The sequence below is a fragment of the Microcaecilia unicolor genome, chromosome 2, assembly GCF_901765095.1.
Source record: "Microcaecilia unicolor chromosome 2, aMicUni1.1, whole genome shotgun sequence".
Lineage (NCBI taxonomy): Eukaryota > Metazoa > Chordata > Amphibia > Gymnophiona > Siphonopidae > Microcaecilia > Microcaecilia unicolor.
In genome coordinates this window covers 92,937,049-93,225,406 of record NC_044032.1, presented here as the reverse complement: position 1 = coordinate 93,225,406, position 288,358 = coordinate 92,937,049, and the positions used below count along the sequence as shown (strand labels likewise).

General features: G+C 44.4%; 2 protein-coding genes across 2 annotated transcripts; both read left to right on the top strand.

The window, feature by feature from the left end:
- The first annotated feature begins 68,885 nt into the window (after nt 1–68,885).
- ESM1 (endothelial cell specific molecule 1) lies at nt 68,886–92,636 on the top strand. Its single transcript, XM_030192269.1, has 3 exons — nt 68,886–69,380; nt 85,437–85,580; nt 92,086–92,636. The coding sequence occupies exons 1-3, from the start codon at nt 69,080–69,082 to the stop codon at nt 92,184–92,186; spliced, it is 546 nt and encodes a 181-aa protein (XP_030048129.1). The 5' UTR covers nt 68,886–69,079; the 3' UTR covers nt 92,187–92,636.
- Nucleotides 92,637–158,147: 65,511 nt separating this feature from the next.
- Nucleotides 158,148–280,395, top strand: LOC115461873 (chondroitin sulfate proteoglycan 4-like). Its single transcript, XM_030191932.1, has 10 exons — nt 158,148–158,217; nt 187,440–187,603; nt 196,775–200,311; nt 211,535–212,005; nt 221,944–222,120; nt 237,338–237,536; nt 242,100–242,231; nt 246,262–246,422; nt 273,013–273,196; nt 277,697–280,395. Exons 1-10 carry the CDS (start codon nt 158,148–158,150, stop codon nt 279,718–279,720), a joined length of 7,119 nt encoding a protein of 2,372 aa, XP_030047792.1. The 3' UTR covers nt 279,721–280,395.
- The last annotated feature ends 7,963 nt before the right edge of the window (nt 280,396–288,358 follow it).

The window sequence follows — 288,358 nt, the reverse complement described above, 5'->3', positions numbered from 1 at the left end:
TACTCCAAATGAGTTCACATCAGAACCTTATATAGAGGCACTTTCACTTCCTATTTCTTGCTGGATATTCCTTTCACTTTTATCTCAGACAGGTGTAAGTCTCTTGAAGCGGAGGTATCAATGCCCCCCTCCATAGAGAGGGTATGTCAATGGCCTTCCCCCAGAGATAAGGATAGGTTGTTTAGGTGGCTTGCACGTACTAGGGGCAGGTTGGTTCAGTGGAAAGCTGCACATTTCTTGCCTGCCTAGAGGTTCAGGGCTCCCAGTGATTCCCTGAACAACTGTCCTACTCACATTCTCCTAAAGCCAGACCCAGACAGTTGTATATAATTCTATGGATAGAGAAACATATCCGTAAGTGATTTTTATTATCAGCCACACTTTGCATTAATCTGGATGGTGAATCTGGAGCTACTTGTGCACCATACAAAAATACTTCACTGTGATCACAAAAATAGTAGTGTGGAATTTAAATTTAATGTCACATTTACAACATGTTAATGCTGTAAATTGCTACAATCTGGTTTGAAATGTGAAATAGTTTTTTTTTTTTTCTGTGAATGATTTTTGGGATTTTGCTACAGTTCATGTGAATCAGTGCATCATTCTTCAAGATACAAAGGATTTTGCTAGAACAGCCACTAGAGGGAGCTCTATAATCAGCATAACATGGATCTGGTTAAAAGGCTAAGCTGCAAGCAAAAATCAGAAGTGATTAGTTTTCTCTGTTAGTGTAAATCAGGGGTGTAGCCAGACACCCAATTTTGGGTGGGCCTGGGTCCAACATGGGTGGGCAGAAGAACTCTGCCTTGTCCCACAAGTGATTTGGTCTCTCCTCTCTCACCTGCATGCTATATAAGTTTGCCCTCCCCCATCCTAGCCTCTCAACCACCAACCCCTCTTCCCCCCGCCACCGAATTTCAGCTAAGAAGGAATGGATCCACAGAAGCTTAGCTGAAATTGGGTGGCGGGGGGAAGAGGGGTTGGTGGTTGAGAGGCTAGGATGGGGGAGGGCAGACTTATACGGGGTCTGTGCCGGAGCCGGTGATGGGAGGCGGGACTGGTGGTTGGGAGGCGGGAAATACTGCTGCACAGACTTATACGGTCTGTGCCCTGAAAAAGACAGGTACAAATCAAGGTAAGGTATACACATATGAGTTTATCGTGGGCAGACTAGATGGACCGTGCAGGTCTTTTTCTGCCGTCATCTACTATGTTACTATGTTACTATATGGTCTCTCAAACATCCCATCTCCCCACACATACCTTTTAAGTAGCAGATTTTCACTGGCAGCAACTAATACACACTGCTCATGTTGACCCCACAGCCTTCCCTGTGATGCATCTTCCTGTTTCTGCATAGGCGGGAATACATCAGAAGCAAGGCTGTGGGGCCAGTGTGAGCAGTATGTATCAGTCGCTGCTCGCTGCAGGCAAAGATGTTATTTACAAGGTATGCGGGAGGAACAGTTGTTGGGAGTTTTCAGCTGGTGGGGATTGGGGATCCCTGCCAGCCACATCATAGGTGTGCTGCTATTGAGTGGGCCTGAGCCCAAAGTGGGTAGGCATGGGCCCACCCAGGCCCACCCTTGGCTAAGCCACTGGTGCACATTGTCATGATTTTCCGGGAACACAACTGTTCTATGTGAGCAAGAGTTAGTAATTTTTCTTCTTCATCCCATATGAGCTTCAGAGATACCAAGTTACTCAGTTACAGGCTGGAGATTTTTGGCCAGTACTGGTTTTGAACTGATATCCGAAAGCAGTGTAGGATTTGTAGTGCCTGATGCTGCTCATTGAAATCAGTGCTGCAATGCACTAGGATGGGGTAATCAGAAATCCAGGGCTGTCCAAAAATCTCCAGCTTGGAACTGGGTAACCCTGCATCTCTGGAGCCTAATTTTGGGAAGAACAAACCCAGTAGTGGTTATCTGCATGTGGTGTGTGTGCATATCTGTTTTTCTATAAAACATATATGTGCAGACCCTTCTTTCTTCCAGCCTGGCACTCACTCACTTCAGACATGCAGGGGGATGGGGGCAACACTGGTCCAGGTTCCAAATTCCTCCTCATCTTGGAAAAATCTGGTATAGATTCTCTGACTAGGGCAGAAGAAACTGGGGGTTTTGCTTTCTTGCTTTTTCACATTGGATTCTGAGGTTGATTGGGTGATATGGGTGGCCTGGCAGAAGTTGAAGACTGCTCAGTGGTTGCGGTCTTATTTGAAACCTCAGGATTTCTGTACAGTGGTGCAGGTGATGGAATTAAGTCATTTGGACTATGGTAGAGCTATTTATTTTGGGTTGCCTAAATATGTTTTGAAGAATGTAGCCTCGCATATGGTGCCCCATAAAATGTTTTGGGATAGGGTTATACCTTTACTTTATGCATTGCACTGGTTACCAGTAGAGGTTCACATTTGATTTAAGGTGAATTTTCTGGCTTTCAAGGTAATTTGGGAGATAGGGCCTTGTTGTTTGGGTGCCTATTTGAGACAGTACACACCACAAGGACAGCTATGGCCTAGTGGGTTGGGGAATTTGGTATTGCCTGCAGCTGTGGAGTTTAAATTAGTCAGGAAGCATTTGTCATGTTTTTCAGGGATGGAGATGGAACTATGGCATAGACTGCCTGAGGATTCAAAAGAATTCCAAGATTATTCATATTTTAGAAAACAACTTAAAACCTGCTGTTTGCAGAATTTTTGTTTTATGAACTGGAGACAATTTAGGGGTTTTATAGATGAGATTTTTTTTTTGGGGGGGGGGTAGCTGGAATAGAGGGCAGGAAGTGGAACAATGTTGTTTTTTTGTGGGGTGAAGTGAGGGGGGGATATATTGAGGGACATAATCGAACGAGAACGCCCATCTCCATGGGCGTCTATCTCCGAGAACGGGTACGTTAAGGGGCAGGACAGACCGTATTTTCAAAAAAAAATGGACATTCGTCTTTTTTTCGATAATACGGTTTGTGCCGGGCAAATGTATGGGATTTGTGCGGATTTGAGCTGGGCGGTTTCGTTTTTCAGCGATAATGGAAACCGAAGGCACCCAGCTCAAAAACGAACAAATCCAAGGCATTTGGTCATGGGAGGGGCTAGGATTCGTAGTGCACTGGTCCCCCTCACATGCCAGGACACCAACCGGGCAACCCAGGGGGCACTTGTAACAATTAAAAAACAAGTAAAATACCTCCCAAGTCCATAGCTCCCACCCCTTGGGTGCTGAGCCCCCCAAATCCCCCCTAAAACCCACTGCCCACAAATCTACACCATTACCATAGCACTTATGGCTGAAGGGGGGCACCTACATGTGGGTACAGTGGGTTCTGGGGGCGGTTTGGAGGGCTCCCATTTACCAGCACAAGTGTAACAGGTAGGGGGGGGGATGGGCCCGGGCCCACCTGCCTGAAGTGCACTGCACCCACTAACAACTGCTCCAGGGACCTGCATACTGCTGTCATGGAGCTGGGTATGACATTTGAGGCTGGCATACAGGCTGGAAAAAAAAAGTGTTTAAAGTTCTTTTTTTTTGGGTGGGAGGGGGTTAGTGACCACTGGGGGAGTCAGGGGAGATCATCCCCGATTCCCTCCAGTGGTCATCTGGCCAGTTGGGGCACTTTTTGGGGACTTGTTTGTGAGAAAAAAGGGTCCAGAAAAAGGGCCCAAATTCGCGGTAAAAACGCCTTTCTTTTTTTGATTATTGGCCGAGGGTGCCCATCTCTCCTCGGCTGATAACCACGCCCCAGTCCCACCTTCACCACACCTCCGACACGCCCCTGTCAACTTTGCCCGTTTCCACTACAGATTACAGTTGAAGACGCCCAAAATCGGCTTTCGATTATACCGATTTGGGCGCCCACAGGAGAAAGGTGCCCATATCCTGATTTGAGTCAAAATCTGGGCGCCCATCACTTTCGAAAATAAGGCGGATTGTATTTTATATTCTGTAATGTAATTGTAAGCCCACTCTATACAGTCTGCAGCTGAAATTAGTGGGTTAAAAAAATTGTATTAATTAAATTCATGGCTCTAGGCAATAATAAACTTTAAAAAAAAGCCGTTCACAGACCATGGGTGGCATTCCAGATTTATTTTGCTGGTAATGCAAAAGTATTGTAGTAACTTATTGCAATTCATAAACAGTTCTTTCCATTTCTTCTGCAACTCAATTTGTAGTAAACCTCAGCAACATCAACATTGTTTGATATAAGGCGTCTTGAGCAGAAGCAAACACCTGAGCTCTTGAACCATTGTGAATTGTCAGCAGGAGCGGTCTTTTCTTTCCCTGTTTACATGGGGAAAAGAAAAGGAAAACCCAGGGGGCAGGCCTCCTTAACCCCTGGAGGGAACCCCGTACTTCGCCAGACTACATTGACGATGTTTGCAGCTCAGGTACCGGGAACTCTGACGCCCACTGTGAACGGTCACTCCCTCCCCTTATTGGAGAGAGAAGCCCGCAGCATAGAGAAGGTCTCTTTGAGCTCTCCCTCGAGCACGACACCTCCCAGACCGGGTGGCAGTTTTTTACAAGCAGTGGAGCAGACAAAAGAACAACCGGAAGTGGTGAATAGTTCTTTGATGCCTGGAGGAGGCACCCCTGCTACTTCTACCCCAGAGTTAACATCGAGTAAAGGACGGGGATTCCCGTCTCTTTCAAACTCGGGGCCTACCACCTCGAGCTGGATGAGAAGTGAAAAACCGAACGTGGTGGCATTGGACACCCTATGGGACGCGATTCAGGAGCTGACTGGCTCTCTTCTCCAGGTAACCAAAACGTTTACAGAAGAAACAACTAGTTTGAAAAATATCTATATACCTTTATCTGAGACTGTTCAAAAACAGGAGGAAAGACTTCTGAAGCTAGAAGGCGAGATAAAAACTTTGCAGACTTTTGCAGGGGCAGTCATGAAAGAAAGAGAGATTGTGAACAGGAAATTAGAATACCTGGATAATAAAGCTAGAAAATTAAACTTAACATTGCTTAATTTCCCGAAATCTCCTATCTTGTCAGCTATTGATATTGTAACAAGGGGTTAAGGGTTGGGGAAAAGAGGAAAAAGAAAAAACGAATAATAAAAAAAAAATTATTCTTACCCCGTAAGGGCTCCGGGCTGGATCTTGGGGGGCTGGGGAGAAGAGAGGTGCTGGAGGCAGCAGCGATTTTTGGGAGCGCTGCCGGATGCACTCCCGATGGAGTTCGGCCCCGTTTGGGCCGGTGGCAGTGTTGAGGAGCCGGCGTTGTGTTGGGCCGGGCAGCGCCATGATTTTTGACTCCCGGGGACGAGTGAGTCCCCAGGAGTGAAGAGGAGAGTCGGGGAGTAGTTTTGGGCTGGCTGGGGGCCGGAGGAGCACTGCAGGGAGGCGGGGAAGCACCAGGGTTGTTTTTTTTTTTAAGAAAAAAAGATGGCCGGCGAATCGGGAGTCGTGCGCGAGTGTGCATGAGGCGGCGCGCCTCATGCACATATCGGGAACGTGCGAAGTTATGTTTAGGCCAAAGCCGGGGCCTAAATTTTGGGCCCGGCTTCGGAGTTTTTTTATTTTTAATTCCGTTTCGGCCCCAGGACGTTGAGGACCGGAACCAGTGGCAGAGGTCGAGTGAGGAGAAAATCCTGGTCCGGTAAGGGGGTTTTTAACCCGAAATTTTAATTTATTTATTTTTAAATTGTACAAATATGTTTTTTGATTTTTTTAAAAATCAGGGATTTGTTTAATTTAAATTTGGTTTTGGGTTTCGGGTTCAGGGGATTTTTCCAGATTTTTCCAGTGGGTTACATTTTGAATTCTAATATTTTAAGGGGGTCTTTTGGGAGGGGTCTGTGTTTAAGGGGTTAATTAAGGGTTAATTTTTTAAATTCGATAGGGTAGGTCCGGAAGGGGAGTTGGAAATTTATTAAAAATACAAGTAACAAAAGTATTGAAATAACATTAAATCTTTTTGGAACTCGGAATTATCAACTATTCTCAGTTTTGTCATACATTTTTTTTAAGAGTGAAACCCTTTGGACTTAAATTTTCCTTTCTTTCAGGTCAAACACCTTTACCATTGGAGTCCAGCAACTATCAGATAAGTTTGTTTCCCTTAAAACTTCTTCTCTATGTGCAAACAGTCATGCAACCTTCTGTTTAAAAAAAAAACCCTTCTACATAGTTGACTCCTAAATATTTCAATTAAGAAATTGATTCTTTGTTCCACTTTTCTCTTTTTCAGGTATCTCTTCTCTTCCGGAATTAAGGTAAGTATGAACTCTAACAGTTTTGTGATAATGATTGTTAATAATGCTCTTTTTCAACTGTACTTAGCTGTAGAGCTGCAAAACTTCACGAGGTCTTTCTTGTGGTGGGGCCCTTTGGACAGATGCTTTCTCCAGCGGTGTTGTTCTCCAGCTACACCTCTCACTTAACAAATAAAAAGGAAGCAATACCCTGCCTTCCTACTTTCCCTGGAAGCCGTCAATAAGGGTTTTTAATCATAACTGGGGCCATTAATTACAAGGAAATAAATTTAAATAAATTACTCAAACCTGTTCTTTGTACTTTTATTCCCTAACCTAAACAGAGTGTTTTTTCTTCTTGTAGCGATGCAGCGCAACTCACCACAATCTGTTACCAGGCTTACCCCTCAACATTCCACTCCTTCACTTCCCATATGCACCCCTATTTTTTAAGTAAAACTTCCCTCACTTTCACTCCGGCTTCCTAATCCACCATTAATCTTGCACAACACTGTCATCTATCCCCTCCCCTTTTTAATCAAACTCGCTCTAACACACACTCACTATTCAAACACCACTCACACTCCTTAAGCGATCAAACACAAAAGAACACGCTTCCCGCTTGTATCAACACTTTTCCTTATTCCCCTTAATTATCAAGATACCCTATAAACACTCTTTCTCCCCTTACACTCACCAAATCACACCCTTACTCTCACAGACACCACAACGCTTCCTCACTCACTGAAGTCCCAAATCACTCTGACCAACTGCCAGCCAAGCCATTTCCCAGGAAACGGACCCTTCGGCTTGGGGTTCCAAACCCGAGCAGCCAATCCTAAGTCCTGCTCAACATTCCGCACCTGCCTGCTGACAAACGGAATGTTGAGCAGCACAACTTAATCTCCATTTTAAATAGAAAAACCCCAAAGAAATCTATGAGAAATTCCTAAATCACTTCAAAACAACAATAAATTTATGTTAAATCACCCCAAATTTTCTATGCCCACTAAACTTCCCATTCCCTACTAAACTGTATTTTTAGAATTGAAATATTCCAAAATTTAATGTCCGCCCGCCATTATTCCACTTAAACTCCTGCCAAAAATCCCAAATTCAGTAAAAACCATTCCAAAAATTCAATAAATACTTCCTTAACCTGCCCCATCGAATTTAACAATTTAACCCTTTCCTATCCCTGTTAAACCCACGTTTGTCCAAAACCCCTATTTAAAAATTAACAATTGAAAAACTAAATCACCACAAAAATCCTAAAAAATTCCCCGAACCCAAATCTGAAAACTAAATTTAAATAACTTGAAACCCCGAATTTTTAAAAATAAAAAACGCTATTTATGCAAATTTAAAATCAACCACTTAACATTTTGTGTCAAGTGACCCCTTACCTGATCCGGGATTTTCTCATTACTCGATGACTTCCCTTGATTCCGGTCCCGGACGTCCCGACGCGAAAACGGAGCCAAAACAAAAAAAGCTCCGAAGCCGGCCCAAAATTTAGGCCCCGGCTTCGGCCTACACGGCGCTCCTGATTTGTGCCTATGACCGTGCACGCGCGCGCACGATCACATGCCCCCGCGCCGACTTCCTCCTTCTCTCCGGACCTCCTCTTCGGCCTCCAGCCACGCAATGGCCCTTTTTCTTGGCCGAAATCGGCCCGCAAAACCCCGACGCGCTCCTCACAGCGCATCGCTCCAGCGCTCCTTCTCCTGCCTTCACCGATTCGACGGCCAGCCCTGAATACAATAACGGGCCTAAAATCGGCCCCGACGCTACACCCATCAGCGCAGCTTCCTGAAGCCCCGAAGACGGCCTGAAACAACCCGTCAGGCTTAAACCCGGCCCCAAACAGCGCACCTCATGTTCCCAGTGTCTCTCTTCACTCCCGGGGACATGCCCAGTCGTCCCCGGGAGTTCAAAAATGGCGCTGTTCCTCCAGTAGCGCCCCCCCCCTCTTCCCTTCAGCTCCCAGAAGCCAAGCCAGGCGCCCCCAACCAGACCTCCCCAGGTAAAAAATAAGTAAAAAAAAACTTTTATTATTTTTTCCCTCTTTCTACCCCCTGTTACACTTCCACCTCATGTCCATTATCTCTCTCTTCCCTCCCCTCCATTATGTTGTCCTGTCTCTCTGTCTCTGCCTCTCTCTCTCTCTCTTCCTCCCTCTCACTGTCCTTCATCCCTTCCTTCCTTCCTTCCTTCCTTCCACCTCATGTCCAGTATCTCTCTCTCTTCTCTCCTCTCCATCCTGTTGTCCGGTATCTCTCTCTTTCTCGGCCCCTCCCTCCCCTCCCCGCCATCTTCAGGTCCATTGCTCCCCCTTCCTCCCTTCATCCTGCAAATCTCTCTCTCCCTTCCTTCCCCTTCCTGGTGAATGGTCCAGCATCTCCTTCCTTTCCGCTCCCCTCCCCCACCTGGGGTTCAACATCTCCTCTCCACCGGTCTACCTTAAAGCTGGTCTTTTATTGGTCTCCAGCAGGAGCAGAAATGCACATAGTAGTAGTAGTAGTAATATGCTAAAGCCTGCTTTGAAGCTTTTCCTCAGACCTGATTCATCACTTCAGAAACAGGATGTAACATCAGAGGGGGCAGGATGGATCCGAAAGAAAATTTGGAGCAGGCTGCAGGCAATGTATGTGCTTTAAAAGATAGACCCCAGGGAGGGGGAGAAATGCCAGATCCCACCAAGGATGGGGGGTTGAGAGTGGAAGAGAGATGGAGCAATGTTGGGAACAGTCACAGAAGATGTTTCAGCGTGATAAAATTTTATTAGCCATGATTAATTTGTTTAAATCACAACTAATAAGATGTTCCACTCAATGTGGAAATTAAAAAGAGTAAGACCTTTCTTCCCAAGGACCGTCTTCCGTAACCTGGTACAATCGATGGTACTCAGTCATCTAGACTACTGCAACGCACTCTATGCTGGCCGCAAAGAACAAATAATCAAGAAGCTTCAGACGGCACAGAACACTGCAGCCAGTCTCATATTCGGTAAAACAAAATATGAAAGTGCTAAGCCTCTACGAGAAAAGCTACACTGGCTCCCACTTAAAGAACGCATCACGTTCAAAATATGTTCCCTAGTTCACAAAATCATTCACGGAGATGCCCCAGCCTACATGTCAGACCTGATAGACTTACCACCCAGGAATGCAAAAAAATCATCTCGCACATTCCTTAATCTTCACTTTCCCAGCTGCAAAGGTCTAAAATACAAATTAACGCATGCGTCAACCTTTTCATACCTGAGCACACAATTCTGGAACGCGCTGCCACGCAACTTAAAAACGATTTATGAACTAACTAACTTCCACAAACTATTGAAGACCCATCTCTTTAACAAGGTATACCACAAAGACCAACAAACGTGAACTCCTCCACATACATCCAGAACTGTCTTATAATATCCGCTTGTTATACTACTATCATGTTTTATCACTATAATGTTACCCAAGATCCTTCTGTAATACTAAATGCCTATTTTCTTATATAATTCCACTATTCATGATATATTGTAAGCCACATTGAGCCTGCAAAGAGGTGGGAAAATGTGGGATACAAATGCAATAAATAAATAAATAAATAAATATTTTGTTAATCATAGCATTTACCATGATTAATATTGATAATATGAGTTTCAGAATCAAGTGATTATTCTGTGCATAATGTGGTGAGAGAGAAGATCCTCAGGTACCAAGAAGTGCAGTCAGAGACCAAGAAAATGTGGCAGAAAGATACTGAAATATTGATTAAAAGCTATTTCCAATTGATTTGGCTGAGGCCTGGTTTGAGTGTTAGATCTCGTCATTGATGAAGAACTTGTTAAACCCATTTAGGTATTGTTGCAGTCTTTGTCTAATAGAAGAGTATCATTTTGTGACCTACATGTTAGGTACTATGTCCAAATCCTGGGCACAAACAATTTGAAAAAATGTAGTAGTGAGTACATATAGGCAATTATGATTTATTACCAAACTTTAGTACAGTGGAAGAAACAACTAATCCCCTGTTTACTGAGCCATGCTAGTGGCTGCCTTGCGATAATGCCGACACACCCATTCAAAGTGAACGGGTTGTGTCGGCACTGCCACTCAGCTTAGTAAACATGGGGGTAAGTTTGCTGGTAAACCAAACAGAGAGGGTAAACAGCATACATAGAAAGTATACAGACAAAAAAAAAACAACACTGGGCCTTCAAGACTGAGACAACAGGAGTAGTTTATTGATAAGTGACCTGACACGGGCCGTGTTTCGGCATGAAATACCTGCCTCAGGGGTCTGGATTATGATGTAAATGATATGTTATTGTGTATCTGTCCAATGCCTCAAAAAGACAAGATTTATACAGGAGTTTTTACACTCTACATCGTGGCTATCCTCTTAGACAGGCAAGCCAGAACTTATCCGTCCATCCTTGGAGGCATTGGACAGATACACATTAACATATCATTTACATCATAACCCTGACCCCTGAGGCAGGCGTTGTTTCACGCCGAAACACGGCCCGTGTCAGGTCACTTTTCAATAAACTACTCCTGTTGTCTCAGAGGAAGATGCACTAAAGTCGTCGGTAATTCCCGTTCCCTACCAATTCCATAGTGAATCGGTAGGGAACGGGAGTTCACTAAGGAAAGGGAATGCAAATGAGCTACTCGTTGTAGCTCTGTTGCATTCACCATTACCTTGGTAGCCAGTCGGAGAATCGGGACGTCCCATTCGGTTATGCTCCTCTTCTTGGGTCTCTTCAGCCAATCAAAGCGCATCTAGCTTGCTGGTGTCAGCTACACGCACTCTGATTGGCTGAAGAGACCTGGAAGAGGAGCATAATGGAAAGGGACGTCCCGAACTCCAGATCGACTCGCAGGTCCCCGATTCCTTTCTCCTCGCTGCTACAGAAGGTGAGTAGCACCGGGGAGACAAAACTAAAAAAAAAAAAAATGGTGAAAATACGTCCCTCACAAACACAGGCAGAGTACGTCCATAAAGGACGCCCCTCACGTGCACTCGCTGCTTTTTTTGTTTCTTTTTTACCTTTTTTTGGGGCCCTTTTCCTTTCCGATTCCCTCACAGGAGCCCTAATGAGAGGTGCAGACCTCACATTAGGGTTTCCACGGTAAGGGAAAGCGAATGCTACATACCTGTAGAAGGTATTCTCCGAGGACAGCAGGCTGATTGTTCTCACTGATGGGTGACGTCCACGGCAGCCCCTCCAATCGGAAACTTCACTAGCAAAGTCCTTTGCTAGCCCTCGCGCGCCCGCGCGCACCGCGCATGCGCGGCCGTCTTCCCGCCCGAAACCGGCTCGAGCCGGCCAGTCCAGTATGTAGCAAGACAATACACTTCAAGGGAAGACACAACTCCAAGGGGGAGGCGGGCGGGTTGGTGAGAACAATCAGCCTGCTGTCCTCGGAGAATACCTTCTACAGGTATGTAGCATTCGCTTTCTCCGAGGACAAGCAGGCTGCTTGTTCTCACTGATGGGGTATCCCTAGCCCCCAGGCTCACTCAAAACAACAACATTGGTCAATTGGGCCTCGCAACGGCGAGGACATAACTGAGATTGACCTAAAAAATTTACCAACTAACTGAGAGTGTAGCCTGGAACAGAACAAACAGGGCCCTCGGGGGGTGGAGTTGGATCCTAAAGCCCAAACAGGTTCTGAAGAACTGACTGCCCGAACCGACTGTCGCGTCGGGTATCCTGCTGCAGGCAGTAATGAGATGTGAATGTGTGGACAGATGACCACGTCGCAGCTTTGCAAATTTCTTCAATGGAGGCTGACTTCAAGTGGGCTACCGACGCAGCCATGGCTCTAACATTATGAGCCGTGACATGACCCTCAAGAGCCAGCCCCGCCTGGGCGTAAGTGAAGGAAATGCAATCTGCTAGCCAATTGGATATGGTGCGTTTCCCTACAGCCACTCCCCTCCTATTGGGGTCAAAAGAAACAAACAATTGGGCGGACTGTCTGGTGGGCTGTGTCCGCTCCAGGTAGAAGGCCAATGCTCTCTTGCAGTCCAATGTGTGCAGCTGACGTTCAGCAGGGCAGGAATGAGGACGGGGAAAGAATGTTGGCAAGACAATTGACTGGTTCAGATGGAACTCCGACACGACCTTTGGCAGAAACTTAGGGTGAGTGCGGAGGACTACTCTGTTGTGATGAAATTTGGTGTAAGGGGCCTGGGCTACCAGGGCCTGAAGCTCACTGACTCTACGAGCCGAAGTAACTGCCACCAAGAAAATGACCTTCCAGGTCAAGTACTTCGGATGGCAGGAATTCAGTGGCTCAAAAGGAAGTTTCATCAGCTGGGTGAGAACGACATTGAGATCCCATGACACTGTAGGAGGCTTGACAGGGGGCTTTGACAAAAGCAAACCTCTCATGAAGCGAACAACTAAAGGCTGTCCTGAGATCGGCTTACCTTCCACTTGGTAATGGTATGCACTGATTGCACTAAGGTGAACCCTTACGGAGTTGGTCTTCAGACCAGACTCAGACAAGTGCAGAAGGTATTCAAGCAGGGTCTGTGTAGGACAAGAGCGAGGATCTAGGGCCTTGCTGTCACACCAGACGGCAAACCTCCTCCAATGAAAGAAGTAACTTCTCTTAGTGGAGTCTTTCCTGGAAGCAAGCAAGATGCGGGAGACACCCTCTGGCAGACCCAAAGAGGCAAAGTCTACGCCCTCAACATCCAGGCCGTGAGAGCCAGGGACTGGAGGTTGGGATGCAGAAGAGCCCCGTCGTCCTGCGTGATGAGGGTCGGAAAACACTCCAATCTCCACGGTTCTTCGGAGGATAACTCCAGAAGAAGAGGGAACCAGATCTGACGCGGACAAAAGGGAGCAATCAGAATCATGGTGCCTCGGTCTTGCTTGAGTTTCAACAAAGTCTTCCCCACCAGAGGTATGGGAGGATAAGCATACAGCAGACCTTCCCCCCAATCCAGGAGGAAGGCATCCGACGCCAGTCTGCCGTGGGCCTGAAGCCTGGAACAGAACTGAGGGACCTTGTGGTTCACTTGAGATGCGAAGAGATCCACCAGGGGGGTGCCCCACGCCTGAAAGATCTGTCGCACCACACGGGAATTGAGCGACCACTCGTGAGGTTGCATAATCCTGCTCAACCTGTCGGCCAGACTGTTGTTTACGCCTGCCAGATATGTGGCTTGGAGCACCATGCCCTGACGGCGAGCCCAGAGCCACATGCTGACGGCTTCCTGACACAGGGGGCGAGATCCGGTGCCCCCCTGCTTGTTGACATAGTACATGGCAACCTGATTGTCTGTCTGAATTTGGATAATTTGGTGGGACAGCCGATCTCTGAAAGCCTTCAGAGCGTTCCAGATCGCTCGCAACTCCAGAAGATTGATCTGTAGATCGCGTTCTTGGAGGGACCAACTTCCTTGGGTGTGAAGCCCATCGACATGAGCTCCCCATCCCAGGAGAGACGCATCCGTGGTCAGCACTTTTTGTGGCTGAGGAATTTGGAAGGGACGTCCCAGAGTCAAATTGGAGCAAAACGTCCACCAAAACAGGGATTCGAGAAAACTCGTGGACAGGTGGATCACGTCCTCTAGACCCCCAGCGGCTTGATACCACTGGGAGGCTAGGGTCCATTGAGCAGATCTCATGTGAAGGCGGGCCATGGGAGTCACATGAACTGTGGAGGCCATGTGGCCCAGCAATCTCAACATCTGCCGAGCTGTGATCTGCTGGGACGCTCGCACCCGCGAGACGAGGGACAACAAGTTGTTGGCTCTCGTCTCTGGGAGATAGGCGCGAGCCGTCCGAGAATCCAGCAGGGCTCCGATGAATTCGAGTTTCTGCACTGGGAGAAGATGGGACTTTGGGTAATTTATCACAAACCCCAGTAGCTCCAAGAGGCGAATAGTCATCTGCATGGACTGCAGGGCTCCTGCCTCGGATGTGTTCTTCACCAGCCAATCGTCGAGATATGGGAACACGTGCACCCCCAGCCTGCGAAGCGCCGCTGCTACCACAGCTAGGCACTTTGTGAACACCCTGGGCGCAGAGGCGAGCCCAAAGGGTAGCACACAGTACTGGAAGTGGCGTGTGCCCAGCTGAAATCGCAGATACTGTCTGTGAGCTGGCAGTATCGGGATGTGTGTATAGGCATCCTTCAAGTCCAGAGAGCATAGCCAATCGTTTTGCTGAATCATGGGGAGAAGGGTGCCCAGGGAAAGCATCCTGAACTTTTCTTTTACGAGATACTTGTTCAGGGCCCTTAGGTCTAGGATGGGACGCATCCCCCCTGTTTTCTTTTCCACAAGGAAGTACCTGGAATAGAATCCCAGCCCTTCTTGCCCGGATGGCACAGGCTCGACCGCATTGGCGCTGAGAAGGGCGGAGAGTTCCTCTGCAAGTACCTGCTTGTGCTGGAAGCTGTAAGACTGAGCTCCCGGTGGACAATTTGGAGGTTTTGAGGCCAAATTGAGGGTGTATCCTTGCCGGACTATTTGGAGAACCCACTGATCGGAGGTTATGAGAGGCCACCTTTGGTGAAAAGCTTTCAACCTCCCCCCGACTGGCAGGTCGCCCGGCACTGACACTTGGATGTCGGCTATGCTCTGCTGGAGCCAGTCAAAAGCTCGCCCCTTGCTTTTGCTGGGGAGCCGCGGGGCCTTGCTGAGGCGCACGCTGCTGACGAGAGCGAGCGCGCTGGGGCTTAGCCTGGGCCGCAGGCTGTCGGGAAGGAGGATTGTACCTACGCTTGCCAGAAGTATAGGGAACAGTCTTCCTTCCCCCGAAAAATCATCTACCTGTAGAGGTAGAAGCTGAAGGCTGCCGGCGGGCGAATTTGTCGAATGCGGTGTCCCGCTGGTGGAGAGACTCTACCACCTGTTCGACTTTTTCGCCAAAAATATTATCCGCACGGCAAGGCGAGTCCGCAATCCGCTGCTGGAGTCTATTCTCCAGGTCGGCGGCACGCAGCCATGAGAGCCTGCGCATCACCACACCTTGAGCAGCGGCCCTGGACGCAACATCAAAAGTGTCATAAACTCCTCTGGCCAGGAATTTTCTGCATGCCTTCAGCTGCCTGACCACCTCCTGAAAAGGCTTGGCTTGCTCAGGGGGAAGAGCATCAACCAAGCCCGCCAACTGCCGCACATTATTCCGCATGTGTATGCTCGTGTAGAGCTGGTAAGACTGAATTTTGGCCACGAGCATAGAGGAATGGTAGGCCTTCCTCCCAAAGGAGTCTAAGGTTCTAGAGTCTTTGCCCGGGGGCGCCGAAGCATGCTCTCTAGAACTCTTAGCCTTCTTTAGGGCCAGATCCACAACTCCAGAGTCGTGAGGCAACTGGGTGCGCATCAGCTCTGGGTCCCCATGGATCCGGTACTGGGACTCGATCTTCTTGGGGAAGTGGGGATTAGTTAGAGGTTTCGTCCAGTTCGCAATGTCTTTTTTAGGACATGATGCAAGGGAACAGTGGACGCTTCCTTAGGTGGAGAAGGATAGTCCAGGAGCTCAAACATTTCAGCCCTGGGCTCGTCCTCCACAACCACCGGGAAGGGGATGGCCGTAGACATCTCCCGGACAAAGGAAGCAAAAGCTGTCTTTCAGGAGAGGGAGTGGGATCAGAAGGAAGACCCTCAGACTCCTCGTCAGAGAAATATCTGGGATCTTCTTCTTCTTCCCACGAGGCCTCACCCTCGGTGTCAGACACAAGTTCACGGACCTGCGTCTGCAACCGGGCCCGGCTCGACTCCGTGGAGCCACGTCCACGATGGGGGCGTCGAGAGGTAGACTCCCTCGCCCGCATCGGCGAAGCTCCCTCCGCCGACGTAGTCGGGGAGCCCTCCTGGGAGGTGGCCGCAGTCGGCACCGCACGCGGGTACCGACGTCGGGGACCTCACCCCGGGCGATGGGCCAGCCGGCGCCACGCTCGACGGTACCGGAGGCGCAAGCACCGCCGGTACCGGAGGGGTAGGGCGCAACAGCTCCCCCAGAATCTCTGGGAGAACGGCCCGGAGGCTCTCGTTCAGAGCGGCTGCAGAGAAAGGCATGGAGGTCGATGCAGGCGTCGACGTCAGTACCTGTTCCGGGCGTGGAGGCTGTTCCGGGCTGTCCAGAGCGGAGCGCATCGACACCTCCTGAACAGAGGGTGAGCGGTCCTCTCGGTGCCGATGCTTGCTGGGTGCCGACTCCCTCGGCGACCCAGAGCTCTCGGTGCCGACGCGGGGAGGGGACCGGTGTCGATGCTTCTTCGACTTCTTCCGAAGCATGTCACCGGAGCTCCCCGGCACCGACGAGGAGGACGTCGAATCCACCCGTCGCTTCCTCGGGGCCGAGACCGAAGAGGGTCGATCTCGGGGGGGCTGTACCGCAGGAGCCCTCAGGGTAGGAGGAGACCCACCCGAGGGCTCACCGCCACCAGCAGGGGAATGGACAGCCCTCACCTGCACTCCACCCGATGCACCACCGTCCGACGACATCAGCAGACGAGGTCCTGGTACCACCGACGTCGATGCAGCTATCCGATGTCTCGGCGCCGATGCAGAGGCCCGATGCCTCGATGCACTCGATGCAAGGGCGGCCGAGGAAGATGGTCTGGACGCTGACGACGTCGATGCACTCGAAGATCCCGGTGCCGATGCCGACGAAGAGCCCGAGAACAACACGTTCCACTGGGCTAGTCTCGCTACCTGAGTCCGCCTTTGAAGCAGGGAACACAGACTGCAGTTCTGAGGGCGGTGCTCGGCCCCCAGACACTGAAGACACGACGAGTGTCGATCAGTGAGCGAGATAACCCGGCGCACTGGGTGCACTTCTTGAAGCCGCTGGAAGGCTTCGATGTCATGGGCGGAAAAATCACGCCGGCGAAATCAAAAGCCGAAATGGCGAAAATTGAAGCACCAAAATTTAGAGGGAGAAAAATCTCGACCGAGGCCAAAAAGAGGCCTACCCCGACGACGAAAGAAAACTTACCGGGGCAAAAAGCTGGAAGTACGGGGAGGATTGACACGAAACCCGGTGGAGGGTTTCCGGAGCACTTCCCGACTTTAGAAAAGCTTTTCCGAAGAAAAAAACACGCTCAAAAAACAATTTGGACGCGCGAGGTCAACTTTCCGGGGCCCGACACGGCGAAACACGACCGTACCGAGTGCGGACAAAAGAAGACTGGCCGGCTCGAGCCGGTTTCGGGCGGGAAGACGGCCGCGCATGCGCGGTGCGCGCGGGCGCGCGAGGGCTAGCAAAGGACTTTGCTAGTGAAGTTTCCGATTGGAGGGGCTGCCGTGGACGTCACCCATCAGTGAGAACAAGCAGCCTGCTTGTCCTCGGAGAATCGGAAAAACGGTAGTGCATCTCATTATAATAGCCTTTGGATAATTTGCATTCCGTTTTCGTTGCCTGCTACCGTGACAGGAAAAATGCCCTTGGTGCATGCCCCCGGTAAACTACTTGCATTTTAAACTGCCTGGAACCAGTTTAAAACGCAAGTTGTGGGCTCATTAGGTTTTGTGCATCTGGATCTCAGTCTTGAAGACCCAGTGTTGCTTTTTTTGTCGGTAAGTTTGCTGGCACAGCATTTGGAACATCTCTTGAATAAGGTGAGATCTATTTCAGAGAATGTGCTGCTTCAGGCGCAACCCTTTAAATTTTTGTTTACGGGCCCTTATCTCCCCTCAGATAGGATTTCTAGCTAACATTTCCCAAGAAAGCGACTGTATGAAGTGTGGAGAGGGAAGGGCCAATTTGGGTGATATTCATGATGTATTGTAAGCCACATTGAGCCTGCAAAGAGGTGGGATAATGTGGGATACAAATGCAACAAATAAATAAAATATGTTAACATTTGACAATTGAAGGGTGTTGTGCAAAAACCTGGTAAGTCCACTTTATGGACAAAGTAAGATTTTTCATACTGACATGTTCTTTCATAGGGCTGTTCATTATGTACTTACTTAGTTTTGCAGAAAAACATGTCAAGTCCTCGTGTTAGCCATGGCAAAATTTTATTGTGTCTTTGGCTTTGTGTAAAATCTTGTTGTCTAAAAGAAGTAATCTCACAGGAAAAGAAATAAAAAAGGCTAGTTTCCTAATATGTTAATCGCTTTGCATGCACAATATTTTTGTATCTGCTAACTACTGCTATAATTTTAAAGAGCTAATGTAGTTCAATTTAATTTGTAGTGATAGTTCTGTGTGCTAACACATGTTTGGGCCCAAACCAAGACACTACAGCTGGCTGTTTAAGGTGAATGAACTTAAAATTTTTAACATTTTTCCACAGTATGATGTAATATAATATAACAATACATAATTTCTAGAGCACACAATAAATCTTTTATTAACACAGCTATTGCATTATAAATTGGATATTAATATTTAGACAAAAAATATGTTTAAAAAAATTTAGACAATAGTTATTTTTGCTAATCTGACATTGTTTTGATAACATGTAACTAAGGGCCACTTTTTTATGAAGCTGCAGCAAAAGTGGGCCTGCGCTGGCGTTGGTGCGTGTGTTTGATGCGTGCTAAGACCCCCTTTTACCGCAGTGCATAAAAGGCAGGTCTTTATTTTTTTCAGGATATGGCCGTGCAGCAAGTGAAGCACTAGCCACAAGACCATTTTGCGCAGGAGGGGCACTTACCTCCACCCATTGAGGTGGCAGTAAGGGCTCCCACGCTAACCTGGTGGTAACTGGGCAGCGCACGGCCCTGCCCAGTTACTGCTGGGTACACACCGGATATGACAAGCACTGGGGGTGGGAACTACTGCCTGGCTGCTGTGGTAGCCTTGCAGTAGTTCCCTTTTAGCGAGCAGTAAGTTTACGTTGGGCTTACCGCCACTTTGTGAAAGGACCCCTAAGCACCTCTTTTACAAAACTGCACTAGCGATTCCCAGTATGGCAAATGAGAGAAAGGCCATTTGATTCCTACGGTTTCCTCTCATTTTCCACAGCGGGAATCGCTAGAGCGGCTTTGTAAAAGAAGCCCTAAGTTAACAACAATAGTATGACCCATAAATGATGGCTTTCACAGGAAAAAATCTATTGGAGTGAAGGAGTAGCCTAGTGGTTAGACCACTGAGCCTGCCATCTAGGGGTACAGGGTTCAAATTAGGAAAGGGAAAGGGGATGGGATTTAATATACTGCATTTCTATGATTACATATATTATATACAGGTACCTACCTTGTACCTGGGACAATGCAGAGTTAAGTGACTTGCCCAGAGTCACAAGGAGCTGCGGAAATCCTGTGGTTACCATGGGAATCCCCTCCAGGTCCACGGACTCCTTTGGAAATTCCCTCTAGGTCTGCGGGAATCCCGTGAGCCAATTTCAGCACACAATGGAAAAGGTGCCGGTACTCAGTACCCCCAAGTACCCCCTCAAAAAAAGCTCTGAGCATTCCTCTCTCCATTCCTGCCATGGTCGCCCATCGTTTAAACCTTAACCTTTTAAAGTCGCAGCGACGGCTCACCTCCAGGCTCCAGCTTTTCCCTTCTCGCTCAGTGACTCCTGCCCTTGCGGGAACAGGAAATACCTCCAGAGGAAGGCGGGACATTGAGCGGGAAGTGAAAGGCTGGAGGTGAGCCATCGCTTCAACTTAATAAAAAAGTTTAAATACTGGGCAGCCACCGGCAGGAACAGAAAAAGGACGGAGGGCTATCGGGGAGCTGAGGGCGGGCTCAGTGGTTACTTACGTCAGACAGGGGCGGGCCCAGGAGGAAAAGAGGGACACCCAAAGACTCCGCGAAGAGGCATCAGCTGTTCTTCTTGCCCAATGCAGCGCCTTCACACAGAGGTGAGAGGCGCTGCGTGGGCCCGGTAAGAGGGAGGGGGCCCGGTGGAGGGGGGGAGCGGCAGCGACGACCTCAGGGGGGCTGTGGGGGCGGGACACGGGAGGAGGATAGAGGGAGGCGGAGCTGGGGAGAAGAGAGGAAGGGAGGGGGCCGGGGCAGCTTAAAATTTTGATTTTTGGGAAGCGGGGGGGGGGGGGGGGGGGGGGGGAGCGGGGAGCAGTGGCTACCTCGGGTGGGGCGGGGGGGCCAAGGCCGTCCATAAAGGATACTCCTGATGAGTGCCTTTGCCCCCTCCCAATCCTTTTTTTTTTTACATTGTAGATTAATGCCGATAACGTGTGCTTTCTGTGCGCATGCGTTTCCTACTCCGCTACGGGGGATTGCACCAGATTAGCAAAACTTTCATGCATCCGACTTTTGAATACTGTACCGAACATTTCTGAGGTATGTTTTTAGTGCATTCTTCGTTTTTTCAAATTCGATAAGCACTTTCACGTTTTAGATTCTTTTACGTTTGGTTGATGCATCTTGCCCTTAGTAGCCTCATTATGTGCTCCCTAGTCCTAGTATTTTTGGAAAGAGTAAACAAGCGATTCACATCTACCCATTCCACTCCACTCAATATAGACCTTTATCATAGTGTACCTCAGCAGTCTTTTATTCAAGCTGAAGAGCCCTAGCCACTTTAGCCTTTCCTTACAGGGAAGTCATCCCAATGCCTTTATCATTTTCATTGGAGTGGAGGAATAGCCTCATGGTTAAAGCTGCAGACGGAGATCCTGGGGAACTAGGTTTGATTCTGAGTGCAACTCCTTGTGAGCCTGGGCAAACCATTTCATTGTCCTTTTACATAATATATAAATAATATGTAAAACACTTTGTAAACATAGAAAGGTGGTATATCAAATCCCATTCTCCCTTCCTTATGAATTAAATTTAAACATGCTCTGCAACCATAAAGCTCCTATCCCCCCCCCTCCCCCCACCCAGTAAAAGGTGCTGATCAGAACTAGCGCGTTTTCTCTATGGAAGTTACCATACAAAATAAATAAAACATATCTGACTCTTGTGTCACTTGAGTAATAGCCACTATTTAAAGTGGTCTAGTACAGTTTATATAAAAGAGTAATAGCAACATAAATCTCTCCACTATGAGTAACACTGTGAAATAGAAAACCTGAAAAAATCCTAACTCAATAGGAGGACGACCTCTGCGCTATTTTCTCCTGAGTAACACTGGATTCATTCCTGGAATGGGCAAGCATCGGGAAAAGACAAGAATAGTTTACATAGTACTCCTGCTGTGCCCCAAAAGTCTGTGCTTTGATATTTTTCTTTTGCGACATCCTCAGAGGCAACAGGAAGCTTTCTCGCTGCGGCAGGAAAGGGAGGTTCTCCCAGCCTTGAGGAAGGCATGATGCTAAATCCTGCAGCCTGTACTTCCCCCACAGCCCGCTACTGCAAAGTTCTCCCCTATTACAGGGGAAGGCACCACCTGACGCCAAAGGGTCAAAAGGGGCTGAGTTAACGGTTTAGGAGCTCCTGCAGGAGGAAACAGCATGAGGAGTAGTATTGCTGCCCCGGATGCTCCCTGTGAAAGAGCCTGAAGAAGCTCTGCTGGGGTTGCAAATGGGACCAACAGAGGCTAAAATGGGAATTCCCAGTGGGTTGGTGGCCCTACAGAATGGGAACACTTTACCAACAGCACGAGTGACCCTTGAAGCTATCTTTCAGGTCATTACAAAGTTGAATTTGACTGTGAGTCTATCAGTTGGTGTATCTCAGGGGTCTGTCTTGGGACCTCTTTTCTCCATCTATATTTCTTCCCTTGGTGCTCTGATCTCATCCCATGGTTTTCAGTATCACCATTAAACTGATGACTCCCAGATCTATCTCTCCACACCAGAAATCTCAGCAAGAATCCAGGCCCAAGTCTCAGTCTGCCTCAGGGGCATAGCTACGCAATTTCGGCACAGGCCCACCCACCCAAGCGCAAGCACACTGCAGCAGCAGCAGCAGCCTAGCGTATGGCAGAGACGGCACCCGCTCGCGCTGTGGCTCAGCTGATGATCTCTCCAGGAGGTTCCTTCCTTTCAGCCCGATTTCGGCGCTCAGGCCCGCCCACCACGTCACCCAAGCAAGCACACGCACATAATATACTCACTGTGACTGACTGCAGCAGTGGAGCAGCCTAGCGTGAAGCGTACTACCACGTTGTGGGCACCCGCTGGCGCTCAGGGCAGGCTCAGCTGATCTCTCCAGGCACATCGTAGGTGTTTCCATCCGTCCTACGTGGACATGGCTGTGCACAGCGGCGGGCGGGCGTGCTCAGCCTCTCTCCACTCGGCTCCATCGTTGGCTCGCTCTTGGCATCTGAGGGCATAGCTGCACATGCACACATGGCACGCAGGGGGTTGACTAGTATTGATTAGTGCGAGCCTCAGCCTGGCCCTGTCCTGAAACGTGGGAATTTATTGGGAAAGAAAGGTTCTCTTGGAATCGAGATCATTCCAGAAGCCCAGCCCAGCAACAGCAGGTAATAAAATTGTAAATGCTTTTTTTTTTTACATCATATAATTTTAACATCATCTTGTAATTTTTTTTTAATTAAGCTAGCTGGGGCCTGGGCACTATTAAAATTTATTGTTGTGGAATTTCTGGGTGGGGTAAGCACTTCACTGCCTAGGGCAAAAAATGTATATATTTAATTATTAAAATATACCTTTTTTGCCCTGCAGTGAAGAGCCCACCCACACCCAGAAGCCATGACCTGCCAGCATTTTGATTACTCTTTTGTAATCAAAATGATGGCTGTGGTCTGGTGGGCTTCTGGAGGGGGGGGGGGAGGGAGGGTAGATGTTTCACTGCCAGTGCTGCCCTAGGGCAATGAGGAGCCCATCCCACCTAACAATTCCCCAACAATAAATTTTAATAGTGCCAAGCTAGCTTAATTTTTAAAAAGTTGTCTTTGTCTCATTTTGGTGGGTTTTTTGGGTGGGGATGGTCTCTGTAGTGCCTAGTTCAAAATTAAAAAAAAAAAAAGTGTAGGCACCGGCGGTTTTCTCTGGGTGGACCGGGTGCATGCAGAGGTGGGCATGAAAAAAAAGTATTTTTTTATTTAATTCCATAGTGGGTGGGTAGGGAGTAGGACAACGCTCATGCTAGGCTACAGGGAGGAGTGGGACGAAGGATAGAGCTGATGTTTAGCTGATGTTTAGCTATGGGATGGATGGTGGGGAAGGGAAGGATTGATACTGGGCTACAGATGGTGGGGGGGGGGGGGGTAAGGTAGAGAAGGGAAGGGCTGCATCAGAATAGAGAGAGAAAGCAGTAGAGCCAAAGGAAAGGAAAAAGTTTTCAAAGGTTTTCTTCCTGTTTTGCTTAATCAGGCATTTACATTTGTTAAGCAAAGTTGCCATTGCTGTGATTATACTGTTATGTGTGTTGACATATTTGCCATTATAGTAGACATATCTGATCAAGTTTGATATGGCATAATGTAACTATATTTAAAACTATTGGGTTTTTTTTTCACTTTAAGTAAGTGGTTTATGTTGATGCAGGGCAGCTGTTGGGCAGAATACTTAGAAATCCATCATCAAGTGCATTCTAAGGCATTACGTATTTTGTAGTATCCCAAGAAAGACTACTCATGTCTCTCTATCTATCTATCTATCTATCTATCTATCTATCTATCTATCTATCTATCTATCTATATAGTGCCCACCCATATTAGCTCTGGGCCCACCCAAAATGTCAGGTCTGGCTACGCCACTGCCTATCTGACATTTCTGGCTGGATGTCTCACTGCCATCTGAAACTAAACATGACCAAGACTGAGCTTCTTATTTTTTCCCCTAAATGCATCTCTCCTCTTCCCCCATTCTCTATCTCTGTGGATAATACTCTCATCCTCCCTGTATCATCAGCTCGTAATCTTGGGGTCATCTTTGACTCCTCTCTCTCTCTTTTTCTGCACATATCCAACAGACTGCTAAAAACTGTCATTTCTTTCTCTATAAAATCACCAAAATCTGTCCCTTCCTTGCTAAGCACACTACCAAAACCCTTATCCACACTCTTATCACCTCTTACTTAGATTATTGCAACTTGCTTCTCACAGGTCTCCCACTAAGCCATCTCTCTCCCCTTCAATCTGCTCAAAATTCTGCTGAACGACTTATATCCTGCCAGTCTCGCAATGCTCATTTTAGCCGTCTCCTCAAGACACTTCATTGGCTCCCTATCTGTTTCTTCATACAGTTCAAACTCCTCTTATTAACTTACAAGTGCATTCACTCTGCAGGTCCTCAGTACCTCTCCACTCTTATCTCTCTACTACTACTTATCATTTCTCTCCCTACACTCCTCCCCGGGAACTCCATTCATTGGGTAAACCTCTCTTATCTGTACACTTTATTTATTGCATTTGTATCCCACATTTTCCTACCTATTTGCAGGCTTCTCCTCCACTGCTGACTCCAGACTCTGTTCCAATTATCTTGCTGCACTCTACGCTTGGAGTAGACTTCCTGAGCCAGTACGTCAAGCTCCATCTCTGGCTGTCTTCAAATCTAGGCTAAAAGCCCACCTTTTTGATGCTGCTTTTAACTCCTAACTTCTATTCTCCTGTTCAGTACCCAGGTCTATTTTCATTCCCACCTTAAGTAATTCCCTTATCCCTTATACGTCTAGTAGTGCTATAGAAATGATAAGTAGTATTAGCAGTAGTAGTATTTGGAGAATATAGCATCTACATTTACAGAATATGAAGGGATTCTAATTGGGGGTTCAACTTCTGAGAAGAACTGGGCAAGAAAGATCCTGGAGTACAGGAAGCTCAACATAAGATACGTCAGGATTTATTAGGACTATATCAGAAGCATGAGATGTGGGAAAATAATATGGGAAAGTTACATCTACATTTTTTAAAATTTTCCTTGGATACTACTACTTATCATTTCTAAAGCGCTACTAGACGAACGCAGCGCTGTACACTTGAACATGTAGAGACAGTCCCTGCTCGACAGAGCTTACAATCTAATTAGGACAGACAGAGAGAACAAACAAGAGATAAGGGAATATTAAAGTGAGAATGATAAAATAAGGGTTCTGAACAAAGTGAATAAGGGTTAGGAGTTAAAAGCAGCATCATGACACCAAGGAACCTTTTTAGGAAGTGTCTGGGAGAGATTTTGAAAATACAATCTACCCCACTGAAAAAGTTTTTTTTTTTAAATGTACCTTAAAAGAGAAGACAAACTGTGGGCAAGAGGACATCAACTGTATCACCAGATAGTTTGAATGTAACTGATATAGGGGCCCTTTTACTAAGGCACACCAAAAAATGGCCTGTGCTGGTGTAGGCGCATGTATTGGATGTGCGCAGGTTCATTTCTCAGCGCACCTGCAAAAAAGGCCTCTTTTTTTGGCCAAAAATGGACATTCGGCAAAATAAAAATTGGTACGTGTTCATTTTGGGCCTGAGACCTTACAATCGCCCACTGACTTAGCGGTAAGATCTCACGCGCTAACCAGGCGGCAATTGTCAGTGCACATGCACTGCCGATTACCACCCGGTTAGCGCCACATGGTAGAAAATAGAAATTATTTTCTGCAGCGTGTTTTGGACACGTGTAAAAATTAGAATTGCCGCCTGGGGCACAAGGTAGCTGGGTGGTAGTTCTAATTTGATGCGCATTGTACGCAGGCCCCTCAATTTGATATACTGCCTCTTTCAAAGCATGAACTGAGGAGGTTTACATATAACTATACAGGTACTTGCACTTTCCCTGATGGGGTCACAATCAAAGTATATTGTACCTGGGGCAATACAGGGGTAGGTAACTTGCCCAGGGTCACATAGAGATGAAGAGGCAATTGAATCTGGCTCCCCAGGATCTTAAGCCACTGCTGACTGTTAGGCAGCAGTGGGAATTGAACCTGGTTCTCCAGGTGCACAAAAAGAAAGTCGACCCTACACTTAACGCCTGGAAACAACTGCAAAGAAAATATAAATATACCATAAGACAAACTAAAAGATTATTTTATAAAAGTGAAATTGGACCAAACTACAAAGACACACACAAACTCTTCTAACTCGTGAATAAATTACTAGACATCACATCAATTACAACCAAAAGCAGAGATACACCAGGAGCAGAAAAACTCGCGAGATACTTCAATGAGAAAATCATACAACTGCGACTTAAAATACCAGTCAGTACCACCGATTATACCGCCCTCCTTGACTGTCTAGATCCAGACCCTGGTGAATACCCAGCAGACAGAACCTGGACCAACTTCGAGATATTACAGGACGATCTTATCTCCCAAACGCTCAAAAGATTCGCAAAATCTCATTGCAAATTAGACATATGCCCAAATAACCTTATGACATCTGCCCCTCAACAATTTATAACAGACCTCACGAATCATGTGAACTATTTGTTACAAAGTGGATTATTCCCGAAAGAGAAAGGAAACATTCTACTTACCCCCATACCCAAAGACGCAAAGCGCTAGTGAACTAACCAACTACAGGCCAGTAGCATCCATTCCCTTAACAACCAAACCAACAGAAAGTATGGTAACCAAACAACTCACAAACTATTTAAACAAATTCTCAATACTACACGGCTCCAAGTCAGGATTCCGGTCTAACCACAGTACGGAGACGGTACTAGTTACTCTCATGAATAAATTTAAACAAATGACTGCAACTGGCAAGAACATACTACTTCTACAATTTGACATGTCTAGCGCCTTCGACATGGTTGACCACGGAATACTATTACATATCCTCGAGTACTTCGGAATTGGAGGCAACGTTCTCAACTGGTTCAAGAGGTTCCTAACCACACGATCATACCAAGTGACATCTAATTCGACTACATCAGCTACATGGACACCTGAGTGCGGAGTTCCACAGGGATCCCCTCTCTCACCGACCTTATTCAACTTAATGATGATACCCTTGGCGAAACTACTATCAAACCAAAACCTCAACCCATACATATACGCAGATGACATAACGATCTACATCCCATTTAAAAAAGATTTAAAGGAAATTTCCAATGACATCAACCAAAGCCTACATATCATACACACATGGGATGACGCATTTCAGCTGAAACTCAATGCAGAAAAAACCCAAAGCCTAATACTCACCTCACAAAACAACAAGAACAAATTCACCACCATTAACACACCAAAATTGAACCTTCCAATTTCGGACACCCTAAAAATTCTTGGAGTTACCATTGATCGACACCTAACACTTGAGAGTCATGCGAAAAACACAACAAGAAGATGTTCCACTCAATGTGGAAATTAAAAAGAGTAAGACCTTTCTTCCCAAGGACCGTCTTCCGCAACCTGGTACAATCAATGGTACTCAGTCACCTAGATTACTGCAATGCACTCTACGCTGGCTGCAAAGAGCAAATAATCAAGAAACTTCAAACAGCTCAGAATACTGCAGCTAGACTCATATTCGGCAAATCAAAATATGAAAGTGCTAAACCCCTTCGAGAAAAGCTACACTGGCTCCCACTCAAAGAACGCATCACGTTCAAAATATGCACCCTAGTTCACAAAATCATTCACGGAGATGCCCCAGCCTACATGTCAGACCTGATAGACTTACCACCCAGGAATACTAAAAAATCATCCCATACATTCCTTAATCTTCACTTCCCCAACTGTAAAGGTCTAAAATACAAACTAATGCATGCGTCAACCTTCTCCTACCTGAGCACACAATTCTGGAACGCGCTGCCGCGGAACTTAAAAACGCTCTATGAACTAACTAACTTCCGCAAACTACTGAAGACTCATCTCTTCAACAAGGCATACCATAAAGACCAACAGATGTGAACTCTTATACAAATATCCAGAAATACCTTGCGATATATGTTTGTTATGTTACTAGTATGTTTTTTTCATTATCATGTTATCAAGACCCTCCTGTAAGCTAAATGTATACTTTCATAAATGTTGCCACTACTCATGATCTATTGTAAGCCACATTGAGTCTGCAAAGAGGTGGGAAAATGTGGGATACAAATGCAATAAAAAAAATAAAATAAATAAACCTGCTGCACTGACCATTAGGCCACTCCTCCACTCTATAGATGTTGTGAAAGACTGAGCGACTCTACCTGTGTCATTTGTTTTTGAGTCTGACAGAAATCATGTTCTAACCTTGTTTTTTCAACATAGATCCAAACTGTTTTGGGGCCAAACTGTATGGCATTTTCCAGATGTTTGCAAGAAGAAAGTCAGAAGCAGTCCCTGAGCCTGCAAACGAGTAATTCAGAATAAAGGAATTTTCTTTTTGAGATTTCCTGTCAAATGTATGGTGAAGTTTGATAACATGAGATACATTTTCTATGATCCTAAACAACTGCTAGATAATTAATTTCCTGTGTAGCTTGTAAATCCTAGTTAGATAGATGTAATAGACTACTAATTACAGGCTATAATTATAGGGTTTGATTGGTATCTTTTTCTTTTAGGGAATGGATTATCCAGTTTTCTTTGAATATTTCCTCCAAGATTTTTGGGGTCCTGTGAATTGAAGACTGAATGGAAGGGAGATTTAATTTAATGTGTGTTATTACCTTACTAGTAAAAAAGGCCCGTTTCCGAAACCAATGAAACGGGCGCTAGCATGTGTTTTTTTTTTTTGTGTGTGTGTATATGTCACAGAGTTATTTTGTGTGTGTGTGTGAGTGTGTGAGGGTGAGGTGTGTGTGCAGGTTGTTGATGTGTGTCTTTTTTTGTTTTGTTTTGTTTTTTGCTTGGGGGTTTGGGGATGTGCTGTGCTGGCAAAGTGGGTTGGATTGGTGTGTGGCTTTGAGGGTGTGTTTCTGTTGTATTGTGTGTGTGTGGTTTTGTCTGTCAAGGAGGTTTGTGGAGGGAGGTCTTTCTGTTGGTGAAATGTAAATGTGGTTGTAGGGGGTGTCAGCCTTTGTTGAGTGTTGTTTTTTTTTCCATGTTTTTTTATTTTGTGTTGTGCTGAGGCAGCAGTGTTGTTTTAGATGGGTGGAAGGTTGAGGAGCACGTTCTTTGTTTGTCGGTATTTTTTGGCCGTTTCAGGGCTGCTGTAGGGGAATGCTGGAAGAGAAATGTGCTGTTGGAAGCAGCACCATCTTTTTCCATTGGGCTGGGGTTCTGGGCATCCTGGAGGTGGGTGACGGCTTGCCTGAGGACGGGGATGGTTGTTTTAAGTTGGCGGAAGGGAGAAGAGCACGGTCTCGGGCCGTCGGGGGGTGATCCGGTATGTTTGGTCCATTTCAGGCCGGCTGCAGGGGAATGCTGGTACATTTATGTGCTGCAGGAATCAGCGCCGTCTTTTTCCTGGTGCTCGGGGAATCCCCGAGGTGGGAGACAGCTTGCCTGTGGCTGGGGATGGTTGGGCACGTCCTTGGCCGCTTCGGCAAAAGGGGAAGAGGAAGGGGGTGGGGAGTTACCTGCAGCCGCCTGAGAAACCATGTATTCTTTGTTTGTTTTGTATTATTAGTTTGCATTTCTGTTGAAGAAAGAGTGGATGCCTTTCTAATGATGGAGGTGGTGCGTCGGTGTGCGGTTGTTTCGTTAGTTTGGCAGCCAGTCTCCAGTGATTCCTAGGCAGGGAAGGAGTAGGGAAACACGCTCCGCGTGTTTCCCTACTCCTTTCCCTTCCTTGGTCGCTGTTTGCTGCTGGCTGGGTCGCGGGTAATCCTTCCAGCTGGGCCGCAGCTTGTCCTGTTCGCCCACGTCCCAGATGGTGACGGGCACGTTGTTTTCCAGCTCCTCTGACTCCATGTCAAGCGATCCCAAATATAGTCTGTGCTATAGACCCTCTGGCACTCTTCAGTACTGGCATTAGGCATTTAAAAATTCCCCCCCCCCCCTCTCCCCTGGTCTATTTTTGCACATACCCACAGCAGGAATATTCTTCTCTCGTTCCAGCGGTGGTTCTGTGCTCTCCGTGCTGCACAGATAATGAGCCATTCTGCTGGGGAATGCTCCTCCCTTATTGTCACGTAGTTTCCTCTGATTGGTCCGTCTTACGTTGCCTAGTGTTGCCTGGGAACGGTGTTGTGATGGTCCGTTGTGTTTCAGAATGTTGAGGGTGTTTTTTCTGATTGGTCCGTCATGCGAGGGCGGGGCAGAGAGACATGGTCAGTGTTCTGGCTTCACCGCCATGAATCCATGAACCCTTCAGTGAGTGACTGAGTGACTTCAGAATGTTGTCTTCAGAATGTTGAGGGTGAGTTTTATTATAGTAGACTAGTGTATGTTGTAACTCTATTCCTGATTTCTGTTAGCAAATGAATTACTTATTTTATTTTGTAAACAAAATTTGTAAACAAAATTTACTATAAATAAAAAAAATCCTAACTCAAAAATTCACGTCTCAAACATGTCACACAACAGTAGCACTAATTATGAACATAAGAATAACCCTACTTGGTCAGACCAACGGTCCATCTAACCCAGTATCCTGCTCTCAACAGTGGCCAATTCAGGTCACAGGTATCTGGCAGAATTCCATATAGGCGCAAGATTCATGCTACTGGTCCCAAGGAAAAGCAGTGGCTTTCTTCATGTCTATCTCAATAGCAGACTATGGACTTTTTCTCCAGGAATGTCCTCTGGCAACGAGTTCCAGAGCTTAACTATTTGTTTAGTTTAAAAAAAACATTCTTCCTGTTCGTTTTAAATGTAGTACAAAGTAACTTACTTGAGTATCTCCCCCAGTCTTTGTACTTTTTGAAAGAGTAAAAAATTGATTGATGTTTACCTGTTCTACATCACTCAGGGCTTCTTTCACAAAGCCACGCTACCAATTCCTGTGCAGCAAATGAGAGGAAGCCCACAAGAATTGAATGGACTTCCTTTCATTTGACACACCGAGAATCAGTAGCACAGCTTTGTAAAAGAAGCCCTCAGTATTTTGTAGACCTCTATCATATCCCCCCTCAGCCATCTCTATTCCAAGCTGAAGAGTCCTAACCTCGTAAGCCTTTCCTCATATGAGAGGAGTTCCATCCCCTTAATCATTTTGGTTGCCCTTTGAACCTTTTCTAATTCTGCTATATATTTTTTAAGATATGGCGACCAGAATTGTACACAATACTCAAGGTGTGGTTGCGCAATAGAGTGATACAAAGGCATTATAATATTCTTTCTCTTATTTCTATTCCTTTCCTAATAATTCCTAGCATTCTGTTTACTTTTTTGTAGCCACACACTGGGTGAAGATTTCAGCATATTGTCCACAATGACACCTTTTTCTTGGTTGCTGACTAGTGTGGAACTTACTGTAGCATCAAATAACTATGATTTGGATTATTCTTCCTAATGTGCATCACTTTGCACTTTTCTACATTAAATCTCATCTGCCATTTGGGTACCCAGTCTTCCAATCTCCTAAGGTCTTCCTGCACTTTTTTCACAATCCACATTCATTTTAACAACTTTGAATAGTTTTCTGTCATCTGCAAATTTAATCAGCTCACTCGTTCCCATTTCCAGATCATTAATAAGTATGTTAAATAGCACTGTCCCAGTACAGATCCCTGGGACATCCCACTATTCACCCTCCTCCACTGAGAGAATTGGCCATTTAACCTTATCCTCTGTTTTCTATCGCATAAACCAGTTCCTAATGCATAACATAACTTTGCCTCCTATCCCATGGGTTTTAATTTTCTCAGGAGTCTCTCATCAAATCAAATCAATTCTTGTACACTGCTAATATCCCCTTTCCAGCATTCAGTGTGGTTTACATTCTAGGTGAGACAAAAGCCGATAATGTTAGTGTGAGGTATGAGAACAATTAGGGACCACTGGTGTAATGCATGAGACCAAAACGTTATAGGAAAAGATAATGGATGATACTAGGAGGTAGAAGTCAATGGATTGTTATGAAGCAGTCTTCGGGAAGAGAAAGGTGTTTAGCCTCTTCTTGAAACTAAGGTAGCTGTTTTCTTTTCTGATGACAATAGGTAGAGATTTTCATATTTTAATTTAAAGTGCAGGGAATAGAGAGCTGAAAATCTTCTGATTCCGAATTGTCTTTTGAAGCGGTGATGCTAGCATCTGTTGTTCTTTCAGTCTGTTAGACTGGAGCAAACGTAACGAAGTGGTCTTAGTCAGCAGTTCAGAGGCGAAACCCTGTAAGATTTGAAAAACTAAACAATCGGCTTTGAACATGAGCCTTTCTGCTATGGGAAGCCAGTGCAGTTTGTTAAGATGAGTTGAAACACTAGGCTATTCAGTCTGTATATTAGTCTAGCAGCTGCATTCTGTATGATTTGCAGGTTTTTTTTTTCTGATACTGACACTTAAAACCAAGAAATAGAATGTTACAGTAATCCAAGCAAGGTAGGACTAACATTTGGACTAGTAGTGCAAAGGCTTTTTGGTTGAAGAATGATCTGACTAGACACAGCTGTCTCATTTTGAATAGTGTTTTCTTCCATAGCTGGTTAATATAGGAAGAGAAGATGAGTGAAGAATCAAGAAAGACCCCTAGTACTCTGTTTTCAGACTTGACTGTAAAGCTTTGACCATTGGACAAAGCAGGGGCGTAGCCAGACTTCGGCGGGAGGGGGGTCCAGAGCCTGAGGTGAGGGGGCACATTTTAGCCCCCCCCCCAGCGCCGCCGACCCCCCTGCCATTTTTGACTCCTTCCACCACCACCGCCACCGCCGCCACCACCACCACCACCAACTTTGACCCCCCCCCCCCTGCAAACCCTCCCCCACCATTGCCGTCGGCTACCTTTGCTGGCGGGGGACCCCAACCCCCACCAGCCGAGGTCCTCTTCTTCCGGCGCAAGGCTTCGCTCTGTTTCTGTGAGTCTGACGTCCTGCACGTTGTATGTGCAGAACATCAGACTCACAGAAACAGAACGAAGCCTTGCAGATCAGCCAGCAACGCGGACGCTGGCTGATCTGCAAGGCTTCGTTCTGTTTCTGTGAGTCTGACATCCTGCATGTTGTACGTGCAGGACGTCAGACTCACAGAAACAGAATGAAGCCTTGCGCCAGAAGAAGAGGACCTCGGCTGGCGGGGGTTAGGGTCCCCCACCAGCAAAAAGGCGGCGGCAGGGGAGGGGGGTTGAGAGGGTCGTCGGCAGGGGGGTCCAGGGCCAAATCTATGGGGGCCCAGGCCCCCATGGCCCCACATAGTTGCGCCACTGGGACAAAGATATTGATGATGGGACCTCAACTCTCTGATTTTGGAATCATAGGACCTTGGGTTTTTTTGCACATTCAATTTCAATTTATTGTTCAGAGCCCAGGTGCCATCAGCAGTTATGCCATTCACTACAGACTAAGTTGTATCTTTGTTTGATGCTGTCACTGGTAAGAGAAGCAGGATGTCATCCACGTAGGATAATAGTAGTTCATTAAGATCCAGGTGTATTGAGGCAAGGGATGACATAAAGAGATTGAACAGGAAAGGTGAGAGGGGAGATCCCTGCGGGGCCCCGCAGTTAGGAGTCCAGTAGTTGGAAAGTTGGTTGTTTTCCTTGATCACAGTCCCTGTTATTCCTATCTGATCCAAGCATTCGAGTAGCAATGTGTGGTCAACCGCATTGATTGGAGAAGAATTACTTGTTTACCTTTGCATAGGTGTTGTTTGACTGACATATGTAGTTAGAACTAACAGCAATTATTCCGTACTATGTGACAATCTGAAGCCAAATTGTGACCAGTGTAATTTAGAAATTTTTCCAGATAGAGTTGTTGACTGACGTAGGTTGCTAATACTTTAGTAAAAACAGGTATGTTTGCCACTGGACGGTAGTTTGCAGGCGATGTTACATTTAGCCCAGATCCGTTTAACAGTGGAGTGAGAACAATTTTGTCCATATCAAGAGGAAGAGAGACAGTTTTCAACAGCTTATTGAGATCATCGAGTAACCAGTTTACTGCTTTGATAGGGAAGGATTTGAGTAGATGTTTTGGGTATTGGTCCAGGGAACAGTTGACTCCGGAACATTTCAACAGCAGTGATCTTACATCTTCAACTGTTAGTGGTTGAGAAGATTCCCAGTTTTGGTCCGTTTTGAGTCCTTGGATTGTAGGATCTCCGACGACTAAGGCTGAACTACGGTTGGACTATTTTCCTCTGTTGGAGTAGCTTTAGATAGTTCAGACCTAATTTGGAGGATGTTATTGGCGAAATGATCAGCTAGGTCTTGGGCGGTGGGACATGTTTTCTGTGAATGTTCATCATCATTAGTGGAAGCTAGTTTTTTAACTAAGGAGAAAAGTGTTTTGTTGTCAAGATCATCATGACCTATTAGGCTGCTATAGTACTGTCGTCAAAGACTCATCAGAGATTTTGTCAACTGCTTTCTGAAGATCTAGATAAACTACATCAACCGGCTCACTTTTATCCACATATTTATTCACACATTCAAAGAAATAAAGCAAATTGTTGAAGCAAGACTTCCCTTGGCTGAATCCATGTTGACTCTGTCCCATTAAACCATGTTTGTCTTTGTGTTCAGTAATTTTATTCCTTATAATAGTTTTCATTATTTTGCCCGGCACTGACATCAGGCTTACTGGTCTGTAATTTCCCAGATCATCCCTGGATCCATTTTTAAAAATAGGCATTACATTGGCTATCCTCCAATCTTCAGGTACTACAGATGATTTTAACAATTCCTATGATTCATACAACATGAACACTACTTAAGAACAGGTGGCACTACAAATATTGCATGGTGCCTTAGAACACTAATGTACTTAATGCTCGTAAATCAGAACAAGTGAAACTGCTACAGAGTTCAACACAGAAACTTCATGCAAACAGAATACCATACCTCAGTCACACACAAAACACAGACAAACCTTCACCAAATACAGAACAAGGTATCACAAATTAAAAATATAAATACAAAGACAAAAGTTGAGCTGAGAATCCCAAGACGTCAAACTAGGCATGTACCACAACATAAAAACAGAAATGCATTTCCTCTTGTACTAAGCAAAATACAAAGGGAAAGGGAACTTGATATACTGCCTTTCTGTGGTATTTTGCAACTACATTCAAAGCAGTTTATATATATATATATATATGTATATATATACACACTGGTACTTATTTTGTACCTCAGGCAACAGAAGGTTAAGTGACTTGCCCACAGTCACAAGGAGCTGCAGTGGGATTTGAACCCAGTTCCCCAGGATCAAAGTCTGCTGCACTACCACTAGGCTACTCCTCCACTCCATTTCAAAGACAACTGTGGTGCACATTTTCCAAAACTAGCATATTCCATCTAATAAATTCAAAATAAAACACTTTTTTAAAAGCCTTTGCTGTCTAGGCATTTTATTTTTCCAGGCATGCTGGTACCAGTTTCTCTTTTCTGCTTCCTATCTGTCTTAGGCTCTCTTTCCAGTGGGTGCAGTCCATTTGTCCTTTCTCCACTTTCCTCCTTTTTTCTTCCATTCCCTCACTTCATCCACCTCCAACATATTTTCTCTTTCTCTCTTTTCTGTCTGCCCACTTAAATTGCTCCTTCTCGTTCTTCAGTTCTCCACCTATATCTCACTTATCTATCAACTTTCCATCTCTTCCTCTCACCCCATAGTTCTCTCATATTCCTCCTTCCCTGGACTCCTATTCTATTTTACCTGCTCCCCATTACTACACTTCTACCCTCTATACTCACCACCCTCCTCTCAATTATCTTCTTGCCATCCCCCCTTGGCCTCTCTCACATAATTCCACCATTTCCAGCATCACCCCTCCCTCCACTCTTGTAGCCCAGCATCTCAATTCTCATCCTCCCCCATGGCCTGACATCTCCCTGACCCTTTCCCTCTACTATCTTTGTTCCATTTCTCTTCCCTCCAGACCCCCTCCCATGGTCCATCACCTCTCCTCCTCTCTCCCCCCATCACCATGGTCCAACATCTCTCCTCCCTCTCCCCGTCCAACATTGCTCTCACCTTCCCTCCCACCTCATGAAAGCACACAGGCAGACAGTCTGCAAACTCCAATATGGAAAACAAACAGAGCAGATCGTTGAAAGACCAAAATATATTTTAGTAATGAAAACCAATTAGAATACGTGTACAATAGCCTGACACAGGCCGTGTTTCGCCCAGCAGGGCTGCTTCAGGGGCTACAAAATAAAATTACATTAAAAATAAATGTTAAATCATTGAATATTGGACATACCTCCCTCCTTCTGGTACTGGAGAAATAAACTACACCAACTCATGCTTTGGGAAGCGAGGGGAGCGTGATTGACACCTAAGCGTCAGTTAAGAGTCCTGAGTGTGTGGGGGCCATATATAAACAAGATATTGCCTCGAGCATGCAGTCAAGTGCTGAATGGTCTGCCTTGGGGACAAGAGGAAAGGAGACAAGATCGAGCATAAATCATGTAAGCAGGAAGGGAGGGAGGGAGGGAGGGAAAGAGTAGGGGGGGAGGGCAATGGGAATGGGGGATATAAATGTGAGAAAATATTGGAACTATGGATATACATATGTATGGTACTAGATGATTATAGCCCAATTTATTGTTCCTGAATTTTCAGTTGTAGTTATGCCGATGTTATAATTACTAAAGTTCCAATAAAACGATATTAAAATAAATAAAAATAAATGTTAAAAATAACAAATAACATAATAAAAATAACATCATATTAAAATATATAACATCAAAATCCCACAGAGATAAAAGAAAGGACAAATAAATCCAAATAGATGCAAAATCATAAGTTGTGAATACCATGCTTGTTGATTATAAGTAATTATAAATAACCAATTTGTTCACGACATACATATACAAATAAATAGGTATATAAATGAATCAAACGCAACCATCTCACAAACATATTAATTCAAAGATCTCTAAGGGAGAGATCTACCCTCATTAGAAAACAGAAAATATAAAAATCTTTGAATTAATATGTTTGTGACATATTTCTTTGTTTCCAACTGCCCTCCCATCCTGCATCTCTCCCCTGCATTCCCCTCCCCCTGTCTGCCATTCCCGGGTCCAACATATCTCCCTTTCTCGTCTCTCCCTTTATCCCATTGTCCACCATCTCTCTCTCTCCCCCCCCCCCCCCCCCCCCATGTTTCCATGCCCATCTTTCATCATTTCTTCCTCTGTTGCCCTCCTCTCACCTCCTGACTGGCATTTACCTCCTCTTACCCCCTCCCTCTGGCTAACTTAAAACAGCTTCAGGTGGCCTCATGGTTCGGCATCTCTTCCCCCTCTTCCCACCACAGTCCAACATATCCCTCACCTTCCTGGTCTACTTTAAAAAACATTTCCCTTCACAAGGGGTTGCTGGCATTGTAGCTATTCTGATAGGCTGCCTACAGCTGCCCCAAAGCTTTCATTCTTCCACATTCTGCCTCCTTCTGACACAACTTTCTGTTTACATTTGAGTGGAACACGACAGAGGGGAACCTTCTGGGCATCTGTAGGCAGCATATCAGAATAGCTGCCAAACCAATGACCCCCCTGTGAATGGAAATGCTTTTTAAAGTAGACTGAGAGGGTGAGGAGACATCAGATTGTAGTGGGGAGAAGGGGAAGAGGTGCCAGATCATGGGACCCCTGGAGTTGTGGGGCCCAGGGCAGCTGCCCTGTTTGCTCTCCCCTAACACTGGTCCTGGTAATGGAGGGAGTTCCTGTCACTGTTACTGAAGTCACAATAGAATGTGAATTTTTTTCTATGAGTAGTAGTAGTATTATGAGTGTGTAAGAGAGAGAGACTACTGTGTAATAGGTGGGGAGGAGAGAGAGGACTGGTGCTGGACAGAGTGAGGGGATTGTTCCCTTACTTGGAGAGCGCAGGACTCAGGAATCATGTACAAATGTAACAAAAATAAAATAAAAATATTAGAGCTCTCAGGTCCAGGAGTCCCCGGCTCAGGAGGGACTCTGACTTAGAGAAGTCAGAGCTGGGAGTGCTTGATTTTTATATTTATTTTTACGTCTATAGAAGCAAATGGAAGTTAGAACTTTAATTCACCTGCTACCCATTGTGAAAATCCAGCATTTAAATAGTTTGATTTATCTGTAAAATCAGTGAGATCATCAATGATATGAGAGCGTTTGCTTTCTATTGCTGGGTCAATCCTATGGAATGTGTTTGGTTTTTTTTATGTTTTCGTAAGGCCTTGAAGACCTATTTAAAGATCAAATGCCATTGTCATTTATTAACTCTTTCATTACTTGTTTATTTTTATATAATTAGATTTTGTTTGTTTTTGTTACTTTTGTAAACTTCCTCATGATTTTCTCAGTCTGTTTTTTTGTATTCCACTTTGAATCCTTACTGGAGAGTTAGCGGCTATAAGTACTCTTATAATATGATGTAATGTAATTATGTGCTATTACTAATATTGAGTTTTAGAAAGAAATTAAAAAGCTGTTTGTTTCAGTAGGCCTTTGTGTAATAACCAATTGATCTACAAGTTGTATACCTATATGGCCACAGAGTTTGATATATGTGGATAAGGATTGACAATTGAAGATAGGCATTAGCTATGATGAATGATTTGAAGCAAACAGCTGCAGTCTGTTGTTTTTGTGGGCATATGTTTGGTTTTGTTTTAAAATGATTTTAATGTTTTTGTGTACGTGAAGGGGCATAATCGAACGGAAACGTCTATCTCCATGAGCGTTTATCTCCGAGAACGGGTCCGTGAAGGGGCGTATTTTCGAAAAACATGGACGTTTATCTTTTTTTGAGCTGGGCGTTTTTGTTTTTCAGCGATAATGGAAACCGAAAGCGCCCAGCTCAAAAACGAATAACTCCAAGACATTTATTCGTGGGAGGGGCCAGGATTCGTAGTGCACTGGTCCCCCTCACATGCCAGGACACCAACCGGGCACCCTAGGGGGCACTTTAAAAAAAAAAAAAAAGGTAAAACAGCTCCCAGGTGCATAGCACCCTTCCCTTGGGTGTTGAGCCCCCCAAATCCCCCTCAAAACCCACTGCCCACAAGTCTACACCATTACTATAGCCCTAAGGGGTAAAGGGGGGCACCTACATGTGGGTACAGTGGGTTTGGGGGCGGTTTGGAGGGCTCCCATTTACCAGCACAAGTGTAACAGGTAGGGGGGGATGGGCCTGGGTCCACCTGCCTGAAGTCCACTGCACCCCCTAATAACTGCTCCAGTACCCTGCATACTGCTGCCAGGGAGGTGGGTATGACATTTGAGGGTGAAAATAAAAAGTTGTGAAACGAGGGGCGTGTCAAGATGGCGCCGTGAGCAGACGTGTTGAAGGAGAGCTCCTGCCTTTGCCTGCTTGTAGAATATATAATTATATACCTGCTTTCTTAATGCCGCATATCAAGCGTAAAGGGACGACTCGGGGGATTCCCCTTCACCCCGCGACGTCCACACCGGCAAGCGGAGGTTTGGAACGCTTCTTCCCTGCATTGTCCCGAAGAAGCGGTGCGGAGTCCTTAGCGGGTGGGGTCGGTGAAGCGACCTCCCCGCAGGAAATAGAAATTTCTCTCTCCCCGCCTTCTACGACGCCTCCATGCCCTGCAACTGCTCTGAGAGTCGGGGTTTCTCGTGGAGCCCGGAAAGGGCTATCCCGGGGAGCCCAGAGGGGAGCCTAGCTCTGTAAAGAGAACTGCAGCTGCAGAGGAGACGGAGGTGAGCCTGGGCAAGATCTGGCTGAAACTCTTGGAAATTGAACAAACTTTGAGACAATCTTCTGATGAGGTAAAGACTTTAAATCTTAACATCCAGGAAGTGAAAGGTTCCCTAGATTTGGCAAAACAAGATTTTACTTCAAAGATTGAGGCCTTACAGAGAGAGACAAAGCAAACAGAAGAATTTAAAATGGCAGTGGTAAAAGACAATATGGAAATTAGAAGAAAATTGGACCAGGTAGAGAATTTCAATAGGAGATTGAATCTTCGAATGTTGAACTTTCCTAAAATACTGGGAGAATCTCCAAAAGATTTGTTTCAGAGATATTTAAAAGAAAATTTAAATTTCCCCCAAGAAGTGTTTCCTCCTCTGGATAAAATTTACTATATACCAAGTACGATGAAAAAAGTTGGGACAGGAAATTCTATTGATTTACAAAATGTTACAGCTATCCTGGAGCAAACAATTGAGGAATCACCAGAAAGAGGGATATTGATAATTTCTTTTGTATTTCAACAGGATTTAAACGCAGTTATGCGCCTTTACTTTAAATCTACTAATCGAGAATTTGCAGGCCAAAAGATCTGGCTCTACCCGGACGTGACTAAATCCACACAAGAAAAACGTAAAAAGTTTCTATCTATGAGGTCAAAGGTGTTGGAATTGGGAGGCTCTTTCCTCCTGGCTTACCCATGTAAATGTGTTATCAGGTTGAATCAAGTTAAATATATATATTATATCCCTGAACAGCTTCAGACTTTTCTAGACACTAAACAACGATAGAATTAGAATTATAATGGGACTGACGGAACCAAATTTTCATTTATAAAGTTATGATTTTGTAACTTCACTATTTCCTGCCCCCCTATTATTGAGGTCTAAGGAAGCCAATATTTGATTTTACTTAGATAATTTGATTGTATTACTATTTTCTAATGGCTGTATTATACTTTTGCAGTATGATAATCTCTGTAAAGTATGTATAAAACTAATAAAAATTATGAATTATAAAAAAAAAGTTGTGAAACGGCATATTTTGTGGTGGGAGTGAGTTTGTGACCACTGGGGGAGTCAGGGGAGGTCATCCCCGATTCCCTCCAGTGGTCATCTGGTCATTTAGGGCACTTTTGGGGGCCTTATTCGTGGAAAAACAGGGTCCAGGAAAAGTGCCCTAAATTCTGGCTAAAAACGCATATTTTTTTCCATTATCGGCGAAAGGCGCCCATCTCTGATCGGCCGATAACCACGCCCCAGTTCCGCCTTCACCACGCCTTCGACCCGCCCCCATCAACTTTGTCCGCATCCGCGACGGAGTGCAGTTGAAAACGTCCAAATTCGGCTTTCGATTATACCGCTTTATTCGTTTTTGTGAGATAAACGTCTATCTCCCGATTTGGGTCACAATATAGGCGTTTTTCTATTTCGATTATAAGCAGGATAGTAATTATCTCTGTTTTATTGTTATCCACATAGATGTTCCAATATGCAGATTAAAAATATTTTAAATATATTAAAAAATTGTTATTTAACCTACAAATTGCAGCACAATTTTACCTAGGAAGTAATAGCTAATTCGTATGTCAAACCTCATTAGTATCTTCATTTGCATAGAAATGCACTATTTTTTAAAGTAGTTAAAGGAATCGGAACCTTGTGTATTGTATTGTATTATAACATTTATACCCCGCGCTTTCCCACTTATTAGCAGGCTCAATGCAGCTTACATCTATATAAATAAAATCCCCCCTCAGACGTTCTGAAGCTCACTCCATCTGTCCTGAATTCCTGTCCTCCTGGTAGGCTAGGTTATTCGGACTACTCACCCTCAGTCTCAGCCACGCTCATCTGGGCCGTAGGCCACGCCCCATCTGCACATAAAAAGCACCCTCAACGTTCTAAAGCACACTCTGAGGCTTCAACAGTTCGTATGTTCGAAGCTCTGTAAAGAGTAGTTACTCACCTGTAACAGGTGTTCTCCGAAGACAGCAGGCAATATATTCTCACTGATGGGTGACGTCACGTCGGCCCGGAGGACTTTCCAGCAAAGTCCATGACAAAGTCTAAAATGTCCCCCGTCGCGCGGGCGGATGCAGTGTGCATGCGCGCGTCCACTTTCCCGCCCGCCGCGCGGGCACATTCCTCAGTTAATTACAAGAATTAGAGGAATACAACTCCAAAGGGGAGGTGGGAGGGTTGTGAGAATATATTGCCTGCTGTCTTCGGAGAACACCTGTTACAGGTGAGTAACTACTCTTTCTCCAAAGACAAGCAGGCCAATATTCTCACTGATGGGGTATCCCTAGCCCCCAGGCTCACTCAACACAACAAAGAATGGTCAATTGGGTCCCGCAACGGCGAGGACAAAAAATAAAATTGACCTGAAACCAAATTCAACTAACTGAGAGTGCAGCCTGGAACAGAATAAAATGGGCCTAGGGGGGTGGAGTTGGATTCTAAACCCCAAACAGACTCTGCAGCACCGACTGCCCAAACCGACTGTCGCGTCGGCTATGCTGCTGAAGGCAGTAATGTGATGTGAATGTGTGGATCGAAGCCCACGTCGCAGCTTTGCAAATCTCTTCTATGGTGGCTGACTTTAGATGAGCCAGTGACGCCGCCATGGCTCTAACATTATGAGCCGTGACATGGCCATCCAAAGTCAGCCCAGCTTGGGCGTAAGAGAAGGAAATGCAATCCGCTAGCCAATTAGAGATGGTGCGTTTTCCGACAGCAACTCCCCTCTTGTTGGGATTAAAAGAAACAAACAGATGGGCGGACTTTCTGAAGGGGCGCGTCCGCTCCACGTAACAGGCCAGTGCTCTTTTACAGTCCAAAGTGTGCAACTTGCTTTCGCCCGGGCTCATGTGAGGAGGGGGAAAAAATGTTGGCAAGACAATTGACTGGTTCAGATGGAACTCCGACACTACCTTCGGTAGAAACTTTGGGTGCGTGCGGAGGACTACTCTGTCATGATGAAAGACAAGGAATGGTGCATGAACTACCAGGGCTTGAAGCTCACTGACCCTACGAGCTGAAGTAACAGCCACCAAGAAAATGACCTTCAAGGTCAAGTACTTCAGATGACAGGAATCCAGTGGCTCGAAAGGAGTTGTCATCAGCTGGGTGAGAACGACATTGAGATCCCATGGCACTGGAGGAGGTTTGATAGGGGGCTTTGACAAAAACAAACCTCTCATGAAACGCATGACTAAAGGCTGTCCAGAAATCGGCAAGCCATCAACATGTGAATGATAAGCACTGATTGCGCTAAGATGAACCTTGACCGAGTTAGTCTTAAGACCAGACTCGGATAAATGCAAAAGGTACTCAAGCAAGGTCTGTGTAGGACAAAAGAAAGGATCTAGACCGTTGCTGTCACACCAGACGGCAAACCTCCTCCATTTAAAAGAGTAACACTTATGTGTGGAATCTTTCCTGGAAGCAAACAGAACTCTGGAGACACCCTCAGAGAGACCAAAGGAGGCAACCTCTATGCTCGCAACATCCAGGCCGTGAGAGCTAGAGACCGGAGGTTGGGATGTAGAAGCGCCCCCTCGTTCTGAGTAATGAGGGTCGGAAAACAATCCAATCTCCATGGCTCTTCTGACGAAAGTTCCAGAAGAAGGGGAAACCATATCTGGCGGGGCCAAAAAGGCGCTATCAGAATCATAGTTCCCTGGTCCTGCTTGAGTTTCAGGAGAGTCTTCCCCACTAAAGGGATGGGAGGATATGCGTACAGAAGTCCTGTCCCCCAGTGAAGGAGGAAGGCATCCGACGCTAGTCTGCCGTGGGCCTGGAGTCTGGAACAGAATTGAGGAACCTTGTGAGTGTCCTGGGAAGCAAAAAGATCTATCGATGGAGTTCCCCAAACTCGAAAGATCTTTTTGGCAATAGTCATGTTCAAGGACCACTCGTGAGGCTGCATAACTCTGCTCAGCCTGTCGGCCAGACTGTTGTTTACACCGGCTAGATAAGTGGCTTGGAGAAACATTCCGTTTTGATAGGCCCATAGCCACATCTGCACGGCCTCCTGGCACAGAGGACGGGATCCGGTACCCCCTTGCTTGTTGGTGTAATACATCGCCACTTGATTGTCTGTCTGAATGAGAACAATTTTGTTGGCTAGCCGATTTCTGAAGGCCCTTAGAGCGTTCCAGATCGCTCGCAATTCCAGGAGGTTGATCTGGAGATGCTTCTCCTGAAGAGACCAAGCTCCTTGAGTGTGAAGCCCATCTACATGCGCTCCCCACCCGAGGAGGGATGCATCCGTCGTCAGCACTTTTTGAGGCTGAGGAATTTGGAATGGGCGTCCCAAGACCAGATTGGATCGAAAGGTCCACCAACTGAGGGAATTGCGAAAATTGGTGGACAGCCGGACAACATCCTCTAGATTCCCCGTGGCCTGAAACCACTGAGAAGCTAGGGTCCATTGAGCCGATCTCATGTGTAGACGTGCCATGGGTGTTACATGAACTGTGGAGGCCATGTGGCCAAGCAATCTCAACATCTGCCGAGCTGTGACCTGCTGAGATGCTTGTACTTTGGAGACCAGAGACAGAAGTCTGTCTGCTCTGGGTCCTGGGAGATAAGCACAAGCTGTCTGTGTGCACAACAGAGCTCCTATGAATTCCAATTTTTGCACAGGGACGAGATGGGACTTGGGGTAATTGATGACAAAGCCCAGCATCTCTAGCACCTGAATAGTCATCCGCATAGACTGCAAAGTTTCTAGCGGGGAGGTGTTCTTCACCAGCCAATCGTCCAGATAAGGGAACACATGCACTCCCAGTCTGCGTAGCGACGCTGCCACAACTGCCAGGCACTTTGTAAAAACCCTGGGTGCAGACGCCAAGCCAAAAGGCAAAACACAGTACTGAAAGTGCTGTGTTCCCAGCCAAAACCGAAGATACTTCCTGTGGGCTGGAAGTATCGATATGTGAGTGTAAGCATCCTTCAAGTCCAGAGAGCATAGCCAATCGTTTTTCTGAATCATGGGAAGAAGAGTGCCCAGGGAAAGCATCCTGAACTTTTCTTTGACCAGATATTTGTTCAGGGCCCTTAGGTCTAGGATGGGACGCATCCCCCCTGTTTTCTTTTCCACAAGGAAATACCTGGAATAGAATCCCAGCCCTTCCTGCCCTGGTGGTACGGGCTCGACCGCATTGGCGCTGAGAAGGGCGGAGAGTTCCTCTGCAAGTATCTGCTTGTGGTAGGAGCTGAAAGACTGAGCTCCTGGTGGGCAATTTGGAGGTTTGGAAATCAAATTGAGGGTGTACCCGCACCGGACTATTTGAAGAACCCACTGGTCGGAGGTTACAAGAGGCCACCTTTGGTGAAAAAATTTTAACCTCCCCCCGACCGGCAGATCGTTCGGCACAGGTACTTTGACTTCGGCTATGCTCTGCTGGAGCCAGTCAAAAACCCGTCCCTGGTTTTTGCTGGGGAGCTGCAGGGGGCTGTTTCGGTGCCCGCTGCTGACGAGAGCGAGCGGGCTGGGGTCGAGCCTGAACCGGCTGACGGGAATAAGGAGTGTACCTGCGATTTCTAGAAGCGTAGGGAGCACTCCTCTTTCCCTTAAAAAACTTCCTAGCAGTGGAAGTGGTTGCAGAAGGCGTCCGGCGGGAGAGATAATCCATAGCGTTGTCACACTGGTAGAGATGATCAATCATCTCTTCAACCTTCTCTCCAAAAAGGTGATCCCCCCGGCATGGGATATCTGCTATTTTCCGCTGAGTTCTTTCCTCCAGGTTAGAGGCACGCAGCCATGAGAGCCTGCGCATCGCTATACCTTGAGCAGAAAAGCGAGATACCACATCGCAAGTGTCAAAAATGCCCCTGGACAGGAACTTGCGACACGCCTTCTGCTGCCTGATCACTTGGCGAAAGGGTTCAGCTTTCTCCTCAGGGAGTGTATCTACTAAACTCTCAAGTTGCCTCACAGAGTTCCGTAAATGCACACTCGTGAAGAGTTGGTATGACTGGATTTTGGCGGCGAGCATACCAGCCTGATACGCCTTCCTCCCAAAAGAGTTCAGAGTTGCAAACTCTTGCCCCGGGGGCGCCGAGGAGAAATTCCTGGAACTCTTGGCTCTTCTGAGAGCGGAATCCACCACCGCTGAATCATGAGGCAATTGGGTCTGCATGAGACTGGGTTCCCCGTGGATCCTGTATTGGGACTCAGCTTTTTTCGGGACGGTTGGACTTGAAAAAGGCTTCTCCCAGTTCCTCAGCATAAGTTCCTTAAGAGTCTCATGAAAAGGAACTGTGGCAGAAGATGAAGGTGGAGATGGATAGTCCAGAACCTCAAGCATTTTGGCTCTGGGCTCATCCACAATTTCCACGGGGAAGGGGATGGCCTCAGACATCTCCCGAACAAAAGATGGAAAAGACAAGCTCTCGGGAGGAGACAGCTGCCTTTGTGGCGAGGGAGTGGAGTCAGATGGAATACCTTGAGAATCCTCGCCAGAGAACTCCCCACGTACTCCTTCATCCTCCTCAGATGAGGTATCATCAGATGGGGCTAAAAGCTCAGACAGAGCCGCCCGAATCTGAGCCCGTCTCGACGAAGAGGCTTGATGGCCTCTATGGTGGTGCCGAGAAGTTGATGGTCCCTGAGGCTCCGGGGAAGCTTCCTGCTCCGATGCCTCGGGAGAGTCAACTCGGGAAGTCAAAGACACCGGCACCGGAGGCGGCACCGGTGAAACAGACCTCACCACAGACTGAAGGCCTGATGCAGGAACATCCGGCATCGGCAATGTCGACACCCCCGACGCCGTCGGCACCGGTGCCTCTGAAAGTATCGACACCGGTCCCGTCGACGCCGTCGGCACCGACAACCTCGACGCCGACTGCCACTGCTGCATCATGTTCATGAAAAACGGGAACATGGCCTGCATACTCTCATCCAGAGCTGGTGTCGGAAAAGGCTGCAGGGTCGGTTGAGGTGTCGGAGTCAAAGTCTGCTGAGGTTGGGGAGTGGGGACTCGGCTGCCAGCGACCCCACGCGTCGGAACCTCAGTAATAGAGGGAGAGCGATCCTCTCGGCACCGACGCTTCTCGGGTATCGAGTGTATCGATGACCCGGAGCTCCCGGTGCCGTGTTTCGAAGGAGATCGACGACGATGCTTCTTGGCCTTCGCCCGACGCATGTCGTCGAGACTCCTCGGCACCGGAGAGGAGGACGTGGAATCCACACGTCTCCTCGGGGCCGGGTCCGACGCAGGACGGTCCCGGGGGGCCTGCACAGCAGGAGGCGCCGAGGCGGGTGGAGACCCACTCGATGCATCACTGCTCCCAGCGTGCATGGGTCTAATGGCAGCCTGTCCCCTGTCTCCCGGTGCCGACGCCTCCTTCAACGTCGACCTCGACGACGCCGGCCTCGAAGACATCATCCTCGACGGCACCGACTTCACCGGCGCCGATTTGGAGGGCGCCGACTTAGACGACGTCGACGGCGCCGACGTCGACGGCGCCGACGCCGAAGCACCGGGCCCAAAAATCTTCTCTCTCTGGGCATCTCGAGAGAGCAGTGTCCGCTTCTTCATGGCGAGACACAACTTACAACTCTCCGAGCGGTGGTCCGGCCCAAGGCATTGAATACACCACGAGTGTGTATCAGTGCCAGAGATGGCCCGATGGCAGCGGGCACAAGGCTTGAAGCCGCTGGGCGTCTTCGTTGACATCTCGGGAAAAATTCTCCCTGCCAAATCAAAAGACGCGATTGTGTCTAGAAAAAGATGACACAGAAAAACAAAAGAAAAAGACGGGAAAAAAACCCGACCGAGCGATTTAAATAAAATCGCAGACTAAAATAAAGGAAACTTAATAAACGAAAACACTCTAAGATAACAAAAAAAGGATACTTCGCTTTTTTCTTCTTTCTTCACCTCCGGGCACAGGAGGAACACGAAGACGAACAGTCGAGCTCCGTGTCACCTCAGACGCGGAGAAGAAAAAACTGAGGAATGTGCCCGCGCGGCGGGCGGGAAAGTGGACGCGCGCATGCGCACTGCATCCGCCCGCGCGACGGGGGACATTTTAGACTTTGTCATGGACTTTGCTGGAAAGTCCTCCGGGCCGACGTGACGTCACCCATCAGTGAGAATATTGGCCTGCTTGTCTTTGGAGAACCATTTTTAAGCACACTACATCTCTGCCCCGCCCTGACCTATCAGAGAAGGGAGGAGTGTCACAGCTGCACCGCTCTGACCTATCAAAGGGAACTGAAACAGGAAAAGGGAGGAGCGTCACATCGAATGACGGACCTATCAGAGGGAAGTCAAATAGAAGAAGGGAGGAGCGTCAGAGGCCAAGGGGACGGCCGTATCTACGTCTCATAGGTTTCCTTGCTTTCTTTTCAGTGTATTGCAGCTGCAGCCACTTAGGTAAGTCTAGCAAGCCTGTCAGCTACTGAATACAGAAAGCAAAAGATAGCATGTGGGAACTTGCTCCATTTTGTTCTCTGGAATGCAGTGATTATTATACAAATGGTCTTGCTTTCATTATTTTGGTAGGGGCTGCCTTCATGACTGTCCACAGTCCCCCCCCCCCCCCCCCGTCCTGTCACCTGACAGGGGGGCCAGGGAAGGACACTCACTGTCTCACATACACACTCGCACACACTCATTCTCACATACACACACGCTCTCTCACAGACACGCTCACACCCACTCTCTGTCACACACACACACACTTGCACATTCTCACTCTCACACAGTCACTCTCACAGACACTCTCTCAAACATACACACTCCGTGCAAAACCTTGCTAGCGCCCAATTCATTTCAGCCAGAAACGGGCCTTTTTTACTAGTAATATATAATAGGTTTACAAGAAAATACAAAAAGGATAAAACAGCTAAATATAGTAAATAAAGAGGTGAACAGTAAAAGTGGGTAAGTAAGATGGGTAAGAGAGGAAGGTGGTAGAGGAGGTGGTAGAGGAGTGTGTAAATTGGGACAGTGTGTTGTATCTTTTTCTACACTACCATTCATAGTTATATAAGAAGTAATTTTAATTTAACATGAATGCACGAATTACATGATAAATTGTGCATAATTTGATAGTGCAGTTTATTATATCATCCTTAAATGGTCAGTTTATACCAGGACCTCATAGCTATACCACTTGCAACCAGCTACACCACCTCAGATTGGTACAGTCCTACATAATTTATTTATTTACTAGGATTTACTTACCACCTTTTTGAAAGAATTCACTCAAGGTGGTGTCATAGTAACTTAGTAACATAGTAGATGATGGCAGAAAAAGACCTGCATGGTCCATCCAGTCTGTCCAGTAAGAATAAATCAAACATAAGCAATAGACAATTACAGCAGTAAAAATATTCAAATAACATTACAAAGTAAGGCATAGAGGGGCATAATCGAACGCGAACGCCTATCTCCATGGGCGTCTATGTCCGAAAACAGGTACGTGAAGAAGCGGGACAGACCGTATTTTCAAAAAAATGGACATTTTTCAGCTGGGCATTTGTTTTTTTTAGCGATAATGGAAACTAAAAATGCCGAACTCAAAAACATCCTAATCTGAGCCGTTTGGTCGTGGGAGGGGCCACGATTCGTAGTACACTCGCCCCCCTGACATGCCAGGACACCAACTAGGCACCCTAGAGGTCAGTGCGGTGGACTTCAGACAACGCTCCCACATGCATAGCTCCCTTACCACGGGTGCTGAGTCCCCAATCCCCCTCCCCCAAAACCCACTACCCACAAATGTACAACACTACCATAGCTCTTAGGGGTGAAGGGGGCACCTACATGTGGGTACAGTGGGTTTTGGAGGTCTCCCATTTACCAGTACAAGTGTTACAGTTGGGGGGATGGGCCTGGGTCCGCCTGGCTGAAGTGCACTGCGGTACCCACTAAACGTGCTCCAGGGACCTGCATATACGCAGGCCTCTAGGACTTGTTGCTGCTATATAACATTGGCACAGCAGTTGACACCTGAAGACTAATCTCTCCGAAAATGTCCTTTATTGGAATAAGCACGCTTACTCACAGTTAACTGCAGATCAGAGGTTGTGCCCCACTGGCAACGAGTCTCCCTGGTACTGAGATTAGCAGTACGTCAGAGCTGGCAGAATGCTTTAAAATGCCCTCTTTCAGCCACATTCAAGGGAAGAACTAAGTTCTGTAACGTGGCTAACACGTGAAAGGGATCTAAAACTGGCTTACAAAAATGGCCACTACCTCATGGACTACCGGAAACAAAACAGGGCACGCTCTGACCCAGTAAGCAGGGGGAAAAGCACCATGGGAGTAGAGCCTACCAACTACCAACATCGTGAGCATTTGCCACAAGCTACTGGAATCACGGAGCCCAATACCCTACACCCACCACAATGCATTGCTGATGTGACTCTGCAGTGCGCATAACAGAAAAGGTGTCACACTCACCCGAGAGCCACATCAGAATCAGGGAAAGGCAGTCACAGGATAGAACACATAGAGGTGGGTACGGCATTTGAGGCTGGCATAGAGGCTGGAAAAAAAGTTTGTAAAGTGGGGTTTTTTTTGTGGGAGGGGGTTAGTGACCACTGGGGGAGTCCGGGGAAGTCATCCCCGATTCCCTCCAGTTGTCATCTGGTCAGTTGGGGCACTTTTTTGGGACCTGTTCGTGAAAAAAAAGGGTCTAAAAAAAGTGACCCAAAATCGCGGTAAAAACGCCTTTTTTTTTCGATTATCAGCTAAAGACGCCCATCTCTCATCGGCCGATAACCATGCCCCAGTTCCGCCTTCACCACGCCTCCAACATGCCTCCATGAACTTTACCCGTTTCCATGACGGATTGCAGTTGGAAACGCCCAAAATCGGCTTTCGATTATACCGATTTGGGCGCCCACGGGAGAAAGACGCCCATCTCCCGATTTGGGTCGCAATATAGGCATTTTTCTCTTTCGATTATAAGCTGGAAAGTATACTACTTACAATGTCAACACACAATATGTAATAAAACATTTAATCGACAGCGTAGAGTATAAGCAAAGAAGGAACATATAGGGGCTCTTTTACAAAGGTGCATATCAAATCGGCATTACCGCCTAGCTAGCGTGTGCACCTGGCAGTAATTTTGAGTTTGGCGCTCGCCAAAAACAAGCAATAGAAAATAATTTTCTATTTTCTACTGCAGGGGTAGTAGCGTAGCAGGGGCGGGGCGGTGGGGGCGGTCTGCCCCGGGTGCACGCCACTGGGGGGATGTCGGTTCCGTTGGTTCCCTGCTCCCTCTGCCCTGGAACAGGTTACTTCCTGTTCCGGGGCAGAGGGAGCAGGGAACCAGTGGAACCGACACCCCCCCAGCGGCATGCACACAGCAGGCAAGAATGCACTCGGGGGGGGGCTTGGGTGATGCGCCGAGGGGGGGAGTTGATGCGCCAAGGGGGGGTTTCATGCTGCACCCGGGGAGGGGGGTGCGCAGCAGCGAACCGCCCCCAGGTGGCAGCTGCCCTCTCTACACCACTGTGCGGGGGTTTTCCCGGCGGTAATCGGCAGTTGGCATGCGCCGGATAGTTACAGCGTGGGTGATGCATGAGCCCTTACCGCTAAGTCAATGGGTGGCATTAAGGGCTCAGGCTGTAAATAGACATGCGCTGGTTTTCATTTTGCTGCAGGTCCATTTCCAGACGCACTGGAGAAATGGTCCAGCGCGCATCCAATACACACATACACAGTACCGCAGGCCACTCTTTGGTGCACCTTTGTAAAAAGGCCCCATAGATAGGTAAGAGAGTAAGAGGAATTAGAAAATAATACCAGAAGCACCAAGTACACCATGAGAACCATCCATATAGTGTGAATCAAACTTTGTAAAGTTACCATGTGTGTTTGAGCACTGCCTATGCACTGCTCAAGCTCTATGCATGGTTATACCTCCCTTGCAAATACCTGCTATGTAAGTTAAATGGGTATTTCCAGAATAGTGCTTAGGTGGAATTTTGGCATTTATGTGCACATGTGCACAAATATGCATGTAAAAGCTATCATTCTAAACGTTTATGCACACCCCCAGATTGTATATATGGTGACTAAAGTTGCGTGTGCAAATTAGCTGCAAGGCTAATTTTTGCATGCAACTTAATTGTATTACAAGCCAATCAGCGCCAATAATTTTTCACTAACAAGCAATTATCGGCACTAATTAGAATTTACGGAAGCAACTTTCTAAGCATATTCTGTAAAGTCTTGCGCGTAAATTCTAATTTGTGGATCTCAAAAGGGGGTATGGGCATGGCAGGGGCATGGGCGGGTCATGGGCATTCCTAAAAATTACATGCACTGTTATAGAATATGCCCAATCTGTGCTTAAGTTAGGTGCAGTCATTTACACCAGGTTTTAGCTTGTGTAAATGGTCGCCCCTACATTTTAGTCATGGGGACCGGTGCTATGCATATTCTGTAAACCGCAACTAACGTTAGGTGAGGTTTATATAATAGTACTAAGTGAGGTTTTTTTGGTGCCGATTTTTAAGGCACTATATATTGAATCTGGTCCTTAGGGGGTAATTTTCAAAAGGTCGCCTAAAGTTAGATGCCAGGATGATCTGTGCTAAACAAAAATTCTGTATCAGCAATTATGCATATTTGGCTGCTAATTGGCATTAACAACCAATAATTGACTTTAATTGATGTTTCGTGGTGTTAATTGGCACTAATTTGCAGTTACACACATAACTGCCCTTAGTTAGTATTCTACAAAATGTGTGCTAAATCCTTAGCCCATAACTAGGAGGAGCAAGGGCGGGTCAGGGGCATGCCTAGCACTTACACAGGCAGGTTCTAGAATACCACCAACAATTAGCCACAAGCATTTATACCAACCATTGATCAGCATAAGTGCTTGTCCTAAGGTTAGGCATGTAGCTGCGGACTATAATGGCAATACAATACAAATTATATTTATGGATCGCACCATACCTTGAAGTTCAGGGCGGTGTACAACAAGATCAGACTAGCCATATCCAAGGAAATAACATATTTGAAAATAATTATAAATTCCTATTAATATAATACCCTATATTATAACTTGAGCATACAATTTTGTGAGATTAAGTGAAAAATCATGCACAAATGTATAAAATTAGGAAGATATAGGCATGTAAATACTACTACTACTTGACATTTCTAAAGCGCTACTAGGGTTACGCAGCGCTGTACAATTTAACATAGAAGGATAGTCCCTGCTCAAAGGAGCTTTTGTGAGATTAAGTGAAAAATCATGCACAAATGTATAAAATTAGGAAGACATCGGCATGTAAATATTAGCACTTATGTTATAGAATTGCCCCATTGAGGTGTTGTCCCACAGTGCCTAGTGATTCGGGGAGTCTGCGAAGAAAGAGTTTTGGAGAAGTGTCCGCAAAGATGTCTCTATTAGGTTCACAAACCTGATGGAGTAGGATAGGGAATTAAAATAGACAAAGAAATTTAAAATTTAGTATTTGAATAGTGTTTTGCAGCTATGAGAAATTGGAGCACAAGGTGATCCTTAGGAAGAAAAAGGAACATGGACTGATTTGTCTGAACAGGAGTGCACACTGTTTAAAGCAGAAAGGAGAAAGTCCAGAGATTCATAGAGAACTAAAGATTCAGAGAGCAGACAAAGTTTCCAAAGGACTCTGTCAAAGCCATTCAGAATGAATAGACTCTATTTATGTGAATTGAACAATATTTTTCCATTTTTGAATTTATCATCCAATAAAGACTTGAATTTTGATTCAGTGAATACCTTGATCAGATTCCAACTTTTTGTGGGTGAGTGCTTTGAACGAGAACATGTTCACTGAACATAAGCTTAATATTATCCAGATAATTTCTGGCCTTGGGGTCTCTATGCAATGCTGCCAACATCTGTTATGCACCGCACAAAACATGATAATAAATAATAATTTATGAGATTACTGATTTCACCAATCCTTTTCCTTATCTCATTCCTGGCTGCCCTGGGAGCTTGGGGACTATGGTTCTTGGTCTGATAGAAAATCCGTTAACTATCTTAATCAGTTTCAGATAAACCATTAAAAAAAATAAACTCTGACAGGATTTTAAACCATGCTGATTTCCCACAGGAATCTCAAGGATTTGATCATATTGTGTTTCTAAGGAATAGCTCCCACCTCTCAGGGTACAATTAGGTGAAATCCTTAAGCTTCAGGCTTGTCAGCAGATTGGATTGTGTTTAATTGGGATGGCAAAATTCTACAGTTGAGATTCATAGATCTCTCAAAAATGACAGCTTTTCTAGAAGTTGGAAATTTTCTCTCTCTCCCAAGCCTCATGCCAACACCATCATCTCAACTTCTGATAATTCTCAGCACGCTTATACTGGATTCTTCTCAGTTGTCCTTACAATATAATCCTGAACTGTCCCTCTAGAGCAGGGGTTCTCAATCTAGTCTTCACGGCACATCAAGCCAGTCTGGTTTTCAAGAAATCCACACTTAACAAGCATGAGATAAATTTGCAGGCATGAAATATGGTAATGAGGAGTAGATGAAAAACAGAAGGGAACAGGAGGCTAGGGAAAGAGTGAGATGGAAACTGGGAGAGCTAGGGCATGAGAGATGGAAAGTTGGTAGGTAGCTGAAAAGTAAGAAGAAGGAGAAGGCTGAGAAAGAGGGTGAAATCTGAGGGGACAGAGAGGCAGAAAAGAGAAATATGGTGGAAAGAGCTGAAAGAGAAAGATCAGTATAACAGAGACAGGTGTAGTGAAGAAATGAAACAAGACAGAAGAGAGGAGAAAAGTCAAACGGACAGCAGCCATTGGAAAGAGAACTAGCAGAAGACACAGGAAAGCAGAAGAGACAAACTGGAACCAACATGATAGAAAAATAAAATGTCCAGACAACAAAGGTAGAAAAAAATGTTTTATTTTGTAACGTGGAGGGGCATAATCGAACGGGGCACCCATGTTTTCTTGAGGGCGTCCTTGCAGGGCGTCCCCACGAAGGGGTGGGAAAACCTGTATTATCAAAACAAGATGGGCGTCCATCTTTCGTTTCGATAATATGGTTGGGGACGCCCAAATCTCAACATTTAGGTCGACCTTAGAGATGGTCATCCTTAGAGATGGTCGTCACCGGTTTTCGGCGATAATGGAAACCGAGGACGCCCATCTCAGAAATGACCAAATCCAAGCCATTTGATTGTGGGAGGAGCCAGCATTTGTAGTGCATTGGTCCCCATCACATGCCAGGACACCAACTGGGCACCCTAGGGGGCACTGCAGTGGACTTCAGAAAAAGCTCCCAGGTGCATAGCTCCCTTACCTTGTGTGCTGAGTCCCCCCACCCCCCCCCCAAAAAAAAAAACCACTCCCCACAACTGTACACCACTACCATAGCCCTTAGGGATGAAGGAGGGCACCTAGATATGGGTACAGTGGGTTTCTGGTGGTTTTTGGAGGGCTCACATTTACCACCACAAGTGTAAGGTGGGAGGGGGGATAGGGGATGGGCTTGGGTCTGCCTGCCTGACGTGCACTGCAGTACCCACTAAAACTGCTCCAGGGACCTGCATACTGCTGTCATGGAGCTGGGTATGACATTTGAGGCTGGCATAGAGGCTGGTAAAAAATATTTTAAAAGTTTTTTTTAGGGTGGGAAGGGGTTAGTGACCACTGGGGGAGTAAGGGGAGGTCATCCCCAATTCCCTCCGGTGGTCATCTGATCAGTTTGGGCACCTTTTTGAGGCTTTGTCGTAAAAAAAAAAGGACCAGGTAAAGTCATCCAAGTGTTCATCAGGGATGCCCTTCTTTTTTCCATTATCAGCTGAGGATGCCCATGTGTTAAGCACGCCCCAGTCCCACCTTCGCTATGCTTCTGACGCCCCCGTGAATTTTGGTCATGCCCGCGACAGAAAGCAGTTGAGGATGCCCAAAATCGGCTATCAATTATGCTGATTTGGGCGACCCTGGGAGAAGGACACCCATCTTCCGATTTGTGTCGAAAGATGGGCGCCCTTCTCTTTCGAAAATAAGCCTGTTAGTAACATAGTAGATGATGGCAGATAAAGATCTGTATGGTCTATCCAGTTTGCCCAACAACATAAATTCAAAGCATAAGGTATGATGCAATGCTACATATGCATACTTGATCTTGATTTGTCCTCACCATTTTCAGGGCACATACCTTAGAAGTCTGCCCAGCACTGGCCTTGTTCCCCAGCTATTGAAGCTGTCATTGAAGCCCCACTCCAGCCCACCCAAATCTGTCTAGCCGTGATGAGGGCACAGACTGTAGAAGTCTGCCCGGCACTGGCTTTGTTTCCTAATTACTGGAGTAGCCATCTAAGCACTGATAAGTTTGTTCAGTTCCATTTTCTTTCCATAAAGGATTCCTTTTTGTTTATCCTACACATCTTTGAATTCTGTTAGTGTTCATCTCCACCACCTCCCGTGGAAGGGTATTCCAAGTATCCATCATTTTCTCTGTGAAAAAGTACTTCCTGATGTCATTGCTGAGTTGGACCCCCTGCAACCTAAATTCATGTCTAGTTCTTCCGCCTTCCCATCTCTGGAAAAAAATGTGTTTGTATATTAATACCTTTCAAATATTTGAATGTCTATATCTTATTACCCCTATTTCCTTTTTCCTCTAGGGTATACACCTTCATGTCATCAAGTCTCTTCTCAAGTCTTGTGGTGCAAACCCCATGCTGGTAGGTAAGGGAGTCGCAGAAGCGGAAGACTGCGATCCACTACATAACAAGAAGCTAAACAGAGGAGTAGTGTGACCAGCAAGGCAAATTCAGGAACAACAGGATGACGGAGTAACGGAGGAAAATACTTTATTTATAATGCCTGACACGGCACCAAGTTTCGGCCAAGTGCCTGCCTCAGGGGCCTAAATAAAAAACGAAAACATACAATATAGGACAATTGGATAAAAACAATACATATATACTGTACATGTATATAACTAAATAAATGTATATAAAACTAGTTTCTAAAAAGTGTGTGTGTGTGTATATATATATATATATATACATATATATATATATATTTAGACACATAGATAAATACAATATATTATAGCATAACAAGAATGAGTTAAAATAAAATAAGACTATAAAAAAATCTATGAAATAACCACCACGTGTTAAATTAAAAAAGCATATGGGAATTGTCATAAAAGGTACACAGATAAGACAAAAGATGTATAAAACATATAAACAGAGTAATTTAAAAAGGGCTTATATTAAATATCATCATAAAAGATACACAAATACCCAAAAGATGTACAAAGCATATGAACAGAGTCATTAAAAAGGTCATATACTAAAAAAGGTCATATATTAAAAAGGAAGGGAACATACCTTTGTGAAGAGAAAATATCTAATGTGAATAAATAGACTTGAGTCTTGAACACTTGCAGGCTTATTTTCGAAAGAGAAGGGTGCCCATCTTTCAACACAGATCGCTGTAGGTAGCTGTAAGGGGGATAAGGGAAATGGGACTTGATATACCACCTTTCTGAGGTTTTTGCAACTACATTTTGAACGGACAATTAAGAGTGCCCGATTCCAAAGCTAAGTAGCGTAACATTTCATGCTTTATTATCACATTTTAGTGATTGGATATTTGAATTAATTATTCCAACGTGGGAAAGAACAAGAATGCATCAGAAAATAATTAAAAAACAATAATAACAATATAGTATAAAAAAAGCTATAAAATTGTAAGCTCACTACAGAATGAAGTTTTTTCAGCCCTATGATCGAATCGTGGTGCGTGTCATAAAAGTTTATATAACCGCACACTAAACCCTGGGTATTTTACCCACGGTTTCTGAGGGCTTTTTCTTCATTTTCTAACGAGCACGTTAATTGTCACTGGAACTTCAATTTTGTATTAGGTTACCTTTTTGCTCCAGTGTCACTGCTACGTTCTATTGTTTAGTCTTATAATTGAACTCAGTTCCCCAGGATCAAAGTCCACTGCCGTAACCACTAGGCAGATTGAACGTGTCTAAGTTTATTGATCACCCACGCCTTGAGATAGCTACCTACAGCGAAACTCAGGCCAAAGTCGGTGTGACGGACCGATCATACACATGTTGTTTGCTTACCTGCACTTTGAGGTTTAAGTCAAGTTAAGTAGTCTTTTACTTCTTTTTGCAGATCCATCTATAGTCAGTTCTGTGAAGTTTAGCATTTTGTACTAAAGAATTTAAGGGGTTTTTTAAGCCAGTGATGAGAAATAACCCATTGATTTTCTTCAACTCTTGTTCTGAAAACATTCATTTGGTTTGGAGGTTGGGTTGGTTTCAGAGGCTTTTCCCTTTTAAAGCTCAATGCACTTCACAGAACCATAGTTTTTAGAAAGTACTATTTGCCACCATTTTAGAGAGATTTATTTCTTGAACACAGCCTCTTTTGCCCTTATTTTTTCCACCACTTGTTTGGAGAACCATATTGACTTCTTGTTTCTTGTTTTTGTTTACTTTCTTTATATAAAAATCTGTTGCCATATTTATAGCAGCTTTCAACTTGGACTACTGCTCTTCCACTTCTCCTATGCTTACCTCATCAGCTCCTTCTTCAGGTACTCCCTCATTTTACCAAAATCAGCATGTCTGAAGTCCAGTACTTTGAGCTTTGTTTATCTGCACTCTGCTTTTGCTGTTATATCAAACCATATCGTGTGATGATCACTATTACCTAGGTGGGCACCCACCTGGACATTGGAAACACTTCCTCCATTTGTGAGCACAAGATCCAATGTCACTCCCTTCCTCATAGGTTCCGTCACCATTTGCCTGAGCAAAGCACTTTGACAGGCATCCACAATCTCTCTGCTCTTTCTGATTCTGCTGATGGGACGTTTCAATCCACATCAGGCAAGTTGAAATCTCCCAGAAATAGTACCTCCCCTTTCATTCCAAGCTTATGGATATTTTCAATTGGATCCTTGTCCAATGTGACGGAGGTCTATAGATGACATCCATGTAGACAGAGGTTCTATCTTCTCTTTCCAGGGCGATACATATCACGTCTTCTTTTGCCCAGGTTCTCTGCATTTCAGCCGCTCCTCCATTATCCATGACCCTCCTTATCCTTCCTAAAAAGATTATAGCCCGGTTTGGTTGCATCATATTTATGGGAATCAGTGAACCATGTGTCTTTAATAGCAACAATATCCAAGTCTGCCTCAAACATCAGGGCTTGCAAATCTTGAACCTTTTTACTTAGACTACAAGCATTTGTGCTCATGGCTTTCCATGTGTTATGGGCACAGCAAACAAACAGGAGGAACCTGTACATATATAGTACAAGAGTAAAAAAGTAGAGGTTGACTGAAGGACAGTCCAACACAGAAGATGGTGCTTTAAGAGATGCTTTATTCAATGCTTGGACACAAAGGACCCGATACGGTCCATGTTTTGGCATTGAGAAACGCCTGCCTCAGAGGGTCACAATGCAGCTTATTTTTGAAAGAGATCGCCGGCCATCTTCCGACACATTTTTTTGCCAGCCTCTATGCCAGCCTGAAATATCATACCCAGCTCCCTGACAGCAGTATGCAGGTACCTGGAGCAGTTTTTTGTGGGTGTAGTGCACTTCAGGCAGGTGGACCCAGGCCCATCCCCCCCTACCTGTTACACTTGTGGTGGTAAATGGGAGCCCTCCAAACCTCCCTCCAAACCCACTGTACCCACATGTAGGTGCCCCCCTTCACCCCTTAGAGCTATGGTAGTGGTGTACAGTTGTGGGGGAGTGGGTTTTGGGGGGGTTGGGGGGCTTAGCACCAAAGGTAAGGGAGCTATGCACCTGGGAGCAATTTGTGAAGTCCACTGCAGTGCCCCCTAGGGTGCCCGGTTGGTGTCCTGGCATGTGAGGGGGGCCAGTGCACTTCAAATGCTGGCTCCTCCCATGACCAAATACCTTGCATTTCGCCGGGTTTGAGATGGCCGGGCCCGGTTTCCTTTATGGCCGAAAACCGAAGCCGGCCGTCTCTAAACCCGGCGATCTCAACATTTGACCTAAATGTTGAGATTTAGCCAGCCCCAACCGTATTAGCAAAAGAAAAGATGGCCAGACATCTTTTTTGATAATACGGTTGGCTCTGCCCCTTTGCGGAGCCGGCCCCGAAGATGGCCGGTGCCATTCGATTATGCCCCTCAATATGATTCAGAAAGAGAAACGAAAAAAATAAAGTAACAAAGCAATCAGCTCAGAGAAAACGCTGAAAAAACAGCTGTGGCAAAAGGGGGGCATGCGCTGGCGTCAGCATGTGTTTTTCACACACACCGAGACCCCCTTTTACTACAGCAGATAAAAAGGACATCTCTCTTTCCTGCAAGAAATGGCACTTGCCACATGGCCATTTTTGGGGGAAGACCTTACCGCTACCCATTGAGGTGGCGGTAAGGGTTCCTGTGCTAACCCAGCGGTAACCAGGCAGCACGTGGCACTGCCCGATTACTGCTGGGTACATGCCGGCGCTACAAAAATAAATATATTTTTGTAGTGCCGGATATGACGGCGCGCTAAGGGTGGGAAGTACTGCCGTGCTGCTGTGGTAGCTCAGTGGTACTTCCTGTTTAACGAGCGGTAATCTCTGACTGTCCAGACACTGTCTGGGGTGGAGTCAGGGAGGAGTTGGCAGTTAAGCAGGCAGGGGCCATATTCAGTTCTGTTGCTCATATAACTAAGTGGCCAGATAGGACCGCACAAAAGGCAGTCCTAACTTTGGCTGCTGGATGCTCTCATTGAATATCAACTGACACCCACATAACTTCCAGGTTGCCACATGATGTCCTGATCCCACAATCCAGCCCCCGGATCCAATTTCCCCCTTCCCTAACCTCCCCTTCCCAAGTTTTGATCTCCCTTCCAACCCCCCAGGTCCCAGTCTACCTGATCCCTCCCTCTAGCTCCTGGACCCCTCTTCTACCTTCCTGACTTACCCAGAGGTGATCCCTGGTAGTCTAATGAGATGCGCCAGAAGTGGTTCCCTTCTACTACTGCTCTGTTCGCTCTGCGTTCAGAATGGTAGCACTGATCCCTATTGGAAGTCTTGCAGTACTACTGCTAGGGTCAACAAATCGCCCTTATATGGAAGGTTGACCCTCTGTAGTGTCAGAAGACTACTGTTAGGGGTGAATGACACCAGTTTGAACCAGAAGCCAATGGGGCAGGAGCATAAGGTGACTGCTCCTGCCCCGTCCCACTAAACTACCAGGGAAGGGAATCTGGAGGCAGGTCTGGGGGGTATAAGTACATAAGTACATAAGTAATGCCATACTGGGAAAAGACCAAGGGTCCATCGAGCCCAGCATCCTGTCCAGGAGATACATCGGTGATATCAGAACCAGGGGGGTATGGGGGGAGTTCAAATCCTTGAAGGGGGAGGGGAGATCGGAACCAAAAGAGAAGTTGGACTGACAGACCTCCATATCTGGGTCCCTGCTGCTATTCAGTCGGGCCCCAGATAATTGTCTTATGCAGGTCCCAGATAAATATTGACTGGGACCCGCATAAGTGTCAGCGGCTAGCTCCTGGCCGGCCGGACATGCTCGAATATTCAGTGCTGGTGCCAAGACATGACCCATATTGAACATTTGAGTCTAATTTAGCTGGCAGCAGTCGGGGTTTTAAAAAAATGCTGACTGACATCAGGCTGTAAATCTATGGTAGCAATATATAACGGGAAAGCAATTTACTGAAGAGTTTTTGGAGCTAAGAAATTAAAACACTTCACTCTTCTTCTAACTGAAAAGCACTGGCTGCTCTTCTGCATTCCTTTCAAAATTGTTTTCATTACCCATCAGGTCTTCTATTCCGGGTTGCCCTCCAACTTATTCAATCCCTCCTTTCGCCTCTAGAATCAATGCTTGTTGTTATAGAATGCACCGTCTGCGCCTAATTTAGGCGGCATTTACACCAGGTTTTACTTGGCGTAACTGCCCGCAACTAAATGTAGTCATGTGGACTGACACTCAGCATATTCTATAAACTGCTCAGAAATTTAGGCTTATTTTATAAAGTACACCTAAATTAAGGTGTACTTTATGGAATGCACTTACGCGAATTTCATTTTGGTGCTGAATTTTTAGGCGTGACATATAGAATCTAGTCTAATACGTCTACAATCCAGTAAAGGCATTCTCAAAAATCCATGTTTTTAGTTTCTTAGGAAACCCAGGGTAGCTGACTAAACTACTACTCACTTTGACTGGTACAGAGTTCCATAAGTGAGGGCCAATATAACGAAAAGTTCTGTTTCTTGTAGAGGTTAAGTTCACAACTTGGAGTGAAGGAAGCTACAACAGACAACACTGAGATGATCGCAATAAGCGAGAGTACTGTGGTTTGAATAATTTGTCCCTTAAATCTACTGGTGCTTCTGATAGCACCAGAATAACGCTTAGGCATCCTGCTGGTATTTACATGTACAAGTGTGCTCTTATCCGCGACAGTGCTAGTATTCTTTAATTTTATACTCAAGTGGTGTAGTAGTAGTGTCATGTTCCCAGGCTTTGAACAACCAGGCGTGAACTCTGGAACAACGTGAGCCCTTGGCCTACTGTCGGCGAGCGGCAGCAGGAGGCAAAACCCTCCAAGCAAGACTAGGCAGGATTCAGGAGGCACTTGGCTTGGCTAGAGTCAGATACTGGAGCAAGCTTGGCTTGACTGGGCAGGAGCCAAAAGCTGGAATGGACTTGGCTTGACTGAACTGGATACTGGAACAAGCTTAGCTTGACTGGAGTGGAGTGGAGTGGAACCAAATACTGAAACAGACTGGGCTTGGCTTCACTGGAACAAGCTGGACTTGACTGGAGTGAAGCAAATACTGGAACGGACTTGGCTTGACTGGACTGGAACCGGATACTGGAACAAGCTTGGCTTGACTGGAGTGGAGTGGACCCAAATACTGAAACGGACTGGGCTTGGCTTCACTGGAACAAGCTGGACTTGACTGGAGTGAAGCAAATACTGGAACGGACTTGGCTTGACTGGACTGGAACCGGATACTGGAACAAACTTGGCTTGACTGGAGTGGAGTGGAACCAAATACTGGAACAGACTGGGCTTGGCTTCACTGGAATCAGATACTGGCACAAGCTAGGCTTGACTGGAGTGAACCAAATACTGAAATGGACTTGACTTGGCTTCACTGGAACCAGATTCAGGATACTCAGAGTCAGGCAGGATTCAGGATTTACAAACAAGCTTGGCAGAAACAGGATTCAGGATATTCAGACAAGGCAGACACAAGCAGGGTAGGGCTGAAGCTAAGGACAACAAGGTAAAGACAGACAAGCAGGGACAGAACCAAAGCTGAAGGCTTGCAAGGCAGAGGCAAGCAAGGAGGGGACTGAAGCTAAAGGCTACCAGGGTAAAGACAGACAAGCAGGGACAGAACCAAAGCTGACCCACACAGACAAACAACAGAACTAAGGCTGAAGCTAAGGTAGAAGGGACTAGAACAAACAAGGCAGACTAGGCTGGACACAAAGCACACAAACAGACAAACAACAGAACTAAGGCTAAAGGCAGAGGTGCACACATGCACCACAATTAAGAAGACAAGACACAGAAGTGCCCACAGACACACACACAAGAACAAGGCAACAAGGATCTAGGCAGAAGTGCTCACAAGCACACAGACTAACCTGGGGACCTTTGGCTTTGCAAAGGCCCTGAATGCAAGTGAACCACTTCCTTATAACAGGACAAAGACAGGAAATACACATAACCCAAAGTGAGGATTGAAACACAGAGGAAGTGGAAACCCTACAGGACAGAGACAGGAAATGCACCTTGAACACTGAAGTGAGGCTTGGAACACAAAGGAAGTAGAAACCCTACACTCAACACCAAAGTGAGGCTTGGAACACAAAGGACAAACACAACCATGCAGAAAGTAGCCAGCTCATGAGCTGACCAGCAGACTAAGGTGAGCGAAAAGAGGGGTCACGGCCATAGTCGTGACAAGTGGTGCATAAATGTAGATGCCCTGTTATAGAATTGCCATTTTGGGAGGTAATTCTATAAAGGTGAACACCAATTTTGGCTTCCCCTTGGCACACACCAGGGGAAATTCTATATATCAGCACTGCAAAACCACGCAGTTAGTGTGATTCTATAAATTACGCCTAAAGTTAGGCATAGTTTATAGAATACACTCACGCATCGTTCTTGCGACTAAACTTTAGGTGCACCCATTTAGTCCACCTAAAACCAGGCCTAAATACCTGCGCCTCTGGTGTATTCTATAATAGTCCGCATAGTTTTTGAAATGCTCACAACCCGCCCATTCCACGCCCATGGCCACACCTCCTTTTCAACTGCAACCATTAGAATTTGTGTGCACTGTGTTATAGAATATGCTTAGAAAGTTGTGCATGTAAATTCTAATTAAAGCCAATTAGTACCGCTAATTTATTAACTACCAATTATTGGCACTGATTGACTTGTTAATCAATTAAGTTGTGCACACAATTTGACCATGCAGTCAAATTAGTGTGCACTTTAAGGCACCATATATATAGAATTTGGGGGACTGAGTGCCAAATCTATAATGGGATCTCGGCACCAGTATCCATTATGTTTATGTTTATTCAAATTCTTGATATCCCGCCATTACTAAACATAGGTCATAGCAGCTTACAATAAAATAATCCTAAAATTCTTGGAAAAGAGCACCAAATAAAAATAGCACAGATATAGATCAATCATGCAACAAAAATTAAGCACCCACAACCCACTGTCAACTTTTCTCATCCCTATCATTGAGACAATGCAGAACTATTGGAACCCCCACCTCCCCCCACCCCCCCCCCCCCCCAAAAAAAAAAATTTAGGAAGAACTCAAAATTAAAGGCACACCGAAAGTCAATTTTTAAAAAAGTGCTTTTAGGAGGGTCTTAAATTTATGGAAAGATAGTTCAGACCTGAGATATGGAGGTAGATTATTCTACAGGAATAGTAATAAAAAGAAAAAAGCAGAACTGTGGGTGGACTCATAATGCACGAGTCTTGGAGAGGGGAGAACCAAGCGATTTGAATCAAGAGAACGCAACACACGGGACAATGTGCAGGGAATTGTAAAAGAGGAAAGATAAGATGGAGAGCCGAGGTGTAAAGCCTTGTGTGTAAGGCATAGAACCTTAAAGAATACTAACATGACAAGTCACCATTGGCATGCCAAAAATGTAGAAACATAGAACATGATAGTAGATAAGAGCCAAATGGCCCATCCACAGCAACCACTATCTCCTCCTTTCCCTAAAAGATCCCACATGGCTGTCCCACGCTTTCTTAAATCAGACACAGTCTTTGTCTACACCACCTCCATCGGGAGACGATTCCATGTGTCCACCACCCTTTCTATGAAGAAGTATTTCATCAGATTACTCTTGAGCCTATAACCTCTTAACTTCATCCTATGCCCTCTCATTCCAGAGTTTTCCTTCATTTGAAAGAGGCTATTTAAATGTCTCTATCATATCCCCTCTCTACTGCCTTTCTTTCAAAGTATACATATTGAGATCCTTAAGTCTGTCCCCATACTGTTTATGAAAGAGACCACTGACCAATTTTGTTGCCTCCCTCAGGACCGACTCCATCCTGTTTATCTTTTTGTTGGTGCAGTCTCCAGAGACTTATGTAAGGGCACTATCACCTCTTTTTTCCTGCTGGCTATCCCTCTCTTTATGCACCTGACCATCCTTCTGGCTTTGACCGTTGCCTTTTGTACTTGTTTGGCCACCTTGAGATCATCAGACACAATCACCCCAAAGTCTCGCTCTTCTTCATACACAGAAGTACTTCTCCCATCTATATTATACCTTTTCCTTGGATTCTTGTAATCTAAGTGTATGACCCTGCATTTTTTAGCATTAAATCTGAGTTGCCAAACTGTTGGACCATTCTTCAAGCTTCACCAGATCCCTCCACATGCTTTACATGCCCTCCAGGGTGTCTACCCTATTACAAAGTCTGGTATCATCCGCAAAGAGACAAACCTTACCAAATGGTCCTTCTGCAATATCACTCACAAATATATTAACAAGAGCCGGCCCAAGGACTGAACCCTGCGGTACACCACTGGTAACATCCTTTTCCTCGAAGAAAACTCCATTTACCACTACCCTCTGTCTCCTTCCACTTTAACCCATTTTTAACCCAATCAGTCACTTTAGCGCCCATACTGAGGGCACTCAATTTATCAGTCGCCTGTGCAGAACCGTGTCAAAGGTTTTGCTAAAAGCCAAGCACACCACATCTAGCGCCTCTCCCATAACTAATTGTTTGATCACCCAAAGAAATCAGATTTGTCTGACAAGACCTGCCTCTAGTGATACCATAATGTCTAGAGTCCCACAGTCCATTTGATTCTAGAAACATCCCAATTCTCCACTTTTGAAGTGTTTCCATTAGTTTACTCACCACTGAGGTCAGACTAACAGGTCTGTAATTCCCAACCTCCTCCTTACTTCTGCTCTTGTGCAGATGGACTACATCCACCCTTCTCCAGTCCTCTGGGACCACTCCAGACGCTAAGGAAACATTGAAGAGGTCAGACAAAGGAGCTGCCAAAACTTCTCAGAGTCCTTTGAGCACCCTTGGATGTATCCCATCAGGCCTCATCGCCTTGTCTATTTTTAGTTTAGCTAGTTCCTCTCGAACAGAATCTACTGAAAATCTGTCCGGGTCTCCATTAGCACTTGTTTTCTGTGGCCCTGCCCCTGGCCTTTCATCTGTGAACACAGAAAAGAAATAAGTGGTAAGAAGTTCTGTTTTATCCTTATCAGCTTCTACATATTCCTCTCCTTCACCCTTGAGCCTCACTATGCCATTTTGGCACTTCCTCCTATCGCTTACATATCTAAAAAATGCTTTATCCTCCAGTTTTACTGTACTGCCTATCTTTTCTTCCATTTGTACCTTTGCTTTCCTGACAGCTTTTCCAGCTTCTTTTAGCTTTCCTAGGTAATTTTGCCTGTCATCCTCTTTCTGCGTCGTCTTGTAATGTAACATGTCATAGTGGTGTAATTTTTAATGTGTTAGTGTGGCAAATGTGCATGTAGCTTACAAGATTCTCTAATATATGTGTCACGTTCATGAGCCCTTGTGCCCAGATGGAGCACAGCGATGAGGTGTTAAGCCCGCACCCTGTCGGGCAGCCGAGCAAACCCCGAGGCTTCACCTGGGAGGACCACCATTCCCCCAGGGTTAAGCCCCCAGGTGCAGGTGGCCCGCAGGACTTCCTGATATGGCAGGGGTCAGACGGCCGCAGCCAGCAGGCATGGGAAGACTGGGCTCAGACAGAAGCTTGAGTCATGTCAAGTAACCTGCAGAGGTTAATCCGAATCAGGTCAGACAGCAAGCAGAGGGTAGTCGGGTTCCAAGCAGAGGTCAGGTCAGGCAGCAAGCAGAGAGTAGTCGGGTTCCAAGCAGAGGTCTGGTCAGGCAACAAGCAGAGAGTAGTCGGGTTCCAAGCAGGGCTCTGGTCAGGCAGCAAGCAGTCGGGTTCCAAGCAGAGGTCTGGTCAGGCAGCAAGCAGAGAGTAGTCGGTTCCAAGCAGAGGTCTGATCAGGCAGCAAGCAGAGAGTAGTCGGGTTCCAAGCAGGGGTCTGGTCAGGCAGCAAGCAGAGAGTAGTCGGGTTCCAAGCATGGGTCTGGTCAGGCAGCAATAGATAACGTCAAGAAGAAGCACAAGCCACTCTACAAAAGTAGAAGCCGAAGCAAAGTGTGCAGGGAGATGCTGCTCCTTAAATAGCCACCACCATCAGGGAGACAGGGAACAGCTGACAGGAGGCAGTGAGATCAGGACGCGGGAGAATCACAGCAGCCATCAGAGAACTCCTGATTGGCCGGCCAGCAGGAGGAGGCGGCGTCTAGCCACGAGTGGCCAATCCGGGTGTCGGAGGAGTGGTCTGAGCTCCTGGGTTCCGCGCCCAGAAGAGAAACCTTTCTTCGGGGATGCCGGTGCTGCCAACATGGCCGGCGTTCCCCAGCCACAACGGAGGGAGAGCAGAGTGCCGGCACTGCCCAGACAGCTGGCAGAACATCCCAGGAGCGACGTGGAAGACGAAGCATCGGACCAACCCTCCTGGCCAATGCCTCCACCTACTGAGGTGGAGCCGGAGAGCGGCTCAGCCGAGGGGAGCGCGCCACAGGTGAGGGACGTGACAATATGCATGTTAAATATCACCGATGATCGGCCCATTGGCACACCCCAGCACATGCACACCAAACCCATTATGCACGCCTTTATAGAATGGCGCTTAGCGCACTTACATACCTAACTGCCAATTTGTCTACGTAGTATGGAACTGAAGTTGCCAGTTCATAGAACTGTCTATGTACTTAGACTGTCTTTATGTGCTTAGAAGCCTTTATAACATGATCCTCAATGCATATTCCCCCAGAATCTATATAGTGCGACTTAGATTGAATGCGTAAATCCAATCATATTCTAGATTTGCGCATGCAACTTAATTAGCTAACAAGTCAATCAGTGCCGATAATTGCCAGTTTACAAGCAATTAATGACACTAATTGGCTTTAATTAGAATTTACACGCACAACTTGCTAAGCATATAAGTGAAGCGCATAAATTCTAATGTGTGCTGCTGAAAAGGGGATGTGGCCATGGGCATGGAATGGGCGGATCAAAGGCGTTTCTAAAAACTGTGCACCTTATTATGGAATACACCCCATCCATGCCTAATGTAGGCAAAGGTATTTACACCAAGCTTTATTTGCCATAACTGCCCACAACTAAATTTAGTTGCGCAGACGGGCACAAGGCATATTCTATAACCTGCACCGAAATATAGCCTAGTTTATAGAATACGTTTAGGTGTATTTTTTTTCAGCGCCAATTTTTTTAGGCGTGATATATAGAATCAAGCCCATTACTTCAAAATTCTGCAAACAAATGCCTCCATTTGACTCCTTCATAGATGCATTACTGCTTTGGTCTCCTGCTTGCAGGATTTCTGTTTGAAGGACACAGTTGATTGATTCTATAAGTGGCTGTCAGAACAATCCCACCCTACCAGAAGGTATGTAAAAGACATTTATTTCTTGCAGATGTCCTTGAGCCTTTGAGTCGGATGTGAGCATTTTTTCTGTCCTCCTCTAAAACAAACCCAGCTAAACACAACAAATGACATCAACTCAGGCTGTTCCTGGATGACAGCAGACCGCTAATCCAACAGCCATCCTGAAAGAAAGGAGGCTGGCAGGAGAACAGCATTGCCGGATTTAGGAAACTGATGACGGTAAGGCATGTGGGTAACACAATGTATAAAGCTCATAGACCTGTAGGCTGATGCTCAGCTTTCACTTGGGATCTTTTAGGACTGCCCGTCTCTCTCCATCACAAGCCAGCAGAAGTCTGAGAGCTGAGCACTCAACAGTTTGGAGCCAAACTCATTCCTGTGAAACATGAGGAGTCGCCTGTTCCTGGCCATGCTGCTGGTTTCTGTGCACACTGGAAGCACGAGGAGTGCACCGTATGCCGTGGACTGTCCTGGCCACTGTGTTAGTAATGAGTGTAAAAGTACTTTGCGCTGTGCGCGAACGGTGCTGGATGACTGTGGCTGCTGTAGAGTTTGCGCAGCAGGAGTGGGTGAGACTTGTTACCGCACCGTCTCAGGCATGGATGGTGTCAAATGTGGACCGGGGCTGCGGTGCCATTTTTACTCCGAGGAGGATGACTTTGGTGATGAATTTGGCATCTGCAAAGGTAAGTAGCAATTTTGCGGAGCGCTCATACCGCTCTTAAATCATTGCTCATTAAATTAAAAAAATTAAAACATCATAAGTGCATTGCTGGCACTTAGTGCACAACAAAATCCTTGAAAATGAGAAAAGGAAATGGTAAATCAGTGTGTGCTTAACAAGGGTTTATGTCTCTTTTTGTACAGAAGTACAGGATATTAGCTCATGAGATTGTAAGGATTAATCTCTAAAAACCAGAGGAAGAATTCTAACAGGTGTCAAGGTTCAATAATTAAAACTCTTTGCAAAAAGAATAGATTTGTGAAACTTGATTTGTATTTCAAAGTGAAGCAAGATGAGGAGTTTAGCAGCAGAAAAGAAATACCTCTGAGCTGCAAAAGCTGAAAATATTCAGGGACAGTGTTCAAACAGGAGTAAATAATTTGGAGCAGACTTAGAAAGAAGCTCAAGCAATGAGAGAAGAGATTTGCAACAGGTAAGGGTCTTAAGTGGGAGCATTAGTTAAAAGGGAATTTTGTAACTAGGTGCCTGGATTTATGTGCCACATGCATGCATAAATATAGAGAATGTCAGCACTTTTACCAGTAATTAAATGGTAGCAAAACAGCTAAGTGCTATTCTGTAAGAGTGCATGTAATTGGTGCTGGGTCAAATTCTATATTTGTCACCAAAAAAAATCAGCACTGATGGAAAACACGCCTTGCATATTCTTTAAACCGTGCCTTATAGAATATGAGTAGCACCATCCACGTGACTAAAATTTAGGCGCAGCCGTTTCCACCAATGAACAGCTGGTGCCTAACTTTAGGCAAGGAAAGGGTTATTCTATAACACTGTATGTAAATTTTATGAACGCCTCACAAGGCCACACTCACTTGTGAGATCTGCGCAGTACAATTTATACGGACTACTTTACAGAATACACTTACCAAGTAGTGCGCATAAATTCTAATTAGTGCCAATTAGTAACAATAATTGCTTGTTAATATCCAATTATTGGCACAGATTGGGTTGTTAACCAATTGAGTTGTGTGCGCAAATCAGAATATGCCCAGATTTGTACGTTCAACTCTATTCGCAATATATAGAATTTGCAGGGTAGTGTGTAAATATAAGCAGGCATTCACTTGGGTGCAGCATGAGACAGGGCTGCCACTTAAAAGTGCAATTTACAGAATACTGTAAGCTACATGCACCCTTGTGGCGTTTAGGTGCGTGCAGTTACCTAGATTTTAGGCATCCTAATGCCAGATTACACTAGTATTCTATAACAAAATCTGGATGCCTAGATGCCATTATAGAATTGGCTTTCACCGTGTTTCATCGGTGGGGGAGGGGAGCAGAAAATAACACACCCACTTACAGAATTACCCCCTAGAAGTCTCTTCCACCACTACATCAGTTTTTGAATATGCTTAAAGCTTTCACTGGGTTAGATGTCTCAGCAAAGTTTACAATGTTAATTGACTAAGATTTAACTCCATATATCATTGTTTCAGATCCCAGTATAGTGCGCAGTCTGTAATACACCTTTATGTTGAGTTTATTTCCCGTGAATTAACTTGCTAATGTATAACACAACAGTTTTCACAGCAGTTTGCAAGTTATGTTTAAATTAAAGCTCTGCAGCAAATTTCACAGTAACGGGGTATTTTTAGCACCTTTTTTTCAGATGCATGTCTTATGCACTGAAAAAACCCACTTAAATTGTGCAACTGTGCAAACACATAAACCTGTGCATTTCTACAAAGATCACCCAAATTTACATGCCAAAATTTGGGCGTGATCCTGAGATATGCGCACAACTTTATTGGCTATCGAGCCAGTTAACGGCAATAATTGGGTGCTAACAATCAAATATTGCCGATGATTTGCATCAAATAGGATTTCTGCGTGCACTTGCCTATGCTCGATTCTATACAGCACCCGCACCTTGATTCTCTCATGTGCAACCCAAAAGGGGCATGGCCATAGACGGGGCATGTGTGGGGCATGGGCATTCCCAAAAGTTATGTGCAGTGTTACAGAATGTGCACATAAATTGTGAGCCAGAATTTACACCTAGTTTCAGCAGGTGTAAGTCCTAGTGTTTTATTTTTGTCACAGGAATCGGCACTATGCTCTTTTCTATAAAGGGGGATCATCCCAGTGTCCTTTACAGGGGCGTAGCTACGTGGGGCCACGGGGGCCTGGGCCCCGTAGATTTGGCCCTGGACCCCCCTGACGATGACCCTCTCGATCCCCCCTCCCGCCGTCGCCATCGGCTACCTTTGCTGGCGGGGTCCCCAACCCCCGCCAGCCGAGATCCTCTTCTTCCGGCGCAAGGCTTTGTTCTGTTTCTGTGAGTCTGACATCCTGCACTGAAACAGAACGAAGCCTTGCGCTGGAAGAAGAAGACCTCGGCTGGCGGGGGTTGTGGTCCCCCACCAGCAAAGGCAGGCGACGGCGGTGGCAGGGGAGGGTTGGCGGCGGGAGGGGGGGTCGAGAGGGTCGTCGGCAGGGGGTGGTCAATGTTGTTGGTGGCTGCGGGTCAAAAATGGCGGGGGGGGGGTCGGTGGCACGGGGGGGGGCTAAAATGTGCCCCTTCACCTCGGGCTCTGGACCCCCCTCCCGCCGAAGTCTGGCTACGCCCCTGGTCCTTTATAGGATAACCCTTAGCACCGATTTTCCCCGCTTTTGGAGAGAGCTGTGCAACCATTGCTTACAACCAGTAGGTGAAACTGTATGACTACAACTCTGGATTCTGTTACAAGCCCAAGGCGCAGCCATTCAGAGGGTGAAACATGGCCGTGTCCAGCTTTTAGGGCCCTGTTTACTACAGTGCGCTAGCGTTTTTAGCACATGCTAAAAATTAGTGTGCACTGTGTAGATGCTCATAGGAATATTATGGGCATCTGCACAGTTAACGTGCATTAATGCTTAGCGTGCACTAAAAATGGTAATGTGCCTCTAGCATGGCATAGTAAACAGGGTCCTTAATTATTTATCTATTTATTGTTTAGGTGGTGAATAAATTGGACTTGGTGCGTTTATCATCTTCACGATCTGCTTTTTTCGTCTCCGCGATGGATCTTGTAGATCGATTGCCTATCTGTTTTCTTGGTACACATGGGTGGTACATGGGTGGGGCTCCTAGTTACCCAGAATACTGTAAATTACCTGCATTCATGCTGCATTTAGGTGCCTACAGTTATATATCACAACTCAAGGAAGAGAGGGTATTATATGTAAATATACAAAAAAAAAAGAACTCTCTCATGTAGTGGCAAAAGATAGTAATTTCAACAGTAGACTATGGATTCTGTAGAGTGCATCTAATTGAAGGGGAATTAAGGGAAAAGCCTCTGAATTGAACCCAACCTCCAACCCAAGTAGTCATTTAGTAATAACAAGGGTTGAGAAGACTTTTGTTGGGAATTATATCATCATAGGCAACCCCCCCCCCCCCTTTTAATTCCAAAATAAGTAAAAAGAGATGCTAAAGCTCGACAGAATCAGCTCGGGATCCATACAGCATGTGAAAATCAAAAGAGTAACTTAGCTTTCAAGTGCAGATACAAAGCAACAAGTGGGTCATTGGTCCAACACACCGACTTCGGCCAAGGTTTTGCAAATAACGCTGTGTCAAGGCATGAGTAACCATAAAAGTTCACAATATGAGCATGCTTCCTAATTGCTTCCTACTTGCTACTTTTGACTTGTTATTTTGGAATTAAAGGGTTTGTTTTTTTTGCCTATGATGATATAATTCCCAACAAAAGTCTTCTCAACCCTTGTTACTACTAAATGACTACTTGGGTTGGAGATTGGGTTAAATTCAGAGGCTTTTCCCTTAATTCCCCTTAAATTAGATGCACTCTACAGAATCCATAGTCTACTGTTGAAATTACTATCTTTTGCCACTACTTGAGAGAGTTTTATTTTTGGTGCCTATAGTTATGACAGCTCTATGGCTGGTGTAACTCGGGTGCATAACTGTGAGATGTTCTGATATCACATTACATCTGTATTCTATAAAGAAATATGGGTGCCCAGGTTCAGTCATAGAATAGGCACCCAGCGCATCTCGAGGCACCTAAATGGAGGCACCTACATAAGAACAAAAGAATAGCCATTTACTGAATCTAACCCAAAAGGTACACACAATGAAACACTGCACCTACCTTTACACAGTTTGGATATAGTAGGCATTTCTGGGGGCAGTGGCTTACCTAGCTTGCTTGCCACCCAGGGTGGTTCACTGTTGCATCCCCCCTGAGATGCATCACACTCCCACCCCCATCCTCATGAGGCGTATCACATCCCCACCCCACAAAGCGCATCACCTCTACCACCCTTCTTCCTAGGAAGCGGCTGCACGGAGCAGTCGCATGACTGTCTGCTCTGCTGGTCCCCTGCCCTGGAACAGGAAGTAACATCAGAGGGGGCAGGGGACCGGCGGAGCTGACAGCTGCACAACTGCTCCATGCACCCCCCTTGCTGCCTGCACCCAGAGCAGACCGCCCCCCCGACCGCCCCGCCCTTGGTAGGGGTAAGATTTGGGCAGAGTGAAAGTACATTTGCAGTGTATGCATATATTTTCTAAAACAGATTTGTACTTGCATAGAATGCATGCACAAATGTATACTTTCTTTGGAGAAGGTGTACATTTGTGCATCAGCATCTGCACACTTTTGGGGCTGGGAACCTATTTTTTAAAGGCATGTGAGCACCTATGTTGCTTGTCTAAAATAATTTGGATAATTTACCCCTGAGCTGACATAAGATAAGTGCATTTATTAAATATAAAGTTTCTATAAAGTAAAAAGTATATCTGAAAAAATATATTTGGATAAACATTTGACAAGACTAATGATGACGATGGTGCCTAAATCTCAATGAGATTAGTTAAACTCATTGAGTAGCACTGCTGAGGTCTTTTGATAAGTCATTATACTTCTTTTGTCAACTCCAGTATTTTGATTAAAGTGAATATTGGTGAACTGGTGTTTAAAAGCTTAGCCATTAGTTACAAGCTTTTCTAAAATATGCATCTTTTTGGAACAGTTGTATAACCTTTCTAATAATCCAATATTACATTCAATTGTTACAGATTAATTCTTAAATACATAAATATTGCCATACTGGGACAGACCGAAGGTCCATCAAGCCCAACATCCTGTTTCTAACAGTGGCCAATCTAGGTCGCATGTACCTGGTAAGATCCCAAAACAGTATGCTGCTTATCCTAGAAATATCCAAGTCCATTTTAATAATGGCTTATGGACTTTTCTTTCAGGAAGCTAGCCAAACCTTTTTTAAACCCTGCTAAGCTAACTGCTTTTACTACATTCTCTGGCAATAAATTCCAGAGTTTAATTACACACTGAGTGAAGAAATACTTTCTCCAATTTGTTTTAAATTTACTACTTTGTAGTTTCATTGTGTGTCCCCTAGTCCTAGTATTTTTGGAAAGAGTAAACAATTGATCTACCTGTTCCTTTCCACTCATTATTTCATAGACCTCTATCATATCTCCCCTCATCTGCCTCTTCTCCAAGCTGAAGAACCCTAGCCACTTTAGCCTTTCCTCATAGGGAAATCATCCCATCCCCTTTATCATTTTTGTTGCCTAGAACTGCACACAGTATTTGAGGTGCGGTTGCACCATGGAGCAATACAAAGGCACTATAACGACCTCATTTTTGTATTTCATTCCTTTCCTAATAATACCTAACATTCTATTTGTTTTCTTAGCCGCCTCTGCACACTGAGCAGAAGGTTTCAACGTATTTTCAACGATGACACCTAGATCTCTTTCCTAGTCAAGGACTCCTAATGTGGATCCTTCCATTACGTAACTATAATTTGGGTTTCTCTTTCCTACATGCATCACTTTGAATTTGCTCACATTAAACGTCATCTGCTATTTATACATCCAGTCTCGTAAGGTCCTCTGGTAATTTTTCGCAATCCTCTTGCGATTTAACAACTTTGAATAACTTTGAGTTGTCAGCAAATTTAATTACCTCACTAGTTACTCCCATCTCTAGATCATTTATAAATATGTTAAAAAGCAACGGTCCCAGCACTGACTTCTGGGGAACCCCACTATCTACCCTTCTCCATTGAGAATACTGACCAAGATTCTAATGGAGTTTGATTTATACATTTCATATTGTACTGCTGGAACGGATATTGTTTTATATTAAGGATGGAACAGTAGGGTATTTTGTTTGCTGTGAAGTTTTGCAAATGGAAAACTTAAAAAGAAAGATTAATAGGCATCATTTTGGACTTCTCACATAGACATCCTGTTATAAAATTACCCCTCAATAGTACAAGCACATCAGCTAGTGATATTGTTCACTTTCTTGCCCCATCAGCTCTAGAATTGTATTACAATTTCATAATTTAAGCAGGTATTTGAATATTCCAGTACTTGAAGTGTTGGTACAAATCTGGTTATTATTTTCTATGAGTAATCAATAGAAATAAAACAAAATAAAACATGGAAAAGAAAATAAGATGATACCTTTTTTATTGGATATAACTTAATACATTTCTTGATTAGCTTTCGAAGGTTGCCCTTCTGTGTCAGATCGGAAATAAGCAAATGTTGGTAGATGACAGTATATATAAGTGAAACATCAAAGCATTTCAGTGACAGTCTAACAGGATGAGGGTGGGATGATTGAGAGACAGGGAGAGTCGGGTGGATGAGGGACAGGGAGATATGAATGGAGATAAGAGGGTGACAAAGCAGTACAGTTTTATGGTTTATAATGGGCTAGAAAACCCAGATCTTTGTTAAGTCCTGTCTGGTGGATGTCAAAATATTTAATCATTCTGACTTCAAAGGTCTTACGTTCCTGTTTTGTTTTAAAGTTCCCTTTCAGGATATTTTCTATGAGGAAATTCTGATAGTATTAGTGGTCCTTTAGTAAGTGCGAGAAGTTTCTGGAGGCAGTCTTACATGAAGGGGACCTCTCAGACTCTCTGTTTCCTGGCACCCTTCTTTTGGAAAAAACACTTTGCTGCAAGCATAGACGCATTTTTGAAGATAAAGCCCTCTACTGTCACTTGACCTGCAGGTTATCAGAAGGCTAAATGTGGAAAGGACTAGTTTGGTTCTTGTTGTTAGTAAAACCACCATTTTTAGTTGCTCATCTAATAAGTGGAACTCTTTGTAACTCCGGTTTGTTACTGCATCACCAGTTGAATTATTTTTTTTTTACAAGGAACACATGTATATAGAAGCTGGACTAAGAATTAACACTATGGACCTGATAATCAGAGTGCAGGAGGTAGTCAGGCTGCCTCCAGTGGTTAGTGCTGAGCCTGGCTATTCAATGCAGGCCATTTCTGGTGACCGGCATTGAATATCGGGGGGGGGGGGGGGGGGGGGGGGGGGGGGGAGGGTTTCTTGCCAGTTTAAATTTATCCAGCCAAACCAATATTCAGCCCTGGCCAGTTAACTTTAAACCGGCCAAAGATATTCCAGCTATTTTGGTGGCCTAATTTGTCTGCCAAACTTTGCCGGCGATCTGCTGAATATCGGCGGATATCTGGTTATATCATACAATATAACTGGCTAAGCGCTAAGCAGCAATATTCAGCGGGAGATACTGGCTATCTCCCATTGAATATTACCGGATAGCCAGTTAAGTGCCATTTAACTGGCCCGGAGCCGTTACTTACCGGTTAAATGGTTTAAAATATCGGGCAAACTTCTTTAGTCCAGCTTCTATACATCTGGTTTTTTTGTACAAAAATTATTCAACTGGTAATGTAGTAACGAACCGAAGTTTCCTCCATCTAGAAACACCCCTATAGGGTTTTGAGGAGCCTGGGCTTTTTGTAAGAATGGCCTCATTCAGGTACTGTCAGAATATAAAGAAAGTAAAAAAGCAAAAACCTTTTACTGGTTCAATGATAGTTTTAATAAAATGACTTTACAGCTTGGTTTGAATCAAGATTTCTGTAAATTTTTGCTAGTTGATATTCAAAGACACTGATACAGTTAGTAGGTGCACTAAACAGATAAAGGGCCATGCCTATAATGTAGGTGCCCGTATTTACACACCTCTTGTGTGCATAAATGTTCAGAATACTGACACTTACGTGCATAAGTGTACACTTACCTGTGAAAGTGTCAGGAGGATGCTAAATGCTATTCCGTAACTGTGCACATGCAAGGGTGGTGCTCACATCGGTGGAAACCAAACAAGCAGGTCACAGCTGGAGTAGGTGGAGGCTGAACCCTGCCAGTAGGTGAAACTGTGTGACTACACCTCTGAGCTCTGTTACAAGCCCCAGACGCAGCCCTTGAGAAGGCGAAACATGGCCGTATCAGGTTTAATTATTTATTGTTTTAGTGGTGAATAAACTGGACTTGGTTTGTTTATCATCTTCACGATCTACTTTTTTTTGTCTCTGTGCTGGATCTTGTAGATCGATTGTCTATCTGATTCTTGGTCCACATGGGTGGTAGATGGGCGGGGGCTCCCAGAATACTGTAAGTTACTTGCATTCCTGCTGCATTTAGGTACCTGCAGTTATGACAGCTCTATGGCTGGTGTAATTGGTGCATAAATGTGAGGTGTTTTGATATCACATTACATCTGTATTCTATAAAGAAATATGGGTGCCCAGGTTCAGTTATAGAATTGCCTTCACAATGTCACTGAATATTTCCTCTGCCTGCCTTGGCACTATCCAAACAGCATGTCAGGGTGGAACCATAGGTTATCCGGATAGCAGTGATATTCTGACTGCTAATCGGATAGACCATTATTAAATTGGACTTGGGGGAAAATGCACTATTTCCGAGATAAGCAGTATAAAACATTTTGTACTTCTTTGGGATCTTGCCAGGTATTTGTGACCTGGATTGGCCACTGTTGGAAACAGGATGCTGGGCTTGATGGACCTTTGGTCTGTCCCAGTATGGCAATACTTATGTACTAACTTGGGACAGCAACTGAACATCACCACCCACTGGATAGCACTCCCGGTCAGCGCTGATCCATGCATTTTCAGCACTGATCCATACTTAGATATTGCTGCAGTTATCACTCTGATGGGATGTAGGGAAAACTAGTCAGTTTTAGGTAAGAGAGAAAATGTAAATTCTTGTGAGAGGAAACAAAATAATTTGGGTCCTCCTTTTCTCATTCTGTTCTCTATTTCTTTTCTGAGGGCTTAGATATCAGTATTTAAAGTGTGTGGTGCTCTCTCTCGGGGCGGGACTGGGAGGACCTTTGACGTCAGATGCCTTCCCCTATTTCTTCTGTCCTCGCGCTGCTCTCAGGGGCCTCAGTATTGGTTTCTGTGGATTTGCTTCTGTGCTGCCTCTGCTTGACCTGATCTGAATTTTGCCTGTCTGACCTGTACCTCTGCCTGGAATTTGACACTGCTTTCGCCTGCTGCCTGACCTGACCCTCTGCCTGGACACTGACTCTGCTCTGGATCGCTGCCTGCCCTAGCCTCTGCCTGAACACTGTCTCTGCTCCTGACTTCCTAGCTTGTCTGCTGTTGGTTCTGACTTCTGTCTGGCTGGGTACCTCTGTTCCCTTACCCTGGGCCTGGGACAGTTTCTCCTTCTGACTCCTTGACAGCCCGGACCCTCGATCCAGATCCAAGGCCTGCTGGCCGCCTGCACCTAAGGGCTCAACCCAAGGGGAATGGCGTCGGTAGAGGTGAAGAATTCCTATTTTGTTGACCACCCCTTGGTGGCTATTCTAGAGCTCACTTCTGCAATCCCAGGGGAACTGCGTGACAGAATCCTGGGGCCTGTTATGTCACAGGGCCAGGAATATTAGGTAAAACACCTCTGTAGTTCAGTAAATACAGTCTCAAGCAGGCTTCAGGCTGGCAGGCCCAAAACAGTCTGTGGCTGGTGGGGCTGCCATGCCCCAAACACAGCCTGTAAGTTCCTCTAGGTTCTTCTTCAAATTCCAGGTCTGGCTCCAGCCAGACCTCAGAGCAAGGTTTGATATTCTCAATTCAGGAAACAAAAGTGGCTTATCTCAGCCAGGTAATGATCATTAGACATAAGCTGTAGTGGCATATGCTGGGGCTCCTGTTCTTCCTTCCCTGAGCCTCCTTAACATGAGTCTGGCCCTGTCTTTTATACTTCCTGGTTCTGACTCCACCCTTCCCGGCTCACTTCCTCCCATGGCTGGACCAGTGATATTAAGGTGACTCAGGCTATTTGAGGGACTATTCTTAAGGGTGAGGGGCAGTGTTCTATAAACCCCCTCACAAGGTGCAATAGGCCAGTTTACATGTACAAATGAGTATATATGTATAAGAAGTGATTTTAGAAATGGCACCACTTATACACACAGATTTCAAGGAATTATGTTCTGGGCATGGTTTGGATGGACTTAGAAAGGTACATCTGAATTTCCTATCTTGCTAGGTCAATACATGTGCACCTCAAAAAAAAAATTATCTGTCAGCATTTACAGATGCTCTAAGTTACCAGGACGTCTCAGTTAACTGTTTATTTGGACCTAGCATTTGGTGGAGTGACGGAGGGAGTAATTGCATTTACTTCTATGATATTGAAAATCACCTCAAACTATAAAAACAGCATTTTCAAACTTGGTTCACTAATTGTTCCCCGGCCCCGACCTCAGACGTGCCGTTTTGCAACATCTGAGACTTTAAACATGTAAAACAACAAATACTGCTGCCTGCGCATGTAAGCGCGGAATAAAGTAGCCTTGTCATTCCACTTTGAAAGTTCATGATCAAAACTATAATAAACATGGAGTATAAAGTGATAGCTTTGAATTGAATTGAGCTAACTTAACACATGTAATGTAATGAAATTGCCCAGGAGATGTGTGCTGCATTTTAAAGATAACGGGTTTCATATTCAGGCTGCAGGAGGCAGCCTGCATAAGTGCCACGATTGGCACTGACCTCAGGTATTCAATGCCAGGCCATTTCCGGTGACCGGCATTGAATATCCAGGTGGTTTTGGCCAGCTCCAACTTAACAAGCTAGGTGAATATTCAGTGCTGGCCGGTTAAGTTTATAGAAGTCAAAGCTAGGACTGCAATTTAGGCAGTCCGATTTGGCTGCTAAACTTAGCTGGCCAGTGCTTGAATAATTGCGGATAGCTGGCATTTTCGTGCAATATAGCCAGTTAGCTACTACGCTCTAACTACAAATATTCAGCAGAGATAACCGGTTAGCCAGCTAAAAGTTATTTAAGCGGCCAGGACCTGCTCTTGGACAGTTAAATAGCACTGAATATTGTCTGGAACGTTCCTAAATACCTGTTGGACTTTCCAGTATATTTATCAATTTCTATCTGTATCATACACAAAAGTGAAAACTATTAGCTTTTGATTACTAGTCTCGTGAATTTAGGATGCTTTAGCTTGTCATTTCTTTAGACCTTCTCCCCTCCCCCTCCCAAAATTCCATCCTCTGTGAAATTTGCAAAGTGGTTGACAAGTCTGAAATATAGGAGCGGTACTGTCAGTTGTTAAATGTTTTAGCCTTATTAATATCTCTTTGTACATCTTTCAAAACCATTTAGGGCTAGATAAAGAACATAAGAACATAGGAAAAGGGTGACTACAGCAAAATTAGGAAAATGGTTAAAAAGAAGCTAAAAGGATCGTCCGCAAAGGTTAAGACTTTAAATCAGGCATGGATGTTGATTAAAAATACCATCGTGGAAGCATGTATTCCATGTATTAACAAAGGTGGGAAAAAGAGAAAACAACAGCTGGTATAGGCTATTAGAGCCAAAAGAGCATCCTTCAAAGGATGAAAAAGGGATCCGAATGAAGAAAATAAGAAGCCACATAAGCACTGTCAAGCTAGATTTATTTATTTTATTTATTTATTGCATTTGTATCCCACATTTTCCCACCTCTTTGCAGGCTCAATGTGGCTTACAATTCATCATGAATAGTGGAAAGATAAAAGAAAATATACATTTAGTATTATAGAAGGGTCTAGAGTAACATGATAACTAAAAACATGATGGTAGTTTAACAAGCAAATGTTGTAAGGCAATTCTGGATATACGTTTAGGAGTTCATATTTGTTGATCTTTGTGGTGTGCCTTGTTGAAGAGATGTGTCTTCAGTAGTTTGCGGAAATTAGTTAGTTCATAGATTGTTTTTAAGTTGCGCGGCAGCGCGTTCCAGAATTGTGTGCTCAGGTAGGAGAAGGTTGACGCATGCGTTAGTTTGTATTTTAGACCTTTACAGTTGGGGAAGTGAAGATTAAGGAATGTGCGGGATGACTTTTTAGCATTCCTGGGTGGTAGGTCTATCAGGTCTGACATGTATGCTGGGGCGTCTCCATGGATGATTTTGTGAACTAGGGTGCATATTTTGAACGTGATCCATTCTTTAAGTGGGAGCCAGTGTAGCTTTTCTCGCAGGGGTTTAGCACTTTCATATTTTGTTTTACCGAATATGAGTCTAGCTGCAGTGTTCTGAGCTGTTTGAAGCCTAACACATGGACGTCCTTGACCCATAATGGAAAAAAATGGCATCCCTGACGAGCACTTGGACGACTTTACTTGGTCCTGTTTTTCTTACAACCAAGGCACAAAAAGGTGGCCGAAATGACCAGATGACCACCGGAGAGAATCGGGGATGACCTCCCCTTACTCCCCCAGTGGTCACTAACCCCCTCACACCCTCAAAAACATCTTTAAAAATATTTTTTGCCAGCCTCTGATGTCATACTCAGTCCATCACAGCAGTATGCAGGTCCCTGGAGCAGTTTTAGTGGGTGCAGTGCACTTCAGGCAGGCGGACCCAGGCCCATCCCCCTCCCTACCTGTTATGTTTGTGGAGGAAACAGCGAGCCCTCCAAAACCCACCAGAAACCCACTGTACCTACATCTAGGTGTCCCCCTTCATAGGAGCCAACTTTTCAAAATGATTGGGGGTGCTGAAATTTTTTTTTTTTACAGGTGGTGCACTCCCCCCCTCCCTATCCCCTTCCCCCTCCTCCCCGTCCCCCTCCCCCTCCCTCTCCTCCTGCCCCCTCCCTTCGAGATCCAGGCCCCCCCTCTCTCCCTCCCTCCGAGTTCCAGGCCTGCCGCCCTCCCTCCCTCTGAGTTCCAAATTTTAAAAGTTTTCTTACCTGCTCGGGGCCCCAGCGGCAGCAGTGAAAGGCATGCAGGCTCGGCGCTTCAGCCTTCCCTTCTCTCTCTCTCTCTTAGCTCTGGTCCTGCCCTTGCGGAAACAGGAAATGAGAGAGAGAGAGAAGGGAAGGCTGAAGCGCCGAGCTTGCACGCCTTTCACTGCTGCCACCGAGACCCTGAGGTAATATGACTTTTAAAATTCTGGGCGGCACGCAGGAAGGCGAGGGCAGGCACCGGGCTGGCAAAGGGAACTTCCGGTTCCGGCGGGTGAAATATTGGGGGTGCTCGAGCAACCACAGCACCCACGAAGTCGGTGCCTAAGCCCCCCTTCACCTATAAGGGCTATGATAATGGTGTACAGTTGTGGGTAGTGGGTTTTAGGGGGGATTTGGGGGGCTCAGCACACAAGGTAAGGGAGCTATGTTCCTGAGAGCATTTTATGAAGTCCACTGCAGTGCCCCCTATGGTGCCCGGTTGGTGTCCTGGCATGTCTGAGGGACCAGTGCACTAGAAATGCTGGCTCCTCCCATGACCAAAGGGCTTGCATTTGGTCGTTTCTGAGATGGGCGTCCTTGGTTTCCATTATTGCCAAAAACCAAAAACGACCAAGTCTAGGCCTAAATTTCAAGATTTGGGTGTCCCCAACCATATTATCGAACGAAAGATGGACGTCCATCTTGTTTTGATAATACAGGTTTCCCCACCCCTCCATCAGGACGTTTTGCGAGGACGTCCTCAACAAAACTTGGGCGTCCCTTTTGATTATGCCCCTCTTTATATGTCCTGTATATAAAACTTGTACTATTAACCCGACATGGGCCGTGTTTCGGCATGAAGCGCCTGCATCAGGGGTCATCCAATGGAAATTGTCTAAAATCAGCTCACCCACTGTTAGCTGTATTGGAATCGAGCTAGTGGCTGAATACAGATCAAGCTAAACTCAAATCCGAGCAAAACAGTATGCACAGTCTGCATAGAATCATAGCGTCTTATGCACTTCTGCATAGGAACAGCCATGATCCGCCCATGTCTTTCCCATGGCCTAATTTAGGTGTGGATCGGGCATATTCTGTAACAGTGCACATAAATTTTAGGAACAGCCACAATCTGCCCATGCCCCTCTCATGGCCTAATTTAGATGTGGATCAGGCATATTCTATAACAGTGCACATAATTTTTAGGAATGTCCACAATTGACCTATGCAGTGGCGTACCAAGGGGGGGGGGTGGGGGCGGTCCGCCCCGGGTGCACGCCGCTGGGGGGGTGCTGCGGCGCGCGCCTGTCAGCTGAGTTCGCTGACTTCGCTAACTTCGCTGCAGCTCCCTCTGCCCCGGAACAGGTTACTTACTGTTCCGGCCGGGGCTGAGGGAGCTGCAGCGAAGTTAGCGAAGTCAGCGAACTCAGCTGACAGGCGCGCGCCGCGGCACCCGGGGGGTGCATCGGCGATCCACCCCGGGTGTCATGCCAGCTAGGATTGCCACTGGACCTATGCCCCTCCCATGGCCATCCCCCCTTTTGAGATCCACATATTAGAATTTACATGCTTAGAAAGTTGCACATATAAATTTTAATTAGTGCCAATTAATACCAAAAATTGCTTGTTAGTGTCCAGTTATCGGTGCTGATTAACTTGTGAAACAATTAAGTTGCACACGAAAATTGGGTACATTTATAGTAATCAGGGGTGAGTGTATGAAACAGGAATCTTTACAAGTATAAGCAAATAAGAACTAGTAGTCACAAATCCACTTGGTAAATATATGTACGGCTTTCAAAACTCAGCCTAAAAAGACATCTTGTATTAAAACACACTAATATTTAAATAAAATTCTGATACTGATCATGGTAAAAATGCAGAAGGTGTTTCTCCCTGATTATCTGAAGGAAATCTGTGCCCTGGCTGTCTCTGAATTTTCATTGACCCTTACTGTCTTTACTGAGAGCGACCTCACACTCACCAGCACAAGGACTCACTGCTGCCTCTTGATCATAGTAGGGATCCATTTATTCTGGTAAATAAAACAGAAAGAAATGGGAAAAAGGCAAGAAGAAAAAAAGAGCTCACTCTCTGCTGTTTGAAAGATTTTTCTGTAGTTGCCTCATAATTTAAAAATGATGTATATGTAAAACAAAATTTTAAAATGGATATTACAAGAAGTACAAACATAAGTGCATTTGTGAAAGTTATTCAGGGGCCCTTTTACTAAGCCACGTAGGTAATTTCAATTTTGTCACGCATCCGCTAAGTGCGTCCAAAAAATACTTTTTATTTTCTGACGCACGGCAGCTATGCGCGTCAAGTGGCATTTGACATGCGTAGACCATTACCGCCCTTTACCGCGTGAGACCTTGCCGCTAGATCAATGGCTTGCGGTAAGGTCTCAGACCCAAAATGGACGCACGGCCATTTTCGGCAAAAATTTTAAAAAGGCATTTTTTGTAGGTGCGTTGAAAAATAATTCTGCGTGCCCAAAACACGCATCTACACTACCGCAGGCCATTTCTCAGCACACCTTAGTAAAAGGAACCCTAGGTGATGAAGTTTATCTGATACTTACCCTCCTCCCTCCTTTTACAAAGCCGCGCTAGTGGCTGCCAGTGCAGTAAAGCTGACACAGCCCATTCAAAGTGAGTTGGCATTGCCACGTGGCTTTGTAAAAGGGGGGGGGGGGGTTAGTAATTTAAGAAGGCTTTCTCATTATGCCTACAAGATGATTCTAAAAAGCCACTAGTTACCCATCTATGCCCAGAGCATACACAGTTGTAAAAGGGGAGTGTTCTGGGTGCTGTTGGGGGAGGAGGGTTGAGAAGTATGCATATATTTCCTATTTTGCAAAGGAAATACATGTCTCCTTTATAAAATCTACCCATTGGCATATACACCTGCTCTGTGCTATCTTTTTTTCAGCCTTGTTCTCAGCACTGGCCACTATATCTCATTCTTTCAGAGTGTCCCTATGGTACCCATGGAATGGAATGCAGGAAGACATGCAGCTGTCCATCTGGAGTATGTGATAGAGTCAGTGGGAAGTGCTTAAAATTTCCATTTTTTCAACAGAGTGCACCAAAACCTCCCAAGAAACCACACTCAGGTAAGGACTAATTTTGAGAGGCTGTATTGGGTGGCTGCTATGTGTCTGAGGTGCACTGGAAAGGCACTAGGATAATTTTTTCACATAATTTTGCCAATTAGCACCAAAAATTGATTATCACCCAATTATTGGCGCTAATTGACTTATTCAATTAAATTATGCAGTGCTGGGCAGACTTCTATGGTCTATGCCATAAAATGACAAGGATAAATCAAGAAATATCAAAAAACAGGAACAAAAGAAACTGTGATGTGGAAAGCATCAAAGGGGAAAAAAAGGGGGAAAAGAGAAAAAAAGGAACCGGAGGCATCAGAAATTAATCAGTTATCAGGCTATTAGGTCTCTTAAAGCACCCAGCTATTTCAGACCTTTAAGCCTCCTGAATGACATCAATCATTTGCCTAACCGGAAACAAAACCTCTATACATATTTCAAATTTTGTTTATTTGTTTAATCCTTAAATTCTTAAAATGTTTTAAAACTTTTACAGTAAACACTAATGAAAAATAAATCTGACCTTTACTGAGTATAAAGTGGTGTCAAACTTTTCAAAACCAACCAACCAAAGAGAAATAAGTAAATAGCGACTACTTATCCCTGTATTTACAGTTTCAGCACTGAACCAAAACTGTTTCTACTGCCCGACGCTGATACCTTTATAAAAACAGCATTAAAGTCAAGAGACCTGCTTCCAGGGACTGCAAAATGTCTCAATAATTACGGCCGGCAAACCGGCTCGATTCAATTGAAATGAACAGGCTCAGGAACAGGTATACGTACCATATGTAATGAGTTTACCTTGTTGGACAGACTGGATGGACCGTACGGGTCTTTATCTGCTGACATCTACTATGTTATTATATTACTATGCCCAAATTTGTGTGCACAGTTTTGAGCGCTATATATAGAATTAGGGGAGTAATGTGTTCACCATCACTGGCTAGAGTGCTAATTTTCAGTGACTATAATTATAGCTAAGTGGTTTAATTGAAGACTACTTTTTGGACACCTAACTTAAACCATTTAGGGAGTAGTTATTAATGTGTGTTACAGTCCTAATGTGCATTATTTTCCTGTTAATGTACGTTAAAGGGCAATAATGTATGTTAACCATAACACATGTTACTTGGGTGTTTTTCAGTCATAATGGAACTAAGAAGTAGACCTGCTTTAATAATGACTAAGCCCCCCCCCAAAGTGCCCTAAATGACAAATTGACCACTGGATGATTAAAAGAATGACCCACCCATACTCCCCCAGTGTTCACTGACCCCCTCTCACTCCCCCAAAATGTAAAAGAAGCAGTAGATACCAGCCTCTGACAGCCTTAGATGCTATAGCCAGTCCTATTAGAGCAGCAAGCAGGTCCCTGGAGTAGCCTAGTGGTCAGTGCAGTGCACTATGGAGAAAGGAATCTAGACCTATCATCCAACTCTGTTACACTTGTGGTGGAAAGTGTGAGCCCTCCAAAACCTACTGTATCCACATATAGGTGACATCTGCAGCCTTAAGGGTTATTTCAGTGGTGTGCAGTTGGGTACAGTAGACTTTTGGTGGAGTTTGGAGGGCTCAATCTATAATATAAGGGAGATATGGTGAGATGTGTGCCTGGGAACTTTTAGGTCACATTCACCTAGGGTGTCCCACTGCTCTGCTGGGATGTCTGTGTGGCCAGTCTACTAAGAATGCTAGCTCCAAATGGCTTGATTTTGTGAGTTTTTCACTTGGATGTTTTTTATTCGCAAATGAACCAAAAAAAAATGCACAAAGCACAAAAACATCTAGCAACACCTGGAAAAAAAAAGATAGACATTTTGCTGTTTCAAAAATGGCTATATTTGCTATTTGGATTCTGGATGTTTTGAGCAAAACGTCCAAAGTCGGACTTAGACGTCATATCAAAAATATCCCTCCACGTAAGTTAATCTTTTACTGTTTTCATCTTATGTTATTTGTTTTATTGTGTAGTATGTTTTAGTTTTCAGTTATGTTTTAATTCTTTTATGATTGTAATTTTTAACTCGCTTAGATGTATTGAATAGGCAGGATATACATTTGATAAATAAGGCAGACCCTGTTGAGGGCCAAGAGGAGGGTGGGGATCATCGATTTTGGGGAGGCATCAGGAAGGAGAACTTCAGGGGTTGATGGGAATCAAATCAGGATGGTCTTTGGGCTGGGGGGATTGGAAGGGGGCTTCTATTTGTGGGTGCACCAGTGGAGGCTATTAGTTGGGGCCTTGGCAGTTTGGTTGGCTCCTTTAAGAAGCGGCTTGGGAGCCAGCTTAATGGCTCAATGCCTTCAAGAGTGTGAATGACGGCTGCTTGCAAGTTTGATCACAAGCCCTCAGATTCTATATAGGTTGCCCAAATATGAGTGGCTAAGGCAGATGCACATGCAAATTAATTAGTTAACAAGGCACTGACAATCAATAACTGGAGAATATTGGCAGCAGTTTGCAATTGTGGGCACATCTGCCCTTGTTGCTATTCTATAATATCTGGGCCTAAATTTTATAGCACGTAGTGCAAAGGAGCATAGCTATGGGAGGAGTATGGGCAGATCAGAGCACGTTCCCAGAGGTTAGGATTGATGTTATAGAAAAAGTCATTTCTGCATCTAAGCCGGGAGCCAGCTTTACACCAGGTTTCAGCAGGTGTAAATCTAGCACTCAATATTAGTCATGAGTTTATGCGCCCTTTTCAGAATACTTGTTTAATTCAGATCTTTTCAGTGCCTAACTTTGTGCGCCATTTACCAAATCCAGCCCAAACAGTGTTATACGTATACCAAGGGACTGACTCACCTGCAGCACTGAGCTAACACAGGTTAGTCACTCCCATGGGAAATGTTCCCAAATTAGTAAAAATAGTACCTCCTAAACAAACCAAAAAATGTTGTGCTCATGAATTACTGTGTTCAATGTTATCTGGGCTGCATGATACATCTCTATTTGCTAGGGAGGAACACTGTATAAATAATGATAGCTGCCAAGCAGGCTTTGCAAGCACTAACATGTACAATCACCTCTCCCCTCATTACTGCCTTTGCTGTATCCCAAAATAAACAGGGCTGATCTGTGCGCTGTCCGTTGGTTTCTAAAAACTGGTCCCATTTATCGGCTAGACATCTAAGGAAGTCTTGGTTGTGTGCCAAGTAGGCGAGAAATCGCCAATGCCGAGCAGGTTGGTAAGCAATCGGAGGTGTCAGGTTCACCCATACTAAAGAATGATATTCCCCCTGGTACCCTCTCCGCCTGTGTTACTTCCTGAAATAGAGGCCTCTGGACAAAGTACCATGCACCCTCGAGATGTGTGAGTAATCTCAGACTTCTGGGTGAAGTAGGTGCCAGGAATCTACCAATTCCAAGTCTGTTAGAAAAGTTGCCCACTTGCCGATCCTTTCCTCCCTGGAGGCCTAGTGCTCTGACTCTAGAACTATCAAGAACTAAGTTGGTGTCCCCCATCACTATTAAGTTCTCATAAAAGTTGGGGAGCAACCTGTTCAACAAGGTGGTGTAGACACAGGCATCATAGGGAGTAGGCCCATAAAGGACTAGTAAGTGAATCAGTTGTCCCTGCACCCACAACTTGAGCAACAGGTAACACCCAGATTCATCTTTGAAAAGCAACTTAAGAGAATGGCCACTCCACCCGCCTTCCCCCAGTAGAAACGTGGATTACGTCTCCCACCCATTGACACTTCAGTTTAAGATGCCCGTTGTCTGTGAGCCTGGTCTCTTGCAAGCAGGTTATATCCACTTGCAAGCAATTTAACTGTGTCAAAATCTTTGCCATTTTAACAGGAGAGGTTATGCCCCCCCCCCCCCCCATGCTCCACGTAGCTATCCTACATGATGCCAGTGCCTGCTTTCTCTTTATACCAAAGGCTGTAAGGTCTTTACAATTGTGAGCGCGTCCTGGAGTATCCAGCTTGCCCCAGGACTGTACCTTTCCTAGAAAGCTCAGGAATTCATTGAATCAGGAAAACATAAATATGACCATGCCTATAGTGTTTTGTAGCGCCTTGGTGTGGCTAGCCCAGATTCCTCCGGCATTACCATATACCCTCCCTCCTTCCCTACCCATTCCCCACCCCCACCCCCTCATTTTAGCTCTCACTATGACTATTATCCTCTTCTTAAAGAGGACTAGGGTTAGGGAAGTCAATAACAATTTGCTATTGGGAGATCTCCCGCCCTCTGCGTTTGTGTAACAAGTACAAACATTGCCTTTACAATTCACCAAACCTACGTTCCCTTTAGTTATTGAAACCTTTTTATCTTCAAGTGCTTATTTCAACTTCAACGTAAAACTCATTTAACATGTTCTCACACCACTCGAGCTTTAAAGTTCAATGCAAATCGTTCAAACCAGTGCTGCTTGTGCACCAATGCCCTTTGAGGTTTTGAACACTCATGGTTTGCACCTCCATTAGCTACTTGAACTGTTGCTTCTTTACTTCCAAGACCCAGTCGGTCATAATTCCTGTGAACTCTCCATAGCGCTGAAGTTCCAGTGAACATACATGGGGTACTCTCGTCAAGCATTGCCCACTGAGTTCAGACAGTCCTAAGCTGCCTTGGGGGAATGATAGGCTGTCCATGACTCAGCATGTAAAATCTTTAATGTGTCTGGGTACTGTAGTTGAAATTTGATTTTCCTCTCTACCAAAGTGGTGCACACCGGAGAAAACTCTCTGCATCTGGCTGATAGGAAGGCCGAATAATCTGGAAAAAGTCTAATCACTGTGCCATCATAATGTACCTCCCCTTGCCACGATTTATAGAGCCTTAGCACTGCATCCTTGTGTGGGTGCCTATGGAACTTGACCAGGATCACTCAGGGTCTGTTGTCATCTTCTCAACATTGCCCAACTCGGTGTGCTTGTTCCAGTTTTATTGGCGTCTCTCCACTGGCTTCTGGGAATCGGGCCGATAACCAGGTTTCCAAAATGGCGCACAAGGAAGCTTCAGGTGCAGCCTCTGCAAAACCTACTATTTGTAGTTTCTCTCTCCTAGATCTGTTTCTCTTGTTGCTCCTAGATCAAGGCTTTTAACCTTGTCAGGTCTGTAGAATGCGTGCTGGCGACATTCTCCACCTCCAATACCCGACATTCCAAATCCCCTTTTCACTGAGCCAGTTCTGAGGTCACATGTGTTATGCCAGTAATTTGCTCTGATAGCTGATTAAACCTAGTGTCCAGGGCCTCTACCACCGCAGCTATGATTTCAGGGATCAGCTCTGCTGGGCCGGCTGGCTGAGAGGGAGGTGGCGAGGGTGCCATGTTAGAATCTGAGCCGCGTGGATGATGTTGCTCTTTTCGCTGTGGTTTCACTGTCATGCTACCTCCTGATTGAGTTAAGTATCTGTCCATACAATTCTGCTCTCTGACAACCCCATTACAAACTGAAATCTTTTGATTTATGTAAGATTTTCGAGGGTTTTGGGAGATCTCCCGAGCAAGTCACTCGACCTGCATCTGGAGGCACTCACAGCATCACATGGCTCCACAATTTCTCAAATTATATAAAATACTAGGTTTTTTTTTTTGTTTGGTTTGTTTTAAATTAGAGAATTATTGATAAAAATTTAAATATTATATTTCACTACAGGGAGATCAGATCACAGGACAGATTTTCAAGGGTCAGTTTTTCTAGAGCTTTTACATTTTCTACATAAACCTTAAGACACTAATAAACATTTTCATATTTTGCATTTCTCAGAATCATATTGCTATGATGTACACAATATATAACTTGAATTAAATTGTTTCTTTGCTTTGTCTTGAAGAATTATTTGTATACCCTCTTGCAGTTGTGTGCTATGTGGGTTGCATACTAAGCTTGTAGAATGCTTCTATGTATGGTGTTGAGATTTTGGCCAGGAGTTGGGTGCTGGCATTTATACCAGGTTTCAGCTGATGCAAATTCTGACGCCCAACTTTGGGTGTGGAAATCAGGTCTAATCGCTATTATATAAAGACACTCAACCTGGAGCGCCGTTTATAAAATAGTGCTCCACACCAATTTTTTCAATGCTGAAATCTCAGTGCCATTTAAAGAATGCTCCCCTCTGTGTCCAACTGGCACTTATTGTTCTATAACCTTAGCATGAAAACCTGAATAATAACCAACTTTGAGTTCAAGTTGTGAAAGACAAGTAAACAAATCTATTAGGGGTGAGCATTTAGTGCACTATTCATTTGATTATAAATGTGGGGTACAAATGCAACAAACAAACAAATAAACAAAATTATTTTTTTTTTTTATTTTAAACTAGGATTAGTTGTCCAGCTTTGCTTTCTCTCCCTTGCCTATCCTATTTCACATTGGCATAAGGTAGCAGAGGGAAGGCATCAACGTCAGTTGCAAGTAGCATGTGAGAATTGCTTCTGTAAAATAACATGTATCCTATCTATAAATAATCAAGCTTTTTCCCTGAAAGATTATATAACTCTTATTACTGTCTCAAATCTAATGTTATGATAATTTTTAACCTTTCAGAGAGTGATTCAGCATCCGGAGATGGCAATGATGTTAAAGAAGAACTGATGAATGGGAAAACCATTCACTCATCAGGAATGAAGTGGCTAAATCCTCGCTGATGCTGGCTTATTCTTGCAGAACTCTCCTATGAATAAAATTCTCCAAGCACTGCAACAAGAATAAGAGTGAAACCTTTTTAAAGATGTGTTATCCGTGTACTGCATTGGAAAATTCTGAGATTCCAACCACCGGCTATGGGATCTATCCAACTCAGAGAAAGGATTTCAGTTGGTCAGCCTGTATATTTATGATGGAACTTTTGCAGATTTTTGTTTTGATACATATTTGATGACCACTATATATATTGTAGATTTTAAATGTAAAGTAATATAAAAATATTTTGGAACATTTGCAAATCATATACATGTTTTTATTAAGCTTTTAAAGTTATTTAAAAACCACTGAAATACAGTATTTACAGATGCTTTACTTTGGCTTTATTTGCAACTGATGGTAAGAAAGACTAGTCAGGTCCTTGAATGTAAATCAATAAGGTGTTTGAAAAAGTGCCTACTAATAATTATTCAATAAAAACAACTTAACAGTATGGCTCATGGTCTCCTGAAGTTTCAAACTATAAAATGCAGGTAAACCTATAAACTGTAGCAGAGAATACAGACAATCGCACATACAGAAAAAAATTATGTATGGAGTGAAGGTCTTACAATTTGAAGCAAAAAAACAGCACAAAGGGCCTTTAAAACAAAAGGGACACAGTGCTTATGTTAAAACCCTTTAATAATCCAAATTTGATTGAAGGGAGACCTGACACGGGCCGTGTTTCGGTGCCACTGCACCTGCGTCAGGGGTCACACAAATGAAAAGGAGGCTTATACAGACAAATTCAGTGCATCTGTTGACTTGCAAAGTTGTCTCTAAATATATTCCTCCATATGTAATACAATGTTAAGCTCACGCACACTTCGAGAGTGAATTTCAAATTGACAAAGAAGTTTCAAACTATAAAATGCAGGTAAACCTATAAACTGTAGCAGAGAATACAGACAATCGCACATACAGAAAAAAATAATAACAGCAGAATGTATGGAGTGAAGGTCTTACAATTTGAACCATTAAAAACGCAATTGATGCCCAAACCCAACTCATTCCCTAAGTAAACCTTTTTTGTGAAGGTTAATTAATGCAGTTAGGACCTGTAACATACATAGACAAAACAGTCCTCTTCCTTCATCTGGATGATCCACTGATATGTAAAAGAGAGTTAAAAAAGCAGGAGGTTCTTCAGTTAAACCAAAGTACATTCAATTCATTTAATGGAACTCAGCAAAATTCTGTAGCTCCTGTTCTTAGTCGTGGACCAAAATATATCTGATGCTCTGTTGTTTTTCTAGCAACAGAATGTATGGTAGCAATTTCTTCTGCCACAGTGTTTCTCAAACCAATCCTCGGGGCACAACTATCCAGTCAGGTTTTCAGAATATCTATAATGAATATACATGAGATAGATTTGCATACCAAGGAGGCAGTGCATGAAAATCTATCTCATGCATATCTGTTGTGGATATCATGAAAACCTGACTGACTGGGTGTGCCCCAATAATTGGGTTTAGAAGCACTGGTATAGTAGAAGCAGATAAAGACAAATGGGCTCATCCAGTCTATCCAGTTACTTTGGTCTCTCCTGCAAAAGACATACCCCAACTGCCAAACAGAGAAGCTAGATCACTTCAAGAATAGTGTTTCCTATCCATGTCAGTTTTATTGTCTTACCATCCTACTATCTGGAATGAAGCCACAAAGGAAATCTACTATAGCTGCATCTAATTTTCAAAAGGGTGACTATAATGAAAAATGGTTAGGACAGGTGAATCAGGCATGGGCGTTGTTCAAAAATACCATCTTGGAAGCATGACCAGACGCATTCCACGTATTTAGAAAGGTGGAAAGAAAAGAAAATAACAGCCAGCATGGTTAAAAGGTGAAGTGAAAGAAGCTATTACAGCCAAAAGAATATCTTTCAAAGAATGGAAAAAGGGCCCAAATGAAGAAAAGAAGCAACATAAGCACTGGCAAGTCAGATGCAAAGCATTGATAAAGAAGGCTAAAAGAGAATATGAAGAGAAACTTGCCGCAGAAGCTAAAACTCACAGTAACAATTTTTCAGGTACATCAGACACAGAAACCTTGCAAGGGAATCCATGGGAACGTAGATAACGAAGAAGCAAAACGGGCACTCAGGGAGGACAAGGCCATAGCGGAGAAGCTGAATGAATTATTTGCTCCGGTCTTTATGGAAGAAGATGTAAGAGATCTACCTGTCCCGGGAAATGGTTTTCAAGGGTGATGATGTGGAGGAACTGAAAGACATCTTGGTGAACCTGGAAGACGTACTGAGCCAAATCGACAAATTAAAGAGTAGCAAGTCATTGGACCAGATGGCATACATCCAAAGCTACTGAAAGAGCTCAAGCATGAAACTGCTGATCTGCTGTTAGTAATGTAGAACCTGTCATTTAAATCATCCGTAGTACCTGAAGATTGGAGGGTGGCCCTCTCAAGTCAATTTATTGGCTCCCTATCCGTTTCCACATATAGTTCAAACTAATCTTACTGACTTACAAGTGCATTCACTCTGCAGCTCCTCGGTACCTCTCCAATCTTATCTCTCCCTACACTCCTCCCCGGGACCTCTGTTCACTGGGTAAACCTCTCTTATCTGTTCCAATCTTCTCCACTGCTAATTGCAGACTCTGTTCCTTTTATCTTGCTGCACCATATGCCTGGAATAGACTTCCTGAACCAGTACATCAAGCTTTATCTAAGGCCATCTTCAAATTTAGGCTGAAATTCCACATTTTTTATGCTGCTTTTTACTCCTAACCCCTATTCACTTGTACAGTACCCATGTCTGTTTTATCATTCATACCTTGGTAATTCCCTTATCTCTTATTTGTCCTGTTTGTCTGTCCTGATTAGATGGTAAGCTCTGTCGAGCAGGGACTGCCTCTTCACGTTCAAGTGTACAGTGCTGCGTACATCTAGTAGCGCTATAGAAATGATAAGTAGTAGTATTAGTAGTACCTGAAGATTGGAGGGTAGCCAATGTAATGCCGATTTTTTAAAAAGGGTTCCAAGGGTGATCCAGGAAATTACAGACCATTAAGCCTGACTTCAGTTAAATACTGGAAACTATTATAAAGAATAAAATTACAGAACACATAAATAAACATGTTTTAATGGGACAGAGTCAGCATGGTTTCAGCCAAGGGAAGTCTTTCCTCACCAATTTGCTTCATTTCTTTGAAGGCGTGAATAAACATATGGATAAAGGTGAGCCAGTTGATGTGGTGTATCAGGATTTTCAAGCTTTTGACAAAGTTCCTCATAAGAGACTCCTGAGAGAATTTAAGAGTCATGGGATAGCAGACAATGTTCTGGTGGAATTGGTTATTGGATAGAAAACAGAGGGTAGGGTTAAATGGTCATTTCTCTCAGTGGAGTTTTGCAGGGATCAGTATGCTATTCAACATATTTATAAATGATATGGAAATCGGAACGACAAGTTGTATTTTAATAAATTAGTTATATAAAAATTATTTATATACAGCAATTCAAGGATAATTTTGTACAGAAAATAGTGAGGTAATTGCCAAATACAAAAAAAGTGCCAAGATCAAGAAATAGAAAACATTGACCCACTGCCCAGAAGTCAAGGATATGGAAAATCAAAGCACAAAGGAGTTGATGCAGGAAAGTACATTAGGCTTTAGGTATCATTTCACTCAGCTTTAGTGCACGATTTTGTGAGTCCACAATGCCAAAATGAGTTGCGCACATAAGCTGAACATACCCAAAGACTTACATAGACACCAACACGTAATACATTTAAATCCATGATAATGAAGCTATTACTTATTCAGCACATAAATAAAGAAGGGGGTCTTTTACAAAAAGGTGGTAAGCCCAACACAGGTTTACCGTTCGCAAATCCAGAACTACTGCTGGGCTACCACAGTAGTTCCCACCCCCACCATTTCCAAAAATATTTTTATTTTTGTAGCGCCGGTGTGCGGTAATCATAGCCCAATTACTGCCGGGTTAGTGCGGGAGCCCTTACCGCCGCCTCAATGGGTGGCAGTAAGTGCTCCCCCCCCCCCCCCCCCCCCGAAATGGCTGCACTGCAAGTGATTCATGTTGCGTGGCCATTTCTTTAAAAAAACAGAGAGCCTTTTACTCGCTGCGGTAAAAACAGGGCCTCAGCACAAATCAAAAACACACACTGACACCAGCGTAGGCCCCCTTTTACCGCAGCTTCGTAAAAGGACCCCGAAGTGCGCAGAGGACCTAAAAGCTGAACGCAATTAACGCCAGCTCTGAGGAGGCTTAAAATAATACCCCGTTCTGCAGTCAGTGTTAGTGAGGGTTTCATGCCTTTTTCTTCTTCCTACTGTGAGCATATAGGACCCACAACCACTAGAAAAAAAAAAGAGAAAAATGCAGGACTGCTGAGAGTTGCATGCACACTCAGGTCAACACAAAAAAAATTGTATCGGCACCCAGAGATGCATGTACCTAACTCTGTGCACATCAATATTGGTATTGCAAAAATGTTATGCACAGAATAGAAATCCAGCACATGAACAGCTATGTGTGCATTTAACGTTGTGTGCCGAATGTGTTCAAGACATAGCTGCCATTAGTGAAGACCTATGTGCATATGCATCCAGTGTACTGTCCCATGTTATCGCACATTTTTTTCAACAGATCTATTTGCATCTTACTTGGTTACTGCATTGGGGGATAAAAACTCTTGCATTAGGAAGCTGTGTGCTAAGCTTCAGCATACAATTTTAACACAAGGGTCTGCATTGGTCCCCAAAGGTTTTAACCTAAGAACAGGGGGGAAAAGGGGGGGGGGGGGAACCTTTCTTCCAACCTATAGGAACCAAACTAGAGAAATTAAAACAATCTCTATATAGTAGTCATACAGATAGTAAAAAACAACACAAGGCAATACAAAATAATCACCCCTTCTAACCCCACTGAATAATTTTAGTGTCTAGTTTATTTTAGAAACTTGATTTATCATCATTGATAGGATGCACCAAAGTGTGTATATAGAGCACTATTTATTTATGGCCTCTTTTACTAAACCGCACTAGTGATTCCTGGTGCAGCAAATGTGCCATGGCCCTTTTATTTTAAAAGGGCTATGTTGCATTTGCCATGTGGGAATCACTAGCACAGTTTAGTAAAAGAGGCTATTAGTTAGTTAGGGTCTTTTTACTAAGCTGCAGTAAAAAGGGGGCCTGCCCTAGAATCAGCGCATGTTTTTGATGCGCGCTGAGGCCCCCTTCTACCACAGTGGGTAAAAAGCTGTCTTTTCTCTCAAAAAGAAATGGCAGTGCAGTAAGTGAACAACTTGCCATGTGGCCATTTCAGGGGGGGGAGCACATACCCCCACCCATTGAGGTGGCAGTAAGGGCTCCTGCGCTAACCCAGCGGTAACCGGGCAGTGATTACTGCTGGGTAAGCACCAGAACTACAAAATTAGAAAATATTTTTGTAGCACCGGAAATGGTGCGCTGGAGGTGGGAACTACCGGCGTGCTCCAGTGATAGCCTGATGGTAGTTCCAGATTGGTGCGAAGCAAGCCTGTTGCCATGCATCAACCTTTCAGTGAAAGGACCCCTTAGTTAGCTATTTGCAGAGGTAATTGTCATTGCACAGGAAATGTGATATTGCATCCAATCAGGTCATGAAGCAAATGGACCACTGAGCACCCTTGAGAGCCCCTCAGTGCATTTTTTCTAGCAAAAAAGGTGCCTGTACTCAAATGCCAGGCCACCCTTCAGGGGCGGGGTGATCACTGGGGGACCCAACCCACAATAGCCAGGCCTCCTGCAACCAGTCACAGAATCTATGACAAGGCAGAATTGGTGCGTATTGCCTAAGCTGTTTCATTAAAACTTGGGGACCATGAGTCAGTTTTAGCAGACAAATGGAAAAGGTGCCGGTACTCAGTACCCCCAAGTACCCCCTCAAAAAACGCCCTGGAGCCCCTAGTTCATGTTTTGTGCTTGTTGACAATGCTCAGGAGTTCTGCAATACCATCAAATGCCCCAAATTCATTGGTCAGATAGATAAGCGGGCTGTTACCAGTGAGAGACCAATATTTTCAACAAACATTAGTCACTGACATTCTCCTGAATGAAAGGATGTTTTCTACAAAGTTTTATTGCATTTGCTCTTATCATATGCAAATGCATGAAGAACAAACAAACATACAGATCAACAAACTTACAGACCGCTTTCCTGAACAACCATTTAAAACAGTTTATAAGTAAAAAAAAAGCAACATATTACATAGAACATCATATAAAGTTAACAACAATAATTCATTCCACTTAAAGGTGCTTACTGGAGCTCACAGAAGAATAAAATCTTACTTCTTAACTAGTCTACTGGGAAAATATAAGCTTTGATTTTTCTCCGAAAACTCAAAAGACTTAATTCAACATAAAATTCAAATGGCAATTATATTTCTTCACTCTTGGGCCATATCATAGTGCTAATATCATATTAGATTTCATTTTAGGTAGAATGTGGAAATCCAAATTGAGACAGCAGTGCTATAAAAACAATAAGTAGTAGTAGTGTTAATTCGTTTTATTCCAACATATGGAACTGCAGCTTCGTTGGCTCTGAATAAGTCTTTCGTTTTATAATTATAATTATTTGAAATGGTGGGATATATGTTTGTATTTTTTAAAATTGTTTTTATTTATATTTTCATTTGCAAGATGGGTTGAGTGCCGAGTACACTGCGTAAATTTACATGCTAATAAAGTCCAATAATGTTACAGAGCAAACATATATATATATTTTTTTTTTAATATATGCCTATATATATAAATGTATAATAGCTGTTTTGACCTGAAAACAATACCAGAATGCTTGTGAAACAGGCACAATGGGAAGGAGAATGCAAGCAGGCTCTTGTAGCAGTGACACACTTTCCTGTCTGCTATTTATAGTTGTCTGTTCCAGCTTCTTATTTTAAGCTTTCCCTGGTTTCCTCTCTAGTTTCCCTTTAACTCTATTTTCTTATGCAAAGCCTTTAAAGCTCCTTTTTTGCAAAGGAAACCCAAGGAATGTTGGCCAGCTTGAGGAACTTGTGTTTTTCTTGGCACTGGAAGCATTCTTGGTTTGTTAATAGAGGTTTAGGAAATGTACAATTGTAATTTGCAGCTTTCGAACATAGGAATGTCAAGCAGTTCTGCTTGCAGCTGAGCCCAAAGCTCTCATGGGGGTCTTCCTTTTTTATTGTTTAATGCTCCAGCTAGGATAGACCATAAAGGTCTTTTTTTTTTTTCCAGTGCTCGCAAACCTTTCTGTGCAGCTGACAGCTAAAAATTGCGAAAAACTCATGAGATCCACCAAAAGATCATGCCACTTCTGATCACAAATGCTGTCGCTTGTTTTTACCCCTTTGCATTAGAAACAATGCACCTGACATAATGTAAGCACACAAATGACCAAGGCATGCCTAACGCTGTGAGAGTAATACTCTTATGCCTTTGAAAATAAAGCCTTATCAGATGTGACCCCCTGCCCCTGTCTAAAGCTACTATTAAGTACTTGAATTCAACAAGTTTGCCCTTTCATTTCCCTTTCATTTCTTTTCTAAAAATATGCATGCAGTCCTTATGAAGAAAACAGCTTCTGCAGGAGTAATTGTATAAAAAGGCACATGTTTTATAAAGACAGCATAGACCCTATGTGCCTTTATAAATTAGTCATTCAGAAGCAGCCCCAGCAGCACACAAATCCTTATGCACAAATATACACTTGCTCCAAAGGAGGTGTAAATTCATGCACATATTCTATGCATATACTAGTATATCGTACAACTTAAGTACACACATCCCAGTTTCTCCCTGCTACACCCAAACTATGCCCCTGGGAACACCAATGCCTATGTTGACTAAAATAGGTGTATGTCTTCCATGCACCAATTTTTAAGCATTAATATACCATACAGCCTTATAAAAGCCCTTTTCTACATGGAAGATGTTTTGTAAAATTGCTTTCTAAATGGATAGGGAGAAAAAAATGGGAGGTTTCTCTAGTGTTTGACTCAATTGTGGTGCAAAGTGATACAGAGACATCATGACTCTTATCAGGAATTCTCATGTAAAATAGTGCCACTGGGCGTAGTCTTTTTAAACTGTGAACTAGGAACTTTCTATTCCTGGTAGGAAATGTGCAAAAGATTGTTTTGATAAACCTGCTTTCAAAATCCAGTTTTCTTCCACTGCCATCTCCTTTTGGAACTTTGAAACCCTGAAGTGGTTAGAAACATAGGAACGCAGAAAAATGACAGAAGATAAAAGCATTACAGCCTTATCCAGTCTGCCCATCCATACCAGCTACTAAGCTCTACAATTCCTTCCTTTCCCTCAGAGATTCTCTGTGCTTCTCCCATGCTTTCTGGCCTTCAGATAGTGGCCTTGGCTCTACCAGCTCCACTGAAGGTTGTTCCATGTATCCACCACCCTATACATAAAAACATATTTATTTTGATTCCTCTTGAGTCTATCCCCTTTCACACTTATCCTATGACCCTTCATTCCAGAGCTTCATTTCCATTAAAAGAGGCCTCTTGTGCATTTATACCTTGGAGATATTTAGAATATTATATCTCCCCTATCTTACTTTTCTTGGTATACATATTTGCATCTTTAAGTCTGTCCTGATATGATTTAAGGTGAATACCATTAACCATTTCATTAGCCACCCTCTGAAGAGGAGGTCTCCAGAACTGCATGCAATACTTCAAATGAAGTCTCATCAGAGATATATATGGAAGCATTGTCACCTCTTTCCTGCTGGCTATTCCTTTATCTTTTCATCAATGTCTTCTTCTGGCCTTTGCCATTACCTTCTCTACCTGTTTGGCTACTTTGAGATCACCAGGTCCTGCTCTTCTTAAGAACCTCACCCCATACACAGTACCTTTCCCTTGAGTTTTTGCTGCCAAATGCATGACTTTTTTTTAACATTAACTCTTAGATGCCAACTCTAGACCATTCCTCTAAATTTGCTAGATCCTTCCTCTTTTTTTTCATATTCCGGGTATCATATGCATAAAGGAGAACATTTCCTGATAACTCTTTTGAAATATAATTTAAAAATGTCAAAGAATTGAACCACAGAGAATCCCTGTGATGCACCACTGGGAATGTCCTTTTCCTTAGAGTGAACTTCAGTTACTAATATCCTTTGCTGCTTCTCACTCCACCACTTCCAAAACGATGAGGCCCTATCCTAAGGAGTAAAGCAGCAGTGAATGGCTCACACACTGACAGGAAGGGTAATACTTAGCAATAAGCTGCAGATTACTGCTGTGATTTTAACACAGCAGTAATCTGCATAATCATCGTTGCTTACAGTATGCTGCTCAAGTTTCATAGTACTAATGTCCTGGTTGAGCCAATGGCTTTACTGCAAAACTTTCTGTATCAGCCTAGGAGTAGCCTAGTGGTTAGTGCAGTGGACTTTGATCCTGGGGAACTAAGTTCAATTCCCACTGCAGCTCCTTGTGTCTCTGGGCAAGTCACTTAACCCTCCATTGCCCTGGTACAAAATAAGTACCTGAATATATGTAAACCACTTTGAATATAGTTGCAAAAAACCTCAGAAAGATGATATATCAAGTCCCATTTCCCTTTTTCAAGATACTGGAGCCATTGTAAACTTCTGAAAATCTTAATTCCTACCTAAAGGTCCTATGTAATGTGAATTTTAATGATAGATAAGATGGGTAGGACTAAAGTGTTAGGATAAAGAAAAGATTAAATAAGAGGTATAGGGGCCAGGGCAACTGTTGGTTAGAAAGGTAGATGATCCTGATATAGAGAAAGAACAACCCTTATTTCCACTGCATATCTTGGGGATGATTTAATAACATTGGGGCCCTTTTATAAAGGTGCAGGAGGGCCTATGCATGTACTGCGCATGCCAAATTGGCACTACTGCCCGGCTGGCAAGTGAGTTGGGTGGTAATTTCAAATTTGGTGCATGCTGAATCTCGCGGTAGAAAATAATTTTCTATTTTCTACCACGAGCCACGTACCTGGCGGTACACAGCAGTTGTTGTGCTCTGCATGCTTACCAGCGGGTAGCATGTGAGACCTTACCTTTAGGTCAATGGGTGGTGGTAAGGTCTCAGGCCGAAAATAGACGTGCGCTGGTTTCAATTTTAGCGCACGTCCATTTTCTGGCCCCTTAAAAAAAGGCCCTATTTCCTAGATGCGGTAAGAAATGGCCTGGTGTGCGCCCACAAGACACACTCGCACTACTGCAGGTCACTTTTTACCGTGGTTTAGTAAAAGGGACCCATTGGGTTAGTCATGCTCTACAGCTCAGCGTATTGCTTCCTAACACGTGTAAGGAAAAAAGTTTGCTCCCCAATGTAATATGCAAATAGTATGCAAATATGTTTTCCTGTTTTCTTTGTAGGAGACTGGCAAACTTTCTTTCAAGCAAATAAACCTATGCAGATGAGAATCTTCAGTACCTGTGATTATCTTCAAAGCAAATAAATTGATAAAGACTGCGTGTTTTTCTCTGTGTCCTATAAGAGGAAATCAGGATATTTACATGCTATCTATGTGTTCCTGCCAGATGCACCAGGATAGCTGTACTGTGTGAAAACTCTTTCTTTAAAATAAAAAAGATAATTATATAAATCCCTTTCTAGATTTCCTAGTCTGATCTGGACTTTTATTTCCTATACTATTCTATTTCTTTTCTTATTGGTTTGATGTCTTCAGAGAAATGCTTCTCCACAATCAGATCTCACTCTTACCACATTCAACTCTCATAAGTACATAAGTACATAAGTAGTGCCATACTGGGAAAGACCAAAGGTCCATCTAGCCCAGCATCCTGTCACCGACAGTGGCCAATCCAGGTCAAGGGCACCTGGCACGCTCCCCAAACGTAAAAACATTCCAGACAAGTTATACCTAAAAATGAGGAATTTTTCCAGTCCATTTAATAGCGGTCTATGGACTTGTCCTTTAGGAATCTATCTAACCCCTTTTTAAACTCCGTCAAGCTAACCGCCCGTACCACGTTCTCCGGCAATGAATTCCAGAGTCTAATTACACGTTGGGTGAAGAAAAATTTTCTCCGATTCGTTTTAAATTTACCACACTGTAGCTTCAACTCATGCCCTCTAGTCCTAGTATTTTTGGATAGCGTGAACAGTCGCTTCACATCCACCCGATCCATTCCACTCATTATTTTATACACTTCTATCATATCTCCCCTCAGCCGTCTCTTCTCCAAGCTGAAAAGCCCTAGCCTTCTCAGCCTCTCTTCATAGGAAAGTCGTCCCATCCCCACTATCATTTTCGTCGCCCTTCGCTGTACCTTTTCCAATTCTACTATATCTTTTTGAGATACGGAGACCAGTACTGAACACAATACTCCAGGTGCGGTCGCACCATGGAGCGATACAACGGCATTATAACATCCGCACACCTGGACTCCATACCCTTCTTAATAACACCCAACATTCTATTCGCTTTCCTAGCCGCAGCAGCACACTGAGCAGAAGGTTTCAGCGTATCATCGACGACGACACCCAGATCCCTTTCTTGATCCGTAACTCCTAATTTATAACCAGCAAGTTCTAAAAAATTAAGATCCTGATAATAATTTTTCCTTAAGTTGAAGTAGTAGGAAAATAATTAAAATTCTATTTCCCAAGGGAATGTTTTATTGCGTATGGTGTTGACATTGCAGTGTTGCATATACAAGAAATAAAAAGGAGGAGAATTCCAAACCTCACGAAATCGTGAAAAGTCAACAACCAGGGTGAGGAAACCAAAAAAGAGGAAGCCAAAGCAGGTCCAAATGAACAGAACTTTATTGCTTCTAAAAAGTAGTAAGCCAGATGTCGAAAGGCTTGACACGTTCGTGTTTCAGCTGGTGTGCCTTCGTCAGGAGCCTTATCTTAGCAACCACAGAAGCAATTGTAAAACAATGAAGACTGTTAATGTAAAATACTCATAGGACTAAAGCATGCTGAGTGGCAACACCGGACCTCAAGCTCATGGCGTTTCTCATACAAAGCAGTATGAGAAAAAGCTGAGGATATCGAGGACCAAACCCTGAAGCAGGTTCCTGAAACATGAACCATGTCAGTCCAGACAGACAGTCTTTATCATTTTATTTGCTTTGAAGGTAGTCACAGGTACTGAAGATTCTCATCTACATAGGTTTATTTGCTTGAAGGAAAGTTTGCCGGGCATTAAACCAAATTTGCTGATAAAGCTAAGTAGATTTTTATATAATATATATGATTTTATACAATGTAATTAAAAGTTTCTAAGATAAGTGAAGATTAAAGGTTATGGGTGGACCGATGACGATTACAGTGAATCACTGAGCTGTGTCTCTGTGTGAAAAGAGTCACTGCTGAGGTCAAGTTTCTGTACCCACTATATGTGAAAAGAAATATTCTTGGTGTTGGGCTTATAAATGCAATTATTGTGTGCAGCCTATTCAATAATGGCACCTGGGCACCCAGATTCTGTTACAGAACACTAGTGTAACTTGACATCAGCATGTCTAACATTTACACACCCACAATTAACACCAGCCATAGACCTGGCATAGTTACAGTTGTGTAAATGCAAGAGAGCATGTAACATACAGTATTCTCTAGGTTGCACATATCAGTATCTACTCCACCCATTCCCCCCCATGCTCTACCCATATGAAAGGCCCCCTTGCATTGATGTGCTATGCCACTTACATGCACCCTTACAGTCCTACCCCCATGCATTCTCCATTGCGCTCTCTCTGATTCCTTCCGCTGCAAGTCCCAGCATCTGCTCCTCTCCCTCTTTCCTCATCCTGCAGGTAGAGCACCTCTACCCTGTCCTCCTTCCTTCTTCCCTAGCAAGTCCCAGAATCTCTTCCTTTCCCTCTCCCTCATCTTCTCCCCCTCCCCCCAGCATCTCTCTCTCATCCTCCTTCCCCCTTCCTAAGCAAGTCCCAACATCTCTCCCTCTTCCTCTCCCTCTCCCCCTCCCCCCTGGGGCCCAACAAGCATCCATCTTGTCCCTTCTCCAACCCCCACAGGTTCATCGTCATTCTCTCTGTCTCTTTCCCCTGCAAGTCCTGGCATCTGTTCTTCACCCTTTCACCCCACCTCTCGAGTCCTTCAGCATCTCTTCTTCCTCCTTTCCCTGCAGGGTCCATATCTCTTCCTTTTTCCTCTCCCTCCCCTCCTCCCTACTGCCCGCCAATCTTGTATTTGTGGACAGCAGCAATCAAGACTCTTGCCTCCGGCTGTGCAGGGCCTACCTTCTGCCACATCTTACCTGCCAAATACTGTACTATACCATATTTGGCTTATATTCTGCAGTATCTCCATATGGATTCATTATGGATTACAAAAAAGAAGACACATCCTAAACGGATGGAATTACATAGTAAAGATAAAATCCAAAAACAGTCCAGCTAAATCCAAGAACAGTCCAGCTAAAACACATCATAAATCAATCTATATCCATGTCTGAGAACATATAAGTCTTCACATTTTTTCTGAACAAAAGTTAAGAATGAATAGATTTTATATAACTCAGAGGGGCATAATCGAACGGGGTAGGCCATCTATATGGCCAGACCCGTAAAGCGGCATACCCGACTGCATTATCGAAACAAGATGGCCGGCCATCTTTCGTTTCGATAATACGGTCGGGGCCGGCCAAATCTCAACATTTGGGCCGGCCTTACAGATGGCTGCCATTGGTTTCCGGCGATAATGGAAACTAATGGTGGCCATCTCAAACCCGGCCAAATCCAATGCATTTGGTCATGGGAGGAGCCAGCATTTGTAGTGCACTGGTCCCCCTCACATGCCAGGACACCAACCGGGCACCCTAGGGGGCACTGCAGTGGACTTCAGAAAAAGCTCCCAGGTACATAGCTCCCTTACCTTGTGTGCTGAGCCCCTCACCCCCCCCCCCCCCCCACCAAAACCCACTACCCATAACTGTGCACCACTGCCATAGCCCTTCTGGGTAAAGGGGGGCACCTAGATGTGGGTACAGTGGGTTTGTGATGGGTTTTGGAGGGCTCCCATTTACCACCACAAATGTAACAGGTAGGGGGGGGATGGGCCTGGGTCCGCCTGCCTGAAGTGCACTGCACCTACTACTAAACTACTCCAGGGACCTGCATAGTGCTGTCAGGGAGCTGGGTATGACATTTGAGGCTGGCATAGAGGCTGGCACAAAAATGTTAAAAAAAAATTTTTTTTTGAGTGGGGGAGGGTTGATGACCACTGGGGGAGTAAGGGAAGGTGATCCCCGATTCCCTCCGGTGGTCATCTGGTCAATTGAGGCACTTTTTTGAGGCTTGGTCCTAAAAATAAATGGACCAAGTGAAGCCGGCCAAGTGCTCGTCAGAGCCGGCCTTCTTTTTTCCATTATCGTAACCACGCCCCCGTCTCGCCTTCCGTACCCTGCCGACACGCCCCCTTTAACTTTGGCCGGCTCTGCAATGGAAAGCAGTTGAAGCTGGCCAAAATCGGCTTTCGATTTTATCAATTTGACCAGGTTTAGGAGCTGGCCGGTCATCTCCCGATTTGTGTCGGAAGATGGCCGGCTATCTCCTTCGAAAATAAGCAGGTCAGTATCTTATTCTAGACCTTCACAGCTAAATATTTAAAAGAGGAGTCTTAATATCTCTTTAATTTCACTCCTTTACAACTCGGAAAAGCCAGAGTATTAAGAATGAGCTAGTCGAGTAGACAGTATTTTGTTAAGCTTACCGAATGTTGACCTGCAAGTGATTTAAAAAAACATACAAGCCATCTTTAAAATTTATACAAGAGGAAACTGGAAGCCAATGCAACTTTTTAAGAAGAGGAGATGCTGTCTCAAAATTATTCAAATTTATCCACAAACAGAAAGTTAAGTTAAAGGAGGTGGGATGCAGCAGAGCAGTGGTATCTCTGGACAGAAATATTTGGAGTGACAATAGGGGGGCAAGCTAGATATGGAGGAGGGGCAAACCAAAGCAATATTTCCGTATGTCATGCCCACTACCACATCACACACTCCTCTCCCCAACCCCCTTTTTTAAATTAGCAGTATACCCGCAGGAGTCCTTTAAGACTGCCTTAACACTGATTGGGGAGTATGGACAAATATCAGGATTTGGCCTTAACCTTTCAAAATCATGCGCGATGTCCATGGATAGCGACACCAAAATAAACTGGGAAGGAGAGGCTTTATTGAGATGGGAGACAGCAAAAATGAAATATTTAGGAGTGTATATGACCAGAGATGGGGCCTCCCTGTATAAAGAAAACATAGGTCCGCTAATGGAGATGACTAGAAATAAGCTGAGTATGTGGAGGGAGTTACCACTTACAATATGGGGTAGAATAGCGCTCTTTAATATGATGGTGGCCCCTAAATGGTTATATGTCTTCCAACAATTGCCATTGTTTCTAAAGCGAAAAGATGAACAGTCTTTGCAGCGTCTACTACAAAAATACCTCTGGCAGGGGAAGAAACCGAGAATTCCATATCACCTGATGACAGGCACAAGGGAGGGAGGCGGTATGGGACTTATGAACATTAAATTCTTGGCAGTCGCGAGTTCCATGAGACACATAAATGATTGGTATCATGGGACGTCTGAGTTTTCCATTACCCGGGTGGAGACGCGGATGTTCCCACACATACACTTTAGTCATTTGCTCCATTCGGGGACACCGTTGCCCAGCGGGGCACTCAGGAGACATCCCCTACTGAGGGCCCTCAGGGAAACGTGGAGATGGGTGTGTAGACGGTATCATTTCTCTGCCCGAACGTCCCCATGGATGTCCATATGCGATAACCCGGCGTTCCCTCCAGGCCAAGGGGTCAGTGTTTTTCAGAGGTGGGCACAAAGGGGGATAGTATACCTGGCGCATTTAGTCACAGAACAGGGACAAATTCTTCCATACCAAGAGCTACAGACTCGATTTCAGATTCCCCCGACATATCAATTTGCATATTGTCAACTGAGTCATTATGTTGCTTCTCTGGAGTGGACCGACCTCACAGAGGATGTGGTTGAGGTTCTCTCCGAGGAGTTTACTCTGGGAGCGCAACTCTCAGTACCATTGAGATTCCATCATCGGCAATTGAAAGACACTGCTGCAGAACTAGATTTCAGACAGATTGCACGGGATTGGTCGGGGGACCTGGGTTATACATTTACAGAGGAAGAATGCAGATCATACTTGAAAGCTATGTATAAGCAACGACTCTCCATACCTCAAAGAGAGAGGTTATATAGATGGCTGTTGAGAACACACATGTCTCCTTATAGAGCGCTAAGAGCAGGGTTTGATACTGAAGGAACCTGCCCCAAATGTAATCAGAGAGCGGCTTCTCTGGGGCACATGTTTTGGGGCTGCCCACTGGTGAGAAGGTTCTGGAGGCAGATCCTAGCGGGAATAGATCAATTGTGGAATTGTACTTTTATATGTGATCCTCTAATTTTATTTAACCGCTTTAAGTTAACTGCAGAGGCACCAGAGGGTTTTAAGGCATTTGCCAAGATGGCTATATATTTTGGAATAACCACAATACTACAATTTTGGAGGGCAAAAGAAATACCCCCCTTACAAGCATGGCGTGCACAAATGGTGCGACAAATGAGAATAGACAGGTGTGGGGTGACCGATTTGGAAAGCCCCGCAGGTCTCAAGTTCAAGGCTCAGTGGGAAATGCTATGGATTACTCTGCCGGTTAAGGCACAAAGCCTACTGTTGAAATTTTAATTCTAAGCAAGGCCTCAGAGGCTTGTCAATAAACAGAGGGGCTTTGGGTAACGGCAAAGATGGCACAGTTCTGCTAAACGGTAGGCATGCAATGTACGGGGAGTGATGCCACCTCATTGGATGTTGACTTCTTGTATGTACTACACTGTAAACACAATTGACTTTGTAATGGAGCAAGGGGGGGAGGGGGGGCGGGATAGGGCATAGGGAGGGAGGGATAGGGAGGGGGGGTTGGAATAGAGAGGGAAGGACGGGGAGAAAATGTAAATACTATACTGTAACATGATAAGCTGTTTCTGCCTGATGGTCGGCGAATTATTATGAATAATTATACCCTTCTTTTGGCAAGAACGATTTTATTTGTATGTTACAACCAATAAAAATGATTTAAACATAAAAACATAAATTAGCAGTATAAGACACAATGGCTTTCTTTGCATAAAGAACCCCCCCCCCCCCCCAATTAGTTTCAGCTACTCAGTAAAACTCCCATTTTACTACTACTACTGCCCAACATTTCTAAAGCGCTACCAGACGTACGCAGCACTGTACAGTCAAACATGAAGAGAGACAGTCCCTGCTCAAAAGAGCTTACAATCTAAAGGACATAACAACAGAGACAATCAAATTAGGACAGCATAGTACATCTGTTTACACAATAGTTCATTGGGACAGACTAATAGATCTAAACAGCTAAGGACAATTAAGGTATGCAAATGCATAATACAGACAGATTGGTAGTGGTATTGAATAGAGGAGTAATGGTTAGGTTAAGTGCCAAAAGCAGAGTCGAAAAGGATTTGAAGATGGGTAGGGATGGGGTCTGACATATCAGTTCATGAAGTCTATTCCAGGCAAAGGGTGAAGCGAGGCAGAAAGGGCGGAGTCTGGAGTTAGCGGAGGTGGAGAAGGGAGCAGAAAGGAGGGATTTGTCCAGTGAGCGGAGGTTCCTGGTAAAAATGTAGGGGGAGATGAGGGTGGAGAGGTAAGGAGGGGCAGCAGAGTGAGAGCATTTGTAGGTTAGTAGGAGAAGCTTGAATTGTATGCGGTAATGGATCGGAAGCCAGTGAAGTGACTTCAGGAAAGGGCTGTTGTGAACATATCGGCTCTGGCGGAAAATAAGACGTGCCGCGGAATTCTGAACAGATTGAAGGGGGGATAGATGACTAAGTGGGAGGCCAGTGAGGAGCAGGTTGCAGTAATCTAGACGAGAGGTAATAAGAGTGTGGATGAGGGTGTGTGTGGTGTGCTCAGAGAGGAAAGGGCGAATTTTGTTGATGTTAAAGAGAAAGAAGCGACAGGTTTTGACCATCTGCTGGATATGAGCGGAGAAGGAGAGGGAGGAATCAAAGATGACTCCTAGGTTGCAAGCAGATGAGACAGGGAGGATGAGGGTGTCATCTACTGAAATAGAGAATGGGGAGGAGAGGCGAGGTGGGTTTGGGGGGAAAGACAATAAGCTCAGTTTTGGCCACGTTCAGTTTCAGGTGGCGGTGTGACATCCAGGCAGCTATGTCGGTCAAGCAGGCTGAAACTTTGGCTTGGGTTTCAGCAGTAATGTCAGGTGTGGAGAGGTAGAGCTGGGTGTCGTCAGCATAAAGATGGTATTGAAAACCGTGAGATGAGATCAAAGAACCCAGGGAAGAACTGTAAATGGAAAAAAGAAGGGGTCCAAGGACAGATCCCTGAGGTACTCCAACTGAGAGTGGGATAGGGGTGGAGGATGATCCACCAGAATATACTCTGAAGGTACGGTGGGAGAGATAAGAGGAGAATCAGGAAAGAACAGAGCCATGAAATCCAAATGAGGACAGTGTGGCATCATTCAACAAATTCTTTTATGTAAAGTGAAGTCTGTATTCTCTACAAGACCAGACAGAATCTCAATAGAAACCCTGCATCTCCTGCTATGTATTCCCCAATAATGGCACTATCTATCCCTCTTACAACACATATGTTCAGATTCTGATTATTACATCAGGATCAGCACCTGCTCCTTCCACAGCCAGACACTCTGATTAAAACAGGTTTTTGTTTTGTGTGGTGACTCTACAGGATGTGGAGACCACTAGTCTTGATCGGTTTTATTTATTTATTTATTAGGATTTATTTACCGCCTTTTTGAAGGAATTCACTCAAGGCGGTGTACATATTTTTGGTGCAAAGGGTCCACTTTTGCATAAGACCTGGCACGTTGCAAAATAACACAAAACCCTGCAAAAAGACATTCTAAACCTATATAGCAAAGTTACCAAACCATAAAAGCCTAATACATTTGTGAAAAGACAGTGCTGTAAATATTACACTAAGCTGGGGAGCACCAATGCAGCTGCTACTGGGAAACTCAAACAAGTTGGACTGTTACAGATTCCTGCACAAAGAGTACATGCTAGCAGAATCCTTCACCTCGGTCACCCATGCAGAACACGGTCAGACCTTCACCTATTACAAAATAGGGGACCATAAAAGATATGCAGACAAAACTGAAATGGAGACCCCCAAGAAAGCCAGACTCTATAAACAGTGCAATACTGGTAAAAGAGAAAAAGAAATGCATAGAAAATATATACACTTCTGAAAGCAGACACATCCCAATCCTTAAAAAGTATTAAATATTTTTCTTTTCTACCTTTGTTGTCTGGGCATTTTATTTTTGTATGGGTCGGTCTTCTCCTAAATTATTTACCAGGTTGACCTTTCCATTTATTCTCTTGTCTTCTTCTTTTCCTTCTCTACATCTGTCTGCCACTGCTTTCATTTATGGGGTTTTTTTTCCACTTTTCTTTTCTCTCTTATGTCTACCCATTAATTTTATCCTAATTCTCCCTTTCTCTCACCCTCTTCTTAGATGAAAAGTGAAAAGGAGGAGTCTATCTACTGACTTTTCCCATCTTCCTCTCATCCCCTTTCCAGTACTCCCATTGCTTCCTCTGTCTCTCTTCTTTCCCGATCTCCTAGTTCCCCCCTCATCTTTCGCCCACTTCCTAGTCCCATTTCATCCTCTGTACTCATTCTTTCAGCACTCACCTACTCTCCACTGCCTCTCATCCCCTCACCAGCCCCAGTTCCATTGCTGTCACTTCTTCCTTCCATTGCCTTCAGGCCATTCATCTATCTTTCACCCTCTACCCCATGTCCTATTGCCTCTCTTCCACCATCTTTTAACCCCATTTCCACCATCACTCAACCCCTTCAAAGACCTATCCCCTTCCTCTCATACCCCTCCCCAGTACCCCCATTCCTTTTCAATGCCTCTCATCCTCTCTCCAGTCTTCCAGTCACTCACATTGTTTCAACCTCTCCCCCCAATTTTACACCCTCATTCTCCCAAACCATCAAAATACCCCACAAATACCTACCAGTTGCCAGGTCTTCACTATCCCCCTCAAATTCCCTCTCCACTACTCCCATTCATAATTTCCTGTTCTGCCCCCCCCCCCCCCCCAACATGCTCCCACTCAATCATCAAGTCCCAGTCATCTTCTGCTTTGTTCCCCCTCCTCCCACGCCTGAGTCTCATCCATCTTCTGCTCTTTCCAGGGTCTCAGGTCCATTTGACATTTCTTGTATTTCCAGATCCACCATCATTCCATCATTCTAACATCTCCTCACTGTGTATGTGTCCCTGTCCCTATCCCTTCCCTCATGTTCAGCACCTGCCCTCTTTGTCCCCATACCCCCCTCCCCACCATATCCAGCATCACTCCTCTGTGTCGTGTCCCTCCTTATTCACTGCACTAACCACTAGTAGCCTAGTGGTTAGTGCAGCGGGCCTTGATCCTGGGGAACTGGGTTCAATTTCCACTGCAGCTCCTTGTGACCCTGGGCAAGTTACTTAACCCAATAAGTACCTGTATAAAGTATGTAAACCGCTTTGACTGTAACCACTGAAAGGTGGTATATTAAGTCCCATTCCCTTTCCCTACATCCATATCCCAGGGTCAGCATCTGTCCCTCTCTCTCTCCTTTGCCCTTCCCTGCAGACCAGCATCTCCCTCTGGTGATCTTTGGGCCCCCCAGCATCTCTCTTTCTCCTTTCCTCAGTAGCTCCTATATCTCTGTTCTCCTCACCACTTGACTCCACTCCACTGCACTTCCTGGTCACCCCAGCCCCCTCCAGCCAGCAACTTGGCCCTTTCTGCCCCCCCCCCCCCCCCATTAGACATTTCTGTTTCCCTTCCTCCACTAGTGGGCCGCTTTTTTTCATCATCATCAGGCAGCTTTACATTTCTGTTTCCCTTCCTCCACCAGCAGGCAGCTTTTCTTCATCATGAATTGTCACGTGGGTCTCCATATTGAAATAATTCCCCTCTTCGCACTTTCATGTTTGGGCCGGGTCCCATTTGTTTAAAGTAGAAGTCAGGCCCCAGCAGTTGAGAAATATGTGTCTCAATGCAAGGCTCAATGAAAAACGGTATGGTTGAGAGAAAGGACCATGGCTAGGAGAACGAAGGAATGAAAGAAGGAACAGAAGGGAGAAGAGAAGAGCAGGAATAAAGATGTCAGTGGGGAGAGGGACATCGTGATCCCCTCAATTTGGCTGTTTCCTCTCCTAATTATGGATGCTCCTTTTCCCTTTCCCTACCCCCCAGATTTCTTTCCTTATCCTACAGGTTTCTCTGTCAATATCCCACAACCCCTCCTTCTCCCTTTTCTTTTTCCTTCTCCCAAATCCTCCCTCTTTCTCCTATCCCAGTCCCTTGTCTGCTTTCTGTCTCCCTCTCATTTCTTATTCAATGTCGGTTCTTCTCTTCTCCTTCCCTGCCCTATCCCAAGATATGTTCTCCTTCTTTCTTTCCATCTCCTCATCCATCACATCATCTCTCTCCATCCTCCATCCCCAATCTCCCCTCTTTCTTTCCTCCCTCCATCTCTAAGATCCTTCTTCTCATATTTGAGACTCCTTTTTCCCATTAAAAAAATACAGATGAAAAAGCATATGTAAAATATTTACTTTATGTTTATTATGTAGAGCAGAACTAATATCTAACATTCAAAAACTGAGATTTGTTTTATACAAAAATTGCAGAAATTTGGGAGTAGAACATGTCCAAACATTTCTTGGCATAGAATCTACTCTTGAGCTGTTAAAGGCAAGGGAAAGCTGTAGGCCTAATTGTTATTGCCTGAAACCCTTGTATGGATAAAGAGCAAAAATATCTCCTTTCTCTGACTGTCCTCTTTTCCCTATAAGCATAAAGTAAAATGCAAAACAACCTGTTAAGAGCATCCTGGAAACCATCCAGTCCTGCATAACTTTGACATTCCACATTAGAAATATTTGCAAGATTCCTAATATGATAAACTGAGACTGTGGATAATATCATGTGTGGTTTATTTCACCCTTGAGAACTGAAAGGGTAAAAAGGATCACAACTAAACAAAAGCATATCAATAACAGGAAGCGGTTGGTGAGAAATACCCCGACCTTCCTGTAAATTCACGTCACTCGGTCCTCCAGAGACAAAGGTGCATGAACAACATGGTAAATAATTATGATTTAATACCAGACCTTGCAAAGATGTTTACAGCGAAACAACACAAAGGAATTGTTCCTGAAGTAGCAAATAAGCAAATAATAGAAACACATATCTCAATACAATCAGGAAATGATGTGATGTCTAGCTTAACTACTAAAAACAGGTTCTGCAGTTTATCAAAGCATCAGCTGTGTACCTACTGGCTGTCAAAGGCAAATCTTAACCTTTCAAAGTTCTTTTTTAAATTTTCTTTTTCCTAATCAATTGTTCCTTACATTTAATTTATTTGATTGATTTTTTTTTATTCTTTTGAACTTGTGTAGGAAATGGAAAAGACTTCATCACATGGCAATCTGAAGTTTGCTTCTGTGGACAGTGCTCCAAGAGCAATTGCTGCTGTGATTCTGAAAATTAACAGTGCTGCTGAGTCTTCTTCTGTGGTAAATTCTAATCTCTGCCTCTATTTTTTTTTTTTACATAACAGAGTATTTTACTAATTTTCCTTTACCCTTATTTTTATTCTCCTGCTTGACTCCCAGGCCACATTTTAAAGGAAACATTCCATCCCCACAGAGGACAAAAATATACACAAATTGGTTTTGTTTCTAAAATTTAGCATTTTTAATTGTTTTCCACAAACTCCCCAGTACACCAGGTCACCAAATCTTATTTAGTTACTGCATGTGATTTAGCCTTTGCTCTTAAAAAAGCTGGCAGGGTCACTATACCCTCACCGAAATGGGTTTTCTAATAAATTGTTAACTTGCATTACACCCAGTATGCCAGTAAAATATATGCATCTGGTTCCAGAGATGACACAGTACTGTTTTGGAGTCAGGCTGCGTTCAGAGGTCACCATAGCTCCAGTCCTGATACCCTGTGCTTAGAAGCAAAGTGCCTTTTGCAGGAAATAAATGTTTTTCTGCTACTAATCAACTGCTAATCTGGTCTGAACCCTGTGTCACCTTTACCCTCGAAAATTTTCAAGATCACTTCTCCTTGAGTGTTTGAACACCTTGGAAGATATTATTAGCAAATGCCTCATGATGTTTTTCTGGATTTCAGGATTTCACCCCTTCAAAAACTTCACATGCCCTCTTTCCTCCTATATATCAGTACAGGCTTTCTTTGCCCAGTCGGTGCATGGAAGAAGGAGGAATCCATACAGAAAGAGAACAGATCTCACATACAGTGGATTATGCCTCACTAATATGTATCATATTTTTATGCATATACTGCTGGAATCTTTATAGCGTGTCTAGCATTCCTTGCTGAAATCTAAGCATATTCCAAAACAACATGCGTAACTTGATTGGCTTAATCAGCTAATCAGCATTGATAACAGCACCTAACAAGCAATAATGAGCACTAACTGGCAATAATTAGAATTTATGCGCACAACTCGCTAAGCGCATTCTGTAATGAACTGAATCTGAATTCTAGTGTGTGCAGTTCAAAAGAAGGTGTGGTTATGGGCAGGGAAATGGGTGTTTTGTGGGTGCTCCAAAATTTACACACATAGTTATAGAATATGGCCCAGTGCGCATAAATCTGTATTCAGGGGTTTACGCCACATTTTTATTGGTATAAATGGAGGCGTGTGGTTTTAGGCACTGGGATATCAACTAAGCGCATTCTATATACCACGCCTAAATCTAGGTGCCGCAAATCTGGTCATATTCAGGATTTGCACATGCAGTTTAATTACCTTAACAAGCCAATCAGCACTGATGCCAACCGCTTAGGTCTAAACAGTATATAAATACATGAATGAATGAAAACACAATATTGAAGCATCTCCGCCCCCCCCCCCCCCCCCCCCCCCCCCGGTAGCAATGCAGATAGAGGACTCCCATTTAGCTTAGAGGGAACAGTGGTCAGGAGAATACTGGCTCAGCGCACCCAACTTGAGCACTAGCATTTACACCAGGTTTCAGCGCCCAATGTTAGAGCGTGGGAAATTGGCACTAACTGCAATTCTATTAAGGGCACACACCCTTTATAGAATCGTGATTAGCACAGATCTTTTCTGGTGCCCAGTTTTGAGTGTGATTTATAGAATCCAGCCCTATGGCACTTAGGTGCTACCTTATAGAATAGTGCCTAATGCAGAGTGACCAGAATGATAAAGGGGATGGAACTCCTCTCGTATGAGGAAAGGCTAAAGAGGTTAGGGCTCTTCAGCTTGGAAAAGGGAAGGACGAGGGGAGATATGTTTGAGGTCTACAAAATCCTGAGTGGTGTAGAATGAGTAGAAGTAAATTGATTTTTTACTCGCTCCAAAAGTGCAAAGACAAGGGGACATTTGAGGAAGTTACATGGAAATACTTTTAAAACAAACACGAGGAAACAGTTTTTCACTCAATGAATAGTTAAGCTCTGGAACTCTTTGCTGGAGGATGTGGTAATAGCGGTTAGCGTATCTGGGTTTTAAAAAGGTTTGGACAAATTCCTGGAAGAAAATCCATAGTCTGCTATTGAGACAGACATGGGAAGCAACTGCTTGCCCTGGGATTTGTAGTATGGAGTGTTGCCACCATTTGGGTTTCTGCCAGGTACTTGTGACCTGGCTTGGCCACTGTTTTGAAAACAGGATACTGGGCTAGATGGACTACTGGTCTGACCCAGTATGGCTACCCTTATGTTCTTATGTCAATTTATGGCACCTTTGACGCACCTAAGTGGCACCTACCTCTAGGTACCACTTTATAGAATTGCCAAATGTTTAATGTTAGCAAAGTAATCATATTTTTTCAGAGTTATTTTGCCCTAGTTACTAGATAATTAGTTCAAAGTGACCCTAGAACTACAGCACTGCTGATTTATGGAGTCTAAATGCCCCCCAAACAGTTTTCTTTCCAAGACATGTGGTGAGGGTTAGTTAATGCCCCTTCACCCAACAGTCTGTCCAATTGTTGGCAGCAATGTCTCCATTGAAACTAGACCCCTTAGTGGTACTCCTCTGTCACTAAAAGTTGACACAAATAGTGGCAGCCACCTTCCCACCCCTTGGAGCCAGATCACAGTTGTCTGGTGTCTTTTTCTAGCAACACAATATGTATTGTTTTATTTTGATTTTACACCAGCATTTGCTGCCTCTAATCCAGGAAAAGTAATTATATTTTTAGAAATCATTAGAGAAATAGAATTTGCACGTTCCAGCCAAGACAATAAGCTTTATTTAATAAAGAGTTTTTTTCCATGGAATGAGAAAAAGTCATTTTTGAATATGACCCAATGTATTTTTAGTGCAGAAATCTCATGACAAGCCTTAAAAATGCAGCTGTACCAATTTATTGGAATGACTACATTTTGACTTGCGTATCTGATTGTTTCCAAATGGAGTGATAATGAGAGTAAAGTTTCTGATTATTATTGGTAGGAGAATGGTAGGACAACATTCACTATTATCTCTGACAGGAAATATGTACATTATTGGGGAACTAGGGTGTACAAAGATTTTTGCTTCTGAAGACCTGGGTTCAAGTCTAATTAGGTTTGAAGGGCAAAAGTGTAAGTTTGGTGGTTTCCGATTTGACCATTCAGTTATGGGCTTTTGTCCATATTACAAAACCACAAAAAATCAGCACAATTTGATACTCTTGGCTATCTCTGCCGGGGAAAGATCCAGGACTAGAATAGTGAATAGGTGGGTGGCTGGCAAGTGTATGTGAGTCAGGGGAGGTCAGGGTGAGCCCAGAGGATGACAGGGATATGGAGGGGAAGAAAGCAATACTGTAGTGTCTTCTTGAATTAAGTTTCACTCCACAAATAATTACACAGAAACAGCCCCAGGACCAATATCTGAAAAACTCCACTACTTACCTTTTGTCACGTTTTCAAAACGCAGGAACTAGGTTTGCGAGCCCTTGGGCCACTGCCGAGGAGCAGCAGTGGCAGGCAAAACCACCCCACACAGGGATAAGGCAGAACTCTGACAGGGCCAGCTAGACTTCACCTGCACTTGACCACCGTTCCTCAGGAGTTGAGCCCCTGGGTGCAGGTAGCCAGCAGGACTTGCCAGACAGGGCTGGAACTGGATACCAGCAGGATACACTCAGGAACTAGAGCACACAGGGAGGCTAGGCAGAATACTAGACTAGGACTCTCAGACAGACAAGGGACAGAACTGAAAGCTGCAAGCAGCCACTGAAACAAGGAAAAAACACTGATAGATAAGAGACAGAACTGAAAGCTGCCAGGCAGCCACTGAACAAGAAACACAGACAACCTAGAACTAGACAAAGACTGTAAGGAGGAGGTAGAGGGAAAGCAGAGAAGAGCTGACAGGGGCAGTAAGCCTAGAAAGGAAGAGCACTCTCTGCCGGGAAAAGGGGTTAGGAGACTTGCAAGAAAGGAAGAGAACTACAGAACCCAGCAGCACTTGCAAGGGAGGAGGGAACATGAGAGACAGCACTCCAACTCCCAGCAGGCAGAAAAGTCAGGAGGTGATTGGGAGATGGAGGATAATCAAGTGGAGGAGCAGCACCTGGGAGAGAGGGTGGGGGAAGACTCCATGGAGTGGGAGGAGATTGAGCTGGAGAACAGTGAAAATGTCATGAAGGAGGCTGAACAAGAGCAAATGGAGTTCTTCTGCTCAGGACAAAGGGTAATTACCTGAAGAAGGTCAGTCTGGACATTTTTGTGGGAGGTTGTCAGAGTGTTGGTGTCTGACAAGCGAGGGTGGAGAAAATGTCTCTATCTCCTTGGCAGTAGGAGAAAGGGAGTAGAGGAATTGACTGATTCAAAGGTTTATTTCAAGTTGTTGTGAAGTTTCAAGACTGAACTGTTCTGAACTTTTGGGGATTGTTGGGTGGGGGAAGAAGGGAAGCCAGGGGCACAGAGACCAGCAGCTATAGTCAGTGGACCTGCTGTTTTCTCGCTGGTTGTGCTCTGGAATAAAGTACTCTGCTGAATAAATAGTACTGTGAATTACTTTTTGCAAGTGAGCAGGAACAGTTCCGCTTAGGAGATGGATTAGCCCCAATTGTGTGGGCGAAGAAGGACAGCTCGGAGAGGTGCTAAGTTGTGCGCAGACCACACGGAGAGGTGTTGAGCGGAGAGCGGACAGCACGGAGAGGTGTCGAAACAAGAGCAGACAGCACGGAGGGGTGCTTGCTGACAAGACATACAAACAAAAAACAAGACTGGGAAACAAACAATAAAGTACAAGAAGCTACACAAAGACTAAACTAGAATCAGGCAAGAATACAAACTATAAACTGGACTAGGCAGAAGTGCAGCAAGCACCAACAAACCAGGGCCTTAGGCGATGCAAAAGGCAAAGCAGAGAGTTTCCAAATGGCTAATAAGCCCAGCAGCAGCTGAGATTCAAGCTGCAGCAATCACCAGGCAGCTACCGGTGCTGTGCAGGCTCAAACAAGACAAGCAAGTCTGGCAGGCAGGAAGATCCGGACTGGACTAGGCTGAAGTCTGGAACAGGAAACAGCACACAGACAATCCAATGCAGCCACCAGGTCTGGCCACCAGAGGGCAAGAGGAACACAAACCAAAACACAGGCAGAAAGCATACTGAAGCATAGAGAAGCTTAACACACACAGGTGCAGTATAGTGGAGTAATCAGAGCCATGCTGGAAGCAGCCAGCACACAGAGACAGAGACAGAGACAGAACTAACTCAGAAAGAACAGACAGAAGCCAGCTTAGAAGCTGACCGCTGGAAATAAGGTGAGCCTGAGAGGGGTCACGACCACAATTGTGACACCTTTCTTTCTTCCAAGTGAATTCCATTTATGCTAACCTCTATCATGTGTCAGTCATAGCAGGCATAAGAACAAAAAATCATCCATGCTGAGCTAGACCAAAGTCTATTGAGCCCCGTATCCTGTCTCCAAGTGTGGCCAGTCAGAGTCACAAATAACTGACAGATCCCAAAAAGTAAATCTATTTCTCATAGCTCATTTCCAGGTATAAGCAATGGCTCTCTCAGGCCTACCCAGCAAATAATTGTCTATGGACTTATCCTCCAGGAACCTGTCTAAAACTCATCTTGACCATAACCTCTGGTGACAGATTCCACAGCTTAATTAGCAATTTGTTTGCAGTCTGCTGGTCATTGGATTTTGTTATCACTCTGCAGGTCATTGGTTTCATGGAGTATCCTCTTGTTTTTGTGTTGTTTGAAAAGTTGAATGATTCCTCATTTAACCATTCTAATCCACTCATGGTTGTGGAGTAGAGGAGTAGAGGAGTAGCAATGGACTTTATAAACTTCTGTCATACCCCTCTGTCATCTTTTCTCCAAGCTGAAAAGCCCTAACCTGTTTAGTCTTATTTTCTAAGGGAGATGTTCTTTTCACTTTATCATTTTTGTTGCCCTTTTCTGAACCTTTTCTTCTTCCTTTTTTTTTTTTTTTGATGGGGCAACCATAAATTCGCAAAGTACTCAAGTTACAGTCACACCAGGAAGCTTTGCAAAAGCATTATTTTCTCCACCCCTTTTTGAATAATTCTAACATTCTATTTGCTTTTTTAGCAGCTATGACAAACTGAGTGGAAATTCCAACATATTGGACTAGATTTTATAAATGGCACCTACAAAATCAGCGCCAAACATTTCACAGGACCCCACAGTCATCCACAAAGGAAAGATATTCAACATAAAGGAATCTTTCACTTGCTCATCTTCCAATGTGGTATATATCATACAGTGTAAAAAATGTAACGAAGGATGCTATATTGGAGAAACAGGACAGATGCTTAAGACAAGATTCAATTTACATAGACATCACATGAACAATACTGGTGCCAGTAGGGCTCCCACCCCTGTTGGTCAGCATTTTACAGGACCAGGACACTGTACCAGTGACTTCACAGTGAGAATCCTGAAAGGTAACTTTAAAACCATACAAGAACGTAAGACCTTTGAAGTCAGAATGATTGAATATTTTAACACCCAACAGAAAGGACTTAACAAGGATCTGGGGTTCCTAGCCCATTATAAACCATAAAGCTGTATTTCTCTGTTGATCACTCCACCCCTCACCTATCCACACCCATCCTGTTAGAATATCAATGATATGCTTTGATGTCCCCATGCATACCTCCTACCCACCCCCATCCTCCCACCCTGTCAGACTGTCATAGTAATGCTTGAATGTTTTCACTTATATAAACTGTCAGCTAGCACATTTGCTTATTTCCGATCTGACGAAGAAGGGCAACCTTCGAAAGCTAATCAAGAAATGTATTAAGTTATGTCCAATAAAAAAAGGTATCATCTTATTTTCTTTTCCATGTTTTATTTTGTTTGATTTCTATTGATAACTATAATTGAAGCTAAAATGCTTAGAAATACCACCCCATAACCTAAAGAAAAACCTCTAAAGTGCAAGCACAGAGAAAGTCATTTTAAAGAGGCACCAATAAAGGGAATGCAAATTTCCAAACCGGAAGAGCAGCTGGGGACGTTTATCATTTTCACCCATAATCGAAATTAGGGCATCCAAAACACAGAGCAGCTGGGGACATCCATAGTTCCCACCCATAATCGAAATGAGGACACCCAAATTGCCAGAGCAGCTGGGGACGTTTAGGGATTTTGCCCATAATCGAAATTAGGACATCCATCTTGAGGCACCCATCCCGCTCTTACATGGGCATCCTTGGGATGTCCTTCTCAGTATTTTTTAACTTTTGCATCCCATTATCAGAATGGCACCAAAACAGTCACCCACCCGCAAAGGTAATTTCACTTTGTCCCCTGCATGCCTTCCACAGTTCTATGTCTACCCACCTGCCTGTGCGGCTCTCTTGCACATCAGTCTCTAAAGTGCGCTGTACTCCTCATCTCCAGCTCTGCACCATATACAATCAGATCTGTGATTGCCTGCTAATGCCATTCTTCACCATCTGTTTCCTGGACCTATGTATATGAATGCTGCAAAACAAAACTGGGTTATTTTGACCAACACACTTCCGCCCCTTTTGCTATGCAGGTGATGACACCAGTCAGACACAGAAGCCAGTCTTAGTGGCCACCAGCCCCAGCATACTGAAGGGCATATAGAGCAGCAAACCAGGCACACAGACAAAGGTAACAGGGCACTGAACAACTCTAAACTTTCTCTCCCAACAACGATCTCGCCACTCTCCAACCCCACAAAATCGCTAATGGGTCTAAAGATGACTTCCCCCTTACCCTGGATGCTTTTATTTCAGGTCTAACTAAGGACGCCCATATTCCCGTCCATGTGAAACCATTTTGCTATCCGTTATACATTGGAGGCGCCCATCTCGTAACGCTGCCCATAACACGCCTGCCCCCTGTGGGGATGTCCATAGATGGACGTCCTCGCGCTGAGGACGTCTTTACAGCCCTGTTTCGATTATTGGATTTGGATGGCCTTCTTTCACAGGGACGTCCATGTGCCTTTTGTGTCGCTTTTTGGACGTCCTTCTCTTTCAAAAATGAGCCCAATAGTGGTCTTTCTGCTAAAGGGTGTAAAGCACTTACCTCCAAATTCTATAAATGGTGCCATAAGTTATGCACGCTAATTTGACAGCATGGCCAAATTGCACATACAACTTAATTAACAAGCCAATCAGTGTCAATAATTAGTATTTAACAATCAATTACTGGCACTAATTGGCTTTAATTAGAATTTATGCGCACAGCTTTCTAGGTGTATTCCATAACATGGTGCACATAAATTCTAATGCATGTAGCCGAAAAGGGGGCATTGCCATGGGAATGGAATGGGCGGGTCTTGGGCATTTCAAAAAAACAATACACACTATTATAGAATACACCCAATCTGCGCCTAAGTTAGGCACAGGTATGTAGGCCTGGTTTTAGGTGGCCTAAATGGGTGCGCCTAAATTTTAGTCACACAAACAACGCGTTAGCATAGTCTAATAACGATGCCAAACTTTAGGCATAGTTTATAGAATCGCACTAAGTGCGTGGTTTTTTGGTGGCGAGTTTTAATGTGCCATTTATAGAATTTGCCCTTAATGCCTGGCTAACACTCTGAAACAAGCTATAGCATGACCACGTTAAGGGGTTTTGCAGTAGTTTGCTTGTTTCCATACATTAAACTGTGCTTTACTGAATTTTTCTGTGATGGGCCTGGTATGGGTGGACAGGTGCGTGGAAGTGTTAACCAGCTAGCGTGTTACACTTAACCAGTTCTAACTGGCTAATGCAAAGTTAACATGGCACTACTTACAGCCTCCTAAATAGGAGGCAGTAAGTGCTTCACATTAACCAGGAGCAGGTACAGTGCGTTAATCTGAATGTTAATACATGACCTGCAATAAACAAAAGTGGGGACACCCTTCTTGATGCAGCATTAGTTTTGGGCTTGCCACATGTTAAAATCACATATAGGCTGTCAAGCCTAAAACTTAACACATTTTTTTGTAGAAGGGCCCTATAATGTTCTAATGCCTCTATAAATAACCAAATTGAGACCAAATTAATCACTTTTACTCTTACTACATTCCATCTAGCTGAATGGAACAGGTTCTCTCACACCTCAGTACCTAAGGTTTTTCCTTCCTCAAGTGGCCCAGCCATTCTCTCTCCCAACAGCTTAGCAACATGCTAAGACACTGGCTTGATATTTAAAATGGAGACAACAACCAAAACCTCCCTTTTACCAATGCAGGAAACCTTCCTCCAGCATTTGTACTGGGTGTCTAGGCACTCCATCCTTCCATCTACCACTTCTAGTTCCACCAATAATGATGTTTCTCAGGGGCTACCTGCTCCCTCCATGACAGGCACTGGCAGCAATAGCAAATGCCATTCTTCAGGACTGAACAATGAATCCAGCTTTGATACACAACCCCTCACTGTCACCAAGGAGACTGTACCCAAAATTATACCCCAGGCAAAAGTCTTGTGAATGGCATCCACAGAGGAAGCCAGGATGGAACTGGACAGAAAAAGTCTGAACCTTCCTGTGTGTTTAATGATGGTTTGAGGCCATATCATTCCTCTGGATCACCATCATCCTTTTCTACATGATGTAAGATATACTTATTTGGTATTTCATCTTAGTTCTAATTCAAGAGTTGAGCTAATAAAAAGTATGAAGATCAACATCACACCCTTAAGGACTATATGGTGTTGTTCCTCTAGTTAAGATTTATGAGTGACTCACAGGCACATCTCTCCATCAAATTGTTTCTGTCATACTTTTCCTCTGGGCTCATATCATCTTTATGACATGGGAGATTTCAAGTTGCAATCAAATTGGTTGTGCTGCAGGTTTGCTATAAAGTGATTTGCCAATTTCAATGTGTTTTTTCTTGATGAGAATAAAAAGAGAAAGGAATCTGTGCATACATTTTTAAGGTCTGATCACTGACCTGGACATATTTCAGACCACAAACAAGTACATTTTGTGTTCAGATGAAAAAAAAAAATTCCACAGAGTTAAAGCTATTTTGGCTATATCAAATTGCAGTTTAAGCTCTTAAAGATGTTACATGAAGTAGTCATAAATATAATTTATTAACCATCAATTCTTAGAGGAGTAATAGGAATAAATAAACAAAAACACAAAATTGAAAACTGATGTAGACTTTTTTTTTTTTTTTTTGCTAAAGCTTCTTTTGGAATTCCAGTTTGAACCCCCTGAGTATCTTTGGTTTCTTCAATGGTATGCTAATAATTATAGTTTATTTTCATTGTGAAAACAATTAGTGTAATCATCATTTGTGTAACAGTGAACTCTTATATGCCAAATTCAATGAAATTTCAGAAATAAAGTTTATATCAGTTTCCAGTTGTGTCTTATCTGTGTTAAGTAGATTGTAAGCTCCACAGGAAAGGGACATCTTGTGTGTGTATCAGTGCTGTATATCTGGTAAGGGAGTCATTATTATTCATCCAAGCAGGTCCACCTGGCTGCTCTTGTTTTTTGGGGTTTTTTTTAATGGCCACGGGTTAATTTCCTCATTAGCTTGTGGCCCTTACTGCGGGAGCCCTTACTGCAGTGGTGTAGTTACAGGTGGGCACAGCCCCCCCCCCCCCCCCATTCTGGGCTCAGGCCCACCCTGTCTGGCCTCCAAAACAATTCAGCATTGGCTACCTCATTCCCCTGTCTCCCCCTCCTCAACCCCTGGACTTGCCATTTTCCCCCTGCCACAGCTCAGCAACTCAGCACCTTTCCCAGCAGCAGCGATGCAGTCTGCTGAGTGCGCCAAACTCCGCAGTCTTCCCTTTGCCATATCGCGCCCTCTATGACATCACTTCTTGTTTCCTCTCTGGCAGGATGCGGCAGAGGGAAGCCTGCAGGGCTGGTGCAGGCAGTGAATGTACATCACTGCTGTTGCTGCTGTTGAAAGTACTAGGTATGGGAGTTGTTTCAGAGAGGGAGGTATATGTAGGACAAAAGGAGGGGGATTGTAGAAAACCCACCCATCCAACCTCTGGGCCCACCCAAAATGAGAAGTCTGGCTATGCTCCTGCCTTACCTCCACCTATTTAGGAGGCGATAAGGGTCCTGTGCTAATTGAGTAGCGCGCAGTAATGTACCCGCACTACCTGATTAGCACAGACACACCTACTCTTCGCCCATGGCCAAGCCTCCTGCTCTGAAAAATAAAAAAAATTTTTAGTGTAGAAGTGGCACACTACTGCAGGACGCCTCAGCGCATCCTGTGGTAGTGTGATTTTAGTGTGCAGTAGGCCCATGTTAGGCCTATCGCAACTTAGTAAAAGGGCCCCTAAATTAATTATAATACTTCGAAGAGGGCTCACTGCCATTACTGGAGCAAACCAGTTTGTGCTGCATGTTTGAGACAAAGAGGAGCATTTTCTTTTTCGATATGACATCCCTTTGGAGCTCAGAAAGGAAAAATCTGTGTATGCTTTAAGGTCCATTTAAAGGCCAATTTTTTCAAAAAGCGTTTGTAACGTGTAACATAGTAGATGATGGCAGAAAAAGACCTGCACGGTCCATCCAGTCTGCCCAACAAGATAAACTCATATGTGCTACTTTTTGTGTATACCTTACCTTGATTTGTATGTCATTTTCAGGGCACAGACCGTATAAGTCTGCCCTGCACTATCCCTGCCTCCCAATCACCGGCTCTGGCACAGACTGTATAAGTCTGCCTAGCACTATCCCCGCCTCCCAACCAGCCCCTCCTCCCACCAGCGGCTCTGCCACCCAATCTCGGCTAAGCTTCTAAGGATCCATTCCCTCGGAACAGGATTCCTTTATGTTTATCCCATGCATGTTTGAATTCCGTTACCGTTTTCCTCTCCACCACCTCCCGTGGGAGAGCATTCCAAGCATCCACCACTCTCTCCGTGAAAAAATACTTCCTGACATTTTTCTTGAGTCTGCCCCCCTTCAATCTCATATCATGCCCTCTAGTTCTACCACCTTCCCATCTCCGGAAAAGGTTCGTTTGTGGATTAATACTTTTCAGATATTTGAACGTCTGTATCATATCACCCCTGTTTCTCCTTTCCTCCAGGGTATACATGTTCAGGTCCACAAGTCTCTTCTCATACGTCTTGTAACGCAAATCCCATACCATTCTCGTAGCTTTTCTTTGCACCGCTTCAATTCTTTTTACATCCTTAGCAAGATACGGCCTCCAGAACTGAACACAATACTCCAGGTGGAGCCTCACCAACGACTTATACAGGGGCATTAAAACCTCTTTTCTTCTGCTGTTCACTCCCCTCTCTATACAGCCTAGCAACTTTCTACTTACGGCCACCACCTTGTCACACTGTTTCGTCACCTTCAGATCCTCAGATACTATCACCCCAAGATCCCTCTCCCCGTCCGTAACTATCAGACTCTCACTGCCTAACACATACGTCTCCCGTGGATTTCTACTCCCTAAGTTCATCACTTTGCATTTCTTCACATTGAATTTTAATTGCCAAACCTTAGACCATTCTTCTAGCTTCCACAGATCCTTTTTCATGTTTTCCACTCCCTCCCGGGTGTCCACTCTGTTACAAATCTTAGTATCATCCGCAAAAAGAAACCTCACACTCGACACCCTTGTGAAGAACACAACAAAAAAGATGTTCCACTCCATGTGGAAAATCAAAAGAGTAAAACCTTTCTTTCCAAGATCCATCTTCTGTACCCTGGTACAGTCAATGGTGTTAAATCACCTGGACTACTGCAACGCACTATATGCTGGCTGCAAAGAACAGACTATCAAGAAACTTCAAACTGCCCAGAATACCGCAGCCAGACTCATATTTGGCAAAACAAAATATGAAAGTGCGAAACCTCTACGAAAAAAACTTCATTGGCTCCCACTCAAAGAGCGTATCTGGTTCAACATCTGCACGATTGTTCATAAAGTCATCCACGGAGAAGCCCCGAGCTACATGCTAAACCTCGTAGACCTGCCTCCCAGAAATGCTAAAAAATCAGCCCGCAAATTCCTTAATCTGCACTTCCCCAATTGCAAAGGACTAAAATACAAGCTATCACATGCAACCAGCTTCTCTTACATGAGTACGCGATTATGGAATGCACTACCAACTGACTTGAAAACGATTAACGACATAACTACCTTTCGTAAATCTTTTAAAACCTATTTCTTCAACAAGACCTACAATGGGATCCCATAGCTAATCACAACACCTCACAACTTCACCCTATTCCGATATTTATCTTTCTATAACTTTGCTTAGACCTTTTCTTTTTTCATCCATAATCTTCCTGTAACACCAATTGTATTCATCTCCTGGAATGGTGATGCCATAACAGGTGCTTGTAAGCCACATTGAGCCTGCAAATAGGTGGGAAAATGTGGGGTACAAATGCAATAAATAAATAAAATAAAAAGGCAAACTTTACCTTCTAACCCTTCAGCAATGTTACTCACAAATATATTGAACAGAATCGGTCCCAGCACCGATCCCTGAGGCACTCCACTACTCACCTTTCCCTCCTCCAAGCGAATTCCATTTACCACCACCCTCTGGCGTCTGTCCGTCAACCAGTTCCTAATCCAGTTCACCACTTCGGGTCCTATCTTCAGCCCATCCAGTTTGTTCAAGAGCCTCCTGTGGGGAACTGTGTCAAAAGCTTTGCTGAAAACTAGATAGATTACGTCTATAGCACATCCCTGATTTAATTCTCCAGTCACCCAGTCAAAGAATTCAATGAGATTCGTTTGGCAAGATTTACCTTTGGTAAAACCATGTTGTCTCAGATCTTGCAACTTATTGGCTTCCAGGAAATTCACTATCTTTTCCTTCAGCATCGCTTCCACTACTTTTCCAGTAATTGAAGTGAGGCTTACCGGCCTGTAGTTTCCAGCTTCTTCCCTATCCCCACTTTTGTGAAGAGGTAACACCTCTGCCATTCTCCAATCCCACGGAACCTCTCCCGTTTCCAATGATTTATTAAACAAATCTTTAAAAGGACCCGCCAGAACCTCTCTGAGCTCCTTTAATATCCTGGGGTGGATCCAGTCCTGTCCCACGGCTTTGTCCATCTTTAGCTTTTCAAGTTGTTTATACACACTCTCTTCCATGAAAGGTGCTATATCTTCTCCATTTTCATTTGTACTTTTGCCAGTCCATCGCGGTCTTTCTCCAGGATTTTCTTCTGTGAAAACAGAACAAAAGTATCTATTTAGCAAATTTGCTTTTTCTTCATCACTATCTACATAGCGGTTCGCAGTGTCTTTCAGTCTCACAATTCCCTTATTTGTCTTCCTCCTTTCACTAATATACCAGAAGAAATTTTTGTCACCCCTCCTTACATTTCTAGCCATTTTTTCTTCCGCTTGCGCTTTCGCCAGACGTATCTCTCTCTTGGCTTCTTTCAGTTTCCTTTAGTATTCCTCTCCGTGTTCAGCTTCTTGAGTTTTTGTGTATTTCAGGAACGCCAACTCTGTAGCCTTTATTTTCTCGGCCACTTGTTTGGAGAACCATATCAGTTTCCTTTTTCTCTTGCTTTTATTTACTCTCCTTACATAAATGTTTGTGGCTCTATTTATAGCTTCTTTTGGTTTGTCTTGATGTAAGCTTTGGGGATGTCTGTGATTTTCAGGTTGGTTGATTTATTATTTGCTGACGTTTATTTTTAATAAGAATGAGAGGGTGAATGGTCTGCATGAATGATTCTTTCCTGTTTTCACTGGCATTCTTTTTATACTAACATGTTGATTCTAAACCACTTTGAATTTTAGAAAGGTGGTACATCAAGGTTATTAAACTATTAAGTCAATTGTAGATGTTTTCCTGAAAACATCTAAAATTCTCATCCTGAACATTGCAATTTTCAAATCTGAAAAATATCTATTTTTTTGTTTTGAAAATTACTATTTTCCAGATGTTTTTGTGCTGAAAAAAAAGTCCTAGAAAAAAACGCAAAAAAACAAGCCATAGGGATGGCTGTGTGGCACCATTCCCAGTAAACTAGCCACACAGACATCACAACAGAGCAGAGGTAAAGCCTAGTGGTCAATGCAGTGGACTTCACATAAAGGGACCCAGATACACATCCCACCTTAACACCCCTATTTTGTATTGTGAGCTCTCCAGGAACACCTAAAAACCTACTGTACCTAACTGTACACCACTACAAGACCCTTCGAGTCTGCAGGTGTCTCCTGTCTATAAGTACAGTACACTATTTCCACCACAAGTGTACTAGTTAGAGTGGGATATAGACCTAGATCCCTTTCTCTACAGTCCACTGCACTGATCACAAGCCTACTCCTAGGACCAGTTTTTTGCTAGTGGTTAGTGCAGTGGACTTTGATCCTGGGGAACTGAGTTCAATTCCCACTGCAGTTCCTTGTGACTCTGGACAAGTCACTTAACCCTCCATTGCCCCGGTACAAAATAAGTACCTGAATATATGTAAACCGCTTTGAATGTAGTTGCAAAAACCTCAGAAAGGCAGTATATCCCATTTCCCTTTCCCTGTAATACGAATGGCCATAATATCTGAAGCTGTCACAGAGCCTGGTATGTACTGTCATTGTCACATCATTGGGGAGTGGGAGGGGGGGTCAGTGACCACTGGGGGATTAAGGGAGGATCATGCCTTAATTCCCGCAGTGATCAGCTGATCAGTTAGGGCACCTTTTTGTGACTTAGTTGTGATTGAAACAGGTCCAGATAAAAATGTCTCATTTTTTGCCCTAGACATTTATACCTTGTTCCATTATCCCTGAAAAATGTTCAAATTCTGGGCCCACCTAAATCCTGTCCAAAACATGCCCCCTTGCAATTCAGACAAACTGCGGAGAAAACTGTCTCAAATCCGAGTTTCAAAAATTGCAACTTGGATGTTTTCCCATGAAAAACTTCACTACTTTTGAGACGTTTTCTCTTTCAAAAATGTGCATCATAGAGGATTGGATTCTGTAAATGGCGGCCAAATTTGGGCATCGGAAAAAATGAAGGGGAAAAGAGGAGGGGGAACAAGCCACAAGCACCAGGCCCTTCAACCATTCATTTGGAGCTCTCTGACAAGCAGCCAATCAAACCTATCCCTGCCTGACATCCAACTCCCATGGGCCATAATGTCACAACTGGGCTACAGGAGAAAGCATCAAGTCACACAATATTTTCTGTCAGGCTTTTGAGAGAAAAGAGGGATTCTGTGGTAGCTTTTGCAAAAAACTTGAAAACTTTAGAAGCAGTTAAAAAAGAGAAAGATCTGCCTAAATGAGAATAAAAAGAAAAAGGAACCTATGCATATATTTTTAAAGTCTGATCACTGACCTGGACACATTTCGGATCACAGATAAGTAAAGGTAGAGAGCCCAGTTTCACACAGAATGTGGAAATCAGAATTGAGATGTCCAGGTTGGAACATATTCAATTCTGGCAAGATTTTAGACAAAGCTGTACCAATACAGAGACCTTTTTAAAGATACCTAGAGTGCACATGTATTTGCAGCACATGCAACAGGAGAACCTTTTTTAGAACCATACATGTAGAAAAAATGAGCGGCACAATCCTTACGGTTTCCATATGGAAGTGGTAATTTTGCTTTTTCCACATGTGAGTGGTGCCACTTCCATGTGTAGCTGCCCTATTTTACAAATCTACTCATGTAAGTGCCACTAATAAAATAGTGAGTCCACAATTTTAATTTGGTTTCATTTTGCAGGTGGAAAAGAAAACAAGGGGTTAAGGAATACATAAGTATTGCCACACTGGGACAGACCCAAGGTCCATCAAGCCCAGCATCCTGTTTCCAACAGTGGCCAATTCAGGTCACAAGTACCTAGCAGATCCCCAAACAGTACAATACATTTTATGCTGCTTATTCTAGAAATAAGCAGTGGATTTTCCTCAAGTCCATTTTAATAATGGTCTATGGACTTTTCCTTTAGGAAGCCATCCAAACCTTTTTAAAACCTCGCTAAGCTAACCACTTTTACTACATTCTCTAGCAACAAATTCCAGAGTTTAATTGCACATTGAGTGAAGAAATGTTTTCTCCAATTTGTTTTAAATTTACTACTTTCTAGCTTCATTGCTTGCCCCCTAGTGAAGTCCAAGTATTTTTGGAAAGAGTAAACAAAAGATTGATGTCTACCCGTTCCACTCCACTCATTATTTTATAGACCTCTATCATATCTCCCCTCAGCCGTCTTTTCTCCAAGCTGAAGAGCCCTAGCTGCTTTAGCCTTTCCTCATAGAGAAGTCGTCCCATCTCTTTTATTTTCGTCGCCCTTCTCTGTACCTTTTCTAATTCCACGATATCTTTTTTTGAGATGCGGTGACCAGAATTGAACACAATATTGAAGGTGCAGTCGCATCATGTAGCGATACAAAGTCATTATAACATCCTCACTTTTGTTTTCCATTCCTTTCCTAATAATACCTAACATTCTATTTGCTTTCTTAGCTGCAGCAGCACACTGAGCAGAGGGTTTCAACGTATCATCAACAATGACACCTAGATCCCTTTCCCGGTCAATGACTCCTAATGTGGAACCTTGCATTACATAACTATAATTCGGGTTCATCTTTTCCACATGCATCACTTTGCACTAGCTCACATTAAATGTCATCTGCCATTTAGATGCCCAGTCTCCCGGTCTCGTAAGGGCTTCTTGTAATTTTTCACAATCCTCTTGCGATTTAACAACTTTGAATAACTTTGTGTCATCAGCAAATTGAATTACCTCACTAGTTACTCCCATCTCTAGATCATTTATAAATATGTTAAAAAGCAACGGTCTCAGCACAGACCCCTGGGGAACCCCACTATCTACCCTTCTCCATTGAGAATACTGACCATTTAACCCTACTCTCTGTTTTCTTTCTTTTAACCAGTTTTTAATTCACAATAGGACACTACCTCCTATCCCATGACTTTCCAATTTCCTCTGGAGTCTTTAATGAGGTACTTTGTCAAACGCCTTTTGAAAATCCAGATACACAGAATATTGACCAACTCACCATTATCCATATCTTTGTTCACCCCTTCAAAGAAATGTAATAGATTGGTGAGGCAAGATTTCCCTTCACTAAATCCATGTTGACTCGAGGCATATTTTCAAAGCACTTAGCCTTCCAAAGTTCCATAGAAACCAATGGAACTTTGGAAGGCTAAGTGCTTTGAAAATGAGCATTAATCCATGCTTTTGAATATGCTCTGTAATTTTGGTCTTTATAATGGTTTCTACCATTTTGCCTGGAACTGACATCAGGCTCACTGGTCTATAATTTCCTGGATCACCTCTGCAACCTTTTAAAAATATCGGCGTTACATTGGCCACCCTCCAATCTTCCAGAATCAAGATTGATTTTAAAGATAAATTACATATTACTAACAATAGTTCCGCAAGTTCATTTTTCACTTCTATCAGTACTTGGGGATGAATACAATCCAGTCCAGGAGATTTGCTACTCATCAATTTGTCAAATTGTGCCATTACATCCTCCAGGTTTATAGAGATTTCATTCAATTTCTCTTACTTCTCTTAAATCCTTGTGTAAAGCTCTGGGTGAAATGAACACTTTCTAAAATGTGTGCATGCCTCTAAGCTGGTATAAAATTCAATGGGGAAATTTTTTCATAATGTTAAAGGGAACTAGTAATCTCCTGTACCCTGCCTCACACCACTGACCTGCTGAGAAAGACACGGGGAATGTCTGTGGAGGCCAAATTGAAACTCCATAGGATTGCTTTCATCATTTTGGAGTGGTTGGAGTATTTCTTCTCAGAGGACCATGCTACGGACTTGAAGAACAGAGGGGCCCTTTTACTAAGCTGCAGTAAAAAGTGGCCTTTGCTTGCGTCGTTAGCTGCCTAGTGTTGCTCCAGTAGGCATAGGTCCTGAGATGCCTCTTGTTGCTCTTCCTGACTTGCCAGTTCTTGGTGAATGCCCTGCTTGTGTGTGTGGGTTCCAGTGCAGCTTCCTGCTGCTTTTGTGTATGTGGTTCCAGCGCAGCTTCCCATTGCTTGTGTGTGTGGGTTCCAGTGCAGCTTCCTGCTGCTTATGTGTGGGGGTTCCAACACAGTCTCCTGCTTCTTGTATGAACGGGTTCCAGTAAAGCTTTGCTTCTTGTATGAACAGGTTCCAGTAAAGCCTGGCATCTTGTATGAAGGGGATCCAGTATCACTTTGCCTCCTGTGTGGCTGGAGCTCCGGGCAGTCGGAGCTCGCTGCTTGTCTGGTTGCCAGCAGCTGCCTCTCTACTTGTGAGGCTCCTGTTCTCCCGTGCCTTCCCTAACCCTGTGGCTCTACCTAAGTCAACTCTGCTACCCTTGTCTAGCTCCAATAGAATTCAGTCTATCATATACCCTACTACGAACCAAGGGCTCACTACCCAGAAACGTAACAACACACGAGCCATGAGCTTAACTCAATCCCCAGCAATGCAACTGCTTCATCAACTGACTCTCCAGTTGCAGCAACTCTCTGAGGCCGTAGGAACCCTGAACCCTGAACCATCAGATGGATGTTCATATGAGTCCTGACGCTCCACCTGCCCCAGTCGATGCTCCTGCAGCCAGTTGTAATCAAGAGACTGCATCCCTGGGGTCAGGTATCCGGGCCGCTCAGCCTCCTCAGTATGATGGCAATTCCAAAAATTGCAGAGGCTTCTTGAACCAATGCCAGATTATCTTCGAGTTGCAGTCCTGGGACTTTGCCTCTGATCGCTCCAAGGTGGCCTACATCATCTCCCTATTCTCTGGACTAGTTCTAGCCTGGGCATCACCTATGTGGGAATGGAACAATCCTGCAATGAATAATTTTCAAGTGTTCTTGACTCAGTTCAGCGCAGGGGCGTAGCCAGACACCCAATTTTGGGTGGGCCTGGGTCCAAGATGGGTGGGCGGAAGAACTCTGCCCCATCCCACAGGTGATTTGGTCTCTTCTCCTCTCGCCTGCATGCCATATGGTCTTTCAAACATCCCCCCTCTCCCGCATACCTTGTAAATAGCAGATCTTTGCCTGCAGCAAGCATCAATTAATACACACTGCTCATGTTGGCTCCACAGCCTTCCCACTTATCCAACTTCCTGTTTCACACAGGTGGGAATACATTAGAGGGAAGGCTGTGGGACCGGTGTGAGCAGTATATATCAGTTGCTGCTGCTGCAGGCAAAGATCTGCTATTTACAAGGTATGAAGGAGGAGCAGTCGTTGGGAGTTTTCAGCTGGTGGGGCTTGGGAATCCCTGCCAGTCACATCATAGGTGTGCTGCTACTGGGTGGACCTGAGTTCAAAGTGGGTGGGCCTAGGCCCACCCAAGCCCACCCTTGGCTACGCCACTGGTTCAGCGGTATCTTTGAAGAACCTGGGAAGGGTTCGTCCACCACCGCACAGTTGTTAAACCTGCGGTAGGGCCACTGCACCGTGGGAGAATATGCCACGGTGCAGTGGCAATTACAATTCCATACCCTGGTTGCAGAACTTGAATGGAGCAATGAAAACCTTACCATAGTCTTCTGGCAGAGAGTCTCGTCCACCATTAAGGATAGCTAGTCAGCCGGGAACTACCTTCTACCCAGGAAGAACTTATCCTTTTGTGTACTTGGGTGGATATAAGATTTCGGGAATGAGCCAGCGAGCGCCAAGCCAGCCATCAGCCACCCCAGCCTGGGCACACTTATCGCCCAAAGAGTCCTCTCCCTCCGCGCCCAGATACCCCTCGAGGCTCCAAAGAACTCATGCAGGTGGATCATCTTCCCCTGTCTGTCCAGGAAAAACAATGCCGGCGAAATCAGGGGCTTTGCCTTTATTGTGGGGAGAAAGGTCATTATGCTCAAGCCTGCCTCAAGAAACCAGGAAACCAATGGTCCTAGTCCTGGTGGGGGAGGCAGGATACAGGTGTAAAGAAAATTCTTCCCGGAGACAGCTATTAGTACAGACTCTCTTGCCAACTCAACCAGAGATTTTTGTGGAAGCCCTAATCGATTCAGGAGCGCCGGTAACTTTATTGATGCTGCTCGGTACGACACCACCAAATCCCTATGCAAACGTTACCACAACCCATCTCAGTGTATTCAGTTTTCAGTCATGTTCAGGGGATCCTCTGAGCAGGACGATTCTCATTCAAGTTTGAATTGGAACCCTACACCAAGAGACTCTTTCCTTCTTTATCCTCCAGACAGCAGTGAATCCCCTAATCCTGGGGCTCCCATGGCTGCAGAAGCATAATGCTCAACTGCATTGGGGACAAGGACAGTTGGTGGCCTGGAATGCAGCCTGTCAAGTCTCCTGCCTTGACCATGTGACTGAAGAGACTACCTATCCAAGTCGCTCAGGTCACCATACATGTATATGTTCTTCCAGGATGTTTTTTCTAAATCTCGAGCTGAGATTCTTCTGCCTCGCCATCATTATGACTGTGCTATCGAGTTGATCCCCGGCACCAAGCCCCCCAGGCATCGAGTCGACCCATTGTCTCGCCTGAGACAGAGGCCATGTCTGCTAACGTCCAGTACAACCTTGCTCGAGGCTTCATAAGGTCCTCCAAATCACCTGCAGGGGATGGATTATTTTTCATGGGAAAAAAAAATGGAAGCCCCTGACCCTGTATTGATAACAAAAGATTAAATGCCATAACCATCAAGGATAAATATCCGCTCCCACTCATCTCCAAGTTGTTCAATCGCCTTCAAGGAGCTAAAATCTTCACTAAGCTCGACCTCAGAGGGGCTTACAACCTGATCAGAATTAAAGAGGGTGACGAGTGGAAAATTGCTTTCAACACTCAAGATGGCCACTACAAGTATCTTGTAATACCCTTCGGCCTCGCCAACGCTCCAGCGATCTTTCAAGCATTCATGAATGATATCTTCCAGGATTTACTGTATCAGTGTGTGCTTGTTTATCTTGACGATATTCTGGTTTTCTCTCCCTCTTTGGAAAAACATCAACAACATGTCAAGACCGTTCTCCAGCGCCTACAAGATAACCAACTCTACGCCAAGCTGGGAAGTATGCCTTTCACTGTACCGAGCTGCCATTCCTGGGCTACATCATCTCTGATTGCTGTTTGAAGATGGAACCTACCAAACTCTCTGTGATCCTGCAGTGGCCGCAACCCACCAGGTATAAAGCCTTGCAAAGATTCCGTGGGTTTGCCAACTACTACCGGCAATTCATCCACAACTATTCTTGTTAGCAGCAACTTTAACATCTCTGACCAAGAAGGAGGCAGATCCCCGGCATTGGCCTCTGGAGGCCTGTGAGGCTTTCAAATGCCTCAAGCAAGCCTTTGTTTCTGCTCCCATTCTCAGGTATCCTGATCCTGCCAAGAAGTTCTTTGTAGAAGTGGATGCATCCTCGGTAGGCACGGGCGCTATGTTCTCCCAGGCCCATTCTAGTGGGAAGTTGCTACCATGTGCTTTCTTCTCCCCCCCCCCCCCCCCCCCCCCCCGCAGAGAAAAATGACACCATTGGAGACCAAGAGTTATTAGTGATTAAACTGGCTCTTGAAGAATGGCGACACCTTCTGGGAGAGGGCCCAGATGCCCTTTACATTCTACATGGACCATAAATATGTATTATATCTTCAGGAGGCTAGGTGCCTTAATCCCCAGCAGGCTCATTGGTCTTTGTTCTTCTCCTGGTTCAATTTTGTCTTGATGTATCGCCCACTGACAGGAACATTAAGGCTGAAGAGGAATCGACTCACCTTCAATATATCATAGATCCAGCCAAGATACTTCCAGTTGCCCTGGCAGCTTTACCACTGGGCCTGACTTTGGTACCTTGTCATTTCTGGGAGAAGATTCTCCAGTGGGGCCATACCTCCAAATTGGCCGGCCATCTGGGGGTCCCAGACACTAAACAATTCATCTTCTGGACTTACTGGTGGTTGTCTCTAGCCAAGGATGTTCAGGAATTTGTTGCTGCCTGCCCCGACTGTGCCCGACACAAACCGGACTATAGTAGTTCTCAGGGTTTGCTTCGCCCTCTACCCATACCTGAAAAAACTTGGAACCATCTTTCTATGGATTTCATCACAGATCTGCCTCCATCTCAGATTAACACTGTCATTTGGGTAGTAGTGGATCGATTTTCGAAAATGGTCCATTTCATGCCCCTGCCCGGCTTACCTACAGCAGCAAAACTCACTCAACATTTCATCTCCAACATTTTTCGCCTGTGTGGATTACCTGAGACCATTACTTTAGACATAGGAGTCCAGTTCGTCTCCAAGTTTTTGCACACCCTCAACCGAGCTTTGGGAGTCAAATTGAATTTTTTTTCAGGATACCATCCCCTAACAAATGGTCAAATTGAATGGACCAACCAAAGCCTGTAGCTATTTCTGAGGATGTACATGTCCGTCCTCCAGGATGACTGGGGACAACTATTACCCTGGGCAGAGTTTGCACATAACACTACCGACCAGGAAACCTCGTCTGGTTGTCTACCCAACACCTCTGATTAAAAACTCCTTCTACCCAGTTTGCCTCCACTTTGTGGGTCCTTACCACATACTAAAATGGATCAATGCAGTCATGTATCATCTCAAACTACCTACCAACTTACATGCATTCCATGTGTCATTGTTAAAGCCACTGATCGAGGCAACTGGGTCTGATTCCACCAACATCATCCCCACTGGTGGCTACATCTGATGAGAGGTATGAGGTGCAAAAGATACTTAATTCCTGTCATCTACATGGATATTTGCAATATCTGATCTCATCAAAGGAGATTGGGCCTGAAGACAACTCTTGGGAAGACGCTACCGAAGTCCATGCTCCATAAACCGAAGCCCCGCTCTCGGAACAGCAGAGGGAGTGCTGTCATGGTCTTACCTGACTGCCTGCTTCTGGGAATGGCCACCAGGATCACGTTGCCGGCAAGCAACAGGTGAGCGCCCCTCACGGGACCTGTTGACATCAGACGCCAAGACCTGTCTTTTACCCCGCCATCCCCTGGTCCAACACACTTGCATCATTAGCTGCCCAGTGTTGCTCCAGTCAGCTTGGGTCCTGAGATGCCTCTTGCTGCTCTTCTTGACTTGCCAATTCTTGGTGAATGCCCTGTTTATGTGTGTGGGTTCCAGCGCAGCTTCCTGCTGCTTTTGTGTGTGTGTTCCAACACAGCTTCCCACTGCTTTTGTGTGTGGGTTCCAATGCAGCTTCCCACTAGCTGTGTGTGTATGGGTTCCAATGCAGCTTCCCGCTGTTTCTGGGTGTGGGTTCCAACGCAGCCTCCTGCCTCTTGTATGAAGAGTTCCAGTAAAGCCTCGCTTCTTGTATGAAAGGGTTCCGGTAAAGCCTTGCCTCTTGTATGAACAGGTTTCAGTAAAGCCTTGCTTCTTGTATGAACGGGTTCCAGTAAAACCTGGCATCTTGTATGAATGGGTTCCAATATCGCTTTGCCTCCTGTGTGTCTGGAGCTCCAGGCAGTCAGAGTTCACTGCTTGTCTGGTTGCCAGCAGCTGCCTCTCTTCTTTGCTTGTGAGGCTCCTATTCTCCTGTGTCTTCCCTTACTCTGTGGCTCTACCTGAGTCAACTCTGCTAGCCCCGTTAGGATTCAGTCTATCATATACCTCTTCTTCGAACCAAGGACTCACTATCCGGAAACGTAACCTAGAAAATAATTTTCTACCATAGGAAACTGTGTGCACCAACTTTGGAACTACTGCCAGGCACCTGTACTACCATGGTGGTAGGGTCGATTTGGCATGTGCTACACACATGGTAGCCCAACCGCAACTTAGTAAAAAGGCCCCTTAGATTTGAGAGTAGATACCCCTCTACTGCAATGCGGCCTCGGTTTAAATTGGGACATGAAGAGAAACTTTCCAGGTGTCAACCCAAAACAAATCATATATCTGTCGAGGTGTTTTGTCTATAGTGAACAGTCTGGATGACCCATTAGGGTTCATGGCACAAGTCACCATACAAAGAAGATCCTTGCTGAGAGAACTTTCACTAAGCACATGTCAATGGGACTCCCCACTACCGCAAGAGAAGAGAGATAAATGGGAAATGTGGAAAGATTCCATACAAACACTTGAACAGCTCCACATTTCATATAAGTAGGTCTCTATATCTCTTATGGTTGATCACACACCACGTGTGGGATTAATAAGTTTGCACCACAGCCTCCATGCACCACAGCCTCCATGCACCACGTGTGCATGGAGGAGTGGCCTAGTGGTTAGGGTGGTGGACTTTGGTCCTGGGGAACTGAGGAACTGAGTTCGATTCCTACTTCAGGCACAAGCAGCTCCTTGTGACTCTGGGCAAGTCACTTAACCCTCCATTGCCCCATGTAAGCCGCATTGAGCCTGCCATGAGTGGGAAAGCACGGGGTACAAATGTAACAAAAAAAAATTCCATGGTAGCCTGCTGAGAACTGGCGGCTGAATTAGATAAGAGTGAAAGAAACCCTGAGATCATCTCAGGTTGATACCATCATCTCTACCCTGCTTGTGTACTGCTACCATGAACAAGCCAGGCATCAAGACTGACACTTTACAGAAGATGATGTCAGAGCTGCAGGATTGTAGATCATCAGTGATAATATGGCATCACCAGAGACCTTTGACACTAAATACTCTCACAAGAGGCAATGAACTCCTTCAGCAGATTCATCATCAAAATAATGCACTTTGTGCCTCATGAACACACCTAAACTTTATAGACCAATGATCATTCCAGAAATATCAGAACTCATAGATGTTTTCTTTTTATGTTGTCCACTATCTGTTTGTGCTTTATTCCAGGTCCAGTGGAATGAAGATTCCTTGCATGTCTGGAAGATTGAATTTATATCAAAGACTTTGCTTGCGTTTAATATGTTTGATTCTTTGTAAGCTGTAATAATAGTGGTATACCAGGCAGGGAGTATACTGCCTCTGCTGCAAGGTGTGCAAATTTACATTCAGTTTGTAATACATATATCTGATCTATATCTATATATCATCTTATAGTTAATGCAAGATACTTCCTATTTGGTCCTGTAACTTTTCGCTCATAGATCAAATGTTGCATGTGACTTCTCTTCAATCTCTTTAAGACCTGCTTTTTTCATACCTCGGCTAAGTGTAACCTCTACCCTACTAGTCAATTCCATAGCTCCAAGCACCTTTGATAGTCCTCTGCCTCCCTCTCCCTATAGCTTTTCTCCATCTTGGCTCCAGCACCACAAAACAAATGTCACGGTCCTCTTCTCTCTTCTTTCAACCTGGCAAATCCATCACCCTTTTCTGCAAATCAGTATTCATCAACTGTAGCATCCATTTTTCATCCACTTCCCAAAGAGCTCATTCAAACAAATTATCAGCCTAAAGGGTTAGTGGTTGCTGAACTGGGGGAAACAGTTAATATAGGCTCTGTGACACTCTGGTTTCAATTATCTCTGTGGAGTAAGTCTCTTATTGTTACTTACCTGCAGGCGCAACATGGCTGTTATGGTGTTAAATCAGGCAAGAGTAGAGGGAACTAAGGCCGAAACAGGACAGACTTCTACAGTCTGTGTCCTGCAAATGGCAAAAGACTGAAAGAAAATTAGCCAAATCCAGCATGGGGGAATGAAGGCTGATGCTGAACAGACTTCTATAGTCTGTGACCCACAAATGGCAAAAAAAACAGGTGAACCTTCAGCAACTCCAGTATTGTAGATCACTTTATTGTCACGTGCTGCGAGTGAGGGTGCTGTGCAGCTCAGGGGGGAGGGAAAGACATCTTGACTGGTAAGTTGAATACTGTCAGCAATGTTTGGGGATGATGTGTAGTTATAGCCAAGACTCCACCATGTTTGGCTGCCTATATGGTTGGCATTGTGGAGACTTAACCACCAGTTTTAAGCAAAGGTAACTGGGGCCCACACAGAGTGGCAGGCATGGCTCTGGCCACCTTGATGGGCAGACTGGGTGGATCGTGGAGTCTTTATCTGTCATCATTTACTGTATTATTGTGTAAACTGTTGGAAACTAAGAGCTTGAGTCTCTACTATGAATGTCAGATTTATTTAGCTCTCTGTTTAATACTGCTTTGGAGAAATGGGATATGAGAACAGAAAAGTATGCACATGAATATGATGTGACAACTGATTGGATATTATCTTGGGATATTGTGAATTTTGAAGGTTCATAGTGGAATTGCTGAAGACAAGTAAACTTTTTTATGTAATATCGTGATTTTTCAGAGTCACAGTATGTTGTAGATTGTAGTTTCCAATATTTTTACATATTGTTTGTGATAACTGAAGATTTGTGGTGAAGTTCATTGATTTATTCACCCAGCTGAGAGCATGAATCATCGCTCTCTCTTTTTAAAGATTATTAATATTAATAAGTATTTTTATTCTCAAGTTTTTTTTGTTAGCCACTGCCTTAATCAGGGCATCAATTCAAAGTCAGAGACAACTTTATTCTTAATCCAGGGGTAATTAAATAGGCTCAGCTACTATGACTGGACATAGATGGCCTTATTACCGCAACTTTTGGAAATTCTATTTATTTATTTATTTTTCATGCTTTTATACCTAAGCGGTTTACAAAACACTAACACAGCTATAAACAAAATGGAGCGTATTTGGATTTGCTATGACAAAGTGTGTGAGGAGTTAGAAAATCAAGACCTTTTAGTTTCTTAACCTTATATTTCTATAATTTTGAAATAGTAAAAGCACAGAATATGTAGTGTCCATCAATGAAACAAAGTCTTACTTTAATATATTCTGAATTATAGTTTTTAGCAACAAAATGTTAAAAACATACAAGTGCTTTAACAAGGCACCTGTATGTTACAGAAAATGATTAACATTTAGAAGCATAATGTCCACAATTAATTAACTGTTGGCGCCCCCACGTGGCAATTTTGTGTTCCATTTTCTACAGATAAGAAATGGCAGGAATTGCCGTTAGAACTGTTTTTAAAATTAAAAAGTTCTGGAAATGTTGCATGATTGAGAATAAAATGCTTTGACAATCTGTATGGTCTGATCTTTAAAAACTAAAGAGAATCCACATACATGGAGAACTCAATAGATCCCACGAAACGTAAAGTGTAAACAAAAAGGTGGGAATATGAGCCAGGCTATCCAATAACTGGACCTAAAATCAAGTTTAAAATAAACAATATTTATTAATTTTCAAGCAAATAATAATAAAATAATTCCACATTAAAAATGACTCGACACAACGCTATGTTTCGGCCAGATGGCCTACATCAGGAGTCTGGTGGCTGATAACAGCAATGAAAATACGAGTAAGATCCACAAAGAAACGTGGTAATGTGTGCTCACAATGTGCAAACAAGGATTCAAAAATGGTCTTGAAAAAGACCGTTTGGCGAATGATCCGTTTATTGCTGCACGCTACAAACAAATAGTGCTAAAGCCTCTGGTCCCACCCTTCCGGAAACAGGAAATGAGAGTGGGACCAGAGGCAGAGCTGATACAGATGGGAAGGCAGTCTGAAGCGCCGCTCGCCTTCACTGCTGACGCCAGAGCTCGAGGTAAGAATTTTTTAATTACAGCCGGCACGCAGGAAGGTGAGGGGCTGCCGGAGGACAGGTCGTGCTTGCACTCAGAGGGGAGAGACAGAGGGGGAGGGAGGCGTGGGAGCGTGGAACTTGGGGCATGGAACTCGGAGGGAGGGGGGACTGCAACTCGAAGGGGAGGGGGTGTCCTGCAACTCGAAGGGGAGGGGGGTCCTGCAATTCGAAGGGGAGGGGGGCCTGTAACTTGGAGGGGAGGAGAGGGTGGGAGGGACGTAGGAGGGCATGGAACTCAGATTCTTACCTACATCAGAATGAAAGGCTCATAGCACTGTAGGATAAAAGACTTGCACTCCAAGAGAAGCAATACAAGCAGATGGAGAGGCTGGTGCTGGTGCTCAACAAGCTCTCTGGGAAAGTGTCACGCTTGCAGAAGTAAGGAGGAGTGGAGGAGTAGACTATGGGTAGTGCAGCAGCCTAAGAACCAGGAGAACTATTTATTTCTACTATTCATATCTTATTGTAAGCCACACTGAGCCCGCAAAGAGGTGGGAAAATGTGGGATACAAATGCAATAAAATAAATAAATAAACTGGGTTTGATTTTCACTCAGCACATTGTCATTCTGGGCAAGTCACTTAATTCTCCATTGTGGAATATCAACTCCCTTCCCCACCAGGGGGAGATCAGAGAGATTCATATCTAGCTGCAGCTACTATAGCAGCAAGATGTAGTATGACAGGCTGCAGCTGCCTCCATGCTACTGCCAGCTGTTGCTTCTCCTTATGTTGTGGCAGGGCAAACTCAGCTACCCCCTCCCCCACCACCATAAGCCAGGGCATTCCTCAGTGATGGCTCTCCCCATGGTCTTTCCTGATTACTTTGGAGCAGCTTGGTGAGAAAGAAATTTAGACAAGAACTCTGTTGCCCTCTCTGAAGCATAGCGCAGGCCACTTTTTAGCGCAGCTTAGTAAAAGGGTCCCAAAGTCTGCTGATACAAAGTACCTGTAGACTTCACACATATGTGCCTTGTTTAAAAGTTACTCTCTATGCATGGGAAGGAAGCTGCTGACAGACTGAGACTGCAAGCAAGAGGAAAGGCTCAGGAGACTTATTTTCATGATCATCAACCTGCTGGGAGAGAAAGAAGGGAGAGACGGGATTTTACTGCCAGGCAAAGGTTGGAGGGCTAGTGAATAGTATGCTGAGTATAGCGACCATGTGGGAAAAGGAGAGAGGGTCAGGAGATAGTGGTCAGGGGATAGGGAATAAGAATGGTGACTGAGGGGGGTAGGGTTACGGAGTGAGCCTCCTCCAATATCTTCAACAACAATATCCTCAACAGGTGACTGTGGGCTAATTGCATGATCTGCCTATGGTAGGGATGAGGGACTAACAGTTGCTCTACCTCTTCTTCCTTGGCCACCCTGTCCAAGTCATTCCTTATTATGAAATGTGAGAATGTTACCTTAGAGGAGTCCTAGTTGCCCATGGGATTCCCATCCACAGTTACAACCCTAGCTTTTGCTGCTCTAAAGGACTCATCCTCTGACTGGGCTCTTCTAAAGTTCCCTGTGGTTTCTTCGCTACTTTGCATGGGCAGATGATCTAAAGGGTCTGGGGCATCTGGACGTCCGTCTTCCCCTGGCTCTGGCTCTCTATCTACTTCATCTCCTAAATTCAGAGAGCAACACAGTTTCTCCAACTGCCGCTGATGGCAGAGTTTAGGCGGTTTCGGGCTTTCAGCATACAAGTCAGGGTCCTCCAGCAGGAAGATCTCAGGGAAGGACTCATCTTCCTTCTCTGGGCCAGTGATCAGCTTGTCCCAGATGGCTCCACAGTTTGGAAAATTCCAACCCAGAACTACTAGGTAGGGTAGCCAAAGCAAGACTGCTACTTGCAGCTGAGCATGCCCTATGGGTGTTTTAAAGAATACTTGAGCTGTAGGATACTGCCTCGGGTCACCATGTACGCATGCCAATGTCACAGTCCGTTCATAGTTCATAGGCTTGTTGCAAGTATGCCTTGGGTTGCTACTTGGAATTTATAGTTTACTAGTAAAAAAGGCCCATTTCAGAAAGCAATGAAATGGGCACTAGCAAGCGATCGCCGGTATCCGAGCCCTGCTCCCCGCCCCCACATACTGCAGTGCGCGCGCCTACGTGCACCGTGATGTCCAGTCGCAGCGAGTCGTTTGCGATGCTGTGCCCGCATTTCTCGTAGGAACCTCGGCCGCTTGGTGTACTGGGCCCTGTAGACCTTCTTGCCTGTTTCCCTACTCTTCCCCCTCCACATTGGACAATCGCGGCTCCTCCCCTCTCCCTGACGTTTCCCTACTCCACCTCCACATTGGGCACTCATGGCTTCTCCCCTCTCGCTGACGTCACGATTATCTACATGATTGACACCACCACCAGATATCTACTCCATGAGGGACACCACCACTGGAAGCCACCAGGCAGCCTCAGAACGTTGGAGGTGAGCTTTATTATAGTAGATTAGCAATTTCAAGATTTTATTTTTACCAATGACTGGTTACATGTTTCCTAACATGTTTTTTGTCCTTCATATAATGCAGAGACCCTACTGTTGATCTTAACATCTGAAGTCAAAGATATTCTAGTTAGGGGTGGTCAGGCTGCTTTTTTACAGTTTGATATTTTGGCAGCCTTTGATGCCATAGTCCATTCACTAATGCTTCATCGTCTTGGTGAATTGAGTAAGGATGGAAGAGTAATTACATGGTTTAAGGAATTTTTGAAGAAGAGAACATAGAGTTCAGAAAAAATGGCGTTGTTTCTGGGCCCTGGCTTCCTGGGTCTGGTGTTCCTCAGGGGTCCCCCTTGTCTCTTTTGCTCTTTAACATATATATGAGACCACTGGGTGCATTCTTAACTTCACTTGGTGTTCAGATAATATCCTATGCTGATGACATATTTCTTTTATGTCCAGTGTTGGACAACTTTGAAAACACTGTGGCTATGCTGACTGAAAATATTTTATTGATTGATTCATGGGCTCATACAAATTTTCTTAAGTTACATAGGCTGAAAACAAATATTGTCTGGTTCGGGATTTCGATTCATTGCCAATAAAATTCCTGCAACTTACTACAGGGGGTGGGGGGAGAACACTGTGGCATACCAAACAATTCACAATGTACCGTATCTGAGGACAGAAGGGCTCGAGGGTATCACTGGTTGAGGTGACGTGAAGGCTCGTAGACCATCTCGGTTACCTATACACATATAAAGCAGACAATTAGATGTGCACATAAAGGGTTGGGGGGAATGATATGGATATACTGGTCATGGAAGATACTTACCAGTGGGAGCAGGGCTGGGGCACAAGGTGGGAACGGAGGCTGGCTGGTAGTCCTGGCTAGTAAGAGAAAAAAAATTACAAGGGTAGAGACAATTAAAAGTGCACATAATGGGTGGGGGGAAAATATGAATATACTAGTCACAGAAGATATTTACTATTGGGAGAAGGGCTGGGACATGAGGGTGGGAATGGAAGCTGGCTGGTAGTCCTAGCTGTAAGAGAAAAGATAACAAGGGTGGAGACAATTAGAAGAACACATAATGGTTGGGGGGGGGGATAATGTGTGTGTGGGAAAGAAAGAGGAATTGATAAGGAAAACTTACCCTTTGTACTGTGGGAATTGCTTGCGGGGGTCATCCTGCAAGCCTTTGTGCCACAGTTACCTCTGCTCCTAGCAGAAGCCCTGAAAGAGCATTTTTCTCTGTTGCTGCTACTCCTGAAAATGCCTTTCAGCTTGCTGCTGCTACTGCTCCGGGAAATGCCTTTCAAGTTGCTCACGCAACTCCTGGAGATGTTTCTCCACCTGTTTGTTGGAGTTCTGTAACTCCTCCAACAGTGCATCGCCCACCAAGTTCTGCTGCTCACATTGTGCATCTGAAATGAGCTGCATCTGCTCACATAAGGCATCTGTGGAATTCTGTACATGACCAGCTACCTCTGACAGCAGTCTAATGACACCTGCTTTCCACTCCTCCTGCCTCTCCCACAGCTAGTGCTGATCAAGCCATGGCTCAGCAGAAGAAGGGGGTGGGCAGGAGGGCAATTCTGAGATGCCTCATCAACAATATGTGTAGTTATATTGAAGAGCTCAAGGGTCACTTCTTCCTCCGCCAATCTCTCATCCTCTCCTTCCTGTGTGGGTTGTAGAGGCCACACCCCTTACTTGTTACAAATGAAAGGGTAGAAATTAACCTCCAGCAATTCATGCTCACCACTACTACCCTGTTTCACCATCCATGCAGCTATTTCATCCATCCATGCAGCATACAAGCCCCTCTGTACTCACCTTCTTCTCGGTCATCCATGCCATGCTGGTACATTGCCCCAGGCACCCCTGTGCAAGTGCCTAATGCCTGATGCCCCCCTACAAAAACAAACAAAAGACATTTGAATAACCAGCTGCCCCACCAACCACCAGAAGTTCCCCTACAAAGCCAAACACAAGCCACTTTTTCACGCCTAGCAGCGCCCTATTGTTGACCAGCAGTACCGTGTTTTACACACAACAAACGTAACTCACCTTCCAGGTCATTGATGGCTTTCTCTGATGTGTCAGCACCACCACACAGGCCCACTACCTGCTTGTGCCTGAAGATGGGCAATACAGCCTTCTCCAGGGGAGTCAGATTCAAGGCACAGCGATAGCCCTCCTCCCCGCATGCTTCCCCAGCTTCAATGCCTTAGATTTGACAAGCCCCCGGAAATCTTGCCACCGATGCTTGTACTGCTCCACAGTGCGCCTCTGGACACCTGCGGCACTCACATCCTCCACTATCTTTCTCCAGATCTGATTTTTTTGCCCTACAGAGATCTGTGACTTTTTAAAAAGGTGGCCAAACTGTTCAAGGACACGATGCAACAGAACTTTGAGTTCCTCCTCGGTAAATTTTGGTGCACGCTTCCATGTGGCATCAGTGCCACCAGTTTCTGCTACTAATTCCTCCTCCTCCTGCTGGAGCACACCATGATGTATCTTGTCCTCCATGCCTTCCTTCTACAAACTAAAATATATAATGTTAGCACAGAACAAAAAGCGTTGCAGACCCACCAACCTTTTCCCTAGAGGGGAAAAATGCTACAGCAAATCAGAGGGGGTGCAACAAACAGCAAGGATAAACATGATAAAAAGCACAGGACGTCCCGGCGAAGGAGCGGGGAAACCCATATTATCGAAACAGGGCAGCCATCTTTCGTTTCGATAATACGGTCGTGGATGCCCAAATCTCAACATTTAGGTCGACCTTAGAGATGGTCGTCCTTAGAGATGGTCGTCCCCGATTTTCGGCGATAATGGAAACCGAGGACACCCATCTCAGAAATGACCAAATCCAAGCCCTTTGGTCATGGGAGGAGCCAGCATTCATAGTGCACTGGTCCCCCTGACATGCCAAGACACCAACCGGGCACCCTAGGGGGCACTGCAGTGGACTTCATAAATTGCTCCCAGGTGCATAGCTCCCTTACCTTGTGTGCTGAGCTCTCCAAAACCCACTCCCCAGAACTGTACACCACTACCATAGCCCTTATGGGTGAAGGGGGGCACCTACATGTGGGTACAGTGGGTTTCTGGTGGGTATTGAAGGGCTCACATTTACCACCACAAGTGTAACAGGTAGGGGGGGATGGGCCTGGGTCCACCTGTCTGAAGTGCTCTGCAGTACCCACTAAAACTGCTCCAGGAACCTGCATACTGCTGTCATGGAGCTGGGTATGATATTTGAGACTGGCATAGAGGCTGGAAAAATATTTTTAAACATTTTTTTGTGTGTAGGAGGGGGTTAGTGACCACTGGGGGAGTAAGGGGAGGCCATACCCGATTCCCTCTGATGGTCATCTGGTTATTAAAGGCACATTTTTGTGGGTTGGTCGTAAGAAAAAAAGGACCAGGTAAAGTCATCCAAGTGTTCATCAGGGACACCCTTCTTTTTCCCATTATTGGTCGAGGACGCCCATGTGTTAAGCAAGCCCCAGTCCCGCCTTCGCTATGCCTCCGGCACGCCCCCATGAACTTTGGTCGTCCCCGCGACGGAAAGCAGTTGAGGACGCTCAAAATCGGCTTTCAATTATGCCGATTTGGGCGACCCTGGGAGAAGGACGCCCATCTTGCGATTTGTGTCGAAAGATGGGCGCCCTTCTCTTTCGAAAATAAGCCTGAAAGTTACCATAGAAAATCAGCAACCTTCATGATGCACAGTGCCCCCTTCCTTGTTGGAAAGGTAAATGATACCCTCATACTCCAGGGAAAAAAATGAAAACATTTCTCACCTTATACTAAAAAAAAAAAAAAGAAAGCGGAAATACACAGAGACAATACTCCGACAGCAATGCAAAGCGCTGAATATGGCATGGCATGGCAAATGACAGTTACCAGACCAGTAGAAACCATGGGCATTTAAGCTTTTGTGACACTTTACTACGTCCACGCCTTACAGCCTGATGTATATTGTACATGCCTTGGATGCACATCTATGATGTGATTTTCTTGGACATGTGTATAACAGCTGCGGTGCTTACCATGTGCTTTGCACGTGGCTACTGTGCGCATGCACTTGCAACCTTGCTACCGTGGATTTCAACAGGTTAGTGGGACTTTCATTCATTCATTGATCTTTGGATTAGAGTGCAGCTCATTTGCATACGATTTCCTTTGAGCATTTATTTTTTTATTTTTTTATTTTTTGTTACATTTGTACCCCGCGCTTTCCCACTCATGGCAGGCTCAATGCGGCTTACATGGGGCAATGGAGGGTTAAGTGACTTGCCCAGAGTCACAAGGAGCTGCCTGTGCCTGAAGTGGGAATCAAACTCAGTTCCTCAGTTCCCCAGGACCAAAGCCCACCACCCTAACCACTAGGCCACTCCTCCATTACATTACTATTTTACCGGTACTTTAATGCACGGAGGCTTCTGTGAGGGAGTATTTTTAAAGGAAAGGGATAGTGTCTTATAGACAGTGCATTTTTTCTAGTGAAAAAGGTGCCGGTACTCAAATGCTAGGCCACCCTTCAGGGGTGGGGTGATCACTGAGGGACCCACCCCACAATAGCCAGACCCCTTACAACCAGTCACAGAATCTATGACAAGGCAGAATTGATGTGTAGAGCCTGAGCTCTTTCATTAAAACTTGAGAACCATGGGTCAATTTTCGCAGACAATGGTAAAGGTGGCGGTACTCAGTACCCCCAAGTACCCCCTCAAAAAAAGCCCTGCCTATAGATTCCCTCACAGAGGCAATTAAACATTTCATGGCAATGCAGAGAAGGAAACAGCGGCTTTTGATGCGCAGCAATGTGAGAAATTTTTTTCCAGGTCCAGAGCAGCACAGAAGGGTTAGTGGGTGCATTTAATGCCAGTTTTTAAGTTTTAAGCACTAATTTTGTCCTCTTCTGTAACCAGAAGTGCCTGAAAGTTTAAAAGATTGATGGGCAGTAACAGAGCACATGTTGGAACACAAGCAAAATTATCAGCACACATCTACACCTGTTGCAAGGCTGCTATTTAGACAGAGAAGAACAGGTGCAGATGTGTGCTGACACTTTTGTTCTTGTTCCCACATGCGCACAAGAAGCTCACTTACTACAAAACATTTGTGCATGTTTGAACGGCAGGCTTCCCGATTAGTATGCAAGTTCTGTGTTCATAAAGTTTGTATATACTTAGCTTTCTGCATAGCATGGCACTATGTTAGCGGTAGAAGCTGTGCACTCAGGGGCCGATACAGACAGCTACCACGGGCTACAGCGTGCCCTTAACGAGCAGTTTACCTGGTTGTTAATGACTGCTATATGCAAAAAATGTTTCTGCATTGAGCTTTACACCCACAGTAGACATCAGCGCACAGCATATTAAAATGCATGCTAAAGAACTGATCAGCAACCCCACAGTATGCAAGGGTGTGAGCTGATGTCTGCCATGGGGGCTCAACACCAGAAACCTACAAGAAACCTACCTTCAAGTTTGAGACTGGCCTAGAGATCTCCTGATCAGCATCAGCCCCATCTCCTTCCCCTCTGTCCCATTCCGGCACCATCCCATCCCCCCTAAATCACCCAGCTCCCAGGGTTGGTCTTAGGAAGTGTGGACCCCTGTGCAGACTGTTTTGGTGGGGCCTAGCCCCACCCTCCATGGACAGAAGAAGAAAATCCAGAAAGACATGCAAACAAAGGAAGATGCAAATCACTAAGGTACATTCTTCTGACATTGCGAAATGCCAACTACCACCAACCTGTGTTGTGCTGCCTGCAAGCATCACATCGTAGTAAGAAGGAGAACAGAGCCGAGCCAACTAATCCGTACTTACTCTCGTCAGGCTGACACTAGAACTTCCCTCTGTTGTGGCCCGCCCTTGAGGAAGAAGGGGGTGGGCCATGGCAGAAAGAAGTTCTGGTGTCAGCAGACCAGTTATCAGGACAGTAAGTGACTGTGCCGGGTGCAGAGTGGGGAACCTGGCAAGTATGCAGGCAGCTGAGGCAATTTGCAGGAGTGGGGATGAGTGGGACAGGGCTTCACAACTTGTGCAAAATTCAGGCTGGGGAAGTAACCGGTTGACCACGACCTCAGGGCCTCTGTGAGTGTGAGGCCCTGTGCAGTCACCTCTACCTAAGACTGGCCTTGCCAGCTCCCTCCTGCATTCCCCTCCCCTGCGATATTTGCATTTAAAAACTTTTCCTGTGGGAGCCCCACTCCAACATGACTGGCCCCCTCTCATAGTAAACATGGTAACATAGTAGATGACGGCAGAAAAAGACCTGCACGGTCCATCCAGTCTGCCCAACAAGACAACTCTTGTGTGCTACATTTTGTGTATACTCTACTTTGATTTGTACCTATGCTCTTCAGGGCACAGACCGTATAAGTCTGGCCAGCACTATCCCCGCCTCCCAACCACCGGCTCTGGCACAGACCGTATAAGTCTGCCCAGCACTATCCCCGCCTCCCACCACCGGCTCTGGCACAGACCATATAAGTCTGCACCGCACTATCCCCGCCTCCCAACCTCCAGCCCCGCCTCCCACTACCGGCTCTGCTATCCAATCTCGATTAAGCTCCTGAGGATCCATTCCTTCTGAACAGGATTCCTTTATGTTTATCCCACGCATGTTTGAATTTCGTTACCGTTTTCATCTCCACCACCTCCTGCAGGAGGGCATTCCAAGCATCCACCACTCTCTCCGTGAAGAAATACTTCCTGACATTTTTCTTGAGTCTGCCCCCCTTCAATTTCATTTCATGTCCTCTTGTTCTACCGCCTTCGTATCTCCGGAAAAGGTTCGTTTGCGGATTAATACCTTTCAAATATTTGAACGTCTGTATCATATCACCCCTGTTTTTCCTTTCCTCCAGGGTATACATGTTCAGGTCAGCAAGTCTCTCCTCATACGCCTTGTTACACAAATCCCATACCATTCTCGTAGCTTTTCTTTGCACCGCTTCGATTCTTTTTACATCCTTAGCAAGATACGGCCTCCAAAACTGAACACAATACTCCAGATGAGGTCTCACCAACGACTTATACAGGGGCATCAACACTCCCTTTCTTCTGCTGGTCACACCTCTCTCTATACAGCCCAACAACCTTCTAGATACAGCCACCGCCTTGTCACACTGTTTCGTTGCCTTCAAATCCTCAGATACTATCACCCCAAGATCCCTCTCCCCATCCGTACCTATCAGACTCTCGCCACCTAACACATACGTCTCCCGTGGATTTCTATTCCCTAAGTGCATCACTTTGCATTTCTTCGCATTGAATTTTAATTGCCAAACCTTAGACCATTCTTCTAGCTTCTTCAGATCCTTTTTCATGTTTTCCACTCCCTCCGGGATGTCCAGTCTGTTACAGATCTTAGTATCATCCGCAAATAGGCAAACTTTACCTTCTAACCCTTCGGCAAGGTCACTCACTCTCGTCTGACAAAACTGTTTCCTGGTCTCTAGTGGCACCTATCCAGGGCCGTGCCAACACGGTAAGCGAGGTAAGCATGGCAGGGGGGCGCTTCCCTCTGGGGGGCGCCGCCGCACCATGCTCACCTCGCTCGCCCTCCCCCCAACATCCCTTTTCTTTTTTTTTCCTTTTTAAATGTACCTCCGTAGCGGTTCTGGCAGCGCAGCGTCAGTGAAGGAGGCGGCGCTCCCGACGTCGCTAGCCTTCCCTTCGCTGTGTTCCGCCTTCTTCTGATGTCATTTCCTTGACATCAGAAGAAGGCGGAACACAGCGAAGGGAAGGCTAGCGATGTCAGGAGCGCCGCCTCCTTCACTGACGCTGCGCTGCCGGAACCGGCACAGAGGTACATTTAAAAAGAAAAAAAAAAGAAAAGGGATGTTGGGGGGAGAGAAGAGGGCGGGCAGTTGAACAATGGGAGCGGGAGGGCAGGGGAGAGACGAGAGCATGGATGCGAGGGGGGGGTCATGGAAGGGAGAGAGGGGAATTGCTGGAAAAGGATGAATGGAGGGGGCAGGGGACAGAGGAGCATGGATGGGCATGGATTGGGAGGGCAGGGCTCAGGGAGAGAGGGGAATTGCTGGAAAAGGATGAATGGAGGGGGCAGGGGACAGAGGAGCATGGATGGGCATGGATTGGGAGGGCAGGGCTCAGGGAGAGGGGAATTGCTGGATAGGGATGAATGGAGGGGGCAGGGGACAGAGGAGCATGGATGGGCATGGATTTGGAGGGCAGAGCTCAGGGAGAGAGGGGAATTGCTGGAAAAGGATGAATGGAGGGGCAGGGGACAGAGGAGCATGGATGGGCATGGATTGGGAGGGCAGGGCTCAGGGAGAGAGGGGAATAGCTGGAAAAGGATGAATGGAGGGGGCAGAGGACAGAGGAGCATGGATGGGCATGGATTGGGAGGGCAGGGCTCAGGGAGAGAGAGGAATTGCTGGAAAAGGATGAATGGAGGGGGCAGGGGACAGAGGAGCATGGATGGGAGGGCAGGGCTCAGGGAGAGAGGGGAATTGCTGGAAAAGGATGAATGGAGGGACAGGGGACAGAGGAGCATGGATGGGCATGGATTGGGAGGGCAGGGCTCAGGGAGAGAGGGGAATTGCTGGAAAAGGATGAATGGAGGGGGCAGGGGACAGAGGAGCATGGATGGGCATGGATTGGGAGGGCAGGGCTCAGGGAGAGAGGGGAATAGCTGGAAAAGGATGAATGGAGGGGGCAGGGGACAGAGGAGCATGGATGGGCATGGATTGGGAGGGCAGGGCTCAGGGAGAGAGAGGAATTGCTGGAAAAGGATGAATGGAGGGGGCAGGGGACAGAGGAGCATGGATGGGAGGGCAGGGCTCAGGGAGAGAGGAGAAATTGCTGGACATAGAGGGGAGGGAAGAAAGATGAAGGAGATGAAATGAGGGAAAAGGAAGAGAGGAGAAAAACTGCACATGGATGAAGAAAATAGGCAGAAGCTGAGGACCAGAAATGAAGAAGAAAGGAGGAAAGGAAAGAAATAAATGGAAAGGAAGCCCTGGAAACGGAGTTAAGAGGACTGATAGCAGCAGAATCAGATACTGGGCCAGCATGATCAGAAAAAGAAAGTCACCAGACAACAAAGGTAGAAAAAAATCATTTTATTTTCATTTTAGTGTTTGGAATATGTCCACTTTGAGAATTTACATCTGCTATCTTATTTTGCAATGTATAGCAATTTGTTTCTAAGAATATTGCTGACAATTCCTGTCAGTGTGGCAAGTGGTGAGCGATCATTTTCACGGGGGGGGGGGGGGGGGGGGGGGGGGCGCCGCCGCCAACTGATAGTCTGCAGGGGGGGGCGCGCCAACTGATAGTCTGCAGGGGGGCGCCAGAGACCCTAGGCACGGCCCTGCACCTAGCTCCATCCAACCAGAGCTAAAAAAAAAAAAAAAGAAGTCCCTCTTGTCTAGTGGCATCTTGACCCCACTTCCAAGTCCTCCTTGGACCAAGGACCTTGAACAAGGCAGGATTGATGCCCACTTGCTCCTGTCTCCAGGCTGTCATTTCCAAAATGGAGGCTACTGCCCAGCATTGCATCCCCAGTCAGTTTCCCATAAAAAAGGAGAAATTCAGGGTACGGGGGAATCCAGGGAGGGCTTGGGAAGGGGCTCAGGGTGGGTGTCACTAGACCCTAGGGACTTCTTTTTTAAAATTTTGGTTGGGTGGGGGACAGAGGGGTGCCACTAGATACCAGGCAGTAGTTTTGTTGGGAGGGTCATGTCAGAGGTGGGGGTGGGAGGGATGTTTCCCATCCTGGTTGGTCCTGGTCCCAGTGGAGGGTGGGAGGGCCATTAGACACTAAGGAAATTTGTTAATATCGGGGACAAAGTTGCCAATTCTGTGGTTTTACCGCGGAATTGGGCTATTTCCAGCTCTTCTCTGTTTTTTTTTTTTTTGGAATACCCATGGGTCACAGCTTTTTGGGCTATTTTTGCCGTGACCCGCGGGTTGGCTACTTGTATACTGCTGCCTTCCTATTGGTCCTAATTGGACCAATAGGAGGCGACATCTGGCCCTTTCAAATACTGCTGCTGCAGCCTGCACCGTGTGCCTTTTTTTCTGTACTGTCTCATGGCACTATGCCACACACGAAAGCGTCAGTGAGAGCCAGCCCAGAGAGATCGGAGGTGAGGGGCAGCCTGGACTGGGCAGGAGAGTGATAACGGATGCTGGATGCTCTTGGGGAGGGTCCCCTCCTGATCTGCTCTCCACTCTGAGTCAGAGAGCAGAACATCAGGAGAGGGGGACCCACGGCTACCACAAGAGAGGATGGAGGCAGAAAGTGCAGTGAGTCCGGGAACCGGGACGGAGGAGGGGAAAGGAGCAGGAATGGAGCAATGAGCTACTGCATCTAGATTGTCTTGCTTTATTGTTGGTAGCATTTTTATTTAATCTCACTTATATTTTCAAGCATGTCAACTTGTGCAGCATACAGATATACACAGAGAAAAGTATAACTTTTCAAAGGTAGAGTAGTAATTTGTTATAAATTGTAATCAGTGTGTCATTTGGAGGGGCTAGTTACAGGGACACCATAGCAGCACGTATTGTGTTGTATCGTGAAAAGATTTTGGCAGCACGTGTTGTATTGTATCGTGAAGATAATTTTTTTCTCCTGATAAAGGGCCACTAAAACAGACATCATGTTCTGAGAATCAGAGTTTCGATCTATCTATTTACTTATTTACTAAACTTGTATCCCATATTAAACATGATTTAGGTTGAAACCTGGGAGAACGTAAAATCTTTTTTTTCTATGCCTAGATCAAAAGAGAGAGATGGTTTATGCTGGGAACTTGCTCCTTTTGTTTTGTGGGTGGATGGATGGATTATGATTATAATAATAATAATTATGCTGATGCTGATTCTGATTACGATTACCTTATTAATATTCATATAACCTTATTAATATTCATATTGAACTTATTAATATTTATATTGGGCTATGTTTGGGCTGCTTTTCGGCTGTAAAGATTTTCACCGTTTGGCAACGCTGATCAGGGAGTTGGGTGGGAGTGGAGCGAGATCAGGTGCTGGTGCAGACATTTTTTTTAATGTCACCCTTTTTGTCAGCTCAGGCACTGACAGGAAGAGTGATACTTGGCAAAAAACTGTGGATTACTGCAGTGATTTTTAATGTGCTTGGACTTTGCAAAGGCTTCGTCTTCTTTGTTGTTGTGATTTTTAATGCAGCAGTCATTTGCATGCTCATTAATTACTGCATCATGTGGCAAATTTTTTTTTTACAGGAACCCCATCCCATGTGCAGTCAGCAGCTCTAATGCGCTGGTTTCTGCTCCTGCCCCTCCGACATCCATGCGTGGCTTTCTGCATCGGCCTCACAATGAGTCCATCCTTAACGCAGAACCTTTGTGCACATGTGTCCAGAAGTCTTTTCCTGATTAACATACAAGTTCTGCATGCTTTAAGTTTGCATCTTATTACCTTACTGCAATGCTAGGGAACATTTTCTCACTAATTTCGCAGTAGAAACTGCACCCTCAGTCACCAGGTGGGCCTTCTGCATGATAGGCTGGAGTGGGCTTTGACCGAAACTCCAGTAGGTGGAACATAAGGATAGAGCCAGGTGGACTTCTACGGCCTATGTCACAGAGATGCCAAAGAAAGACTCATGATAAAGACATAACTCTTCCTTCTTTCTGATTCCATAATGTGTCTGTCACACACAACTTCTACCGTGATATCACTATGTATTTTGTCATACCGGAACTGGCGATCGCCAGCACAGTACTATGTAAGCCACCTTGAGTCTTCAAATAAGTACATAAGTAATGCCACACTGGGAAAAGACCGAGGGTCCATCGAGCCCAGCATCCTGTCCACGACAGCGGCCAATCCAGGCCAAGGGCACCTGGATTGGAAATGTGTGGGAAAATGGTGGGATACAAGTGCAACAAATAAATAAATATATCATATTCATTGTTGATATAATCATGAATTGATAATGGGTGCGACTGGTGGGCAGACTGGATGGACCGTTCAGGTCTTTATCTGCCATCAATTACTATGTGTTACTATATTGCCTCTCCATGGTTATGGAAAAAGTCTTTTCTCCAAGGCAGCCCCTCCCTTTCTGTCATTTCCCAGAGGGAAGCACCTACAGCCAGGGAAACAAAACTCCAGGTAATGCTTCTGTTTCAATCTATTTCATGTTTAGCAGTTGTCTGTGGTAAGGCAACACTCCTGAAAGTGCTCGGGCTGCCGAAAGCCCAGCACTCCTCCAGGCTCAGCAGTATCACGTGATCTGCAAGCGTCTCTGGGGCAGAGGAATCCCCCCCCCTCCCCCTCCGGTGGGGCTCCGGCAGGGGGTGAGGATAATGGAGTTCTGCACTGCACTCTTGCTGCTGGTGGCCCTCCAGGCTGGGAGTCACAGGGCTGCGCTCGCAGGTAGGGCTGGTGCCTGTGGGCAGCCACAAATAGTTTGTGCTTTGGAGAGAGAGCTGCTGGTGCTTTCCACAGGTTATTTTGGGCTTAGCTTGGCCTGGCCGCCCGTATGCACCTGGTGCTTTTCTTGGCTGCCTGTTCCTACGTGCTGGAGGGGGCTGAGGTTTAGTGCTGGCTCCGGAGACGGCCCATGATGACGATTACTAGTGCCGAAGTGAGGTAGAAAGTGGTGGTAGCTGTTCTTGGGCCCTTTCGGGGCTTGCGGACATGTGGAGTGCAGAGATCAGAACTGGTTAAAATGGGAAAGGAGGACTGTGAAGTCTGGTAACTTTTCCAGGCTTTCAGTGTGCTGCGGACTCTGCGTTTCTGTGATCATTGGTCGCCGATGCTTTACAAAAGTTACAGAATAGGTGTAGTTTTTTTTTTGTTTGTTCTTTTCTAGTCCATTCAGCAGTATAGCTTGCCTTCCATTCTGTGAATGATTTAAAATATTTTCTTAGTAAGGCGAAAAGAACAGAAGCATATTAAGCACACTGCATAGTGGGAATAGCATTGTTTTCTGCAGGTCGTTTTGCAATTTACATTCAGGTTAGTGGTTTTAAATTGTCCTGTGTCTGAAGTTTCTGCTAGTTTTGTAGGTGTTCAGAATTTTTCCTGACAGAATAAACTTGGTTGCTCGTATACCTTCTTTATTTTGTGTTCTGTTTGCCTACTTTCCAGAGGAAAGCTTATGAAATCCCTGTCTGTGCCCCCCCTCCCCCATCTCCATAACTTTTTGTGTCCAGTTGACAGCATATTTGCAAGACATGTCAGGAGTGGATGAGGGGATTGAGGATCCTTGACAGCTGTGCTTCTATAGAGAACCATGTTATGTGCAGACCACAGATTTATGTATCCTGGAAACTGGCCTCTATTAGTTCTGAGTTTTGCCCTCTTTTATTTATCTTTTTCATTTAGTTATTTGTCTATTTAATTTCAAATAAGGGTTTGCTATAGAGAATGCCAGCATAGACCTACCAGCTTGGCGGGACTCAAAATAATGATTTTAGTTTAAATAAGAAATACCCTACTGATGTATATGGATCCTTTTGAATTTAATTGATTATGAACTAAACAGAATACAGTAGAGTCTCGTTTAATCAACTTAAATGAGACTGGTTCGTTGTCAGATAAATGAAAAGTTGGGTAATACGGAAAACAATGTTTACTTAAAAAATATTTACTAATGTAATTCTGTAGGTTAGAATATAATTTTGGTCAACAGGATCGGGTCCCGGTGGTCTAGGGTGCCGATGCACAAAAGGCCCTGGAGGGAACCGCTCGCTATTTCCACCTTGGTAAAAATTACCGTGGTGGAAATAGCAAGTGATTTCCAAAAGAAATTGCATGCAAGTAGAAGAAACATAGAATCATTATGGCAGATAAGAGCCATGTGTCCCATCCAGTCTGTTCATCTTCAGTAACTAAGGGATCCCACATGCCTGTTCCACGCTTTCTTAAATTCTGACACAATCCTCGTCTCCACGACCTCCACCGGGAGACCATTCCACGCATCCACCACCTTTCCATGAAAGAGTATTTTCTTAGATTCCTTCTAAGCCTATTTCCTCTTAATGTCATCGTATGTGCCCTCATTCCAGAGTTTTCCTTGATTTGAAAAAGTGTCACCTCCTGTATGTTAATGCCACTGAGGTATTTAAATGTCTATCATATCCCCTCTATCCTGCCTCTCTTCCAACGTGTACATGCTGAGGTTCCTAAGCCTGTCCCTGTATGTTTTATGACCGAGACCGTTTACCAATTTTGTAGCCGCTCTCTGGACCGACTCCATCCTGTTTATATCCTTCTGTAGGTGTGGTCTTCTTAATTGCACACAGTACTCTAAATGGGGCCTCACCAGAGACTTATATAAGGGCACTATCGACTCTTTTTTTTCCTGCTGGTCTTCCCTCTCCTTATGCACCAAAACATCCTTCTGGCTTTGACTGTTGCTTTTTCTACCTGTTTGGAGACCTTAAGGTCATCAGACACAATCACCCCGAAGTCCCACTCTTCTTTTGTACACAAAAGCACTTCACCCCCTATATTGTACCACTCCCCTGAATTCTTATAACCCAAGTGTATGACCCTGCATTTCTTAGCATTAAATCTTATTGCCAATTATTGGACCATTCTTCAAGCTTCGCTAGATCCTTCCTCATGCCATCCACACCCTCTGGGGTTTTCTGGAGAGTTGTCTGTTGCATCGCAAAGTTTTTTTTTCTTATTTGAGGCTTGTTTGACCCCTGAGGCAAGCCTATGCACCGAACCACGGCTGTGTCGGGTCATTTTCTATGACTGTCATAATAAAGATCATCATACATTCCTTGTCATAAACAGCAGATGAGTCCATTAACTGATGATGGGTTGTATCCGCCTACCAGCAGGTGGAGATAGAGAACACTGAAAGCACATGGTGTTCTTGGACGCCCAACGCCCTCTGCCTTCAGTATATCTCTATCTCCCAGCAGGTGTGGACGTTGCTTTCTCAGCTCCTGGATTTCTGCCTGGGGTGACTCCTGTGCTTTGCCAGTAGAGGTGGGGGGGGGGGGGGGGGGGGGTTGTTGTGGCTGGTGGTGCCCACTTTAAAGACATACTTGGTTTTCCCTGTCCATGCCTTACCCCATTCCCCCTCCTTCCGGAGTTTCTCTGTGGCTGCCTGCCTCTAACTTTCCTCACAGTAAAAAAAAAAAAAGAGAGAGGCTCACTCCTGGTTTGGTGCAGCTTGACCGAAGCTCGTTTGACTCGGTCTCCTGAAGTGGGAGTGGTGCCCAGCTCCTCCGGGGAAGTTCCCGCTGACAGCGCTCTGTGCGGGGTAAGTTTTGGCGCGAAGGCACCATTTTGTTTTCTGTATTTGATGGCTGCTGAAGGGGTTAAGCGCTGCTCCCACTGTGGGAAACGCAGATCAGCAGCGGGGCTTTGCAGTTCATGCTGCCTAGATGCTAATGCTGGCACGTGCATGGCGGGCGGTGAGTCTTCCCGCCCAACGGAGTTGGCAGCGGGTGCCATCTTGGAGGCGCTGCGTGACTAGACCCTCGCAGTTGCGGAGGGGTCTGAGTGCAAGGGGACGCCTCGTTTCGAGGTTTCTAGAGGAGCTATTGCCTCCGCTTCCCCCAATGTGGGGGTGGATGTACAGGGTGAGTTTTTCTTCCCTGAATTTGTGCTGCTGATGCATAAGGCTTGTATGTTAAAAAGAGCACTACCTGAGGCTCCTGACAATTCCTTTCGGACTGGGTTGCCTCCAGTTCTTTATAGCCCAGCGTCTGCTGGAGACTTTATTTCTTCCTCCGAGCATTTGGCTGACGCTAAATGCTCAGGGTGAATACCCCATCTGAGGGGGACTCTTCACCCTGTTCTCCCCCGTGGTCTAGTTTCGGGGAGTCTGAGGGGTCGGCAAGCCATCATGGACTGATGATCCAGACGAGGGTGGCTGCTTGCTACAGGAGTTGGATGACCCTAAAGCGGTTCGGATTTTCCACCGCGACGAGCTGCCAGCTCTCATTTCTGATGCCTTACAGGCCCTTTGTATTGAAGATCCTGACGAGGGTGATCCCTCTTCTATTAATCCTCAGATGGCTAGTACTAAGAAGCCTTCTCGGGCTTTTCCCGTGCATGCTTCCATCCAAGAGCTTATTTCAGCTCAATGGTCTGATCCTGATGGTCCCTTGAAGGTGGCCAGGGCTATGTGTCACCTTTACCCTCTGAGTGAAAGTCAGTTGGCCCTCTTTGGGATGCCAAAAGTGGATGCGTTAGTCACAGCTGTGACTAAAAAGACTACTCTCCCGGTGGAGGGAGGGGTCGCTTTGAAAGATATGCAGGACCGGCGGCTGAAATCCGCGCTGAAGCGGTCGTTTGAAATCGCGGGCCTTTCCTTACGGGCGGCTATTTGCAGTTCCTATGCAGCCCGGGCCTGCCTTTCCTGGTTGCAGCAGGCGATTGAGCAGCCCGCTGATGGAGGCGATTCCCTCGCTGAGGTCGGCCCGCGTATGGAGTCTGCACTGCCTTTTTTGGCTGATACCCTTTATGATCTGGTCGGTGGCGGTTGCTGCCCGCTGCCTTCTTTGGCTCCGGCATTGGGCGGCTGACATAGCCGCGAGGTTACCCTTTCGGGGCCTTCTTTTATTTGGGGAGGATTTGGGGAAGATTGTTAAGGACCTAGGGGACTCTAAGTCCCAACGGTTGCCTGAGGATAGGCCGAGGCCTTCTTCCAAATGTCCTTCTTTTCCCTCCTCTTCCAGGCCACGTTTTCGCGAAGCTCGCAGGTATTGTCCGGGGCACTCTGCCGGGTTTGGTCTGTTGGAATAATGTATTGTATTTTACATGCATTGTCTGTCACCAATTTTTCTCTGTGATTACTCTGTGACCTCTGATGTGAATTTCCTAGAGAGGTCACACCCATGCAACTTCCTGTGGGGGTCAGGCACAGCACATGGAGCTCATGATCTCTCCTAAGCTGAGGATCTATGGTGTGAGCATCCATTACCATCTAAGCACATGGAAAGAGCTGATAATCCAAATGTATAGTATTATGTTTATATAAGCCTGTCTGAATATAATCTAACTACAAACTGTGAGTAAACAGATGTTTTGTTACTTCAACTTTAAAGTGACTCAGCAGTGAATTATTCTGGGGTGTATGTGAGAGAGATGAAGAAAAGAAATTAACATTTCTAAAGCTGAAGCTGTGTGTATAAAATCTGCTAATTATTTACTACAAATAATCCAACAAAAGGGTTATGGGCCCAGCCCAGGAATTGAAAAAGGAAGAAGAGAAATATTACCAGGCAGTGAAAAAGCCAAATTTTTCTCTTAAGTTTTAAAAGAAAGATTCAGTCTGTCTCTCTCTCCCCCCACACACACTAAACAGCAGACAGAAGGCTAAGAAATGGCTGAGGGAGGAAATTCACCATTTTTCTACTCTCTTAAGGTGCCTAAATTAACTGAATTTAATTATCAGCAGTGGGAACTAAGATTCAGATGTCTCCTTCAAGCAAAGAAATTAAGTATATGTTTAGACCAAAACAGAACAGCTGAAAATATGGCTGAATGGGACAATGCAAACTATTATGTGAAGTGCATGTTTTTGGAAGCTCTTTCAGAGAAACAAGCCATATTAGTGGAGGCAAAAGATACAGCAAACGAAATTTTATATAAACTGAGAACTATGTATGCAACTACATATGCAAAACAGCAACCAATTTGGTTGGCAGAGTTGAATGAAACCAAATTAAGGGATAAAAGTAAATGTAATGATCACATTATGCATCTTATGTCTTCATTTCAAAAGTTAGAACTTTCTGGAATTCCCATGTGTGATGCATTGAAAAGAGCATTTCTTTTTACCTCACTATCAAAGAAGTTTGATGTTTTTAGGTCTGTAAATGAAGCCATTGAAGGGCAATCTTTTGAACAGGCAGCATCAAAACTGAGGCAGGAATGCATAATTAATGATTCTGAGGAGATATGTTCTCAAAGCAAGTCAGAGAGAAATGAAACAAATTCCATATCATCAAGCTGATCAATCCATAGACTGGTGGGTTGTGTCCATCTACCAGCAGGTGGAGATAGAGAGCAAACTTCTGCCTCCCTATATGTGGTCATGTGCTGCCGGAAACTCCTCAGTATGTTCTCTATCTCAGCAGGTGGTGGTCACACACAGCAGCAGCTCTGGCTAGGCCTCCAAGCCTAATCCTTAGGTTTTGTTGAGGCCTGGGGTTGAGGGCTCTTTTGAGCAAGTGCAAACCTGGTGGTGCCAGGTCCCTCCTTTTCTCCCCCCTCCCGCTGGCTCCGTTAAAAAAAAAAAAAAAAAAAAAAATTTTAAACGTCTTTAAAGGCGTTTAATTCGACGTTTCTTTAAACGTTCATTGCAGCTACTCACTGGGACACCAGTTCGTTACAGCTCGGAGCGGCAAGCAGGTAATTTTACCTTTTTATAGCGGGCAGGGGGTTCCCCGATTCTTCTCCTCGTGGCAATGGCGTCGGAGGGCGAGGGCGCAAAGGGTCGCTCCCCGGATCGCTGGAGCGCTTCTAGAGGGGATGCGGGGGTTTTACAACCTGATTCGCCCTTGATGGGTGATAGTTTAGTGCCCGATGAATGTCCCGGTCGTTCCTCCGGCGTGGCGGTTTTTTCCCGCCATAAACGCCCATCCCCCGCTCCTCGCCTCCGCCATCTTGGCCGGCCACGCGGCTCGGACGGCTTCTTCGGGGCCGCCCTTGAGGTTGGAGACATTAATGCCATGAACGCCCTTAATTTGGGCGACGGCACAAAAGCGGCTAAAGTTAAGCGCCGTTCTTCCCGCGTGGCTCCTTCACGGAGTTTCGCGCCGGACGCCATTTTGGATGCGCAGCATGTCTCTCCCCCGCTATTGCGAGCGCCGGTTGAGAGTGCGTCTAGGGCTGTTGCCCAGGCTGCGGAAGTGCACAGTCTGGGGGGTTTCTCCCCCGAGTTTGTTTTGCTGCTGCATCAGGCTTTCCTCATGGAAAACGCTGCCCCTGCTCCCTCTTCTGATAAAGAGGTTGAGGTTCCCAGAGGTAAACGCCCTCGGGGTGATTTCCAGGCCTTGGAGGACTTTTGTCTCCTCCGATGTAGATGAGGGCAGCGTGTCTGAGGTCTCCCAACGATCCTTTGCGGATTCCTTGGAGGAGATAGATCCCCGCTCGGATGGAGCGGATGACCCCTCTGCAGCGCGGCTTTTTAGCCCAGAGGATTTGCCCAACCTGTTGTTACAGGCCATGGACACTTTGAAGATTTCCTCTCCGGAGGACGTCTCTCCCTCAGCCCCTGTTGGCTCTGCCATTATGCTGGGGACGAAGCGCCCGCCTAGAACCTTCCACGTGCATGATGCCATGCACACCTTAATTGCGGCTCAATGGGATGTCCCGGAAACGAGCCTTAAAGTGGCTAGGGCTATGTCCCGCCTCTATCCTTTGGCTGTGAGTGAACGTGAGGCCTATCTGTGGCCTACCGTGGATTCTTTAATCACTGCGGTGACTAAGAAAACGGCGTTGCCGGTGGAAGGTGGCACGGCCCTAAAGGACGCCCAAGACAGAAGATTGGAGGCGGCCTTAAGGTCGTCCTTGGAGGCAGCTGCTTTAAGTTTGCAGGCCTCAGTTTGCGGCTCCTATGTGGCCAGGGCGTGCCGGACTATGGTGCAGCGGGCTTCCCCCTCGGATCATTCCTTGAGGGCTGATTGGCCGGCCCTGGAATCGGGCTTAGCCTATTTGGCAGACTTGCTGTATGATGTCTGGAGAGCCTCAGCTAAAGGCATGGCTCAGACAGTCTCTGCGCGGCGGTGGCTTTGGCTGAAACATTGGTCTGCTGACCACGCCTCTAAATCCCGCCTGGCTAGATTGCCTTTTAAAGGCAAGCTGCTCTTTGGGGTCGAGCTGGACAAAATCGTGACCGATCTCGGCACGTCTAAGGGCAAGAAATTACCAGAGGTCAGGGCTCGGGTTAGTACTCGTCCCGATACCTCCATACCGCCCGGGCAAGTCGGGTTCCTCTGCCCCCTCTTCCTTCAAGAGGAATTTCTCCCTCAAGCAGCATTCCTTTCGCAGAGACCGCCGTCCCGGAGGTGCTCCCTCCGGTCCTCCCCCAGGGTCTCGTACCCAATGACGGGGCCTTGGTCCACGCCCCAGTGCAGATTGGAGGACGGCTGTCCTCGTTTCTGGGCGAGTGGACCACTATAACTTCAGACGCGTGGGTGCTGGAAGTCATCAGAGACGGCTACAAGCTAGAGTTCTGCCAACCCTTAAGAGACGGGTTTGTACTCTCTCCCTGCAAGTCTCCGGTCAAGCTGTGGTAGTGCAGCAGACCTTGGACAACCTGATCCGCCTGGGTGCGGTCGTTCCGGTGCCAAAAAATCAGATTGGCAAGGGACGTTACTCCATTTACTTTGTGGTTCCAAAGAAAGGAGGTTCTGTCCGGCCTATCCTCGACCTCAAAGGGGTCAATCGGGCCTGGAAAGTGAGGCACTTTCGCATGGAGACTCTCCGCTCTGTTATAGCGGCAGTGAAGGCAGGAGAGTTCTTGGCTTCCTTGGACATCAAGGAAGCGTACCTGCATATTCCCATCTGGCCTCCTCTCCAACGCTTTCTGCGTTTTACAGTCCTGAGACGACACTTCCAGTTCAGAGCCCTCCCTTTCGGGTTGGCTACTGCTCCGCGGACCTTTTCCAAAGTAATGGGGGTCATAGCGGCCTTCCTGCTAAAGGAAGGAGTACAAGTCCATCCTTATCTGGACGACTGGTTGATCCGAGCCCCCTCTTATGCAGAGTGCGGCAAAGCTATGGACCGGGTAGTTGCTCTTTTGAGCTCCCTGGTCTGGATCATCAACTGGAAGAAGAGCCAGCTGCGCCCGACTCAGTCCCTGGTGTATCTGGGAGTTCGATTCGACACCCAAGTGGGCAGAGTGTTCCTGCCAGACAATCGGATTGTCAAGCTTCAGGCTCAGGTGGACTAGTTCCTAGTAGCCTCTTCTATTCGGGCTTGGGACTACGTGCAGCTGTTGGGCTCTATGACGGCCACGATGGAAGTAGTGCCCTGGGCCAGGGCTCATATGAGACCACTACAGCTATCTCTGATGCTGCGCTGGACTCCGATGTCGGAGGATTATGCTGTGCGCCTTCCCGTGGACCCAGCAGTGCGCAAGGCGCTGAGCTGGTGGACGCAGGCAGACAAGTTGTCTGCAGGATTGCCTCTGGTGACCCCGGAGTGGATTGTCGTCACGACAGACGCCTCTTTGATGGGCTGGGGAGCCCACTGCTTGGGAAGGACAGCGCAGGGGCTCTAGTCTCCTGCAGAGGCAAGTGGTCTATCAACCTCCTGGAACTCAGAGCCATTCGCTTGGTGTTATTGGAGTTCATCCCGGTACTCGTGTTGAAGCCTGTACGGGTCCTGTCGGACAATGCCACGGCTGTGGCCTATATCAACCGCCAGGGAGGTACCAGAGCGCCCCTCTAGCCAAGGAGGCTATGAGTCTTTGCCAGTGGGCGGAAGCGAACCTGGAGCAGCTTTCAGCGGCCCACATTGCCGGAGTCATGAATGTCAAGGCGGACTTTCTCAGTCGCCATACCTTGGAGCCCGGAGAGTGGCAACTATCTACTCAGGCGTTCTTGGACATCACGAAGCGCTGGGGCCAGCCGAGCCTAGATCTGATGGCGTCATCGGCCAATGGCCAAGTGCCGCGCTTTTTCAGCAGAGGACGGGACCCTCGATCCCTGGGAGTAGATGCTCTTCTCCAACAGTGGCCGACACAAGAGCTCCTCTATGTGTTCCCGCCCTGGCCCATGTTGGGCAGGGTGCTAGACCGGGTGGCAAAGCATCCCGGCAGGGTAATCCTGGTGGGTCCGGATTGGCCCAGACGTCCCTGGTATGCGGACTTGTTCAGGCTCTCAGTCGACGATCCTCTGCGGCTGTCAGTGGAGCAGGGCCTGTTACATCAGGGTCCCGTGGTGATGGAGGATCCCTCTCCCTTTGGTCTTACGGCCTGGCTATTGAGCGGCAGCGTCTGAGGAAGAAGGGCTTCTCAGACAAGGTCATCGCCACTATGCTGAGAGCGAGGAAGCGCTCTACTTCTACTGCTTACGCCAGGGTTTGGCGTATCTTTGCAGCATGGTGTGAAGCAGGCTCACTTTCTCCCTTCACTGCTCCAATTTCTTCAGTGTTGGCGTTCCTGCAAGAAGGTCTGGAGAAAGGCCTGTCGCTCAGTTTCCTTAAAGTCCAGGTAGCGGCTCTGGCTTGCTTCAGGGGCCGCCTGAAGGGTGCTTCCCTGGCTTCGCAGCCAGATGTGGTGCGCTTTCTCAAGGGAGTTAATCACCTGCGCCCTCCTCTGCACTCAGTGGTGCCTGCGTGGAATCTCAACCTGGTGCTAAGAGCATTGCAGAAGCCGCCTTTGGAACCCTTGTCGAGGGCATCTCTGAAAGACCTGACGTTGAAAGCAGTCTTTTTGGTGGCTATCACTTCAGACAGAAGAGTTTCCGAGCTCCAGGCGCTCTCATGTCGAGAGCCTTTTCTGCAGTGCACTGAGGCAGGAGTGACTATTCGCACAGTGCCTTCCTTCCTGCCCAAGATTGGTTCTCGCTTCCATGTGAATCAGCAGCTCTGTCTCCCTTCCTTTCGTAGGGAGGACTACCCAGAGGAGTACTCCGCTCTTGAATATCTGGATGTGAGACGAGTCATCATCAGATACTTGGAAGTGACCAATGATTTCCGGAAATCGGATCATCTGTTTGTCCTGTTTGCAGGTCCTCGTAAGGGTCTGCAGGCTGCTAAGCCTACAGTGGCAAGATGGGTCCAGGAAGCCATTGCAGCGGCTTATGTGGCCGCGGGGAAGGTGCCGCCTATCCAGCTGAAGGCTCACTCCACGAGAGCTCAGGCGGCCTCGATGGCAGAGGCCGGATCCGTCTCCTTGGAAGAGATATGCAAGGCGGCAACGTGGGCTTCGGCTCATACATTCTCCAAGCATTACCGTTTGACTGTGGCTGCACGGGCGGAGGCCCGGTTTGGAGCTTCAGTGTTGAGGTCAGGGATTTCTATGTCCCGCCCTGGGTGAGTACTGCTTCGGTACATCCCACCAGTCTATGGATTGATCAGCTTGATGATATGGAAGGTAAAATTATGTATAATCATACCTGATAATTTTCTTTCCATTAATCATAGCTGATCAATCCATAGCCCCTCCCAGATATCTGTACTGTTTATATTCTGGTTGAATTTTAGGTTCAAGTTTAGCCTTCAGTTACTTCAGGAGGACTTCGTGTTCAAGTTCTTCTTTCACTTGGATTCTTCAAGAGTTGAGACGACTTTGTGTTACAGTGAGCTGCTGCATTCCTCTCCCCTCCGTTTTACGGGGCTGGATTGAGACATAAATTCTGCCGGCACTCCCTCCCGCTTCGTGCGGCTGTAGGGCAGCTTTGTACCCCTCCCGCTTCGGCGGTGTTAGGGTCAGTCAGCTCCTCCCGCGGTTGCGGTTGCAGGATAAGCCAGATCCCCCCGCATCGGCGGGTGTGGTGTCCCTCCCCCGCTCCGCGGGGATGAGCTGGACGGATTCCCCTCCCCCACTTGTGTGGGGATGAGCTGGGTTAATTCCCCTCCCCCGTTTCGGCGGTGGTGAGCTGGGCAGAGTGTCCCTTCGTGGGTGTAATTCTCTAAGTGCTGAGTCCTGCGGATGGAGCTTTGATATCGACATACTGAGGAGTTTCCGGCAGCACATGACCACATATAGGGAGGCAAAAGTTTGCTCTCTATCTCCACCTGCTGGTAGATGGACACAACCCACCAGTCTATGGATTGATCAGCTATGATTAATGGAAAGAAAATTATCAGGTATGATTATACATAATTTTACCTTTCTTGGCAAAGAACAGAGGAAGGCGGAGCTATGGGAAAACTCCACCCAAGGGCAAGCTGATTTGCTATTCATGTGGAAAGGAGGGACATGTATCTAAATGGTGTAAGGAAACACAAAACACTCCCTCTAGCTCACCTAAGCCAATGGAACAAAAGAATTTTCCAAGCAGGACATGTACAAAAGACAATGATAAACATAAGAGCTTTCTAATGGTAGAAAAATCTTTGACTATGGTAAATAATAATTCAAATGAAAGTACTTGGATTTTGGATTCGGGGAGCACATGCCATTTAACCAATTGTAAGGATTTCTTTCAGGAAGTGAGTCCAGAAGAAGGAATTCTTCATACTGCAAACGCAGGGACTACTCAGATCCAAGCAAAAGGCATTGGATTCTTAAAATGCAAAGTGTCTAATGAAGTTAAAGAAATTCCTGTAAGTGATGTCTTGTATATTCCCCAAGCAGTTTGCAATATGCTTAGTGTATCTACATTAGATAAGAAGGGATTTGCGATTCATTTTGAAAACAGTAAGTGCACAATCTCTAAAAATGATGAAGTGTATGCTGAAGCTTTTATGCATAATGATGTTTATAAACTGAGCATTTCAGGTGAAGCCTCACATATGGCGCAAGTAAGGAAGAATGATGGTAAATGTAGTCTGGAAATCTGGCACCGCCGCCTGGGACATCGTGATTTTAAGGTGATCCAGGATCTTCACAGTGGGCAACTTGCCACAGGCATTCAGATAAGTGCAGATGCTGGTAAAATGGAGAAATGCATAGACTGTGTTACTCAAAAAGGTGTGAGACCCTCATTTCCTGCATACACAGGAAATAGGAGTAATAAAGTACTGGACTTAATACACAGTGACTTATGTGGACCGTTTAATATCCCATCATTGGGAAATAACAGATTTGTGCTAATATTCTTGGATGATTTCTCTAGATATTGTGTGGCCTATTTGCTGAAAGAAAAAAGTCAAGTCACAGACATGCTGAAGAAATACGTAGCCATGGTGAGCAATAAATTTGAAAGAAAACCAAAGGTTCTTCAGACCGACAATGGTGGTGAGTTCACTTCACAAAACATGCGCACATTTCTAGAACAAGAAGGCATTCAGCATATCACAACAGTAGCTTATACACCAGAGCAAAATTCTGTTGCAGAGAGAAAATTTAGGTCACTTGTGGAAATGACCAGGTGTATGCTGTCAGATAGCAATCTCCCTAAAAGACTATGGGGGGAAGCCATTCTCACAGCAGTGTACCTACAAAACAGAATGCCAACTAAAGGCGCTGAGCGCACACCACATGAGACGTGGCATGGTAGGAAGCCAAACCTGTCACACATAAGAACATTTGGAAGTACAGCATATGCTCATGTACCAAAGCAAAGAAGGCATAAGCTGGATTCCACAGCAGAAAGGGGCATTTTAGTTGGCTATGCTCCAGGACACAAAGGATATAGAATTTTGAATCTGAAAACTGGCATTGTTGGCATAAGACATGTTACATATTTTGATGAAAACAAAAGGGTTGATAAAGGCTGGATTATCCCAGATGAGCCTTATCATCCAGAATATGAAACTAGAACCATAATAGACATGCCAGTGTATATAAATGCCATACCAAGGCAGATGTCTGAAAGCAACTCATCTGTATCTAACGAGGAACAGGCAGAGGAAGCAGACACAGAAAGGATCATTGCAGGAGACAGTACAGTTGGAGAAGGGGAATCAATTGGAGAAGGACTCTCAGATTTAGAGGATGCGGAAAGGTCAGACCAACCTGTTGTCAGACGCTCATCCAGGGAAAACAAAGGTGTTCCACCCCCAAGACTGTCTTACCTAACAAAGTCAGCAGAAGCTCAAGAGCCCTTAACATGGGATGAGATTGAGAAAATGCCAGCAGAAGAAGCTGCTGAATGGCGTAAAGCTGCACAAGAAGAAATTGATGCATTGGATAAAAATAAAACTTGGATTCTTACAAAATTACCTCCTGGCAAGAAAGCTATAGGATGCAAATGGGTATTCAAGTTAAAAAGGAATGCACAAGGAAAAGTGGAAAGGTATAAAGCCAGATTAGTCGCAAAGGGATATCTTCAAAAATATGGAGAAGATTTTGATGAAGTGTTTGCACCTGTAGTGAAACACACGACAATTAGAACACTTCTGAGCATTGCAGTCTCAAAAGGCATGCAAGTCAACCACATTGATGTGAAAACAGCATTTCTTCATGGAGATATAACTGAAGACTTGTACATGGAACAGCCAACAGGTTTCATAAATACAAAACAAAGACAGCTAGTGTGTAAATTAAACAAAGGTCTTTATGGATTAAAGCAAAGTGCAAAATGTTGGAATGACAAATTGCATGAAATATTGACAAATTTAGGATTTAAGCAAGGTGAAGCAGATAAATGCTTGTACACTAGGTGCAGAAATGGACAATATGCATACATTTTAGCTTTTGTTGATGATCTGCTCATTGCAAGCGAAAGTGAGCAAGAGTACAAGGACATTGTAAAATATTTAAACCTGAATGTTGAGATAAAAGAACTTGGTAATGTGTCATACTATCTTGGTATAGAAATTGAGAAACAAAATGATGGTTCTTATCTTCTAAGCCAGAAGCAGAAAATAAATGAGCTTATTGAAAGTTTAGGTATGCAAGATGCCCAAGTTGTAAGCACTCCCATGATCACTGATTTTCTGAAGGATGAAACAGTAAGAGAACCTTTACCAGATAACATCCAATATAGATCAGCCATAGGTAAGCTTTTATATCTGACTACCACATACAGGGCTGATATAGCAAATGCAGTAGGAATTTTGAGCAGAAGGGTCAGCTCACCTACCAAATCAGATTGGACTGCAGTTAAAAGGATGGTAAGGTATTTAAAAGGTACCATTGATTGTAAATTAAAGATTTCAGCCAATAGTAGTCCAAAACTAATATGTTACTGTGATTCAGATTGGGCAGGGGATCATTCTGATTATAAATCCACAAGTGGATATGTGTTTATGTATGGAAATGTACAAATTTCTTGGGCCAGTCATAAACAAAGTATTGTGAGTCTGTCTTCTACAGAAGCTGAATATGTGGCTGTAACAGAAGCATGCAGAGAACTGATGTGGATTGAAAAACTTTTGCTGGATTTTGGAATAGCTGAACAGAGACCAATCCAGATAATGGAAGATAATCAGAGCTGCATCAGACTGTCACAGAATGACAAGGTTCAGTCACGCACCAAGCACATCGCAACGAAATATCACAACGTGCGAGAGCTGGCGAAAGAAGGGGTCATCAGTCTACACTATTGTCACACCAGTGAGATGACAGCTGACATCATGACCAAACCGTTACCCAGAGAACATTTTGTGAATCTGCGAATAAAGCTTGGACTTTGTATGAATTAATAATTGCATGACAGTTATGCATGAGAAGGGGTTTGTTGGAATAATGTATTGTATTTTACATGCATTGTCTGTCACCAATTTTTCTCTGTGATTACTCTGTGACCTCTGATGTGAATTTCCTAGAGAGGTCACACCCATGCAACTTCCTGTGGGGGTCAGGCACAGCACATGGAGCTCATGATCTCTCCTAAGCTGAGGATCTATGGTGTGAGCATCCATTACCATCTAAGCACATGGAAAGAGCTGATAATCCAAATGTATAGTATTATGTTTATATAAGCCTGTCTGAATATAATCTAACTACAAACTGTGAGTAAACAGATGTTTTGTTACTTCAACTTTAAAGTGACTCAGCAGTGAATTATTCTGGGGTGTATGTGAGAGAGATGAAGAAAAGAAATTAACATTTCTAAAGCTGAAGCTGTGTGTATAAAATCTGCTAATTATTTACTACAAATAATCCAACATGGTCAACGTACCTGTTTCTAGCAGGAGTGGACCAAGATTACTTCGGATCAGTGGGTCCTGGACCTGATCAGAGAAGGTTACTGACTAGAATTCGCTGCTGTGAGAGACACGTTTTTTGGAGTCCTGATGCGGCACTGCCGTCAAACGGGCGGCGGTAAACGAAACCTTGCAGGTGTTGCTGAAGTTCGGAGCAGTGGTTCCGGTTCCTCCCGCCGAATGCGGCTGCGGTCGCTACTCCATCTATTTTGTGGTGCCTAGAAAAGGCAGGTCGTTCAGACCTATCCTCGACTTACGCAGAGTCAACGAGGCCTTAGGAGTGCGACACTTCCGCATGGAAACTCTGTGCTCTGTCATTGCGGTGGTACAGCCAGGAGAGTTTCTCGCGTCTCTGGACCTCAAGGAAGCGTATTTGCATATTCCCATCTGGCCGCCGCATCAGCGGTTTCTCTGGTTTGCGGTATTGAACCAACATTTCCAGTTTCACGCCTTGCCTTTCGGCCTGGCAACTGCCCCTCGGACTTTTTCCAAGGTGATGGTAGTGGTGGCTGCCTTTCTCAGGCGAGAGGGTATCAGAGTTCACCTTTATCTCGACGACTGGCTCATCAAAGCGGATTCAGCAGACGAAAGCCGACTTGCCACATCCAGAGTTGTTACAGTTCTTCATATTCTTTGCTGGGTAGTCATCATGCCCAAAAGTCACCTGACCCCATCTCAGTCTCTCGAGTATTTGGGGGTCCGGTTCGACACGGCTTCGGGGTTCGTTTTTCTTCCCGACAACAGGCGTCTCAAGCTTCAGAATCAGGTCCGCCTGCTCCTGCGGATACTTCGCCCTCGAGCTGGGGACTTTGTTCAGCTCCTGGGATCGATGACGGCCACCATAGAGGTGGTTCCCTGTGCGAGAGCTCGCATGAGGCTGCTGCAGCTTGCTCTTCTTCAGCAATGGTCTCCGATTTCCCAGGAATACCAACGCAGACTAAGGTAGCTTCCTGCGGCCCAGCGCAGTATGGATTGGTGACTTTCCGACAGCATGCTGTGGCAGGGGATGCCACTGGCTCTTCCGTTTTGGTGTCTGGTGATAATGGATGCCAGGCTTTCGGGCTGGGGAGCTCATTGCTGGGGACACTATGCTCAGGGTCTGTGGTCCACCGCGGAAGTGGGATGGTCCATCAATCGCTTGGAACGGAGAGCGATATTCCAGGCTCTTCTGGCCTTCCACAGGACGCTGAAGGGTCTTCCTGTCCGAGTTCTGTCGGACAACACAACAGCAGTGGCCTACATCAATCGCCAGGCCGGCACTCAGTGCAGGGCCCTGACTGCGGAGGCGTCTCAAATCTGCGACTGGGCCGAGTGCCACCTAGAGCTGCTGTCCGCGGCTCACATAGCCGGTCAGATCAACGTACAAGCCGATTTTCTCAGCAGACATCAAATCGACCCGGCAGAATGGGAACCGGCGGGGGAAGTTTTTCTTCAGATTTGTGCCAAATGGGGGACTCCAGACTTGGACCTCATGGCATCAAGCGTAAACACCAAAGTCCCTCGCTTTTTCAGCAGAAGGAGAGATCCTCGCTTGGCGGGGTTGGATGCCCTTGCTCAACCTTGGCCCTCGCACCTCCTGTATGTGTTCCCTCCTTGGCCGTTGATCGGGCGAGTGCTACTTCGGATTCGCCTGCACCGAGGATTGGTGATTCTCACCGCCCCGGATTTGCCAAGGCATCCGTGGTACGCGATCTCCGGCGGATGCTGGTGGACCCGCCTCTTCCTTTGCCTCGGGTTCCGAACTTGTTAGTTCAGGGTCCGGTGACTATGGAAGATCCTTGCCACTTTGGTCTTACGGCTTGGCTCTTGAGAGGGCGCAATTGAGGGACAAGGGCTATTCTCATAAGGTTATTGCCACGCTCTTGCAGGCTTGCATGCGGTCTACCTCTGTGACTTATGCTCGGATCTGGCACACTTTTGAGGCGTGGTGTACTCCAAAGTCTATCTTGCCGACTATGGCGACAGTCTCGCTTTTGCTGGACTTTTTGCAGGACGGGCTACAAAAGGGCCTGGCCTACAATTTCCTTCGAGTTCAGGTGGCAGCGTTGGCCTGCTTCTGGGGGAAAGTCTCCGGTTTGTCCCTTGCTGCTCATCCTGATATTGTCCGATTTCTCAGAGGGGCGCTTCGTCTCCGTCCTCCTTTGCGGTCGCCCTGTCCGGCCTGGAACCTGGGACTCGTGTTGAAGGCACTCCAGCGATCTCCGTTTGAACCTCTTAAACGGGCTTCTGAGAAGGATGTGACTCTCAAGACAGTTTTTTTTTTAGTGGCAATGACGTCGGCAAGAAGAATGTCTGAGCTTCAAGCTCTTTCCTGTCGGGATCCTTTTCTACAGTTCTTGGAATCTGGGGTAACTGTTGGTACAGTGCCTTCCTTTCTGCCTAAGGTGGTTTCAGCTTTTCACCTGAACCAGCCCATTTTTCTTCCTTCCTTCCTTTTGTAAGGAGGAGTTTCCGGACTCCTTTGGGCAATTGTGCCTTTTGGATGTCCGCAGAGCTCTGTGGCAGTATCTGCAGATGTCTAATGAGTTTAGGAATTCTGATCATTCATTTGTTCTGTTGGCAGGTCCCCGACGGGGGTTTCCGGCGTCTAAGGCCACTATAGCCCAAGGCCCTCTGTAGCTACTGTACGTTACTGGCCTCAGCATCAGCATTTTTTTCATTTTGCGATCCTGGGCCAACACTTCCAATTCTGGGTGATGCCCTTTGGCCTGGCCACAGTGCCTTGGACCTTTTCCAAGGTCATGGTGGTGGTGGCAGCCTTTCTCTGGAGAGGGGGGGGGGGTCGCACGAGGAGAGCTTGTGAGCAACGGACCGGGTGGTCAACCTTCTGCGCTCACTCAATTGGGTAGTCAATCTGGAGAAGAATCACTTGTCTCCATCGCAGTGCCTCAAATATCTGGGAGTGACTTTCAGTACTCGGACAGAAATGGTGTCCTTGCTGCCAGCTAGGCGGCTGCGTTTTTGCAGTCAGGTGGAGCACCTGCCGAGTCTGGCCACTCCTTGAGCATTGGACTGCACGCAGGTCTTAGGCTCCATGGCTGCAATTTTGGATGTGGTCCCTTGGGTGCGGAGCCATATGCGGCCCCTGCAGTTGTGCCTCCTCAATTGTTGCTCTCTTTTGGGAGACTACCTGATCCGACTGCCCTGGTCAGCTCAGGCCTAGTTTGTGATGCAGTAGTGGCTTTGCCTGGCTCATCTGGAGCAGGAGGGGGTTCCTCTGGTAACTCCAAGTTGGGTGGTAGTCACTTCAAATGTCAGCCTTTCGGACTGGGGAGCTCATTGTCTGGACAAGATGGCTCAGGGGAAGCATCCTGGTTGATCAACCAGCTGGAGCTTCGAGTGTTTTCGCCTGGATCTTCAGGAGTTCTTATTGGTCCTTCAGCCATATGAGTGTTTTCCGACAATGCCACGGCGGTGGCTTATGTCAACAGACAAGGGGGTACCAAGAGTGCTCCTCTGGTGAGGGAAGCTGCCATGCTTTTCTGCTGGGCGGAGGCCCACCTGACCCTGCTGGCGGCGGCGCACATAGTCCGCCTGGACAATCACAGAGCCCGCTATCTCAGCTTCCCCGGAGAGCTCCCACTCCCCAGGGTCCAACAAAACCCAGCTTTCTCACGATCATGGCCAGGTGTGGGGGCTTCCGACGCTTGACCTCATGGCATGGAAGTCCAACGTGACGGTGCTTCTTCAGCAGGGGCAAGGAATAGGGGTCGGAAAGCATTGATGCTGTTCTTTAACTCTGACCTGTTGCTCAGCTGCTTTACGTCTTCCCACCGTGGTCCGCATTGCGAGACACCCGGTTCCGATGATTCTGATTGTGCCCGATTGGCTCAGACGCCCATGGTATGCAGATCTGGTCAGACTTCAAATCAACAGTCCTTTTTGTTTGTTGCCAGTGAGGGGCCTTCTAGTGTTGGGTCCCATTCTCAGGCAGGATCCCTCTCCCTTTGTTCTTTCATCTTGGCTATTGAGAGGGCGCACCTGAGGAGGAAGGGTTACCCAGAGAGAGTAATTACCACCATGTTGCAGGCGCGAAAGCAGTCCACTTCTACAGCTTACGCGCATGTCTGGCAGACCTTCGAGTCCTGGTGCTCTGAGGCAGGACTTTGTGCTGAGTCGGCTTCAGTGGCAACCATTCTGAATTTTTTCTGCAGGATGGACTGGTCAAGCGCCTTTCCAAGAGTTCTTTGAAGGTTTAGCTGGTGGAATTAGCCTGCTTCAGGGTCGCGTGGGAAATGTCTCATTGGAGGCCCATCTGGATGTTGTTCATTTCCTTCGGGGGAGAACCACTTGTACCCTCCTCGTCAGACGTTCTCTCTATCTTCACCTGCTGGTAGGGGGACATAACCTACAAGTCTCTGGATTAACTGTTGGGACTAATGGAAAGAAAATTAACAGGTAAGAACTAATGTTTCAGTTGCACTGCCCAACAATATTTGTACAAGCATGGAACCCCCCAGCCCCTCCCGTTCTTTAGGCATATACAAAACCTTGCGAGATATTCTGGGAGGCCTTCTATTCCGAAGGAATGAAAAGCTCTTCTTTTGTCAGAACTTCAGCATATAAGCCGATTCCATAATAGGCAAACTCATGAAAAAATGGCATTGCCCTAAGCGTTACATCAAATAAAGGCAACCTTGAGCCTTGAAAAAATACAAAAATTGGGGCAATATATTAATTTTGCATGTAGCTATACGGCTCACCCATGACAGCTTCAACCTCTGTTGTCTATATCCTGATCCAGCACTCTAGTAAGAGGTCATAATTTAGAGAAACCAATTTACCCTCTTCTATGCCAGTTGTAACACCTAAATATTTTATAGACTTTAGTAGCCAAGACAAATGGGAACATACTTTTGATACCTGCTTTTCAGTCCGGAGCCAACGAAACGTCCATTGCCAATGACTTGCTCCAATATATTTTATACCTGAAGACGGCACTATAGTTTTGATTTTGTGCATCAAATTTGGTAAGGATATGTGAGGATTGCTAAGGTTAAAAATTACATCATCCTGAAATGTTATCTTATTCTTGATCCTCCATCCAAATTCCCTGCACATCCCTTCCTTGGCCCTGTTCAACAAACAGCTTAATAGACAATCGGCATTCCTGTCTCGTACCCCATAGTAGTTGAAAGACATCTGTATATTCCCCATTCACCCAAATATGGGCTTTTGGAGATTTATATAAAGCTTGAACACCCTGTAAAATTTTTCTCCCATTCCCACCCTCTGCAGTGTAGCAAATAAAAATGGCCCTTCAATTCTGTTGAATGCTTTTTCTGCATCAATTGAGAGCATCATTGTTGGTGCCATGCCCCTCCTATCTATCTGGATTAAGTAGTTTCTGAATTTTGTCACTAACCTGTTGTTTATAGATAGGTATTGTTTCTTTTTAGTTATATAGCTAATCATTGTATATATCTTAATCATTGCATATATCTTAATCTTTGTAGATTTTAGCAGCTCTAATAGAGGGCTCATTTACCTAATACGAATCCAAAAGAATCAACAGTAATTCCTTGTCTTCAAGCAGATGAAGCCATTACGTATGGGTTGTGTCCATCAACCAGCAGGGGGAGATAGAGAGCACTCAACTTTTCACAGTGCCTCATGGCCAGCTAGCTCCACTGCCTCTTCAGTATTCTCTATCTCCCCAAGCAGGGTGGCCGCAGCTTCTTCGAGCTCCATCAGAATTCTGCCTGGGGGTGGCTCCTGGTTTGCCAATTGTTAGCCGGGGTGTTCGAGGCTATAGCAGCTTCACTTTGAAGGCACATAGGTCAGCCCTTTCCCTGCCTTACCCATGCCCCCATGGATGTGGACATATTAGCTTGCTTTTCCCTGTCCTTTCTCACTCAGTGGATGCAGGCACATTGGTTCACCTTTCCCTGCCTTTCCCACTTATCTGAGCCTCCAGAGTGTTTTTATTTACCTCTTTTGCCTCTGCTTTCCTCACAGCGTTAAAAAAAAAAAAATTAAAGTCGCATCACGCTTTAGTGCAGCGATCTTGGAAAAGAGGTTTTTTTCTTGAGATTCTTCTGCAGGACCGGAGCTGTGATACTCGGTCTAGTGAGGTAAGAGTGTTTTCTGACTCCTCCGGGGTGGGCCCGCGATCAGGACGTTTTTGGCGTGAACCGCCATTTTTGAATTTTACCGCCGTTTTCGGCGATGGCTGTGGAGACTGTAAAGCGCTGTTCTAAATGTGGCAAGCGCAAATCAGCAGCGGGGCTCTGTAATTCGTGCTGTACAGACGGTAGAGCCAGCCCGAGCATGGCGAGCAGTGATCTTTTGCGCTCTGAGCTGGCAGCGGATGCCATTTTGGATTTTCCACATGGCGCAGCCTCCGTTGCGACGGAGAGCCCTGAATCCGGGGGGGGGGGGGGGGGATCCTCTGAGTGAGGCTAATAATAGAGCTGATAGCCCGGGGCAGGATCCGGGCGGTCAGGGAGCGGTTTTCTCCCCTGATTTTGTTTTAATGCTGCATAGGGCATACATGCTTAAAAGAGCTCTTCCACAAGGATCTTTGGACCCTCTGCCTGCCCCCCCCCCCGGTGGAGCCTGGCCTTTTGGAGTTGGCTTTGCCTGTTTCTTATCCTCCTGATAAACGCAGGAGGGCTAATTCCCCTTCTGAGTGTGGCGAGAGTCATCTAGCTACAGCCAGAGTGGTTTCAGTCCTTCAATCTCTGGGCTGGGTCGTCAATATGGCCAAATGTTACCTGACCCCCTCGCAATCTCTAGAATATTTGGGGGCCAGGTTCGACACAGCCTCAGGCTATGTGTTTCTTCCCGAGCAAAGGCAGTGCAAGCTTCAGAATCAGGTCCGTCTGCTCCTGAGGATGCCCCGCCCGCGAGCTTGGGACATTGCCCAGCTGTTGGGAACGATGACGGCCACCTTGGAAGTGGTGCCATGGGCGAGAGCGCACCTGAGACCTCTACAGTATTCTCTACTTCATCGATGGTCTCCAGTATCTCAGGATTATCAGTGCAGACTTTCTTGGCTCCCTGCGGCCCGCCTCAGTATGGAGTGGTGGCTCTCGGACAGCATGTTGCGGCGGGGAATGCTGCTGGCACTCCCCGATTGGTGCCTAGTGGTGACAGATGCCAGCCTGAAGGGCTGGGGTGCACATTGCCAGGGGAAGCATGCCCAGGGTCTGTGGACGCCCGACGAGTCGGAGTGGTCTATCAACCACTTGGAGTTGAAAGCGGTGTTTCTGGCTCTTCTGGCCTTTCAAGTGACCCTGGAAGGATTGGCTGTCCGAGTGATGTTGGACAACACGACACAGTGGCCTACATAAATCGAAAAGGCGGCACTCAGTGCAGAGCTCTAGCCGCGTAGGCCGAACAAATTTGCCACTGGGCTGAGCTGCATCTACAGTCCCTGTCAGCAGCTCACATTGCAGGTCAGAGCAATGTGCAAGCCGACTATCTAAGCAGGCATCAGATCGATCCAGCGGAGTGGGAACTAGCAGACGATGTATTCCTGCAAATATGTGCCAAATGGGGCAAGCCAGTGATGGATCTTATGGCGACCAGTTCCAATGCCAAAGTCCCGTGCTTCTTCAGCAGACGGAGGGATCCTCGCTCTGCCGGGTTGGATGCCTTGGCTCAACCCTGGCCCCTGGGCTTGCTGTATGTCTTCCCTCCGTGGCCCTTGATAGGGCGAGTGCTCCTGCGGATTCTGCTGCATCCAGGAGAAGTGGTGCTCATCGCCCCGGATTGGCCCAGGAGGCCTTGGTATGCGGACCTCCGACAGATGCTGTTGGAGGCTCCCTTTCCCGTTACCTCTGGTTCCGCACCTGTTGTCACAGGATCCGGTGGCCATGGAGGACGCCTGCCGCTTTGGTCTTATGGCATGGCGATTGAGAGGGCGCAATTGAGAGATAAAGGCTACTCAAATAATGTAATTTCCACTCTCCTGCAGTCCCGTAAGTGCTCCACTTCTGTGGCTTATGCCAGGATTTGGCGCCAGTTTGAAGTTTGGTGTGTTTCAAGAGCGCTTTCTCCGTTGCGGGCTCCTGTCTTGCCGATTCTGGATTTTTTGCAGGATAGTGTACACAAAGGCTTGGCCTATAATTCCCTGCGGGTGCAAGTGGCAGCGTTGGCCTCCCTGCGTGGCAAGGTTGAAGGCGTGTCCTTAGCTGCTCATCCAGATGTGGCACGGTTTCTTAGAGGGGTGCTTCGGCTCTGTCCTCCCGTGCGGGCACCTTGTCCAGCTTGGAACCTGGGGTTAGTATTGAAGGCCCTTCAGGGGGCTCCCTTTGAACCGCTTCGGCATGCTTCAGAGAAAGATTTGACACTGAAGGCCGTCTTTTTAGTGGCCATTACCTCGGCGAGACGGGTGTCAGAGCTCCAGGCGCTGTCCTGTAGAGACCCTTTTCTGCAATTCTCAGAGTCAGGGGTCACGGTTCGGACCGTGCCTTCTTCATGCCTAAGGTGGTTTCAGCGTTTCACCTAAACCAGCCTGTTTTTCTTCCCTCCTTTGTTGAGGAGGAGTTTCCAGATTCATTTGGGCAGTTGCACCTTTTGGATGTGCGCAGGACTCTGTTGCAGTATTTGTGAATTACAAATTCTTTCAGGACCTCTGATCATTTTTTTGTGCTGTTTGCAGGTCCTCGCAGAGGGTCTTCAGCGTCTAAAGCCACTATTGGCCGTTGGCTTAAGAAGCTATCTTTTCAGCATATCTGCTGTCTGGCCGAGCTCCGCCTGAAGCCTTTAAGGCACGTTCCACAAGAGCGATTTCCTCTTCCTGGGCGGAAACTGGAGCACTATCTTTTCATGAGATTTGCAGTGCTGCAGCATGGGCTTCTAAGCTCTCTTTCGCCCGACATTACAGGCTGGATGTGGGGATGTGGCTGCCAGGAGGGATGCGCGTTTTGGAGCACAGGTGCTAGCGCGTGGTGTGGCTTGTTCCCACCCTATTTAGGGATTGCTTTGTTACATCCCATACGTAATGGCTTCATCTGCTTGATGACAAGGAAGGGAAAATTAGGTTCTTACCATGATAATTTTCTTTCCTTTAGTCATAGCGGATGAAGCCATGAGCCCTCCCTGTATGGTTGTCTGTATTGCAGTGATTCTGATTTTAGGTGCTGTTCTTGTTTCCTGAAGTTATATTCCTTCCTTGGGGAGTCGGAAAACAGTCTTCAGGATTCTTGTTACAGTTATAGGAGGATGAGTTCATGTTTTGGGAGGATGAGTTTATTCCCTCCAGGAGGATGCAAGTACTCCCTCCGTAAATACAAAGTGGAGGACGAGTTTATTCCCTCCTTTTTTGAGTTTATGCCCTTGTTAAGGGGCCGTCGTTCGCTGTGAGGAAAGTTCATGTTGTTCCCATTGCGGTTTGCCATACTGCTTTGGAAGCTTCAAATATTGAAGAGGCAGTGGAGCTAGCTGGCCATGAGGCACTGTGAAAAGTTGAGTGCTCTCTATCTCCCCCTGCTGGTTGATGGACACAACCCATACGTAATGGCTTCATCTGCTATGACTAAAGGAAAGAAAATTATCATGGTAAGAACCTAATTTTCCCTTACTGAGTAGTCTGTGTTAGTGAAGCAGGCTAAAAATCCATAGTAGTACATTTGGGACAATTAGATCCAGAACAAGGAGATTCCTTATTTTGGGCAAGATAGCAATTTCCACCATCTACATTGATTCCGCCAGATCCCCTGATGTTAATGTTACATTATTGGACCCAGTATTCCTTTAAATTTTTTTTAAATTTTGGCTGTTGTCCCATGAAATTTACTCTATAATTTACTCTACCATTTATGACCTTAACGCAATACCACTTTGTATTTCTCAATCCAGAAATGGTGATCGCCACTACGGCATACTGTAAGCCACATTGAGCCTGCAAAAAGGTGGGAAAATGTGGGATACAAATACAACAAATAAATCTAGCCTGGTGGGCTTCCTTTTCTTTCAGTTGGCCAATAGTCCATTGTACATCCTATAAATTAGTCGTCTGATTTAAGTGTGCTACCTCCCCCTCCCCCAAGCTGAGCACCCAGCAGTTCTGAAGATACTGCTCAATCTCTATTTCCTCTACATGTAAGTCACTCTTATAGTGCTCCTTATAACATTTAGTAAATTGTTCTTTAATTTCACTTAACTCCTATCTTATTTCCCCATCCAATCCTTAATTTTCAAAATTTGTGTCCCCTCTGAACATTAAGTCTCCTGGCCAAACTCTTTCCTGCTTTATTCCTACCCTCAAAATACTCTTCCTTTTCCAAATTCTTTTGCTGGTCCTCTAGCAACCTCAATTTATCCCTCAACTCTATTTCTCTAGTCTCCCGAACACTGTTGGTCTGCAGCTGCTGATATTAGGTGATCCCCAGCACCACCACCACCTTCATCCCATCCCATAAGATACCCTCTAAAACTTTCTTCAGGAGGGGGGTGGGGGAATCAGGTACCAGGTGCCACTTTGGTCATCAGAGATCTTGGGTCTTCTGAAGTGAGATGCTAAACTTTCTCAGATGATCCCTTTGCTCTCGCTCTGCATCTTTGCTTGAACTGTGAGCTGTTGTAAAGGTTCAGCATTAAAGAAAGAGTAAACAACTTGTCCCAAGTTTCAGCATAGATTTTTTGTATTGGGAGCTATTTCTAGTCATCCGCTTGCCTGTGATTTGGATGCCCACTTGTCTGTCTTATAGTGCAATGGTTTTACTGCAGACTTTTCTGTGTTAGAAGCCATTCTGCCTAGGGAGCGAGACTAACACAAAAAAAATCTCATGTAAACTCCTTTGCTGTAACAGCACTTTTTACTGCATTGGCTCCTGAGTAGTACCTGTGACAACCTGAGGGCTGGCCTGATGCAGGAGACTGGGCTCAAGTTCTGAGCTACACTTCTGTTTCTCAGGATGTCCAGGGCTAGGGCTGCTGTGTGGAGGACACTGAAAGAAAAAAGTCATTTTTCCATGAGAAGTTAGTTCTTAATTCTGCTTATACAGAGGACTTCTGATTTTAATTTTTAACTGATAAAAGCAGATATTAACTCTCTACCACCCCTGCAAAAAAGAAAAAAAAAGTGTAGATAGATAAAAACTAGAAAATAGCACTTCCCCTTATACACCCTCACCTTTTTGCTGGCTTGCCTTGTATCCTCCACAAAGTTGTACTTTTCCTGTGCTAATGACCATTAAGTGATACAAATGTATATATTTGATTCCACTAGAAAAGAATCCAGCAGTAGTACCCAAGTCACAAAAACATCATTAAACAAAGATTTTGTTTTGGTACGTTCAAAAAAGTCCCTAGTTAGCTAGAAAAACAACACCTAAATAAATTTAACATTTTTAAACACTTAGGATTAGAAGCCCTAATTGTATGTTGAATGCAGTTGTGGGGGGCGAGCTGCTGATTGCTATGTGGTGCTTGCTGCACATAGCAAAAGGAGAAATGGCTTTGGACTGATACAAGTGATAGTGCTGTAGTGGAATGTATGGTATGCCGTCTTTCTCCAAAGTATGAAGTGGTGCTGAAACTATTTCTTAATGAGATTGTAACAGAAGTCTTGCCAAAGAATGTCAGAAGTTAACTTGGGGGCCATTTTACAAAGGCACGCTGAAAATGACTTGCAGTGGTGTAGATGCGTGCTTTGGGTGCACGCAGAATCATTTTCAGTGTACCTGTAAAAAAAATGCCTTTTTAAAAATTTTTTGCCGAAAATGGATGTGCAGCAAAATGAAAATTGCCGGGCGTCCATTTTGGGTCTGAGACGTTACCGCCAGCCATTGGCCTAATTCTATAAAAGTTGCAAAAAATTGCATGCTCAGATTTGGGCACGTGCTCAATTTGAACATGCAGTTTTATTGAGTAACGAGCCTTGAAACAACCATCTCGTCACTAAACAACTAGCAGCCCTTCCAGAAAGTTTTGGACATATGCAAAAAGAGTTTCTGCTGTGTCTAGCAGATACAATAATTTTTTAGTGCTGTTTTGCTGATTTAAAATTTTATGTTATATGTTCATAGGGGAAGATTTAAAATAAATTACATTTTTGTCAAATTAAAAAAAATGACACACATAGGCATTAAAACTTTTGCAAGTATTTTTATAGAGCACTATCTTTTTATTGTCATCATGAAGAAAACAGCAGGCATCTAGCGCTCCATTGAAAACCACAATACAGCACTTGAAATAACAAAGCAGCTCCTGGAGTAATGACAAATATATTTTGAAAATAACCCCCCCCCCCCACAGACTCTTGAAAATTCCACCAGACCCCCACAACTCCTCTTAGGTATTCTTCCCCCCCCCCCCCCCTCATCCCCTTACAAGAGAGAATGCAAATCTACTTTGCTATTGTTTTTGACAAACGGAGATGGCTGCTGTAGGGGGACCGGCTTCAACTTTATAGTCATACTGTCTCCTGGACCAGATAAGCTTATCCCATGCCCCCTCATTTATCCTCAAGGAGATAAGAGTTTTCAGTTTTGACACAGTATAAGACATCACAAGAACAAAATATAAGAAAACCACTGGACTGCATTAGGGGCTTATAGCCCATTTAGTTATGTTTAAACAAAAGAGATCTACATTTTTTATTTGGAGTTATGAAACCACTTGCCCCTGAATCATTTTCTGATACTTACTTACAGTGGACTAGATAGGCTCACTTCCACTCCAATCTATTACACCTCCTTGGTTTAACCTACTTGAAGATTCACCACGGAAAGAGGGGAATAGAGAATCCCAGCGCTGGGTTATGGCTGGTGATCGCTGCATACTGTAAGCAGCAGCGGTCGTCAAAACAAAGACGCACTCCAGTCTTAAGGTTGTACTTAAATCCGGAAGATCCCAGGGATCCCGCAGATCTGGCTTTTACACCGTCCCCCGGGACGGATTGACAGTGGTCTGTGATCTCGAGCAATAAGGGTCATGGGCCTTTAACCAGCTATCAAAACTGATGAAACTAGATGGAAGCTAGAGGCAGAAAACCAAAGACAGTTTTGCCTTAGGTATAGTGTTCTAGTCGTTGCTGACTACACCCCCTATAACATAATGTGTTCCCAAACCTTAGCAATTGCAGAGTTTAACCCACAGAGAGCTGGAAAGGAGCTAAAATAGAGGACTTGGCCAAAGAGGGCTCGAGGTTCCAAAAGAGTACTTTTCTGTGTTTTGTGAAATCTATCAGAGAGAGTTAGAGAGTTAAAATGCCAGAAGTGTTTATTGGCATTTTCCTGGGGGAGAAGGGAGGGAAATCTCACTTGCTAAAACCCTTCTGCTTCAGGTGGAGGCACCAGACACCACAGGTACTAGGGACTGATGGAACAGGCCGAGGTGGGCTCCTGCCAGATTGGGCCCCGAATTCAGGGATGCTCCTGCGGGAGGGGGGAGTGTTACATTTTAAAAAGTGCCTGTTAGATTGACCATGTCTGTTCATCTGTCTTTCTATATATAGGTGTTTGGGATGCTGTCCTTGAATAGATTTGAATGAAATTGGTAGGAGAGTCTTCTACCTTGATTCTAGATCTCCTACCAAAATTCATTCATATTCATCCACAGAGATCAGACCTTGTACTTGCTAAGACTAGATGAACAGATATTAGGAGGCCCATGATGAGAAGATGACTGTTACATGGGTGCCACAACCAATGAGCACATGAGTTTTGGAAATGCCTGCAGTACTATCCAGTGGAGATTCCTTTTTGCGTGAGGAAGGAGGGAAGGGATCAGTTGGAAAATGATTGGGGGTGGAGATCAGAAGTTAAATGGTAGGAGTGATTTGGGGAGAGGGGATGGGGAAGGCTTGGGGGGGGGGGAGAAGGTGGTGGTTTGAGAGGAAAGGGAAGGCTGAGGGGGTGATGAAGGAGGACGTTGGAGGAGAAAGGGTGAGAGGAAAGGGAAATGCACCTTTCAGTTATGCTGCTAGTATTAATTTTTCCAAATTTTCTTTCACTTTTTAGCATCATTTTATGGTGAAAGTTATGTTGAGATAAAAGTAGTGGAATCCTTTCTACGGATGACATTTCAGCTGCGGTTTCTTACCAGCAAGCCAAATGGATTACTTTTCCTTGCAGCAGGGCAAGAAGACTATTGCGTGGTGGAACTGCAGTCAGGACTTTTGCAGGTAAAAGAGAGAAGGAGTAAAATGTACACCTTTGAGAAAGCTTTTTCAAAATAGTTGTTGCCTGTATGGATATGTTACAGAAGAAAAACATGCTTTATTATTTGTGTTGCATTTACAATGAAGAAAAGAAGGATCAGTTATACCATACAAAAGATAGAGTACATCTAAAATAAACAATGGTATATCATATATGGAAATACAGGCATCCAAAACAGTGCAAAGTAGCTGAAAGCACAGCATTAGACATTCCCTGGCTGGGTCTCCAAAAGAAGCAGTCATGAAACGGGTCCCCATTGGGAGCCCAGCCTAAGCTTAGAGGAGAATTGAAGTGTTACACAGCAAATGAGAGCTATTGTCTTTATAGATTCAGTGGAACCACATAACAGAAGGCAGCTGAGAAAAAACTGCTAAATCATCTTATTGCATATCTGAAGCTAAGCACCACTTTATTTGCATCAGTACAAGTATAACTATTGCTCTGCTTCCTTTTTTGATATATAATTGTTTGGTAGATATTAAGGACAATAAAAGTTTTATACATTGTTGAATCTACTAAACATGATTTTGTTTTGGGAGGTTTTTTTGACCGATCACATTAAAAAGTGACTGTATGTCAAAACCCCCTAAATATTGTTGATCTTGGTCCTTGTGAGGTCTTTTTCTCCATATGTTTGAAAACTGTTTTGGATGTCTGCATTTCCATATATGATATACCGTTATTTATTTTAGTTGCATTTACAATGTGCTTTTAGCTTCAGAATCACTGAAATGCTTTATTTTAGCATTTCCCTAGTAGAAAGGGATGGGAACAGAGACTTAGGGTTGGAACAATAAGAACAAAAATTAATTTTCAAATTAAAAAGCATGGAACCAAATGGATTAAATGTGAACATAGAATGGCATGAATTTTTTTATGATTGATTTAAATGAAAGTATCAATAAGATGGTTAGACTGTGTCATGTGATTTGTTTCCAATGAAGAGATTGGTTGATTCTGAGCTCAAGTAGTGTCTTATGTAAGCTTGTGGTGTCATTTTGTGTATATGGAAAAGATAAAAAAAATAGAAGTGGTTGAGAAAGCAACATTTTGTAAAAGTAAGGATTTACACCATGAAGAATTAATTTTAGAATAAGCTCATTGGTTGTGAGAATTAAAAAGTGTTTTGTTTTTTTTTAATATTGGAAAAAATGATCTTTTTTAAAATATAAATGAAGTGATAAAAAGTTTTTGCAAGATCAGTGACTGAATTTTTGCAATGACATAGCGACTGTTGTCTTTTTTTCCCTCTCCTCAAAGTCACTTAGAGGATCCCTTTACTAAAGCTCATCACGTGCTAATGGACATTAGTGCAAACTAAATGCTGCGCATCCTATTTTATACCTGTGGGCTATGTGGCATTCACTTTAGTGGAAGGGCTCCTTAGTTACTAGGACATTGTGTGCAGGTTTGTTTTGTTTAATGTAAGCAGTACATCTGGGCCATTCAGCATTTCTTATTTATATTTAAGACCAATCATCGATGAACTGTGCTACATTGCCCATGTGCGATGGTGGGAGGGGACCCTAAGAGGTTAGGGCACTTCAGCTTGGAAAAGAGACGGCTGAGGGGTGGGGGGGATATGATTGAGGTCTACAAAATCCTGAGTAGTGTAGAATGAGGAGTGGTGAATTGATTTTTTTTTTTTACTTTTCAAAAAGTACAAAGACTAGGAGACAGTCAATGAAGTTACATAGAAATACTTTTAAACAAAATAGGAGGAAATATTTTTTCACTCAATGAATAGTTAACCTCTGGAACTCCTTTGCCGGAAGATATAGTAACAGCAGTTAGCGTATCTGGGTATAAAAAAGGTTTGGACAAGTTCCTGGAGAAAAGTCCATAGTCTGCTATTGAGAGAGACATGGGGGAAGCCGCTGCTTGCTCTGTGATTGGTAGCATGAAATGTTGCTACTATTTGGGTTTACAGGATACTGGGATAGATGGACCATTGGTCTCACCCAGTTTAGCTATTCTTATGTTCTTAAGCAGTTCACAGTTTAGATGAAGTTCAGATAAGTTTCCTTCACTGGCAGACAGTTGCACATGAGTAGGAATACACTGAAATGAAGGGCTATTAATTTTCAGTTGTTTTCAAAACTGCAGAACAAAAATGCAATTCTTTAAAAAATGAAAACTCAGCACAAAAACACTGACAAAGTCACATTTTTGCCAATTTTCCTTACTCCTCACTCCATCTCTTACTTTCCCCTGGAGTGTCTTGTGACTTTCTCATCTTTGTGAATGTATATATCATTTTGCACTGCTGGTCCAAGAAAACAAATAAGCAGGCGATTCTCAAGATCCAGCATGGAATAGAAAAAGATGCGAATCGCCAATGGCAATGATGAGAAAAATAGTTTATTCACCACATTATTTAAAATAGGCCCCCCTATCACTTCCTTCTTTTTATTTTTTAGAAGTTCTGCTCTTTTTTATGTGCTGCTCGCTGTAAACAACGGTCTATACAGTCATACGGATATCCCTTCTCGTCAAATCTTCTGACCATTTCCTTTGATCTTAACTCATAAGTAGCCTGTTTAGTACATGGCTTTTTGTGTGTAAGAAGCTGACTATAGGACAGATTAGACTTCAGTGATCTACTATGACAACTTTGATAGTCAAGAAGCTTATTCAAATCTGTTGGTTTTCTTTATATGTCCGTTATAAATGTTCCTCTTTTAAAGCTTATATTAATATCAAGAAATGGTATACAATCTTTACTATGATGCATTTGAAACCTGATATTGGGGTCTAACTGATTCAACCAGCTATAAAATTGTTCCAGTAGTTCTTCTGACCCTTGCCATATAATGAATACATTATCTGTATATCTTTTCCATAATAGTACATGTTTCTTATATATATGTGACTGTAAGAATTTTTTCTTAAAACCATGCCGTGTACAGATTTGCAGCTGAAGAAACCATGGTTGATCCCATCGCTGTTCCTTTTATTTGACATCTAATCTGCCCTATAGCCAGTTTCTTAGACTCAGAAGGCTGTGTACTGAACAGGCTACTTATGAATTAAGATCAAAGGAAATGGTCAGAAGATTTGAAGAGAAGGGATATCCGTATGACTGTATAGAAGAACATTTATAATTTTAACAATAATTATCAAGATATCTTGACAACAGGACAAATATGCCCCACAAACTGAAAAGAACAGCAAAAATTATTCCAACTTAAATATTGCAATCTTACATTGTGAGAAATATTAAACATAATCCAAAAATAAAGAAAACTAGAGGGTAGGAGTAGGGGAGGAGCAATAAGAAAATTACTATGTAAGCCGCATTGAACCTGCTTTGAGTGGGAAAGTGCGGGATACAAGTGTAATAATAATAATATAGCTACAGTAATTTTAAATTAGAAAACACAAATTTGTCAAACATTTCAGCTAAATATTGAAGTGACACTATAAGTCATATTAGATGAAGGAGTGATTGAGACCTAGCATCAAGAAAATTCTTAAATTGGTCATGGTCTGTAAAAATATGTTTGTGCTCCAATTATTACAAAACATTTACATAGAAACTGAAGCAAAAAGCGATCCTCCAAGTTTCACAAGCTGAAGCTTGAGGACCAAAAAAGCCTTCTGCTTCAGCTGTATGGCTCTACAAAGGTCAGGAAATATTGAAGCCATGTGACCCAGAAACCTTATGTATTTATATCAAAAATATAATCTAAAGACCCAGTTTTCATGTGGTTCCAAAGTAAAGGAGACAGTTAAGATGGTTGATGAAATACAGGCTCAGATCCCTATAGAAGTCCAGATAGATCAAAATTATCATGTGTGTGCCCTCCCTTCTATCTCCTTGTTCATCACTTCCATACCAGTCCACATAATATACTCTCTCTAGTGGCGACAGAGAATCTCTTGGGATTTGTAAGACCTCCATCAGAAATGTCTTGAACATGGCAATTGGTATAAAAACTGGAGACTTGGGAAAATTTAAACATATTAGATTAAGACACTGCTCATAGTTCTTCAGAGCTTCAAGTTTCTGATGAGTTACAAGTTTATCCTTATATAATAGAGCTTGACCCTCTTTCATAGTTTTCAATTCTTCCTCAATTTTCTTTACAATAATTCCTTGTTGATCTAAAGTCTCTCCTTATAAATGTCACTTCAGACTGCAACATGTCGTGGCCAACAGTAAATTTATCAAGCCTATTATGCAAAAAATCTTCCAGTTTGTCAGTGGTGTCCCAAACTACCTCCAAATTAACTTTCTCAGGTTTTTCCTTACTCTTTTTGCTGCTCTTATCTCATAGAAAAACATTTCCATGCCTTTAGTTGAGATTTCAGTCTCCGCCTTCACTTTTTGATATAATTAGAGTGCAAAAAGGAGCCAAGTTGTGTTTGCTGGGCTAATCATAGCTCATGAATTCATAATGTCTGTGAATTTAGAACCATATTTAGTTTTGCAGTTTTTATGGCAATAGTTAAGAAAAAAAGGAGAAAGTGGAAATAGCAAGGAAGGTGCCAGAAGAAAGCAGAATTCTTAAACTGCTTTTTGCTTAGTCTGTAGCAAAGAAGGGGAAGGTGGATACAGAGGGATAACTGGGAATGAAATGATTGCAAACTCTATTATTATTATTTATTATTATTTATTGCATTTGTACCCCACATTTTCCCACCTATTTGCAGGCTCATTGTGGCTTACAGAGTGTTGTTATGACAAAGTCATGACAGGATAATGGATACAATCGATGGTAAGTTGAAGATGGATGAGGATTTGGAGAATATGGTGTTAGGATAGTTTAGGAGGTCAATTTGTGTCTTTAAGGGTTCTTTTTGTAGGCTCTATTGAAGAGATGTGTCTTCAGAGATTTGCGAAAGTTACTTAGATTATCCATGGTTTTTAGGGGTGGGGGTAACCCATTCCATATCTGTGTACTTCTATAGGAGAAGGTAGAGGCGTATGCCTGCTTATATTTAAGTCCTTTACAACTGGGGAAATTCAGTGGGCTGATCTCTTGGCATTTCTGGGCGGTAGGTCCACAAGGTTAAACATGTATAGTGGAGCATCTGTGTGGATGATCTTGTGTACGATTGTGCAGATCTTGAATTCGATACGTTCCTTGAGTGGAAGCCAGTGAAGTTTCTCTCTTAAGGGTTTCGCACTTTCGTATTTGGTCTTTCCAAATATGAGTCTGGCTGTGGTATTTTGGGCTGTTTGGAGTTTCTTAATAGTTTGTTCTTTGCAGCCAGCGTACAGAGTATTACAGTAGTCCAGGTGACTAATTACCATAGATTGTACCAAGGTATGGAAAATGTTTCTCGGGAAGAAAGGCTTAACTCTTTTGAGTTTCCACATCGAGTAGAACATATTTTTTGTCGTGTTCTTCACGTGGGTATCGAGAGTGAGGTTTCGGTCGAAGGTAACTCCAAGAATCTTCAGGTTTTCTGATATAGGGAGGGTGCAGTATGGTGTAGTTATAGTAGAGTAATTGTATGTGTTGTATTGTGAAGTGAGTACTAGACATTGAGTTTTAGCTGGAATGAATCTGCCCAGCTATGCATGGTTCTGAAGCTTTGGTTGATCTCGTTGGTGATTTCGTTTAGATTGTGTTTAAACGGGATGTAAATCGTGACATCGTCTGCATATATGTAAGGGTTAAGGTTTTGATCGGCTAATAGTTTGGCTAGAGGTGTCATCATTAGGTTGAAGATGGTTGGTGAGAGGGGGGATCCTTGAGGAACTCCGCATTCTGGTGTCCAAGGAGGTGATCTTTCGGCGTCTGTTATTACTTGGTAGGATCTGGTGGTGAGGAATCCCTCGAACCATTTGAGGACTGGGCCTCCAACTCCGAAGTATTCTAGTATATGAAGTAGTATTCCATGATCCACCATGTCGAAGGCGCTTGACATGTCAAATTGTATACACATATGAGTTTGTCTTGGGCAGACTGGATGGACCATGCAGGTCTTTTTCTGCTGTCATCTACTATGTTACTATGTTTACGAGTATGTTCTTTCCAGTTGCAATTGTTTTTTTTTAATGAGTTCATTGCCGCTACTAGTAAAGTTTCGGTGCTGTGATTTGATCAAAATCCTGATTGTGACTCATGTAGAATTGAGTGTTTAGTTAGATAATCAGTGAATTGTTTCGTAACTATGCCCTCCATTATTTTGGTTATGAGCGGAATAGATGCAACTGGTCGATAATTCGTTAGGTCCATTGTGCTTTTCTTAACGTCTTTTGGCAGAGGAGTGAGTAGGATGTTTCCTTTATTCGAGGGGAATAAACCGTTTTGGAGTCTGTGGTTTACTTGGTCCGTAAGGTCTTTCTTGAATTGTTTGGGGGCGGCTCTTATTAGGCTAACAGGGCAAATGTCTAGTTTGCATTGAGACTTGCCATATTTTTTAAGCCATTGTGAGAGTTCATCTACTGAGATTATGTCGAAGTTGGTCCATGAACGATCTGCTGGGTATTCCCCCAGTTTTGGATCTAGGCATTCAAGGATGCTTGTATAGTTGGTAGTATTGGAAGGTATCATGCGCCTGAGTTTTATAATTTTTTCGTTAAAATATTTCGCTAAGCTGGTTGCGGATGGGGTGTCTGTGTTGTTAGAGGTAACCGGTGTAGTGTTTAGGAGTTTGTTCACGAGTGAGAAGAGCTTATGTGTATCCTTGTAGTTTGGTCCTATTATGGTTTTGTAGTACATTTTTTTGGTTTGTCTGATTTTATATTTGTATTTTCTTTGCAACTGTTTCCAGTCGTTAAGAGTGAGTTCGTCTTTTTTTTTTTTGCTCCATATTCTTTCCAGTCTTTTGACCTGTGTTTTTAAGGCTTTCAGTTCTTCGTTAAACCATGGGATTGAGTTTTTTCTTTTTGAGGATCTAGTTTGGAGCGGTGCTATACTGTCTAGTATTGCTGTGCATCTGTTGTCCCACTCTTGTAGAAATTGGGGTGATTTTGTAGGAGTTACCCATTCGTCAGTGTAAAGTTCTTTCCAGAAAGTTAGTGGGTCTATTTTACCTCTTCTGGTATAGGTTCTTTTTTCTTGTTTTTGTTGTGACCCTTTTCTTTTTCAGTAGAGGGAGGTATGTGCTTTGTAGTGGTCTGACCATGGTGTAGCTGTCCATTTTGTATCTGTGATAGTGAAGATGGGCTCTGATGAAAATTTGTGAGTTATGATGTCTGTGTGTCCTTTTTTGTGGGTAGGTTGCATGTTAGGCCAGTGGAGCTCCAATAGTTGGATGAATTCCTTGCATTCGTTTACATTCTTTATGTTAATGTCTTCAAGGTGAAGGTTAATGTCCCCTGCTATGAGAAGGTTCTGGGAGGACACGCAAGTGTTTGATATGAAGTCCATAAAGTGTGTTTGTGATACTTGCCAATTGCCCGGGGGCCTGTAGAAAATGATTAGGTTTAATTGATCAAGTAGATCGGGGTGGTTAATTCTAACTGAGGCTATTTCAAGTTGGGGTAGGATGGATTCTGCTGTTGTAGTAACTGTGAATTTTGATTTATAGATTATTGCTATGCCTCCTCCTCTTTTTCCTTCTCTAGTCCAATAGGTAATTTTGTATCCTGGTGGACATAATTCTAAGATTATTGGGTCTTTGGAATCATGGATCCAGGTTTCGCTAATGAGTAGGAGGTCAAGGTGGTCATCCGTGATGCAGTCGGTCAGTGTTGTGGTTTTCTTGATTACTGATCTGGCATTAGTGTAGCCTATTTGTATTCGTTGGTGGTGTTCTTTTGGATTCGGGTTTGGAGTAATATTTATTAGTTGTCTTTCTCCTTGATGTGATGGTTTAGAACGTTCTTTCTTTCCCAATCTTTGATGGGGTTCGAGGATGTTAGGTTTTTCATGGTCTTCATTGTCTTTTTGGGTATACATGTTGTGTTTGTGATTTGTTTGTGGTTTGAGAATTGTGAGGCTATTGTTGTCTGTGTCTAGAGTTGTAGGTGCGTATAGGAGTAGGGTGAGGCAGTAAATGCTTAGGAGTATTTTACTGATGTTCATATCAGTGTTAATATGCACGTTAAATTGTGTGATTAGAATGTTGGGGTTTGGCAATCTAGGTCAGTATAGGCCTTATATTCGGAACAAGGCAAGCAGAATTTAAATCATTACGACCAGTGCACTTAGATCAAGGTAAGAAGAGGCGTTAGCGGTCTTACAGCGCTTTGCGTCGCATATGAAGTACTTCCTATTTTGTAAATGAGTTTGCAATCATTTCATTCCCATTCTGAGAAATCAGATTAAATGGGACCTGACTGAGTCGACACCAAAACTCAAGGAAGTGCTGACTGTATCTCTCACAGCTTTTTTGAATCTGTCTTTGGAAACAGAGGAGATTTCGGGGACCTAGGAGAGAGCAGAGGTAGTCTCATTCAAAACTGGGAACAAGGGGGCAATAGAGAACTACAGATTTGTAAATTTAACTTATTTATTTATTTGTTGCATTTGTAGCCCACATTTTTCCACCTATTTGCAGGCGCAATGTGGCTTGCATAGTACCGTGATGGCGATCACCAATTCCGGTATGACAGATACAGAGTGGTAGTGTGTTAACGTTCACGAGTGAGAACACATTAGGTAATCAAGGAGGAAGAGTTACTTATTGTGGGTAAGATTATGTAATCTTTACTAAAAAAAAAATAGTGTAATACCTTGAAACAACTGGGTACAGAATTCTAAACAACTTGGATTTACAAACCAGCACTTTAGGTAAGGTAACAAAGCTAGTGGGTTAGTGCATGTAACACACCTGGACTTCAGTAGGGCTTTTGATATTGTTTTTATATACAAGACAGTTTTAATGCAGCTTACAGATTGTCCCCTAAGATTAAATCTAGGTGGGAATAGTCTTCTTTACATTGTAAAATGTTGGCTATATTAACTTTCACAGTAGGGAATGCAATTATAGACTCTGCAGACTGGAGGAGCAGATGTTGTCCTTTCCGTCCCGGGGATGCTTTAAAAATCTTTTTTAAATATCCTGACATCAGGCTGTGACTAGGTTTATAAATTCATTTGTAAGGAGTATAATCATGCTTCAGTACTGAAATAGATTTTCCCCCTTTTTTATTAATAGATTTTTTTTCCCTGTTTTACTAGACTTTTTCATATCACAATAATGTTGACTAATAAAAATTCTCTTTGTCTCAGGTGAAAGTGAAATTTGGAGATGAGGAGCAAGTACTACACACTGAAGGACGATCTCATTTGAATGATTTGGCATGGCACATAGTTGAACTGCACCATGAAGATGACAGTGTAACTCTGACTGTAGACCAGCACTTTAAAGCTAGCAGAAAAGTCCCAGGAGTGCTACAGGAATTAAATATCAAACATGGACTCTACGTTGGTGGAAGCAGTGGCCTTGATGTTCCTTACCTTCAAGGGGTACCTGCCTCCTTCAGAGGATGCATAGATGATGTTATATTTAATCAACACGAGGTTTTGGTACCCCTGAGATCACATCTCAAATCTAAAATTGTTCATGAAGTGTCTGCAGGGTGCAGTGATGAATTCTTTGTTAGTGAGGATGAACCCATCAGTTTCTTTAGCGCCAGATCCTATATTGCTTTTCCTCCATGGAATGCTCAGGAAGAAGGGATGTGGGAGTGTATGGTGCAGACCACAGCTTCACGAGGCTTGCTTCTTTACAGTTCAGGAAGGGCAGGGGATATCATTGCCATGGAACTAGAAGATGGACTCATTAAAGCTCATGTTGGAAAAAGTAGAAGTAAAACACACCTTTCTTCCCTCAGTCCAGTTAATGACAACAGATGGCATTTTGTCAGACTCGAGTTCACTCCAAGACATTTGCAGCTGACTGTAGATGATGAAACTGTGAAGACCTCGCTGTCTTCACATGTCAAGATACTACATCTTAAAGGGCCATTTTTTGTAGGTGGTGTAGATGATAGCACACGAGTGGAACTAATCAAGTTGGGTCTGTCCTCATTATCTGGAAAGAATGCCAGAGGTGGGTCCTTTAAGGGTTGCATAACGGACATGAAAGTCAACTCAGTAAACAAAGGATTAAAGAATGTGGTAGTTACAAAAGATATTTCACCTGGCTGCAAGACACAGAAACCAGTCAGTATGAATCAAGCAGCAGTAACTGAAAAAATATCTGTTGTAGCAGTAGCACCTGCTATTCCTCCATCAGTCATATCAGAGAGGAAGGATTCTAGTGACCATTTTCTAATCATGATGAATTTGGTGCTTCCAGAAGGTGGGAGTGCTCCTCTAGAATCTAAACATATTAAATTAAATTTAGAATATAAGCAATTGGGGATTCGTCAGTCCCAGGTTGTATTTAAGATACTTAAACAACCAAGACATGGTAACTTAAAATTAGAAGTTGAAGATGGAGTACAGAAGAACACATTCTCGCTGCTTGATCTGTGGCATGGAAGAGTTCTATATGTGCATGATGGATCTGAAAACATGAGTGATCATTTCACTTTTTCCATTTATACCAGCAGTACGAAACAGATGCCTCATTATCTGCAAGGAAGTGAGCAACATACATTTAATATTACAATTATGCCGACAAATGATGCTCCTGAACTTGCTCTTCCTGAAGGAAACCTTTTTGTTTTACTGGAGAACACTAAGAAGCGTCTTACTACTGATATGGTTTCAGTTACTGATATTGATACAGACTCTAAACAACTTAGTTTTTCAGTTCTTGGTAACCCTAACACAGATGCTGGATTTTTAGAAAATTCTAAGGATCCTGGAAAGACCGTTACTACTTTTTCCAATTCAGATTTAAGACAAGGAAATATTTTTTATGTTCACAATGGGTTCAAGAACTCTAGAATTGTGTTAAGAGCAAGTGATGGCAAGAAGGTCAGTAACACAGTGGTATTACGTGTCATGGCTGTACCAATGGATTATAAAGTGGTCATGACGAGTGTGGAAGTACTGCAGGGTCATGAAGTATTGATCACCTCCAACAACTTGTCTGTTCAAACTAATGCTGTCAACCAAGATGTGGAAATTCAATATATCATCACTGATCCACCCAAATTTGGTGTAATTCAAAGGCGGCATTCTGGTAGTGAGTGGAAAGAAATAAATTCTTTTTCTCAACGTTCTCTTGAGCATGATCGTATAAGGTACATGAGTACATTCAAAGAAATTCAGGGTAAAAATGTTACTGATTTCTTTAATTTTAAAATCCACATTGGAAGTCAAAACAGTGAAGAGCTTGTATTTCCAATATTAGTCAAATGGCTGAAATACAAAATATTGAAAAATCTTCCTCTAAACATTGAAAGAGTGAAAAAGAAACCACTGAATTCAGATCTTCTACTGGCTGTTGTGGAAGACATAATGATACCTGCGAAAGACCTTCTGTTCAGATTGGTTTCCCCACCCAATAGAGGAAGAATTCTTTTTGTTAATAAAGTGCTAAAGAAAAATTCAACCTTTAGCCAGAAAGATGTCACTGACCAAAAAGTAGAATATGAATTAATTGATAAGCCCCATGAAAACTTCCAGGATTTTTTCAGCTTTTCACTTGTTACAAAATATGTTGTATCGAGGACTTACAACTTCAAGATAAATGTTAAAGCAAATCCCAACAGCATTATTTTGACAAACAATGGCTTATCCATAATTGAAGGAGAAGGAAAACTAATAACCAAAGCAGAGCTATTTGTGCAAACTCTTAACAACAGAACATTTCATTATAATGTTACAGAAAGCCCACAACATGGCACATTGAAACTCATTAATTTCTCAGATTCACTGGTTAGCAATGATAATATCACTGCTTTTCCGGATCACGATATAGTTGGGGAACGCCTCATGTATGTCCATGATGACTCAGAAAGCGTGCATGACGAATTCCTTGTCGTTGCTTACACTAGAGACAATGATATTGAGCCCGAGCCTCTGTCAGCAGAGATAAAATTTAATGTTTCCATAGAACTGAAGAATGATGAAAAGCCAGTACGGGTAGTAGATAAGGTATTTCATGTAGTTAAGAATAGTCGGAGACTGTTGACATCAACAGATCTTTGCTACCATGATCCTGACTCCAATTTTGATGACGGACAGCTGTTGTATACAAGACGAGGCATACCAAATGGAGATTTGGTCCTAGTAAACGATACGACAAACAAACTCTATCAGTTCCGTCAAGAGGATCTTGAGCAAAAGCGAGTCTTATTTCTACATCATGGGGCAGATTATGGACGTTTTGTATTGTTTGTAACGGATGGCAAACACTATACATCTTCACTTCTGGAAGTTAGTGCTGCGGATCCTTACGTCACAGTAGTAAATAATACTGGATTACTAGTACAGAAAGGGAAAGGGAAAGTCATAACAGCAGCCAACTTTAGTGTTACCACAAACGAAGACATTGCAAGTGATAATGATATTATATATAATGTGCTTTTGCCCCCAAAATATGGAATGTTATGTGTAAATAATATGACCGTGGGTTCATTCACTCATCATGATGTGGCAAATGGACACGTAGTTTATAAACATGATGATGGTAACAACCTTTCTGATAACTTCAGCTTCACTGTTAGGGTGAAGAATATCCACACGGATGCGGTGATTAATGTTCGTATTTACTTGGAAAGCCATCAGCGTCCACCAAGAGTTTTGCACAATAGCAGTCTTCTTGTGGAAGAAGGAAAGCCTGTTAAAATTAGCAAAGGGAAACTACAGGTTAGTTGAATATTATTTTATGTTCTCACCTTCATTCCTAAGAGACTCAACAGATGTAGGTGTCAGTTTTATCCATTTATTTATTCAAATAACTTTTATGTAGTGTGATTCAAATGGGAAAACTGATGACATTTGCAGTTTACAATAAGAGATTATTTACTAACAGACAAGAGGGAGGAAGGATGTTAAGATGAGACAATGGGAATGAAATAGATGGTTGGGATTATGCATAGCACAACAATAAGTTTCCAAAAAACAATGAGATGCAAATACCAAAATGCAAAAGGATGAGGTGGGAAGGGAGCACTCCCTAACAATTGATGCAAGACTTGACCTAGAATTTAACTAAGCATCAGGGAAAGCCTTTCAGAATGGATATCAGTAGGTAAAGCAATCCACAATGTGGAGGTCAAAAAGCTAAAAGCTGAATGACGACTACTAATTCATTCCTGGTCTTGACAGAGGGGGGATAGCCAATAAATTTGCATAAGAAGATCTCAAGGGACATAGTGGACTGTAGGGAATACTGGAGAATGTAACTATAAGGGTAAATCTGTATAAAATGCACTCTGTGCAAGGATCAGAATTTGTATGAAAATGTTGTGCTGTCTCTAGTCAGAAACCTAGCATGCTCATCAGGGTGAAAATATACCCACCAAGTATTCCTTCCTTTGTTTTGGAGAGGGAGTGGCATGACTACATAGCATTTCTTCCCCAGTGAGTACACTCTAATTCAGGGGTAGGCAACTCCGGTCCTCGAGAGCCACAGGCAGGTCAGGTTTTCAGGATATCCACAATGAATATGCAAGAGATAGATTTGCATACCATGGAGGCAGTGCTTGCAAATCTATCTCCTGCATATTCATTGTGGATATCCTGAAAACCTGACCTGCCTGCGGCTCTTGTGGACTGGAGTTGCCTACCCCTGCTCTAATTCAACTCCACTCAGGTGGAGCGCTCTCTCTCTCAGTCCTTCCTACAGCTCTTTTGTCTCCTCTCATCCATATCTGGTCATCCTGTCTGCTCCCTCTTCTTCAAACATCCCCTCATTTTCTTTCCACCTTGCATTCTTCTTCCCTTCCTACAGCATCTCACTCTCTCTCCTCTTACTCCCACTCACTTTCCTCTCTGTCCCCGCGCACGACCCTCAAGTCTCTTCTGCTTTCCCCGTCTCTCTCTCTTTAAGCCTCCTGTTTCCTATGCTTGGAAGACATTTCTGCTTCCTTCATCCACTCTTCCCTCCTGCAGCCATACTCTGATCAGTGCCAAAGATGTTTCTGCTGTCTTCCCTGGCTCCCAGGTCCATTAGATGAGAAAATGTACTCATCCTATTGCTATAGTACGTTTGAAAACCCTGCATTTTAGTACACTTTGGTAAGGTTCTTTTGCATATATTGAATTCTGACAAATAATTATAGCAATTTTTGCATGAGAGATCTTATTTAATGTATATAATAATTTTATTTAAGTCAGTTTTTCATGAGTTTCCCAAATTCAAATTTATGATGACATTCTTTTTTGCCATCCACTTCTTTCCCCATTTTTCTGTGGTGCAGGGTTCAGATATATGAATAATTAAAGGTTTTCCCCCTTCTTTGTGTCTGGAAATAAGGTTGCAAATGTATGCTCTTTACATGGCCTGTGTGTATCGGTGTGATGGTGCATGTGTGTCAAATTGCAGGGAGAATATGTTAGTGAGTTGATATTTTAGGTTTGGTTGTTACTACACATACACCTGTCTAGCACTTATGCTAATTCTGGTGATTGTAGCTTTTCTGTGTATGTGTTCTATGTGTGTGTGTGAGATTACTGGTTATGTCTGTATATTTCCTATTGCTTTGCATGCCCATTTTGCCACTTATTGTTTTGTGTATGTGGTAATATTTTTGCTGTGTGTACATGTGTGCAATCCATGATCCTAGTTGCTGGTTCTCTACCTTTGCAGTCACCACCGTGTCTTTGTTGCTAGTGTCTGGTCTGTGGAGGAGCTATAGCAAGCTCCCAACAGCTCCTGCTGTTTTCTGTGATGCCCAGAGACATCTGGTCCACACACCCTGCTCCTACCTTGGAGTTCTGCAGCCAGTAGTCAGAAAGGGGTATAATTTGGTGGCAGCAGAGGCTGTGGGAAAAGTCTGAATGGCAGCCATATTGAGCCACATGCAGCGGGTGGAGACTGTCAGCTTCCCGAGCCACAGTTGGCACAGGTCTGCCAAGGCTTCGTGACATAATTTATGAGCCCATTGTCTGAGCTGAAGTCGCACCACAGCTGCTGGAAGACCTGCATGGAGATACTTGTCCCGGACTCCCAAGTGTAGGTCTGCTGGATCCTGGCAGCTGCTAACAGCGGAGCAGTCTTCGTTTGAACTAGTGGGAGAGGAGCAAAGATGAGGATCTGGGATTGGCACCTCTCTGGATTTCTGGAAGATGGGGAGTTGAGGGTCCATTGCTGCTATGTACCTCCAGAAGGTGAAGGGTCAGCCATAAAATTGGAGAGCACAGGCTGTATGACTAGCTCTAGGCAGTCATTTTATTACATGTGATAAATGGAAACTGTCAGAGCTGGACGTATTGCATGAATGCAGGAGGAGGAGGAGGAAGTGAATAGTTCCAAGCTTCCTGTCCCTGAGGTCAGTCTCTCTGGTGAGACTTGTCTTTCTTTTAGCATATGCAAGTGATGGAAGAGGGAAGCACCATTTTCCATCAATGTTGTTTTTCAGCTTATGCATACAGGGTTCCATATTTAAAAGGGTTTAACCTGGGCTCCTTCCTAAGGCCAGTGAACAAGCCAGAAGTTAATATTTACCCAGTTAATGTCCACGTAGGTTAGGGTAGTGTGTTAATTTAGCTGGTTAGCAGCGATTTTCAGCTGTCTTAACTTAATGTGCTGAGTACTGGCACCAGTCTGAATATTGGCCAGTGCCTGGTTAACTTCTGTGTCTGCAGATATACCTGGATATTCAGTGCCAGGAGCCACGCGTGCCCCAGCATTAGATATCTGGGGTTAGTTCAGCCCGCAGATGGAAGGGCTTATCAGCTGCTTACTGTCACAGGCCGAATGTTGGGCCCACAGTTTTTCTGGCAGTGGAAAGTTACATACGAGGGAAATGAACATGGACAGAATTTGACATCCATATAAGGTATTTTTTAGTCCTTCCTGTAAAAAGTTCCTAACAATTTTTAGTGCACGGGAGTAATTTTGTAAAGTTATTTCCCTCAGATAAACCCTGTTTTACCTGTGGAAAAAGGTGTTTATATACCCTGCAGTATATGTGCATTAAAGTACATACAGTGACAAGAAGACACGTGCTTTAGGCATGTTTAAGATTTAGTTTGGGTGGAGCATGATCGACAGGGCCGGTCCAACCCAGTAAGCGAGGTAAGCATGGCAGGAGGGCGCTGACCTCTTCTCTGGTTTAAATCTTATGTTTAAATTCACCTCCGACGTTGCAGCAGCTGTGCAGCGTCAGTGAAAGCACTGCTGCCCGACGTCTCTAGCTTTCCCTTCGCTCGTTCGTTCCCTTCTCAGTGTCCCGCCCTTGCAAGGAAATGAAGTCAGAAGAAGGCGGGACACTGAGGGAACGAACGAGCAAAGGGAAGGCTGGGAGACGTCGGCAGCAGTGCTTTCACTGACGCTGCACAGCTGCTGCGACGTCGGAGGTGAATTTAAACATAAGATTTAAACTAGAGAAGAGGGCGGGCAGGTGTACATGGGAGCGGGAGGGCAGGGGAGAGAGGAACAATGATCGATGGACATGGATGGGAGGGCAGGGCCCAGGGTGACAGGAGAAATTGCTAGATATGGAGGGGAGGTGGGGGAGGAGAATTGCTGGATATGGATGGATGGATGGAGGAGGGAAGGGGAGAGAGGAGCATCGATGGACAAGGATGGACATGGATGGGAGGGCAGGGCCCAGGGAGAGACGAGAAATTGCTGGACATGGAGGGGAGGGAGGAGAATTGCTGGATATGGCTGGATGGAGGAGTGAAGGGGGAGAGGAGCATCGATGGACAAGGATGGATGGGAGGGCAGGGCCCAGGGAGAGAGGAGAAATTGCTGGACATGGAGGGGAGGGCAGGGGAGAAAGAGGAGAATTGCAGGATATGGATGGATGGATGGAGGGGGGCAGCCGGGGAGAGGAGAATTGCTGGATATGGATGGACAGATGGATGGAGGGCAGGGGAGTTGCTGGACATGGGTGGATGGAGGGGAGGGCAGGGAGAGAATAGTTGGACATAGATGGAGGGGAGGGAAGACAGATGTAATATTTTCAATGATGCCATGGCTAGTAAAAGGGGTGTGACTACTGTAGGGGTGGAGCCATAGTGATCCCGCCTCTGGATGGGTAGGGGCGCCGACTAATAGGCTGCAGGAGGGCGCCAGAAACCCTAGGACCGGCCCTGATGGTCGAAGACATAAAGGCAAAGGGGATGGGACTTGATATACCTCCTTTTTATGGTTACAATCAAAGCAGTTTACGTATTATGTGCAGGTACTTATTTTGTACCTGGGGCAATAGAGGGTTAAGTGACTTGCCCAAAGTCACAAGGAACTGTAGTGGAAATCGAACCAAGTTCACCAAGATCAAAGCCTGCTCCACTAACCACTAGGCTACTCCTCCACTCGTATGTGCACAGTATACAGATTACCCACATATACATGTACATGTACGCAGGTGCTTTTAGCCTCAATTGTAGAAGGATTGCGAGTCTGTTTTTTTTTTAAAGACGTGGAGGTGCATTTTAGAAAGGACATTCAAATCAGAACGTTACAAATGGATGTCCATCTCGCATGTATTTTAGAACAGGAAAGAGCCTGTTCTAAAATGCATGTGAGATCGACATGCATGTACTGGAAACGTCCAGCATGAACATCCATTTTACAAACTGACGTGTCCAAATTATGAATGGGACATGGATGTCTGTGTGGCAGCATAGGAACATCCATCTTATAAAATGACCGCACAGACAGTATGAGGGACAGGCTGTGTTGGGCTTCTGAGCATGCACAATTTTTCCTGCACATGCGCAGAAGAAGCCGGGAATTGGATCGGAGAGGAAGTGGCCTGATTTGAAGAGCTAGGCTTGTTCCAGTGGTGAAGTGCACTTGTAGAATGCTGGGTAGTGCAGGGGAGAGCTCCAGAGAGCTTCCCTGCAGGTTTTGGGGGCAAATTCTGGTGCGGCTTGGGATGTCTAGGTTCGTATGTGCACGGGAAGCAGGGAGCAGGTCCAGAGGAGTGTTGAGTGTGAGAGCTGCCAGCTCCTGGGCAGAGATGTGCAGCGGAAGGTAATATGGAGCAATATAAAGTGCTGCAAGAGAAGCCCCTGGCAGGTAAAGAGAACAGAGGAATTTGCTCTGAGAAGTGTTTTTTTTTTTTTTATTTAAAACTCTGTGTGTGTATGTCGGGAAGTCTGCTGCAAATTGCAGCAGGAGCCATGTTCGTGCCGACAGAACTTTCAGGGAGTTAGTCAAAGTTCTAACGGTTTCAGTTCACAGTTGAGTAAGTATCGTTGTATGAGACAGGCATGTGATTGGGCCTGGATTTTGAGTTAATTTTGGAGAGAGTTTGATGCTGGTATGTGTAGTTTGACTGAATTAGTTAATTGTTGAAGCCCACAGTGATTTTTTTTACTTTAGGGATTAGAGTTGTTGCTCGTTTGCTTATATCTTTGATGTTTGAGAACATGAACTGCCATTGAGACTTCGTTTGTTTCAGCGGCTTGATCTTTTTATGAAACAGTTAAAGGCATTATTTGCACAGGCATATTTTGGGATTTAGATAAACTTGCATTTTTATGAGGATGACTACAAATAAAACAAGACAAAAGAAAATAAAATGATGCCTTTTTTTAAAAAGTTTGACTAAGTTAATAGATTTTTTTAATGAGCTTTTGAAGGTAACTCTTATTCGGATCAGAAATTCAGAAATGAGCAAATGATGACATTTATCAGAATATATCTGTGAAATATAAAAGCCTTGCAAAGACAGTCTCATGGGGAAGGTAGGGGTGAGTGAGGAGGGGAGTGAGAAATACGGAGAGATGGATGGGTGATCAGAGGGTGACAAAGCAGTATAATTTTATGGTTTATAATATGGTAGGAAACTCAGATCTTTAAGTCCTGTCTGGCGGGTGCCAAAATATTTCATCATTTTAACTTCAAAGGTTTTACATTCCTGGATGGTTTTGAAATTTCCTTTTAGTATTCTCACCATAAAGTCATTAGTGCAGTGCTCTGGTCTGTCAAAATGCTGTCCTACAGAGGTGTCACCTTAGTTAGCACTATAGTTTCTGATGTGTCTGTGTAGATTCATTCTTGTTGTAAGCATTTGTCCTGTCTCTCTAACATAGCATTGAAGAAGAGCTTATGTAGGATCCTTGTATGCTGAATGTTTTTCCCATGTGAGTGATTGTGGGGTCCTATGATATGTGTTTGCAATTTGATATCTTCCAGGGACATGTGACATTCTCTTTTTTCAGTTTCTATTTACTGATTTGTTTTCACTAATTGCTGTTTGATTTGGTGGTTGTCAGAAGGCCAGTATAGATGGAACTGGGAATATCTCTTTCAATAATTCATCCTCCTCGAGTATTGGCTGTAAATCTTTTATGATGATTCTTAGTTAGGTAAACTCTGAATTGTATGCCACTACAACGGGCACTTTCTCTGTGATTTTCTTTTGTTTGTACTGCAGTAAGTTTTCTCTAGTTGGTTTAAGGGACGAGGTAATGTTCTCTGAGATTATTTTGGGGTTGTGTTCTTTTTGTATGAAGGATTTAGTTGGGGGTTTTAGGTGTTTATATCTGTCTTTAGGGTCAGAACAGATGTGGTGGTATCGTGTGGCTTGACTGTGTATAATGGATTTTTTCGTATGTGAAGGGTGGAAGTAGCTGTATCTGTGAGCCAGTTTTCTGAATATAGAAGTTTTTATATAGCCATTGTTGATAGAGGCTGTGGTATAAAGAAAGTTGACTGTGAGTCATCAGTTTTGAATTTGATTGGGGGATGGTATGCATCGAAAGAAGTGTAAAATTGTTTGAGTCTCTTCTCCCTCAGTCCAAATCCATAAAAATGTCATCAATATACTGGTAGTATTTTAAGGGTTTAGTTGTATATGTATTTAAGAATGTCTCCTCCAGTTCTTCCATGAAAAGGTTTGCCTATTGTGGTGCCATCCTGGCGCCCATAGCAGTGCCCACGATTTGCAGATGAATGTCATTATTGAAACAAAAATAGTTGTGATTTAGAATTAATTTTTTTAATTTTGTAATAGCTTCTGGTGTGTATCGGTGGTCCAGGGTGTATGTTTTTAGGAACTTGTCACATGCAGCTATGCCATCTACATGAGGACTGTTTGCTGTGACCAGAAGATCACCTGGTGGTAACTGTTTGATATTTTCCAATTTGTTCAGAAAGTCTGTGGTGTCTTGTATGAAGCTGTTTGTTTTGTGTACTAAAGGATTAAGAATCCCCTCTATAAGTCCAGATGTTTCCTCTGTGAGTGTACCATCACCAGATATGATCAGTCTGTCAGAGTGTCCAGGTTTATAGATTTTAGGTGGCATGTACAATGTGGCCACAGAAGGGTAGTTTGGTATGAGTTTCTTTAGCTGTGGTTGTACTTGCTTTGTGAGTGTTTTGATTAGATTTTTCAACTGTTTTGTATAATCCTGTGTGGGTTCCTCTGTCAGTTGCCTATCAAACATATAAACAGCGAGTGACCATACTCACTCGCAAATGTGCAGTAGAGACTTCCCTGTCTGTCCCGTCCCTGCGTCAATACGTGATGACGGGGGGTGGGGACAGAGAGGGAAACTGCGTGAAGGGGAGGGAACCGCCGAGGTCGCCACCGCTACCCCCCCCCCCGAGGTCGCCGCCACTGGTACCACCCCTCCCCCCGGAGTCGCCGCTTCCGCCACCCCTCCACCTGGCCGTCTGTTCGCTATTCAACTTACATCTCCGCAGCAGGCAGATCAGCTGAGCTGCCGTTGGCCTTCCTTCCCTGCCTGTGTCCCGCCCTTGTTGACGTTACGTCACTCGAGGGCGGGACACAGGCAGAGAAGGAAGGCCGATGGGAGCTCAGCTGATCTCTGCCTGCCTGTTGCAGAGATGTAAGTTGAATAGCGACGAGACGGGGCGGCGACCCACCAGCCCATTTTAACGGGCTCAACGGCTAGTAGTATATGTTGTCTGAGAGCTGTTGTGTGTTTTATACTATATATGATGACTATTTTTGTGAATATATGTGATTTAGATAAACATCCATTTTTATGAGGATGACAAAATAGTGTTTTAAATAATAGATGTTGATTATTTTTATGGATGTATATGATTTGTTTTATTGCTCCCTTCCCCTTCTGTCATTGGATTGGCCATCCATTTTTGAGCCCTCCCTAGTTCCACCAAAACACACCCAGACCATACTCCCTTGTGGAAGCTGCTGAATCATACCGCTCTCTATTGCTGTACATGGAAAGGGAAATGGGACTTGATATACCGCCTTTCTGAGGTTTTTGCAGCTACATTCAAAGCGGTTTACATATATTCAGGTACTTATTTTGTACCAGGGGCAATGGAGGGTTAGGTGACTTGCCCAGAGTCACAAGGAGCTGCAGTGGGAATCGAACTCAGTTCCCCAGGATCAAAGTCCACTGCACTAACCACTAGGCTACTCCAAATTTCTTGAAACCAAAATCAATGCTCTCGCCATATATACCTGTAGATATACATCTATGCCAGCATCCTCATATGTATTTTGCAAAAGGCTCTGCATTTGACAGAGCCTTTAGTAAAATACTGGGGGAACTGTGATTGTATTAGTAAAATACTGGGGGAACTGTGATTGTTCAGAGATGGATGTTCAGATTCCTACCTCAGCATCCTTATCAAATAGCCCTAAAATAGACACCTACTTGGACTTCAACTTAGGCAACCTGTTACAAACTTATCTCTAAACGTTCTCTGTTTTATATACAGTAAAACTTCGGTTTTAGTTGACTTCGGTTATCGTCGTTTTCTGGTTTTCGTCGTTTTTTTTCATCCAAAAATTTGTCTTGGTTTTCGTCTCTTGCCTCGGATTTCGTCTTCAGCTGGCAGGGTCTGGAAGATGGAGAGGACAGCGCCAGTAACTGCTGCCGCTGCAACTTCAAAATTGCCGGCACGTTGCCGATCCTGATGAACAGGGGGTTACTTTTCTATCCGGCGCTGCTTGGGCGCTATCTATGCCACTAATAGTATAGGAGGTGGGGGGAGCCGCCGGCCTTTGCGCGTGCTTTGAGAGGAGAGCTGCTGATGTCGGACATGCGTGCGCTGCAGGACAGAGAAGCCGGCAACACTAGCTGCTTTAGCGCCACTGCATACCCATCGAGCTCGGCAAGGTGAGAAGGGGGAGATCTCCTCCGCTCGTTACTTGGGAGGGACTGAAAGGGAGTGTCGGGGAGGGTCAAGGTGTGGACGCTCACCCCGGTCAGCTCCCGGGCCTGTAGACAGAGGCGGCCAGGGCCCAGAGCTGGATGCTCACTGACGGTGATTTTTGTATTGTGCAGCACATCCTGGTAAAGCCTGTTGATTATTCTACTGTACTTTCTTATTGCCTCAGTTTTCGTTGGTTTCAGATTCCGCCAATTGTTTTCGGACTGATTACCGACAAAAACCGAGGATTTACTGTACTCAAATTGATTGTGCTTATCCTTGTTATTTAAATTTCAGTGCTGTTAAAGGTGTATATTTTTGATCCTGTTTCATGATAGTCCTATTATTAGGTTTCAATTTGGTCATTTCAAGTTTTCCTCTTTCATTGTGTCTGTATCTATACTTGTTCATTTTTCTATTGTTATGCTGTTAACAAAATTGTAAGTTTGATGTTAGACTGTACCTACTGTACACCACTGCCTTGGGTGAATCTCTTCATAAAGGCGGTTAATAAATCCCAATAAATAAATAAAATACTATAGTTTGAGAAACAGAGCAATCTATGTCAGTCCAATGTATTCTCCAAAACATTGTTGGATCCTCATCTGAATTCCAATAAGAAAATAACCTATTGCATAACTAACTTAGACTAAAATGATATACTGTATTTACTCAACAATAAGTATCCTTCTGTGGAAAAGTTGATGAACCCCTCATCAGTAACTGGTGGTATTTCCTTGAACAGTGTAGTAGATTTCTGTGCTGTCCTCACTGTAGTTACGTCAAATTTGACCATGTTATGGTCACTGTTTCCAAGTGGCCCCATCACAGCTACCTCTAGCACCAAATCCTCTTTGTCACTAAGGACTAAAATAGCCCCTCTTCTTATTGAGCTGCTCCATGATGCAGTCATTTATTTTCGTCTAGGAATTTTACCTCCCTAGCATGCTCTGGTGTGACATTTATCCAGTCAACATTGGGGTAATTGAAATTGTTCCTAGGTAGATTCACTTTTTCTGTTTGTAGACTATCTGATAGTGGATGGATGCAGCCCCAAATATTTAGAAATGGCCTTATAATCCTGTTCAGACAGATGATCATCAAACACTTTTTCATAGGTGTTGACCTGAAGCACACTTTTCATGCAAGGAAGTCCTCAAATATGACAAAGTTGCAACTGATCTGTATGGAAGAATCGGCCAAAATTCCTCAAGGGCAATGTGAGAGACTGATTAACAGTTGCAGGAAATGGAGGTGCCAGCAGTTACAAAATGAAGAATTCACACAAGGATACAAACAGTTTAATTGTTTTATTGCATGAATAATCATGAAAAATAATTTTTGGCCAAGTTTTTCATTCAGCCAGGTTATTCTTGTCTCCCAACCAGGTTTTAGATTATGTTCAAACATGATTAGATCCCAAAAATACAGGCTATCCTGAGTGGAGGAGTTGCCTAGTGGTTAGTGCAGTGGACTTTGATTATGGGGAACTGGATTTGTTTCCCACTGCAGCTCCTTGTGTCTCTGGGCAAGTTATTTAACCCTCAGTTGCCCCAGATACAAATAAATACCTGTACATACTATGTAAATCACTTTGAATGTAGTTGCAAAAACCACAGAAAGACGGTATATCAAGTTCCATTCCCTTCCCTTTTTCTTAGCATTGTATATTTGAATATATACGCTTCCTTGAAGAAGTAAAAGGTAAATATTTAGGTTGTCAAGTTACATTTCCACTGACAGAATTATTAATAATTCAGCATAGCTTCATATAGTTTATTGTATGTAATATAACTGTTTTGTGTAAATTTAAGGTTGTGCATGAGGACAGTTCTCCATTGGAAATCGTGTTCACTGTTGTGGTTTTCCCCAAGTATGGATATATTCGTCGGTTTGAATCAGAAGAAGGCTATATTGGTACAGAACAAAAGTCAATTTCAACCTTTACACAGCAGGACATTAACAGTGGGAACATTCAATATGTGCAGACTATTGCAAACCAGCAGCGAGACCATTTTACGGTGGATGCGACAAATGGTGTCCGACCAGTCAGTGGGATTGAGATCTTTGTGGACATCATTCCCAAGCTGATTCCATTACAGGTTCAGAACTTTACAGTAGTGGAAGGTGGTTCTAAGGCACTGACGGAGGACTATCTAAAGATTTCTGATCAGCATTTCATGGGCCTCAGTTGTGAATTCATTTTACTTGAGCCCCCAAAGTATGGTTACATTGAAAACACTCGTTTTCCGGGAGTAAACCTAACCACGTTTACTACAAAAGAGGTAATGTAAATGTTGCAGTATTGCTGTTTTGTATTTTCTTTCTTTAATCATCCAAAACCAGTTAAAATGTAGAATTTTCATATTCATGAGAAATATTTGGACTTTTTAGCCTTTGAGAAATAAATAATTGTAATGATGTAATCAGGAGATCTATCACTCTTTTCTGTATTTCTGTAGTTCTACTGCTAACTGTGTGGCTTTGGCAATCATCATCCCTGTCCCCCTCAGTTTACCTACTAATATCATATCTTATCTTATCTTCCTCTCCTTATGACATATCAGCCATCAGGTGTGCAGAATGTATAGATCTATATGAACATAAGAATAGCCATACTGGGTCAGACCAGTGGTCCATGTAGCCCAGTATCTTGTTTCCAATCATACTGGCTAATTCAGGTCACATGTACCTCTCTAGCAAAAGCTGCAATGTGAATATGTCTCCTGTGAATCCTGGAATTGAGCTGAGGCTATTAACCTATTACAGACCACTTTTTTTTTTTTAACCAGCCTGAGTTGGGTTTGAACTGGTGACGTATATGAAAAACTCTGTAACACTTTGATTCCCTTTTGACATACAGTTCTCATTTGGTTTTCCCCAGCAAGTAGGGTTTTCAGGTTATCCACAGTAAATTTTTATGAGATAAATCTGCCTGCATTGGAAAGCCATTATATGTAAATTTATTTTATCCATATCCTTTGTGGATATCTTGGAAATTTGTCTGGCTGTGGGGGTCCCTGGGTAGGTTTGAGAAGGCCTAGTTTACCCAGTATAATTGGGTGATAGTAGCTTACAATATGGATTTTCCATAGAATCTATTGCCAATAGATATTAAATGGAAACTTTTAATTTGGTTAGATCACTTTATTTTGGAAAGATAGATGGAAGATAGTGGGAAGTAAGTAGAGTCCTGTTTATGGAACGTGTGTCACTGGGGGAAAATGCCATTATTGAAAGATTAATCAAAAGATCCTGAATTAGTTATGATGGAATGGGGTAAAATGATTAAAACAACTTTAGATAGTAATTGCATAACCAGTCACTCAGAAAAAAACAATTGCTTTGGTATAACGACAAACTATTGACATTTAGAAGGAAATGGCTTGGCTTAAAGTAGATACTTTGGAGGCTAGACAACATTGGAGAGCTGAATTTAATATTTATAAATATAAAATGTTAGTAACAGAAGATCATCTAGTCAATGATGTAAGGAAAATAAGATGGTGGAGGATATTGGTCTACCAAAAGCAATTAGTAATAGTTGGCAAAAGAACTTGCCACCAGTAGAAGATCTAGCTATTTTAAAATAATTTAAGATCCTCAATTGAATTAAATGTCTGCCAGATTTAGAGTTGGAGGATATTGTTGGAAATATTAACAATGCTCCTGTTGACAAATATTGGGAGAATTTTTGTCAGTTTTAACCGGAGGAAGTAATATATTACTAAAAAAAAAAATTCTCTGCGTTCTTGTGCATTAGATCCTTATCCACTCTAGTTGTTAAAAACTGATCCCCAACTTTTCTATTCTATCTTTCTATGTGGAGAGAAAACTTATTTAATCAATGGTATTTCCGAGGTCCTCTAAGTTGTACTGTATTACCTATTGTTAGATCACTGTATTCTCTAAAACTATAGACCCATTTCCAACATCCCTATTTTCATAAAAATGACAGGAAGTTTAGGGTTTTTTTTTACTAAGGTGCACTGAAAAATGGCCTGTGCTTGTGTAGACGTGTGTATTGGACGCACGCAGGTCCATTTTTCAACACACCTGAAAAAAAGGCCTTTTTTTTGGCCGAAAATGGACATGTTGCAAAATGAAAATTGGCGCGCGTCCATTTTGGGCCTGAGACCTTACGACCCGCGGTAAGGTCTCATGCGTTAACCGGGCATAATTGCCAGTGTGCGTACAATGTTGATTATTGCCTGGTTAGTGCTGCGCACCGGAAAATTTCCGGTGCACCTACTGGACGCGCATACAAAATGAAATTACTGCCCGGGCCACGTTGTAGCCAGGCAGTAGTTCCAAATGGGTGTGTATAGGCGCCTACGCGGCTTAGTAAAAGGGCCCCTTAGCTGCTAAACAGCTTTCTGATAATTTAGAGCTACATGATGTACTTCATGGATCTCAGTCTGGATTCCACAGTGGCTTTAGCACTGGAAGTATGTTAGCTACTCTGACGACAGAAATAAGGTTATGTTTATCTAAAGGTAATAAGGTTGTACTATTAGAATTTGATTTAGCTTCAGTAGTGGATCTTGACATTTATTAAAATTACTGGATGAGGTAGGTCTTACAGTAATTGCAATAGTTTACTGTTTGTTTTGAAAAATAGAACCGAGGAATCAAACTTCTGGTGCCTTATATGTAGCGTTCCACAAGGGACATCCTTGTCTTTTTTTTTTTTTTTTTTTTTAAATGAGTACACTTGGAAGATAATTATTTCTAGTAAGCACAAAGCTTTTTATATATGTGGATGATATTACTCCACTGCTACCTGTTCCTCAGGAGCTAGATAACATTACAATCTTGATTTAAAATTGTTTAACTAAAACTGAAAAATGGGCTGGGCTAGTAATTATAAATTTAATTTTAAATAAGGATAAAGGGAGATGACTTTGTTTAGGGGTCTCCATTGCCTACTGTACTGTATATTTGAACATGGGTAATACTAAACTTCCATATCATCAAGCTGATCAATCCATAGACTGGTGGGTTGTGTCCATCTACCAGCAGGTGGAGATAGAGAGCAAACTTTTGCCTCCCTATATGTGGTCATGTGCTGCCGGAAACTCCTCAGTATGTTCTCTATCTCAGCAGGTGGTGGTCACACACAGCAGCAGCTCTGGCTAGGCCTCCAAGCCTAATCCTTAGGTTTTGTTGAGGCCTGGGGTTGAGGGCTCTTTTGAGCAAGTGCAAACCTGGTGGTGCCAGGTCCCTCCTTTTCTCCCCCCTCCCGCTGGCTCCGTTTAAAAAAAAAAAAAAAAAAAATTTTAAACGTCTTTAAAGGCGTTTAATTCGACGTTTCTTTAAACGTTCATTGCAGCTACTCACTGGGACACCAGTTCGTTACAGCTCGGAGCGGCAAGCAGGTAATTTTACCTTTTTATAGCGGGCAGGGGGTTCCCCGATTCTTCTCCTCGTGGCATATGGCGTCGGAGGGCGAGGGCGCAAAGGGTCGCTCCCCGGATCGCTGGAGCGCTTCTAGAGGGGATGCGGGGGTTTTACAACCTGATTCGCCCTTGATGGGTGACAGTTTAGTGACCGATGAATGTCCCGGTCGTTCCTCCGGCGTGGCGGTTTTTTCCCGCCATAAACGCCCATCCCCCGCTCCTCGCCTCCGCCATCTTGGCCGGCCACGCGGCTCGGACGGCTTCTTCGTGGGCCGCCCTTGAGGTTGGAGACATTAATGCTATGAACGCCCTTAATTTGGGCGACGGCACAAGCGGCTAAAGTTAAGCGCCGTTCTTCCCGCGCGGCTCCTTCGCGGAGTTTCGCGCCGGACGCCATTTTGGATGCGCAGCATGTCTCTCCCCCGCTATTGCGAGCGCCGGTTGAGAGTGCGTCTAGGGCTGTTGCCCAGGCTGCGGAAGTGCACAGTCTGGGGGGTTTCTCCCCCGAGTTTGTTTTGCTGCTGCATCAGGCTTTCCTCATGCAAAACGCTGCCCCTGCTCCCTCTTCTGATAAAGAGGTTGAGGTTCCCAGAGGGAAACGCCCTCGGGTTGATTTCCAGGCCTTGGAGGACTTTGTCTCCTCCGATGTAGATGAGGGCAGCGTGTCTGAGGTCTCCCAACGGTCCTTTGCGGATTCCTTGGAGGAGATAGATCCCCGCTCGGATGGAGCGGATGACCCCTCTGCAGCGCGGCTTTTTAGCCCAGAGGATTTGCCCAACCTGTTTTTACAGGCCATGGACACTTTGAAGATTTCCTCTCCGGAGGACGTCTCTCCCTCAGCCCCTGTTGGCTCTGCCATTATGCTGGGGACGAAGCGCCCGCCTAGATCCTTCCACGTGCATGATGCCATGCACACCTTAATTGCGGCTCAATGGGATGTCCCGGAAACGGGCCTTAAAGTGGCTAGGGCTATGTCCCGCCTCTATCCTTTGGCTGTGAGTGAACGTGAGGCCTATCTGTGGCCTACCGTGGATTCTTTAATCACTGCGGTGACTAAGAAAACGGCGTTGCCGGTGGAAGGTGGCACGGCCCTAAAGGACGCCCAAGACAGAAGATTGGAGGCGGCCTTAAGGTCGTCCTTTGAGGCAGCTGCTTTAAGTTTGCAGGCCTCAGTTTGCGGCTCCTATGTGGCCAGGGCGTGCCTGACTATGGTGCAGCGGGCTTCCCCCTCGGATCTTTCCTTGAGGGCTGATTGGCCGGCCCTGGAATCGGGCTTAGCCTATTTGGCAGACTTGCTGTATGATGTCTTGAGAGCCTCAGCTAAAGGCATGGCTCAGACAGTCTCTGCGCGGCGGTGGCTTTGGCTGAAACATTGGTCTGCTGACCACGCCTCTAAATCCCGCCTGGCTAGATTGCCTTTTAAAGGCAAGCTGCTCTTTGGGGTCGAGCTGGACAAAATCGTGACCGATCTCAGCACGTCTAAGGGCAAGAAATTACCAGAGGTCAGGGCTAGTACTCGTCCCGGTACCTCCAGAGGACGGTTGCTGGAAGCCCGTCGGTACCGCCCGGGCAAGTCGGGTTCCTCTGCCCCCTCTTCCTTCAAGAGGAATTTCTCCCCCAAGCAGCATTCCTTTCGCAGAGACCGCCGTCCCGGAGGTGCTCCCTCCGGTCCTCCCCCAGGGTCTCGTACCCAATGACGGGGCCTTGGTCCACGCCCCAGTGCAGATTGGAGGACGGCTGTCCTCATTTCTGGGCGAGTGGACCACTATAACTTCAGACGCGTGGGTGCTGGAAGTCATCAGAGACGGCTACAAGCTAGAGTTCTGCCAACCCTTAAGAGACGGGTTTGTACTCTCTCCCTGCAAGTCTCCGGTCAAGCTGTGGCAGTGCAGCAGACCTTGGACAACCTGATCCGCCTGGGTGCGGTCGTTCCGGTGCCAAAAAATCAGATTGGCAAGGGACGTTACTCCATTTACTTTGTGGTTCCAAAGAAAGGAGGTTCTGTCCGGCCTATCCTCGACCTCAAAGGGGTCAATCGGGCCTGGAAAGTGAGGCACTTTCGCATGGAGACTCTCCGCTCTGTTATAGCGGCAGTGAAGGCAGGAGAGTTCTTGGCTTCCTTGGACATCAAGGAAGCGTACCTGCATATTCCCATCTGGCCTCCTCTCCAACGCTTTCTGCGTTTTACAGTCCTGAGACGACACTTCCAGTTCAGAGCCCTCCCTTTCGGGTTGGCTACTGCTCCGCGGACCTTTTCCAAAGTAATGGGGGTCATAGCGGCCTTCCTGCTAAAGGAAGGAGTACAAGTCCATCCTTATCTGGACGACTGGTTGATCCGAGCCCCCTCTTATGCAGAGTGCGGCAAAGCTATGGACCGGGTAGTTGCTCTTGTGAGCTCCCTGGGATGGATCATCAACTGGAAGAAGAGCCAGCTGCGCCCGACTCAGTCCCTGGAGTATCTGGGAGTTCGATTCGACACCCAAGTGGGCAGAGTGTTCCTGCCAGACAATCGGATTGTCAAGCTTCAGGCTCAGGTGGACTAGTTCCTAGTAGCCTCTCCTATTCGGGCTTGGGACTACTTGCAGCTGTTGGGCTCTGACGGCCATGATGGAAGTAGTGCCCTGGGCCAGGGCTCATATGAGACCACTACAGCTATCTCTGCTGCTGCGCTGGACTCCGATGTCGGAGGATTATGCTGTGCGCCTTCCCGTGGACCCAGCAGTGCGCAAGGCGCTGGGCTGGTGGACGCAGACAGACAAGTTGTCTGCAGGATTGCCTCTGGTGACCCCGGAGTGGATTGTCGTCACGACAGACGCCTCTTTGATGGGCTGGGGAGCCCACTGCTTGGGAAGGACAGCGCAGGGGCTCTAGTCTCCTGCAGAGGCAAGTGGTCTATCAACCTCCTGGAACTCAGAGCCATTCGGTTGGTGTTATTGGAGTTTATCCCGGTACTGGTGTTGTAGCCTGTACGGGTCCTGTCGGACAATGCCACGGCTGTGGCCTATATCAACCGCCAGGGAGGTACCAAGAGCGCCCCTCTAGCCAAGGAGGCTATGAGTCTTTGCCAGTGGGCGGAAGCGAACCTGGAGCAGCTTTCAGCGGCCCACATTGCCGGAGTCATGAATGTCAAGGCGGACTTTCTCGGTCGCCATACCTTGGAGCCCGGAGAGTGGCAGCTATCTGCTCAGGCGTTCTTGGACATTACGAAGCGCTGGGGCCAGCCGAGCCTAGATCTGATGGCGTCATCGGCCAATTGCCAAGTGCCGCGCTTTTTCAGCAGACGACGGGACCCTCGATCCCTGGGAGTAGATGCTCTTCTCCAACAGTGGCCGACACAAGAGCTCCTCTATGTGTTCCCGCCCTGGCCCATGTTGGGCAGGGTGCTAGACCGGGTGGCAAAGCATCCCGGCAGGGTAATCCTGGTGGGTCCGGATTGGCCCAGACGTCCCTGGTATGCGGACTTGATCAGGCTCTCAGTCGACGATCCTCTGCGGCTGTCAGTGGAGCAGGGCCTGTTACATCAGGGTCCCGTGGTGATGGAGGATCCCTCTCCCTTTGGTCTTACGGCCTGGCTATTGAGCGGCAGCGTCTGAGGAAGAAGGGCTTCTCAGACAAGGTCATCGCCACTATGCTGAGAGCGAGGATGCGCTCTACTTCTACTGCTTACGCCAGGGTTTGGCGTATCTTTGCAGCATGGTGTGAAGCAGGCTCACTTTCTCCCTTCACTGCTCCAATTTCTTCAGTGTTGGCGTTCCTGCAAGAAGGTCTGGAGAAAGGCCTGTCGCTCAGTTCCCTTAAAGTCCAGGTAGCGGCTCTGGCTTGCTTCAGGGGCCGCCTGAAGGGTGCTTCCCTGGCTTCGCAGCCAGATGTGGTGCGCTTTCTCAAGGGAGTTAATCACCTGCGCCCTCCTCTGCACTCAGTGGTGCCTGCGTGGAATCTCAACCTGGTGCTAAGAGCATTGCAGAAGCCGCCTTTTGAACCCTTGTCGAGGGCATCTCTGAAAGACCTGACGTTGAAAGCAGTCTTTTTGGTGGCTATCACTTCAGCCAGAAGAGTTTCCGAGCTCCAGGCGCTCTCATGTCGAGAGCCTTTTCTGCAGTTCACTGAGGCAGGAGTGACTATTCGCACAGTGCCTTCCTTCCTGCCCAAGATTGTTTCTCGCTTCCATGTGAATCAGCAGCTCTGTCTCCCTTCCTTTCGTAGGGAGGACTACCCAGAGGAGTACTCTGCTCTTAAATATCTGGATGTGAGACGAGTCATCTTCAGATACTTGGAAGTGACCAATGATTTCCGGAAATCGGATCATCTGTTTGTCCTGTTTGCAGGTCCTCGTAAGGGTCTGCAGGCTGCTAAGCCTACAGTGGCAAGATGGGTCAAGGAAGCCATTGCAGCGGCTTATGTGGCCGCGGGGAAGGTGCCGCCTATCCAGCTGAAGGCTCACTCCACGAGAGCTCAGGCGGCCTCGATGGCAGAGGCCGGATCCGTCTCCTTGGAAGAGATATGCAAGGCGGCAACTTGGGCTTCGGCTCATACATTCTCCAAGCATTACTGTTTGACTGTGGCTGCACGGGCGGAGGCCCGGTTTGGAGCTTCAGTGTTGAGGTCAGGGATTTCAATGTCCCGCCCTGGGTGAGTACTGCTTCGGTACATCCCACCAGTCTATGGATTGATCAGCTTGATGATATGGAAGGTAAAATTATGTATAATCATACCTGATAATTTTCTTTCTATTAATCATAGCTGATCAATCCATAGCCCCTCCCAGATATCTGTTCTGTTTTTATTCTGGTTGCATTTCAGGTTCAAGTTTAGTCTTCAGTTATTTCAGAAAGACTTCGTGTTCAAGTTCTTTCACTTGGATTCTTCAAGAGTTGAGACGAGTTTGTGTTACAGTGAGCTGCTGCATTCCTCTCCCCTCCGTTTTACGGGGCTGGATTGAGACATAAATTCTGCCGGCACTCCCTCCCGCTTCGTGCGGCTGTAGGGCAGCTTTGTACCCCTCCCGCTTCGGCGGTGTTAGGGTCAGTCAGCTCCTCCCGCGGTTGCGGTTGCAGGATAAGCCAGATCCCCCCGCATCGGCGGGTGTGGTGTCCCTCCCCCGCTCCGCGGGGATGAGCTGGACGGATTCCCCTCCCCCACTTGTGTGGGGATGAGCTGGGTTAATTCCCCTCCCCCGTTTCGGCGGTGGTGAGCTGGGCAGAGTGTCCCTTCGTGGGTGTAATTCTCTAAGTGCTGAGTCCTGCGGATGGAGCTTTGATATCGACATACTGAGGAGTTTCCGGCAGCACATGACCACATATAGGGAGGCAAAAGTTTGCTCTCTATCTCCACCTGCTGGTAGATGGACACAACCCACCAGTCTATGGATTGATCAGCTATGATTAATGGAAAGAAAATTATCAGGTATGATTATACATAATTTTACCATATGTTAGAATCCTTTTTAAAAATTTTAGCTGTCACATTAGACTTGTGCCTAACTATGGATTAATAATAATAACATTAATAATATGACAACATAGGGTTTTTTATATACATATAAATTAAAAATGCTTCAATGAATTTGTAAATATTTTTCATTTACACAGTTTGAGATGATAGTATAGGATTATTGCAACATTTTATGTATAGGATGTAATTCTACAATGAAGAAAATGTAGCAAACCTTGCATAATATATCAGCACGTCTAATCTGGAAAAGTAAGTATTTAAAAGTGGAGTTGCTTTATCATCTTTAGACTACATTGGCTCACTCCATTTTCAAATTGCCTACTTTTATATTTAGAATAATCCATGGGCTAGCCCTAGTGTATAAGGTGCATTTGTTAGATTTTCCACCATTTGAAAAATGTTTACATAATCAATGTGATTTGATTCTTCACTTTTCCTCTGTAAAAGGGGTTAAATATAAGGAAATACTTTCTCTCTATATCGCTTATCAAGCTGCATGTAGCTGGAATTTACTACCATCAGATATTAGACTGGAATCTAACTATATGCAGTTTAGAAAAAAAGTTTAAAATTTCTGAAACAGTTTTTAAAGATTAGCCTAATTGTTTCAAACTAGTATTAATTTTAATGTAATTCCTATTGTTATATTAGTTTTTTGATTTTGTAACTCGCAGTAAACCAAATGGTTTCAGTATACAAGAATCTGTATTGTATTGTTTTCTCTCCCCATCCGCATCAAAACTGTCGGACAGGTCCTATCACCAAAGTTGGTGTCCAGACCTTTACCTCAGAGGAGGTAATATGTATATACATTTTTTATCATACTGGTTAAGAATTATAACGTGAATGAAAAGTGGCATGCATGCAAAAGAGAATGTGGTAAAGGCAGTTAGCTTAGCGGAGTTTAAAAAAGGTTTGGATGGCTTCCTAACGGAAAAGTCCATAGACTGTTATTAAATGGACTTGGGGAAAATCCAGCAGTATAAATTGTTTTGTACTTTTTTGGGATCTTGCCAGGCATTTGTGATCTGGATTGGCCACAGTTGGAAACAGGATGCTGGGCTTGATGGACCTTTGGTCTTTCCCAGTATGGCAATACTTATGTACTTATGTAAATGCTGATAATTTACTGTTACTAGCAATAATTATGATGTTGTTATATGTGCAACTTCTGTATTTTGATCTTTAAAAGCTAAAACACTGTTGGGGTTGTTTACTAAAGCTTAGCTCGAGTTATCTGCAGCAGGGCCCATAGGAATAAAATTGGCCCTGCTGCAGATAACTCAAGCTAAGCTTTAGTAAACAGGGGGGTATATAATGGTAGATTATTTCAAAACCTGGTACATTTTACATTTTGGTATATGTTTCCCCAGGTACAGCAAGAATTAATTTACTATGTTCATGACGGTAGTGACACATTGCATGACAACTTTGCAATTCTTGCTAATAACTCAGAGCTCTGGAAACAGAGTTTGCCCCAAATGGTTTTTGTAGCTGTTGAGTCGGTAAATGATGAAGTTCCAGTAATAACGGCAAACAGCATATTTAAGGTAAGCGAGTTCCCACTTTTTCATTTATTCAACAAGTGTTACAATATAAAGTTCAGATTGTAATATTTTTTAACTGTTTCAAAGATACTTGTCTATGTATGTGGGTGTATCTGCCTATAACCCCCCAAACAGAAATGCTGTACATATTCACAGTGTCATTTCCATGTTAAATTGTGATTTTTAGTCCCTGGTAAGTTTGCAGAAAAATTATTGTTTTCACACACAGCCTTTTGAAAATTTAATGACATTTTATTCATTCATTTTTTTAAGGCAGACTTAAAAACAGTTCCATTTAGTCATTTTACATAGAAATATAGAAAATAACGGCAAAGAGCTCTACAATCCCTTCCGTGCCCTCAGAGATCCTCTGTGCTTATCCCATGATTTTATGAATTCAGATACAGTTTTCATCTGTACCACATCCACTGGAAGATTGATCCATTCATGCGCCACCCTTTCCATAAAGAAATATTTCCTTAGGCTATCCCTTTTCATGTTCATTTATGACTTCTCGTTCCAGAGCTTCCTTTCAGTTGAAAGAGACCCACCTCATGTGCATATATAAGTACATAAGTATTGCCATACTGGTGCAGACCAAAGGTCCATCAAGCCCAGCATCCTGTTTCCAACAGTGGCCAATCCAGGTCACAAATACCTGGCAAGATCCCAAAAAAGTACAAAACATTTTATACTGCTTATCACAGAAATAGTAGATTTTCCCCAAGTTCATTTAATAATGGTCTATGGACTTTTCCTTTAGGAAGCCGTCCAAACCTTTTTTAAACTCTGCTAAGCTAACCTCCTTTACCACATTCTCTGGCAATGAATTCCAGAGTTTAATTACACGTTGAGTGAAGAAACATTTTCTCCGATTCGTTTTAAATTTACTACATTGTAGCTTCATCGCATGCCCCCTAGTCCTAGTATTTTTGGAAAGCATAAACAGATGCTTTACATCTACCCATTCAACTCACTCCACTCATTATTTTATAGACCTCTATCATATTTCCCCTCAGCCGTCTTTTCTCCAAGCTGAAGAGCCCTAGACGCTTTAGCCTTTCCTCATAGGGAAGTTGTCCCATCCCCTTTATCTCTGAATCGGCAGTGCAGTGCCAGCATACAGTTCCTCGCATCTGGGTGAAAGAAGCAGATCGCCTTCTTTGCCTTCCCTCACTGTGTCCCGCCCTAGCGGAAATAGGAAGTTACATCAGAGGAGGGCGGAACACAGTGAGGGAAGGCCCGAGGAGGCGATCTCCTTCATCAAGACGCTGCCGATTCAGAGATTTGTTTTTAAATGCAGGGGGCCGAGGAACAGACAGAATGGGGCTGTCGAGGGAGCTGAGGGTAGGCAGGTAGAGACTTGGTGGGAGGGGGGCTCAGATGGGAGAAGGGAGCTAGAACTGGGGTCTGAGAATGGGCAGGAGGGAGAATGGGGCCATGCCTGATACAGGGGCAGGTGGGAGAATGGGTCTGGGGCTGAAAAGGGGGGGCAGATGAGAGGCTGGGGCTGAAAAGGGGGGTCATAATGCAAGACAGGTGGATGAAGGAGACGAACTGGGGGCTGAAAAGGAGGGTAGGTGGGATAAGGGGGCTAGTACTGGAACTGGGGGCTGAAAAGGGGCAGACTTCGCGCCTTCTGTCTCGCTGCACCCTACGCCTGGAATAAACTTCCTGAGCCCTTACGTCTTGCCCCATCCTTGGCCACCTTTAAATCTAGACTGAAAGCCCACCTCTTTAACATCGCTTTTGACTCGTAACCACTTGTAACCACTCGCCTCCACCTACCCTCCTCTCTTCCTTCCCGTTCACATTAATTGATTTGATTTGCTTACTTTATTTATTTTTTGTCTATTAGATTGTAAGCTCTTTGAGCAGGGACTGTTTTTCTTCTGTGTTTGTGCAGCGCTGCGTATGCCTTGTAGCGCTATAGAAATGCTAAATAGTAGTAGTAGTAGGGTTGAAACTGGGGAGATTGGGGACTGAAGAGGGGACAGGGAGAAAGTGGCTGGGGCTGAATCTCGGGACTGGTGGTGGGAGAAAAGGGTTGGGGCTGAAACTAGGAGCTGAAACTGTGGACTGTTGAGATAATGGGGCTGGAACTGAGGGCTGAAAAGAAGGGGCAGAGAGAGAGGGGACAGATCCTGGATGGAAGGGAGAGAGAGGGAGGGCAAATCCTGGATGGATGGGAGAGGAGGAGGAGGGCAATGGTGGATGGAAAGGGCAGCCTTCAAACATGCTGTGGTCACACCACTCCTTAAGAAGCCTTCACTTGACCCTACCTGTCCTTCCAACTATCGACCCATCTCCCTCCTCCCCTTCCTCTCCAAGATACTTGAACGCCGTTCACCACCGCTGTCTTGACTTTCTTTCATCTCATGCTGTTCTTGACCCACTCCAATCTGGTTTTCGCCCTCTTCATTCAACTAAAACTGCACTTACAAAAGTTTCCAACGACCTGTTTCTGGCCAAATCCAAAGGTCTCTATTCTATCCTCATCCTTCTCGATCTATCCGCCGCTTTTGACACTGTTGATCACAGCCTACTCCTTGATACGCTGTCTTCACTTGGATTCCAGGGCTCTGTTCTTTCCTGGTTCTCCTCCTACCTCTCGCTTCGCACCTTTAGTGTACACTCTGGAGGATCCTCTTCCACTTCTATCCCACTACCAATCGGTGTACCTCAAGGTTCTGTTCTCGATTCCTCTCCTGTTCTCCATCCACACTTCTTCCCTTGGCTCTCTGATATCATCCCATGGCTTTCAATACCATCTCTACGCTGACGACTCCCAGATCTACCTCTCTACCCCTGAAATCTCAACCAGCATCCAGACCAATGTTTCAGCCTGCCTATCTGATATTGCTGCCTGGATGTCTCAACGTCATCTGAAACTTAACATGGCCAAAACCGAGCTTCTCATCTTTCTCCCTAAACCCACCTCTCCTCTCCCCCTTTCTCTATTTCTGTGGAGAGCACTCTCATTCTCCCTGTCTCATCAGCTCGTAACCTTGGGGTCATCTTCGACTCCTCTCTCTCCTTCTCTGCTCACATTCAGCAGATTGCCAAAACCTGTTGTTTCTTTCGCTATAACATCAGCAAAATCCGTCCCTTCCTCTCTGAGCACTCTACCAGAACCCTTATCCACACTCTTATCACCTCTCGCCTAGACTATTGCAACCTGCTTCTCACCGGCCTCCCACTTCGCCATCTCTCTCCTCTTCAATAAGTCCAAAACTCTGCTGCGCAACTCATTTTCTGCCAAAGTTGCTATGCTCACATTAGCCTTCTCCTCAAGTCACTTCACTGGTTCTCTATCCGTTTCCGCATTCAGTTCAAACTTCTCTTACTGACCTATAAGTGCATTCACTCTGCTGCTCCCCAGTACCTCTCCACTCTTGTCTCTTCCTAAGCTCCCCCTCGGGTACTCCACTCTGTAGATAAATCTCTCTTGTCCATCCCCTTCTCCTCTACTGCTAATTCCAGACTCTGTTCCTTTTATCTCGCTGCACCTCACGCCTGGAATAGACTTCCCGAGCCTGTACGTCTAGCCCCGTCTTTGGCCGTTTTCAAGTCCAGGCTAAAAGCCCACCTCTTTGACACTGCTTTTGACTCCTAACCACTACTCACTTGCCCTTTACCCCACCTCTTTTATTCCCTTACCTCTTAATTTTTCTGTCTGTTTACCTGTCTTATTTAGATTGTGAGCTCTTTGAGCAGGGACAGTCTTTTCGTGTATGGTGTACAGCGCTGCGTATGCCTTGTAGCGCTATAGAAGTGATAAGTAGTAGTAGAATGTCACAACTGTCAGAAATGGTGAGCCCTTGGACCAAAGCCGGAGCTTTAGCAGACAAATCACCGGGGCTGGCACAGGTAGGAATCAGAACAGACTGGACTAGGATAAACTAACAGACTCAACAAGGCAGGACAGAGGTAACTAAACACAATGGACAACACAAGAACCGGATCCAGACAAGGAAAGGGAAATGGGACTTGATATACCGCCTTTCTGAGGTTTTTGCAACTACATTCAAAGCGGTTTACATATATTCAGGTACTTATTTTGTACCAGGGGCAATGGAGGGTTAAGTGACTTGTCCAGATTCACAAGGAGCTGCAGTGGGAATCGAACTCAGTTCCCCAGGATCAAAGTCCACTGCACTAACCACTAGGCTACTCCTGCACTCCAGAACTGGAACCCAGACAGGACAAGGCAAGACTCGGAACTGGATTAAAACTGGGACTGGGACCCAGAAATGCAAGACAAGGCAAAACACGGAAGTAGATTAAAACTGGGTCCAGAAAAGGGCAAGACAAGGACTGGATCTGGACAGGACTAGACTGAAAGAGACAAGACAAAGCACACCTAGACAGGCAAGACAGGGTAGGAGCTAGGCAACAAGAATAACAGAAGCAAGACAATAAGGCAGGAACAGGATTCAGGATTCTCAAACAGGCTTGGCTGGAACAGGATTCAGGATTCTCAAACAGGATTCAGGATTCTCAAACAGGCTTGGCTGGAACAGGATTCAAGATTCTCAAACAGGATTCAGGATTCTCAAACAGGCTTGGCTGGAACAGGATTCAAGATTCTCAAACAGGCTTGGCTGGAGCAGGATTCTCAAACAGGCTTGGCTGGAACAGGTTTCAGGATTCTCAAACAGGATTCAGGATTCTCAGACAGGCTTGGCTGGAACAGAATTCTGGAACGGGCATGGTTTGACTGGAACAGAATTCTGGAATGGGCTTGGCTTGACTGGAACAGGATGCTGGAACAGACGTGGGTTGGATTGACTGGAACAGGATTCTGGAACGGGCATCGCTTGACTGGAACAGGATGCTGGAATGGGCTTGGCTTGACTGGAACCGGAGTCTGAAAGGGCCTTGGCTTAGCAGGGAACTGGGACAGAAGTAGCTCAAACATAGAGCAGGAGCAGAACCTGGCTCAAACACACACAGGAACAGAACTTGGCAGAAACAGAGCTCAAGAGCCAGGAAGCAAAAATGGCAGGCAAAGGATTAAGCAGACTAAGATAAGACAAAGAAGCAATGTGCTTACCAGCATCCACAGCTAGAAGGGAAAGGCCAGGCAGATTGAGAGGCAGCAGACACACCTTCAGGCGCAAGCCTCTCAGGAACAAAGCCAAGCAGAGATATGACCTATACAGGTAACACAGAGGCAAATTAAGAGACCTCTTAATTTGCAAAGGAAAAACATGATAGTTCCCAAGTGCTTATAAAGGAGTAGGCTGATGATGTCACAAGTAGGAAATGAAGCAGAAGCAGGAAGACCAAAGCGAGGCTTGGCTTACAGGAAGAACAACAACAGGAAATGAAGCAGAAGCAGGGAGACCAAAGCGAGGCTTGGCTTACAGGAAGAACAACAATAGGGAATAAGGCAGACTGGAGAGGTCACAGAGCTAGATACAGAGAAATAGTAGGTCTGGACATAAGAGCACGGCCACAACCGTGACACAGAGAGAGAGGGTAAACTCTGGATGGAAGGTATAGAGAGAGAAGACAGTGGTTGGAAGAGAGAGGGCAGACCAGGTCAGATGGTGGATTGGCGGAGCAGAGATTGCAGATGCTAGATGGAAGGGAGAAAGAGGGCAGATAGTGGTTGGAAGGGGCAGAGGGAGAGAGAGGGCAGATGGCCTGAGGGGAAAAGCAGCCGCATGGGAAGGCTACGCAGCAGAACAAAGAAGAGCAGCGCTGGAGGATGATCTTTTCTGCTGGCAAGGCCTTGGGATCCCCGCCAGCCAAGGTACTTGACAGGTGCGGCAGGTGAGCGGCTTCAGTGATCGGGGAGTGGTGGTGGCAATGATCCGGGGGTGCGGCTGCGATCCTGGGGGGGCCCCGGCGGCGGTCTTGCCCCAGGCCCGGCTCAGTCTCTTGACTGCCCTCTGCATAATCACTCATAATGGAGAGGCCCGAACTCCATTATTTCCCCCCCCCCCCCCCCCCACACACACACACACACATCTGCCAGCAAAACAAAAGAAAACCCTTTACTTATGGGATAGCTACTAGATTAATTCCCAGTTTTCCAGAGGCTTTTAAAATGTCAATTTCTATTTCTATCCCCTCACCTTCCTGATTTGGTACAGGGACAATTCTCAAACTCCATGGGATCTTCCCTGACTTCATCTGGAGCATTAGTGTTTTCCACTTCCAAGGACTGGGGAGCTGTTCCTTCTCCTCTCTGCTCCAGTCCCAGATGTTAGGAGTTTTAAAGACCTCCACCATCTCTGGAAGATCCCTCCTTGTTGAGCTGGGTAACCAGGATTTTTCCTGAACCTTCTCAACCTTTCATTAAAAGACCTGGGGCGCCCTCTGTTGGTTGCATGTTTATTTGCAACTGGTTTTCTTGAGCTATCCTTATTCCAGACAATAGTAGGAGGGTGTTGAGCTTGAGGTGGAAGTGCCCTTACAAAACCTCTTCCCTCCCCCCCTCACAATGGTCATAACCCACAAATCTGGATTCACCTGCTGTGACTAAAGGAAAGAAAATGATCAGTTAAGACATAGTTTTTCTTTTTCAGCTGGCTAAAAATCCTCTTACCTAAGGAGGTGAACTCTATTTTAATTACACAAAAGCCTTTGGAAACCTGTCAGTATTTTTAGTTTGTAGATACTTTTCCTTCAATAATTTTCAGAGACTTGGACTCCTTTTTCTGTGGTTACTTATTCCAACCAAAATGTACATAACTTTTCAAACGTATATGCAACACACATACTTTATCCATGTGAAGGTCACCCAGAGGCCATGCAGTAGTCTATTCTATAATGAATGTAAGATTGTTGGCCAAAATTCTGGCAGAATGGTTAAATGTGATGCCATCTGGTGCATGTGGATTAGTTGGGTTTTATATAATAACCAAAATCCACTAATTGAAAATGTCTTATGAAAGGAAGGAAAAAGGCCTCTAAGAGCTCATGAATCATACAGATTTTTTAAGACCTGAACAGATCAAAGAATCTTCTCTTCACCCTTGGCCAAAAAACCTTCCTTCTTGATGTCCTTTAACTTTTTTCATTTTTTTTAGTCTTTATAAGTATAATGTCTATCAAAAAAACTCAGTGATGTGATCTGTACTATATCGAGCTACAGCAAATTGACAAAGTCCAACTTTTAGCTGTCACTGCCAAATGATGCAGTCATACCAGCAAAAGCACCAAAAAGTGTCATAGCATTAACTGTTGATTGAATCGCTTATCTTTGAAAGGCACTGGTGGAATTTGTGTTGAACCGAACTCTCTTTCTCCTTCCCCCAGGCCAACGGTGGCCAGTGTTTCGCACTGCTGCTTCAGGGTCCTGGTAGCGGGACGCTCTCGTACTTAAAGTGAATTGTGAATTTAAATGGCATATGTTGAGTGTGTGGTGTGCCCATCAGAGAAAACTAGGCAGGGGTAAGGAGACTTTTGGCCTTACCATTCATTAGATGTAATGAAAAATTTTCCTAGGGATCACTGAATGAAATCTCTGTAAACCTGGAGGATGTAATGGTGCAATTTGACAAATTGAAGAGTAGCAGATCTACTGGACCAGATGGTATTCATCTCAGAGTACTGATAAAATTGAAAGATGAACTTACAGAACTATTGTTAGTAATATGTAATTTATCTTTAAAAGCAAGCATGATACTGGAAGATTGAAGTTTGGCCAATGTAACGCTGATTTTTTAAAAAGGTTTCAGAGGAGATCTGGGAAATTATAGACCAGTGAGCCTGACATCAGTGCTGGGCAAAATGGTAGAGACTATTATAAAGAACAAAATTACAGAGTATATTCAAAAACATGGATTAATGAGACAAAGCCAACATGGATTTAGCGAAGGGAAATCTTGCCTCACCAATCTATTACATTTCTTTGAAGGGGTGAACAAAAACATGTGGATAAAGGTGAGCCGGTCGATATTGTGTATCTGGATTTTCAAAAGGCATTTGACAAAGACTCCAGAGGAAATTGAAGGGTCATGGGATAGGAGGTAGTGTCCTTTTGTGGATTAAAAACTGGTTAAAAGATAGAAAACAGAGAGTAGGTTTAAATAGTCAATATTTTCAATAGAGAAGGGTAGATAGTGGGGTTCCCCAGGGGTCTGAGCTGAGACCACTGCTTTTTAGCTTATTTATAAATGATCTAGAGATGGGAGTAACTAGTGAGGTAATTCAATTTGCTGATAACACAAAGTTATTCAAATTTGTTAAATCGCAAGAGGATTGTGAAAAATTACAAGAGGACCTTACGATACTGGGAGATTGGGCATCTAAATGGCAGATGACATTTAATGTGAGCAAGTGCAAAGTGATGCATGTGGGAAAGAGGAACCCGAACTATAGCTACGTAATGCAAAGTTCCACATTAGGAATCACTGACCTGGAAAGGAATTTAGGTGTCATCGTTGATGATACGTTGAAACCCTCTGCTCAGTGCGCGGTAGCAGATAAGAAAGCAAATGGAATGTGTTAGGTATTATTAGGAAAGGAATGGAAAACAGAAATGAGGATGTTATAATGCCTTTGTATCGCTCCATGTTACGACTGCACCTTGAATATTGTGTTCAATTCTGGTCTCCGCATCTAAAAAAAGATATAGTGGAATTAGAAAAGGTACAGAGAAGGGCAACGAAAATGATAATGGGAATGGGACGACTTCCCTATGAGGAAAGGCTAAAATGGCTAGGGCTCTTCAGCTTGGAGAAAAAAAACAGCTGAGGGGAGATATGATAGAGGTCTTTAAAATAATGTGTGGAGTGGAATGGGTAGACGTGAATCGCTTGTTTACGCTTTCCAAAAATACTAGGACTAGGGTGCATGCAATGAAACTACAAAGTAGTAAATTTAAAATGAATCAGAGAAAATTTGATTTCACGCAACATGTAATTAAACTCTGGAATTTGTTGCCAGAGAATGTAGTAAAAGCAGTTAGCTTAGTGGGGTTTAACAAAGGTTTGGATGGCTTCCTAAAGCAAAAATCCATAGACCATTATTAAATTGACTTGGGGAAAATCCATTGCTTTTTTCTGGGATAAGCAGCATAAAATGTATTGTACTTTTTTGGGATCTTGCCTGAGAAGGGGTCAAGACAAGGTTTCTTGAGCAGTGGAGTCGTTTCCATGCAAGCGGAACTGTACCAGAGGAAAGGCAAGATTGAAGCAGAGGCAGGAGAATGGGGAGAAGGGGTTGAACAAGTCACTTAACTAGATGTGCTGGCCAAGGATCAGTGGAAGATGTAGTAGTAAGGGAATGGATAACTTTATGAACAACAGCGTCATAGGGCAAGGTGAAAGCAAATCAATTGGAGTCAATTCCTGGGAAGAAGGGGCTCGGGAAGCAAGAGAAAGAATGAACACAAAAGTAAAGTTTTGGCTTGCAATTATTAGCTAGAGCAGAGAGAGGGAGCACATTTGTGTCATAATTTGAAGGGAGAGTGTCAGCAGGAGAAAGATGATTGAAAATATAGAATAGAGCCTGAGGATAGTTAGCCGCTATAGCTATTCAACTGTCAAAGTATTTACATTTAACAGTTTTAATAGGTGAGTGAAACTTATGAAGGCTCGTACAATAGAGCATAAGTAGAGAGGGAGTATGTGATCTTTGCCAGAGGTGTTCTGCACTGTGAAGCTGGGAGCAGTTGTCACAGAACCAGGGAGCTGAGCATGTTGCAGAAGCCAGACCGGGATGACATGGAGCAAAGTGATCAATGAGGTCAGTGAGGACAACAGTCTAGTTATTGACAGTGCCTGAGACAGAGGCTGCAGTGGGGGAATATAAAGAAAAGAGGGAAGCAGATATATCAACGACATTGAGGCATATTTTCAAAGCACTTAGCCTTCTAAAGTTCCATAGGTTTCTATGGAACTTTGGAAGGCTAAGTGCTTTGAAAATATGCCTCAGAGTCAGTTAAGAAATGAGAGGTAAGGGGAAGTGTTCAAGGCAAAGGAGGGTTGGACTGCTGGAAGAGAGAATGTAAGAAGAAAATTATGTATCCAAGGAAGAGGGAAAAAAGGAAAAGTCTGAGGGGTTTGGACATGATTGAGAAAAATAGACAAGATCCAGAGCCTTATCAGAAGAGAGAATGGAAGAGATGTGTTGTACCAATCCCAAGCTAGAAATAAGAGCAGAAAACACGTCCAAGGCAGGGGAAGAGGGAAGATTAAAGTCTCCGAGCAAAAGCAACGGAGAGAACAAAGCCTAAGATTCAGCAGTGAACGCCGAAAGTTTCTTGAAAGCTTGAGATGAAGACAATGGAGGGCAATAAATAAGGGCTAGGTAAAAACACAGCAAGGGAAGAGAGAAACGCAGAACAATGCAATCAGAAACCACAAGAGGCATAGAGGCACATTGAGATGCCGAGAGAGAGGCCTTGAAAAAGCAAGCAACACCTCTGCCCCGATGAGCAGGATGGTAGTGTGAGCAGAGAGAAACCCTGGAGGGCAGGATTCAAGCAAGGTATAAGTGTCACCAGGCCTAAGCCATGTTTCAGTGACACAAATAATGTCCAAAGAATGTCTCAAAATTAAGTCAGAAACCAACATGCTTTTGTGATGGAGAGAGTGATTATTCAGTAAACCAATCTGAATAGTGGAGGGAGTTGAACGAAGATCTGAAACTGAGAGAAGGGAGAGTGGTATAGGAATAAGGCAAGGTTGGTTAGGAGGAAATTGAACAGGGTGAGGATTATGAGAGTGAATAAAGATGAGAATAGGATGCCCAGGCACAGTAACACACTGAAATGTTGAAGGCGGCATGGAGGAAACTGCGACAGACAGGAGAAAAAGAGGAAAAGATCCCCGAAGAAGGGAGAGAGATTGAACTGCACCCTGATGACACCCAAGGAGTTCACAAGGAGCACAACCTGCTCCTTGGTTGTGATCTTTGGGCATGCGCCACCGGCACAAGTGCCTAGAGGCTAGTTCTGATGTCATCTTCTGGCAGATGCACGGAGTTATCAGAGAGGCAGACATAAAGCACAGCAAACACAGAGAGAATCCTGAATGGGGGACAAAAGGGAGAATCAAACAGAGTAGCTACCACGTCAGCACAGAGTATAAGCATTAGCACCTAGAGGCTAGTTTGAAAATATAGACACTGAGTTCTGACATCTTCAGTGGGAACTAGGAGATGTATGGAGGTATCAGAGAGGCAGATAGCAAACACAGGAAGAAGCCTTCAGTGGGAACCAGGAGATGCACGGAGGTATCAGAGAGGCAGACAGCAAACACAACATACACATGGAGAATCTTGAATGGGGGAGAAAAGGGAGAGTCAGAGTAGCCACCACATCAACATAGAGTACAATCATCTGAATGCCTCACGGCAAAGTATAAATTCTTCAGATAAGAAGTCATGAAGGGTGGTGTTTATATTTGAAGTACATATATTTTGAATATAACTTCTCTGAACATTGCTATTCACAGAACAGTTGATAATTTTCCCTTAAGTACTTAGGGGGTATTCCTCTGTTTCGTCTTTTGAACTTTTTTGGAGAAAATAGAGTGGTTATAGTCAATTTCATCTACATGTGGTTCTTCCATTTTTCCTGCTTCTGTGTTTTCCTGATGGTCATTGTTTCTTGAATAAGTTTCATTTGCCAGTAGATACCAAATATCTTCATCCACTTCTGGAACATTTTCCTCTTTGAGGAACAAACAGAGGCAGGGAATCTGCAGTGCAGATGCAGCAAAACAAACAGCAGGTGGAAACAAGGGCTTTAATTTCACCAAATTGAAGATCTGTGGGCGAAAACAAATTTACAGGATAAAATTGACCATCTTGGGCCAGGTTTCTCCAAATAGACTGCGTCTAGTTTTTGCCTCTGATGCAGTCTATTTTGCAAAACATGGCCATGTCAGGCCATAAGCATTTGTTTGGTGAAATTAAAGCCCTTGTTTCTACCTTCTACATTGGTGATCTGCTATTTGTTTTGCTACATCTTGACGACAAACTTTCGGTACTCGAGAGATTCTCTGAATTCTTTGGTTATTATTCATTTTAGAGCCAATAACTCCAGCTTAAAAGGGCTGTAACTTTGATCAATCCTTTCAGTTTTTTTTAATGGCCTGTACCATCAAATGTGGTTACTTCTTTTTAGTCCCCTTGCACCTGATTCAGAATTGTTCCGAGTCCACTCTGGCTGACGTCTGTGGTTAATATAAAAGGCAAGGTAAAGTCCGGGTAAGCTAATAAAAGGTGATTATCTTTTGATTTTATTAGCAAGAAAGGCCACTGAGTTTTAAAAAGTTAAAACCATCAGCTAGAGTCTTATTGTTGGGTCTGACAGATAAGGAAAATAGGGGGGTTTTCTTTCACTTTAATTTGATATAGCCGGGTAGTAGGTGAACCAGAGCACCGCTGGATCACCAAGGGCCCCTCTGTCAAGAAAGACCAAAGCTCTCTATACATTCAAGGCCCTGCAGATGTGTCCCCTGCAACATCACAAGCATCTCCTGGGGAAGCAACACTTTTATAAGAGACTGTGTTAAGGGTGTAGAAATACTTATCAGAGCGTGGGTGATTAATTCTTAATTCCAGTTGTTGGGAAACCTGTAATAGATTTTAACCCCCCCCCCCCCCCCCCCCCCCCCCCCCCCACACACACACACACAAAGAATTACTTATTGTAAAAGAAACTAGTAGTAATAGTAAGCAAGTTTAAATTCAGGAATAAGAAATATAAAAACACTTATCTGATGATCAATTTAAGTTCAGGATTTCTTCTGGTTGAGAGTGTTGTCATATTATAAGTGAAAGTTTCTTACTGTGTTACCAGTAAGAGAACATTTTAAGTATTCGCTTTAATAGACAGTGCATTTTATTTGGTTACGTACAATTTGAACATCTTGTATTTTAACACTCAGCTTTATTTTAAATTTTTGGTTTTAACTAGTGGTGATTGTCATTTAAAAATAATATTTAATCCAGCAAAAAGCACAAAGGGCGCTCAAGAATGGAACGAGTGGACTTTATTAATGACCCGACACGGGCCATGTTTCGGCATAAACCAATGCCTGCCTCAGGGGTCAGTACAATAGGTTGTTGCATAAAGAACATTGACTACATATACTAAAAGTCCACTCTCAAAACCAGAGCAAAAGTTTCTGATGCAGAGCAGAATGCCAGGAATTGAACCCTGAGGCAGGCGTTGGTTTACACTGAAACACTGCTTGTGTCGGGTCATTAATAAAGTCCATGTTCCATTCTTGAGAGTCTTTTGTGGGTGGGGGGGGGGGGTTCTGGATTGCTTTTGTTGTATACTCTTACCCTCTACGTTGTATGTGCCAAAATAATATTTAATACCATTTATTTTAACATCTAAAGTTTATGTGCAATAAAAAATATATATTTTAAAACATTGTGTCAGTAATAATTTCTGGAAAGACACTTGAAAACTACTGAAAGGTTTTGAACTGAAAATTAAACTATCTGAAACGTCATATTGAGGTCATTTGAACCTCCATCATAGAAATTCCCTTAATCTGCTATTATTTTCTTTGTAAATTCCTCAAGTGGTGTAGGTTTAGCATGGAAACCCAAATACCGTGATAAGTTTAATCTTTTATTGCTGAAAAACCTCACCACGGGGGAATCTACATTAAGTCTCAGGCTGAATTTATGTTTCAGGTTCTTCACTTTTTATATCAGACTGGCTATAATAGTTTTTCTCTGTGTTACTTATGCAAAACATAGTGGGTACCTTCTCTGTGTGCATTAGGTCCAGTTAGGATAATGCCCAGTAAGAGCCTATGTACAATCTATATTAATAATTCTCACCTCCAATTCTGAAGCTCACAGTATGGCAGGGAAACACTCAAGCCCTGTACTGTTGTAGCCTGTCAGCCACCACTCACTCTCACTCATACACTCGCCCTCAGCCACGCCCCTTCCGGACGTAATTCGCTACCTGAACGTTCTATTGAGGCCCCAAGCTCCAGCCACTTCCGTCAAGGGTTCGTTAGTTCATGGTGGTGAAGCCTCTCCACTCACCATGTCTGTCTGTCACGCCCTCGCGTCGAACGTCATAACATTGCGGGTGGAGCAATTTTGCGCAAACATGAACAACAGGAACACAACTGAAAGGGAGTGTTTCCCTACTCCTCCCCCTGCCTCACAATCACCTGCCACTGCGCCGACGAAGCAGAAATGGCGCCCAACACCAGCCTTCCAAAATGCGAGGAAACGCGACGTCAGACCCCAGAGGAGGAGCGGAGCGCCTTCAGCACGCTCATGCTACTCGCAGAAAAGGCATTTTACCACCGTCGCCTCAGGGAACCGGCTCTGACCAACATTCTCCTAAGTCAGGCAAGAGGCGTCGTCGATGGGAGCTGGCCTGTATATTTCAAATAACGCCGGCGGCCGCCACAAGCCTCTCCGGAGAACGGAGGGTACACGAAAGAGCCGGTGCCGAGAGGTAGAACGAAATGTAATTACAAAACAAAACGCGGGGAAGCCGGGTCTATATTTCAACCAACATCGCGTCCTCTTGCTTTTCCTCCTAATGATTACCATGCGCATGTTGCACGTTTTTAGCTGCGTGGTGGGGCTGGGGGTTCTGTGTGCACAAAGGCTTTGTCCTGGGAAGGGTGCTCTGTACAGGAGTAAAAAAAAAATCACTGTTGCAGCCTAACACTCTGTTCCTCCCCCTCTTACATTCACACACACACACACACATAATCTCTAAAACACATACACAGACACTCGCACCCACCCTCCCACTTACACCAACCTCTCTCACTTTCACAAATACACACAGACGAACTCTCTCTGTAACACACACACACATTCTCTCTAAAAGAACAATTAAATACAGAAGTGGGGGTGTGAGGTTCTACAATACAAATGCTCAACCACTATTAAAAAAAAACACCCTTGCAGCCTGCCACGCTCTCTCAAAACTTTAACAAAAAAAGCATCTTTGCATTTTTTAAAATCATATATATCCCTTAATATCAAACACAAAAACAAAAAAAAAAAACATGCTAGCGCCCGTTTCATTTATTTCGGAAACGGGCCTTTTTTACTAGTAATAAATAAAGCAAGGGTTCTAATTTTGGTAAATATATTTAAGCATGAGTTGTTATATGGTTTTAGAGATTTGGAAATGGTTTCTTCATGTTCTGGCTTATGATGATGGATCTGTATAATGTTCTATGAGTAGTGTCTTGAAATCAAAATAAAATGTTTCTCAGACATGCCAGAAAACACTACTCTTTCTTTCTTTAAGGTTTGGGTGTCTTCAGTCACCGAAATAACCAAGGGTGATCTCAATGCAGAAGACAAAGACTCTTCACCTGCAGAACTAGTGTTCTCCATTACACCTCCTAGCAATGGCCATTTGGCTCTTAAATCATCTCCGAACAAAAGCATCCTCAATTTTACCCAGGCTCATATAAATCAGAGGCAGCTGTTATTCATACACAATGGTATGTCATAAATAAAGCATAGACCCTAAGGTAGAGATATCTCAATGGCAGCAGCTTAAAATTATGGGGAGAGTATATGTTCTATATGTGTTCCCTCCTTTATGTGCATATACCCATGAAAAATTCCTTTAACCATTTCTGAAAGCAAGAATTTCATGCAAACCAGGCCCTGTTTACTAAGCCGCGCTAACATTTTTAGCAATGTGGGAGAGAGAAGCATGTGCCCATTGGGGCAGGAGAGTGTTCCAGGCTGGCCGGCATTAGCAAGGCCATTGACAGGGTTTTTAAACTTGCCCCACCAAACCTAGAAATGATGTATGCAAAGCACTGGATTGGTCCGGCGAAGATAGAGGTTGCTATCCTGAATCCATGACCAGGCAGTAGTAGCCCAGAAGTGCTTTTGCAGTTTGTGGCAGCTTGTGTGTGTGTGTGTGTTTATTTATTTACTACCATTTAGAAGGAATTCACCCAAGATGGTGGATAGCAAGAATAAGTCAGACATAAGCAATAGACAGTTGGATGAACTGGCCTCCTGGGGTCGGCGGGCACAGTCTGGCACATATGCACGTGTGTGTAGAGGGCATGGGTACACGTCTAAGGCAGAGAAGAGTTGTATAGAGTCTGGGCTAGTTTGGGTGAACAATGGCACCTAAGTATGAAGAAGCTCCCTCAGGTCCCAGTAGTAAAGTGAAGGCAAGTATCTAGACTTGAGTGAGTGTTGTGTGGGCATTTGGGGAGAAAATTAGAGAAGTATTTTGTTGCAGATAGGGAATGACAGACTCATGCAGCTTCAGTCATGGTAGGTGTGTATATGAGACTGAAGTGCAGCACTGAGAGAAACATATATAGAGAGAGCATCTGTGGAACAGAAATTCTCTTAACTAAACCTAAAGAGAGAGAGTTAAAGGGTTAACATTTAATTGGCATGAATGAACATTCTGGATATTAAAATTAACAGCAAAAGGGAAATTACTTATTAAACCATTTCTAACACATGAATTGGCTTGGAGTTTCATTTTACATGGGAATTTATGAACAAATATTGTGTAGACAATAATGAGTAGATGAGTGTTTGACATTTGATCTGGAATTTATGATTGAGAGTATGATTGCTCTGGACAGATTTGTTGATATCAGTAGATTCAGAATCAGAGATTTAGAATAAGATCTAAAAATCTATCATTAGTTGCTATTCTTGTGTTTAGGATATAAGTTTCACAACTCTGCTATTTAGTATTTAAAGTAACTGTATTAGATTGCAGTTATAACAATGTACCGTGTATGTAAAAGAGAGGGGATAATTGAAGGTAGCCTGAATGATAGAATGAAAGCAGAAAATACATTTAGGTGGGTTAGTTAGGATTACAAAATTAGCTTTTATTATAAAGGGCTAGTAGTTCCTTGAAAAACAAAGTGACACAGTCAAAGTACATGCACAGTTGGATGTCTGATTTTCTTTATTTATTAAGTAAAGATAGGTTATTAGAGAAAGGAAAAAAAAAGCTACCAGAGGAAGATCCAGAACTGAAGAGGTATCCGTCAATGTCATTAATGAAATATAAAGGTGCCCCATGCAAGAAAGTCCTAGGAAGAAAACTTAGGGCAAGGAGAGAAGTGACTGGTTACATTTTCAGACATTAAAGAACATAAGACACATATATGCATATACACACATAGAAAAGATATAATTGAATGATGTGCATAAAGTTTCTTACCCAGGTAAGTATTTAAGACTGGGTCATTCCATGCGAAGTGGTCCAAACCTTCCCAACATCATGTCTCCAATTTTGTTCAAATTTTATCTGTTGCTCAAGTCAGGTGTTAAACAAAGTTTCCCAAAATTTGAGGTCTCTAACTGCAATAGTTGCAGATCTAGACCCCCTTTTCTGTAAGGTTGTCAGTCCATGAGCGCGTGACATTTACCAAAATGCCATTTTTGGGGTCTAATAAAATCCAAACACATTTATAAGAATGGCTAAAAAATTCAAATCCTGTAGTTTTTGATGCTAATTCCGATGAAATACATTTTAACATTATGGATGCAAAATCCAGTCAAACAAGTTGACTCAAAGTGTGCATCAAAATTGGTCACGACTCATTGGAACATATTTGGATTAATATTCAGACCGCAACAACTTCCATGCAAACAAAGTTGGCACTGTCAGCGCAAATAGTAAAATGTACCAAAGTCCAAAGCCAATTATTAAAAAAGAGTCAGTGTTGTAGAGCACAATTTTCTCTTTCAGATGATACTGTTCACAAGCTGATTCAGGCAGACTCTTTTTTAACAATTGGCTTTGAACTTTGGTACATTTTACCATTTGCGCTGACAGTGCCAACTTTGAAGAAATCCTGCAGGGCGGTTATAGATGTTGGTTAGTTGCAAATCTGGCAGTATTATGTCCAGCACAAGCATAATGCCTGTTCAAAATTTCAAGTCCGTATCTTTGCATGGAAGTTGTTGTGGTCTGAATATTGGTCCAAATATGTTCCGATGAGTCACGACCAATTTTGATGCACACTTTGAGTCAATTTGTTTGACTGGATTTTGCATCCATAATGTTAAAATGTATTTCATCGGAATTAGCATCAAAAACTACAGGATTTGAATTTTTTAGCCATTCTTATAAATGTGTTTGGATTTTATTAGACCTCAAAAATGGCATTTTGGTAAACGTCGCGCGCTCATGGACTGACAACCTTTCAGAAAAGGGGGTCTAGATCTGCAACTATTATTGCAGTTAGAGACCTCAAATTTTGGGAAACTTCGTTTAACACCTGACTCGCGCAAAAGATAAAATTAGAACAAAATTGGAGAACATGATGGTGGGAACTTTTTTTAATTTTAGACCACTTGGCATGGAATGACCTGACTTTAATTGAGGAGAAGAAGAATTCCAGTTTGCATGTGAAACAGAAAATAGAAGCTTAGAAGTATCAAATTCCTAAATAGAATTTAGAATTTCTAAAACAAACAAACACCTCAAAATAGTAAATATACTTATCTGAAGGTTTACTTCAAAGTTGTAATTCATAGCAAGTTTCTTTTCCAAAAGAGGAACTCAGATTAAAACCAGTAAATTAAATGCTAGAAAAGACCCCCCCCCCCCCCCCCGATTTGTTGACTTGAGATATTTCTTTGTAAAATTGTAACAGAAGATAAAAATGTGAAGTTTAAGTGAAAATTTCAGATATCATCCTATAGTAAAATTATCATTTGAATTTGGTTATTGAATATCTAACTTGAAAATTGGGAAATTGATGACATTACAGCTGAATTCTTATAACATCTTTAAGAATAAAGACATTTATTTAAAGTCCAATATTTATAATTTTCTCTCCTATATACTTTTTTAAAAAGTGTCCAGTAATGTAACATCTAAATTGCTAAATATTTTCATTCTGTACACCTGGAACTGTCCATCACACTTGATGTAACACCACTTGAGTCACCTGTGGCAATGTTGCTTGGGAGCAGAGCATTCTAAAATAATAGGGTGTGATTGGATAGCATTTGCAGGCATATTACATATGCATAGGGGAAAGGATGAAGCCAAAATATCCCCACAGCCAAACTAAATAAATGTTGTGGCATGAAAAGATGCCAGAGTTCAAATAACCTTAAAGGACCTAATAACTTAAAAACTGTTGTATTTACTCAGGTTTCCTTTGTCTACCACCCTATTTCTAATTCTGAATATAAACTCTTTATACTTGACTGTTTAATCTACTATGCCAATCATGATCTCTAATGTAATACCACTTGTATCTCTCACTCCGGAAACACACAATGTAAGCCACATTGAGCCTGCAAATAGATGGGAAAATGTGGGATACAAATGCAACAAATAAAATATTTTGTTTAAAGATCAGTAACCATTCAGTGTGACACACATGCAATAATAAGGGAAATCAGGAGGGGTCATAAAACAACAGAGGCCTGTGCCTCTGCATTAGCTGTATATATCCCAACTCTTGGAGTAATTTTATGAAGCTTTTTACACGTGAAAAGCATTCTTTTACATGCAGAAACAGGCCTTTGTAAAACTGCATGTGGGTATAAACATGTAAGAAATAGGAGAACCACAAGATAGCACCTACTTTTATGTGATCTGCACATAGGTGTTCTTGGAGGTATGGTTTGGACAGAGTGGGGTGGCGTTGAAGTGTACACAACCCACATAGGCATCTATGTTGCCTTTATAAAACAGGAATATTTTTTTTTGACATTTTACATAAGTTCAATGTTATAAAATTACCCCCTGTTAAGCAAACTAATGTATTTTAATGAGGGGACAAGTTGTGTGCCAACTTTATTTATCAAATAAAGCATGTTTACTCCACAATGAGTAAAATCAATACAAATAATGTTAGTACATTGGTAAATTTTAGAAATATGCTTTTAACATAGCCTTACAGCAAATTCTTTTTTGATATGTATTATTTCAGATTAAAAGGCAATAATTTTACATTCAACTCTTCATTAACTTAGTCACCATGCTGCTTCAGCCTTTATGTGTATATTTATTGTGTCTGGGTGTTGTTTATCCTTTTTTTTTCCAGGAGCAATGTCTGGCGGCTTCAGTTTCCAGGTTACAGATGGTGTGAACTTTGCTCCTCGACAGATCTTTAGCATCACAGCCAGAACTTTGGTTATCATTTTAGAGGCAAACGGAGGACTAGGTGTCTTTCCAGGTAAGAGTTAAACCATTGCATTGTTTTCAGTATTCTGCTTCCATTGTTTCTTCATACAGAATTATTAGAGTGTAGCAAAGTGGCTCCAATGCAGAGGTTTAACACTGATGCAAATAAGCTAGTGGATGAGCTAGGTGCTGTGGTGGTTTATTAGATTGGAAAAATGGGCATACTGGAGACGTTATCTGCCATCACCTTGTATGTTTTCCTGTTCCTAAATGTCTAAATCAACTGTGGCTCTTCTTTATAAGAGGCTGATAGGCAAAAAAAAAAAAAATGTGTTTTTACATTAGGATCATTTAGACTGATAAACCTAGTTTTGGCATAGGATATTTATCGGGGATCATCAGTTTCAACGTAAAAATACCATCACCACCCTGCCCCCAACTTCCCCTGTCTGATATACCTTTGGTATGGCTGCTGGGTCCAGTTTGAGTTCTAATCACTGCATCAGTGGTGTGCTGGAGCAGGCTCTCACAGGCTCGCAAGAGCTGGTTGTTAAGTTTTTAAGAATTTTGGGAGCCGGTTGTTAAAGTAGGGCCCTCCATGGCTACTTTAACAACTGGCTTCCAAAATGTGGGCTTGGGCCCCCTGCTGAATTCTCTTTTACTTTGCTGGTGGGGATGCTGAGCCCTGCAAGCCAAGTAAATAGACTGCTGCTGCTCCCCGCTCCTTGTTTCCAGCTCTGAGCAGCAGGCTGGGACTTCTCCAGCATGTGTGAGAAGTTTCAGCATGCTGCTCAGAGCAAGACGTTGGGAGTGGTGGCAGTCCATTTATTGGCTGCCAGCAAAGGTATGCCTAGCGTGCCCACACGAAGGGAGGGAGGAGAGAGAGGCAAGTGTTGCTCCCCCCCACCCCAGCCACCCCTAGCCCTTCCAAATGCAGAGCTGGCTACGTCCAGAGAAAGAGCCTGTTGTTAAAAATTTACCAGCACACCCCTGCACTGCATCCATAAGCTGTAAAGAATTTTAGGGGGGTGAGCCAAACCACACTCTACCCCTAGGTCCCACTGCTCAAATGGAAGTCAGGAGGGGCAGGGCCACCAATGGTCCTGAGAGCAGAGCACTAATAGGCAGATGATCAAAAGCCCTGCGCTGGTCCAATCAGCGCTCTAAAAATAGCGCTAGAACAGCGTGGGGCTTTACCGGACCTATGATCAGAGATAAGTGCATGTAAATTTAAGCACGCAATTCTCTCTGATCATGGGATGAAAGTGCGGGAGGATTGTACCTGAGCGCAATCCTCCCGCACTTGTTTGACCTGTCAAATACAGGTGCTGGAGGTCCATGGGACCACCAGACCCTAAGTACCCCCGCCCGAGCCAAGCGAAATGGGGGCTGGAGGTCTGGTGGACCGCCAGTCCCCCCAACCCCCCCCCCCCCCCCGACACAGGTTCAGGGGGGCTGGAGATCTGGTGGCCCAGTGGGTTGCGAGTGAATCCCCCCTCCCACCTGGTGGTCTAGAAGCCCTTCCCCACCCCCCTACCTTAAGTTGGAGGAGGGAGGTACCCTTATATGGCGTGAAGCCCCACCCAGTGCATCCCAGGAAGCACTGGGCAGGGCTGGGCACTGCCATTTTGCAGGCCATCTCCCTCCTCCATCTTAAGGTAGGGGGGTGGGGAAGGGCCGCTAGACCACCGGTTGGGGAGGTGGGGGCTGGAGACCCACCAGTTGTCCAGCCCTCCCTGAACTGTGTCGGGGTGGGTGAGTCGGTCGGGTTGGGGTTCCTGTGGGGGCTGCTGCATTGGGGGGAATGGGGGCCTGCTAACATGCAAATGCATGCTGGACAGGTCTCGCCATTCCTCCCCAATGGTCTGCAAACCCTAACATCTTCTCCAAGCTGGTGTAGGGTTTGCCACAGCCAGCGAGCCAATCTTTGGCACGCTGGTCGCTGATCATCGGGGATGAATAGGTTTAACCTGGATTCCAGGGCTCTGTCCTTTCCTAGTTCTCTTCCTACCTCTCCCTCCGCACCTTTAGTGTTCACTCTGGTGGATCCTCTTCTACTTCTATCCCTCTGCCTGTCAGCGTACCTCAGGGTTCTGTTCTTGGTCCCCTCCTCTTTTCTATCTGCACTTCTTCCCTTGGTTCATTAATCTCATCCCATGGCTCTTCCTACCATCTCTATGCTGATGACTCCCAAATCTACCTTTCTACCCCTGATATCTCACCTTGCATACAAACCAAAGTTTCAGCGTGCTTGTCTGACATTGCTGTCTGGATGTCTCAACGCCACCTGAAATTAAATATGACCAAAACCGAGCTTCTCATTTTCCCCCCCAAACCCACCTCCCCGCTCCCCCCATTTTCTATTTCTGTTGATGGCTCTCTCATTCTCCCTGTCTCCTCAGCTCAAAACCTTGGGGTCATCTTTGACTCTTCTCTCTCCTTCTCTGCTCATATCCAGCAAATTGCCAAGACCTGTCGTTTCTTTCTTTACAACATCCGTAAAATCCGCCCCTTTCTTTCCGAGCACTCTACCAAAACCCTCATCCACACCCTTGTCACCTCTCGTTTAGACTACTGCAATCTGCTTCTTGCTGGCCTCCCACTTAGTCACCTCTCCCCTCTCCAGTCGGTTCAAAACTCTGTTGCCCGTCTCATCTTCCGCCAGGGTCGCTTTACTCATACTACCCCTCTACTCAAGACCCTTCACTGGCTCCCTATCCGTTTTTGCATCCTGTTCAAACTTCTTCTACTAACCTATAAATGTACTCACTCTGCTGCTCCCCAGTATCTCTCCACACTCGTCCTTCCCTACACCCCTTCCCGTGCACTCCGCTCCATGGATAAATCCTTCTTATCTGTTCCCTTCTCCACTACTGCCAACTCCAGACTTCGCGCCTTCTGTCTCGCTGCACCCTATGCCTGGAATAAACTTCCTGAGCCCCATCCTTGGCCACCTTTAAATCTAGACTGAAAGCCCACCTCTTTAACATTGCTTTTGACTCGTAACCACTTGTAACCACTCGCCTCCACCTACCCTCCTCTCTTCCTTCCCGTTCACATTAATTGATTTGATTTGCTTACTTTATTTATTTTTTGTCTATTAGATTGTAAGCTCTTTGAGCAGGGACTGTCTTTCTTCTATGTGTGTGCAGCACTGCGTATGCCTTGTAGCGCTATAGAAATGCTAAATAGTAGTAGTAGTAGTAGTAGTAGCTAGTTGCGTTCAGAGCCCACGAGCACGTTGTTTCATGCGATCAGGGGCTCTGATCATGGGGCGGTAGCAAACGCAGGCGCTAGTATGACGCCTGTGTTTGCTTCTGATCATTGGCCTATAACATTGCCTCAGTCCATAATCTGACTTTGTCAAATTTCTGACTTCTTGAGTGAGAAATTAAGTGTAAGCTGAAGAAAGAGTCAGCGCTACAAAGTGTGTAAACGTTTGGTCCAAAATTTAGCAACTTTTTTACATTGGGAACAATTTCAGATTTGCCTTTGCATGCATTTTTTTCTTCCCACCATTTTACCCTTTAACACTATAGTTTTATTTCTGATTTTTCCACGCTTACTACATTTTGAGCAAGATTAGTGCAGGAAAATTGGGAGTGTAGCTTATCACATCGACCTGTTGGTGAACAAAAACCTAGTTTGGGACTTAGTCATCTCTTTTTCATGATAGTGCGTAGCAATGCTGCTAAGATATTGGGCTTACCCTCCTTGACATATGTTGTTAAAGCATATTGAGACATATTCTGGCTAAAAACACACTGAAAATTTCTTTGAGAAATTAAAGAATTCATTGGCATTTTTACAAACAAGGTGGAAATAATTTTGAATTTTCAGACCTTAAGCCCCAGGATGCTAAGGTATATCACTGAGCATAATGTCTGCTAACCTTTATTTGGACAATTTTTAATCATGTTCATTTATTATTAAAAATAAATTTCTATAGGAAGAGGGTTGGTTTCCCCACTTACTTTTGTCCTATTCTGTCAAAAGGTAAAAGCAAAGGTTTCTTAGAAACAACCGGTGGCAAAAGTGCATTATCTGTGCAATTTAGCAGCTTTTTTCTTTGTAATTTTCAGGAACAAAGAGAACCATTTCATCCAGTGAACTAAAAGCTGTAACTAATGCAGGAAACAGGACAATAACATTTACCGTTATTAATCCTCCGAAGTTTGGAAAGCTGAAGATACTTGGCCCTGACAATACCTCCCAGGATACTTCCACTTTTACACAATCTATGGTAATGATGTGTGAATGTACAAAAGTTAGTGCAATGTACAGTACTGTTACAGTAAGCAGCTTACCAGTAAAACCATAGCAGATGTGACAACCAGAATTGCACACAATACTCAAGGTGTTCTGCCCCCGGCAGCCTTATACTATTTTTATATTATAGCTTTAAAATGTGTCTAATTTTATTCTCACTTCTTAGGGTTTTTAGTGTTGCAGTTACTTTCCGTCATGGTATGTGAGCAATGTATTGTGTGTAATGTAGTCCCATTTGTACTGCAGCCACCCTTGCTTTTGTGTACACACTTCTTTGCTAGTGGTCTTTTCTTCTGCAAAGACCTCATCCTCTCAGCCGAGCTTGAGTCCTTTCTCTACCTGCTGCTATTTCCTAATCGTCTTTACTATCTTTGTTCTGATGGGTCAGCCAGGGTACTACCTTCTCTGTGATCTGATCTAAGACGCTGCTCCTATTGGTCCCTTCACCTTGCCCCCTGACCTTGTGGGTGGTGGTCTTGCTCCCTTCTGACCCTGCAAGCCTGTCATATCCATCTTTTCTCAGGAGCATGAGTTCCAATGCTCCCCTGAAGTGAAGTTGGACTTGGGACCCCTGTTCAACTAGGCATGCGCACAAGAGCTGGGCACATTCCCCCCTCCTTACTTCCCAATGCTCAGCACTAACAGTGTACATAAAATGTGCATGCCATTAGTGTTGAGCATTGGAAAGTTAATTTTCCAGCACTGTTTTGTACAGCGCCAGTGTTTTGAGCATCTGGCCCTGTGGAAAGTAGTTCTACTGACCACATTCCAGAGGGCAACTTAAGTACAGTGATACCTCGGTTTTTGTCGATAATCCGTCCGAAAACAATCAACGAAATCCAAAACTGACGAAAATCGAGGCAATTGTTTCCATATGAATCAACACTGGAAAGCAATGGAATTGTTTGGCTAGACGCGTGGGGTGATGCTCACAGAACGAGAAACAACGCCACACTGAGCAGAAGAACGAGTGGGTCGCCCTTTGTTTTCGCAAAATTAGCAGTGAGGTCACGTGGGCACGCCGACAAAATCCGAGACAAATTTTTCGCAGAAAAAAATCGATGAGACCCGAAACCGATGATAACTGAAGTCAACAAAAATCGAGGTATTACTGTACCATCTATTGTTCTGCTAAATGCCTTTCCCTGTTTGAGGTGCTCCCCCTCCCTTCTGCATTGCCAGCAGTGGTCCAAGCAGCCAGTGAACTTTAGAAAGAAGAAAAACATTTGTAACCTTCTTTCAAGCACTTTGAATAAAGGTCTTTTACCTGACTATATGCAATACTTGTTAGTCTCTCGACGTCGGATGAGCATGAAGATCTTGCCCATTTTCTATGTTGTAAAAATCTTCATTATAGATCCATTCATGATGCAGGCTTCAAATACCAAGCTACTAGGAAATGGAATTCCTTACCATTGTCACTGATGCCCCAATGATCAAAAGCAAACTTGGGTTCTAGAGGCCAAGCGGGTTACAATAATAAACTTCTGCATTCAGAAGGAGCTTACATGCAACTTGAAACAATGTAATAAGAAAATGACAGAATAAAAAATTATAAATTTTGATTGGATAACAATAAAGTTTTTAAAGATTTTCTAAATAATAAGGATGAATCAGTTTGCCATAAATCAACATGTAGGCTGTTCCAGAAACTTATACTTTGAAAGTCAATTGATTTTTCTCTCATAGATTTAAGATTGACTCCTTTCAGAGATGGAAAATCTAATATCAGTTGTTGCTTGGTTCGTGAATATAATCCCTTACTTGGAACAAGTAATAACTGACTTACACTATCTGAATTTAGCCCGGATATACTTTTAAAAACTAAGCAAGCGAGTTTAAAATAGTTAATTAGTGAAGTGACTACTCCGGGCTGTATATATGATCAGCATACACAGTCAATTAGCTTACAATTTATTTATTTATTTATTGCATTTGTATCCCACATTTTCCCACCTATTTGCAGGCTCAATGTGGCTTACATAGTTTTGTTAACAATGTCATTCCAATGTAGAATGCACAATTATACATCAGTATGTACACAGATTGAACATAAAAAGTACATACATGGAGTAATGTTTAAAAATGCAGCAATTATATCACTGGGCTATCTAGAATGACATACAGTCTAGTTGTTTAAAACATAGATCCAAAATATACCCATTGAATAGCATAAATCATTAAAAAAAAACTATGTGTGCATATATAGTAACATAGTAGATGACGGCAGAAAAAGACCAGCACGGTCCATCCAGTCTGCCCAACAAGATAAACTACTACTACTACTACTACTTTTTAGCATTTCTATAGCGCTGCCAGGGTTACGCAGCGCTGTACAAGTTTAAACATGGGGAAGGACAGTCCCTGCTCAAGAGAGTTTACAATCTAAAGATAAACTCATATGTGCTACTTTTTGTGTATACCCTACCTTGATTTGTACCTGTCCTCTTCAGGGCACAGACCATATAAGTCTGCCCAGCACTATCCCCGCCTCCCAACCACCAGCCCCGCCTCCCACCACCGGCTTTGGCACAGACCGTATAAGTCTGCCCAGCACTATCCCCACCTTCCAACCACCAGTCCCGCCTCCCACCACCGGCTCTGGCACAGACCGTATAAGTCTGCCCAGCACTATTCCCTCCTCCAAACCACCAGTCCCGCCTCCCACCACCGGCTCTGGCACAGACCGTATAAGTCTGCCCAGCACTATCCCTGCGTCCCAGCCACCAGCCCTGCCTCCCACCACCGGTTCTGCCACCCAATCTCGGCTAAGCTCCTGAGGATCCATTCCTTCTGAACAGGATTCCTTTATGTTTATCCCACGCATGTTTGAATTCCGTTACTGTTTTCTTTTCCACCACCTCCTGCGAGAGGGCATTCCAAGCATCCACTACTCTCTTCATGAAAAAATACTTCCTGACATTTTTCTTGAGTTTGCCCCCCTTCAATCTCATTTCATGCCCTCTAGTTCTACCGCGTTCCCATCTCCGGAAAAGGTTCATTTGCGGATTAATACCTTTCAAATATTTGAACGTCTGTATCATATCACCCCTGTTTCTCCTTTCCTCCAGGGTATACATGTTCAGGTCAACAAGTCTCTCCTCATACGTCTTGTAACGCAAATCCCATACCATTCTCGTAGCTTTTCTTTGCACCGCTTCCATTTTTTTTAACATCCTTCGCAATATAAGGCCTCCAAAACTGAACACAATACTCCAGGTGGGCCTCACCAACGTCTTATAAAGGGGTATTAAAACCTTATTGATCGTGACACTCTGCTAACCTGCACGATATGCAGACTGGTTATATAAAACGTCAAACCAAAGTATACAGAATATATACAGAAAGTGATTGCACAAATCAATATGTGCTGGTGGCACCCAAGTACACGTGTAGTATATGGAGTGTTTAGTGCATAAAATAATCATATGATTGTGCAACTATTGCAACAGTATGTGTTTGTTGTAAGATAAATAATGTATAAAGTTACCTACCTACAGGATTTAAGAGCAAAATATAGTTTTAAAACTGAAGAATTGTTGGAAAAATAGATATTATAAAAGGTGAACTACTTCAGACAATGGAGTGGTAATCTGTCTTATAAAATGGATGGATAAGAGAAGGCTATGACTGAAAAAAGGATGCGATTGGAGAAAGCTGTAATGTAGTGTAAGGAGATAGGGGTAGGAGGGCAGCTGCTTTACAGAAAGGGGCGATAATTTATTTCCATGCATAACCCAGAGGGAGCGATTGTGCTGAACTCATAGATTAACTTCTGTTCTTCTCTCAGTAAAAGATTGTCAAGGTTACCTCTTCTTCAATGTGATTTGAAGGTACTTGTACATCAAGAACTTGAGATCATCCACGGAGTGATTCCTTGTGTCCAGTGGGAAACAACAAGAGCTCTTTCAATGTTCTTATTAATACAGCTGTGGTGTTCTATGATGTGGAAATATGAGAAAAGCCACACAAGGGTGGAGGTGCACTTGATCCCTACGAAAAACAGTCCAATATAGAGCAGAGAAGGAGTAGGGAAGATAGGCTCTTTCCAGTCGTATGGATGATAAAAACTTTATTGGATAACATAAAAAATGGCTCGACACAGCTGCTGTATTTCGGCGCCAAAGCGCCTGCCTCAAGAGTGTACAAAAATAAATATAAATAAAAAACATAAACTGCAAATGTAGCTAAACACATACAAAAGTGATGAATAAATAAAGAATATCATATAAGAACAGATCTAAACATTCATATATACATGATAAAGCTCCATATGGATAAAATTGCATATGTGTGGTTTAAGAGAACACTATCTTTATGGTGAAAATTCTTATATGGATCAATGCTAGTAAAAGTAATGTACATAAGTAATGCCACACTAGGAAAAGACCAAGGGTCCATCGAGCCCAGCATCCTGTCCACGACAGCGGCCAATCCAGGCCAAGGGTACCTGGCAAGCTTCCCAAACATACAAACATTCTATACATGTTATTCCCGGAATTGTGGATTTTTCCCAAGTCCATTTAGTAGCGGTTTATGGACTTCTCCTTTAGGAAACCGTCTAACCCCTTTTTAAACTCTGCCAAGCTAACCGCCTTCACCACATTCTCCGGCAGTGAATTCCAGAGTTTAATTACGCGTTGGGTGAAGAAAACTTTTCTCCGATTTGTTTTAAATTTACTACACTGTAGTTTCATCGCATGCCCCCTGGTCCTAGTATTTTTGGAAAGCGTGAACAGACGCTTCATATCCACCTGTTCCACTCCACTCATTATTTTATATACCTCTATCATGTCTCCCCTCAGCCGTCTCTTCTCCAAGCTGAAACGCCCTAGCCTCCTTAGTCTTTCTTCATAGAGAAGTCGTCCCATCCCCGCTATCATTTTAGTCGCCCTTCGCTGCACCTTTTCCAATTCTACTATATCTTTCTTGAGATGCGGTGACCAGAATTGAACACAATACTCAAGGTGCGGTCGCACCATGGAGCGATACAATGGCATTATAACATCCTCACACCTGCTTTCCATACCTTTCCTAATAACACCCAACATTCTATTCGCTTTCCTAGTCGCAGCAGCACACTGAGCAGAAGGTTTCAGTGTGTTATCGATGACGATACCCAGATCCCTTTCTTGGTCCGTAACTCCTAACGTGGAACCTTGCATGACGTAGCAATAATTCGGGTTCTTTTTTCCCACATGCATCACCTTGCACTTGCTCACATTAAACGTCATCTGCCATTTAGCCGCCCAGTCTCCCAGTCTCGTAAGGTCCTTCTGTAATTTTTCACAATCCTGTCGCGAGTTAACGACTTTGAATAACTTTGTGTCATCAGCAAATGTAATTACCTCGCTAGTTACTCCCATCTCTAAATCATTTATAAATATATTAAAAAGCAGCGGTCCTAGCACAGACCCCTGAGGAACCCCACTAACTACCCTTCTCCATTGTGAATACTGCCCATTTAACCCCACTCTCTGTTTCCTATCCTTCAACCAGTTTTTATTTTTTTTTTTGCAATTTCTTTTTTTTATATATTTTTTATTTATCAAATTTTCATTATCATTTATGCATATACATAAAATCAGAAATACGGAAAAGGATAATTTTTCAATATTAGAACTGTGAAAAAGTAGAAGAAAAAAAGAGAAAAAAAAACCCTTTTCCTAAATTATTAGACCACAACAACGGATCCAAGATCAAAGAAATACTATTAAGGAATTATTAAAGCAAAAACAAAGGCAGAAGAATTCTCAATGAGCGTAGCCGACCTCAGCTTATAATTCAAGGCATGAATCTCTATTCTTTACTAACAATAAATTCTTGAAGTTTCTCTGGTTCAAAGAAAATGTAATTCTGAGAATTAAATACTACAACACACCTACAGGGATACTTAAGGAGGAAGGAGCCTCCAATACTAAGTAATCTAGGTTTCAAAGTTAGAAACGCCTTCCTCCTTTTTTGAGTATCCCTGGACAGGTCAGGGAATGTTTGAATTTTTGTGCCTAACAATTCTTCATTCATTCAGTTATTAATTCAAGTGAATCCTGAAGAAATTCTGTTAAGTTCATTTGTGGGGTTTCCCCCTCAGCCGAGCGGATACCAGATATATATTGAATCTTAGTCATTGGTGGTATATTTTCCTCTGCTTTATGTAGGCTGTCTTTCAAATATTTCTTAAACATCTCCAAGGGAGCAATTAACGGGGATTTAGGGAAATTTAATATCCTCAAATTATTCTTACGAAGTTGATTCTCTAAATGTTCAATTTTTCTATGCTGAATATTTTTTTCCTTGGAAACTAAAGCAGAAAAAGTTTTCAAAGTTTGTACCTCACTATCCAAAGTCTTCATTTTGGTGTCCTGGGCTTCAAGCTTGACCTTGAACTTTCTCCTGAACCGCTTTAATCTCTGTCAGTTCCACTTGCGTTGTGCTTGAAATCTTTTCCAGAATAGCGTTCATGCCTTGAATAGCTTCCCATAATATTTCTAGGGTGACTACAGCAGATCTATTTCATTCCCCGAAATTTCCTGTTGGCGACTCCTGCGTTGGCGAGTTCAAGGACTGCAGTCCTAGCTGGCCAGGTCCCCGCTGGAGAAGAAGAAGCGACGGGGCCTCCTACTACAGCCCCAGGGGCTAAACCATCTCCGGAGCCCTCATGACGCTGTTCCTCCGGCGCAACCATCCCGCCTACAGGTCTTGGAGGTGCTGTATGAGGGGGAGGACTTAAAGAAACTCCCTCCAAGCTGTGCTCCGATACAAACAGAGCTGTTGAAGCTTCAACCAGTTTTTAATCCACAATAGGACATTTCCTTCTATCCCATGACCCTCCGATTTCCTCTGTAGCCTTTCATGAGGTACCTTGTCAAACGCCTTTTGAAAATCCAGATACACAATATCAACCGGCTCCCCTTTGTCCACATGTTTGTTTACTCCTTCAAAGAATTGAAGTAAATTGGTCAGGCAAGATTTCCCCAAACAAAAGCCGTGCTGACTTGGTCTAGTAATCCATGTCCTCGGCTGTGCTCTGTAATTTTGTTTTTGATAATAGCCTCTACCATTTTCCCCGGCACCGACGTCAGACTCACTGGTCTATAATTTCCCGGAATAGCGACTTTTTGTGTTCGTTGATGTGCAAGAGGTTATACTGGCTGGATATTAGAGGATGTGTACATTCTAAGGAGGCCATGCACAGAAGGTGCATTAGTGATATTCTTTGTTCTAATTCCTTTCCTAATAATTCCTAATACTGTGTTTGGTTTTTTTGGCAACCTAGATCTTTTTCTTGTTTAGTGACTGCTAATGTGGGACCTAATATTGTGTAGCTCTAAGTTGAATTTATTATTCTTTTTTTTTTTTTCTTTTATTATTTGGTTCATGCCTTTTTCCCAAGCAACTCAAGGCAAGTCACACTGAGGTACAATCGGTATTTTGCTGTTTCCACAGGGCTTAGAACCTAAGGGCCCTCTTTACTAAGGGGCACTAGCATTTTTAGTGCACGCTAAACGCTAGAGACACCCGTATGTTCCTATGGATGTCTCTAGCATTATCGCATGCTAATTTTTAGCACGGTCTAAAAATGCTAGCATGCCTATAATGCGGCTTAGAATACAAGGCCCTAAGTTTTTACCTGAGGCAATGGAAGGTTAAGTGGCTTTCCCAAGGTCATAAGGAGTGACAGAGCGGGATGTGAACCTAGCTTTTCTGGTTCTGAGCTAACTGCCCCTAATCATTAGGCTACTCCTCCACTCCATTTTTTCCTTTGCACATCACGTTGCACTTCTCCACATTGATGGGCACACAAATACACTTTTGTACCCAGTTATAGGATAGTGCCTAAGTGTATTCATGTGTAACTGAAAAGGGGGCATGGCCATGGGAGGGGCATGTGGCCAGATGACAAAGTCACTAACAGAGATACTCGAGCAGAAATTAAAATTAAATGGCATAATCCACATAGTAGAATAACAAACTTTTTAAAGGCATCAGCATAGAATTTTTAAAAAGACAAAAAATATACTGGTACCATATATACTCAAATATAAACCCATCCGACGAGATACCATCCCTGTCCCCCTTTTTATTTGTTTTTAAAGAGCTAAAATGTTAACCCCAGATAAACTGACAATTTATATTCATTTTCCTCTTCTTCCCCTCTCCCCTGTGGTGTCCCATATTCCTCCTAGTCCTTTCCTCCCCTGTGGAGTCCTTCCTCTGTCTCTGCCGCTGCCTGCTCTTCCCCAAAACCAGAAAATCTCCCAGTTCCACTACCCTTCTCTTTCCTTCGGAACAAACGAAGCCCCCTCCCCCCCGGGCCTACTGTACAGTCCTGGTGGTGTAGTGGCGAGTGAGGCAAGAGCAGTTCTCACACGCTCCTGCCCTTTCTGTCTCGGTAGCAAAAATAGCTGCCGTTAGCTCATGGCCTACCTGTGCCGTCTCCAATCCCCAAATGGCTGCCACAACCTCCAGTGGCATTCTTGTGAGACTGCTGCTGCTGAAAGAAACTAAGCTCCCTCCCCCCCGAGTCTACTGTACAGCCCTAGTGGATCTAGTAGTGAGTGAGTGAGGCAAGAGTGATTCTGACATGCTCTGTCTCGGTAGCAAAAATGGCTGCTGTAGCCTTGTGGCCTACCTGTACTGGCTCCAATCCCCAAATGGCTTCCACAACCTCCAGTGCAATCTTGTGAGACTGCTGCTGGAAGAAGCAGCAGCCATTTTTGCTATGACATGTCATGGGTAGAAGTGTGTGGGGATCACTTCTGCCCCAGGTCACCACTAGACCACCAGGGCAGTATATTAAGCCCAGGGGATTCATCTGCTTGGCAGGGGGGGGGGGGGGGGGGGGAGGGAGGAAGGAAGGGAGAGCTCTTCTGTTTGTATTTTTTTTTGGGGGGGGGAGGGTTGGCACTCAGCGGCAGTGGTAGGGAGGAAGAGAATAGGCAGAATGTCGGACATCAGGGAGGAGGGTGGGTAGGTCCAAATATAACCTGAGATGCAATTTTTGATGTGTTTTTTTGGCCCAAAAATCTCAGTTTATATTAGAATATATACAGTATACAATTCTTACTCCTACAGATGAGAGCAAACATAGCTGTCTGATGCAAAAACCACAAAGAAATAATATTTTAATTCAGTGGCGTAGCCAAGGGTGGGCTTGGGTGGGCCCAGGCCCACCCAGTACCAGCATAGCTATAATGTGGCTGGCAGGGATCCCCAAGCCCCACCAGCCGAAAACTCCCAACAACTGTCCCTCCTGCATACCTTGTAAATAGCAGATCTTCACCTGCAGTGAGCAGTGACTGATGCATACTGCTCGCACTGGCCCCATAGCCTTCACTCTGATGTATTCTTGCCTAGGCGGAAACAGGAAGTTGCATCAGAGGGAAGGGTATGGAGCCAACATCAGCAGTGTGTATTAGTTGCTGCCCGTTGCCGGTGAAAATCTGCTATTTAAAAGGTATGCGGGAGAGGGAGGACATTTGAGAGGCCATATGGCATGCAGGTGAGAGAAGGAGAGACCACATCATCTGTGGGATGAGGCGGGGTTCTGCCCACCCATCTTGGGCCCAGGCCCCCCCCAAAATTGGATGTCTGGCTACACCCCTGTTTTAATTATCCAGCTACTGCAGATCAGCAGTTAATGAACAAGCTCAAGCTGTGTTTTGTACTAATATATAAATATCCCTATAGTAAGAAAGGAAAAGAAACATGTGCTAAAAGTGTGAGAAGAGGGCAGTACCAGCAGCCAATCTCCAGAGTGTTATGGATGAGATTTACTAAGCTACAACAATGGCATACAGTCTAGACATTGTACTCTTTAGGCCAGGGCTGCCAAGTGGTTGGTATTCAGGGTAAGCAATGGACAGAAATTGACTTGCTTCTGAGCCAAAATTTGTGCAAATATGTGTGGTTTAACAGTGGAGGAATAGCCTAATGGTTAGTGCAGCGGATTGAGATCCTAGGGAATTGGAATCAATTCTCACTGTAGCTCGTTGTGACTCTGGGGAATTCACCTAACTCTCCATTGCCTCAGGTAAAAAAAAAAAAAAAAAAAAAACAACCCCTAGGGACAGAGAAAGTACCAGCATATAAATTGTACAGCACTGCGTACATCTAGTAGTGCCATAGAAATGATTAGTAGTAGTAGTACTTTAATGAAGTGGTTCTCAACGCCATCTTGGGTAGCACCAGCCAGTCAGATTATCAGAAGAATCTCAGTAAGTATGCATGAGATAAATTTGCATGCTTTGCTTCCATTTTATGTAAATCTATTTAATGTATATTCATTATGGATATTTTGAAAACCAAACTAGCTGGTTGTGTCTCCAGTTGGGAAGCCCTGTTCTTGTTATTCTGGGATAATACCTATCACTCGCACATCTTTGCGATAATACCTAGTTCCTATTAACTAGTGAGAAAATACCCAATCTGCATATCTCTAGTAAATCAACATCACTTTTAGAATTGTCTGCAGACCCTCTTGCAGTGTTGCCCTGTTGCATTCCAGTCTTCCTCCTCAATCCCTATCTGGGTAAATAGCAGAAGTGTTTAAGCACATGTTATCTCCCATTGCTGCAGGGCCAGTCTTTAGGTACAAGCTCAGAGATCCCATGGTTCATACTGCAAAGACTTGTTCTGTGGCAGCAGGACACAGTTGCATGTAAATACTTCTGCTGGTCTGAATGGGGCTTCAGAAGACATATTGAGAGCTAGCAGGCGACACTATGCATTTCCCATTTCTGTATTTGCAGACTCAGGCTGTGGTGTATGCTCTGTGTTACTGGCTGTGTAGTATATGTGGGGTCAGTATATATGAGGTGAGTATTTGTGTGGGAAGGTGCTGTGTGTAGCATTGTGTATGGCTGGAAGTGTGAGGGGGTATATTTGAGCTTTGGGGACTTATAAGGGTGTGGGTTATAAGTACATAAGTACATAAGTAGTGCCATACTGGGAAAGACCAAAGGTCCATCCAGCCCAGCATCCTGTCACCGACAGTGGCCAATCCAGGTCAAGGGCACCTGGCATGCTCCCCAAACGTAAAAACATTCCAGACAAGTTATACCTAAAAATGCGGAATTTTTCCAAGTCCATTTAATAGCGGTCTATGGACTTGTCCTTTAGGAATCTATCTAACCCCTTTTTAAACTCCGTCAAGCTAACCGCCCGTACCACGTTCTCCGGCAACGAATTCCAGAGTCTAATTACACGTTGGGTGAAGAAAAATTTTCTCAGATTCGTTTTAAATTTACCACACTGTAGCTTCAACTCATGCCCTCTAGTCCTAGTATTTTTGGATAGCGTGGTTATGGGGTTATGGTGGAAGGGGAGATGTAGAGGTGCCGGTGTGCAGTAGCAGTGGCTTATGTATGTGTTTAAGGAGATGCTGGTGTGGGTCTCTGGAACTGTGGCTCTTAATGCATGAGGTTGTGTTTGTGCCTAGGAGTGTAAAGGATGCACTTCTGAGTGTAACAGAGCTCTGGGCTGATTGTGCGCCTACCATCTGTTTGTGTGCAGATCACGTAGGAGGTAGTTGTATAAGCCGAACAATGTTTTACATGCTCAGAAGTAGACACTTATAAAATTGCCCTGTCATGCACATGCATGAAAGTAGATTCTAGGAGAGCATAGCACTTTTATGTGATATACACAAAAGCATTCCCTGGGGTGGAGTTGTGACATATGTACAGACTTTGCAAAAGACATTAAAAAATGCAGAAAATAGAGCAAGAAACAGAAGGAAAGAACTTAATAGGGAAAGAGAAATGGGACTTGATATACCGCCTTTCTGAGGTTTTTGCAACTACATTCAAAGCGGTTTACATATATTCAGGTACTTATTTTGTACCAGGGGCAATGGAGGGTTAAGTGACTTGCCCAGAGTCACAAGGAGCTCCCTTAAGATATGCTCCTGCTTGCCCTGTTATGAAATTACCCTTGTAATATGGTTGGCCTGTCCTAGTTATGGGACTGCCTCCCTCTTTTAGCTGTTCTTACATCTTGTAATCTTACCTACACTGAATGGATAGAATTGATGCAAATAGTCTCTTGTGCCACTAGATGGCATCAGAATGTTGTCAAATGTTCTACAGCTGGAAGAAAGTTGATCCAGAGTAGTACATTGTGTGGAGAGGCATAATTGAAAGGGGCGCCCAAGTTTTCCTGAGGCGAAGGGGCGGGGAGACCCATATTATCGAAACAAGATGGGTGTTCATCTTTTGTTTCAATAATACGGTCGGGGACGCCCATATCGCGAAATTTAGGTCGACCTTAGAGACGGTCATCCTCGATTTTTGGCGATAATGGAAACCGAGGACGCCCATCTCAGAAACGACCAAATCCAAGCCCTTTGGTCATGGGAGGAGCCAGTGTTCGTAGTGCACTGGTCCCCCTGACATGCCAGGACACCAACCGGGCACCCTAGAGGGCACTGCAGTGGACTTTACAAATTGCTCCCAGGTGCATAGCTCCCTTACCTTGTGTGCTGAGCCCCCAACCCCCCCCCCCCAAAACCCACTCCCCACAAATGTACACCACTACCATAGCCCTAAGGGGTGAAGGGGGGCACCTACATGTGGGTACAGTGGGTTTCTGGTGGGTTTTGAAGGGCTCACATTTACCACCACAAATGTAACAGGTAGGGGGGGATGGGCCTGGGTCTGCCTGCCTGAAGTGCACTGCAGTATCAACTAAAACTGCTCCAGGGACCTGCATACTGCTGTCATGGAGCTGGGTATGACATTTGAGGCTGGCAAAAAATATTTTAAAAGTTGGTTTTTTTTGTTTGTTTGTTTTTTTTAGGGTGGGAGGGGGTTGGTGACCACTGGGGGAGTAAGGGGAGGTCATCCCCGTTTCCTTCCGGTGGTCATCTGGTCAGTTCGAGCACCTTTTTGAGGCTTGGTTGTAAGAAAAAAATGGGGCAAGTTGCCCAAGTGCTCATCAGGGACGCCCTTCTTTTTTCCATTATCGGTAGAGGACACCCGTGTGTTAGGCACGTCCCAGTCCCGCCTTCGCTACGCTTCCGACATGCCCCCATGAACTTTGGTCGTGCCCGCGATGGAAAGCAGTTGAGGATGCCCAAAATCGGCTTTCGATTATGCCGATTTGAGCGACCCTGTGAGGACGCCCATCTTGCAATTTGTGTCGAAAGATGGGCACCCTTCTCTTTCGAAAATAAGCCTGATAGTGACCTATCAGTGTCAGAGAAAGGCCAGCTGGCCTTGCTAATCTGCCCAGTTATTCTGTTCATATTTTAAGTGTAAAACTACTAATCATAGAGTGATCATCTGCAGTATTTTTCCTTAGTTTTTTATATTCCATTGTCTTTACAGAGGATCCACAATTCACTCTAGCAACCATCTTTCGCATGTCTAACCAAAGAGAATTGTAATAATCTAAATACTAGTATGGTAGTTACTCAGGCATCTAGCCTTATAGGTTCCTCGCCTGCTATAAAGACAGGGCTATGTGAGCACCTGCATTTCTGCTAGAGCTTCTAGTTAATTATATGGCCTTGGATCTCCCATGCTGCAGGCAAGGCTGCAAAATCTAGCCCACAGCTTTCCAAACAGTGGTTCGGGACCCCAAATAGGGCCAGAAAAACTTGCATTGTGGGATTGCAACCTTGTGGGCTCTCCATAAGTGCATCATTATTATGGACCTCCTGAGTTTCACGGCCACAAAAAGATGGATATACACTGATCTTAGCCCATCCTACAAATTTTGCTGGGCCCTATGAAATTGCTGGAGTAGACTAGGGAGATAGGCTGGGTTTGTGAAGGGTGTCCCGTGTGCTTCAGTCCAACCCTCTCCCATTCCCCATCTCCCACATAAAAAATATAGTGACAGGAGAAGGAGAGCAGCAGCAGAACACCAGGCCTTGTCTTCCTTCTCTGCCACCCAGGGTCAGCTGCCAGTTTGAACTGTGCAGCTGTATTGTGCTATACATATTCAACAAGCACTCAGACCCAGGCTTGGGAAGACAACAGGTCTGATTTGCTGCTACTGTCCTCTTCCTCTTGCCAAAACTTCAGTAAATGTGATGGGGGAAAGGGTTTGTAATAGAGAAGTGTTGTTAGGGGCATGGATGTAATGTAAAAAAGGGGCAGTGTGTGAAAGGTTCTATGATGGAAGCAGTTGTGTGAAACAAGGACTGGCGCCCTACATGAAAGAGGAGGTTGGAGGGTGTGATGGAAGGGCCGGGAGGTATGTAAACAGAGGCGATGGTGTCTGTGAAAGAGAACTGGGGAAGGGTGAGCATATGGGCACCTGTGATGGAGACACAGCACTAGGGGTGGAGGTAGGATCGGAGAGAAAAAGCACTGGCATGGTTTAGGAGCTATTTTTATTATGCAAAACTAATCTAATTTAGGGCTAAATTTACTGAAATGTGCTACTACTTTACTATGCGCTAATGCTGTTGTCCTAAATTATTAGTAACATAAAATGGGATCTACAGCAAATTATATGTGGTAATGCATGTTAGCATATGGTAATGCGATAACGCCTTGTAAAAATCTAGCTGTTAATTTTTTTTATTTTATTTTTGTTACATTTGTACCCCGCGCTTTCCCACTCATGGTAAGCTCAATGCGGTTTACATATTATATTCAGGTACTTATTTGTACCTGGGGCAATGGAGGGTTAAGTGACTTGCCCAGAGTCACAAGGAGCTTGCCTGTGCCTGAAGTGGGAATTGAACTCAGTTCCCCAGGACCAAAGTCCACCACCCTAACCACTAGGCCACTATGTAAATATGTGCAAATGTGCTACGGAATTTTAGAAACTTTCTTGTGGAGTTTTCTAACTACTGAAAAGATTTTCTAAAATAGCTTTAAGTGTGAAAGTAAAACAAAGCAGCAGAAGTTGTATCTGTGTTAATTTTTTTTTTCTGCCTCAGCCTTCACAAAATGAGTAATTCTTTTCCTGGCAGCTGCTTTTGCTCTCATTTCATTACACAGTTGGAGTCAGATGATTTTCAACTCTGACTTCACATCCGAGAAGAAACTGCTGAGTTCTGACAAAAAACATGGTGCAATAACAAACAGTCACATTTGTTGCTATAATCTGAGACCAGAGGCTTAACCTCTTGTTACCTTCAATTTTTCATGTTAAAAGGAATTTTGCCTAGCAATAATACTCAGCACCCAGAAGAGGCCTAAAAACCTAGAAGTCAGCACTGCTTACAACTGCTATTCTGCACATATAAATTAAATAAGGCTCCGTCTACAAAGCACATTATTGTATTCTGGTGGTCTTCTATATACAGTAACAGAACTGTTGCACGGAGATAATTGGAAACAGGTTTATTTCTATTGTAACATTATTTATTACATTGTATACAGTTCTTGTCATTATTTATACTGATACCTTCCCTATTCCAATATATTGAGGCCGCTGCCCATCATCAAGTGTATACGCCCTTGATCTGCCAAAACTAAAAAAAAAAAATCAACTTTCCTACTCCATGTTACATCTAACCTGTAAGACTCCACAGTCTGCCCCTAGTCTGTTTCACTTGCTTACATGAATTGTAGATACTTAAAGAATAAGACCACAGCAGCTTTGGATATTATTACTACCTCGAGTATTTATTACCAGCTTGAATATTTATTTTTAATCACTGACTTCCACAAGGGTACTCTGCTGTCTGTGTAAATAGGAATTCATGATGTGGGGGAGGGGTAGCTCTTATTTTTCAGGATTCATTAGCAATTACTGAGTTGCCTACAAACATGCTTCCCTACTCAAAGCTACTCTATGCTAAATTTCCCTCAACAACTCTGATATTCGTTTTTCTTCGCATATTTTCCATAGGAACATAAGAATTGCCATACTGGGACAGACTGAAGGTCCATCAGACCCAATATCCTGTTTCTAGTAGTGGCAAATCCAGGTCCAAGTATCTGGCAAAATCCCAAAAGAGTAAAATGGATTTGCTGCTGATCCCAGAAATAAGTAGTGGATTTTCACAAGTCCATCTTAATAATGGCTTATGGACTTTTCTTTTAGGAAACTGTCCAAACCTTTTTTTAAAACCCTGCTAAGCTAAGTGCTTTTACCATATTTTCTGGCAACGACTTCCAGAGTTTAATTACACATTCAGTGAAGAAATATTTTCTTTAGTTTGTTTTATTATTTTTTTTGTTACATTTGTACCCTGCGCTTTCCCACTCATGGCAGGCTAAATGCGGCTTACATGGGGCAATGATTTGAGGAGAGGGCTAATAGCCCTTAACCCTTCAGTGGCCCAGATACAAAAAAATTAGATTGTGAGCTTTCTAGGGAAAAAGAAAGTACCTGCATATAATATGTACAGCGCTGCATATGTCTAGCAGCGCTATAGAAATGATTGTCTTAAATTTTTCGTTTAGTATTCTCACCGCAAAATCATTAATGCAGTGTTCTGGTTTTGTGAAGTGCAGTCCCACAGAGGTGACATCCTAGTTGGTACTATAATGTTTAATATGATATCTGTGTAAATTGATACTGGTCTTTAGTATCTGGCTTGTCTCTCCAATATTTTAATTTTTTTTTATTTTTGTTACATTTGTACCCCGCGCTTTCCCACTCATGGCAGGCTCAATGCGGCTTACATATTGTATACAGGTACTTATTTGTACCTGGGGCAATGGAGGGTTAAGTGACTTGCCCAGAGTCACAAGGAGCTGCCTGTGCCTGAAGTGGGAATCAAACTCAGTTCCTCAGTTCCCCAGGACCAAAGTCCACCACCCTAACCACTAGGCCATAGCTTCATAGAGTGCTCTCTAGTCCTTGTATTTTTGGAAAGAGTAAACAAGCATTTCACGTTTTATAGACCTCTGTCATATCTCCCCTAGGCTGTCTCTTCTTCAAGCTGAAGAACCGTAGCCTCTTTAGCCTTACCTCATAAGGTCCCATCCCCTTTTTCATTTTTGTTGCCCCAATTCAGCTATATTTTTTTTGAGATGTATTGAACAGAATTGCACACAATATTTGAGGTGTGGTTGCACCAATGACTAATACAGAGGCATTACAATATTTTCGGTTTTGTTCTCCATTCTTTTCCTAATAATTCCTAACATTCTAGTTGCTTTCTTAGCTGCCACTGCACACTGAGCCAGAGGTTCAACATATCATCAGCGATGACACCCAGATCCTTTTCCTGGGCGGTAATTTTAGTTTGGGTTCCTCCTTTACACTTGTACTTGTTTATTTGTTGCATTTGTATCCCACATTTTCCCACCTATTTGCAGGCTCAATGTGGCTTACATTGTTCCGTGATGGCGATCGCCATTCCCGGCATGAGAAATACAAGTTGGTATTGCATTACAGATCATAGGTGATAGAGTAGATTAAGCAGTCAAGTATAGAGAATTCATTTTCGTGAAGAGAAATAAAGAGGTGGTGCGTTAAAGTTCATTCGTGTCGAAGTACCTGATGCAATCAGGTATAAAGAGTTCGGTTTTGTCAGGTCTGGTGTAGGTTTCGTTGTCTGGACGTAGCATTGTAGTATGCCTTATTAAACAGGTTGGTTTTTAGCGATTTTCGGAAGTTGGTTAGGTCGTGCATTGTTTTTATGGCGTTTGGTAGTGCATTCCATAGTTGCATGCTTATGTAGGAGAAGCTTGATGCATATGTTGTTTTATATTTTAGACCTTTACAACTGGGGTAATGAAGGTTCAGGAATGTGCATGCTGACCCTTTTTTGTTCCTGGTTGGTAAGTCTTATGAGGCCTGACATGTAGGCCGGGGCTTCACCGTGAATGATTTTGTGAACCAAAGTACAGATTTTGAACGTAATACGTTCTTTAAGTGGGAGCCAGTGTAGTTTTTCTCTTAGGGGTTTTGCGCTTTCATATTTCGTTTTTCAAAAAATGAGTCTGTCTGCTGTGTTTTGGGCAGTTTGGAGTTTCTAGATGATTCACATTAAGGGCTGGATTCAGTAAATGGCACTCAAAATTCGGCCCTGAAAAAAATTGGCACTAAGCACGATTCTGTAAAGGGCACATACCCTTTATAGAATCGCTCTTAGTGCTTATTCTTCTGCCATACTTTGCTGAAACCTGCTGTAAATGCTGGCGCCCAAGTTAGGCGTGCTGAGGCCTTATTCTGTAATTCCATGTACAGCTTTTTGGAACACTCCTAACACTCCCCTGGCCACGCCCCCTTTTGAGTTCCGCAGTGGTAGAATTAGGCTAGCATGCAGCCAGATGCATGTGCAAATTTTAATGAGTACCAATTAACATCACTAATTGGTTATTAGCATACAATTATTGATGTTAATTGGCTCGTTATGCAATTAATTTGCACACATATCTTGGTCGTGCGTACAAATTTGGGCACCATATATAGAATCTGGGGGTAAATGTTTTCTCACCTACCTTTTCTCGGAGAGTTGTTTTTCACTATTGTTTTTGCATCTCACTACATTGGACCAATGAGAGGAAGACCTTTTGGGTTGTGTAAAGTTATTTCAAGTGTAGTACTTGAAACCAGCCCTGAGCAGTTGAAGCTCACTTGTTCAAAGTTAACTTCATTGTGGTTGTGCGCGCTTTCTTAATTTCTTTAAGCAAAGATATTTTTGTTAGATTGTTAAGGTAAATGTCATCTGCCAGTTGGATGCCCGTTCTACTAGTCTCATAAGGTCCTTTTGCAATTTTTCACAATCCTCCCGCTTATGATTCCATACTCTAGGAAGCTGTCCCCCAAAGTCTTTCCATTACTGTGGTTCAATTGCCATCTTGTTCATTTTAGGGGACCTTAATTTCCATATAGTCAGTCCTAGGTCTCAAAATAGACAAATTATTATTCCCCACTCACATTGCAGGACATATTTTAGATTTGATCCTAACCTCCACTTCTGATGAATTGTTTTCTCTTACTAATATTTTGGTGCAAACAATTCCATGGTCAGATCATTACCTCATGTCCTGTGTTTTCACAGTATCTATACCTATAGCCAAACAGTCAACTTCTCAAACCTTTACTAAGAATTTAGCTAATATAGATCCATCTTCGCTTAGCCCACTCTGCTGATTATTTCCCTGTCACAGCCGTGGATGTGTCACGTACCCCGACTCGCCTCTCATGGTCGGGAGGCGTCATGGTCAGACTCCGTGGCAATCCCCAGGCCTCCGGATTGCCCCTCTGGCACGGCGGGCTGCTGGTGCTACAGCCTTTGGCACTTTGCAGTATTCCGCTGCTCGTGTGGGCCTACCTGCTCTTGCAGCTTCTGATACTGGCTCTTCCCCTAGGCGCGCATGCTCTGTTTTCTCCTTTAAATGGCCAGTGTGGCGGGAGAATTCTGGGATGCATTTGATGACATCATGTGCAGGGCCCTTGATAGGGAATTCCGGCGTTCTTCTGCTTGCCTTTGCAACAGGTATTCTACTCATGTCTTGGGTGCTTCTCCAGCGTTGTTCATGTGATCCCCTGCTTTGTTCCAGTTGTCTTCAGCCTTTGGTTCCCAGCCTCATTCCTGTTGTTCATCACATCCCAGCAGTGTTCCAGTCTTCAGTTCAGCTGTGTTCCAGTCTTCAATCTATCCTGTTCCAGTTCATGTTTTCTGTCATTCCTGGTCTTCAGATCTTCAGGCTCCTGCTTTTTCCTGGCCTTGACTCCTCTTAAGAGCCATCCCCTGGTTCTGCTTCTGTCAGGCCAGTCCTCAAGGACCCTCTTAAAGGCCATACCCTGGTCCTGACTCCGTCAGGCCAACCCCGAAGGGCCCTTCTAAGAGCCAGCCCTTGGTCTCAGCTCTGCCGGGGCAAGACTTGCCTTCTTCCAGTTGGTGCCTACCTAGCCTGTGGGCCGGGTGGGTAGCACAAAGTCAGCTGTGTCCTAAGAGCTCACCCACTTTGAACGTGACATTCCCACAGATTGTTCTGACAAAGAATAGGCGTTATAATCTACTCTCTGGAATAAGTTCCTGTAACAGTATCTCAATCAAATTGCTCCCTACTGTCCATCAAGGAGTTCCTTTCCTATGAATTTTATGTAATTTATGTTGTGAACCACTCTGCTATATCCCAAGGAAAGGTGGTAGTCTTTAAAATAAAATTAAACATTTACACCTAAAAGTGCTACCTTTTTTTATTTTCTTTTTTTCTTCTCTTGTATATTTTGACCTTATTCAAGGCATTTACAGTGTTTTAACAAAACTACGGCGTTCATTCTGGGGCCAAAAGAAGGCTGAGGAAATTGTTATTCATGAAGCCTGGGGAATAAAAATAATTACTGCTCAGAGCTGCAAATGGGCTGAATAATGCTGAACTGGATGATAATGAACATATTATAGAAAAATGACGACAGATAAGGGTCAAATGGCCACTATCTACTTTCCCTAAGAGAAATATATAAAAATAATAAAGTATTTTGTTGGCCTTGCTCTGATCAGTGGAATGCATTAGCTGCCTTATTTCCCAATGGTAAACCAGCTTGTCTTAAAATGATTCCCAAAATAGTCTCTGGTAAAAAAGTAATCACTTACAAAGAACCAGAGCATAACCTTAAGGAGACAAAACGGTGAAAGGATTGACCCAGTTAACGAATCTTAATTTGTCTTTTGGGGCGCACCAAAAGACAAATTAAGATTCGTCTAACAGAGCACAAAGCAGACTCCATAAACAGGTACAAACAGCCCCTTTAGTAACGCATTGTACAGAACATAATCGTCAATTCACACAATTAAAATGGCTCATTATAGATCAGGTTGTATGCCCTATCAGAGGCGGAGACATGGATGAAGTTTTAAACAGGAAAGAACAATTTTGGATTTTTGAGTTGGATACAATAGTTCCTAACAGACTCAATGATTTCATTGAATGGAACACTGTCATTTAAATTTTTGTGCATGTACCAATATGTAATCAGTTTGTAGTAGGATGTTTGTAAATTACCTTGCAAACTAATCCAAATGTAAGGGAGGAGTGATGACATCATTTCCTGCCAGGGAACATATAAAAAGCCTTTGTTCTTACCGAGCCGTGCACCATTAAAGTAGGGGCACTTTTCTCTTTTCTTTTGTTAGTGAAACTTTAGCAACTTACATCTTGAGTTCCTGAAGAAGATTTATCGAAACCCTGGAGAGTCGGGCTCATTATGATTCTGCTAAAGAAGGCAACACATCGAGTCAAGTAGCGTAGGGATGTTGGGGCGCTGAGACACATAGAAAATTGGTATTGCTCAATGTCGAAGAACGCAGTACCGGTTTGCTGCTGAATGAAGTAGAAAGACTTGGACACGAACTGGAAATCATCCGGGTGTGTGCACACACCCGATAATATTAAGTGTGCCTATAGTTATTATTGTCTATAGTTGAAATTACTGAGACGAAAGGTTGACTTGATACAGAGTTAGCACACAAGTGTGATCAAAAGTATCTGAGAGTTGCATATCTGCAACTTCACTGAAAGTTGCTAGATAAGATGAATTGTGTGCTTGAGGTTAATGGAGAAAGTGACTGGATTGACCTAGCAATTAAGTTAACATTAATATTTCTTGTAGGTGTAAAGCTTATTATTATTTACAGAAGAGCACTGGTGTGTATTTGCTCACATAAAAATTCTATGGGGAAGTTCTATGATCGAGAAACTTGTCCACCCTTAAAGGTGTAATCTACTTGTTGTGCTGCCCCGCTTGGGTGAGTTAACACTCTGAGAACTTCTCCTTTATTCACAAAAATTTTCTTTACATGTTAACTGGGTCAATCCTTTCACTGTTTTGTCTCCTTAAGGTTATGCTCTGGATCTTTGTAAGTGATTATTTCCCAATGGAGCAGGGCAATTATCCTTTTTGAACATGCGGAGTGAAGATCTCCTATGGTAAGAAATAGAGAAACTACACTGAGCATGTACTATTTGCGGTTTCAGACTGATCTATGAGGAAGAAGCAAAAAAATGCCTACCCATACTTCATTCTCCTCTTAGTCTTATATATGTACTTTCTGAAAGATTTATTGATTTCAGTTCAGTAGGAATCGGTGAAGAAAATCCCAGCACTCAGACAAATGGAAACAAACACCTGTGAGAAGACCAAGATTAGCATCAGTGTCTTAAGAGGGTAATAAGTTTCATCTGTGGCCGTCTTTACAAGCAGATATATTTTTAGATCCTATTTGATAAAGAGTTATCCTATTAAATGAATATCGAGCCTTGGCACGATCAAACCATGTTCAGTGAATTCGACAGAGCACCTCTCTACTTTTCCAGTACTGGGGTGGCTTGGCAGCTCTGCTACATTTAAAAAGAAAATAATTAACAAAAGAGTAGGTGCCAGATGTAAAGGTTAACTAAAATGTGCTCAGCAAGTCATATCACAGTAGATCAAAACCCAAGAGTCTTAACATCTAAAAATCTCATCAGCTATGTGTTAATAACTTTATGTATCAAACATGTACCACATATTGCACTTAACTAATATATTAGAAGACTACGTGAATGGAACTGGGGATGCACCTTTAGAGCCACTCGGGTATAGAAAAGGAAAGCATCGCTGTTTGTAGCCCTTTTAAACAGAGCGTTGCTAACTGCAATAGACGAGTAAGGTATGTGGGTCAGCTATGCTGAATGACCGCCCTATTCGTCCGGCTGGTTCTATTGGACATTATTAGCATCAGTGCTTTGCTTATCATGGGATTGTCTCTTTTGTAAGCAGCAAGAAACAGGTTCAAGCTGGGGGAGAGAAAGGGCTGTTCACATTTTCCCTGAGACTTTTTTTTTATTCCATTGTAGTGGAATAGAATAAAGTAAAATTAAAGAATGTTTCATGGACAAGGTTCTACAGTTTTTTCATTGGAGGAGGAAAAGATTAAAACTTCAGTATTTCTCTAATAGGGAATAATAGGCATTATACTGAGAAAAAGGAGACAGCCCGTCCTGTAGGAGCTGTAGTAAATGGTATCTGAAATAGTAGAATATGAAGAAAAATTTGCCACAGAGACAAAAACTCATAGTATCACCTTTTTCAGGTACATCAGAAACAGAAACAGCCTGTGAGGAAATCCATGGGACCGTTAGACCATGAAGGAGCAAAAGGGGCACTCAGGGAGGGCAAGGCCATAGTAGAGAGACTGAATCCTTTGCTTACATTTTTACAGAAGAAGATGTAAGAGATCTACCTGTACCAGAAATGGTTTTCATGGGTGATGATGGTGAGGAACTGAAGGAAATCATGGTGAACTTTTACTGAGCCAAATCGTCAAGTTAAAGAGGGATAAATCATCTTGACCGGATGGTATACACCCCAGGGTACTGCGAGAACTCAAACATGAAATTGCTGATCTACTGTTAGTGATCTGTAACCTGTCGATAAAATCGCCTGTAGTACCTGAAGATTGGAGGGTGGACAATGTAACACCAATTGTTAAAAAGGGTTCCAGGGTGATCCGGAAAATTACCGAATGGTAAGCCTGACTTCATTGCTGAGCAAAATAGTGGAAACTATTATAAAGAATACAATTATGGAACACATAGACAAACATGGTTTAATGGGACAGAGTCGGCGAGTGCAGGTGCCTAATGGTAGTGCAGTGGGCTTTGATCCCGGTGAACTGGGTTTGATTCCTACAGCAACTCTTTGTGACTCTGGGCAGGTCACTTAACCCTCCATTGCCCCAGATACAAAATGAGTACCTGTATATAATGTGTAAACCACTTTCATTGTAACCACAGAAAGGCGGTATATCAAATCCCATCCCCCAGGGTTTAGCCACCATAGGAACTTGCCTCACCATAGAAACATAGAAACATGACAGCAGATAAAGGCCATATGACCCATCCAGTCTGCCCATCCTCTATAACCCCTAATTCTTCCTGTTCCTAAGCGATCCCACATTCTTATCCCATGCCTTTTTAAATTCTGGAACAGTCCTCGACTCCACCACCTCCACCGGGAGGCCATTCACGCCTCCACCACCCTTTCTGTGAAATAATACACCAATTTGCTTCATTTCTTTGAAGGTGTGGATAAAGGTGAGCCGGTTGATGTATATCTAGATTTCCAGAATGCTTTTGACAAAGTTCCTCATGAGAGACTCCTGAGAAAATTAGAGTTATGGGATAGGAGACAATGTCCTGTCAATTAGGAATTGGTTATTGGACAAAAAACAAAGGGTAGGGTTAAATGGCCATTTGTCTTAATGGAGGAGGGTGAATAGTAGCATGCCGAAGGGATCAGTACTGGGACTGGTCTATTTAACATATTTATAAATGATCTGGAAATCAGAACAATAAGAGAGGTGATTAAATTTGAAGATGAGACAAAACTATTCAAATTTGTCAAAAAAACAAGCGGACTATGAAAAATTACAGAAAGACCTTAGGAAACTGGAAAACTATGTATCCAAATGGCAGATGAAATTTAATGTGGACAAATGCAAAGTGATGCACATTGGGAAGAGTAATCTGAATTATAGTTACCTGATGCTGGGGTCCACCTTAGGAGTCAGTACTCAAGAAAAAGATCTAAGTGTCACTGTAGATAATAGGTTGAAATATTCTGCCCAGTGAGTAGCAGTGGCCAAAAAAGCAAACAGGATTCTAGGAATTATTAGGAAAGGAATGGTAAATAAGACCAAGAATATTGTAATGCCTCTAGTCACTGTATCTCAAAGAAGATATAGTGGAACTAGAGAAGGTTCAAAAAAGAGCAACCAAAATGATAAAGGGGATGGAACTCCTCCCATATGAGGAAAAGCTGAAGATATTAGGGCTCTTCGGCTTGGAAAAGAGATGGCTGAGGGGGAATATGATTGAGGTCTACAAAATTCTGAGTGGTGCAGAATGGATAGACGTAAATTGATTTTTTACTCATTCCTCAAGTACAAAGACTAGGGGACACTCGAAGTTACATGGAAATACTTTTAAAACAAATAGGAAGAAATATTTTTTCGCTCAACAAATAGTTAAGCTTTGCTGGAGGAGGTGGTAACAGCGGTTAGTGTATCTGGAAAACAGGATACTGGGCTAGATGGACCATTGGTCTAACCCAGTATAGCTATTCTTATGTTCTTAAGTTAGAAACCTTGAGGAGATAAAAATGATGTGGGAGGTATGGTGGGACTGAAGGTACATTTGGAGCTCAATAATGAAGAGAGATAGGCAGGCTTCACCTTTTGTGTATAAGTGAAGGCCCTTCTGAATAAGCCTTTATTTCTTTCTATATGAGTGTGAAGCAGTTCTCTGGAGCATCCCCAGTTCTCACCGGCACAGGGAGCAGAGGATTTGAGCTGAAGATCGGACCTGGGTCCCACCACATGGTGGTGCAAAGCAGTACCATTGAGCAAGTCCATATTGTAGTATTTTAATGTGAGTTGTTGGGTTTGATTTATTTTAAAACAAAAGCCCACAAAGTTGACCAATTTTCCAACTTGTGCAAACATGTCCATAAAATAAGCTTTTTTAAAATCATTTCTTACTGACAAAAAAATGCACATGTGCAAAAGGGCCAACTTGGAGATGAGCCAGCATGGCACCCATCTATTTTCCTTTTCCAAAAAGGGCACAGAATTGTTGAATGGGCAAGATGGGGTGTTTTAGTAATTTAAAAACATTATTATGTTTTTGTTTGTTCATGATTTTTTTGTTTCATTATGATTGTGGGTTTTAAAAGAAATAATTTTACCATCCGTTACATGGTGTAACACACAAGTCCAGATGGAGGAAACAATGTAACATATTGTTACACAAACATACAGTTTGTGTAAATTCTATGGAGAAAGCTCCCTCATCACAACTTTAGCAGTTTTGATGTTCTTTATTCTTGAAAAATATATATTTTTCTAGTAGAGCCAAAGAATACAGTTCTTGGAACCATTGTGCTACTGTTCCTGTTCAAATTAATGCATTTTTGAGCTGTCATTCAAGCCAGGAAGGGAACCTGGGTTAATAAATGTGTATATTTAGGTTCTGAAACTTCCATGTCATAAGACACTGGCGCTGTCTGTCCCTGGCACTCTGACCCCCTGTTATCTCATGAGACTGGTAGCTCTAGCAGAGATATCACTTTTGGCCATTGTTCATAAAAAGGAATGCTGTTTGTTTGATGTAGTTTGATAATAAAGGCAAGCGGAAAAGTCAGTACTCTAATATAACATACAGTAAACATGATAAATGCTTGCAATATAATCATTGATGTCAATGTTCCAAGTAGAAAAGTGCAGTGATTCCTCTTTAAATGTTTTCTTTTAATACAAGATAGAGCAATGCAGTGGCTGAACTTACCTGTATGTACAGGCATCTGTCTAAGAAAATATTTACTGAACTATGGCTACTTCAAAGCATTGTAATATTTGCAGACCCTGTGTAGTGGCAAACAGTATATTTAGAGCAGTGCTTCTTAATCCAGTCCTTGGGGCACACCCAGCCAGTCGGGGTTTCAGGATATCCACAGTGAATATGCATGAGAGAGATTTGCTTGCACTACCTCCTTGGTATCCAGATCTGTCTCATGCATATTCATTGTGGATAACTTGAAAACCCGACTGGCTGGATGTGCCCTGAGGACTGGTTGCTTTTCCCCAAAAAAATACAGTATGCCACTGTTCTTGTACAGAATATTACACCCAATTTATTCTCTTGTTCTTTGGACAGGTGAATCAAGGGTTTGTAGTTTATGATCACACGAACAGTGAGGATATGGGCTGGAGTGCAGAGGACTCCTTTACATTTACTATCTCCTCTCCGCCGGCAGTGATGGAGCCTCAGATGTTTCTCATCATGATTTCGTATGAAATCAATGGACCTGACCAGCATACGTGTCTTCTTGCAAATACAGGTAAGGCTGCTTTTCAGAGCTTCGTGTTTGAGTTTATGGTACTGCACTTGATAAGCAGTACTATACTTTTGGTTGGGATGGCTGGCCCATACACCAGAAGACAGACATGACAGAAACCTTTAGCCTGCTATTCAGGTGCTGACTGCATAAGTGCTTCTGTTTTGAATTGAGTGGAGGAGTGGCCTAGTGGTTAGGGTGGTGGACTTTGTTTGGTCCTGAGGAACTGAGTTCAATTCCCACTTCAGGCACAGGCAGCTCCTTGTGACCCTGGGCAAGTCACTTAACCCTCCATTGCCCCATGTAAGCCACATTGAGCCTGCCATGAGTGGGAAAGTGTGGGGTACAAATGTAACAAAAAAAATTTCAAGGGGAAGCTGCAAGATAAAATTTAGCCATATAAATCTGTGTACAGTCAAATTTTATCCATTTTATAAGGGGCAGTGTATATGGTGGGCCAGGGACTAAGCCAGAAAGGATCTATTCAGCAGCAAACATCAGCACTGAAGGAGTAAACCTATCCATTTAACTAGATAACACTGAATATCAGGCTTAACTTACAAGGGTAAAGAAAACAGATTCTGAGCCCCCTTCTCTTCCATTGGCATGTTAAAATAAGTAGGCACCCTAAGGCCCCCTGCCTCCCAACTCTAGCAGTTTATTATAATAAGTAGTTGTCAAATCCTTACTCTTCCAAACTATCCCATCCAAGACCCGTAGGAGTGCTCACCAGACAAGCAGGTGCAGCTCTGAACTTCTCCTGTGGTTCTCTTCTTGCTCAACAGTAAGTGGCAGTACACCTTGGAACTGCAAGGTCACTTAGCATTAGTTTGTGCACTGCTTTCCTCCTCTGATTGGTCCTTTCACTCGAGCTGCCAACTGATTTCTGAAGGGCAATTAGCAGTTAGTGAATAGACCAAAGTGGAAGGAGTGCAGCACATAAATGATTAAATGATGGTGCAATTGTTAGCTGTACTGCCACTTAGTATTGAGTACACCAAGCACTGTAGGAGGAGTTAGTCTCTATGCTTCCTCATCTGGTGAGCACTCCTAGGGTTGGGGGTGGGATGGTTCAGGAGGGCAAGGGATTTGGCAACTGCTTATGTAAGGTTGGGGACTGGAGGGAGGGTGCTTTGCAGGCACTTATTTTAATATGCCACTGTAGTTGGGAAAGTGGTGGGGCTCAGGGTATCGCTACTAATTTTTTTTTATTTAAATTTTCCCATATATCACCACATAAAGTGAATATGCAATCGGCATTATTTAACATTAGGAAACAAAAATGATAAGTATATATCTTTATAGCCCATTTGTCCACAAGTTAAAGAAATTTGATTCCAAGATTAAGGAAATTAAAAAAGAAAAAAAATACAAAAATTAATAATCAATAGATGCTTCCTCTGGTTCAGACCCCAGCCTGCTAAATTAGGGAAGGTTTACTATATTCACATCAACTCTTGCATCAATAAACTCTTTCAACTGTTTTGGATCTACAAACTGAAAATGTTTACCCTCAAGCATCACATTACAAAAACAAGGAAATCGCAAAACAAAATTTGCTCCCAATGCCCACCACCCTGGGGCGAAGTTCCAAAAAGGCCCTTCGTCTCATCTGCGTAGGCCGTGAGAGATCTGGAAAGATACGGACCTTTGAGCCCAAAAACAGATTTTCTAAGTGTCTCAACGAAAGCCGTAGTACGGCATTCCTATCAGGCTCTGAGTAACTATTTCTAATGAGCTTTCTAGGAATGAGGTAAGATTTATTCCCTCCCCTATTACGGGTGGGGGGGGGGGGTGGTTTCCCACCTCCACTCCAGTACTCCCGATGTAGTAAGCCCGTGTAATGGGAGGGAGTGAGTCCTTGTCCATTCCCAGGATGTCCACCAAATATTTTTTAACCATCTCCAAAGGAGAAATTAACGGCGATTTGGGAAAATTAAGAAACCTAAGGTTAAACCTTTTAGTCTGATTTTCAAGGTATTCAAGTCGTTTATGTAGGAAATTATTGTCTTTAACCAAAGCTGTTTCTATAGATCCCATTTCTTGAATTTTGATATCCACACGTTCCAATTTCTGGGTTTGCTGTGCAGTCACTTGTGCTTGAAGCAGGGCAGCCTCAGAAAGAACTTCAATATCAGAAGAATTCTGCTTTAAAGTAGTTTGCATAGAGGTTTGGATATTGTAAACCATATCCCATAGTGACTCCAGCGTCACAATTGCTGGTCTAATCACTCCACTAGCCACAGGAGGAGATTGAGGTAGACTATCAGCCCGAGCTAACTTGGAAACAATAGCTTGAGCAATACCTTTGAAGCCTGTTGTAGTAATGTTTCCCAAAGTTGAGAATCTATCTCTGTTGCTGCAGTCACACCCTCAGACAGGACCAGCTGAGCCACTTCGGCGTCTGTCTCTGTTTGAACAGCCAGCAACTCTCTTCCAGGCTGGGGAGGTGCAATTCGCTCCACAGGGCTCAAGGAAGCCCTGTTTCCACTCTCAATCGACTCCGAAGGGCCGAGAGCTGCAGTGGGGGTCGAAGTTCCCTGAGGACCCGGTTGCTGCCTGGGAAATTGCAGGGTTGTTTGTTTCATCATCGAGGAGGTCACAGGAACCGAGGGAAATTCCTTTACCTCGCTACTAATTTTAATGTGGTGTTGGGGGTTTTAGAAGAGGAGTAAGTGGCAAAATGTATCTGGATAACTTTATCCAAGCAACTTTATCTGAGGGTATTCAACACTACTTTTACCCTGCTGAATATTTGACTAAAGTTATCCAGGTAACTTTGCCATTCAACAGATTAGTAGTGAGCCCTTTATTTCCTACATAAGTGCTAGTGTAGTTTAAGAGAACATTAAAATTATGGCTTAAGCTGAAATATCCATAGCATAAATTAGTATATAAATTGGTATAGAGAAAATGAGCCTTCCTTAGTCTCTGGCCAAGATAGCAATTGTGCAAGCTGCCTGCCACATCCTGCCATTACAAGCAGATGGCTCAGAATGTTCTGTCTATATGAGGACAGTCACTGGGTTAACAATAAAAACAAGTTGAGTAAGAAGAACAAGCAAAATAAAGAAAAAAAGGAATGGGTCTGAGATCTTTGCGAAGAGAGAGGTGCTAGCACTCAAATAGAGCAAAGACGAGGACACCTGTGAGGACATTTGGTTAGCCAATCTTGTTATTTCCATGTTAGTACATTAATAGAATGGGGGGGGGGGGGGGGGGGGGAATGGCCAAGCTTCATGTTGCAGGGCCCAAGGCCATGGCTGATCAATTGCAGAATAGCATAAACTTCAAATACTAAGGAGAAGATTCACTTGAAGTTGACAATAGATATAGTTAAGACAAGTGACAGGGATGTACACACAATATCTGAGAAAGACCTGGGCAGACCACAGTGATGGTGGATTTGGTTACCTATTCTTTGTCAGAAGAAGGGGTAATCTGACTGGGTGTGAGAGAACTGGGTAATTTGCTTTGGGTGTAGACATACAGGTATGGTAAGTTGTGCAGGCTGTTCTACAGCTCTATAGTTTATTGACATTTACTATACCGCTCGACTGACAAGCAGAACAGAGTGCGGTGTACAGGCTAAACATAAAGTAAGAAAGAAACACCAGTTTATAATAGGGCAGCAAAATCACTCATGCCAGGACAGAATAGAGAGAAAGAAATCAGTAAAGGTAAGGAGTACATTGCACTAATACCAATTGAAGTATTCAGAATGTCTTTGTCTTGCCATGATACACAAATGGCACATATTTATTGTGAGGGTGTAACATCTCTCTAGGAATGAGGTTAGCTTGGGATTCTGGAATGTTTCTTCACTAGGTTACCAATTTAAGTCCAGCTGTGGTTGGTAATGTTTGAAAATTATTAGCATTTTAGAAATATCTGATGGTCTAAGTAAAGTAAGTCAGCTGTTTCTGCACACTGCCCAGTAGATGTCTTCAGCAGTACTGTTGGCATTTCCAGCAATGAGGCCAAGAATGGCAAAGTGTGGAAACTCAAATACCATCTCACCTCTAGAGGTGATCCTTCCAGAGCAGCACTGAAGCATGCTGGCAGGAGTGTATAGGGTAACTTGCAGAGCCGTATTCTTTACCTTACCTGTAATGGGGGTAAATAGGAGGACCTCAGTTTTCAGTGTGTGTGTGTGCGCATGTGTCTGTGTTTTTGTTTATTAATTTTCATGGTTTCTAGACCCCTCTGTCCAAGGTAGTGAGTGGTTTACAAAATGAACTTTCATAATAGTAAAACAGCAAATGATAAAATCAAAATGTTTTCAGTTTTGCAATCTTCATGCACACCAGAATAAAGTAATAGGAATTTTATTTCTTATATATGGAACCAATGAATCTTAAGATCTATAATGGTGGTGATATATTGCTGGATAATTTAGTCCAATAGAGAATCGATTCACAGTTAGTATAGGTATTTATTTTAATTGTGATTTTCAAATGATTTAACATTACAAGCACCAAATGCTGTATTAACTCTTTCTAGGTGCCATTGTTGAGGAGGGAGATAAAGTATTAATTGACAAATCAAAGTTGGATGCATCAAATCTCCTGGTGAAGTTGCCAGAATCCCAGCGTTCCTTATATGAAATTTGGTATCAGGTGACATCGTTACCAAAGCATGGCATGATTGTTGTAGGAGAGCGAAACATTACAGAGGAAAAGCCCAATTTCTCTCAATATATACTTGATAAATTTGGGATCACATATGCGCATGATGGTTTGGAGTCGTTCACTGATAACTTTACCTTTGCTGTTTGGCCAAACTTGAAGATCAAGTCTGCAAAAAAACCAGACACTGATGTTGTTGAAGAAGTATTCAATATAACCATCATTCCACTCAATGACCAAATTCCAGAGTTAAAAACAAAAGCACTACATTTGAAGGTCATACAGGGAAATAAAATTGTACTTGGACCGGAAAACTTGAAAGTTGAAGACCAAGATAATACACCAGATGAAATTAAATATACAATCATTAGTAACCCAAACAATGGCTATTTAGCAATGCAAAATAATCTGAACATATCTATTCAACATTTCACACAAGCAGATATTGACAGTGGTAAAATATGGTTTATGCAAGATGGAAGTTCATCTTCAGGTGCCTTTTACTTTAGTGTGACAGATGGTAAACATCGTCCACTATATAAGCTTTTCAACCTTGAAGTTACTCCCATTTTAATCACTCTAACCAATTTTACTGATTTGATGCTTCAACAGGGCCAGTCTTTCATCACTATTAATAATGTCCACTTATCAGCTACAACAAATGGAAAGGGGTCTAAGATAGTATATGATATCATCAAGTCACCCAAATTTGGGCAGCTGCTGATTGAAAAACAACAGATTAATACATTTGAACAAGCAGATTTAGATCAAGGAAGGCTGATTTACCATATAGCAAACTTCAGTTTTTCTGAAGATAATTTTGAGTTCATGTTGTCCACCTCTGAAAGTAATCTTACAGGCCAAGTCATGAATATTATCATAGAGCCTTTAGTGAAAGTTGCATCTGGTTTGAAAATTCCAACTGAAACAGTGTATAAATTGAGGAAAAGGGACCTAGATGCTACGGAATTAGCTAATCTGACAAACAGCAATCCCAGATTTGAAATAACAGAACCTCCTGTTTATGGAAGGGTTGTGAGACAGACTCTTCATGATGCTACATTTGATGCAATAAGCGTGTTCACACAAAATGACATTGAAAGAGGCCTTGTACTGCTTGATGTCAAGGCTAATATGACAGGCACTGACATGCTAAATGATTCATTCTCATTTATACTTAAAGCAGATAAGGTGCAACCTGCTGGAGGTTATTTTATGTATACCATAGTGCCATTTGACCCATTGCTTATAGAACATTTTACAACCAGTGAACCTTTTTCAGCCAGCACGATTGCTGTAGAGAATCGTAGCACTTTAAAGGAACAGCTAGTAATATCTGCAAAAAATGAGTTTTATACAACTGCACCATTGCAGAGATGGGGAAACAGGAACCGTTGGGGAGATCCAGACAAAAAAGTTTCCTTGCTTAGTCCGGAAGCAGCAATAACCAGTTCATCACAGAAAGAAACCACAACAAAAGGAAGTTTCAAGGCCCAGCCTAATGAAAGCAGCAAGTCTCTGTCCCTTGTGATTGTACTTTCAAGTGTTGCTTCTTTGTTCATTGTTGCTTTCATATTTGTCTGTTGTTTCTTTGTATGTCGCAAAGTGAAAAAGGCAAAACCGCCCAACAAAAGTCAGTCAAACACTGCTCCTAGCAGCCCTAGTCTTTCTCCGGAAAGGAGTCTGACTGTTCCTGCTGTTAAAGTGACTGTTATAAAAAGTACTGAGAACTATGGAATTAGTCCTTCAGTCGCCATAAGACGTGATATATTACCTACCTCTGCCACTCCATTTGTGAAAAATAAGCTGCATAGTAACTGGTCCACCATAGATCCTCAGATGGCCCAGCATTGTCGAACTTCTAACCCAACTTTAAGACACAAGCAGTATTGGGTATAAAAACTGTGATTCTTTTTTGAACTTTGTCATCTGAATATGTGTTTCTAAATGATGTACATATTTAATATTCAATCCACTTATTTATTTTGTGTTTAAATTAACTTAGTATTTCATGGATGTCATGTTAGTTTTTTAAGGACTGTAGTATCTTACCATTTGTATTCTGCAGCTCTTTTTCTGTACGTAAAGGGGCTCATTTTCAAAACAGAGAAACATCCAAAAAGCAGCAGATAGATGTTGTTTTTTGCCAAAACTTCCAAATCTCTATTTTTGAATCCCACTTTTAAGATGTTTTTCTAAGCAGTTCCGTCCAAATCACAAGGGGGAGTGTTGGAGGCGGGATTTAGGCATTCCGACAGCATGGACCTTTTTCTGCCCTAACTGAAGAAAGCAAAAAACGTCCAGGGCTAAGTGTTAGACATTTGGTCAAGATGTGTTTCAATAACTGTCACAAAAAATGACTAGATGACCATTGGAGGATTTAAGATATGCCCCCCCCTTACTCCCCCAGTGATTTCTGACCCCCTCTCAACCCTAAAGATGTGAAAGAAACAGTTTATACCTGCTTCTATAACAGCTTCAGATGTAATGGCCAGGACTAATAGCAGCAAGCAGGGCTGTGGCGTAGCCTAGCGGTCGGTGCAGTGCACTGTAGAGAAGGGGACCCAGACCATATCCAACTCGTATCTGTTACACTTGTGGTAGAAAGTGTGAGCTGTCCAAAACCTGCCAGAAACCTACTGTACACAACTACAATAGTCCTTACATCTGCAGGTGTCACCTATATGTGGAGACAGTAGGTTTTTGGCGGGTTTTGGAGGGCTCATCATACAATATCAGGCAGGGGCGTAGCCAGACCTCGCGGTGGGAGGGGGCCAGAGCTTGAGGTGGGGGCACATTTTGGTCTGCCGCCACTTTGCCACCCTGTCACTCCCCACCCACTGCTGCAACAAATACCTTGGCTGGCGGAGGTCCCTAACCCCCGCCAGCTGAAGCCATGCCTAGTGCCAGTCTCCAGCGCCGCCACATTGCTTGCCCTGCTCTGTCTTTCCCTCATGTCCTGCACGCTCTTTTAGTGAAATTGAGCATGCTCAGTTTCACTAAAAGGAGCATGCAGGATGTGAGGGGAAGACAGAGCATGGCAGGCAACGTGGCGGCGCTGGAGACTGGCATTGGACAAGGCTTCAGCTGGTGGGGGTTGGGGACACCCGCCAGCAAAACCAGGAGCCCAGAGGAAATTTGGGGAGGCCAGGCCCCTGTGGCCCCACTTTGCTACACCACTGATATCAGGGGTTTAAGGGTGTACCTGTGACCTGTTATGTGAAGTCCACTGCAGTGCCCCCTAGGGTGCCCCACTGCTCTGCTTGGATGAATGGGTGGCCAGTCTACTAAGAATGCTGGCCCCCCCATACATCCCAATGACTTGTTTTTGTGTGTTTTTCCCTTGGATTTATTTATTTATTTATTGAAAATGATCAAAAAGAGAGAGACACACTGAGCACAAAAACATCTTGCAAGTGGCCATTTTCGAAACAAAAAGATAAGACATTTTTCTAGTTTGAAAATGGTCATGTTTGCTAAATATTAAAAATATAGTCATGCCTGCTATTAGCGCCAAGATGCCACTACTTCACAAATAAGCCAACAGAACAACAATGCAACATATTTAAATCAAGGGGTACGATTCATTTTAATTCTGAGAATTGAAAGAATCTGTTTGGTCAAATTTGGAAGCAATAGGGCTCTCCAGTTTTTAGAAAATAAACAATTTTCAGAAGTCTACTACTACTACTATTTAGCATTTCTATAGCGCTACAAGGCGTACGCAGCGCTGCACAAACATAGAAGAAAGACAGCCATTTTTACCCTTTTGGAGAATACTTGAAGTATGATAATCCCTATCCACTTCATTTTATGCTGAAGATCCTCCACTTAGGGCATGCAAGAACATCACAAAGTGAAGGTCTATGAGAAAAGTTAAAAGAAGCAGAGAGCAGTGAATCTGCAGGTCATAGACACAGTTGTTAATGTTATTTCTCAAGTCTGACTAGCATATAAAACTATGCAAACCAACTGAACGCTGACATTTTGGTCACAGCTCTTTGTGTCACAGTAATGTAGATGACAGCAAAAAAAAAAAAAAGTTGGCCCATCCACTGTGCCCAGTTATTCCAGTCTACATTGCAGTGAATATATCCCAATTGCCAGTCATAGAAGCAGGACACAATATTTAAAGTCATTTATCCATTGAGGGGTATATTCAAGAATGGTGCCTAACTTTTGGGTGCTAGGTGTCAACTCTATAAGGCTGCATTTAAGCATCAAACTTTAAACGCAAACACATATGCCAGCCAAAGATTGGTGTATGTGCTGGCATCTAACAGTAGGCAGTCAAACACATAGCTGCATGTATTCTGTGTGCATGCAAGTCCTGGCCACACCCCTGACCCACACATGTCCTTCCCCAGTACGCACACTCACTGCAGTTGCACGTATCTTTTATAGAATACCGACTAAGCAGTTGGGCACTTAACTTTTAAGTGGTGCCATTTAGCACCAATTAACATAACTAGGCCCTGAGGTGTCCACGGCAGTGGTGCCATTTAGCACCAATTAACATAACTAGGCCCTGAGGTGTCCACGGCACGTGGATTTGCCACATGCTGAGGCCCCTTTTACTGCAGTGAGATTTTTGTGAAGAAAAAAAAAGGAAGTGGCTGTGCCGGTAAGTATATACTTGCTGCATGGCTATTTCCTGGGGGGAGCCCTTATCCTCTCCCATGCTAACCCAGCTGTAACTGTGCAGTGTGCGGTGCTGCCCAGTTATCGCCGGGTAAGCCTCCAACGGAAAAAATTAAATAATTTCTGGTGCACCGGAAATGGGGCACGGTAAGCTGTATGCAACATATCAGTCCCAGATTTCTCATTTGTTATACAATAAACCAAATATGTATTCAAATTTAGTGTCACCTCAATAACGGCAACACACAATCCCTCCACTGCCGGATACTGTGAAGTAACACAAAAACCTGCAAATATGCTATTTAGAAATTATATAGCAAACAGAACCTCTGGACAGCAGATCTGCAACATGTTCAGTTGGGGCTGGAGGCAGTAGTTATTATTGGAGGTCATAAGGAAGAAGAAATAGGGACCAGTTACAGAGATTTAGGGGTCCTTTTACTAAGGTGCACAGAAAAATGGGGTGCACTAGTGAAGGTGCATGTTTTGGGCACCTGCAGATCCATTTTTCAGCGCGCCTGTAAATAAAATGCTTTTTTTTTTATTTTTTTGCCAAAAATGGACATACAGCAAAATAAAAATTGGCATATGTCCATTTTGGGTCTGGGACTTTACCACCTACGTGCGTCAAGTCAGAGTTACTGCCCGATTTTCACTGCACACCAGAAAATAAAATATATTCTCTGACATAGTTACATAGTAGATGACGGCAGAAAAAGACCTGCATGGTCCATCCAGTCTGCCCAACAAAATAACTCATATTTTCTGCTTTTTGTGTATACCCTACTTTGACTTGTACCTGTGCTCTTCAGGGCACAGACCGTATAAGTCTGCCCAGCACTATCCCCGCCTCCCAACCACCGGCTCTGGCACAGACCGTATAAGTCTGCCCAGCACTATCCTCACCTCCCAACCACCAGCCCTGCCTCCCAACCACCGGCTCTGGCACAGACCATACAAGTCTGTCCAGCAATATCCCCGCCTCCCAACCACCAGTCCCGCTGCCCACCACCGGCTCTGGCACAGACCGTATAAGTCTGCCCAGCACTATCCCCGCCTCCCAACCACCAGCCCCACCTCCCAATCTTGACTAAGCTCCTGAAGATCCATTCCTTCGGCACAGAATTCCTTTATGCTTATCCCACGCATGTTTGAATTCCGTTACCGTTTTCATTTCCACCACCTACCGCGGGAGGGCATTCCAAGCATCCTGTCGCGTGCTCGAGGACCTTGGCATACTGTCAGGCTTCTTCCCCGGGAGCACTGGATTCGTGAGTCCTTGGGCCACTACCGTGGGGCGGCAGTGGCAGGCAAGATCACCTTCAAGGTAGAGATGAGACAAGACTGGATCGGAACACCGGACTGGAGTTCTACACAGGAATACTCGGAACTGGAACGCACCGGACGGGTGCGCACTGGAGTGGAGCCCGCTGGACTGGAACACACTGGAGTGGCCCCACTGGACTGGAACATACAGGAGTGAAACCCGCTGGACTGGAAACACACTAGAGCGGAACCCACAGGACCGGAACCCGCTGGACTGGAACACACTGGACCTAGGCTTCACCTACGCTTGACCACCTTTCCCCGAGGGTTGAGCCCTCAGGTTCGGGCGGCCGGCAGGATCAGAGTCTTGGATGCAACAAGCGGAGTTCTATTGAACAGGAACCATCTCCTGAAGGAGTCCACAACTTCCTTGACTTCCTGGCACTCCACTGTAGCAGCCAGAACTGGGCTAGAGCCCACACCCATCCTGGAATCTGAAGCCAGACAGGAACTCGAACTGGACTTCAGACTAGACCTTGCCCCTTGGCTGGAGCTGGAACTCAGAAGGAGTTCAACATCTTGGCTGAAATGGGAACTCGGAGTAGACTCAGCATCTTGCCTGAGACTGCAACCTGAGGGCTCAACCCTCGGGGAAAGGTGGTCAAGCGTAGGTGAAGCCTAGGTCCAGTGTGTTCCAGTCCAGCGGGTTCCGGTCCCATGGGTTCCGCTCCAGTGTGTTTCTAGTCCAGCGGGTTTCACTCCTGTATGTTCCAGTCCAGTGGGGCCACTCCAGTGTGTTCCAGTCCAGCAGGCTCCACTCCAGTGCGCACCCGTCCGGTGCGTTCCAGTTCCGAGTATTCCTGTGTAGAACTCCAGTCCGGGGTTCTGATCCAGTCTTGTCTCATCTCTACCTTGAAGGTGATCTTGCCTGCCACTGCCGCCCCACGGTAGTGGCCCAAGGACTCACGAATCCAGTGCTCCCGGGGAAGAAGCCTGACAGTATGCCAAGGTCCTCGAGCACGCGACAGAATGCAAAGGCCATGAGCCCAGCAAGAACCCCCACCCAGCTGACCCAGCTGGGGTCCAGCTCCATCATGGCTGCCACTGCTGCAACTCGCTCCGGACTCAGCATCTTGGCTGTCACTGCTGCAACTCACTCTGGACTCAGCATCTGGGCTGCCACTCAAAACAGACTCAGGCACTGGGCTGGAACTCAGTGTGGACTCAGAAGCTTGGCAGACAAAGCCCTTCAGGCTGGACTCAGAAGTTTGTCGGGAAAAATCAGGAAGCCACCTTCTTTCAGCTTGGGCTTCAGGAGTATCCCGCAGGGTTGGCTCCGAGAGGAGTTGGAAGCGGTAAAAGAACAGCTTGGTAGAGGGATCAATAGCAGAAACTGGGTTCTCTTCGAACCCAAGCCAGGAGACAAGCCTTCTCTCCGCTGCAGCTTCAGGAGTATTCTTCAAGGCTGGATCAGACAAAGTGCAACCCGGTAATCCTGGAGTGTCAGAAATGGATCCAGATCAAAAATGGGGTTGGAACTGGGATCCAAACTTGTACTAGGAGGCTTGGTTTGAAGCACCACTCGAACGGGACTCAGAGACTTGTCTGGAAGCACAGCTTGGACTGGACTCGGAGACTCAATTACCAGCCCCACTCGGACTGGAATAGGAGGCGCAGTCAGCGTTTCTCAGACTGGACTCCGAGGCTTGCGTGGAGGCGCCACCTGGACTGGCACCGGAGGCTCGGTGAGAAGCCCCCCCCCCCCCTTCGGACTGGAATCGGAGGCTCGGTCAGCAGCGTCCCACGGACTGGACTCTGAAGCTTTAGTGGAAGCGCCACTTGAACTGGCATTGGAGGCTCGGTCAGAAGAGTCCCTCAGACTGGACTCTGAAGCTTGGCTGGACGCGCTGCTCGGACTGGATTCAGAGGCGTGGCTGGGCGCACTGCTTGACCTGGATTTAGAGGTTTGGCTGGGCGCGCTGCTGGGACTGGACTGGACTCCAGCTGAGCCCATAGCGTAGAATTCCCCAGATGTCTCCTCTCAGCGACAGCTTCAGGAGTATCCCACAAAGCTGGATTCAAGACAAGGCTGCGGCGATACTCTGAGAGCGTGATAAAAGGGTCCATATCTGAAACTGGGTTTTCAGCGATTCCAAGCCACAGGACACGTTTTCTCTCAGCTGCCGCTTCAGGGGTCTTCTTCAAAACTGGATGAGACAAAAGTTTCCCACGATACTGACGAAGAGTCATAGAAGGATCAAGAACAATGATGGAGCTGGACCCCAGCTGGGTCAGCTGGGCGGGGGTTCTTGCCGGGCTCATGGCCTTTGCAATCTGTCAGGTTCTCAGGTTCAGAGATGGAGCTGGACCCCAGCTGGGTCAGCTGGGCGGGGGTTCTTGCCGGGCTCATGGCCTTTGCAATCTGTCAGGTTCTCAGGTTCAGAGCCCGCGGGGCCGGGCTCTGGAGCAAACGTGAGCCCTTGGGCTGCTGTCGCTCCTCGGCAGCAGCCCAAGGGCTCACGTTTGCTCCAGAGCCCGGCCCCGCGGGCTCTGAACCTGAGAACCTGACACATCCACTACTCTCTCCATGAAAAAATACTTCCTGACATTTTTCTTGAGTCTGCCCCCCTTCAATCTCATTTCATGTCCTCTCGTTCTACCACCTTCCCATCTCTGGAAATGGTTTGTTTGCGGATTAATACCTTTCAAATATTTGAACGTCTGTATCATATCACCCCTGTTTCTCCTTTCCTCCAGAGTATACATGTTTAGTTCAGCAAGTCTCTCCTCATACGTCTTGTAACGCAAATCCCATACCATTCTCGTAGCTTTTCTTTGCACCGCTTCAATTCTTTTTACATCCTTAAGATACGGCCTCCAAAACTGAACACAATACTCCAGGTGGGGCCTCACCAACTACTTATACAGGGGCATCAACACCCCCTTTCTTCTGCTGGTCACACCTCTCTCTATACAGCCTAACAACCTTCTAGCTACGGCCACCGCCTTGTCACACTGTTTCGTCACCTTCAAACCCTCAGATACTATCACCCCAAGATCCCTCTCTCCGCCCGTACCTATCAGACTCTCCCCGCCTAACACATACGTCTTCCGTGGATTTCTATTCCCTAAGTGCATCACTTTGCATTTCTTGGCATTGAATTTTAATTGCCAAACCTTAGACCATTCTTCTAGCTTCCTCAGATCCTTTTTCATGTTTTCCACTCCCTCCCGGGTGTCCACTCTGTTACAGATCTTAGTATCATCCGCAAATAGGCAAACTTTACCTTCTAACCCTTCGGCAATGTCACTCACAAATATATTGAACAGAATCGGCCCCAGCACCGATCCCTGAGGCACTCCACTACTCACCTTTCCTTCCTCCGAGCGAATTCCATTCACCACCACCCTCTGGCGTCTGTCCGTCAACCACTTCCTAATCCAGTTCACCACTTCAGGTCCTATCTTCAGCCCCTCCAGTTTATTTAAGAGCCTCCTGTGGGGAACCATGTCAAAAGCTTTGCTGAAATCTAAGTAGATTACGTCCATAGCTCGTCCCTGATTCAATTCTCCTGTCACCCAATCAAAGAACTCAATGAGATTCGTTTGGCAGGATTTCCCTTTGGTAAAACCATGTTGTCTCGGATCTTGCAACTTATTGGCTTCCAGAAAATTCACTATCCTTTCCTTCAGCATCGCTTCCATTGCTTTTCCAATAACCGAAGTGAGGCTTACCGGCCTGTAGTTTCCAGCTTCTTCCCTATCACCACTTTTGTGAGGAGGGACCACTTCCGCCGTTCTCCAATCCCTCGGAACCTTTCCCGTCTGCAAGGATATATTAAACAAATCTTTAAGAGGACCCGCCAAAACCTCTCTGAGCTCCCTCAATATCCTGGGGTGGATCCCATCCGGTCCCATGGCTTTGTCCACCTTTAGCTTTTCAAGTTGTTGATACATACTTTCTTCCGTGAACGGTGCTCTATCCACTTCATTCTCAATTGTATTATTTCCAGTCCATCGTGGTCCTTCTCCAGGATTTTCCTCTGTGAAAACAGAACAAAGTATCTATTTAGCAAATTTGCTTTTTCTTCATCATTTTCCACATAGCGGTTCGCAGTATCTTTTAGTCTCACAATTCCCTTTTTAGTCATTCTCCTTTCACTAATATACCTGAAGAAATTTTTGTCACCCCTCCTTACATTTCTAGCCATTTGTTCTTCCGCTTGCGCTTTTGCCAGTCGTATCTCTCTCTTGGCTTCTTTCATTTTCAACATTTTCAACATGAAATTACTGCATGGGCCATGCGATAGCCAGTCGGTAACTCCAAATTGACGCTCGTTGGGCATGCGTAGGTGCCTATGCGGCCTAGTAAAAGGACCCTTTAATGAACCTAACTCTCAATATTGCTGGTCTTCCCAGCTTGCAGGCAGTGATGGTTGAAAGGAAACACAGACTGTCTACACCAAATTTTTTGTGACACACCACTGGGTCCTGACGCACTGGTTGAGAACCACTAATCTAGATAGTGCCAGGATGGAGCGAGGGCATTCTGTCTAACTCCTTGGATAGTGTGAGGTATTCAGCTGCTGTCCATATATTATTATTTATTTATTTACGGTTCATTTCTACC

Excerpts from the sequence above, each read along its gene's own strand:
- ESM1 (XM_030192269.1), top strand. The coding sequence starts at position 69,080 with ATGAGGAGTCGCCTGTTCCTGGCCATGCTGCTGGTTTCTGTGCACACT. Across the intron at positions 69,381-85,436 it reads TGAATTTGGCATCTGCAAAG|AGTGTCCCTATGGTACCCAT; the intron begins GTAAGTAGCAAT and ends TCATTCTTTCAG. Across the intron at positions 85,581-92,085 it reads TCCCAAGAAACCACACTCAG|AGAGTGATTCAGCATCCGGA; the intron begins GTAAGGACTAAT and ends TTAACCTTTCAG.
- LOC115461873 (XM_030191932.1), top strand. The coding sequence starts at position 158,148 with ATGGAGTTCTGCACTGCACTCTTGCTGCTGGTGGCCCTCCAGGCTGGG. Across the intron at positions 187,604-196,774 it reads TGCAGTCAGGACTTTTGCAG|GTGAAAGTGAAATTTGGAGA; the intron begins GTAAAAGAGAGA and ends TCTTTGTCTCAG. Across the intron at positions 246,423-273,012 it reads CCACTTTTACACAATCTATG|GTGAATCAAGGGTTTGTAGT; the intron begins GTAATGATGTGT and ends TTCTTTGGACAG.